Raw genomic sequence first — 288,358 nt, 5'->3', positions numbered from 1 at the left:
TTTCTCTTCAGCATATAGTTTCTTGTGCAATTATAACTCTAACTTGCATCACAATTGAGTCAGTGCTCAAGCAAAAATGGAAGATATCGCTGTTTTTTTCCTGGAAAAAAATCTGTTCATTTGTTAAAGAGTTGACACTTAAAAGTACATATGAATGTATTTTAAAAATGTAATTCAACATTAAATTATAAGTACTCCCAGGCTTCTCTCTTTGTTATTCTGTTGAGATATTTCAAGGTGAACTTGTTTGTTCCAGGAAGTGTATGTTAATTAAATTAAAAAAATGGAATTATTTGAGTTCAGTCCGTAGACTAAAAATAATTAAAAACCCCACCAACTTCCACAACAGTGTGATTTTACATTGTGGCTTTCCAACACAACTTTTGAAATGCACATAATTTTCAATGAAACATTCAGTAAATTGAATCAGAAAATACTAAGCATGATTTGAATTTTGCTGCCATTAATGTCAAGAAATATTGATTTTTTTTTTCCATTTTGTGAATGGTTTTTGAAAATATATGTCCAGTTAATATTCTATAAATTGGGTGAGACTGATTGATAGTGAGCAGTGTTCATCTATGTGAACACAGTAACAGTCATTGTTAAGAATTAGGGAAATGTTAAATATTAATTTTCTGTCCTTTTAAAATGTATCTTTAAATTAATTTGGGGTTTGTCTTTTTGTGTATCTGCACATGCTTCATCTCTTGCATTCAGTTGTTTTCCTACTAGCCATGTTTCTTTATATGCAGGAACACTAGGCAAAATCTCAATCAGGGAATCAACTGGAAATAGAGGTTGGAACTTTTTTAATTAGTAAGAATAAATCATTGAAAAATCCCCAGCAGAGTTGCACTACTATTGATTTTTCAGTTTAAGAGTGGAGAGCTTTTAGGTCTCCAACAGGTCCTTCTTAAATCACTAATATCATCTGCCAGAATTGCAACATCAGAACATAAGTCTCCTAGATAAGCCCTCTGCATGTCAAGAACAAGACAGAAAAAGGCCACCCAGCATATTGCAATTATGTCTTCTCAGGAAACTTTCTCCCAAAACCTAACACAGTGATCCATTGAACTCCTTGTGATGATCCAATACGCCAGACTAAAGAGGAGCTAAAAGACAGACCCAGGAACAAATGTCTCATCCTTAGAAGCTTCCTGCATTTATCATACATCCTACAGGAACAGGAATCAGTCACAGAAATCAACATTAATTTCCTCACCTCACCCTCAGCCTGTGGTATGGGTGCATCTGGGAGTGCTGAGAAAGCTTGGGTCTCACCCATAAATGACATTCATCATTAATCAGAGAAAGATAGGAGAAGCCCCAGGTAATGCAAGCTAAACATGTTTTTTTTTCTGTCTTCCTCTTTTCTATATATTTTTCCAAGGTCTCTACATTCAACAAAGTTCCTCTTAAGTTGACTAATCAAATCTTTCTCTTGGGACGTTTTTCTACCATCTTTAGAATATGTTAGTGGCTAATTCTCATTCTTATAGTATCTGTGTCTTAAGAATGATAAAAATAGTCCCAAGGGAGAGATCCTTTTACGTTTATATTCCTTTCTTAAGGATACCACTTCACTGCAAAGTATTTCATATTCATTTGATGATGAACTTTGACCAGCACTATAGTAGGGTGATGAGTACTCTCTAATGCTTTAGTGTTCTTCTGTACTTTTGATTCCTGATGACTTTGCTGGTTTGCTTTATTAGAGAAATAAAAGAAGACCAGATTCCTTCGCCCTATTGATGTTCCTTCCCTTTCTGGAAGAAGAAGCATTTTGGGAAGAGACCAATAAGCTTCTCAAGGTTACACTAGCTATTCACTGGAACTGTAAAGTTGTAAAAGTAATATAAGTTAGAAAAGTTCTAAACTGTGCTGGTACTCCATTTGTAATGGTAAACTACAAACTGAAAATGCACAATATGTCACGTTACTTTAAAGATACTGAGTTTTTAAATTTATGAGCTACCAAATATCTTGAAGTGGAAACCTTTTCTTTTGCAAAAAGCAAAACAATGTGCAGAAGAAATACAACTTGCTCAAAAACAAAATACACATACCTCTTACCTTTCATATCAGGATTCTGAGAAAGTTTTTACTTTTAGGTAAGTTGTCTGAGAAAGAAAAAGTATGTGTCCACACTTTACTGGATCGGTATATGAAAACTCATGTTTTTTTAGGCATGGGATAGATTATAAATATGATGGTTGGTTGTTTGCTTTGATTACCTTCTTGGTTGCTTCCAGTCACTAGGGAAATAAGTTAAATCCAGTCATCTTATGCTTCTGGTTTACATTTCTTCTCAAAAAACCCCAATATACTCTGTTTTCTAGGCATTTATTTTCTTTTCATACAGATTAGTTTTTATGTCACACATCTGGCTTTTGAATAATCATGTAGCTAGAGGAGCAAAGTAACAACCAGCAAGAAAACGCAACTAAAACCTCTTCATGTAAGTGGTATTCCAAAGAAGAATGGTAAGCTTGAAATCAGAAGAGCTTTCCTCCCTATATAAATTTAATTCAGAGATTGACACTTTTTCCACAAAGAATAGTATTTTGTTGTAACAAGTTGGATCTGATGGATTATCAGTACTCACACACGAAAAACTGACACAATAAAGTAGAGCAGAAGTGACATCTAGGGCATCAGCATTTCACACAGCTGAGTACTAGAAAAGCTGAACTGCAGTACCGTATTCACCATTTTACTACATGGGGAATTTAGGAAACTCAGAGATGATTCTATGTGTTTGTTTTTTCTTTTCAAAGCAGAAGTAAACAAAGATAGAAGACTGCATAGGTTAATCTGCGTCATATGATTCAATTATGTTCCATTTGGTTGTGGAATCCCTGAAAATAATTACAAGATGTTTCAGAATATGAGTTTATGATCATAAAATCTCTGACATAGTTCAGGGATTCATCAGATTTACTTAAAGAATGAGACTCTATTCCTTCAGAAAACAAGAACGTTAAGAGGTATGCCCATGACATAAGGAAAATCCTTTATTTCCTTAGGTCTGGCTAAGTAGTTTCAAATATATCTGTTTGTCTTTGAAGCTGAAGACAGATATCCTGAAATTTTTTTTCTCTGTATTGCAGGGGACAAAATATCTCCCCAAAGCTATGGATTGACTCACAGATGATTTTGAAAGTTACAGACTCCCCATTTCACGTGGTAGTCCTGATATTTTTTCAAAGAGAAGAGACATACAGCATTCTTCCTGCATTCTTATGGTTTTTTTTGCAATTAGTTCTGCACTTACAGTTCCCTCTATTCTCTGTCCTTTAGTGTATAAACTCTTCTGACACCTGTGTACTCCTAGTGTAACTGGCTTTGTTAACCTCTCTGAGCATCATTTCACTCATTCCAAGTTAACAGTCCTCTGTCCTACAGCATATCCCAGCGAAGATTCTTACTCATTTCCCAAGTCTGCATTTTATATGGTTACCTTAGCAATAAACAGTAACTTGCAATACAAAGACGAGAAAAATTCTGCTTCCTTTTTCATTTTGCAGACTAGCTGCTGTTCTCTCTCTTGTGATGGGAATTAAAATACAGGGAAGAAAGTAACTTTGGTCTAGTTGAAGTAATACACAGGGTAGTACCAAACTGCTGGATCAAGTGTTGCAAGATTCCTTACTTCCTCAGTTCAGGAAAATGAACTTACATTATTCCAGTTTTCTTAATAATTCAATTGAGTCCTCTGCTTAAGTTTACTTAAGTTTCTTGAGAGTTGATGTTCAACAGATGCAAACTGCATTTAAATTGCATTTAAGACTTTTATTATACTTATTTCTTTATGACCTGATTCTCAGGGAAATAATGCTTTTTAGTGCCTTGATTCACTAAATTGAAATAAGTATTTTTAATATGAATTTATATTTTTTTTAGCTTCCGTGACTCATTACGTTAAGAAGTTTTGCAGCAATTTCTACTTTTCATTGATTCATTATCTCTTAGACAATCTTTCTTCCCAAATTTAGTCAAAAATCTTACTATTTTTCTTTCAACATTCCTTTTACTATTTTAAGTTTTGTGTTATACAACAGGAAGGAAATTTAAGGATGTAGCGTTCCATTTCTTTTTTTCTCTTTAAGCAAAATGCATAAATCATTTATTTCAATTCCTGTTTGGATTTAAATTTTGGGTAATTTGTCTTGTATCCTTTGCTTTCAGTCCAAGATACAACTTGCAGGTGAATTGCACCTTCATCAATAATTAGTACTACATCAAGAGGACAAGAAATTAATTTTTCTAACCTGCTTCTCAAGATATAGTAAAGAAAAAAATGTCTTTGACTCAAGTACTGAAGTAGAGAAGTTACAGCATAAAATTCTTTCAAAACGACTATGATAATTTTCAGGGTCAGACAGGCTGAGTTTTTTTTTTTTATGATGTACTAGAAAATGTGCTAGAAATCAATGAAGGAGGTTTACTATTGGTCAAAAGGTAGATTAAAATCAGTCTCAACGAGAAATGGATAATTGTTATTTATTATGTGTTAGGCAAAGTACAGAAGATGACACAATTATCTCTGAGTAGAGGTTACGTGTTAAATAATAAAAATTACAGGTAATCCAGTTTTAGTCTGTCTGATATCCATTTGGGGTTTTTTGGTTTTTTTGGAGGTGGTAATCCGGACAACTTTGCCCATTCATACTGATAAGAACATCTGTTTCATTGTTGCTAATGCAGCCTTGAAGGGCATTAATAACTTTTAACTTCACCCATATTTAAACTGGTAAAACTTGCTATAATTTGAAAATTTCTTCAAGGTACGTATCTTTGGAGTTTTCTTGAATCTTTTCTGAATTTCACTGATACAGAGCACTAACACTTCTAAGTGTAATTGACAAAAATGTTACCAAAAAAAAAATATGAAAAATCCCTAATTAATAAAAACGAAAAGGTAGATGACTTTTCAGATGTTTCCAGAAGTTTTTTTTTCAGGAGCCTGCACTACCTGTGTACCTATATCTCAGGCACAATTACCCCCAATTTCCACTCCTTATCTGATTTCAGAACTATTCCAGGTCTTACTCTGTAAGAAATGTGGGACTAATGTTTCCCTATTGCATAAGTGCAACTATCTTATCTGTTCTCAATAATCAGTTCTCTTGAGGATGCTTTGCATTAGTTGTTGTAAGCCAGATTCACAGCTGAAATAGTAGACCTACCAGTATGACTACCCTTCCCCAGGAAAAGTATTTTTCAGGTCTTCAACAATCACAGTACAGTAAATAGACACAGCGTAGTAAATAGACCAATACACTATAATTTTTAAGGCGATACATCTTATTGCACATAATGTGGGTGTGCAACACATAATACATGTGAATAATGTTGTACACATACACTTTGAAAAGTCACAGCACTCACCTGATTAAAATGTACTAAAACTCCTGTGCTGTGTATGTTGATTGATTTGTTTAATACAGGGAGCTATAAGGTATGTTGCTTTACTTATTTAAGAAATTAGAAAATTGTGCAAAGCTAATATTAGATAATTAGAAATGAAATTACAGAAAATAACTATATAAAAATGGAACGGAACCTTGTACAATATAGAAATCAAATGAGATCTAAGTTTAAAGAATTTTGCATATTTTTGATACATTACACTAATTCTAACCCAAAGTAACCCAATCAACAGAATACTTCTATTAATATAAACTCAATTTTTTCATGTCAAAGCCTTTCCTACACAAACCTGGATAAAAGACAAGAGATACTTTATCAAGACAAACACTAAAATCTGGTGAAAGACTTTTGCACAGTCACATCAAAATGCTATTTAGAGCAGAGTTATTATTCATGGAGGCTGAGACAGAACAGTTTCTGAGTTCCAATGGTCACAGATGGATGTACGTGTGGCTCTCCTTTCTCTATTACCAGATCATGGAATGGGAGGGAGGCTTGGGTGGACATAAAGGAACTTCCTACATCCAGTGCTAATGAAATGGTTTGCCAGTGTCCTCAGTATCAGGCACTGATTGTGCGTAGAGTTGATTGATGACAGTGACGTCCAGCCTGTCTTTTCAATTCATAAGTATACAATTAACCATCCCATTATAGATTTGATTGAGTGAATCCTGGCCTCCACTACTCCACTGTAGTTTCCGACAATTACTGATTAAGGAAGTAGAGCACTTCTCATGCAAGGAGAAGGTGAGGGAACTGAGATGTCTAATGATAGCAAACAATTTTAACTACGTACTGTCATGATCCAATTCAGAATAAAATTAAGAAAAATTCCCAAACTTGTCAAATCTTTAAATATCAGGTTTCTCAGAAAACCTGGGGTCAAAGTTTCTAAAATCTTACCCATAAATTTATGGTTATCACATGACATGCTGACAGAATACCTTTTGTTCATCCTTATAAGACACAAGCCATTTCAATAATCTTTATTTCCCTTGGGCAATGAGTAAGTTTAACTCAAAAATTGGAATGTTTCAGTATGTTATGGGCATGAAAAAACACCATCTTATCATGAAAATGTTCTTGTAACCTTTAAAGAAGATGTGGTAGCATTTTCTTGCTAAAAAACATTGTACTAACAATATGAAGTCACAGTAGTTCAAATCAAAATATTTGGTATAAAAATGTGTCTAATTTTGGATTAAACTCATATTTTCCTTCTAGATGTATGTATACAGCATGAGAAATATAATGTATGTGCGTAACTCAAACCTCTGGCTGGTTCATTGGATGACTTTTGTGTTTAAAAAAAAGCACACTTGTGTTTGCATTTGCAGAAGCAGAATTCAACTGCAGAGATATTCCTGTAAATTTAATGTTGAATCATGTAATAACTCCATAGTCCAATTTACTTCACAAAATCACAAAATATGTCAAGTTGGAAGGTATCCACAAGGATCATCAAATCCAAACCTTTACCCTGCACAGAATCATCCCCAAGAGTCACACCGTGTGCCTGGGAGCATTGTCCAAATGCTTCTTGGTCTCTGTCAGGCTTGGTGCTGTGATCACTTCCCTGGGGAGCCTGTTCCACTACCCAACCACCCTCTGGCTTAAGAACCTTTTTCTGACATCTAACCCAAACCTTCCCTGACACAACTTCAGTCCATTCCCTCAGGTCCTGTCACTCGTCAGCACAGAGAAGAGATCAGTGGCTGGCCCTCCTCTTCCACTCACGAGGAAGTTGTAGACCGCAATGAGGACTCCCCTTAGTCTTTTCCACACTTAGTGTAAGTAATAATAGTAAAATTATGCAAAAACTACTCTCCCACACCACTCTCCCCAAAAAACCCCCACAAACAAACAAACAAAAAAAACAACCAACAGAAAAATAACCCAAGGAGAACCACCAGTCTCCGAGTAAGAATAATTTTAGATGTAGCTGTATAAGGACCACAATAACAGAAATAAATCCATAATATTTATTTTACTTTTGGGTGTTATCTATATCCAAAGTGGAAGATACAGCTAGTATCTCTGATCTCTTACAGAGGCAAAGGTTGTAAACACAACCAAATGTAGAAAGGGAACCTCTCAAGATGACTAATTTTTTATTTTTATCATATTAAGATTTTATATCAGCAAGCAGTAACTGTTCATGTGACCAATAATTAAAACAATAGCTTTAATAAAAAATACTGGGATGCTTCAGTGACATGATGGATTCAAACATCATTGTGTTATTTTTGATCATGTAAGTTTGTCAAAGACAGTTAATAAATCTGTAATCCTATGCAATATTAATATTACTATTAGGAATGTAGGTTTCAAATTCCGTACATAGAAATACATCAAAAACTTTAGACAGCTTAAATCACCCTTTCACACTAATTCTGTATTTTTGGATTGATTCTGAGTTGGCTATATCAGTACAATAAGGTATGATATTGTTCCTAAGAGGGGTTTTAACAGTGGAGAGGGACATACTATTAAGCTCACAAAAGATATCTCTTCTATAGCTAGATTTTTGACATTTATTCCAATGTATTTTATATTCTTTTTTAAGTAAGTAAAAAATGTTTTAAAAGGCTAATTTCCCATTATTTTTAATTTTTTTTCTTCATTCAAATTTATTCCTTATTTTCAAATGTCACTTTCCTATCTCATCTTCCAGAGGTCTTACTTGTATTGTCTCTATAGATATATAAATTACGTTTCTGGAAAGAAAGAAAGTAATAAAACTCCCCCACTCCAATCTCCTGAAATATAAAGAAGAGTTATGTTAAAACAAAGTATATTTTACATAATCTTATTTTGTCTGTTTCTGTTTAGGAGTCGTTTTAAGAACATTAGTTCTCAGCTGTACTTAGCCAAAGCTCTGAGTCACAGCTGCTATCTATCCATTTGTGGTTTTTTTATCCAACAGCTAATAACTGGATATGGAGGAAGGGAAAAAAAATCACCCTTTAAAACTCAATTCAAAGCATTGTATCCCTGCACTCCCGAACTCATATAGCCAATATAAAGTTACAGAACTCTGATGTGGGTCTGAGGGGAAGACAAAAAATAGGAAAACCTAGTAGCAGCAGGTTTTATACTGAGTTTCTAACAAAAGTTAAAAGAGCAACTTTCAAAGCCTTCCTTTATATTTTAGTATAAAATGTTTCTCAATATGTTAGGTGAAGTATTGCCTGGAAAAGCATTGTTCTAGTCACGTTTCTCTTGAAGATTTCTACTAGGTGTTACAAATCTCACCTTCCAGAAGTAAAGGCAGTGTTTCTTAATGTAAGATAACTCTAAAAATTTTACCATGGGTGGAAATAGTTGCATTTTTTCTACTAAAACTACAGCAGATACCTATTTTTTCCTGGAAACAGAGTGGAATGTTTGAAGCTTCATGACTGTAATGTTTATGCGTTTCTCCAAAGATCTCACACGTCTTTCAACTCAAAGCTTCTTGTAAGTTACAGTAACGGTAGGACAACTCTTCTTTACATTCAACATCCGTGAACTTTTTCTCTGCCTTCCTTTCCCCTTCCATCTTCATTTCATCTCCTAAAAGTAATTCTCAGTTGTGAAATGATATGGTAGAGAACAATAATCCGAATAGTTCACAAAAGCTATTATGATCAAATCCAACATCTTAAACACTGAAATAAGGAAAGCTAATTAATTCAATGTTGAAAAAAAAACCAACAAAAAACCCAAATCAAACCAAACAAATAAACAAAAACCAACCAAAACCAGTTTGCAGCTAAATGAGAAAGAAGTGTCTGAAATTATTCTTCAGACAGGTTTCTTGGAGGACTAGCAAAACTTTTTGAGGTTCTAGAAGGAAGGGAATTGCTGTCTTGCAAGGACATCTATACTTTAACTGTCAAATAGTTTAGAACCTCTGTTCACTTATCCAACCCAACCCTCTTGCAGGCATCTGGGTAGTGATTTTGACCAAAAATCACTTTTCCACTTCCATTGAGTTGGGTGAATCTCCACCATTCCCTCCTCTTGCCTCCTAGTCTTGATCTTAGCTACTTACACCTTTTAAGATGGATTTCTGCAGTATAGCCATGTATAGAACTGACTTCTCAAAAGAAAGCCAAGAAAATTGCCAGCATCAGAATTAAGAGTTCAATGACAGTATGTCACTCTCCTTTTTTCAAATTTCCTGCGGGCTCCACAGGTAATTGCAGAAAGCCCTTTCTGTCTGCAAAGGAAGCTTTTGTACAGACCAGTTGGTGTTAAACCCTTCAAAATCATGAGGTCATTATCTTATTACTACTGCAGAAATACAACTCATTTTAATTTGGAAATTCTGTTTACAGGAGAAAAATAACCACAGAAAGCTTACACAGTGCTGAAAAGAAGGATTACATAATAACCCTATATCATTCCCCAGGCTGAAGCAAGCTTGATGCTGAGCATTTAGATAATATATTGCAAGCTTCTATTTCATTTAAGATGATTCAGTGTTTTCAGAGAGCAATGAGCAGCTGAATGTTTCCCTAGAGAAAAGAATCAAAAAGCTTAGAAGAGAGGGCTTAGTTACTTTCCTCTGTCCCTTACCCTCTTGATCCCAAATCCTTGTGTGAATATGTGTGTGAGAACACATGCACACACACACAAACAAACATAAGGTCACGTTAGTGCATGTCCTACCACTATATGACAGTTGATATATATTAGGTGAAAGCCTCTTAAATCTCTGCTTGAGCCTGGATGTGATTAATATGATTCATTACTTTGCACATAAAAATACTTAGCAAACCAGTTATCTCTCTTTTACGGAAGTGGCAAACCGTTTACCATTCCCTTCTCCCCAGCTGCAATAGCATCTGTAAAAAGCAATGCATCTTTGAGATCATGGAATATAAATCTTTCTGTGATAAGAAACTACATCTTACAGGGCACTTAAAGTGTAATACATCTATCTATGTCCTCAAATATTTTTTTTCTTTTTAAAAAAAAAAAGGTTTTGTGCTTACAAAATTTCATAATGAGAATATCAGAAAAATCTTTATTACTATAAATTCCTTTATTTATCTGCACCACAGGTATGGTACAAGCAATGAAGTTTAAACTTCCTTAAATTACTCCATCAAGGTTTCTTGATGATCAGTGAATCAATGTCGGGAAGCTTACAATACTCACCTGAAGACATTACTTTAATAAAAGAAAAAATCACCTTGAGGTCTATTTAGCTTATTGTGGAAGTCAGGAGACAAAGGTGTCATATGTTCTACTTGGATTTATTTTGCACAAACAGTGACTACTAGAACAAACAAAAACCCAGGTGAGACTTTGTAGTGTAGCGTTTATGATACAAAAATATTTTCTGCTTTGATCTATTCACTTCCCAGTCTGTATTGATACCATGAGTTACCCTGACCCAGGTCACACACTTTTCCTCAAGAGGTATTTTTACTGATAATTTAGGGGAGAAACTAAGAGAACTTGGCAAAATTTCCAAAGGGTGTCATACAATCAAAACAAAGCTTTCCACCAAAGCTCTGACCCAGCATACAACAACCGTCACAAGTTAGCAAGATCTAATCCCACCAGCCATAAACTACCCAAAACATCAAGAAAAGAGTAAAGAAAGAGAAGAGGAGGGAGTCAAAAGAGAATGAAAAGAAGAAAGAGACAGATTATTATATAGCTACCATCAGATCCTTGTGGAAGACCAGTTCTCATATGTCCAGATGGCAGGGCTGCAACCACGTGGAGAGCACATGCCTTTGGTTTTATCTACTCTGGTCCTTATGGCCAAGCCCCCCTCCAGCCCACCAGCCACTCTGGGGGTTCAGGACAGGGTGAGGGGCAGTGTCATCACTGTCCCTGTCAATCTGAACCTGGCTTAGGGGCTCAGGGTGGTGTGCTGTGTTATAGTTTTCCCAGGATGTTTGTGACTGACAGCTTCCCCATGTGGTCTCCAGGGGCCTGCCATGAGGGATATGATGCCGTCTCATCTCTGTGAGTTTTGAATCCTGCCTTGCTCTGTCCAAATGCGCACATACACATACCATACATGCACAAGTTGGTTCAACTCAACAATACTTTTACTAATCCAGTGTCTCACCCAATGGGCCAACTTGAGTTTATCCAGATCCCTCTGGATGGCATCCCAACTTTTAGAAATGTCAACCACACCACTTACAGTGGTGTCACCTGCAAATTTACTGAGGGTGCACGCAATCCTTTTGTCTATGACATTGATGAAGACATTAAACAATACTTGCCTCAGTACTGATCTTTTAAGCTTATGGAGAAAACATTGAGTTCTTAGGAGAAAAAAAAAAATGTAAACAGAACTTGTCTCAAATAAATCATATAATGTAATAGATCTAAACTAATCTGACACCTCTTTCAACTTATTCCCAACACTCAAAGAAGGAAATCACAGCAATTCTCTGGATTGCATGGCTCATTTAGAAAAATATCTGAAGATTATGTGTCTTTTGTTTTTAAAAACAGACTATTTCATTATATGAAAGGTTAGGGGGACCATCAGTCTCCATAAAAGTCAGAGCCTGTCACTTAAATTAATCTTCTAGGTTTTGTATTTCATACTTTGAGCAAGCCTCTTTCAGAGCACTCTTAAGGAATAATCTTCAATAGTGCCATTAATTCAGACATCATCCTTCACCTTCACTCTTTACTGCTGGTATGAGGAACATTAGAGGCAGAGACTATGAAAAGGTAGGAAAAACAAATGGAAGCCTGGAAAACATGTATAGTGGATAGAATAGTTCAAGAAGTTTGAATAATGTTTTTTGGAGGCACAATACAACTGGTGTTTGAAAAAATAGACAGGGTTGTCAGTGAGAGACAATTTTAGGGAACAGGTCTCAGAAGGAGAATCTTTGAGTAATTGGTTTGAGCAGTCAAAAAAACTCAATAAGAGATGCTGTGGCATCCGAACTTGCCACAAGAGTTTTTATTAACGAAAAATAAGAGAAAATTATGTTCAATACTTTCTTATGGTGATTTCAGAACAATGCAAGGAAAGAGCAATGGAAAAGAAGTAGGAAAACATAAGAATTATTTAATTTATTTGTTTGACTTGTTTGGTTTTAATTTTAAGTATAGTTTAAAAGACTAGTGTGACTACTTAACTCTATTGTTCCTAACTGAAATTATGATCTTTATAAACTGAGATACGTGCAACGATATGAAGAAAAATTTGCTCATGTACATAAGAGAAAATTGAGTTACATAGTATGTCCCTTTCTTGAATTAGTGTTATATTTAGTATTGCTTGTTGTGAACACAGTGCATGTTTATACTTGGTTCACTTTTGTCAGTTAATGCATTGTATCCATACAAATGCCCATACTGGAACATGAAGTATATTTTATCAGGTATATAGTCAACTAAACAAGATCCAAATAGAAGAATAATGAATTGGTTTTTGGAGACAACTTGTGAAGGGAAAAGAACATATTTTCTCTGAACAAGTATGACTAAAACATCTCCTGCTTGAATTAATATTGTATTATATTAGGAAAATCACATTAAAAAAAGATTGTTATGATTTTAGAATTTTATAACTAAATATAATTGATTTACCAGATAGGTTTTATGAAGCAATAATATTAGCATCTGTATTGCCCTGCTTTCTATGAGGGTTAATATCATCTACCAACAGCGCTTGTCAGAAGTGTTACTTGAGAAATACATTATAACAGTTACTCTGGTGACAACACTTTTAGGCCCCAAAAGTGCACCATGATAGTACATGTCACGAAAAGGCACTTTGACCCCAGCTGCTCGTGTTTTTTAAGGCATTTGCTGAATTCAACATCTATTGTCACAGAGATGAATGGAAGAGTTTCTACCCCTTTTGAAATGAACCATCTCAAAATGCAAAAAGAGATTCCTCTTTGGGAAGAAATAGATAGATGCCCTCTGCTTACACAGAACATGACACCAGAAAGAGTAGAGTGTCTTAGCAACTTCAGATGGTTCCAGGTAGAGATAGCTGTGACTGTAGTGTGAAGCAGTAACTGTACTTTTCTACGGTTTGTTTGTTAAATAGAAGTCTTTCCTAGGATTATTAATGAGGGAAAGGCAGTCCCGTTAGTAAATTCACTTCTATTTGAAGTGGAGAATACTAGATTAAAGACCTCTTTTCGACCTGAAGGTGTTGCAGTGAAAGCCCAGAGGAGTTTAATTCCATTCTAATGCTGTTAGCTGTTAGCATTTCAGTTTACAACTCCCTTCTTCAACTCTGTGTTATAGATATGCTATGTGAAGAAATCATTACCGTATGATCTTTGCAATGAAGAAAAAATAAAAGTAGCATAACTGATCAAAGGCACCGTCTCTTTCTACTTTTTACCATTATGTGTTCTATTAGATTCTTTAATATGAGGCTTTATTTTAATGAATGTACATAAAGTATACCTTTCCTGAACTATGAGGAACAAGAAACCTTCTTTGCTCAAAGTTTGTTCGAGCCATCGCTTTATCTTAAAAGTTCCCAACCTTTTTCATCACGAGGTCATAATAGAGTACATGCTTGTCTGATTGATGCACAGGCTGCCATTTCCATTATGTCTGGAATGGGTCTATTCATTTTGGCATGTGCAACTGTTTTGGAGACTCAAACCCTTTGTATTGACATCTGTGTTCTAAAAAAAGCTCTACAGAATTATTACAAGGATTACACTCCGAGTCCTGTCTTCTGCAGGCCTTGGTTTCTTCCAGGGTTTTCTTCCATTTTAACTATCTGTATTTCATGAGGGAGTTTGACTCCTATTTCCAACTATCCTCTAACTCTATCCATTTCCAGCCAGTTTTCACTTCACTCTTAACTTTGCCCAGGGGTAAGAGACTCTGCACTGTAGGTCTTCCTCTAAAGAAATTGTCAGACTGTGCTGATTACAAAATAAACCTTAAAATTTCTCAGATAATCAGGAAGAAAGCTGTAAAGGAGCATAAGAATCCAGTATAGGGGTTTTGGGCTTCCCTCTGGACTGTCTTTTTATTCTTCCCAACAGTAATTAACATAGGTTGCTGTAAAATATTTGAGATCTTCTGTAGAAAGGTATCAGCAATTGCTTATGGAAAAATGTATAGGTTTGCTTAAGTCAAGCTGTAAGAATTTCCAACACCTGATGATGGGTTCCTAGATGACCCTGGAGATCTGGTATCTAATTATTTGAAGGTTTAAGAAATGCTTTTCTCAGGTATGAATAAGAATTCAAAGCAGTGACTTATTCTTTGCTATCTCCACATCATTTTTTTCAACTTTCACTAAGTCAAAGTGATTTTGAAAAGAGTATGTTAACCCATGGAAGTTCAAGTATAAGTGAAGATAAAAAAAGCTAACACATTTTTCAAAATGAATTTATAGATGTACTGTGGATAGAAAAATAACACTTAAATCCTTTTATTAATATGTGGGTATTTTTATAAAATGCATGTCTTTTTCAAGTGAGATTTTATATAAAAACACATAAAAGTTGTAACTTCACTGTATGAGATGAGACATTTTAGATGTTATTTTCTTACCTAGAAATCATCTTTTTTCTTTTGAGCTATGGCTGCACTTATTCCAAATGAATACTGTGTAAGTTTATTTCCTATCTCTCTAAGTGCTTTTTTTCTTACGTATTTTTCTATGATACATTGCAAATTGTCTTTTTTTCCTTAGTCAGGGGATAAGCCTTCCTTCCTGATAGTCAATAAAGTCCAATAATAATAACTGGCAATTTTTTTCAATTTTTTTTTCACTAATATATATTCCCAAAGTATTCCCCTTTGTTAGCAATTCATTTTCAATCCTCTCAGTCCAATCCTGACACTGTTGTTGGCATTTCCATAGTATTAATCATCCATTGATTTTTCCACTAGCATCAGCAATAATCACATGTTTCATTGCATGAATTCTGAGAGAACATAGTTATGTCAGGCTGCTGAATCATAATTGGTGATGCTGTAATATTCCACATAATTTTGTATTTCAGCTTTGAATAACATAGTGATTCTGAAATTACTCATTGAGGAATAGAAAACGAACATGATGTTTACCATTGAAGAGGCTGTCTACCTTGAATTGTCATATTCAAATTCTTCAGACAGGATTATGTGGTATAAAAAACCCCAATATTGAACTTCTCAACTTTCAAAATAAGGCGGATGATCCTCCAATTAAAAAAAATCAGTACAGTAGATATGTGTTATTCATGCTTATAATTGTTACTGAAAGCGTTTCACATTTTTTCCATAGATTGTACATTATGAAATACAGTTTTAAAAGAGATATTAAACATATTTACTTTTCTCAGCATATACATAACTGACACTCAGTGTGGTCCAGTTTGAGTCAGAGATTAATGCTTTCTTAGAACTAGTACTTTCCTAATGACCTATGTGTATTGTAAATGCACTTTCAGAAATATGCAATATTCTCAAAATTGTTGATATTATAAACCGTAACTTCAGCATAGATTGCTACTTCTTTTCTTGTGTTATCCTGTTAAATATTTTTAGGCATATCTTTATTAAATTCAAAGTTTAGTGCATGAAGTTCAGGTGCCTATTTTGGAAATGTGAGTTGTAGCACGTTTTCTTCTTCTATATGAAAGTTTTACTCTCAGCAAAGGAGTCTTCTTTTTTGTGAATCAGGTTCTCAGAACTAATTTGAGAATCCTGTACTTTACCTTGTATACACATTGTTTACAAATGTAGTCCGTTTACAGTCAGAATGCCTGCACATTCCAATGTGCAGGGTTGGCCATTAATCCCACTAAGGGAGGGGAGGGCACGTACAGCTGTGCTACAACAACTCCGCACATTGCCAAATGATGTGTGCTTACACTAAAGGATGGAAAAAGCCCACATTACTGGAGAATCCCACATCCCACAGGCAGAAAAATAAGAAGCATAATGTTGTAAGTGACAAAGTAGCATGTTTGTGCTACTTATGTTAACACTGGGAACCAGGTTTAGTAAGTGTCAGAGATATTTCAATTGCAAAGGATGCAAAGTTGTTTCTGTGGTAGGCTCCAGCTAGCTATTTTTCTCCCTATCCTTTTCCTTTAGTAGATATGAATGTTTTAGCTTAACTCAATTATGCCTTTTAGCTCTGACTTCTCCAGTAGCAGTCATAAAGGTTTCAAAATACAAAGGTGGTGCTCCTCCATCGTTCAGTGGTCACACTGAAGTACACCCATCTTAAAAAGATTTTGTATGATGCTTTCAATGATTGCTCATTTATGATCAAGAAGACATTATGTCATAGAACAGGAAGAAATCTTTCTGATTGAATGAGCCTGTGAATGTGAAAGTTAGCAGGGCCTGAACAAAAAAATTCCTTATGAAATTCTGCAGAATTATTAGTAAGGTACAAAAATTCTGGTGCCTGTAGTGTGAATTGAGTGAATTCTTATGAACTGGGTTCATGAGAACAGTTAGTGCTTTAAATAGAACTTTCTTCTTCCTAATTTTGTACAGACAGGACCCACTTGCTACATATTTCTCAGATTGAACAGAAGTGTTTTCCAGGAGATGGCTGCGTTTGCTTTCCTGTACTATGAATAACAGGTCAAACAAATGCAGACTTGCCACTTTTTCTCTAAGACCGAGGACTCAGAAAAAGGGGGAAAAAAAAAAGTACTTCATGACTAATGGATTTACATGCAGTCTTTTGATTTATATGCAAACAGGTGTTTATTATTTATGACAAACAGATCCCGTATCAAGTCCATTTCTCTTCCACTCTCTCTTTCATTTTTTAAAGCACTATCATGATAAAGTAAAACCAAAATATTTCTACAGGATAAAAAATTGGGAATTATTTTACTCACAGAAGCAAGAAATTGGTCTGATTTTTGAGTTTTTGAGACAACATTTTTGAGAAAACAAAAAGGTTTTGCTGTTTAAAGTGAGGATTTTTTCCTGAATGATGTAGTAAAGGGCATAAGAAGTTATATTACATTTCTGTGCAACGTACAATGTATGTTCATGTTATTTATGGTGCTGTAAGTGAAAATTTATAATAGGAATATTATTCAGGAGGTTTAGTTTATACAAAAGTAGTTTTGGATTGCTATTTCTGTCAATTTTCTTGGTTGTGTAAGATTAAATAAAGAAAAAGTGCACAGTAGAATCTTCGGAGAATTCATTAGGTTGTTTTAATCTCTGTATTTTCTCTTAAAACCAATATTCAGAATTGGTAATTCTAACTGCTTCTTATTGCTACTTCCTCAAACAAACAAGTTCAATGATGCACAAGAGAGTACTTTTATGAACTCTGTAGAGAATAATTGGGTAAAGATGACAGAATATTACTCAGAAGTTGTTTTTTTTTCTCCCAACTTACTCCTCTCAGAACGCTTCATGCAATTACCTCTCCCATAAGGACAGGCTGAGAGAGTTGGGCCTGTTTGGCAGTGAGAAGAAAAAGCTCCTGGGACAAATTTGAACATCTTCCAGTACCTAAAGGTGGCCTACAAAAAAAATGGAGAGGGACTTTTACAGGGGCATGTAGTGATAGGAGAAGTGAAATGGTTTTGAACTGAAAGGTGATAGGTTTGGATTATATATAAGGAAGAAATGCTTTACTGTGAGGGTTGTGAAGCATTTGAATAGGTTGCCCAAAGAAGCTGTGGATGCCCCATTCCTGGAAAACTTCACGGCCAGATTGGATGGGGTTTTCAGTCACCTGATCTAGTGGAAGGTGTCCTTGCCCATGGCAGAGCAGTGGGAACTAGATGATCTTTAAGGTCCCTTCTAACACAAGACATTCTATGATTATATGATTCTCTGAATTATTCATATCTCATACAAAAAATGGTCAAACCATGCATACTGGGGGCCAAGCAACTGGAAAGCAGAGTCATGGTGAACAAGCTGAGCATGAGTGAGCAACGTATCCTTGCCACAAAGAAACACCAATGGATTTATATACTGTACTTTGACAGAACCTGGAAGATTGTCTCTATCTAATAATCAAAAAATGACCACAAAACAATATTTCCTTGTTCCCATCTGGTCCTGACAAGAATCAGATTAAGACTATATGACAACTAAAGGTAAACATTAACTTCTTCTTCCTCCATACTTCTATCATGCCGTGTGACATGTCCCAATGAGCTTCAATTGCTTGCAATTTCATATCTGTACAACAAATTTAAAAAAAACAACCAAAACCCACAAAACCAAAAAAACCCACCACAACAACAAAAAAATCTAAACTCATTTCTTCACTTTTTTTTTAACCTATTTGCTAAATGGGGATAAAACACAACTTTATCATTTCACTTTTATAGATAAGTTGTTTGTACAGCTTTGCTATTTCTAACTACCCAACCATGGCAGTCCCCAAACATGTAATGATTGCAGCAGTTAATTATATAATCAGACTCCATTGACTTGCCAGAAGAAAAGGATGCAAAAATTCCCAGCAAATAATAATAATAATAATAATAATAATAATAATAATAATAATAATAATAAAAATCCTATCTACATTTGTTGTTAATATAACTAAAAAAATCCCTCGTGTCACTTGAGATTTCACTGAAAGTCACATACCCTGAGTCACTACAAAATAGTTCTTTAGAGGAAATGGTCAGTGCTCTCTGACCTTGTCTGTGTCAAATATTGAAACAAATGTACATTAGTAATAATAACTGTCTACTTGTTTCACCTTGCCAAACATCACTTGAATTATTACTCTGGTCCTCAAAGTAAAGAATTTTAACTTGATGTTTCCTCGGGGAAAAAATGATCTATTCTTTGTTCGGCCTCCACAAATAGAAGCACAGCATTTGTCTTTTCATTGGTAACATTAAGTCTGTCTGATCTGAGTGATAAAAAGCAGAGATTATCTATTTCTGTCTGTCATTTTTGACAAACTTGTGAACTTTTCATAAAAACAGAAAGATAAATCACAGCAGCTATTATTGTCTTTGTCTTAATCTCTCTAATGGATCAGTGTAATTTTTGGTTTGCTCTAGTAGGTCAGGGAGGTCATCACTGTAGGATAACAGCCTTGTCTACTTACTGAATGCTAAATGCTGGTCTCTCACACAAATCCAGATAAAGACTTTTCACAGAGGATTAAGCTACTGGCAAAGCAAAGGAGTCCTGTGGCTCTATTCAGCTGTTGCTAACAGACTTTTCTGACATTTAACAGTCCCTCCAAGGTAGGGGCTGGGGCCTTATAGCTTAGGGACATAATTCCTGATACTAATTCTAAAAGTGTTCAGTGTGAATTTACAAATGCTTAATTACAAAACAGACATGCAAACACAAACACAGAAACATCTCACCATCATACTACCAGTAGTTTCTGATCAAGAAAGACAAGAAAATTGCAATGCTACTTGTGGATAAAGTTAAAAATGTTGCTGCAGATGAAAATGGATATGAGAATATAGGAAATATCCATTATTTAAATATTATCTCAACGTCTGTCAGTATTTTTTTCTTGCTTTCAAATTAGGGGAGGGGAAGGAAGGAGAGGGGAAAGGAGGGAAAGGAAGAAGATTTCTCCAGGAAAAGTTAAAACCTGATGTAGATATAGCAATGAACCATTACATAAATGACAAATGCAGGGAAAAATACTGATATTTTACACTGAACAAAAGGAAAAAAAGATGTCTTTCCTGTCCTTAATAGGCAAACTGCTATTCCTATGGAGTAAACTACTAGATTAATACTTATTACTAAATCAAAATATGTTTCCAGTATTAGTGATTAGAGAAAGGTTCAAATCAAGACCCTCAAGAACTTAAATTTCCAGGAGTTTCTCATATAAGCAGGAAGAATAAGGTACATGACTTGATTCTCTTTCCTCTCGAAATGATAAAAATTTTAACCTAAAGACATAAAAAATGCAGAAATAAAACAAACACAGAAACAGAAATGGTGGAATGTTTATGAAGACAGATATAAAGAAAAAAGATTACTTTGAACAAAAAGAAATGAAAAAATGAAAAAATTAAATTCTGACATATTGCAAATAACTGGTCTGATAAGCTGTCTTTAATTGTCAGTTTTATCGCTCTTTTTTGTTTTATTCCTTTCTTCCCACTTTCTCCTCCCAGTATTTTAGCTTTTTTTCTCCCTTATATTTGCTCTACATATCTTGAAGAACATTATACTCCAAGCCCATTTCTTTACATTTCCTTGCAAGAGCAATATCTACCACCTTCTTCATTCCATATGCATGTAATTCTGTCTAAGCAAAATCTCTGTCAGATGGATTTAATCTAAGAGATTATGAACATCATATGGAGGAATAGGCAGCTATTTTAGCCTGACCTTTCAGGCCAAATTTGATCACACTGCAGCCAGATTGAATAGGTTTTAATCAGCTTCCTCAGTGTTAAAATTTAAATTCTTATGCAGTTGAATAGTATTTCAGATGATTTAACAACAAAAAAAGAATATGCTCATGTAGACAACGAATGCTCTTTTTACAATTTGTTTCAAGTCCAAAAAAATGAAAGTAAAAAACCAACATTGTAGGTTTCTACACTACTTGCAGTGTATAGTGTTTGTCTACACTAATAAATAGAAATATCACATTTAAGCAGGAAATGTTAAAATTACTTTTTGTTCACGTGAAAAGATTTATTAGATACATACACACTGTCACCTTAAGGAAAAGTTGAACAGTCAGAGTACTTAGCTCTAAATTTTCCAACATACACTTTTCCACAGTTGCCTAAATAGTGCATGTTATTTATATGATTCCTACATCTATACAAAGCATACAAACTTACAGTTTGTTTGAGCATTTTTTGATGGACCAGTCTGACAGATAAGGTGCTCATCAAAATGGATTCTAAAAATAAAAAATAATTATATACAAGCAAACAAAAAACCTAAAAGAACTATGACTAATCATCAGGAATTTTTCTTCCTGAGATCCTCATCATATTTCCAGATTACATTTTCTTCATTGTGTAACGCATGCGTATGCAAGCAGTTTAAGGCAATGACAATTTTCTTGAAGATTTCTATGATGGTAGGATTTTATGCCAAGAACAGAAAAGGTCTGAAGCCATAGAAATTATAATACTGGCAATATATTTGAGGGATAAAAGAGATTTCCATTCCCTGGGAGAGAATAATAATGAAAACCTGTTATATAATACATACACACAACATCCTTCATGTAAGTCAAATATGTTGGCTTATCGATAATTTCATATTATTGTATACACTCTGTATTTCAAGAAATTTAAAATCAGTCCATTCTGTTGATTTTTACTATAGTGACATGTCTTAGTTACTCTCATGAATTAAGTAGGTTCTTTTTCCTTTTTGAAACAATTAGCTGGGAGGCTCATAATACTGTGAAATGTGCTAGGAAAATGAACCAATTTTTTTCCTATTCTGTAGTATAATCTTCAAGACATCTTTAGCTTTATTTCTAAAAAATTACAAAAGAAACCCCAAAATAATTCCATTCCTTGATTTAGCAATTGGGTCCTTTTACTGAAGGTTTTTAATTAAAAAGACTGAAAATCAGAAACTGATTTGTCTCAGAAATTGACTACTGAGGAAAAAATATTTCAAGGTAATTGTTAAAGACCTTGGAAAAAGGATGCAGTAGTTATTTCTTTTTCTCCAAATAAACCAAGTTAATTCAGAACATTTCTGTTTCCTCCTATATTTACTAATTCCATGTAAAACCATCCATGTAATATTTTAAACTGTCTCTTAAGATATAATTGTTAAATCCTGTCTTTTGGAATACTAAATTCAACAATTAACAGTGAGGTGGGCAGTGAAAGAAAGCTTACCTTCCTCTTTGCAGTATTATTAATATTTTACCCTTCTTGTTTCTGACTGTTGTCTACTGGGCAGGAATCTGAAGGAGTTTTTGCCCACTGTGAAGAAAAAAAAAAAGGTATTTGGTGCCACTGATCAAAGCACACTAGATAGGATAAAAGACTGAAATGGACGTAACAATTACCAAGTCTCAATTCCTGCAATTGCAGGCTAGCCTCTTTGACACAGGGATTCTAAGTCAGAAACTATGCAATGCTTTCAGCTATGTACCTGCAGTAACTTTTATGTATTTCTTTGTTCTTGTGGGGGTTTATCTATAATTAACAATAATTAATGTACAAGTTTTCCAGCCCTTATACCTAGTTTTTCAGCAATACACTCAGTATATGGGGAAAAAACATGCGTTATTATACCAAATTTCAGGTATAAATTATCCTTAAAATATTAAATGAAAATATGATTTGAAATTTTGAGCAGAAAATGAAAAAGCAGTTTTTAAAATAAAAAATGAATTCACAATTTTCAGTAATACTGTTTTGTTACTGGTGGATTTGAAGAGTTCATCTGGATGCAGGACTGTGACTAAGCATGGATATGAAAACTGAAGAGCATTAGAAGGATGTCCTTGCACCTTTGCATTTAAAGTGATGAGCAAGAGCACGGAAGCCTTGCGCTTTTCAGTGCAGTGAACAGCACTTTAAAACCTAGTGACCCTAATGGGCTGACAGGCTGAGGGTTGAATAATCCACTGATGTGCCCCTTTGCACTGGTCAGCAGGGTAATGTTTCTCCTCCTTTTTTATCGACATGCGTGCTGCACCTCTTCAGCTACTTTTGCCAGTAGGTCAGAAAGCTTGCTGTAGGCCTTTGTGCTGCATTGAGGATTAATGTCCCAACTAAGAAAGTATAGTACCTACTAGAGCAAATTCTGAAGTTGATATTTTTGTTTTCTGAGCTCTGTTTTTCAGCATAGACATAGGCAGGAGGCTGGTATCATCTGTTAGATTTTCCTTTTCTGCTTTTTCAAGCAGCGGTGCATACTTGGCTACATTATGACATGTTCCCTTAGGAATATAAAATAAAGAAAAAAAAGCCATTAAAAAAAACCTTTTAAAATATTTCTGCCTAAACTGCAGTTGAAACTCTCGTGTTTGCATAGAAAGTACTGCAATAATAATAATTGAAAAATAATGGGACACCAAAATGGGCATTTATTTGCCTGATTACCCATTCAATACCTACAAATATCTGTGCTTCTGTGTAACATAAGTTACTTAGTAGTGTGTTTTAATTCTCTGCTTCCTCCAATGGATATTAGGACTGTTGTCAATTTGAGAGTTTTGCTCTTTTGCCCGAGCAGAAGAGACTTATGTTGTAGGCTAAGTAAGCAGTAACACACAAATCTGAATGTAAAGATTAGCCCAGGTTTGTCTATCTTGCAGGTGCAAATTTGAAGGTTTTGAAAATTTAAATTTATATATGAAACTATAAAGCACTACAAATCTCTCAGCCTTTGTACACATCTCAGGATCTTCTATGCTATTTTAAATATTCCCCCTTTCCTTCCCTATTTGAGCAGTGTTTCATAGTAATTTTATCTCAGGATAAGAGTTGTCATTTTCTGGGTTGGTAAAATAAAATTTTCACCTCTCCCGCCTCTGTGTTGGCTCAACAGTCTTAGAAGAAATTGTTTGTTGTTAAAATGTGTAATACCTCCCTACAGAATGTGTAGAACTGCTTTGTGTTAGAGATCTATTGTGAAGTGCTTCACTGTATTTCTTTCTTCTTCCTTTATATAGTGATTTTTGTGTTATTATGTTGCTATTAGCTATCTACTTTGATAGTTCCATAAAAATTCTCTTAAATCTTGATGGTTTAAGGATCTGACCATCTTGGCTTACAAACTTGCGATAATTGTTCTCCAGTTTTGTCATTTCAATTATAACTGGATTCTTTTCTTCAAGATGTTTTAAATCTTTTCTGTTTTCAGACCACATGTTTATTCTGAACATTAATTCCAATTTATATTTTTTCTCTCAGTAAGCTCACACATACTGATATACCTATAATAGAATTTTTAAAGTATTTTAGATTACATTTGCTTAATAGGCAAAACCTCCCAGGGCCAAGACAGTTTTGTATGAAGACAGGTTTTCCCTGAATTTTTTAGAGGGATTTCATTGTAATTCAGAAGTAAGGCTTTCTTTTGTTGAAATGAGATTTATTAAGTCTACTTCAGTATGCTGGGACTGCTTTTTTTCAAAGTCCTAATATTCCCATTGATGCTATTCTCTCATCCCTGAAGGCCAAGCAGGTTTTGAAGCAGACACTGAGAAATGTCCATTCAGGGACTTGATAAACCTACAGGTAAACCACTTACAGCTGTCATCAGCTATTTGTAGTGCCGTTTTATCCCATCCCTTCTCTGCATTCAGTGAGATATCCTTGTTTTGTGACATATTACTCAACATTGCTTGTTGTTGGATATTTGATTCTTAAGACAGAAAGGAAGAACACAAATAGAAAGTTATTTCTGTGTCATATATCAATACATTCATTTTTTGGTTGCTTCTGAATTCACATCTGTTTTTAATATTTAGCTGTGTTACCTCTATTTAATTATTTTACTTGAAAATGTCTCTTTTCAAGTGTGTGTATACACACCTGATTTAGATTCTGTTTAATGCAGAAATACCTCATTTGAGAGAACAAAAAATAAATAAATCAGGAAGAACTGTTTGGTTGTATGTACAATATATTAAAATTTTTATGGACCATTAGTTTTTGACTGCCCTATGTGGTTCATGAACCTTTGAGTTGCAGGCTGTGCAATTCACATAGGTAGATAAAACACCAAATATACAATTTCAAGCTGGCTTTTGCCCTTAAGTGTGCAAATAACTGGAACAAATTTATTTTTTTAACTCTAAAACTATTTTTACTAACCACAGAGAGTAAACTATCATAACTACTAAGTTCCTAGAAAGACTCCTAGATATCTTAGGAAGTGTTTAGCAGGTTATTTACAATCAGATCTTGAAAATTAATACGTTGCAATTCTTATAATATAGAAATTTAATTTTATTTTTCAAGGTTAGTTTTGTTTAAAAAATCATACAAAGCTCAGTAATACATAATAAACCTTAGCTTATACTTTTTTTCACTTTTACGGCATTCTCACAGAAGAAGACTCAGAAAATGTGTGACATGCCTTGAAGATGACTGCAGAGAGAACCAAGAGCAGCTGTGAAATGGGAAAAGACACACTCAGAATCATCAGTAGACTCACTTACAGTTGTCCATTGTTATGAGAAGAATAGAGGAAACAAAAAAAACATAATTTTTGTTAAAAAATCCCCAATAAACCAAGAAAATTAATATTTCATAGTATGGAGCAGTGTGCAAGAGAATAAAATCCTTTTTCTTCCAGTATGCCTGTGTTTTTTCTTCCATATTTTTTCAAATTTGCATAATATCAGATCATAGTCAGAATTTGCAAACAATGCAAGTCTTACTCCAGGATGGGAGAAATGTGATTTCTCTAGACAGCAACTCTTTGGAAATGGTTCAAATAATATAGTTTCAAATATTCTCTTTCCCTCACATTTATGAAGTATATGTCTACAAAAATAAAGCAGAGTACAGTAAGTTCTATATGGCTGCACGATTTCACTTCAGACCCAATTTTTAAACATCAATTTTGTAAAAGATACCAAACCACAACTTTTGTAGGTAAACAGGGCATTTTCACTTTATTCTTGAATGCTTTAATGGATTTGCATTAGCAGTATTATTAGACTGAGGAGAAAATGTAACTCTTCAGCTACTATGACTCTAATGCCACGTCAGCATATTCCCTGGAGGCCAATAGCCTCCTTTGAACTTCGAGTTTGTGAATAAAATAGATGATTAGTGTTTCTGACCACTGCTCTAATAAGAAATCCCTTAAATTAATTTCCAAGGCCTGCACTGTCTACATCCTTGGATTTAGTCTGCAGTAAAACTTAGCTGTGCATATATCTGAGACTTGCCTTGAGAATTAACCTCAGCTAATGTAAAAAGATAATGGCATAAAAAAATTCATTGAAATTTACTCAGGGTTACTAGAAGACACCAGGCACCTCAAGGTAGAAAACCTTGTTGCACTACCAGAAAACAAACTGAACAGTTTCATTTGCATTTCAGTGAGTTTGCAGCACTGAAGCTGCTGCTACATATTTGTCTTACTGCACTAGAAAATGGCTCTCAGCCATCTGTTTCACATAGATAGAGAGAGAACAGAGAGAGAAAATAAGTTGCAGCAATAATTTGTATTATTTCTGGAAATCTCATGTTATGATCTTTTCTCCTTACTAACTTGGCTTCCAGGACTGCATACAGACTACAGTGGCTGACTGAAGAAGATGGAGAGTGAATCAATCATTAAGTAGTCTGAAGCTGTCAGTTGAAGAAGTGATACATGAGAAGCTCTATATTTGGATTTACACTCAACAAACAATACAATTTTTGCTTTTCTCTTGAAGAAAGCTGTCGTGCTGCCAAGCACACCTGTCATTGATTTTTATTTCAGAAAGAAATATAATCTTGGCCTCCATGAATGTAAAGCCATGAAATCAAAATAAAACCATGAAGCCAGGAGGTAGAGAAGAATTTGTTATATAGAGAGAAGTCCTATTTGAACCTTAGAAAATAGTTTGTATTTTATAATACTATGCATACAGATAAATACAGTTTAAAAAAATGAGTGTGCCCCAAACATCTACAATCCTTTAAAACAGATATTCAGAGAGGAAACATTTAGCTATCTGACAGAAGTTTACACATTTGATTGTGAAACTCAGAGTACAAACACAGAGTGCAAACTCTGAATAAAGACTGATCCTAAACATGAGAAATAATATTTCTATTCTTGAGACCAGCCTAATTTTTATATCATCCAAGTGGAAGAAACTATCAGCTTCAGTAGCTTTAAATCAATTTCATGTTTTTGTTAACAAAAATGAGCGAATTTATGAAAAAATACAGGGGGAAAGTGAAGTGTACACTGTTTCAACTGTTGCAAGCCACAGGAAAGTCAACCATTTCTAAGCCCTGAGATTGGCAAGAGGTGTGAATGACTCTAGGCCCTTGATAATGATGTCACAGAGAGATGGAGCAACATTAACTATTCTTGGATCAAGTTCTGCTATAAAAGAGGGAACAGGGAGACTGTGAAGAAGATAACTACTCCAAAACGTAAAATTCTGATGAGTTGTGAAAAAAAAAGGTTTCAGAAAAATGGTTTAATTTTCCACCTTCATTAGCTGACACAAATGACAAAACCTGACCACTGGATGCAAATAAGGAACTTCAAGGGGTGCTTTCACAGCTTTTAAAACTAAAGTGTACCTTCAGATCATATAGTTAGCTTAATTGCCTATTACATGCTGCAGTACTTTATCTAGAAGTTTCTGTATGAAGTTCATAATTGTTTTAAGCTGTAGTTCATTAAACAGTCTCTAAAAAATACCTGTAGTATGTTCCATGGCAATTGTTCCAGTGGTTAATTGTCCTGTCTGCCAAAAATCTCCAATTTATGTCTATTTATATGACTCCTTATTTCCATTTCCAACTTGTCAATGTCATTGAGCCTCTCCTCTAGATAAAAAGAGTCATCACCATCAGAAATGTTTTCCCAGTATATCTCCAGGGAACATGACCAAATTAGCTCTGATAGGGATATTACTGAGTTTAGAAAAAAAAAGCAGTCAGTCCTCTTTATCTCTAATTTTCACACGCATTTCCCTGACATTGAATTATTATTGTAGTATTCAGCCTCTTGTCTTTAGAGTAGATTCTGGTAACAGTATTACAATAACATTCTTACTTATATATAAATTGCACCATTCTGCTCTGACTTAATATTCATGTGTTTATTCAGCTATCTTGGAACTATTTATTTACAACTGTTTTTCATTACATCCAAGCAGGTAACTATTGATGCCTACTAATATGTCATTGTATTTTGAGAATCACAAGTGTTAAAACTCTTTTTGATGTGAGCCTTTACAATTAAATATCTCAAACTACCTCAGAAACTGATCTCTCTCGGGTAGCATTCCACCTTTTTAGAAGCCACAGTCCCCTATTTTATTCTGGATTTCTGAGGAAGACATCAAATGCAAACAATATCTTTCCAAGTGAAATTATACTGAAATATTAAATTAGATGTGATCTGTCGCTTAAAATGGTTTGTTGCACTTCCTCCAGTAGTGGCTATACTGATAAGCCATGTAGATTACAGAGATATAAGAGCATTTCACCAGTATGATTACCTTCATCCAAATTTACCACTTAATTTCATAATATGAAATTTGTGTGATAATACTTGGATTACATAATGTCTGGTTTTGATTCTGATACCATCTTTCAAATCATTACTAATCCAAAACCATCTTAGGGATTTAGTGCACAAGTTAGGATCTAAATCTTTCATTATAAGCTGTTTGGTATAATTTCCATGCCCAGGCTAGACAGTGATGAGCCACTCAATCACTATCATATGTCTAAGTCTCGCAGGTATTTACACATTACTCATTCTTTTTATAAAACAGAGATTTGATGCCAGCAACATATGCTAAGAATGGCTACCAGGTTTGCCATTAGGAGTATTCAGTAACCACTACTCCCTTGAAAACTGAAGCAAAGGTGGAAAGAGATCCAGAGACATCATTCAAGCCTTGACTATTAATTTAACTGTGAGCAAGTGTAACTTTAAAACCATAACTAGAACATACATCTAAATTGCTAAAGTATACAAGTCTTGGACTGAATTTTTGATTCAAAGGCATTTTTCTGTAAGGAATAAACCTTTATAATTACTGTAGAAATTATTCTGAGGTCAAGTTGCTTGCCTCATCTTCACGTAAAATAATGACAGGACAAGCGGGCAGTAAGAAGAGATAAAAATTACATAAAGAGGTATCCTAATGGTTAGAATGTTCACCAAAAAAGGAGGAGACCTTTAATCCAAGCTTCTTTACAGAAGCAAATTATAACTTTGACAAAACCATCATTATATAAAACATGAACGCAGTTTAGGATATAGTCATATGTCACCACCTAACCCTTGCTCTAGTCACTTCTCCAAGATGATTTAAAAATAAAACTTTGCTTTCCAGGGTCTTGAAAAATATGTTGAAAAATATATTAAAAAATACCCTAAACTCCACACTGGCACTATTTTAGAGAAATCTAAGGTATTTTCAAATGGTGTAGGTAGAACCTTGATGTGCCAGAGGATTTAAGGCCTTGCTGAGATAAAGAGTTTCTATTACCTTATTTAAGGCAGCTAATCATTCAGACTTAAAGCTTTTCTGATTTCTATTCCACAGTGACTGACCTGTACTTCTGCTCTCAATAGAGAGCTTGGTTGCTTTATTCCAAGTTACCAGAGTCATGGTGTTACCAAGGTGCCTAAATACTAAGTGAATAGAGATCTATGTCCAATTTTCTTGATATTGCTTGGTATTGACGCTATGTACTTACTTTATTACACCTGTTTTAAAACTGACACAATAGTTTTTCCTTTTTCTGGATGTTTTTAGATACCAAAGTAGAATATTTCTGTAATCTTTCTAGAGCTTTTGCATTGTTGCTAAGTCATTTTAGCACTTTAAGTTAGTATCAGCTTTTACTATTGCAGATTTTACATTTAGTTCATTAGTTCTAAGTACATTTAAAAAAATCCTTCTTAATATTCTTAAGTCTAAAAGACATATATAGACTGTGGTGCCGGTACAATGTTCCATATGTTTTGTTCTTTTCTGACTGCTTCTTTTCACATCTCACTTTTACCAAGGTGATTATTTTACTGAAGTAGTCTTTCATGAGCATAAAATTGTGGGAGGCTTTGACATTTCATAAAGTATTCTTAAATAATTCCTAATCATATTTCATGCTTTTATGTTTTAGCATTTCCTCCCATTTGATTTCACCCATAACTGTCTTTATCTGTGTAAAATTACCCTCTTCAAAGAATCAGGTCTATGTTTTAACTGGCCAGGATATTGTTTTGCTACTATTAATTTTCAATCTGAACTCAATCTCTTGTCGCAGAATATTGCCTTTAGCAGAGATCGAAGCTGTAGACAGTGAACAAGTACTCTTTAAAATGATGTAATGTGTGATATTTCATATGCTGTGTTCATAGTGCAAGACAATTCTTAGGGGCATGTTCTTTCAGTCACCACAGAATAGTATTGCACACAATCATTGGTCAAAAAATTGTTTGGAATAAGTATATTGTCAAAAGGAATAGATTTTGAATATGCAAACATGAAATGCACTGTTTGGAAGGACTTTTATTTAAATGATGTCTAACTCATGAAATTGATCAATGGGCTTTAATTAGGAAATCCTAAACACCTTGAATTGATCCTACAAAATGTAATAGCATTTGTGGATTTTGTTTAAATCTATTGTGTCCTTAGGTTTTACACAGAGCTTAGGAAGTGGGAAATGTGTATGCATAAGGCAAAATTTTAAATAACTTATTCATTCAAATATTTAAATTTCTTTTGCCCAAGGTATTTTTAACTTCAAAAATCTCACCTTAGAGCTCTACCTATATAGACTGAATAAAAAATAATTTGAGTATCTGACCTCTTTATCTCCGTTCACCTCACGCTGTTTTGGTTCTTGAATAATGTTAATGCAAGTCTGAAATCTTCTGTTCAGACAAAAGTAAAATCGAAATCCAGCTCTAACTCAGTTCTTGAGGACACATAGTAGGAGGTCCTGCACTGTGCTGGGCCCTGCACCTCAAGATAAACTACTAGCACATAGACAATTAGCAGAAGGCTAAAAGATTTTCTGGTCTTTTTCTGGTTCTTTCAGTGAGTGGGCGACTAGCATGGTGGAGAAATGATGCTTAGAGCTGAAGGTAGTGATGCTCCTGGAGACCAGGGAAAATTATGAGATATCAGGATCTGCCTGTCTATCTTTTCACTATATGCAGACTGATTAGTTTATTGGATGTGAGGATTCAGCTAGCAGTCCAGTTTGAATCCGCAAACTTAGCAGAGAAAGCTGTTGCTAAGAGGAAACCACTATGTAAATTGGCTGTTTATTCATCCACTCTGTTTCCTTACACCTGTTTAGAAACAATTCCATATTACAAGTCCACTCTGTTTAACTAGCATCTCCATCTCTATCCACAGGTCATGACACTAATGTTAGTGCTTAACCATCCCCTCTCACCCTGCTGCAAGCAAGGCGTACCAGCAGTACAACTCTGCTGTGCTGGCTTCCAGAGCACAAGCAGGTCCCTGGGCTCCTGTTCCCACTTCCCCTGGGAACCACTGTAAGGCTCATTCTATAGGTGAGATGTGAAAGAAGCAGATTGCAGAAGAAAAGTATCAAACAGGGCCCATTAAGCAGGTGAAAGATGCAGGCTGGTTTCTGCCATGGAATTTTATCAGGTTCAACAAAGTGAAGTCCTAGGTCCTGCCCAGGGGTTGTGAGGGGGATGGCTAATGGTGACTCACAGTGCAGGAGAACATCTAGAAGCTCTCAAGGATTAAAAGACTTCCTTTCCTTTTGTTGTTGTTGTTGTTGTTGTTGTAGTTGTTTGTTTGATTTGCTTTTGTTTTGTTTTGTTGTTTTTGCATTGTTTGTTTGTTTTTGAGAGAGATTATTCTGATAGTGACAAAACCACTACTGCTGTGGTAAGAGAAAGGCAAAGAGGCATGCCAGGGTATCCATTCTTTAGGATACCCTTCCTTGAGGGCATGCTGCAGCAGATAAAGAAGGCAATGGAATACCTGACAACTCATAAACTTGCCCAGAAAAAGTGCTTAGAATTACTAGGTGTGGAAGGTAGCAATATCTACATCTGGAGCATCATGCAATATCTGAGCTGCCACAGTGACAATGGTGCTACAGGTGGCACAAAAGTGCAAGACAGTCACATTGACAGGTCCTTGGGCCTTCTCATTGCCATTACTGTGGAGGATCAAACTGTTCCACTGCCTCTGCATATGGATCATCAAGCACAATTTTGGTGTCAAAGGACCTGAAACTATTAGTTTTTTTCCCTTTTCCCCTCCATTTCAAAGACTGAATGTGTCTAGCGTTCCTTCACCAACCACCACCTGCAAACACAATACAAAACTAATCATATTGGGGAGACAAAAAAGACATTTGCTGTTAAAACCTTTTTTTCCCTTCTCAAAAGAGCTGTACAGGCACAGGTAAATGTACCTGATTAAACCTGCGCAGTGTATACACAAGATTGCTCATGCTGGCATAGATTGGTTTATAGAACAGATTTTCTTACTTCATCTAATCTCAATTTTAGAGAGGTATTTAAATTAGGCATGTGGTCTAACTATAAACCAGTCTTAAGCACTATGCGTTGTAGGCTGTAGTTTTGTCATCTTCTAATTATATTCATTCATATCTAACAAATAATATCAAATTATTCTAAGATTTGCTATCACAATTCATTTTCTTGTTGTAAAGATAATGTTAGGAATTTGACCATTTCTAATAATTCAGATTCTGACTATTACAAGATTTATCCTAATTAAATGTATGTCAATGGAAATGAACTAAATTGCAACTTAAATTTAATTATTGGATTATGAACCATATTTAAAATTAAACTTTTCAAACTGACTTATATTTGTGTCTGAAGCTGCATAAACACTTGAGAATGACAATTTCAAAGAGAAACTTTATTTTAAATGTGCACATGGAAAAGTTACACTTTATAGTTCCCAGTCTACAGAAAAAGGAAGAGGTTGGTGAATACAGTTATTTATTGATGTTGTTTGAAGAGACATCTAGATCAAGATAGGATGCTTTTTAAATCTTTACCAGTAACAGTTTTTATAGAGTTGGAAGAAATGTTTATTATTTTATATATTTTGTTATCACTGATTCTTGTATGATTACCACTAAACCTTAAAAGTGTCCTTGTGGGTTTTCACATACACAAGCACAAGAAATTTACTTTTACAAACTCCACTACTCACATATACATAAAAGACTGCTTCTGTTCTTTGTTTTCACCCTCCACAATTCTGAATGCTCTCTTTAAAAGTCATTATGGGGAAAAAAATAAGCACAGTGGTATATAGGTGCTAAATATCATGTTGCTTTCTTGTACTGTTAACCAATTATTTGTATGCTCCTTTTACTCACTTCCCTCCCTTTTACTCACTTTCCAACCCTCTCATTCCTAATTACAAGTGTGTTATCCAATTTATGTATATATAATGTAAATACATTAAGTGTTCTTTAGGAAAAAGAATGAGAAAGAGAAGAAGGAGAGGGGGAGAGAACTGGGAGATGGAAAGGGAGGCAGAGAGAAGGCGTGGGGGGGGAGAGAGAGAAAAAGGGACAGGGAGACAGCTGGCGTTATAATGCAGCTGAAAACTAGATGTTGGAGTCCATTTGACAACAAGCAGAACACCAGAAAAGTGGAAGCTTTCCAGTCGCCCAGAGGTCACAGAGCCTAATTTCTACATTCAGGCATCAACATGCTTCCTTCACTTCTATCATGGTCTGATTACCTAGTTGGAAAATGTTATAATGTTAACAACTTTTCTTCACTTGGCACACAATAAAATTTGTATATTGCATTTGTAGGGTCTGACAAGGATAACTTAATACTGTGTTACTTGACAGTCTTTGTTATTCTCATCTGTGATTGTTACTGACCTAGCAGGTAAATATCAGCACTTCTGTAGAGTAGAAATGTAATTGGTAAGGGAGAAAGCTTTCAAAATTAATGGAGTTTAAACTTTCACATGTAACCTATATGTTTGAACAGCCTGATCCTTTGGCATGTAATACAAAGTTGTGTAAACTGGCCTGTTTTTTAGGGAGTAAATTTTTTTTTGTAGTTGTTTTGTAATACACATACATATAAGTCTCAAGTAAGGCATTTCAAAACTAGGACTCAAAACAATCATTTAAAAAATGCAGTCCAGGTTGAATAAGGAACACTAATTTGAAAGGAAAATTACTTTTGTTTGTTTCTTTCATAGTTATCATAACTAAAGGACAGAAACACATTTAAAAAATTAAAAAAAAAATGGAATGTAGAAAATAAGACTATGTATCAAGAACTTTCTGAAGCTAACCAGAAAATCCAAGAATCCAATGAATATTTCTGGAGATGATTTAGTTTGTGGAATTTGCTATGCAGAATGAAAACATCTGCAGAAGGGAAATACTTTTAAGATTCAAAAAAGATAAATAACTGCTATGCTTTAACTATTCATTTTGATCAAACATGCTACAAGCTCAAAAAATTGTCTGAGAAAGTAGGATATCTCCCCAGATCTCTACAGACTATATTCACTCAGGCAACCTCCACTGTAGTTCTATTCTCTCCTTTACCTTGAGAGAATAAAATAATCTGAACACATAAAATGGTATTTGGGAAAATGTTATTTTGCATCATATATAAGAAACATGTCAATTCTAAGCCAGTGGGGAATGAAAAAAATTATGAGTGTATATATATATATATATATTTTAGCATTTCTGAGGGGAAATGGAACCTTCTCCCTTCAAAGACATCATTATCACATTTGAGCAAAATTGAATTTTGAATAAGACCTTTATTTACAACCTAGAGAAACTTTTTAGTCATTTACAACCTCCAAGCAGTACATAGGGATGAATGGTTTGATGCGAATTCTTTATATATAGGTAATTAATTCAACAATTAATTTTCTGCATTCCACAGTTCATGCTCAGGAACAGATATCTTTCTCTATTCTTAATGCTAATCTGTCAACTAACAACATTAATGGCATTTCATGCCATTCTTTTATTTCTCTTATGAAGCTTTTTGATAATAGAAGGGCAAGAGAAGATTTATTCTCTCAGTCTGCTCCTAAAATACATTTAAAACAACAATTTAGATTCTCTGAAGACGCAAACCATTAACGAATACAATCTATTTCGTGGTGGGAAACTATAAAGGTCAATTTAAAATATGTAATGAATTTCTTCAGGTAAATGAGAGAAGTCAAACTCAAGTTTCCAGGCAATTACAGATAATCAAATATTCACACTCTAGGTTCCAGAAGAGCAATGAAGATAAAGTGTTCTGTAAAATGTGCCATCAGAACTGTCGTGATAGAAGGACAATCATAAGGTTCATCTTTTAACCTCAGAAATCAGTTAGATAAATGCAATGGAAAATTTTGCCCCATGTTTCTGAATGATACGTTGCTCTTACTACACACAAGTTCTCTGACCTGCTGTCAGAGACCATGGGGCTACAAATACATATAATAATGACCCCTATCCTGTGCAACTTCTGGTGCATTTTGAGAATAATAATAATCTGCAAACCTTGTATCTGAACCCTAAAAAAGTCACAGTTTGAGGCAATGAATTTACATTCTAGAGTCCAAAATAGAGAGAAAAAAATAAGTAAGTTCTTCACTATTAAGTTTCTTTTCATGAGGTACAGCTCCCACCCCAAACATCTTGGAGGAATTATTTACTTGGAGGGTTTATGTATTGAAATAACCGCAAGCTTTTTTTGGACAGGATTTTTACTTATATTCTAGAAAATTAATTAGTTTCCCTGGTCATGCTATTTCTTCCTTCCTATTCTGGATGGTCATTATCCAATAAAGCCATCACAGGGGAAATTCATTTCACCTGTTAGAAGCTCCCCTGGTATCTCTCCCTCCTGGCAATAGCTTGTAAAAACGTTTTGGAACCAATCCTGTGACACCGTGTTTTCCAGGAGTACTTGCAAAGAAGTGTTGAACGTGCTGCTTGCCCCCCCCGTTTTCTCCCATTCAGCAGCCTTGGTCCATCTGGGAGGACAATAGCAAACTTCTGGACAGCTGTGGGACCTTCAACTGATGGCACAATTCTGCTTTCCTTAGACCTCCTACAGAAGTTGCACCAAGCGGCACACAATATACTGGGTTGCCCTGGCCCCCAAGACTCTCACCTGTTTCCTCTGCTTCTCAAGGGGTATTTCTTCATTTTGTCATTAAGATCACAGTTCCTAGAACCTTAATAGTATTCTTCTTTCCTATACCTCTTTGCCCCTTTCAGGGAATAAAGACTCATCTGGTTTTTTGATACTTTGCTTAGATATCTTAAAAATTTCAGGTAAAAAAAAAGAGTGTAGCCTCATAACTCACTTTGATGTTATCTACTTTACTTCCTACCTCCTCACCTTGAATATTGTTTGCAGTTTTGGGCACCACAATATAAGAAAGATATTAAGACATTAAGCATCAAAAGGAGGGCAAAAAGATGGTGAAAGGCCTTGCAGGGAAGTTGTATGAGGAGCAGCTGAGGGCACTTGGTCTGTTCAAGAAGAGGAGTCTGAGGGTAGACCTCATCGCAGTCCACAACCTCCCCGGGAGGGGAAGAGAAGGCGTTGACTCTAATCTCTTCTCTTTGGTGATCAGTGACAGAACCCAAGGGAATGGCCTGAAGTTGTGTCAGGGGAGGTTTAGTTTGGATATTAGAAAAAGGTTCTTCACCCAGAGGATTGGACACTAGAACAGGCTCCCCAGAGTAGTGGTCACAGTATGTGACAGAGTTTAAGAAGCGTTTGGGTGATACTCTCAGGTACATGATGTGACTCTTGGGGATGTGCAGGGCCAGGCATTGGACTTGATCCTTGTGGGTCCTTTCCAACTTGGTATATTCTGTGATTCTGTGAAGCCAAAGGAGAAGGGTACTGCTGGTGGGAACTGTAACTGGTGACATCTGACATGCCTTCTTCTGATCTTTTCCCTTAACTAGAGATGACAACCTATTAACCTCTGGTCACAGTGTTTAAGCACATAATTTGGCCATCCTTCTGTTGAGTAAGTTCTTTAAATGTGTTAGAGATCATTTTAACATACTGAAATTGTACAACGACATTGTCTTTAAGTGATACTGACTAGACAGTTCTCTTGACATAGAAATCTTGTTGGAAAAAGCAGTTATATTCCCTATGTCAAAAATGCATTGAAAATATGGATGTAATTTATCATGTTTTATGGTTATTATTTATCTGGAAATATTAAAAATAAGGGGAAAAATCAATTAAGAGGAAGAAGACAAAAAAACCCTCAACCTTACAAAGCAACAGGCTTTAAAGCTGCCATGTTCACTGAAAATCTTGTTGTCTTACTGCTTTGTCAATAAAGATAATTGGCTAGAAAATTTGCACTCCCAGACATCTTCCCACCTTTCTCTTCAAAATGTTATTGATGAAACTCTTAGAGAATGGGAATTGTTAGTTCTCTCACTTTCCAAAACTTTGTGACAAATGCGAAGCCTTTCTTGAGATCAACATCTCATTTTTCAATTTGTATGAAAAGGTTGAGAGAAAAGATTTACTGACAATCAGCCAACTTCAAATTGTAACTGGATTCAGGCATTTGGAATAAAACTCTGATGGTAAATGACTTTAGGAATCATATTGGATCAAGATTTAATAAAATGATTACAAAAGAGCTTTTAATTTTGATAGAAGAAGCTTACTTCATGTAACATTTATCTAAAAAAAAGGTACAATTGAAATCATCCCCAGGAACAGCTAATAAAGAGATGTTTTGTTTTAATTTGCATAATATCTCCATTCTTCCTGTGCTATGACTCTTAATTGAGAAAATGGATAGTGCAGTATAATCTACGAGAAAGGGGAAATCATGATAGAATTGTCCCCTGGAATTTCTGTAGCAATGATTGTGTTCTGTCATAGAGTGTTTTTAAGTTGTCAAGACTTTTTTTTGTCTATAAACTCAAGGGGTTTTGTCTAATTTGGAACATATTTCATAAGACAAACTTTGTTACATTACTTTATAACAAAATTTTAAGCTAGTTCATAATTATTTATAAAGGATCAGAACTTTAAAAGAAATGGAGACTTGAACGAAAGGCTGGGGATGCGGAATCCCCAGAATAATTCATTAAAAGAACTAAGAAACACTAGCTAGTGCCTGTTTCAGAACCATCATTTCAGACCAACAGGAGTAATATTCCAAGTGTAAATACAGCCAATTAGACCAAAATATGTTCATTTATTAAAAGAAATATTTATCCAATGAAACGCTGTTTAATATTTAAATAAGTTTCCATGATTCTGCTTGCCACATCTACAAGTGGGAAATGTCTTAACATTTGTTCTTGACTTTCATATCTGTATTGGAATTAAGAATTATTTTTTTTAAATTAAATTTCTAAATACCATTAACTGGGAATTAGTAACAAAAACGCATGACTTTTATAACTGTTCAACTTGATTTTCCTCTGTCCCCTTATTTTAAGATATTTATGGTTTAATTATCTTCAAAATCCGAAAGACATCCATTTAAAAGAACAAATGAACTACCGCATATGAGACCTAAAACTGTCAGATAAAAGCAAACAGTTTTATTTTTCATATGGTATTCATGAGAACTTTTGGCACAAAGGTACTCATTTTTGATTTAGAAGTAATATTTTGTCATGGGGGCGCTTATATTAAAGATAGAAAGCAATATGGCAATCCTTCCTGTGTTTCTAGACTTTTCCATGTTTTCTCCTTGGTCATGTAGAGTCAAATTGCATCAGCCTTTCCATAAATCTCATTGTTTACCTTCTCATAACTAAGTAGCATTTTTCTGCATCTGGTAATGCTACCCACAGCTTTGTCTTGCCCCATAAATATTGACTGTGAAGGTGCTCCCTCACAGTCACTTATGCAGATGTCATTTCCCTGATTCTGCAAGAATTTGTAAGCAAAAGGAGGTCCAGCCTACAGAGAGTACATCACAGGCAGAGAGCCTTTCTCTATGCATCCTCTGGGTGCATTCAGAACCTTACAAAACATTTGCTTTAGGTTTCTATTTACTTATATCAAGGGCCGAAATTTTCCATCAGGGATGTAAGAAACATTCAAGACAACTCTTTGATAACGGTGCAAGGGAAAAGGTAGATAAAACAGAAGCTTTCATACGGATTTCTTCATACCAGCTGTCAACTATGATATATGTTAGTGGAAGAACTTTAATTTGGTTATGCCATCATTTCATAGGGACCATTAAGTGAAATTTTAGCCTTATTTAAGTTTTGTTTTAAATTTCAGTGACTACTGAAGACAAAGAATTTGACCTGTTACATTGCGACTTTAAGATGCAATGTGATGAGTAGAGAAATACAGATCAGAAGAGAAATAACACAATGTGGAGTTTGGTAATAATTTTCACACAGACCTATTCAGATCCCTTTACAGAAACAGAGTCCTGAAATAAAATGAAAATATATTTTGATTAATAAAAAGCATCAAATACAGGCTGTCCTTTTGACAATTTAAGTTCAGGTTGTATGACCTAGTATGACTTGAGCATAAATATATTTTTTGCAATTTACTATAGATATGCTCTTGTATCTTACATAATATTTATGTGCGTACTAAAAAAAGGAAAGATAAAGCAATATTAAATTCAATTGTTATGTAATGCTTCAACAGCAATAAAAGAAATTTGCCTTTTTTTTAACTTGCCCACAGTCATTTTAAACTTGCTGTAGGCAAAGTATACATTTGTATTATTTTACATTCCTATACTTACTGAAAACAGACTCAGCTAATTTTTCCAATTCAGTAACTAATAATTTTAAATATTATTTATGAATAGTACGACTTGATATTTTTGAGAAGTGAGTCTAAATCCATTAAGTTGGTTATTTCAGACGAAACATTTACTGAGTTATGGTATAGATCTTTCAACTTGGCATGACACTAAAAGATGCTCTTAAAAATATCTTTAAAATATAACCACTATTTTTCTGTCCAAGATTATGAACAAAGCTGAGTATATTTAAGCCTGAGAAATTAATGGAAGAGTATGGAGTGTCAAGTATTTAGAGATAAAAAGCTCTGGAGCTGTCTTGGTAGTTAGCAATGAGTTGACCTATGCAGAATAACATGCGTGCAGCTGTTGCGCCATCTTCTTTATTGAATCTTAGCAGATCTGCATTCCTTAGTAATGTAACAAGAATTGTTAGATATCAGCAGCAAAGAGAAATAAGAGCAACCTTCCAGAAAAGAGCACCACATGGATGCCATTACAGGACTTGAAAAAATATGGCCAGTTTATGAGGCAATATTTAGCCTCATAAATATTAGCAAGGTTTATCTGAGGTCAAAGGAGAGATAGCCACATATGCTAAAGGAAGAAGAGACATTACAGATAATGAGAAATGCCATCACTACTGTGCCTCTGGGAATAGGCAATGAGCAATATTGTAAGATTTTAAATTCAGGAATTGTTCCTTTTTCTTATTGCACAATAATATCACATTTCTGGCAAGTAGTGAAATATGGATAAGAAAAAACTCCTGCCTATGTTAAGAAACTGAATTCATATTGAAAAAAGCAATTGCTTCCCCAGGTCAGATAAGACAGCAGATCATGCAATTCAATAGATGGTATACTAAAGAAAAAATTCATACCAAAGAATCTTGGCTTATTTTAAATAAAACACTCAGACGTATATAATCCTAGTTTTAGAGAAAATATTGCAAATATGAGTCAATTTACACTAAAGATTGAAAAGCAAGAAGGCAAATATAACCAAGCTGTTAAAAAAAAAAATTACTCTCATTTTGCTGACTCACTCTGGCTCACAAATGCTGAATACTTGGGGCTGATTATGTTGTATGTCAACCAAAGTTTTCATATAGGTATTGAAAATTATCTTTTTTTGCCTATGAAATAAATTCAATCATTTCTACACCAAGACAAGATTAGTTCTCTCAGGAGTAAAAACCACAAGTTCCCTCTTCTAAAATAGACTGGAACGGTATTAAAAATAACAATAAGAAGAGAAAAGTGAGTTGAATCAGTAGCCCCTACTTATCCCTACTTAAATCTCAGGTTTTGGTGCAGATCCTGTAACACATTAGGATGTTATAATTATTAATCAGTGTCTATATGTTGTATAACCAGCACAAAGAAGCCTGTGTCAGGGAATGATCTGCTTAATTTTTTCTGCATACTCACCTGAACATCCTTTTACTCTGCCAAAATTGGGCCTTTGTCATTCAGCATTCTGGCCTTACCACGTTCTGAAGATCTATGAGCTGTGGTGATGGCTGCCTTCTTTTATTTGCTAGAAGCCTTGGATGTCCCTTGCAGAATGGCTGCAGAAGGGCTTCCTGCTGCTGTGGCAACTTGGGACCATTGGGACACACAAGACTCCACTGTCATCTCTGGCTAGAGATGACATGCTCCTCTGTCACATCATTTCTGGCTATGGGTTGATGAACTTCCCTCTCCAAAGAGGCAGGCAGTGTTTCATCTGGCTTCCTTCCTTCCAGGCCTGGCTGCTGATGTTCCCAGCTGAAAGTCTTATCCAGGGGTCTTCAAGTGACCGCTTGCTCTTCACATGGGAAGCAATCTACAAGCACCAGTGTAAAAAAAAAGAAAAAGCTATTGACTTCTAGGTCAATTCTCCTTATTTACATTAGAACACAATGTGACAGGTTTTTGAGTATTTTTATGGAGAAGAGAGAAACAAGAAAGATAAATCAAACGCAAACAGCCTCTGTAAATTTTCAAGAACAAACTCATGTTTTGTCCATGAGGCTGCAAAGGAAGCTATAAACACACAGTTACCTAAAACATACTGAAAGAATTGTCAGGGCTCTGAGGTCACTGCAGGCCCTACTGTTCCTGCCCTCCTCCCCTAGGTCTTCCTCATCCTGCCCTGTGCCAAGGACCCCATGTCATCCCCGTGGGGCCATCACTCCCTGCCCCAGCGATACAACAGCAGAGACAGTCTCCAGCTCCCCATGGCCCTGCACTGCCCAGCCATGGGCCAAACCCAGCCAGGACCACCCACAGTTCAATGTCCAACAAGAAATGGTGCAGGTGGCCTGTTCAAGCTCTTATGGTTAATTTTGGATTTAGCTTAGAGCAAGCATCAGAAAATGACAACTGAAGATTTCAGGGTTATAGTCTTATTATTGCCATAATTTATTCCTGAAAGGAGCTATTTTTTGGCCTTTTTTACTCTGACCATCTAGATTGAGGAAGATACTTTAAATCATTGAACCAGATTATATATTTCCTTATATTTTAATGAGAAATATGAAGTGACAGGGAGGAAGAGAGAGAAAGCAACAAAGGGGAAGGGAGAAAGGAAGATAAAAATGTTCTTATTTCACCAAAAGTTAAATAACAGGAAAATAGGTAGTCAAACATAATGAGATACGCTCACTTTTTTTGACGCATGATGTTCAGGTTACTTGAAAATTGTTATGTCTTTATTCCTCCATTGTTGAGACTGAGAGCAGGAACGGTTGTTTTTATTTGTGGAGTGCTAAGTGCAATTCAACCTGATTTCCAGGTGTTTGGGAAAATAAACCAGTAATAAAAAAGGATGGCTGAGGTACAAAGGTGAACTTTGTAAAATTCATATTAAGTTTACTGTAATATAGGCTATGTATAAAGTGTCATTAATGAATCTAACAAGAGGGAGAGAAAAGACAATTAGAAATTATAAACCTTCATTTTATTGGTGCTCTTGACTCATGTCAATAAAAAGTTAAAAGGCAGAGTATGAGATCAAAATTACCACAATGTAATTGTAGAATGAAGTGGTATTTTTTAAAAGAAACTGTTACTTTAAGAATAGAAAAAGGAAAAAAAAGACATTTCTCACAAACAGTAGTAATCAGGGTGAAATATAGTGATCTGAACATGGCTAATATCCATGCAGTGTACCTCCTACAATGCCCATTGAATATAAAAACTCTATGACAGGTACATCCTGTAGGAATTCCAATAGGTGATTAAAACAGAATATGTTATGTATGGTTTTTTGCAAATCAGAGCCAAGGTAATATTTTTAAAAATAAAGAAAATCTTTGACAATGGTTTATCTTTCAAAACAAGTTATTAATACATATAATTGTTTTACTTGAAGAAGTGTAACAGATCAATTTTTATCACGTTAAAAAAAAATAATACTGAGTTGCTATGAGTAAACACAGAATCTCATACAATTACAGAATTTTAAAACCATACCTGATTCTAGTGTGTTGGATATAAAAGTACTTATTGAACAAAAATTTGTCATCTTTCACATCCTAGAATAGTGCTCATACTGCACAAGGCTATTTCAAGCCTTTTAAGGAAAAATCTAATAGATATCCCAGTGGGTTCAATGCTTCTACTAAAATTACTAATCAGACATGCATGAATGTGTTTTCCCTATGTTACAGACTCTTTTCTCTGCTTTCTAGACTCCTACTGAGACTTCTGGATGACTTTCAACATTTCAAAACAGTCTGATCACTCTTTCCCACTTAGCCAAGGCTTTTAGCAATTAGCAGGATGAAGTAGGTTAAGAATACTCTGGTGAATGGTAAGGAATCTAATCTGAGTTATAAGAAGAGATAAAAGACACAACAAGTAACTGCCCAGATGTGGTAAATGCTGTCAGTTCCTCATCAAGTTAATAATGACTTGTGAATAGTAGGTAAATATTTCCCTAGCAATTTTTCCTGCTTCTGGTATCTGAAGAGCTAAGGTAGACATGTGTACAAAATTCATCAGCTACAAACCTGCAGCCAAAAGACCTGCACCTGTACCAAAGGTTTTCAAGCTTCAGAGGCACTACCCTGAGGTTCTTTTTGGCTTGTGCAGTATATTTCTGACACCTGATGTCCTAATAAGAGCAAAACTCTACTCTTGCCATTTCTGGGGTCTGTGGCATGCTCTGACTGGATTAAGACATCATCCTTTCAGCATGAAGCACACATATCAACCTTGTCAATGACTGCAGTACATCAGTGTTTGCCATATTCTTACTAATGTTATCAAAGCAGGAAAAGGAAAAAAAGAAAGGAAAATGTGATTATTTCCATACTATCCTAACAAGCCTTGCAACCACAGCTTTTTTACAGTCCCACTGATGTGTCTGATAGGACTTAGTCTGGAAAAAACTTCCTTGTCAATGTCAGCATCCGGAGACAAAATTTACCTACCTATTTCTGTATGAGTATCTATTTTTGTTTGAGGAATTATTTTTCTTCTATTATAATCAATGACTTAAATATCAAGTCCTGTCACTAGCCCCATACATGTCTAGTCCTTTACTCAGCAGTCAATCAACATTGAGACCTCTACCTTCCTCTTCTGCCAACAGGACTTGAGCCTTCTAGCTGTGGGTACAAATGATGCCCCAAGTTGCTCCAGCTCTGCAGTTCCCACTCTACCAGAAAACACTAAGTCACAGAGGTAAGTTTTCTGCAGCAGTATATTATTTCCCATTTTAACATTGGTCTACTCTGCTGTAAAAGCAACTGAGCAGCCTTTAGGTCTGGGTCTTATTGAAGGAAGACCCTTAAAACTTGAATCCCAATACATTAAAAGTCATAGAGTCAGCAGGCTAAACAGCAATCTGTTGCTGTATTTTGTGAGCCATGCTCCTGGACCATAGATCTGAGACATTGATAAAGCTGAATAAAACAACTATTTTGTAAAACACAACTGTCAGACCATTTGTAATTTACTTGAGCTTCCTTTGGACAGGACGGGTGGATAAGCATCCTAAATCCCCTATGCTCTTTTTAAAGCCATAGATCCAACTAGGAGACTCACAGTCTCTTAGCTGGTAAGATGCTGAGTGGACTATGTAGCCACGTTGCTCATTATTCTTTGACGTACTGTTTTCTCCAGACTTGATATTGATTTTTGTTCTGCACAGCAAACCAGGGGGAGTTTGCAGTCCTGAGAGATATGAGTCAGGTGAAGAGTAAAGTCAGGCCCCTGAACTGTAGAAAAGCAAGTTTCCAGCTATTCAAGCAGTTAGTCAATAAGATCACATGGAAAACTGATCTCAGGGACAAGTGAGGAAAACAGTGCTGGTAGATCCTTAAGGAAATCTTCCATATAGTGCAAGAGATACCCAGGCACAAGAAATCTGAAAGGAAGACAAGAGACTGGCATGGCTCCTTTGGGACCTACTGGTCAAACTAAAGGGTAAGAAGCAAATGCATAGGCCATGGAAGCAGGGACAGATATCCTGGGAAGAGAATAGGGACACTGACTGTGTAGGGATGGGGTGAGGTAGGCAAAGTTGGATTTGAATTTGGTAAGGGCTTATACATGTCTGCCAGTCCGAAAAGGAAGGAAAAGATAAGCAAGACTGGTAAACTGGTAACGACAGATGAGGAGAAGGAGGGGTACCCAACAATTTTTTGTTTTAGTCTTTAGTGACATGTGTCACTGGATTTTAGCCCTTTCAGTCACTGGAGATTGCAGATACAATAAACTAGCTTGAAAATAAATCATTATCTATTTAGAGGAAAACTTTATGTATTTTACATATATCTGTGTTATAATTCTTGGTATTATATCTACAAGGAGAAAGAAGAAAGTCTTGTACAGGTGCCTGAATTCTACTCACTGTATGTTCCTAAATGTTTACAATTTATGCTTTTTTATTGATATCTGTAGCTCAAAATAACTCCAGGCATCATACAATATTATATATATCAAACCACATTGCCAAATTCAGTGAAACATTGCTAGCAGTCAGATAATTACCTATTCTTTTGTTTTTCGGTACAAATAAATAAAAATTCAGTACATCAAATTCCAGTGGAAGAGGTACTGGGTAAAAATATCACCTGCTGCAATTTCCCAGTTCTGTGCTTTTAGGAATTCATCACGCCTCAATACCTAGAGTTTAGTTAAAACATATGAACTTAAGGGGTACCAAATTTTTGCAAAGATTGAGAGCAGTAGCTGTTGTTACCTGATTAAATTACAGGCACTGTTGTAAATTCTGCAAAACAACAATGCTATAAAGAAAACAAGTTTGATTTCCCCTTTTTGTGCCAGTAGCGTTACATAATGAGATAAACATTGGTAATTGTGTTTAGTTCAATAACACTTTTAATTATAGTTGAGATCTCCTTTAAAGTGTATGGATTTTACTGACGCAAAGTAAATAGCTGAAAGCTAAATGAAGGCTGTCTCATAGATTTCTACTGTCTAATTAAAGTACAGAAACATTTCTTAACCAATTCAGGCACTTAGAGGGAAAAGAAAATAAAATGACCCTGTTTGCACATTTGATACATAGTTTAATTATTGCAAGATCTCAGGTAATAAAGTCGCATTACATCAAAACAAAATGTCTCTAGTCTGGGAATTTAACCTCTTTCTTGTTAAACAGGTCAATAAATCACTCATAGTCTACTGTATTTGTATACATAAAGACAGATAACCTAGGAAGTCCCATCACATCCCCTGAGACCTTGGTTCAGAAATATACTAATGCCCATTCCTAAACTTTAATCATGTCATCAGTCCTACGAAACTGTAAAAAATCTACGCAAACACATATTTTTTGTTGAATTAAGGTTTAATTTCTGACAATGAAACTGCTGAAGGGAAGCAGATTTCTCATCTTCTTATTTTGGGTGTGAAATTTCATAGTGTTCTTTGCTGCGGGGAAGAGATTCTTCAGAATTCTGCATGCAGAATTATCATGTCTGGCACCATACACAAGTTATGTACGAAATAGTCCTTAAAAATTATAAATTGCTTACAAAAACATTATTAGCCTTTTACAAAAAAGCCATACCCAAGGTATTCATTAGATCATGAACATTTACAAAAAGCATTTTAAATTCAAACCAAAAAGTAGCTCTTGTTTTTGTCAGGCGAGAAGACATTTAATCCATGATACCAATGGATTTGTCTCACCGGTTACCACTATGTGTCAGTAACAAAGAATATCAAGTATTCATAGAAAATTAAAAACTATTAACTTCTTTTGGCTCTTCCTAAACTAGCAAATTAAACAGTGTCCAGTTCTTGGCTATAAGAAAGATGATTACCTTTAAATGGTTAGAACAACCTGTATCCCTAGTTTGATGCATCAGAATGCTCCAAAACAATTCCCAGCAAATACCAGAGAACATTTCCATTAGCCATTTAGCTACTACTGTGCATATTTTCATCCCTGCTCTGGCCCAATTCCCCAAAACTAAGCTAGCAGTCTCATGCCCATATTATCCCTTCATCCCTTTTCAGTCTATGACATGCATTACCGAATGTCATGGTAAGGAAAAGAACATTACTGGGAGCTGCAGAAGCCTCTAGATTTGACAGTAGGGTAAATTATAGTACATTTGCAGCAAGAAACAGTCAAGTGCTCCTCATAACCTAAAAGAGACTTGGATTTGGGGGATCATAAATTCAGCCTAACTAAAAAGACAGCACACGTAGAGCTTATTAAATGGGAAAATTTATAAAACAGAAAAGCCTGACAAAAAGACTTCCAATCTGAAGTTGATGTTGTTCTAACAGCCACACAAGTCAGTTTTTACCATTTCCCAATCTTCAAGGCTGTAGCTGAACCATTACCTTTGAGGGTTTTGGTCAGTGTCTGCTCCCTAAGCCTTTTATATTCTCAGCATGAGAATATAAAGGCAGTTGCTTTCAGCTACAAGTCTTTTTGGAAGGGTTAATTGCAGTGAATTGTTCTATCACGTCTTTGTCCTTTCCATGCTGCCTTCGATGGCTGTAGCCTGAATCTGTCTGCTTGAATCAATATTTGTCCTAACTCTGCCTAAATTTCATTCACTGTATTCTTTTCATTCAGGCTTTAGAGTGGTTCAATGGAAATCCTTGCTATTGGTAATGATGGGCATGTAGCTGCTGGCACTAAAATGTAATCTTTTTTCTTATTATTTCTTCGCACATAATTGGACATAGACTGCTGTTCTGTTTCAAATATATGGTGAGGGATGGGGCAGGAATGATCACAGGTTCAAACTGCATTACGGCTTCTGTTGCATCATAAAAGTGGGGGCTACAGAAAAATTAATTCCATGTGTTCATTATTGCTGGTTATAATGTCAAATACAGAGAGTAATTTTAAAGAATAATCTTAGAATTGTTTGAAGGGGGAGTTATGAACTAGGGAGTTATTCACAGGGGAGCTCCTAGTCAGCAGTGCCACACCAAGAAATGAAAAAGTACTTGGGGGATAGAAAATGAATAAGTAGTGAGAAAGGAATAAACCTCAGGGAAACTGAAGTTGTGTTAGTAGAAACTGAGATTCCCAGTGAAATAGGATATTTATGATTTATTGAGCAAATTATTGAGGGGTTAATCCAAACACAGGACTGGTTTTGGAAGTATTCAGAGTACCTCTATGAACAGAAAAAGTTCTTTATCTCAACGAAGAGAAGTAGCTGATAGATAAACTACAGTGACCAGATGCCTCTTATCATTCAGGCACCCCAAAGTAACCAGGGACTTAAGATCTAGCTCAATTTTGGTGTCATTAACTATGGAAATAATCCCATGACCAGCTTCACAAGTTGCTGTTATACTTTTCTGGGTACCTCCAACCAGTCTGTTGTCAGAAGAAAGTTTCTTAGATTTAAGAAAGAAGAAAGTTTGTTAGATTTAAGGGTGAAACCAATATTCATCAATAAAGCATTTAAGCATTTTTTAAATTGTAATTCTGAAGGCACCATCAAAATAAATAATCAATGATTAGCTGTGATCAGTGATTACTAATCCTGATGTGATTGATAATCCTACATGGGATTATTCTACTCAGTAAAACCAGATTTCAGAACAAAACATAGGCCAAATACCTTAAGATGAGGAACTTTAATTCTGCATATTTTCATGAGGAAAAATCTGGCAGGGTCTTTAAATGTTTTTGGTGATTTTTTGGGGGTTTTGGTGTTTTGTTTTTTTTGGATATTTTTTCTTTTTATTGAAGAGTTTGCTTTGGCATTGTATTTCATATTAGAAAAAATAGTAAAAACATTGTGAAAACTGTTATAATTCAAAAATAAATAAATATTTCAAGAACTCCAGGTTTACTTTAGTTATTTTCAGAAAATGTAAGTAGTTAGAATCAACCAATCTGACATGTGGAAGGCTGACAGTCACGAAGTTCTCCTTATGATTGTACATTTTCATTTTCAAGAGAGGCAAATTTGATAACTGGACTCTCACTTTATCTCACGGTAAGTGAAAAAAACAAAACTAAGCCCAGCAGGGTTTCTTAAAACAAACAAAAAATATTGTAATAATCTACCATTCTTAAAAGGTGAAATGAGGCATTTTCATTACTCCTGTAATCCAAAATGGTGTATTCCATTACTTTCTCTTCAAGGACAACATTTTTCTTTGGCAGTTTCTTGTGCTATGTTCAAAAAATTGCAGTGAAAGCTTTAGAAAAGAGCTTTGTAATGCCAAAATAATAGTGTGAATGTTTAAGGTAGAAACTGCAAGAATGAATTACCACGCATGCCAATGTGAAGGAAAAGAAAACCTAGAAAAGCTGCTTCCCATGTTTGCTAAATATTTTTGGTGTGTGATTCCAGTGGTGATATAAAAAAGATGTTCAGACCTTCAAGCTTAAATCTGAGGACTACTAAGAAAGTAGTGAAATATCCTGGAAGGAAAATCCCTCTGTTTTTGAAAGGAGGCAAAAAAACAGTATGACTATTTCAGAAAAACCTCTGATATCCATTCCAGATCTCAGTGGCAGAACAATTAGAAGAATTATGGAACACATATAGTGAACCTCTTAGGGATCTTTTGTGTTCAGCCTGTATTTTAGGTTTTTATCCTCCTCTTTGACAGAAGGAAAAAAATATAATTTTAAATTCTAGTAATAAACAGGAAACCTTGAAATACTGTAAAAGCCATTCAGCTGCAGGAGGGAGAATCCTAGAATAATCCTGCTGTGTTGAGATAATTAGGACATTAATCAACTCCCTGGATAGAGTGAAGCTAACATTCATAAATGGCTAATGCTAGTTTTCACTTCTTTTTGCTTTTAACACTAATGAAGCTGTGTCATGGTCATGCTTGCACCTCCTCCCCCCACTTGGCTGTCACCTACAGCACCAGTATACCCACAGTACAAAGACTGATGGGCATCAAAGGTTAAGCAATTGCAAGCTGTTGGAAAGACACGCTGAAGTTTGGCGCCTGAAAGATGGCTGAGGGCACACCTCAGCTTGGGCTGACTACACAAGCGTTCGTGATTTATTGTTGTTTGCTGCTCTGTTACTGCTCCATGTCTAACCTCACAGCTTCATCTGGAACTAGTTTGATTCAAATCCCTCTGCTGTCCCCAGCTGCCCCATACTGTTTCAGATCTCAGTCTTGGCAGAGGAGAAACGATCTCGTTCCAGAGAGCAATGAAGCAGGTGTCCTGCTCCCGCAGTGCTCACTCTGTAATGGGGACTTACTGTGCTTAATCCACAGGTGGCTCCTTTCAGGAAAAGTAATTAAGGACCATCTCTCTCCACCTTTTCCTATTAACCACAACAGATTATTTATCTTACAGACCATACTGCCTCCCAGACATTTATTCTTTGTGCAGGAAGTGCTGGTTTCACCTTGTATCTTGAGCGTTGCAAGCTGCAGTCCTAAAATTCAAGTAGTTTTGTGTTATGAACATATCCTCATTCACAACTGGATGGCTAAAGACATATCTGTTTCTTAGTGTCTTAGAGTGTAGACTAATATGTCAGATGAGTGCAGTTAAGGGAAAGGAAGAAAGGGAAATCTGAACTGAGGAATTTATCACTAGACAGAAGAAAGCACAGCCAGTCACCTCAGCCTGGAAATTTCCTGGGAAAGAGGTGTAGTGCACTTCTTTTCTCACCAAAGATGTCAATGCACTTAGTGACTAAAGAATCATGTGTTACTGAGCTCACTGCCAAGTGTGAAAAAAGAAAAAAAGATCCTGACAGTTACACAGTCCTGTAGAGCAGTGCCCTGTAAGTCATGGAGGGTCGTCTATTTGCAACATACTGAAAAAAGACACTTCTGCAGGGAAGGTGTGCCTTGAAAACTGGGAAGAAGAAAGTGAAACAGAAGAGGAAAGTCAGTGTCTGTATATTCATATAGAAATGTCATCTGATGTAACCTGAGACATCTAAGTGACAAAAGTAGTAGGGAGAAAGGTAGACAAACGAAGGCGAAGTTGTACTGTCTCCAAGAGAAATCTAAAGGCCAGATTGATTCCCAGACCTTTTGGCACTGCAATCCACACTCAATACAATATGTCAAGCGTTTATAGTTTACTCAACTATCGCAATATAATCACCCAAGTTCATAACAGATCGGTTCTTCTACGGTAAGAGATTGAAAACCCACTCAGGTACCGTCTACCCAGATGGAAATTAGACACTAACAGCAGCTAAAGGTAGCTAGCAGTTTCCTGGATAGAAAAAATATGTGCAGTCAGTATTTAATACTTTTCTCATTCACTACTGGCAAAAAAAGATCTATTGCAGATTTAGGGAACTGAACTGCTGCTGAGTGCTGCTGTCTAACAGTTGGCAATCCCCTTTGAGTTCTTTTACAGTCCACAATTTGAGAAACATTGATCTATAGGACCCAACTAGAGGCTGCCATAGAGCAGTTAATGACAGGGGAAGAGGGAACATTTAAGTGTACTTCATTTAACTCAGCTAAAGGCTCAACTGCAATGAATAATACCTAGACTGAATAGCAGCACCTATTGCAAACTAGTCAAAATAAGATTTCCAAAGACTTTGTTTCTAATGATGGATGAAAGTTTTGAATAATACAGAGAGACATGGTCACTATTAAACAGTCTTGAAATTTTCATTTTTCATGCATAAGACACAGAAACTAAATTGATATTTTCTCAGCTCTTATTTCAGTGACTAATGCTCTACAGTTTCCCACCTGTCAGATCACAGTCAAAAGGAATGCAAACAATGAAATAAAACCAAAAATAATTCTACATATCTTTCCCTCTCCAGAACACTGAAAACCTAATTACCATCACAGTGATCAGAAGTGACTATCCAAATAAGAGATTGTGATTCCTTCCATATTTATGATTGAGATCTGCTTCCCCAAAACTGCCAGGAAATTTCTCATTGTTAATAGGTCTTTCAATTTTCAAAGCTCTGTCAACCTTGAAATATCTAGTTTATGTTATTTCCATAACTACATCCCTTTTCTTGAGAAAATGGGCTTAGTGATATAATCTCTATCAGTCACTAAAGTACAATATGCAGTAAGAGTACATGATGAGAATATGTAAAACTTAACCACAGTCATTCTCTAAGGCATTAATGAACCAAAATAGGCTTGCCAAGGAGTTGTCTGGTAAAGCTCATTGGTTTAATATGTACTTTTATTTGCATGAGGGACACCTCAGATTGGGTGTGTCTTATAACTCTGTGTCTAACTGTCTAATTACAAACATTCTAGCTAATTTTAGGATTCATTTACTTTAAACAGGTCACTGCTTTGTAAGTTTTAAGATAAGCACTGCTTTGAGTTGGTAAATTCCAAGACCAAGCTCCAGTTGAATGCTAATATTACTTTTTTTTTTACCCTGTTGTTAATTAGAACTTTGGTCTGAAACCCACTGATTTTGCAGATTTAGAACACTTTTTTAATTACAGAAATAAAGTTAGTCATGAGTAATTTACACCTACATTTGCTAGTAGGCGAAACACTTTATCCATCTATTCATACTCCAGACCAAAGAAATTCCTTTGACGTTTTCTTAATTGTGGTTACACAAGATAAGCTCTATTAATTTCTCATCAGAAATTAGAAGCTGAACTTCTCCACTCATTCAAGCTTTCCTTGAGTAGATCTGTTTCAGTTCGATCTACTCATTCTTGAAGATGGTATGAACATCAGTACAACACCATCAATGTTTCCTACAAGTGCATATAAGTAATTTTTTTTTCTGGAAACTCTGCATTTCCTTTTTTTCACATGTCTAAGACATCTCATAAATATCCCTTAAACAGATAACATGCATATTTTATTTCAAGTTTTTCCAAAATGCAATTTTTTTAGTTTACAGCCCCTCCTTGTGCTTTTTCCTGTTTCCTCAGACAGAAGTGAAAAACGTGGAAATATGACTGAAAGTTGCAACCGTATATATCACTGCACATCCAGATCATCTCTTTATTTATTACTTCTTAAAACTTTGTATTGCTATCTATTGAAGTATTTACTGGTTTTCCAAAGGCTTTTAGCAATAACAGTTAGGGAGGTAGACACAGAGAAACAAATTAGAATCTTGTAGGAACATGTTCATGGCGGTTGTTTGTTTTTTTTTAATAGCAAACATGAGTATAACAGAAAAAGCATTTAACAGGTTGCCTTAAACATGACATGTTTACATTAACAGTCATGTACACATGACTGTTTACATTAACAAGGTAACAAAAGCCTTTTTAAACTTTTTAAAAATTAATTTGTTAGTATTTTCAGCACAACAACAGCAGTGATATCACACCATGCCAACATGGAACATTTAAACAGATATGCAAATATAAGCTCTCCGATGATACCCTGATGCTCCATTAACCCCAAAATGATACATGTGCAGTATTAGCCAGGGCATTAAAGTGTCTCCATTACACATTATAGGGAAAGTGAGTATCACATATTCAAGTTACTTTGGAGATAAAAAGGCTTTGCCTTTACATATATCCAGCTCTGAATGGAACACTTCCTCATGCGAAGGGCATCCACAGAGTGGAGTGTGACTTTCTGGAATCAGGAGACAGACTTCTGAGGACACGGATGCAACGAAACTCCACTATTCATGTTGCACCTTGCGTAGCAAGCTGAGGAAAGACAGCTCTGGAAATGACAGCCCAAAAAACTTGTCCAGCATCTGGGGGAAGAAATCTTTTTGTAGTAATGAAAAGGTTGAAGAGGAAAGGATTTCTTAGGACAAGAGATATAACATTGCAAGAGGAAGCGGGGAAAACCTTCCCCAGTAATCAATCTGTTCTGCTTAAAAATTATCCACATCCTTTTGATCTGGCATAACTAAGCTGGGGAGTAAGGGCAGAAGGTGTTGTAAGTAATCCCTAATTGCAGACATAGGTATGGTCACAGCAAACTCGGCAGCTGGAGGAGTATCATCAACTGCCTCTGTTGGTCCATCCACTTTACGAGTATAGTACGCAGTGCCTGCAATTTTTTATATTCCTATTGTTAAATGCTGTGACTGCTGTCACATTTCCAGTGACTGTTAATGGACTCTATCCCTTACAGATTTTAGCAAAAATTTCAAAGGCTTTTTGTGTTGGAACAAACTTATGTTTATTTTCCAGTTTTAGTGATAGCAAAGTTATTTAATAACGCTTAGTATTTTCATATTTCTGAAATATTACTGTGTTGGGTTTAGAAGCTGAATAACTATAGAATCGTAGAATCATTAAGGCTGGAAAAGACCTCCAGGATCCTTGAGTCCAACCATAATCAAGTAATAAAATTGGTTTCTACTAGACTATACTGTAACGATTTTTGGAAGTGAGATAAGGAAGGGATGGGAAAAAGCTTGTTTGGATGAGATGTGTCTGCTATTTGTCTTAACTTACACCTTTGATAGCTTAGTTAAGCCTTGAGAAGCTGATAAGAAAGTTCAGTTAATCCTTCATGATGTTCCCAACAGAATGCACAAACACCATCAGCAGTTCCTTGAATTTTTCAGGCTCTGCTGAAGGAAGTAAGCATCCAGGGAGTTTTCCTCAGCCTATAGTCACTGGTAGGCTGCTTGCATATATTTTATTAAAGATTTATAAGTCCAGCCAGCAATGTGTATTTATTATTTGAGGTAAATATGTGCTCTCTGCAGAAATAGTAGGAAGGCATCTAGTAGAGATAGTTTCAGTTGCCTTTTTTTTTTTTTTCAGCTATGAACTATAAACAAAACTGCATTTTTTTCATGATTTAACATTACAGTAAGGAAACCTTCCTGAAGTTATGAAAATTTTGTCTTTCTATTGTTTACTGCTTGATTCCAGATCTACCTGCCTGACATTTCAGTCCCTCTCTCTGACTGTCTGATATACTCCCTCCTTGACCTGTTTTATATTATAGGCCCTCCCTGTGACAACAAAAGTGATAACCTTCTTAAAGTGTTGATGAAAACATCATCAGAAAAGGAAGTAACAAAGAAAAATAGTTCTATGAGTGATTCCAGGATATCATCCCTTCCCCCATGACATTTCTTAAGGCATGGTACTAAGAGGAGAAACAACCCACCTTTACTTCTTCCTTAGTCTTCAGTTTTCAATGGCTAGAGAGAAGGGACTAGGACTAGAGACCATATAAAGAAAAATATCTTTGCCTTCCAGGTCAGCTCGCTTGCAGACTTTATATGCCTCTGCTAATGCTTGGAATTTTTGGCATCTATCAAAATGCATATTACATTTTTAACCGTCTGCTGCATAGGTATTGAAAAGTCACATTCTCCCCGATCACACTGCTTGTCCTGGCATTAGTAGTTTTGATACTCACTCAGGGTATGCCTCCATCAATACATAAATGTAACTGCACATGATGTGATATGCAGTGTAAGAAGTCAGTGCTTTCTCTTTTGGAATTTTCTCAGAATGGTTCTTTGTAGAGGTCCTTTTACTCTGCATAAATATTGTTTGGTTACCTTGAAGTCTTTCTGCTACCCATATAAACACACTAGGTTTGACTCTCAGTGGTTTGATATACCTTCATTAACCTAGTGGATAGCTGAGCAGGCTTCTCTGCTGAAAATAACATAATAACACCCACGCAACTATCATCTCGAATTAAGTGCATGCTAGTCAGCAACTCCCAAATGGCCTATAAAGGCTAACTACATGTATCCTTCTTTGATGCCCAATGAGGAGCACAGCAGGATGGGTGGAACTTGCATATGTGAAGACTGGGTAATGTGAGGTACCCTTGCTGTGAGCCTGGGCATAGTGCAGCTCATCCCATAGTTCAGCAAGCCCACTGACAGAGACCCATAGCAGCACAGCTCACTCTAAAGGGTTCTGTTGTCGGTATTTTACAGCATCATTGCAAAAACAGGTGTTGTTTTTGGTGATCAAGATGACAGTGAAAGACAGACAAGGGCAGTAGAAACTGTTGTTAATGATCACATATTATATACATGTATACAAAAAGATAACAATATGTGAGTGTTTTAGTACTTTACATTGGTGAGAAATATGTCTGCTTACTGATTTGCACAAAAAAATTTCCATTGAACCCTGGGTATATACTCTTATTTTTTGTCAGGGAGTACAGAGCATGTCAGACATTTCTTCTGTCTTTCTGCTCTGGAGGAGTCTATTGTCTTTTATAGTGTTGATGCTATGCTATTGACCTGGTAATTCATTTTAGCTTTACATTACATACAAATGGCTAACACATGACAAGCCTTATCAAGAGTAGTACATTTGGCAACACAATGAAACCATTTTAGTTTCAAGTCACTTTCCTAGATTCGTATCAAAATTTCATAGCAAAAAAAATTTCATTTCAACAAGCTAATAAGCTACATAGAAATCCTATAAATCAGCAGAAGATAGTTTACATCCACGAAGATGAAAATTTAAGAGTTTATGTTGCAAATGAACAAAGGTGTATGTATTAGCCTATGTGGGCATTTGAACTCACTTTAGGTTTGTATATAATTTTGGCAATGTTACATCTATTTAGTGAACTTAGCGAGGAAATCATTATAGATATGTTACACAGATTGTGTGCAGAAGCAGCAAGAGTTCCCTTCTGCATTGCTCTCTTTGCAGAATACAAAGGATTGTTGTTATTTGTGACACCAACCTACAGGGTTGACACTTATTTTTGTATCATATAAGTTTTATGGAACCTCTGTACTCTCCAAGAAAGGAGAAATGTTTGATTACTGCTTAAGTGGTATATTAGTGTATTATTCTTCTCCATAACAGCAGTCAGGACCCTGAGAAGGATCCACGCTAGACCAAGACAGTACCTTTTGTTCCCCTTTACAAATGTAAGGGGTAAAGGTAACCAGCATGACACAGTATAAATAGTACAGATTACAGGTGTCCCAGATGCTGAAACAATTTCATCTTGCAGATACTCTCCTTTTATAATTTTAAAAGGCAGCTATCCTCCTAGGTTGTAGTTGCAGCTGACATCTGTGTCTTTCTTCTTCATTTAGGAAGCTAGCAGACAAGGGAAAAGTGTTAAGCCATGGCAACAAGTGAGAAGACAATGCATGGAAGAAAGGAATCTGTCCTTGTCAGCCTGGCATCATCTTGGGTCAGACTGTTATCTTGTGTCTCTGTACCTCTACTGGAAGAATGCCTATAGCACAGCAGATTGAATCTGAGTTTGGATGGGCATGTAGGCATAATCCCATATCAACAAGTTCTTCTGGTTTCTGATTGTCAAAGAGAAGATTTCAAAGCATCCTAGAAATGATAAAGTGATCCTAAACCCAAGCAAGTTCTCAGTTGTGAATGAGGAGCTCAACACTACATAGCAGTCATACCAAAGAAGCAGAATGCTGCTTCATTTTTTGAGGCTTCTGTCTCTATACATGGAGAGGCCAGAAGACACAGAAGGTTATCAGCCTAGCTTTAAGCAGTGATGGGCAAAAACACACAAGAAAAGTTAATCACTACCCTGGTGCTGCTATGTCATGGTGGTGAGGGTCTATGTAGCACATGCTCATTTCAAACAGTTGGCTTGAATGGGAACACCAAGTTATAAAAGAACGTGGAAATTGTGTGGCAATAGGTCAGCAAAAAAGGCCAAGTGCTCTTTTAGGTGTATGGAGAAAAAATGCAAAGTGCTTGCTAATATCATATGTAGCTGCAGCCTTAGCTGTACTGAAAGAAAGGATCATAGGAGTATTGTTAAACCACTATAAGGGACATATTTGAAAAATGGCTAACTTTTCTAGTACAACCTACATTCCTCTAAGATGGAAATGCATCAGGAGCTTATGACATTCTGGGTACTGTGGCTGTTAGCAGAAGATAATGGAAGGAGGACAAATTGCAGCTTAAGTACTTGTTCTTAACGAGCACAGTCTGGGTAGGAAGTTCACTTCCTCAGAGAGTGAAAAGGCAGAATGAAATTGCATTGATATCATTGGATTTGATAGCACATAATGTCATGCACAGTCCCTGACTCTGCAGTGAGATGACCAAATGCACATTTCCCCTCCATCCATCCTTAAGAAGATAATACTTGGCTGAACAACCCATGTGACCTGAGCTGTCCAGGGCTTATTCCTCCAGCATCGGGTAGACATAATTTCTCAGGTCTCATATAGGGAGATGGGAGGTATCAGACCTGTTAAGAGATCTGATTCTTATAGGAGGATGAGGTTGCTAACATCCCTCATATTGTCAGGTTTCCAGAAAACATGGATGTCATGAGATCAGACAATAAAGCTAGAAATGGGGTCACTAAATCTCCCTCAATGATCTCTGAGCCTTGTGTGACAAGAGAGCAGGAGTGCTTTTAGCAAATACAGTGAAAACTCAGAGAACGGGAATATAAAACCTGCACATGGCTCCTGACGACTGGAGGGAGGATGGAGGTTTGTGTGACTCAATGCTCCCCAGGGATACTGTTTGGAATAGGGAGAACTGCCTGGCAGTCTCAGAGACCTCCATTACTGTCTTGCCAGCAGTAGGTTGCTGTACCCCAAAATGATTAATGACCATCAGAAGTCAGCATAGCTGCAAAAAGAAAGGCTTCAGAACATTATCATGGTCCTCATGACAGGCTCAGGTGTCTGGAACACGATGAACTAATGACACTGGGAAAGCATCAGCTCTTGCCAGAGAGCTCTGGACGTCAGTGCTCCACTTCAGAAAAAATTGTGCTCACACACAGTTGTGTATAGCTGGACCATACAACAGCCTGGTCCTACAGGACTGTGCTCTCCCTGCAGTCCAGAACGGTACATTTGACTGCCATTTTACATAACCTTAGCATAACTGGAGAGGGTGAAACCTTCCACAGGTTGAAGTATTGATGAGCACAAGTCTATGTGAATACTTCAATATTGCTTTAACTTGCAAGCTGTGAATAGTGAATGTGTGCTCTCTTGCCAAATAGTATTTAACACTGAATTATCAAACTGCGTTCAGTAAAGGAATTCAGAGACAAGGAGCTTGTTCAACTGGAATAAAATAAATATTCACAATGAAGATACTAATCTCTCTTTCTAGAAATATTTTTTAAATTAATTATCTAGCTCAATTAAAAAATATTAGTTTGGGGGGGCATGGGAGGGTTGCTTATTTACACTGTTGATAACTTTTTTATTAAACTAGTATTTAATAGTTTTACAATCGCACTTCTCAGAATTGCAACCCACATAGCCACAAAATCACACTCATCAGTTCCTCATACTACCTAATGAATAAAACATGCTTACAGAGAGAATTCTTAACAAGACTCAAGGGTTGTGAGTACACCAGGACCCTACAGGCCAAATCTCTAGTCTGAATGTGGTGTGAACACACATGTTTTTTGCAGAAAGGGAAGTATTACGAGCTCACAACACCCATTCTGCCAAGCAAACAAAGTTTTGTTTGTAAGTCAAGTGACTAGTGTGGTTCTGTTCAAGTGGCCACCCAACATCCTCATGTCAAGACTATCAAACTGTCAATTGTGGTAATGGTAGAATTGTAATGTTAGATTTTTAGAAGCATGGTTTCTACCACCCTCATAAAATGAAGTGTATTTAATTTCTTAGATAACTTACTTGAAATGTTGTTTTTCATCTTTATACAAGTCCTGTTCATGAAAGAAGTGCATTTACTGAGATAATCTCACACTGAAGATGCAGCTGGGTGTACAGCTACTGTGTGTCATTTTGCCCTCAGGAGTATAAATATCTTCCTGACAAATTTACACAGGAAAAAAAAGCTGATTACTGAGACCTGTACACAGACGCTAAGATGCACAGTTTAACTAGTCTTACTATTTTCAAAAGACAATATAAATAGTGATTTATGGTCTTGAAACAGGAGGCAAGTAATGTGTTTTCTGCAAGGCAGTTACACCTTACTTTTCATGTAGGACTTGCAGCACAGAGGATTGCAGAACTTAGATCATTTAGTCCTTAATGAGACAATTCAAAGTGTTTTGAAGTCCTTTGTTCCTTACAAAAAATAAAGCCTACAGATGGAACAAAAGGTATTTACTGATTTTGCACAAACATAGTTGGCCAGATAGACACATACTGCTGCTGTCTTGTGTCTGGCCAATTCTCAAACACAGATCTTTAAAGCTGTAGCTAAAAGACTCGCTCTGTCACGGGATACTAACTTCTTATTAGAGTGGAGCTAGATAATTCTAAAGCTCAGACAAACCACGAGAAGGATTATTTTTTTGCACAATTTACTTCTTATTAGCTCTTGAGTAACACTGGTATTATGTCAAAGATGAGAGTAAAAATCCTTGGTAGGAGTTGTCCAGAACCCTAAATGAGCCAGTTCAGATGAGGACACTTTGCCTTCTGTTGTTCTGTTCTGAATATCAGGGTTGATTCCCATGTGAAGATTTTCTAAAAGATATCTGAAGATCTCTCTGGAAGAGTGGTGTATATCTATTGTCCCTGAATACAACTACAACTCATTGCCTTGCCATTTAGGTAAAACAAATTGTACTTTAAAAACCATATGTCCTGCATGAAGCAGTTTGCATTTCCTGCCTAATCTCAACCAATGAAGCAGAGCACAAGAAATTAAATGATATGCAAAGAACAAAAGAGTAGGAAAAACTCATTTATGGATGAAACAAAGTACCACATTGTTGGAGTGCAAAAATGAGGATTGAAAAGAAAGCATCGAATTCAACATTCCTCCTGAAGAAGAAAATACCTTATAAGCAGACATGGATTTTTATGGACTCTTTAACTGTTTCCAGTTTTTTTATGTTTCATTTTTTGTTGTATAATTCCCCATATACTGTATCCCAAGTGCCAACCTTTTTTCTCCTGCAATGAGCTGCACCACATAGAAGAGGAATAAATCTCACCTGAGCCAAGTCCTTAGGAAGACCTCACTCAAACAATTACTTGTGGAGTGTCAGGATGCATGCTCAGACTCTGCATGACCAAAGAGCTCAGCATGAATGACAGATAACATAGACGGGAATATCAGATAAGCATGTCAACTTCTCATTTCCTAAATGAAGGGTACTCCTCTTACACAAGAGTATCTTTTCTTTGAAAAGGTCCCAAAAGCAAAAAAAAAAAAAAGAAAGAGAAAAAGAAAATGGTGGTCAGTAAGAATTGAAATTACCCCAATACTAGGAAATGAAGAAGTTGAACATATTTTGGCATGACAGAACCTTCTGGAAAAGGGAATTGCTACCTGTTTCTCCTGAAATGACGGTGGCCATTGTTTAGCTGAAGGTCCCCATGGATAAAATCTCTGGTTCACCAACCGTTAACAGGGAATTCAGCTGGTTACAGGAGGCACCATGATTATAGCATATTTTAAAGTTTGCTATCACATAAAATTTTCAGACTTTAGGCACAACACTGGCAACACAACATGTTAAGAGGAGGACTTAGAGACCTTGAGGGAATTTGGGCGGGCAATGATCAAAGCAGTGTTAAAGTAAGATAAAAAAACCCCGATGAGAATATAGACAGTGCAGTTGTATTTTAAAAATCTTATTTAGATATTCTGCCTTGACAGAGATGTGTTAATGCCAATAAAAAGCCATCCAGGAAGCAGTGAAATTATATCTGCATTGGAAAAAGATTCTTCTTTTTCCTAAATAAAATATATTTCACTTGTGTCACAGATAAACTGTATTTCTCTTGTATCAAGATAACTGCAAATAATTGTTCTTGCAATTTGTCTTAGTAAGAGAAAAGCAACAAAGTCAGTGAAAATGTGGAAAATAACCAGATTGTCTATATCAGCAAGTAAATCAAGAATCTTGCTTCTAAGAAATTTCCATTTTATAATGGTTCTCAGAAACCACTTTGTGATTACTCTGCAACATATTAAGTTGACTTCCCCTGCTGTAGAAATGCCACTATAAGGTAGCACTATGCAGCACTATAAATAAGCTTAAGAGATAGATATAAATATTATCGTAACCTAACTCCTTTTCAGACAACTTTTACATAAAATAATTTTGAAGTTAGGTCTGTCACATTAGTTTTCTAGCTTGAACAATACTTTTTTCAAATTCATACCATCAGATGCAACAAAAAAGGTGGTTACCCATTCAAAATTTCTTCAGTCAGAATAATGTAAAGAGAGCCTTTTAAATTACAGTTTATATTTTTTACCTTTAATGTGGAACAAGTGCAACTTGTTTTATTCAACAATCATTTTGCAAAATCTGTTCAATGAGTCTTTCCTTAAATTTCAATAACTCTTATTTGTCTGTGCTTCACATACTTTATGTGTACTTTGTTGTACCACATATATTTTGAATACTTTGATATGGAAATGCTGCACTTCTAGCATTACTAAGAACCTCTGAGAATTGAAGTTTTTCATTCATTTTACAACATTTCTCTTTTTGGTCTCTTCTTTTTCTTATTCTGCAAGAGGTCACTGTGGGATTCTAAAATAATCAATTTAACCCAAAATAGGCAAAAATCTAAAACTGATTATGCATGTTTGGTAATAGAAAATATATTTGTTTCATAGTGCCACACACACTACAGCAGAAACTGTGTATTTGATAATCTTCAATTCCAGCATATATTACAGATTACACTGACAATTTTGATCATCATGAAGCCTTGTTGCAAGGAACTCCCACTGAAATTAATAAGAGTTGTAGATATTTGTCAAGTAGGGCTCTAACAGCACCATGTAAAAAGACAGAGATTAAAGGGGGAAACTGATGCAAACTGAATGAAAAATAAAGAGAAATCAACAGTTTAAAAATGATGTTGTGAGCAACTGAAATAGACTGTCCAAAGCAGGTTTTTTAAACTTTAGTCTTTAAGTTCCTTTATAGAATGCTAGTGATCCTGGTTATAAGATTGAAGTAAATGTGTTCTCCCCTTTAATGGGAAATAAGCACATTTCCCATCCTCATAAATTAAAAAAAGGATAAAAGTAACTTTACTTGTTCTTTTTCAAGAAACATTCAGTAAAATGAAGTAGCAATATTTATCACTTGAATTAACCACTAACCATCAAGTTGACCCAACAACAGATAAGAATCATAGGTCTAATTGCTGTTCCATGTATAAATACTCTAAAGTGTGGGATTCACTTTTAACATGGCCTATATGTTCAGGCTGAATTTAATCTGTGAGGAACAGTAGTACCAAGAAAATTAATTTCTGTAGAATGCTGGAAATGGCTACCATAAACCTCCAAACATCTCTTTTTCAGCATTGTATTAGCAGATGCAGAGTACTTGAGGGAATTTTCCCAGCTTACCTAAAAGCAGCTTTGGATTTTATTTTCAGCTTGAATAAAAGCAAGTAATTCCTCTGGAATAGTAAATTCTGTATTCTTCTTGCCATACCAATTTTGTAATGGACAAAACATACTATAAAACTACAAAGTCACAGTGCATGTAGAACACAGAATGTTACCATCTATTCTACTAAATCAAATGTGGAAATAACCTTGCAGCCACTTTGAAAGTAAATATAGCCGTAAGGCAAACTCAGAATAAGGGCACAGACATCTTTGTGTAAGGGAATAGTAGCTGTAATTAGGATGGTATCCTTGTTTATTTTGCGAAAAAACCTCCCACCTCTTACAATTCTCAAATTCCTTGGTCTTAATTACTTCTCCTCTGGAAAACATCGATCTTCTCAGCTATCTCTAGAGGTCACATAAGGTAACATACAATTGTTTAGGATTCCAGTTTCACTTCATGTACCATGAATGTTTTAAGCAAACATGTAACTAAGCAGAAGTGATGGTGTAGTGTCTAATTTCAGTACAGGAAAGTTCTATGAAGCTCAAAATTTAAATACACCCACTCACACTACCAATAGCATCCTTACTCAATGTCATTTGAGTCTTTATTAATCAGGACTATGACAGGAACCAGGAAGCTTATGGTCCTGTTGACTGACTCAGAAGCGCACAGATGTTTTCAGAGCGGAAAGCTAAAATTAGGACCATTTACTTCATTAGGCAGTATCATCATATAATGAGTAAAGGATCTCTTTATTCTTGAAAAAGGCAAGGGATCCCACTGCCCAGCTACCTTGCTTTACCCTAAACCTCTTTAGGCAGCTCAGAATAGACTGAAGTAAGTGTTTTAACATCTAATTTAAAGAAAAAAAAATAGAATCAATGGATGCTTTTGACCACATAACAGATTTAATACAATACACACCAAAAAATTTGTTGATACTGATGTCTATTCCTAATTCCTCTGTTTGTCTGAGAAAGGCAACTGATGCTCACACCATTTTGATATGAAGGGTACTGTTAGGAAGTCCAATCTTTCCTGTTTGGACATTCTTTCATCAACATCAGAAGAAACATGTTGCTCTCCTTTGACAATAAAAGGCATACACAGGTAGCCTGAGAAATAATTTTTTTTCTTGTTGTCTTCATCAGGTTCAAGGATGCTCAAAAGATATCCCCAAACAACTCCAATCATATGTAACTTTATATTCTTCCAAATTAACATTCCACAGCTGTTTAATCTTTCTACATTGTCCCCAGCTTTGTTATTTATTTGATATTTATGGTATGGTTGCCTCATTATTTTCTGCATTGATCAGCAATTTCATTGAGTTTTTATCTTTTATTATTTGTAATACTTCTATTTTCTCACATAGTTATCAGCCTAATAGATCCTTTTACTCTGCATGAGTGATTTGCATTGAAACTGAAAAGTACATGTCCCATGCTGCTTCCATTCTTGAAGTGGGGCTTCCCTTTACTTAGGGGAAAATTAAACTTATAGAAGCAATTTTGGTGAGACCTAAGCGAACTTTCTCTCAGAAATCTCTGTCTTAAAAAACAGAAGTTGAATTCCTTTCAGAAGAGAGTGATGGGGAAACCCTAGTTCAAAGGTCTTTCAAGTCCAGGAGCAGTTCCACACATCTGTGGATGGGTCACATCATCAGAAGCCATGCAGTGATGTCAGTGCTTTGCAATGAACATGAAGAAGAGGGTCAGTGATCGGGAGAGGAGAGCAGTACTAGCTAGAAGATAGCTATCTGTTACTGGCTACCAATCATCACATCTCAGTCTTCAGGGAGCTTATCCTGGTAAAAAAGACTGCAATCCCTGATACCTCTAACTTTAACTAGACACTGATATGCAAGAAAATCCATGAGACACGAGGTGGAGGCTTGCGTGCCGTCTCCTAGGTTCTCTGCCCATGACTGGTCAGTCTTATCCATATCAAAGTACAGAACAAAATCAGAAGGAGCCATTGAAACTCAGTGTAATGTAGTAATACTTGTAGAGTTACAACAAATAGAAAGCTGTTTGCTTATCATTCAACAGGATTAGCTTTTTCACCTAACCTCTCCACTGTGTGGTCAAACTGTGCGTCTTTATCCCTTCCATGGGCCGAAATCTGCTACCAAAGGTAAAAAAAAAACCAGGATGGAGCTCATGTAGTCAGAGCCCTGGATACTTCATCTGGTGACCTCCTTTACTCACTGTGGACTGAGTCTACAAACCTGAATGATTAAAAAAAAAAAAGGTGAAAAGGTGGCTTTGCCATCTCCTCGTAAAAAATACTTATGTAGCGTGGTGCCTGTGTCTAGTGAGGCCTTGTGTGTGGCATGACAGACACAAAGGTTGAAGGCTGCCCAGAGTAGGTTCAAAATGCCATAGTATTACCTATATTAGTAAACAGAAATATCCCTGAAATATGAACCTGAGGATTTTAGGGGGAAAGTATTAGCTGTATTGGAACAATACAGTTTTACCGAGAAAGAGTTTGCTAGAATATATTCTATTGTTAAGAAATGTTTCTGGTCATGCTTAATTTACTAGAATGGTAAGTTACCCCAAGGTGTGCTTTAGTAATTAAGTTTGTTTTCCTCTATCTTTCCTTACAGTATTTTCCCTTCCATGATTTCCTGTTAGTACAATCCAGATTAGGACAGTAGAATGACAATGGAAAGCATGATCTCAGTAAAGTAAAAACAAAGGGAAAGAAGAGCTTTCGTAGTAGAACTGGTAAATGGCATACTCCTTTGGTTATGAGGGGTCAGGAAAACAAGAATGTGGTCATCACTTGTGTGAGTATAGAACTGTGGAGTACTCATCTCAAGTATTGCATGCTGTTTTGGATGCTATATAAGAAAGATACTAAGCTATTAGAGAGCATCCAAAGGAGAGCCAGTAAGATGGTGAAGGGTTTAGAGGGGAAATCATATGAAGAGTGGCTGAAACCACTTGGCTTGTTCAGCCTGGAGGAGAGGTCAGCCTATGAAGGGAGACCTCATTGCAGTCTACAACTTCCTCATAAGGGGAAGTGAAGGGGCAGACATCAATCTCTTCTCTCTGGTGACCAGTGACAGGACCTAAGGGAATGGCATGAAGCTGTGTCAGGAGAGATTTAGCTTAGATAACAGGAAAAGGTTCTTCACCTGAAGGTTGGTCAGGCACTGGAACAGTCTCCCCAGGGAAGCAGTCACAGCATCAAGCTTGCCAGAGTTCAAAAAGCATTTGGACAACATTCTCAGGCACATTTTATGGGTGGTCCTATGCAGGGCCAGGAGTTGGATGTGATGATCCTCGTGGGTCTCTTCCAGCTCAAGATGCTCTATGATTCTATGATCAAGCTATTAGCAGTGTGTTACATAGAAAAAACATGATCAGGCAATTTTCAAAGCCAAAAAAAGTTGCTGTATCAACCCTAACAGAGGCACAAAAAGTTCACCAGAAATTGTTCTTAGATTATGGTTTGCTTCAATTACTGTTATCTCCTACAAGTTATCTTCTGATGTAGTGTGTTATCTCTTGAGTTTTCAAATAATAAAGCGTGGATTGACCACGTGTAGTAAATAAACCTTGAGAAATCAGTGACTTTAATTATGCTGAACAAAGAGCTGAAGCAACATCAACAAAACGTTCAGGGGAATGAATAGAGGAAACAATACATTTTCCTAAACTGTCTACTGTGAAATAAAAAAAAAGAATAATTCTGTTGTAGCAGCCACAATTTGTAGAAGTGATATTTTACTCCCAGCTGAAAGACAACACTCTCCTCTTGCATACCCCTGTATTTCTAGGAAAATAAAATCACTTTTCAGTAAGGACAATTACTGAGACTGAAGTATTTTTTTCTATTTTCCTTGTAAAAAACAATTTTCCATTTGCAAGTATTGATCACTTTACAAAGCTGTGATCTTTGACTGTAACACTGCCAATAATTCTGCATCTGGACAAAATAGTTTGTCAATCACACTAGTAGAGCTGTGGCCCATTTCAAGAAGCCCCTGTTTTTTCTTATCAGTGATGGAAGCAACGAACCAGGTGAGGAAAAGGAAGTTATTGTAACAGCTAGAGACTGACAGAAATATTATAATTCTAGTAACTATGCTTTCACACTTCTGAACAGGTCAAAACAAGTGAAGGGGGCAGAGCTACAGTCTACTTTATTATATTCAGTGCTGGTTAATAAAGGAAAAAAAAAATCTGTGTTCTCTAAGGTAAATCAAATAAAGTCATGCAGCTAACCTTGGTTGTGATCGTCACTTAGGAGACTGAAGTTTCTAGCAGTCAGTCAGTTGCACTGAATAAAGTATTCATGAGTGGTAATTATGACCTTATTGGAAAGGAAATAAAAAGTTCAAAAAGAATGACTCTAAGGTGATGATATTTTTCATTTTTAAAGTCTCTGCCTCTCAAGCAAGCTTCAACAAGCTTGTTGTGCAAGGTGTTGTGCAAACAAAGTGTGAAATCTTCCCACAAGATGCCAAGTATTTTCCTGAGTCAATTTGCAAATTCCATGATGTATAGCATTTATAAAAAGTTTCTGCTTCATAGGCATAAATTTTACACTAAAAAATGTTGCCTGAGAAATGGAAATTAGAAGTTTCAATCAAGTTTAGAACTAATTCAAATTTACAAGCATTTTTATGTGTATATCATCAAATGAGACTACTTCAGACTCTTGTTTAGATGAAAGTACACTTAAATGCTTACCCAGCTGCAAAACCAGTCTCAGCACAAGTCATGTGCAGAATACGGTAAATATATTTCACCTGGATTCTGATATTTGCATGAATATTGTTTGATCTTGATTGATGCAGGGAAATGACTGATTTTTTTTTCCAAGAGGACAAAAATGGCTTTAATTTTAAACCATATTTTGCAGTTTAAGCTTTAAGGCAAGGATGGTTGTTTGTTTGGGTTTTTTGTCAAAAAGTAGTGATTCTGATTTTCTCATTACCCTGACAAGTTACTCACTTGAAAAGATATTTCAGGTAGTAACAATTCCATATACTGAACACTAATCAGAGCTGAGAAATAGTATTTTAGCTGAACTGTCATACACACTTGAGATTTTTGTTTGCCTCACCATCAGATCTTCAAACTGAAGAGAATTCCTGAATCACAGAATCAGAAATATGTGCTCAGTTGACAAGTAACGTTCACAGTTTTTCCATAATACTGTTAAATGTTGTGCTCAGTTAACACAATTGCAAACACAGTTGGGCATTTTCTTTTTAAGTCTTCAAGTAAAATTCTTAATGCAAGAAGTTTGTGATAATCAAAACACACTAGTCTTGATATGTGCTCAATTCCTCTACTGCCAAGTCTCCCAATTTATTCTTGACAAAAGGTATAATATTTTTTGCAAGGGATATTAAATCAGACAGTACACGTACTGTAACCACATTTCCAGAATTTGTTTTTTAATCAGTGACTCTCCAGCACCTGGCAGAACTACAGCAGTATCCTCTGCAATTAATACACTCTGTGCTTCCTTCCCAGGAGAATCAGAATCTGTATCAGCAGTCTGACTCCTTTGGTATGAATCCAAATCATCTCCAGTTATCTCACACTGCTTCAGGTCTCAGCCATTTTACTTCACGCAGTTGAGTTCCTTCACAGGAAACCAAATCTGAAATAACAATGTGAACACATTTCCACTAAGGCAAAACTGTATGTGGGGTTGCAGTATCAGAAATCCTTCATTAGGCACATAGCATCACGAACCATTTGACAGTTATGGCACCCACAGGGGCTACTAGTGCAAACCTTTCAGCTGATCTGTGTGCTGTATAGGGCAACAAGTGCTGTGAGCAGCTTTCCCTTGGCCCTCCAGTGCCAAATATCTACAAATTTGGAAAGTCTTCCACTTGCTTGTACCTCTTTGGATATTTTCCATTTTTAAATCATATTCCTGTTTTTCTTTGCCTTCTCCGAACTATATTCTCATGTCTTCTTTTTATTTTCCGTATATATTATATTTCTTTGTATTTAACCTTTCTTTTTTTTATTATTAACCCAAGAAGTGAGTCCTGGCCACTAGACTAGTACTTACTAGCTTCTAGCAGGACCCTAGGGAGATGAAACTTTGTCATTCACAGAAATTTGAGAGAGTGTAATTTTTTACTCAGAGAGTAGTTTGGTAGACTTTCCTTGTGAAACAAGTAGTCTCCTCCTTGCTGTTGGACACTGAAGAACCAGCTGAAAAATTGGAATTCAAGTAAATTATAAACTTGGGTTGAATATTCAAGATAATCCCCAGGCAGGCACAATGTAACTGTTCTGTAATTTGCTGGCCCAGGAGCTAACACAATACAAACACATGTATCACAATGCAGATTAGAAATCAAACTCTTGAGGTAATAATCCTTTCCTACACAGAGAGTACTTGTATTCCCAGGGGATGTGGAGTACCTCTCTGTTGGGGAAAAAACCCAAAGGTGTCAGGGAATCAGCCAGTGATAATAACCAAGACTCTTCAGCAGTCAACATACGGAACCTGACAAAGGCAGAAAAGCTGTTCCCAAGAGGCCATGGAGAACAAGGAGCCTGTTGCTGCCCTTCATTTGCCCATCCCGTTAGGGACTGAACAGTAGAGCAAAGATCTGCCAGATGTTATCACCCTTACTTGTGCACGCTAGGCAAAAAAAAGGAGGATGTGGAGATTTGTTTCAAGACTAGGACATAACTTTGTCTGCAGAGAACTTCGAATATCAAAATAAAATAAAGTCATTTCATCTTGATGCAAAATAACAAAAAGCAGGTTTTTTTATGTGTTAGGTTGGTTGGCCTCAAGAACTAGTTAAAATTTTTATGACCAGTTTGGGTAGCATGATAATAACTTCACTAATATTTTAACTTAGGATTTTAAAATTATTCATGCCCAGTCTCTCCTAAGTTTCTTTATTCTTGCATTTGACTTTGAAAAATAGTCTTTTCACAAGCTTTTGTAAAAAGTTCACTTTCCTGTTATCTAAAAACAATTAATTTGCCTGTTTTTAAGTAAGCAATAGCTAAATATGTAGCCAGCAGGCTTTTTCATTATTTTATCTGTAAACATTGCACTGTAGGTTTTCCAGCTCTCTCATTTAAAAAATTTCTTTTCTTATAACTAGAAAGAGATTACAAAAATTATTTCCATTCCATCTGAATTGTTTTCTTCCTAGCAAGTCTTTTCAGTATCTTTTCAAAGTATTTCAACCACTTTGAGACCAGAGAATAATTTCTCATATAAATGTACAGACAAACTTTATTAACAAAATATATTTGAAAGAATTAAAAAATAAAGAAGTTTTTATATTTACCTTACCTTAACTGAAATAAAAATAAATTCTAAGCCTTTTCAAGTTCACAAAGTTTTCCATTTTTAATTCCTGATTCTTCCAAGGATTTTAATGTCCAATGTACATCAGTGATGTCAGAAGAACATAAATATTACCAAATGTACATTTAATGCTCTTCAAGTTTAGATACATAATAATTTTAAAATCCAAAGAATTTGAAGTTTTTATAGAATAGCTTTGTAAAGAAGTAGTAATAAATAATCAGTGTATTCAGAAAGGTTGGTGTACAGAAATACCAGTGATCAAATCATGCTGTTAAACTCTCATTCATCAACTATGACATTTCCTGCAATTTTGAGTAAAAACAAACTCCAGATTCAGATATACAATCCAGCAAAGCGCCATTCTGAAATCTTCTATCTACTCAGCTGCCACAGTCTTGAAGCAGCCTAGAATCTAACGTTATTTTCAATATATTTGAATGCCGTAAGATTGTTCATGTTTGTCAAGACTAATGTATTGTAATAGGTTCTGAGATGCTCAGCCTGTATTTTAGACCAGATTCACCAGTGCTGCACAAAGGGCTTGATCTGATTGTTGTTTCCCAAAACTTGTTCCAAGAAAGGCAACCTGACAGAACAATCTGTCTATATCCTTCTGCAGGAACTGATATGGACTCAGGGGTGATTTATTCTAGTGAATAATACAAACTCTATTCTTTCTCTCTTCTTAATGTATTCTTTCTATTCTTACATGACTAAAAGTGGAAAGAGAATGGTGTGCATACTTTCTTTCTTTCAATTTAGTTTTGTCTGCACAATAATGTTTTCCATTAGTTGTTTTTAAGAAAAAATGTTTTTAACCATCTCTTTACTCACACAAACCTTCCAGTCCTCCTGTTCATTTTTTATTCCAAATTTGGCGATTTTTTTTTTTATTAGAATAACACTTTCTGAAATGAAAGAAACCAGGAATTTTGGTTAGAGGTACTTATCAGTCATTGCTTTATCAGTTCAGATACCTGTGCATACCCAAGTTTTTCCCATTGTAGTTTGCAAACAGTTCTAAAATAAGTCAGAAACTAAAATACACTTACATAGTTTCCAATTCCTCGTAACTGCAAAAACTGCTGGTTTTTTATACGCTGGTGCTGCCAATTCACACATCTAGAAGAGATCAATTTGTAGTCTCTAATAAGGTTCGCTTCTCTTTTTGTAAAAGTTCTTTTACCTTCTAGGAGGAAAAAAAGTCTCATTTGTAGTTTGAAAATATTTATTCACAGTTAATAATAATCATAGCATTATAAAACAAAATTGTAATCTAAATCAATGTTATATACACTGGGAAGATAGGGAGGTGTTTATGTGTCTTTGCAATTGAAGCAATGGAAAACTGATCAACTGACTAAACTGTTTATCAAAGAAAAAAGTAAATGCAAAAAAACCATTTCATGTTATAGATTAACAATGTGAAAAGGAGGGAAAATACATCCCTAACTAATCAAGATAGCAGGTGATGCACAAACGTGTGCAAATATGGATAAGCTAACTAGTGAACTGAGATAAACTATACAGATTATAGATGGTAGTCAAGAAAAAAATAATACAGTATTTAAAAAAAAAGTGTTTACCTATATAACATAATAGAGAAAATAAAGGTGACTTAAATTCAAGCACAGTTAAAACTTAACACATCCTTTTTTTTGTCTTAAGCATTCATTGATAAAACAGTATGCTTACTTATATAAAAGTAAAATCTGTTCAAACTTAGTTTTCTGTTGTATTTATTAATCTAGAAAACAAAATAAAGAGTTAAGTTAAACAAAGATGACCAAAACTATCATTTTGAGTTGTCCAGCTGTCCAGTCCCTAATTTTCCTGGCAGTTATCACTGAAGTTACCAGATTCTCCAAGATGGTCTAATCAGCATAACAAGCAGAAAAAGAGTGAACTTCATTTGGTGTACATGTGAGAAAGTATACTGATATTTATAAATTTGACAAAAAGAAAACCTAGAACAAATAAGTCCTTTGTATTCTATATAATGCTAGGTGAAGAAATTATTTTTAAATGTATAACTTTGTTTTACTTAAAAAGGAGAGCCTTAAAATTCATCTTTACAGCCTGAAAGTTAGCAGTTTTGCCAAATGATCTCAAATTCTATTCATACTTACAAACCAAAGTGGAATTTTTTCCTATTGATCATCTCCCTTTTCTTAGATCCCAAGTGCTGCTTAGACCACAGAGCAAATTATTATGCAAGCAAGACCTGTCACCATGGATTTAGCATTTTAGCTGTACTCTAATGAGACAATATTTCCTGGTTTTATTTTTTTTTCCCATTATGTTTTGCTATCATGAAGGAAGAGAAGAGACTCTGTCTCCAAGTCATGTCTGGTGAAGAAAGAGCAACCTCTGCCCAAGATTGAACATCTATGCACGGGAGGCAGCCAGGTCTCTCAGCAAATGCAACAACAGCAGCCATGGGATTTCTGTAGTCTGAAGGAAGTTCCAACAATGAACCTTTTTTCTTGTGAGCCACATCTGTCATTCAGATGATTCTTGATGCTTATTGTTTAGTTCCACTTAATTGTGTAGTTTTCTGTAAGTTTTATGTAATTGAACTGAAAACAGTTGAAATAAGTTAAATTTCACAGAATCACAGAATATTCTGAGTTGAAAGAGTTCCACAAGGATCATCAAGTTCAACTCTGAAGCGAATGGCCTTCACAGGAATCACACCTGTGACCTTGACATTACTACCATCTTGCTCTAATCAACTGAATTAATCTCAGGGTCTAAGGAATACATACTGGAAAATCATGCACAATGGGAAAAAAAAGTGTTTGGAAAAATGTCTAGGTCTTGTTAACCATATTCACAAGATGATAGGAATAATCAGAAGGTATTTACATTAAGTCCTGTTAACTACCTCCTTCTTGCCATTTGGAAGGCTGGAGTGCCATTTACTTTCTTCTAGTCCTCAGAAAAACTAGAAATCAATACTCAGGTCAGCAGGACCAGATATATGAAGGAAAATGGAAAAGCTTATGAGGCAGCATGGCAGTGTTTTGGGGAACGATACTCATATTTTTCATAAATTTAGTCTGCTATATACTGCGGGGTTTATGTCAGTCGATGCTTGCAGTTCTCAAACCAAAGCACTGAGTAAAAGAAGTGTGAAAATTCATGCTGCATCTACTGTCACCTGAAAGTAGGAAGAGTTTTTGAAGAGAATGTGGGATATATCTCACTGAGACTGAAGAGTAAATCATATAAAACCAATGTATTTCCTCTTTAGGTCAATAAAGCACAGGGAAATCAACAATAATAAAAGAATCAAGAGTAATTGCAACTTAATTAACCTAAATATTCTAAGGAGTTTGGAAATAAAGTCATCTTTGTGATAAAAGTCTTTCAAAACTTAAATTCTGATTCATACCATAGTTTTTATTATTACACAGTGATTTAGGCTTTCTATCTGTAAATAGAACTTAGGGCAGAATTTAAGTTTGGAAGAAAATCAAAGGTAACAGTCTTGTTTTATACTATATCTATCTGCTTTCTAAATTTAGGTTGATCTTTCTGAACTGAAAACATACTGGACTCATTTTAGGATATCAGCAGTATAGGACTCTGTCTCTCATAACCAATGTAGTAAAAGGGAGTAACAACAAGAAAAACACAGAATAGCCTCTGATTAATTTTACACTGGGTGTATGTGTTTTTCTGCTAGAAGTAAGAAGTATCTAAGGTATTTAAAATTACGCAATAATATAAATTGTTGACTTAGGTCCTGAAACTATTTTGAGTTGACCATTTCAAAATCTCATCTGAAAGCTTTCAATTTACTTTGATTCTAGCCCTCTCACTGGAAATTGTTCACACCAGGTACAAATTCATAGTGCATTTTAGGTGCTGATGTGAATAGGATTTGGAAAGTCTCATCAGTGTTTTCCATATGGGGACATCTGTAACAACCCAACCATAGGAACCTTTGCTGTAACTTAAATAGTATACAGGATTTGAAGGGAAATTATACTCCCAAAAGTGGAATTTCAGCATTTCTTCTAAAGAAAACTAACTATCACATGGGTTTCAATTTGTATAAAATGATTAATTCAGAAGCTTCAAAGAGAATATTGAGTAATTCCAGGTTAAATATTATCACAAGTATCATTAGATACTAAAATTCAATGGCACCACTTCAATATTTCAGAAAATGTTGTATTTTAAATGAACAATATAAAATTATTTAATCCTGATAAAGAATAAAAAAGTTAAATAAACACTAAAGTCCATGTAATTAAGGAAAGGAAGGTTTCAGAATTTTATTAACTCTGTAGCATTTAGAGCATATTTTTCATTCTTTCTCCACTTGTGAAAGCATATCTAGCTTCTGAACATCTTTCTGATAAATGGGGCTTGTATAAAAATTTTATATGTATCATTATAAATTTAAACTAAAATATGATAACAGACTATTCAGATGTATTGATTCCTGTATCATGACTGAAGTGACATTGCCAAATTTATGCTGTTCTCCTTTTTTTTTAGTTGTTCCTGCAGACATAATTTGGACTTCCTTTTTGTTGTTTTATATGCAGTATTATATATTGTATCCAGAAAATTTTTTCCTACGTTTGCTTGACACTTATCTGCAGACGGGGAGCTGATTTTGTAAAACTGGCTTTTAAAATAGGTTATCGTCACTAAGAAAACTCTTCCACTTGAAGGATGTTTAGGCTTGTCATAACAGGATTTCAGCAACTAGTTCTTACATTTTTCAGCATGATACCGATTGACAGTGTTTGTTAGCTGTGTCCTTGCCTTTCAGCCTTGATAAAATCACATTGTGCTAGTGGAATATTCTTCCTTTTTTTTTCTTTGTAAAAACAAAAATTCTCTGAAATGTAAACTTCGCTTATTTCTATATCTCATTGTTACAGCTTATGATACATATTTTGCTCTTTTTTCACCGCATATGTTAACATTTTTGAGGACAAAATTTTTTTAATTCAACCAATTAGGAGACCATTAAGACATCTATCTGTTTCTGCTACTTCATTACTATGTTTTTATCGGTATGTGAAAAATTATAGAAATATCACCACAAATATAACATTGTATAAGGCTATAATCTTAATTGTGCACTTTGAAGAAGATGGTGCCAGATATTAAACCGCAAACTACCATCACTTACCTCCATGTAGCAAACCTTTTTTTTTTTTTGCACACTTCAATTCTGAATTCTCTTCCTGAAGATCTACATTTATGTTCACAGGTATGACAGATAGAAAGGATATTAACTTGTATTTTTAAAAAGTAACTTGCTCTTTTCCTTCCACCTTCATTCCTAACATCATTTCCAGCACTGATTATTGAAATAATGCATTTGTATACAGATAGTCAAGCATAAGATTGATATATTCTCAGCTTGTGTACTTCTTTGTGCATACATAAATTCAAATTCTTAGTGAGGTAGAGGCTATCTTTGAAAAGATTTGAAATACCAAATAATTACCTTTTTAACTTTTTGCCAAAGATTAAAAGGGTGTTTATTTGTTTGGTTTTCTTAAATAATTTTTATCATTTCATACCAACTAGATGTCAGGGTCCTCAGGGTACTTAATTGCCCTCATAAGCCTCATCCAAGACATTTACCCATTCCCTCTGCCTATCATGCTTGTGGTCCATTTAAGTTCAGACCTGCCCTTAGTTCCACTGTATGTAGAGGTAGATAGAGTTATTACCTGCTGGTCTTGATCTTTAGGTAGATTTGAGTAAGTTCTTTGCCTGTTGGACACTACAAAAAACACTGAAAGTACTTTATTTTTTATATTTTTTTGGGGGGTGGGAGGAAGGTATTTTTTTAGGATGTGAAAGTAAGAGTTTATATAAAAGGTTATTGGAGTAAAGAAACGAGTTTATTGTTTTGATTAATCCTTCAGCTTGGTAGTTTGAAACTTTTTTCTTCTGCTCTGATTCTATTGCGTTGTCTTTATATTTGAAGTTGTTTAGATGGAAGCACCTTTCTCTGGAGATTGTCTCTGAGAACCTTCGTAACTTAGAACAAACAAAAGATCACAGCAACCTTGCTTTTCTCATCTTCTATAATACCATTACACTTAGTTAACAATATAATAATTACTACCTAATCTCACATCTAAAGTCCGATGGGAGTTTATAACCGGATTCATCAGTTGTAACCAAGTGGTGGAGATGGAAGAAAGAAACCTTGTATACCTCCATATTAAGTTACATGGCTTTTAAAGAGTACGGTTCTTGGAAGGAAAAGGTAGTGAATCCTGAATAGATGGTGAGTCCTGAATATGACTAAAATTATCTTAACTGTAAAAGGTTCACTTGAAAAATATTAAGTAAACTGCAATCCTTAGTGGGACATATGGACGAGGCAGGGTGTGGGCAGTGACAGAAATCAGGTTTTCTGTTGGAATACCACCAACAAGTTATTCTGATCAGTGTGACACAAGGGAAAAGAAACAACCATCCTCTTACCTGTGCTCTGCCTTCCTCTGTCTTCAAAGCTTCTTTCTAAGGACTCCCATGGGCTCAGCAGGGAGTGTATTTCCCTGTCCAATTACTTAGCCTGCTGGCTAATGGATCTTGATGTTGTGGCTTACATGGGCCCACTCAGTCCTCCTACCCTTCTGTAAACTGTATTTAAATACTGATACTTAATGGTATGCTTTAAACTAAAGTATAATGTTGGTGATGTATAATATTACACACATTGTATTCCAAGTAATAGTTCATGTTGTTTCTTTTCTTAAATGTCCACACATTGTGCCTATATTGTATGAGTTTGTATGTCATATATTCTGTAAGCAGTTTTCACCCACAGATAGTTACTGGGCATAAGATTGTCTAATTGCTAATAATAAATCACACACTTATTCCAGTCAGATGTTTGCATCAGGCAACTCTCACAGCATATTTGTTTCAGTTTTAAGGGTGTTCGATGCATAAGTACAGGTAAGTGGAAAAGGGAATGGAAGAACTGAGGTAAGGAGGGACATCACTGACTGTTTCATTAGTCTGACATATGCAATAGAGTCTCTGTGGCCAGCCCCGGTTCTTCATCAACAGGATGGTCTTTTCCTGTTGTGTGCTCAAGGCAATTGCAGATGATTGCACCATCCTTACTACAATTAATGACAGGTGCTCTGTGGCACTGCAAGGAGCCCATGTGTTTTGTAATTCCCAGTCTGGCTGGGACCAGCATGAATCCGCTTTACATTTGGTGTAGAGCCTAATAAGATAAGCCACCTCTTTCCCTGATGATCCTACTCACTACTGCCAAGATGCCTCATTAAGCTATTCATTGGCAACTTATCCTTTATCCCAGCAATCTCTCTTATCTATCTGAGCTGCTATGCCACAATTGAATGTGTACCTCAAAGGACTGTGGCGAGCCATCCTATTACACACAGTTCTAAGCTTGGTTTACTGAGGAAGATTCAGATTGCTTATTGCAACCTGTACTGCAGCTGCTAGAGTAAAGGAAAGACGGCACGATGGGGCTGTTGGAAGCAGTATCGCACAATTGTATGGCTCAGTGCTTTCTCTTGACAGGTCTAAATTGTGTATTGTTAACCCTCATGGGTAGTACCACTAAAAGCTTGATGGGGACTAGCCTACTTCTCAGTTTTGAAGACTAATAAAAAAATTCTGGTCTCTTACTGGACTAGCCAGAGGTGCAGAATAACATAAGATTCAAGTCATCTGCATTTGAACTGTGAAATTATTGTTGTGAACATGTCCACACTTTAATGCATATACTGCAGAGTAATAACTTTTGTAGATTTGTATGTTGAAAATAGGTTTGTATTGTTGTCTGGTGCTGATGATACGTGGTATTTGCAGTTGCTGATTTCACTTGGTGTGGAAATTTTGGTATAGTACAGATATGTTCATATGCCAGTCCTATAGAATGAAGTCTATTGGTGAAATACACCCTGTTTGCCTCTTTTCCAAATATACCAATAGTATGCTTGATTTAAAGAAAATACGTCAAATATCCTCTTTCTAATGTACTCAGGCATATGACACCATCTTGGGATAGGAAGTGAAATATTTTTATAATATGTTAATATAGCTGTGTAAAAGGCAAAATACCATTATTACATCATTAGTGGATCCCTTAATGATGTTCTATTTCCATTTTTCATTGTACCCATTGAAGATGACAATTGGTATGATTCTTTTCTGTGTAAGATTTCATGTATCTCCGTGTTAGTGTTTCTTTTGAATCTTTGAGACACTGAGGTACTTATGACACTTTCTTAACAGTTTGAAGCCACAACTTTTATGTTTTGAATCCTGTGTGATTCTGCTTTACTTCTCACTTCTTCAATTCTCTTTACCAATCTGAGCTAAGGTCACACAACTAGGCTATGTTGCTTATAGGTTTTGGATCTCTAAGGGAATGAATGATATCAAGGAAAAGAAGTAAGGTGGAAACTAGAGTCTGTGATAATTGGGGTTTACTATTTATATTGGGCCATGCTCCCTGCTGCATGACCACAGTCACTCACTTGCATCAACAGCATTTGCAATTATAAGACAGTAAGGTAGAGCAAGTGTGGTAGTTGGTTGTGTGCTAACAAAAGCAAGCATGGGAGCTATTAGGTTTAAAAAGACATTTTGGGCAAAGTATGTATGCCCCTTGCCAAGCCTGAGAATGGACACAGCTAAAAACGTGAGTTCTTCTGTGTTTTCTTCTTTTATAGTGTTGGCCTATCTTTTGCTTTCTTATCAGGTGTTTTGCACTGTTACAACCAGATTCCTCACGTGGTATGCTGCATCACTACACCCCAAAAATGTGTTTTTGTATTACCTCTTCAGAAGGAACTATTTATGCTTACAGAAATGAAAGTTAACAAAAAAAAAAAAAAGGCAAAACCAAGCAAACAAAACAAATGAACAAAGGTGCAAAGAAAAAGAATAAAAACATAAAGGGATTTGTACATTGTGGTCCTCAGACTGCATTGTAAAATGGCTTTTTCAAGGCCCATGTTACTGCAACACGTTTGATGGTCTTGGCCTTTGATTGTTGTTTCTTCTCTTTTGTAAATTCGAGTCACTTTCTTGGTGGGAAAGCTAATTTGCCTTTAGAGATGTCTACTCCTTCCCTGGCTAAAGCTCTTCTGCAGGGAGATATTATGTTTTATAAAAGATATAAGACTCTAGGTTTTTCCTTGTTTCTGCTAAGTTTTAGCTAATGCTGTCTCCCAGATCTGAATAGGAGTGAGCCTACAATTCTGACAATGTTACTGTTCTACTAAAGTCCAATTTCCAGGCTTTTGGCTCAACTGGCCTGACTTCTCACAATCTCTGAGGAACAAAACCTCTTGAGATGTTGTAGGAGGAACTTGGATACTCTCAGTGTTGAAAATGTCACTACATGCCCTGAGGTTCTTAATCATGAAGAAAATGTAAGTTTTCTTCAGTAGCAATTTTGACAAGGTGCCACCTTTTGTAACTCTAGCTAACTGAACAGTTGTAGTTGTCAAAGGGTAGTGATTGTGAACATAGATTCAAGGAACTCATAGTGAAAAATCTAATGATATTATCCTTGTAGCCAAGATGAGGTTTGTTTAGCACAAACGGCTGATTGCATTGTGTCAGTACATCTTGAGGGGGGGAGGAATGGCCAACAATATTCTCTATTCTCCCTTACTAAAGTGTGCACTTATGCCTTATGTGAAATAAAAGTTTCTATTACGTTGAGCAATTTGAACCTCACTATATTTCTTTCCATGTAGAGCACGTAACAAAGGACTGGTATCTTGCATAAGAGCACATAACAAAATGGCACAGTAAATTTTGTTGTGACCCAAAGTATTAATGTTTTATTTAACACTCTATGTAGAAATTACGTAAAATATTGAACAGTGACATTTTGTCACCTTGAAGTAATCTTGAATCTTTCTAGTTCAGACGGATAGAAAACATCTTCATGCAGGAACCTTGATGTTTTACTGGAAGCAGAAAGTATTTGGAAATAAGGCAGTAAGTCAGAGGCTGGTAACTCAACAATGAATGTATCTTACCATTGAAGTTCTATCCCAGACACAGCTGTGCTTGACTTTCATGAAGCTATTTTGTTTGTGTGACAGAGAGAAACCTGCATATCACATAGCATCGCAATAAAGACTACATGCAGCAATCCTGAACAATCAAATAGAATTTACCTGCTTGTGTAAGAACTCTTCAAACAGTTTTGTTAAAAGGAAGAAAACTGAGGTAGTGGTGGGGAAGTACACAAAGACCAGATTTGTTTTTAATCTTTAATTTAATTTAATTTTTATTTAATCTTTTTGCTTAAATAAAGTAGGGTGAAAAAACCTCAGTGACTGACTTATTATACAATAGAATGGTATGAATGTCTGACTGCAACTACTATGCCCTACACCTGCCGTGTTTGGACTGGGTTTTATGACTTGGCATGCAATGACAGTGATGCACCACTGGCATATGCTAACATGAACCTGGATAGTACCATAGCTTGCCTATTATGTGAAAGTAATTTCCATCTGGTTTATGGTTCAAAATACTATTTAAAGATACCGCAGCTTCCTGTTTTTATTCAATACACAACATTTCCTAATCTCTGCTTAGGGAAAAAAATAGGAGCATTTATACTGATGGAGCCTTTCTTAGAGACATGAGATTCTCATTAACATCTAGAGGAGTGGACTTGAATCCAGGAAAGAGTTTTACTTGATCGTCATTCCTAAAATCCCTAAAAAGAAGAAGGGAATGGTATGCTGTATTTTTCATAGCATAATTGTCTGGAATAAAACAGGTTTTTCTTGTTGAAAAACACCAATGAATTTTGGACTTGCACTAAATCTGTTTCACTTAGAAAATCGCTTTCAGGTACACAGCGAACAATCCTGTGGAGCTGGGAAAAAAACCCAGTGTTTTTCCCTTATCAACAGAGTTGAAACACTTTCTATATAACCTCGCCAATAGTGAGTCCTCTGGAAAGTGTAGTCATAATTTTAATTAATTTAAAACTGGGTTACTTGATCTTTAAGATAAATTTTACTGATTCTCTAACACTTTGAAAAGTCAGTCATTTATCAAGAATTGGGTGAAGTTGAATGATATCCATCATTAATTAAATAAGCTTCACCATCTTTTTAGTTCGGAGTCTAAATTCTCTGATTTATTCTTTTTTAATAACTTTATAGCCAACCAAACATAACATGCTTTTGATTGTGAACAGTTTCTAATTGGGAGAATTATTATCACAGTTCATATTCAGAAGACTCAATACTCTATGCTTTTGTTCCCTGCTGTTTTCAATTTTCTTTATATTCCATTCTCAGCTGGCTAGTTCACTACCTAATATTATTATTCCAGATATGTTCTCTGCCTTCCTGAAATTATTTCAAAACTTTAAAACCCATATTGAAATTTGGTTTAGTTTAACAAGTTAGCCTGAAAACTGACTGTTCATGAGCAGATCTGACCCTCTTGCCTTGGGGATGGTGGCAGCTGTCAGAGGCACAGAGGAAAGCCACAGGCTTATTATTGCTTCATCTATCTGTTTTTAGTTTAACAAAAGTCTGCTAGAGAAGGAATTTAAATCATTGTTGCAATATGGCACCTGCCCAAAAAGAAGGTTTCTGTAATTTGTGTGGCCCGGTAATCCCGTGAGAACGTGAATTGCTGGCAGAATATTTTGCAAGCAATAAGCTTGCTTCTGTACGCATCTGAAGAAGGTCAGTGGACGGTAGGATCTGGTTATTCCTCCTTACATTGTGTTTAGTCTAGAAAAGTCTCTTCAAGCACTAGAGAGCCAGAACTGGGAAAATAAAAGTATTGCATTTAGTTTTCTACTGCACTTGCAGTGTTTATTCTACTTTGGGGTAGGTAGGCTTCCTCATTAGACACTTTGCCTTGTGTCTGAGTGTACCTCTTCGACAAAAAAAATTAGTGTTCTTCTTATTTTGAAAATTACATCCACTTCCATTGGTGTCTTTTGCTGTACCTGTAGGAACATAAGGGCTAAGCAGTCAGACTCAATGCTGGTCTCCCTAGTTCTAAACAGGGAGGTGCTTAGCTAAGAGAACTTAAACAGCAGTTTTACCAAATTATGAAACAAAACTGCGACTCTGACATTGCAACTGTTGTGCAATCATATTTTGGAGAATTTTGGAATACTTTTGCATGTTCTTGGCTTATCTGCTAAGAAAATGTATTAAAATTAGCTGTATTCATTCCCTGATACAATGTACCATAAGGCATGAGCTTTAGAATAGTACTGCTTGGGTACCAAGAGATGTCTGGTTGGACCAGCATGGAAATTTGTGTGTTGATTTACTCTTCCCTTTGGCCAGTGTTTTCTAATGAAAATCTTATTAATAATGTCGAACAAGCATTTAATTTCTCTTAGGGAGAAATCACTCTGAGTAGAGCAGCATTTGTGCAATATTGCAGTGGAAAGCATTTGTCTTATCAAAAAAATCCAAATGAACACACACACATTTATCAACTGAGATATGTGAAACACAGTCTGGCAATGCATCAGAATGCAAGCATTAGTGGAAAATTATTAGTTTTTTTTTTCACAATAGGATTAACTATACAAACGAAGGCTGTATTGTTTGGAGCTTCTGTTTTTTAATGAGGATTATTGATGAAGAACCCTGTAGGTGAAGGAATCTTAAAGAACAGAAGAATCTATTAATCCTCAGAGATAATTTTTCAGTTTCATTTGGGTCTTCTGGAATATACAAAAAATGGTAAAGATGGACTAAATTTTTCTCCGGACACAGAAATCTAACTGTAGAATCAAAACATCATAATGAATACCTATACACTCCTATAAATGGTGCAAAACTTCTGGAAATTATGTGAGGTAAGCTTAGTTACTTGGAAACTAATAAACAGTTAACATGAAACAACAGTATGAATTGTTTAGTGGCCTCTGTTTGATACAACTTAGGCTCACTGTTTGTTTTCTTTTTTTTCTCCTAGGTATAATTAGATTTAACTTAATTCTAAGGCTTTTAATGCAGAATTTGTGTCTGCTTTACTTGGGGTACATTGCTGAAAAAATAAGTAAGGTTTATATCATTTTGATTAAAAGTGTCGGTAAATAGTTACTATGTGATGAGTTTTCCAGTGAAAATCCTTCATTTATGAGTGTTTTTCTTCTGATGTGTTTTTTTAATATTCAGTCATTCTTATTATTTGTTTCCACAGAAGTTGCCTCTTCGGGGAAAATTTTCCCTTGCAAAGACTTGGCAAACTTCTCTTAAAATCTATTGCCTTTAAAAGAGTGTTTGAAAATATGCTATTAAGAAGTTGAAGTTAAAGGAACATATGGAAAACTTTCTGGTTTTGCTGATGACTCTTCTTTAAGTATTTCTTTCAATGGGAATTTTCAACATGTGAGTCTGTATAGTAGAAATTAGGGACAACATAAAAGATGTATATTTCTTGCCCTTTCTTAGTACAGCTGTAATGGTATTTTGCTTTTGTTTTATACCAGAAGCTGAACGCAGGGAGAAAAATGTTACCTGATTCTAAATTTTGTTTAAATTGTTTCTCTTCATTTGGGGAAACAAAAGCATTAAAATCTGAGAGTTTTCACAATATGCTACTTAAATGCTGCTGCAAAAAACCTGGAGCCTTTTTTCTTTTTCTTTTTTTTTTTTAATCTTTAATTGTTACCTATTTCTCATGTTAAAAACCAGGAAAGAATGATACTACTAGGGAAGTTTTTGCAAGGTAAAAATTTTGTGAAACGTTACATTGGTAAGAGGAAAAAAATTCTCTTTATTAATCTTGATGTCAGAGTCCTGTTGTTATATTCTGACCATGGGAGAGAATGTCAGCACCTGCTCTGCCAAGTAGGTTAGAGAAGAAACATTTTTGAGAGAATGAACCAACTGGCTGTTATTTTCACATCTTAATTGACTCAGGTAGGTGGGAAGACATGTATAATCTGTGTAATTCTTTGGCAATAGGCGATTCCAGCTAATTGCAGGTTAATTCTTAAATTGTTATCTTTCCTTGTTCACGCAGTTGTCTAGAGGCTCATCTAATGAATCTGCAATGAGACCCCGATTTTTGGTTATCATAAATCCCAGACACTCTTTTTTTTAATTTTTTTTTTTTTTTTATTTTTTATTTTTTGGTAAGTACATTTCTATAAAGAGCACTGAATGCCATTTCGACAGGTCACTACACTTCCGAATCTGTATTTTCTTCAGTACTTCCATTTATTTTCCTGCATTTGAACAGTTATTCCTCTTGGGGAAAATATGGCTTTGGAGCGGTGTTAAACTGAAAGATGATATGTGAAGGCAGCTTATGGCCACCTGCTGTCAGGCAGCATTACACTAACTACAGCTTCTCATTTCCTGTCATGATCACTTGCATCTGTTTTCTTCCCAATTTGGAAACTGAGACTGCTCCACATGATGAAATACATAATAATCTGGTCAGCTCTGCCCCACATGGTCCTGTTTGTTACATCCAGCTGACAACAAAACAAGGAAATGTAAAAGCTTATTTCTGGATTTCTTACATATATAGGCTTTCCTTTCACGCTTTTCCACCTCACCTTCAGTCTCACTTCACAATGTGGAGGAGTATTTAATTCATTTTCACAATATTTGCCACATACCACTCTTTGACTAAGCAGGCAGATGGGGAATATATTCTAACTTGATAAACACTTGGTGCTGCTCTCAATGCCCATGAGTAAACATGTTTGTGTCTATGCCATAAATATTCTTCCATGAATTGGAGCAGAACACTGACTTACAGGAGCTATTGCCAAGCTTCCTCCTCCTATGCCAAAGGTGGGGAAGTTATCTTGCAAACTCAGTGTAGATCTGGTCTTGAATAATAGTCTTTACTATGACAAATAAAATAAAGGAAGTTTTTCAACTAAGCTGCATTTCCAGAAGTTACTGGAAGTTGCCTTTGTAGAAGGCTCTTGCTCTCCTTTTATCTGTCTTCTAGAAATGACATGAACACACTGATCCCTATGGGAGAACCTATATTAAAGTGTTTGCAAAGCTCTTCTGTTGTTTGCAGCAATGCTGAAAAATTGCACCTTCAATTCAGGACACTGCCTCTAATACCCTCCAAGCTTGGAATATCTGCATGTGTAAGTACAACTCTTCTCAGAAGAATGTGCTCCTTTTTAGGAGTCTGGTTTAACCAATATCAGGAGAAGGGATAAAAAAGATAAGACAGTCTTGTTGTAGCAGTTCAACTACTAGTACTAACAGAAGAAGAAAAAAGGTACAAACAATTAAATTACATTTTGGCCACTGTTGTCAAGAGTATTTACAATACTCTGCAGGTTAGCAACTGTTAACTTGAGGAAACTTACTAAACATCAAGTAAATGTCTTACATTTTAGATTGTGATGCAAAAAAAGGGTCCCTGAAACTTTGATCTGTTACGTTATTGGCACAGATGGTTTGAAGACAGATTTACCCTGAAGATTAGATTTTATTCAATTTCATTTAAATATTAACATCTTTATCCTTACTACTCACTGTAGTTTTTCTATGGTATTTGTTTTATTGTAGTAGCAGGTAAGATTTTGTTCTCCCTAAAGGGGTAAAAAACAATTCTACTGCATCTTTATGGGGCTAGACCATCTACTGGTAGACAGTGGTAATATGACTAGTAGTTGTTAGAGCATTAACTAGAATGCTAGTCTACCGGTCAAATGCTCTGCTTATTTGTCTTTTCTTAATTGTATTACTTCCATTCTTGTAGTATCTAGAAGTTCTAGTCATGGATCTAAGCCCCATTACAGTGGCAGCAGCTGTAAAGGCATCAGGATAAAAAAGTATTTCTGTTTTGTACAGTTTCTAGCTAAAAATCATCATAGTCTGAATGTGAAAACATGCACTCTATTGCCATATATGACATAATGAATGCTAACATAATTTATTAGCACAATAAGCCCTGATTTCATCAGAAGGTTGACTGAGATGAACTTCAATGGTTAATCCTAAACTAAATTATTCCATGATTTAGAAAAGACTATGTTCCCTTGTGGCTCCAATAACAGCTTATTCTTAATAAAGATAGATATTAATGGTTCCATTCTGTTGCCTAAGCATTGTCATATCTACATTGCAAACAATGCTCAAAGGCAGAGTGCCAGATCAAATACAAACAGTAAATGTGTTTTCCCTTTAATATTAAAAATCATCTGTCACATGTAGCATCAGTGTTGTAGGATGCCAGAATGAACAAATCTAGACTTGTATGTTGGAATTAACGTGACAGGATAACTATATTGTTTTCTCAGTGTGTATGAACTTGCATAAACAGTTAGAAAACAGCATTGCCATTGCTATCAGTTATCTAATCTTCATAGGTTTGGATTTTTCAGTTCTGTAGATGATATTATTAGGTAACCTCTGAATATTCCCAGAAAATGCTAAAATAGAAGATTCCTCTCTTTTCTTATCTTTTGGTATACATTATTTGGTTACATTTCAACTGATTATTCCTGTCTTTCTCAACACTCCTCAGAATATGCCTTTCTAATAGCATAACTAGTAGCTTCACTAGCACAACTGTGTCAGAAATAAATCCTTGTTACGCCCTAAAACTGATTTCTTTGCAAGTTGCCCTCCAGACTCGTTAATCAAAGTGGACGTATACTTTAAACATTTATATATACAAAGGACATAGACTATGCCAAAATCAAGTTTATTATCTGGTCTTGTGTAAGAGGCTTTCAGTACTGTAGGCTTAACAAATATTCAGTGTGTGTCCAGTCTTCTGTGCATTTTTCATCTCCTTATGGACACAGATGCTTTCATGCAAACCAGCTCCTTCTTTTTCAGACCAGGACAGCTCAAGTCTTATTTCATACAGACACAAGTATTTCCCTTCAAATATAGATGTATCTTCTTGATGAAGTGTTGGGTATCTGTTTCAATGATAAAGTAGTAGGAGACACAGAACCAGACTGATATGGATGAACTAGACTTCCATGTCATGGCCAGGCAGGCAGGGTTTGGTCCTACAGCATAAAGCTGGTAGCGGAGTGCTGATCCCACAGTTCTGGTTATGGGGTTTCTTTGTTACAGGTAAACACATCCATTTGCCCTGTCAGCATAGTGAAGCATCCTTGTTTCACTGACCAGTGGGAATGATACCTTCTCCTATGTTTATGCCTTCCCTCCAGTAACTGTTCTACGTCCATGGATATGACCTGCACATGCTTTTGTGACATATTGTTCCAACTTTGACTGACACTGAAACACTTAAAATTGTCTCATGCTCTGACTCTGAATACCCTGACTTTCAGAAGGATTTGTCAGCTACTAGATTTAAATAGATTTAATATTATAACATATTTAACCTGCCAATATCTCTTTAAGATATTGAGATCCTAATTCCAGTTTTTAGTACATATCTGTTTCTAGTATTAAGTCAACCATTCTATTCCTCGTATATTCAGTTTCTGCCTTAATTTCACAGATCTCAAGAAGGTTTACATTCACTAGTCATCTGGCTAGACAGAGTACCTTTATTAAGGTATCTCTTTTTTTCATATTATCCTTTTTAACCACAGAGTTTACCTGGCCCAGGAGGTTAATTTTTAGGCAACTGAGATGAATCTACTTGCCCAGGCTTCTCATAACCAAATAAGATTAATGACAATCATTTGGATTATTTTTATTGTTACTTCTCAAATAAATACTTATCAGGCAAATACTCCAGGAAATTATGCTGAGTCTAGGATAGGCAATACAGATTATGCCAATGATCTTGAAGAGCTAATGCCTAGAATTTCTATTTTAATCTTAACAAGGTGCTCTTTCTTATCCCTTTCTGATCCTCTGACCCTCCCCCTGTTCTGCCCCCTACACCTCTCAGGAAGCAATCTTGGAGCAGTGCCTTCCTGTTGAAAGAGGTTGCTTAGTCTAATTTGTCAAAAGGCGTATTTATTACAATGTCATGAAAGGAGAGGAGGGTAAACTGTGATAACAAAAGTGGAACTGTACTAGCAAATGTCTGAAACAGTAGCTCTCAGTATTTGTGGGAGTTATTTACAGTATTAATAGCTATTCACCCTCTTTCATAGGTAGTGACAGCTTCAAATCTCTGATGTTACAGAAGTGAATTTTTTAACTCCAATTATTTTGACTATTTCAACAATTTTTTTCCGACTCAGAGTCCTGCCCTTCCAAAGGGAGGGAAATTTCACCTTTGATATATTAGTAAGACATTCTTTTACCCAGATATTCTTATAATGGATACCTTATTTCTGGAAGTCAGATACATTGTCTTCTCTGTGAGACTCTCAGATGAATTCATCAAGTTTAAGGAAGAACTGTGGATCTTGTCTTCATCCCCAAGAATTTGATACGTTCAAATTGAAAATTATGTCCTGCCATCCTTGTATCTGTTCATTAGTAGTGCAGGACCTTCTCCTCTACATAGAAAGCCAAACATTTCCATAAAGAAAAGCACCACATGGCTTTTGTTAAGCCCTGAACACGAGTCACAAAATCAAAAAAACCAACTAAGCACAAGGTTCTGCATTTTTAGGTGTGAAAGAGTTCTTTGAGAAACTCTTACAAAGACTGATGAGTCAAATTAATTGATTCCAAGTTATCAGATAATCTACTTCAAGATAGCCTAATCTGCTTCAAAATTGACAAATTACTGTTGAGTATGGTCATTTTTTAAGAACGAAAATATCTTTATGGCTAAAAATAATTATTAAAGCTTATAAAACAAGAAGCTTTTTTTTATCCATATGGTTTAAAATTCAACCTTTTTATTCTCTTAAAATTACCGAAATGAAAGCCATACAGCTCTGCTTTCTGGCACTTCTGATAGGGAAATTCCTTCAAGAATTCATCAGTTTACTCTTTAATATCAGAGTACTGGTATTGAGATATTGGAATAAAACATTCAGTGAGTGTAGTTTTTCAGAGGTATCTAGCTATGGCAGAATAGCTTTGTGATGGAATTCATTAGTGATTCCATTGACATATTGTACCTTGTTGATGTTCCTCTCCTTTCTGCTGGAGAAAATCTGCTGGTTCATCACTGTGAGTAATTACTTTAGTGAGCAGAAACTTCTTTGATATTACAGGCTTCATGGTCTTTTGTCTGACAACTTCTATTTATAGAACACTCTGGGTGCTCTTCATTTTCAGTCATCAAGATGTACTCTGTGTCGTTCTCTTGATACTTCCTTCTGGCCTAATGGTGTACAACAGCCTTAACTTTACTGCTTGCTTACCTACTACTATTACTTTATTGGATCAGTTAAACTAGTTTCTCACTTCTGTTGCTTTATTTTAGTATAAAAGATTTTGCTTTTTGTAAGAAGACCTCGCTCAAAACTGTGAATTATATGTATGAAAAAATGTGCATGCTGTAGATTAGCAAAGAGGTGACAACTGGTTTTATACTGAAGTAAGTAAACTTAAAAGACAATCTGTCAAATTCACCATGATGGTATGTCTGGTCCAAAATTTGAGATCATGATCTGAGGCTGACATCTCAGAAGCTGTTTTCTGTCTTGCCACATCTCATTTTGAACATGACACAATGAAGGATACTATGACATTTTCTCCTCTGAAGCCTGAGGAATCTGAGACTGTGAATGATCACAGGAGGTAATCTATTCACAAGATGAGATTACTGAAAAGAATTTTCATCTACAGATGATAGAAACTGATTAATAAGCCAGTACACTGGCTTTAGTCAGTGGCCTTACATTAGCAAAGTTTAGTTTCCTTATTTAGAAGATACATCAAAGGACCTTCTGCAAAAATTATCCCTGAACATCTGAAAACATTATGTGAGGTTATATGGGGTGCTCTTCCAGATGTTATCTGACTGTATCACGATGTATACGGTCCTAGCCACGTAAATTATCATGACACTGCTCGGATGTATTAAAAGTAAATGCTTACCTTTGAGTTGCATCACTTGTAGATAGGATGACTTGAAGTGTCTTGCTGCTTTTACCCATCTCTTTCCCTGAATTGCTTCACTGCATGAAGCTACTGCCTAACTATTTGTCCCTAAGCTGAATCACTGTCCGTGTGTTTTAAGGAAAAGAATCATCTAAAACCTGTCAATGAGCAAATGGGTGAAGTTGCTTTGGATCTCAGTTGCTCATAAACACAGAGATCTTCTTAGAAAATGAATATATACTGATTCTAGATAATTATACTTAGCCAATGGAATCAGCCATTGAATATCCTTAAAGTCTTGCTTCAAAGTTTGCTGTTTTGTAGTTAGATAGCATTTTTGTCATGCCTTCTTTCCTTGACTGTTGCTTGGAACAGTTATTGTGTGAACCAACTTAGGAGAAAATCTTTAAGAATTTATTTGAAATTATTTTTGTTTTCTGTATATTTTAAGTGTGTTAGATTTTTCAATAATGGTAGAATGAGACATTTAGAAGCACTTGAAATAAACTGCTTTTAGAAATTAAATTCAGGGAAAGTGTATACACTTAAACAAGTGTCTATAATGATCTAAAGAAAGTAAAATAGTGTGCAGTTCTCAATAATGTCACATTTGGTTCTTGTTGAAAAGACTTTTTGGTAGTTCTGTTAATATCATTCTATGTTATAGTTTCCACCATTTATCTTCTTCCTGTTATTAAACTGGTTAAAAATAAATATCTCTAACACAGGGATAATAAAAAAGAAGACAGGTTGATTTCTTTTCCCATCATTCTTTGGTGGCAAAGGCACATCACATTCATTACAGAGAGGAGAATGGGGAACACCGAAGCATGATTAAAATGTTAACTTTTGTAGATGTCATGAATGTATAGTATTAGAGAAAATATACCTGGAATTTTTTTAAATCGCACTTAAAAGCAGAAGAATCTTTCTGTTCAAGAATGCACTATGTGGGGCACCAAGTGCCACACAGGGACTATGAATAGCTTTACCAAGCACTCTTTTCTGACCACTGTTAAAAATAAGACACTTTCCTCTGAAAGTCGATAAATATATGCAATATGTGGAATATAGTGATTTTCAGGTCATCTTTCATTGAATTAGGATGTGACTGCAACAATTAAGCTCAGGAAACATCTGCATATCTTTTCCCTTTATCAAGAAAAAAACAAAGATTTTGGAGGCCGTGGAAGTTCGGGTGTTGCTTTTTAACTCTGCATGGAGACAGAGCGTTGCCAATCGCCATCCTGTGATGTCCTTTAGACCATCTGTAGCTACACTTTCAGAGTAACAGGAAGACTCTTGTCAGAGGAAAAAAATCCCAGCCTTCTGCACCATCCAGCACTCTGCACTTCTCCCTCATAATCCCTCATGCTCCTCTCACATCTTTTTACCATGTTTCTCCTTCCCCGAAAAGGGACAGGGAACCCCATAACCCCTCAGCCCTGATGTGCACTTGTGGTATAACACACTTGCAGAGACATCTGTGCTACCCAAGTTTTACAGCAAGGTAAAGAGACACTAGGGATATCCTATGTATAAACAAACTGTTCTCCTGATACTTGGACCTTCAGTGCATCAGGAAGACGCTGGCACATGCTTTCTTTTTTAAAACTGCTGTCACAGCAGCTGATCCCAGAGAGGAGTATATTGGATATCCCACATCTTAAGGAGCAGATGTCTGGGAGGGAAGAGACTTCCTTGAGATGCACATTCCTTGCTCACAGTTTCTGTTGCTCAGCAAAGAGCTTGTCTGCGTCAAAATGCATTGCTCACTTTTTGCAAAAGCCTGCTGCTATTTTTCTCTGCAGACTACAACCCTTCCCAGACCTCCACAGAATAATATGAACTTCCTCTTCCAGTGTCAACCAGGGATGGCTGAATGCCACAAGTCAAGCATGTCCATGCCCTGGATTGTCTCCCCTCCTAGTTGCCAAAACTCAGCAAAGGACTGTTCTTTGTTACTTCTGCAGTGCAGGAAAGTAAGTGACCTTGTTCAAAGTGGTCTCTCTCAAACTGTTTGCCTGTTTTAGTAGACTCTCTTGTAAGGATATTTTAAATCTGAGATGATCACAGACTAACAAAATCTTGATTCTCTACTCTTGATGAGAAAGTACAGTTAGCAAATCGAAAAGAAACTAATGTCTGAATTGCAACTGACTTATTGAGTATTTTTATATATGCACTGTTCAATGGAACAAGACCTTGTGGGTACCACTTAAAATGACCTGCTGCAAACCCAAATCTGAATAGGTCACAGACCCTGACCTCCATGTTGAGCTTTAAGCACCTTTTTTTGTTGTTGCATTCAATTTGGAGAGGCTAGTTAATGATGCTCTCATTTCTTCACTCTGCAGGATAAGTTTGAGATCGCTTTAAGATTAGAAGTGATATTTTTTATCTCATACACTAGTCAGGAATTGCTCTATTTTTCCACTATTCAAGTAACTTATTATTCATATTTTATAAGTCTTTGGTTTTTTTTTTCTCCACACATTCTAAATTCTTTTTGAGCTTTGTTTTTCTGAAAGTGAATCAAAAGATAATGGGAAGATAATTGCCTTGAAATCTAGGTCTGTCGTCTGCTAAATTCCACTTGCAACATTCAAAAACAGCAACTCTGTGCATTTTGCAGCATGTTTATTTTTCTTGTTTCTTTAATATCAAATCTCCAATTTCATTCTTTGTCTTTTTGCAATTAACATTCTAACAAAATTAATATTTCTACATTTCAGTGTCAAGTATATGAATCCTTTTTCCCAATGTCATTCTACAATACACATTTTCCATTATTCATTAGTAGCCCAATCCTAATTAAAAAAAAAAAAAGAATATGCTTAAATATTTAAGACTATTAACTGAAATACAGGCAACAAATTTAACATAATAGCGTTGGTTTTCACATTAATACAGAGTTGCTTACACATTAAAATAAATAATTTCATGTCTATGTATCAACTCTTTTAAATTAACATTTGATTATGAATTTCTGAAGCCAACTTATGAAAATAACCAGAATGGTTAGGGCAGTCATTATAGTAGAAAATTGCTTACTAAAAATTTGTAACTCATAAGTCCATACTCTGAAATGGGCGTGTTGTTAATTCAACTAGAGTACACTGTTCTCCAACACAGACTCCCTGACAGACTGATGCCAGCCTTCTTCACTCATCGTGTGTCTCTGACCTCCACCCTATCCTACAAGGGTCTATAAGTGCATAAGGGATATATCTGGTACCCTGTGGCTGCCATCTTACAGTATTTACAGGCAAGTGTCCTTTAGGGCTCTCTTCCCTCAAAGAGTTTTTCAGAAGTCTGTGCATGTCCATGGGCCTTTCTTCTGTCATTTGATTCCTAATGAATATTCTCTAAACTTTTTATGTGGGATAACTTTAGTTTCTAAGATGACGCCTCATCTTTGACTTAAAATACAGACTTATTTCCTCAAATATATTGTGTTCTGAAATATTTTATTGATAATTGGGGAAAATTCTTTCTTAATTTCACCTAGTTTTTTCCCCACACTTTTTGGTACCGTATTGAGTAAAATCTCCTTGATCTTGCTGTTTAGGAGCATTAAATATTTGTGGATTAATGCCATGACCCGCGGGGAAGGGAAAGGGATCGGGCACTGCAGAAAGGGTTCAGGACACAGTAGAAGTCTCGTGGAGCAATGCCAAACTTTATTGGGGAAACAGTAACTTATAAAGGGTAGGTTTAGGGGTGGAGCTTGGGCTAGGGAGGAGCATAGGACTGGCAACTCAGGGATAAATGTGATTGGGTAACTGAGTAAGGAGGGAAGTAGTTTGGGTGTAACCGGGGAAATGGACCAATGGTAGTTGCCTCTGCACTGCACCAAACATTAACCAATGGCAGGCAGAGGAGTGGGAAAACAGGGTTGAGGCGGGAAAACTGTGAGGGGAAGAGGGAGACAATATGGAGGGTAAAATTTTAAAAACAACAACTGGGGGTACACACAACCATATAACAGTATAACAGTAACTGGGGAAAACTGGGGATAACAAGAAAACTGTCCAGTCCGGTATAATGTCACATCCAGTAAATAAAAGTCCATTTCGGTGATGTAGTGTCTTATTCAGGGCTGTAGATCTTGCGCCAAGCTTGAAATTCTTCCCATTCGGCCCTGTGTTCCCCAACAGATTAAGATCAATGAACATCTTCCTTTCGTCCTTTATATTAATAAGAATTTTGTGTTTCTGTGAGTTCCCTTCTCTACATTTATTTCCTTCTTGTAACAAAACCTTTAGAACAGAAAAGTATGTTCCCTTTTTTCACTAACTTGGAGTCAGAGAGGAGGTTGTCACTTTTGCAGTGTAGAGTGATGATGTTTATTTTTGCACACCAAAGTTGTAATTGCTTTTGGTTGTGCCATCAGATGTCCTAGGATGGTAAGTTGCATATATGTTAAAACCATGGTCTTATGTCTCTCAGCACTTATCATAATTAATGATAATACTTACAATTCCTGTTGTAAGTATTGTACTTAGTAATATTTTTGCTACAGAGTCAGTAGTATTTTAGTAGCAAGGATTTGAATAAGGCATAGAGCATTGTAACAGCTTCTCTTAAGCAGTTTCTTCCCTCCTTCCATCCCTGGAAAACACAAAGTCTGATTCCTCATCAGCAGTACCTAAATATTTTTTAGATATCTCTGTATCATCAAAATTTCATAAACTAGTAAATGTTTTAAGGCATTAACTGATAGTAAATAACAAAATTAGCATCTATCCCCTGCTAGCTCATTCTGTCAAACTCTTTCAGAAACATCAAATAAAAAAAATGTTTCACACATTGAGAACTCACCCTTTTACTGCATGTTTTGAATCACTGAAGACAACGCTAACCAAATCTCTCTTCTTGTCAGAAATTGTGAAGATAGATACCCACACATATTTAGTTTCCCAGGGTAATTCCAGTAATATTTTTGGAAGAATGTTCAAGTTGATTTTGTTACCTATACAGGCTAAATTTGTCCTTACAAATAGACAGTTGGTTTTCACAGATGGGATTTTGATAATGAACCTTGTCTTCATTGTGTAGTGATTAAATGCAAAAATATGTCAGAAGGCTTTACCATGTTGGAAAGAAGGTCTTGAGGTAACTGGGAATTCAGTTTATTTTTCAGTAGAAAATGTGGTTTAAGGGTGCAGTCTAATTTCTTAAAGGGGGTCCAATCAAGATCATTGCTTACAGTGGTGTGGCTGTATTTATTTCAAATGTAGTGTTGTACACAGATCAAAATAAGAGTATTTTGTTTGATCTACCTAATCACCAGTCCAGGCTGAGAGCATTTGTCTAATGAACTAACTTGACTGCTGGTCATGATGAAACCTTCGTAGCAGATCTGGGACCTGGGAGAACCCATATTCATGGGCTAGGATCAGCTGGTGCCAAGTACCTTGGAAGAACTGTTGTGGGTGCCAATACAGCAAACATCCCCAGTATACCAGCCATAGCCAGGCTTCACCAAGCTGGCATGGGGTGATTGCAGCTTTGGGGAGGTGGCAGCATGTAGTTTGCTTACAACTGAAGGTCTCTCTGAAGGCTGGGTGAAGGTCAATGAGCAAGATACAGAACCTGATCCCTCTGGGACAGCATGAGAGTTAGGGCATAGGGTGTGTGAGACAGGTAGGATTTATGATATCTGCTGCACAAGATATGAAGGTTATACCTTGTCTCATGTGATGAGTAGAGAGAAGCAGACTTCCTGAGGAGACTTAAGGTGTGTCAGCCGCCACACAGTGCCATTTGTCAGTAGGCAGAAATCCAAATAACAGCATCACTGACTTGTACCACTACATAGCTATGAAAATCTGCGGTGGTTGCTTTTCTCATGGTACCCAACTACTGTGCTGCCTAAGGCACCCTGTACTGTGCAAGCAGCCAGTAAACCAAGAGCTTGACCAAGAGGAAGCGATGAGGCAAAGATAAAGGTTGGGTGGCTATTTCTTCTCCCTGTACCCTGCTCAAGTAGAGGCAAAGGCCTAGTGGTTCATGGATAACAATAAGCTTCATAGAACACTCTTAAAAGATTACATATAGATTATCATAATAGGGCCACATATGACATATCCTGGTCCTTCGTGACACCTGAATCCTGGTAGGTTACCTTCCTTTTGTTGATGGTCATACAACAGGATAGACAAAGTTCTTGCTTCCCATCCTCTCATCCCATCCACCCTGGGTGAAATAGAGGCAAGGTTATGGAGCAGGTCATCCTAAGTGCAATCACACGATACCTACAGGATGAACAAGGGATCAGACCCAGTCAGCACGGATTTAGGTCTATCTGGATGTCAGCAAAGACTTTGACACCGTCTCCCACAGCATACTCCTGGAAAAGCTGGCAGCCCACGGCTTGGACGGAGGAACTCTCTGGATTAAGAAGTAGCTGGATGGCTGGAGAGTGAACGGTGCTGCATCCAGTTGGTAGCTGGTCACTAGTGATGTCTCCCAGGGATCAGTGTTGGGCCCAGTTCTATTTAATACCTTTACTGATGATCTGAATGAGGGGATTGAGTGTACCATTAGCAAATTTGCAGGTGACACCAAGCTGGGGAGGAGTGTTGATTTTCTGGAAAACAGGAGGGCTCTTCAAAGGGATCTAGACAAGCTGGAGAGTTGGGCTGATTCCAGTGGGATGAGGTTCAACAAGACCAAGTGCTGGGTCCTCCATTTTGACCACAACAACCCCATGCAGCGCTACAGGCTGGGGACAGAGTGGCTGGAGAGCAGCCAGGCAGAAAGGAACCTGGAAGTTTGGATTGGCAGGAAGCTGAACATGAGCCAGCAGTGTGCCCAGGTGGCCAAGAAGGCCAGTGGCATCCTGACCTCTATCAGGAACAGTGTAACCAGGAGGTCCAGGGAAGTGATTCTTCCCCTGTACTCAGCACTGGTGAGGCCACACCTGGAGTACTGTGTCCAGTTCTGGGCCCCTCCGTTCAGGAAGGATATTGAGGTGCCGGAGCAGGTCCAGAGAAGAGCAACAAGGCTGGTGAAGGGACTGGAGAATAAGTCCTGTGAGGAGAGGCTGAGGGAGCTGGGGTTGTTTAGCCTGGAGGAGAAGAGGTCAGGGGAGACCTCATCACTCTCTACAACTACCTGAAAGGAGGTTGTAGCCAAGTAGAGGTTGGTCTCTTTTCCCAGGCAACTAACAGTAAGACAAGAGGGCATGGTCTTAAGCTCTGCCAGGGAAAGTTTAAGTTGGATATTATGAAGAAATTTTTTACGGAGAGAGTAATCCGGCATTGGAATGGGCTGCCCAGGAAGGTGGTGGATTCATGGTCCTTGGAGGTTTTTAAGATGAGACTGGATGTGGCACTTAGTGCCATGGTTTAGTAACCACGGCAGTGTTGGATCAAGGGTTGGACTTGATGATCTTGGAGATCTTTTCCAACCCAGTTGATTTGGTGATTCTATGAACTACTCCTAGCCTTATGCTCTTCCCTCTATTTCTAAAATTTTTGGGAAGGGACTGGAGAATCTGTCTGTCCCTTGCCCAGAGACCATCTGAAATAACAAGAAGAGCTCTCTGTAGCTGCTGAGATGGGTCCTTCTTACCTAGTCATATGCATTTGACAACTGCAAATTCCCTAAGCTGTCATTCTCTTGAACTGCTCCAAAGTTCCATTTCAGAGAAAGGTAATTGGACTGTTCTGAGATCAATGTGGGACTTGACCTCACATATACAGACTGTGAGTATCAAGAGGATATGCTCACAGAGCCAAATCTTGGTGTTATTTTATTTGGCAATGTTTGCAGCCATAAATAATAATCTTTACTTAGAGTAGATAATTCATTTTATCTGTCTTCTTTTAATAAGATCTTAAATAGCTTGCTGTGTCTTTCATATCAGATTCATTTTGGATTATGATTATTGCACAAGAGTATCTGAGAATGTCTTATACCAGAACTCAAAATGTTAGCTTGGCATATTGGCATTTCTAATGTCACATTCAACTCTTATGAAAACAACAGTTTTAAAAATGTAAATTACATGCAAAATTAAGTATACTTATTGCTGAAAAGGACTGCATGTCAGTACCAGAGTTGTGAATTTCTTGTTTTGAAGCAGAGATTTGGTTTTATTCTGCTAGAAATGGTCCACAGAGGTGTATAATTAATTTAGTTTCTTGTCATCATAAATTGATTTTAGAATCATGTTTTGAGGAATGCCAAAAACATTCTAGAATTTGTTGTTCCTGTACTATGTGCAATATCTCACCAAGAGAGTTTCCTTAGTATAGAGGAGGATATTGTTCTTTACAATCAGTTGGCAGTCTGAGACCACCGTGTTTACTTTTGGAATGAAGGATTTTGTTGTGTATATTTACAGGTATAAATAACAGATTCTAATCTTTTTTGAAGAAATTTTTACAGGTATTTTTAAGTTGTTTCTCCGGACAAGAATTATTTCTATTTTATACACCTGTATTCTCAATAGTGATTTCAAAGGAACTTTTCATAACCTTTAAGCATACTTTAAGCATACTGCAAAACCTTTCCATGTCCCAGTTTGTGAACTCATTCCAGCAATCTTTCCTGATTCAAAATCAGAATTTTCTATTTTTAATGTGCAGCAAATAGTGTTTATATTTTTATGGTTATATATTGAGTTTGTCTGTCAATGACTTGATAGTGGGGGAGCTACAGAGGTGGCTTCTGTGAGAAGCTGCCAGGAGCTTCCCCCATGCCTGTCAGAGCCCATGACAAGTCGTTCCAAGATAGACCCACTGCTGACCAAGGCTAAGCTCATCAGTAATGGTGGTAACACCTTTGGGATAATATGTTTAAGAAGGGGAAGAAAAAACTATGCAACTGCAGCCAGAGAGAAGAGAAGGACTATGCAAGAGAAACAGCCCTGCAAACAGCAGGGTGTGTGAAGAATGAGGGGGAGGATGTGCTCCAGGTGCCAGAGCAGAGATTCCCCTGCAGCCCATGCAGAAGACCATGATGAGGGAGCTGTGTCTCTGCAGACCACGGGGGTTCATGGAGCCATGAATCAGAGATACACCTGCAGCCCATGGAAGACACCACACTGGAGCAGGTGAATGCCCAAAGGAGGTTTGACCCAGTAGGAAGCCCATGCCGGAGCAGACTTATGTGGACTTTTGGATCTGTGGACTTGTGCGTAGAGAGAGGAGTCCATGCTGAAGCAGGTTTGCTGTCAGGACTTGTGACCCCACAGGGGGAACCCCCACTGGAGCAACCTGTTCCTGAAGGACTGAGCCCCAGTGAAGGAATCCCATGCTGAGAAGTTCATGAAGAACTGCAGTCTGAGAGAAAGACTCAAATTGGAGAAGTTTGTGGGGAACTGTCTCCTGTGGGAGGGACCCTATATAGGAATAGGGGAAGAATGTGAGGAGACCTCCCCCTGAAGAGGGAGTAGTGGCAGAGAAAACATATGGTGAACTGACCACAGACTCCATTTCCCATCTCCCTGCAATGCTGTGGGGAAGGATGGAAAGAAAATGAGTGAAATTGAGCCAGGTAAGAAGGGAGGAGTGGGGGGAAGATGTTTTTAAGGTTTAGATTTTATGTCTCATGAACCTACTTGATTTGACTGACAATAAGTTAAACTGATTTCCCCAGGTCAAGTCTGTTTTACCCATGATGGTACTTGATGAGTGATCTCTCCCTACCCTTAGGATGACCCATGAGCCTTTTATTATACTTTCTCTCCCCTGCACAGCTGAAGAGGGGAAAGACAGAGTGGCTTTGGTGATCAACAGGCACCCTGCCACGGACAACACACCATATCTTAGTAGGGGTCTTCAATATAAACTTAATTATGGATTGGTATTAAGAGTCCAGAGATGCTGAGAATCACTCGTTGAATTCCACTATACTTGCTTATGCCTTACCAAGAACCTGTAGTCCAGACCATATTGTCAGTAAATATAACTGTTGAGAGTTATCCAAATGGACTGCAGAAAAAAATACAGGTCAGGTTGCAGGACTGTAAATAGTGGATCTATAGCTAGAATAAATAAGGAATTAATGGAAGAATAATCTGATTTCTATTCATCTGTATGAATGATGTTCTAAGTATTTCTGGTGGTGTCACACACTTGTAGCTCCTCATCCTCCTGGAGAATGTGGTAAGCAAACTGGACATGAAATTCTTGTGATTGGGACTATGGTTCTAGGAAGAAAAATGATTATTTGAAGAGTTAGGCAGCTAGTACAACACTGTAGCTGTCACTTAATAAACCCCAACACATCACACTGAGGTGTCTGGTGTTACAACATCTTCACCAGTGCAATGCATCTCCTGCAAGTTCACAGTTCATCTCTGCTTTAGAAGGAGGTTACTGTCAACCCAGACTGGTGATGGAACTGAGTTGCATGTTAAGAGAGACTGCAGCATACATGAGTCTGGTCTGGAGGAGCCTGATGTCACCATTCATCTACATTGAGGCAGTCCCTTGTGATATGGACTCACTGGATAATCCCAGGAAAATTGTTTTCAAATTTACAAGGCAGGAATAAACCAGGCAGCAAGAATAAGAGCAAGAGCTTGCAAGCTCCCCTCCAGTCTTTACTTGCTTTTCCATCTGTGATACCACCCTGTATTCTGAACCAGCTGTCTCTTTGACTAAGCAACTGTGTGTGCCCTGTTGATGTACCTCTGCTTACACTACACTAGTGATATGGCTAATTTCTAGTGCCCTATGATCCCTCTACAGCTAATAGTATAAGATAATCATGAAATAATCCAATCTTCTCAAATACATTGTTCTTTTTCTATTCATTGTTTGAACTAAATCCAAAATAAGGCTGAGCATGTCTGTGGTTGATGTTTTTACATCAATGGGTAAGCACCATTTTCACCTGGGAGACTCCATTCCACCTGCACCTTTCCAGTGGCATCATTCAATACAGCTAAATGGGCACAGGCTTGGTATCGCTCACACAGTGCTGAGGCTCCACATACTGTGTCAGCATGTGATTTATTAGAAGAGAAAGGTAGATGCTGTTGAAACTGTAGCTAGAGCATAAAAGCTTAAAATCTGGTACTGAATCACTTTTTGCAACACTGGGATTCTACAGCAGCAACAGTCCACGATATTGGGCACAGAATTACCCTGTCTGCCACTTTTTGCTCTACTTGTGGTTTCAGTTTGAGTTGAAGTATACTCTTTCTGATATAACTTAGTAACCTATTAGCATCTTCATGTTCTCTAAAAGTATGAGACCAGGTTGGAAATAATATATGGCTCTAAAACCTGCTTCTGGACCATACCATATTTTCATCATGTTTTTCTCCTTTTGCGTTAAAAGAGTTTCTAAAAACGTGCCATTCTTAGCAGGTCTTTTTAATATCATTACCTGCAATGACATTCCATGTTGTCCTTCAAAACATTGCATATTCCTTCTCCAGAGGAAGCTGGCTGTACATAAATCCTGTTTCAGCAAGGAAACAAAATTACTTTTATCTTTTCTTTTATACAGCTGATGACACTTCGTATGTGTCTCTGTGGACTTAATTGCTCCTTCCATTTGGCCCTAAAAAAAAGTAGCTCGCTCATGCATTGGATTTAATGATGTCTGTGATTGCTTGTGAATAAAGACTCTCTTGGTGGTAGTAATCAGCACTATCAGTGTGACAAGCTGTCATCCCCCATGTAGGTGTCAGTGTGTCTAAGTAATCCAGAATGGCTGCATTCTAAACCCATTACACTGTCTTGCTCAGTGAGACCAGATTTCACAGCAAGTGCCTTGAAATTATCTAGCGACCTTAATTTATTCAAATTCTCATCTTTGTTTCCATCTACTCTTTAAATTTTAATTCTTAGCTGGATATACTAGCGGTAAGTAAATATTAGCTAATTTTATTTTTAGCTGAGATGTTCTGATAGGATACTGGATTTCTTTGCTGTGCTCAGTGGAGTCAAAAACATGGGCTGCAAAACTTGTAATGATACCTACAAACCAGCTTAGAATTTGATTTGTAATGGCACTACATAAAAGGAAAGAGCTCGTAACTCATTAGGTTTTAGCTTTCACTTCATGAGGTCTAAGTCACTGTGCTGTTTTCCACACAGACAGAAGTCAAGTCCAGTTCCCTTTAGATCTTGGCTACAAGTTGGTCACTGGCTCTGACTTTGCCTCTGCATTCTGGCTGTGTGAAATTGTGAAAGGAACAGACACCCTTCTCTACTTTACCACTTAGGGGAAAAGCTGCAGATGGTAAGGGACTGTCCCAGCAGAGCTAATGATAAAGCACAAGTTAGCTTCCTGGTTACAGAGAAATGAAAGTGTACAGAGAAACAAAATGAAAGAAATTAGATTAAAAGAAACTCTACCTTAGAACTCACATGGGTTTTTTTAGCTATCAGTTTTTTTACTGATATCTAGTAAATAACATGGGAGATGTTTAAATTTTCTATAAGATCAGGGAAGACACCTACTATTCACTTGGATCATGTGTTTTATTATATGCTTAAGCACTAACGTTGCCTGTTGTCACAAGCTTATTTCCTGAAATTTTTGTATTCTAAACATTACTTTAAACAGAATTCTCTGGTAATTTAGAAATATATTTTATTTGAACTATCTTTACTTTTGTTTCTTTTGCATGACTTTTGTACTTGCTGGTGTTACTATAGTCTAGAGAAAACCTGAACTTTTTCCTTCTGACTGCTTGAAGTTCTGAAAATGGGCCTAATCCTACTTGGAATCTAATTGCTATCACAGTCCTTGCTTACAGAGGAAATTTGGCTTTTGGCTACTCAATATCCTTGCTCTTTTGTAGTTTCTAAATGACTATGTCTTTTGTGTTGTGTTAGATGTGTGTGGTTCTGGTTGGGTGGTATATTTATCAGTAATAGCACTTTCATTGTTCCATGAAGCATTTACAATTGTACTTCTTTCAAAAGAAACATTCCTTTTATTTTTCTGAAATCCTTATATTGTCTGGCAATTTCCCTGCAGTTGATTCTGAATGGCAGGAACAATAGCAAAGCATACTTCATACTTTTTAGCTGAAACAAAATCATCATGGCTGAGAAAAGTAATGAAATTCACTCCTTTCATGGTCATCTGTTAATACTCTCGATTTCCCTGTGAGGACATAATGCTTCCTTTGAATATTAATACCCGTCTCATTCTGTCATGCAGTTTTGGATTCAGACCCCTGAAGTAACTCGTTAAACCAGAAAACCCTATAAGGGAGATAGTACAAGAAGTAAACCTGAGGTAGCAGAAATGTTTTCCTACCTGATTTTTTTCCTGCATTGCTCAAATGTTGGGAGAAAATAATTGATTCTTACTCTTGGGTATCAGAAACCTTGTCAGTCCCTAACCTTCATGCATCTCTCTCTCTTCTCACAGGTGCAGCATGAATGCTTGTCACAGGATTCTTTGAAGGAAACAGTGCTGTGTCAGTGAATTAATGTTAACTCTTTACAAACTCTGTAACCATTCTGCAAGTTAAACTTAACGAAGATTTAGCAAATACTACAGCGATCACTTGATAGATTATTGTGTTAAGTGGTAAACAGCTTTTGACACACTTTCAGGAAAAAAAAAGTAGACCTTTTTCTTTCCCCATTACAGCTGCAAATTTGCTGTGGCAATCCTAATCATCTCCACAGATAATTTCTTTACCAGAGATGTCCCCAGAGTACATGTACTATCCAGGTAAATTGTCTGCCAGGTCAGATATCCAGTCTTTTTAGTTTCTCTTGCTGCTATTATCAACATAGATATGCTGAAATGTTACCATGCTTACAGCATTAAGAAGACGATACTGTCAGTCTTTTCACAGTTTTGTTTTTGTGTCTGATTTTTGTTTTGTTTTGTGGGTTTTTTTTTTTTGTTTTGGTTTTTGTTTTATTTTATTTATTTATTTATTTATTTATTTATTTATTTCTAGAGCCTTGGTCCTTTGAGGTTTTAACACCCACTGTACTACCCACTGCTACCACCCACTGTACAGTGAGTAGTGTATGGGAATAGCTGCCGACATGATGCAGTTTTTTTTCACTGTGGCAGCACCTCCAAGGCTGGGCTTACATATATTTTTCCTGATGATTTTTCAAAACGAGTTCATTCTCATAGAGAGAAATTGTTAAGACAATGAAATTCTTTCTCACTGGGAATTTTGAAAAAAAAAAGAACGGAAGAGAATCTGACTCCATGTGAAGATACTGGAAAACACTGATAATTGCAAAATCGTCATGCTTTTATATCCAATGTTTTAGAATAGTGCTTTAAAATACAAAAGCTTTTTTACACATGACTACATTTTTTCTCTTTCTCTGTGTGTCTTGAAGTACTTCAATCAATATTTTGCAGTGTAAAGGTAATTTTGTTTGTTTGTTCATTTTATTTTGTTTGGATTCACAGAGACCTTCTTGAAAGTCAGTTTTTTGAACAACTAAGAATTCAAACTGAAAATTCTGGCCATCATATTAAGAAGAGATTCCTTCACGTCTTATCTAATGTGCTTTGACTTTCACATGACGCCTTTTGCCAATAAACTGTAAGAAATCTTTCTCCTCTACAAACAACAAAATAAAAACCAACTACAAAATCTACATAGAGGGTTAGTTATGCATGTGTACATAAAAGCAACAGTCTTATTTCACCAAATCAGGAACTTTTATTTTCTCTGGATATAATCTTTAAAAGACAAGTACATAATCCAATTTATTTTACCTGCATCTTTTGCAGAATATCCAACAGTTTTGATCGAATTAGTTTCAAAGAAAATAATATAAAATGCTACAGTTTGATGACCCACAGAATATAGGGGTTAGATCATAAAGCATACTAAGTGTGACAGAATAATATTTTGAGACTGGAGCTTATTAGAGCTTTTATTGATCTCTTTTTGGGTTTGTAACACTGCAAAGATGTTATATATCAATATTGATGCACTTGCTTTTGTGGATCTTATCTGGCACAAAAATGATAGTGATATAATTCTAGTATAGTTAGTTCTGAGTCTCAAGACTGTGAAATCAGAATAAGGCTCACTTTTTGATCTCAGGCAATCTTAAGCATCTATCACAAAACCACTTTTTTTAGTGTGTGGTATTTCCACCTTTTCCCTGGCACGAGCTAATGTGTATATTACATGGTTGTCTATTCTCAAATATTATTAATAGATGTTTGTCAACAGCTAAAAGCTGCATGCTGAGCCATAAATGAAAACCATGCACATTATTATTGCTATAAAGAAATAAGCAGCTGGAAGTCATAAACTAAATGCTTTTGGAGAAAAATAACTACTTACTGGTTTACTATACATTGCTACAAGAAACTCTGCATAGCTTTATTCATTTGAAGATAAATGGTCCATTCTGAGAAGCTCTAAGATCCTGTAGATACAAATGATGTCTCTAACTGGAAAGCTGCTACTTCGTATTATTTTCTAGTAAATGGTTTTGTGGCAGCTAGGACTGTTTTGTCTTTGGACGCTCAGAGATTTCAGGGTAAAATCTCTCCTTCCTACTTTGTTAAGCAGAAAGATGGCTGACACTTCATAGAAGTGTGATTATTTCCTGAGACCAAAAGAGTGGAATAACACAAGAGATGGAAAAGGGCTAAGGCTTCTCTGCTATCTCCCTTTCTGGCAAACAAAAGTAACACTCTGGGCAGGTGCAAGGTGAGAAAGAAAGCCTCAGCTGTGTACCACCCAGAACTGTGAAATAATCTATTTCCTTTTTTCCAGGCAAATAGAAGAAAGATGTACCCTTCTTGGCAACACCAGACTCTTTGTAGGTATTTTATTTTTCTACTTGGACGGCCTAATAGAAAAGTCTAACCTACAGTTAACTTGGTATTTATTTCTCAAGTAGATTTTTATTCTGGTTTTGCAATTGATTTACTAGTTTTATAATAAGAATGCATGACAAGGAGGCTTTCTTTCATTTATTTTCTGTGGCAGCTGCTCAAGACTGTGATGTTCAACAAATTCGATGTGCAGCATGAGAAATGCCCCTCAGAGAAGGTGTGTCTACAAACCTGAGAAACTATGCAGAAGTTGCCCTTACTTCCATGTATGCTTTCAGAGATTAAATTTACACTCTCTTTCTCCTAGGAGCTCAACTTCATTGCTAGTGGCATTTCCACTACCTGAGTTATTCAACATTTGCTCATTGAAGTACTAATCATAGAATCATAGAATTGTTTAAAGTGCCATGGGCAGGGGCATCTTCCACTAGACCACATTCCTCAAGGCCCCATTCAACGTGGTCTTGAGTACTTCCAGAGATGGGCTGTCCACAGCTTCTCTGGGCAATGAAAGGCCCACTGTCCTCTGTTTAGGGTGGTTTGTGGCCTGATCTCAGTGGACCACTTTGATCTGAAAAAAACAGCAGTGATCTCGAGATGTAGGGTGATGTTTTGACTCCAGCAAACATTACCTTTCAAGGTTACTTCACATTTGCTAAGACTCTTAGAAGAATTGTCTGCTTAAGTGAAATTTCAGGAAGTTAAAATAAACCAACATATATATTGAAGTTTCACTGTTGAGTGTGTAAGTGAACTCAGAAAAACTTTTTAATAAAGGGTTTGTGTGATGTATTTTCTTAAGTTTCTAAGAAGCCTTTAGCTCAAGTTCAGATCAGATGTTACACCATAAAGCTGATTGCAAAGATATCTCTATTCACCTTCATTTGAATTTTAAATGATTGCTTCTTAAACAAACTTATTCTGTGTTCCTGACTCTCTCAAAAGATGATATTCTTTCACTCCCATCTTGTATAACATGCACCAATGATCAACTGCACCTCTAACAGGCCTTTCTATGAGCCATGGCCAGCACCTCACATTAGTGCTGTTTGACACATTCAGCACCAGTCTGCCTTATTCTCACATTTTGCCTGTAATCTGGCATGCCCAGTACCAGTAACAAGACGTGAGATTCATAATGAGTTCACACAGCCTTGGATCTGAAGGTCTCCAGTTCTGCTCCATCTGAGCCTTCCTCTGAACTACCTTAAGCTTTGGTTTACTTGTTGCAGCTGCAATAGCAATTTTCTAATTGACCAAGTGCCTATGGCTAATTTCTTTCACTGTTTCTTGTTGTCATATGGTGCTGCCATGGTTTTGTTACTCTGATGCAATACTGAGAGATACAGATGTGGTGTAATGGAAAAGCCTAAAAAGTGGGGACAGAGGATGCTGCATAGGAAGCATACACATGGGATGATTGGGTGGCACTGGGGACCACACAGGTGTAAAAACTGACAAATGGTCTGCTTAAATAATATGTAAACCTGGACAACACTGGTTTGAGGGTAGTAAAGAGAACCAAGTAATAGCATTGGAAGCTGATATATGTAAGAGGCACTAGATATGCTAAAGTTAGATATAATAAGGAGCTGCAGGTAAACAAGGAGAGAGCAAGGTGTGAAAGCATAAAGCGTCATAGCAAAGGCATAGAAAGGAATACAAGAAGATCCTGGAGTGGGGACAAAATCGTCATCATGAATATGACATTTCCTCCAGTGTAAGACTGTAGGCACTGTCAACTCACCATAACACCACTGTCTAGGCCAGAAATAAGCCAACAACTGTCACGATCCATCGATAGGGTGTTGTAAATTCTCATCAGGCTGAACAAAGCCACTAGAAAAGTGTCAGGGAACTCTCATGTTTTATTGTACAGTGGCCTTATCTCCAGTAACCAGCCCATTGTTTAAACTCAAAAGGTGTCGGCTAACAAGCCCTTAAATTCTTACAAGACACTTTCACAAGACTGGTGTCTACAAGCCATTGATTTTGTACAGTACACTTAAATAAGTTCTCAGCTCCTACAACAAACACCACACTCACAGGCTATAACACACTTCCATAATCTCCCCATTCCCACAATAAACTTCAGTATGGACTACAAAGTAGAATGATAGCTGTGCTTTGCCCAGGCAAAGAAAGGGAGGAGAGAAATAAAGACAGAAAAGGAAGAGAGAGAACAAAGAATATCACAAGTCCTTAGATACCGCGTTGGTCCTGCTGCATGGATGATCCAGAGCTGGGGTTCCTAGACGAAATCAAATGAAAAGAGAGGTAAAAGAGAGGAGAGCAAGATGGCCCTGTCCACTTCCTTTTGTATTTAACCTGGTGCATGCCTCTTATGCAAAGTAGATTTTTTTTGCATATGTTGTTCACTCATACACAGACAGCCCTTTGCAGCCTCCCCCAGGAAGCGAGTTGAGGGGGCAGGGACTGAGCAGGCATCTCAAGGCAGAACAGGAATTTGGCTCAGAACAGCTTTATCCCACTTCCACAGGATCTGCTTTTCCAGTCTCGTTTTTTCCAAATTAATAGAATGTTTGAAACAAAACACACACCTGGTCTTCCACACACCAACCTTCATACACTGAAGGGTAGGAGCTAAGTATGTGTATTGCAGTTTTAACTGTATTATTATGTTGCATCATGTAATGTCATGTCAAATCATGTCATAATATTATGATTATTCTTATAGTTATTATTATTGATGTTTTTATTTTATTCTTATTACTATTATTACCTAAAATTAACTTTTTTTTCTCTGCATGGACATTGTCTTTCTCCTTCTTTAGCAATTAGACTGGATTGGACAATTAAGGTTTTGTTACAACCCGGTTTAGAAGCTTCAAGCTCTAACTGGGTGCACACTTTAATTTTGGACTTCAAGAGATTTTGCCCACATGAACCCTTGCAAAGTGTTTGATTCTTTGATGCCTTGAGTTCACGTCAGGAGAAAAACTACACATTTTTCTCTAAGAGATTTCTTTTAATTTGGTGAGAAAATAGGAGTTTGGGCATAAAGGGTTTAACAGAAACAACATACAACTTTACAGAAGCATTACAACAGGTTACTGAAACTAGCAAGCATTGCTATAGTAAGGGAACCTTTGTTACACCCAGCTTAAGTGAATACCCACAACTTAAGTGAAACATAGACAAGTTGCCCACAGGAGTAAAGGAAGAGAGATTAAGAGAAGAAAGAATAAAGAGAGAAAGAGAGGAGAGAGACATTTACTACTCTGGTCACATGTTGAGAGGTCAAGAGGGCAGAGGTCAAGGGGAGATGGAGACACTGTGCATGTCTATTTATAAACTTTGGCTACTGTGTCTTTCCCTGTCGTGTGCTCTCCATGAGCGCAGCCATGTGGGCTACAGGCTTAGTCCTAGCCCTTCCCCCTCCCCCCAGTCAACATGGTTTATTCGACCATCAGTCAAACAATTTGGTGAGATATGAATCCAGTCTCTGACAGATTTCTGCCACTGAGGCAGGTCTCTAACCTGGTTTACTATGCAGCACACGGTTGATGGCTGGGCAGATGAATGGCACAAGAGAGAGCATGGAAATTGTTGGTCAGGTATCCATTTCTTAACGTCATCTAGCTTGGTGAGATATGGCAGACCTTCTATTGCTAAAGAATTAATCCAGAGTCTTGCAATGAAGCATCAGATTTATGCCACGTATTTAAGGCAGTACAAAAAAGCAATTAAACATACTGTGTTGAGCTTAGGTCAGTTTGAGGCACTTATGTCCAGTTGGATCCCACCCAAATTCATACGAGGTCAAAACTAAGCTGATAATCCATTATCAAACACTTTCCTTCTGCTATTTATCTTTGATAATGATTGCCACCCTACTTGTATTATTTTCCTCTCCAGTACAGAAAATAATTTTTGTTTCTATATTATTTATCAGCAGATAATTTTTTAAAAGGTTTAAAAAAAATCTGTTTTTCAGTTGTAAAATCAATCTACACTACTATGACAACCTCTGAACTCCAATCTCTGTTTTAGCACTGTTAGTGGTGCCTAGAATAGACCAGAACATTACTGCTAAGCAAAAAATTTGTCTTGTTTTTTCTTTTACCATCCTAATAAAGCTGATGTGACTGTGATTGAAAAAATGGTAAGGAAATTACAGTTTTTTTCAAAAGCAAAAGACAGTGTGATCTTAATTTATTGTTGAGAAAAAAACACCTAAAGAAAAATAAAGATGCAGTAATGGATTAATTCTTACTAAATGCAAAAAATAAATTAAAAGTGAAGAAAAGGATAAGGATGGTATAATTAAGACAAAAGGGAATGAAAAATTTCGCTCTATGCTCCTTCCAACCCACGTAGCTTCCCTGAATGCCTACAGAATCTGTTGACTTTGAGATTCCCTCTTGGGTTTAAAGTCAAGACAGTTGTAAAATAATAAAAGTCAGATTAGACACAGTCTTGCTTAGGGAAATCAGAGCTGGTTTTTAATTGTGAGACTATAGATTTTAATTATAGCAATGGTCAGTAACCCTAATAAAAATGCTTCCCATAATTAATAAGTACATTTGGGACATACTCTGTTAACCCTTATTATGTTTTGTTTTTTTTTTTTTTTCTAAGGAGAGTAAGTACAGATGGTATAAAACACCTAATACAGTAAAAGGGCATGCAGTTTATCAGTCTCTCTTTGTCTCTGGAACAGACATGCCATCATGTTTTATTTTAATGTTAAAAAACATTCTGATATTATCTCTAGATTTTATCTTGCTCCCTGCTGAAATGAATAAATTCACTACTGACTCAGCCATACCTACTGATACTGAAGAACAGTTCATAAGGAAACGAAATCATAAATGAAAGAATTTGTAATATAGAAAGAATGTCAATCTTGATAATACCAGTGATCTAACGTTTCTCTAAAATGAAGCAAATATCAGGTTAGAAGATCCATGTCACATCTGACCCTGTTAACAAAAAAATGTTCTTCAAATTAAAAGAAAAAAATAGTAAATTCATATTTCAATAGTTAAGTACCTAAGGGATTACTTGCCATAACCATAAACTCAGGTAAATGTTTTCACAGTGTTCACTACTTACTATTTCTAATTGCACAACCTATTACCCTTATGAAAATCTAACAAAACCTATTGCAGTTACACAAATTGTCAACAACAAAATAGGGGATAAAATTTTTGTTGCTAATAACATAAGCAAATGCAAAAAGGGGTGAGGGTTGAGCAGGTTAATACTGCAGTTCCAATTTTTGTTATTAATGTTGTTAGTGGTACACTAATTGCTTCCAAAAAGCATCAAACGTTGTGCAGTATAAAAGACTTGCTGCTTGTACTGTTACCCAAAACTATCACTCATACTGACACCTAGCAAGGAAAAAAAACCCAAAAGCCACAAAACACAGCAAAACAAAGCAAAGCAACAACAAAACCCCAAAACAAACAAACAGACAAACAAACTACCCCAGATTTGTGATCTTCTATTTTAGTGAAATGGTCCTATTGGATAAAAATGAATCCTTTTTACTCTTACTAATAATTTAAATGGAGCAATTAGTACGTAATAGTGTAATATTTAAAGTATGGCAGAGTGCTGGCAGAGAATACTGGCTCTGGAAGATTACTTAGCACTAAGAAACGGATAGCCAGAAATTGCTGGGAATCAACTGGAGTGAAATGTATTTTTTTGACAAGCCAAGACAAAAGTCTCTCTCCCCAAAGAAAGGTAACACAAGAATTTCCAAAATGCAACATAATATATAATAAGGGGTTAAAGAATTTAAAATTAAAAACTATTCATGCTTGTAAACACAAGAAATCTTCCAGACCAAAAAATGGTAAGATGAAAATTATCAAGGGAAAGAAACTGCTGAATAATCAGTAGAATTTTTAACAAGGTTCAGACATTTCTGCAGGTATCATGAACATTGTCCTTCACATTCAGTAAGTTAATAGAAAATTTCCATATTCCGTCAAGTTGCTGGGGATAAGCTTCTTGATCTGGTGTCTTTAGTGAGATAAGTGCTTGTATTGAAGTCCTTCAGCATGTATTGTGTACACTACTTCTTAGCCTGCTAGAGCTTCTTAAAAATTGTTTTTCTTGGTTTTCTTCCTAACATCCGTATTCATTGCACTTGTGACATAGTCACGAGCATCTCACAAGCACCCTCTCATATAGTTTAATGAGAAGCAATTTCAAATGTCAGTTTGCTAACTGGAAACAATCTGAAAACAATGCATCTCATTGAGAGAACTGCTCTGATGCTTCATTTCTCTTTGCACATTTTTTTCCATTCCTCTCAGTCCACTGAAGTTCTGTCTGACAAACTTCAGAGTGCAAGAGTCAAATAAGCTTCAACCATACTTTTTGAGAGAGTCTGCCTTACACATTTCTTTAGGTAGCATATTCACTAACCATATTACTATGACTCCTCTGGGCCATTTTGTTCAGGCATCTAGAACTGTACATGAAGAGTCTCTGTTAAAAATATAGAACAGTTATTTCTGGCTTGTAAACACACAAGATACCTAGGTTTTACTGATTACTAAGAAAGTAATTCAGATTCTCAACCTCTTGTTAAGGCCTTTCGATCTCTTATCAGGACACCAATAGCGTCTTTGCTGGCCAGGCAGCTATGAGCCAGGAGAAGGGTTAGTCTCCCTTGCCCCCAGAGGCAGATCTGTAGTATTTGTAAATTGAAAGCATCCATGAAATCCAACGATATCCGCACACTCACATATTTTATTTTATTTTTTTCCCATTTCATATTTTACATTTTTCCACATTGATGTTTTTCAGTCTTCATTCTTTGAGTTACTCATGCTCTTCATCTTTATGGTTCCACCTCTGTCTGTAACTCTATAGTCATAACTTACAACACTCTTCTCAGTAGGCTTTCTCACAGATGTTTCCCACAATCTCTGAGTGTCTGTGGCAGCCTGAGCCAAAGGCACATAATCATACCACATCAGTGCTGTGCTGTTGATCTTTGGAGCACGAACAGCTGAGCTCTGGGGGGAAGGTGAGAGAGAAAGAGTGTTATGGTCATAGAGGGTGAGATGAGTTCTACTTAAATATCAAAAAAAATCAGACATCGAAGTCTGAACTAACTGTCCTAGGCTGCCTTTATAGTCAGTGGACTTAAATACCTGTGGTAAGAAGGTGAGTCATCCACAAAAATAGCATCTAAAAGAAATCAAATGACTCAGCTCTGTATGTACCCACTTCTCTCAGCTGACTGACAGGAAGTGCTGAGTGACTAACTTAAATTTAGGTATCTCCCTTTTAAATAACTGAACTAAAGTGTTGTCTTTATGGAAATGGGCTAAAGAGATACACCACAACTATATGCAGATTGCTGTTCCACTTGCATAACCCAATGCCTCTTTCACAGTGCCTCAATTTAGCAATAGTCATTACTAGCTATTTTTAGTTTATGTTATGGTTCAAAGATAAAGATAACATTTTGTTTCAAGTTCATTTAGATATTAAAATAGTAACAGAAAGCATAGGAAAATTGTATAGTATGTATCAGAAGCTGCTTTACCTGTCTTCGTTTTTATAATCACATCTATGGTATATTTCCATGGTGTGAAAACCTAGGTATGAAAGCATCTGAGAATAAGAAATAATGATGACTTGACTCTGAGATTCCAGGTTAGATTCCTGCTATTGTAATTAGAAAATAAAAAGAAATGTATGAATTCAAGCATATCAGAAAAAGTGTATATTTTCTCATCATATACAACCATTACTGAATGAGCAGATATTAGTGTTTAGTGACTATGCAAAAGGAATAATGAAAAATATTTATCTATTTATTTCATATCTTAGCAGAACCGTTTGACATTCTTAGTATAAGAGTTAACAACAACAAGTATTCAAAAGAAATAATGCAAAAAGTACTTTTAATCCATTAGTCTTGTTCTATTGTGCCCTGGATACTAGTTTTGTGCCAGAGTCTTGGAAATCCTTTCTCATTTTCTCTTAGTTCCAGTGTCACATGGAAACATACAAGCCAGGCTAGCTTTACTTTCCTCTTCACTTAAAGACTCAAAATATTTTATCTATTTCAGGTTTGTTTGTGGAATATGAGAAGCATTATCTTTCAGCATACTGACTCATCTTTACATCAAATTTCCATGTGTTAATGTTTCCTTATGAAACCATTGACAGAATTACTATGAAAGTACTTCTGCACATGAACATTTTGGAATGTAAATCTAATGTGGCAGGATTTGTGAAACTGGCAAAAAATAATTATCTAGGTTTGCATTTACAAAATATAGCGATTCTGTTATACTGTAAAGGGTGATCCTTTGCAGATTTCCTCTGCTGTGAAGTGTAGATAAGAACTCCATAGCCACTGCTGTAATTGCCCCATAACAAATACCTATGCAGCAATTTGCTAATATAGGTCCTGTGTTTCCGCATGACATTTGTTCTTCAACATGTGATATGATTAACTTAAACCTTTCCTAGGACATGTAAACAGAGCTTGTTACAGGTAGTGATTTTTCTTTCTATTGCTTTTTCTGTCTTTGATTTAATACTACGTACTAGTGTTTACTTCTGTTAGAAGTGCCTATGATGGAGAAGAGAAGGTCAGATTATGGAAACAGAAGATGCAGGACACCTTAGCAGGGAGCTATGAAGAAGAAAGTGTGGTGTGATTGGACTTGATACACATCTACAGGGACAGAGACTGTTGTTGAAGAGTTTTTAATTCACTGTTAATGCACGCTCAATTATATTGTATCCCCACATTTTTATTCAATTTTACAGTTTTCTCTCCTTCATGTTTTATCCCTGTCATCCCACTGGCTGGATTCTGCCGCAGTGCAGAATCCCCATATTTGGTTGTAACTTTCCCCTATTTCCCTTGTTTGGATAAGACTCCTCCCATGCTCTTCCTTATAAGTCCAGTATCCTCCTTCCCTTTCCTTATTTGTCATGTATCCACCCACAGTTCCAGAACCTTCCTTCTCCTCCTTAGAAATAGGAGGAGCCATCTTAAATAGAGTCAGACCTGCTTTCCTCTCAAACCCAGTGGGTTGTTGCATCTTTTCTAATAACTGTGACATACTTCTGCAGCTTGATTATCTGTTTTATACATATAAATAAAACAATTTTCTTATCCTGAATTCACAGAAATGAAACAAGCATAATGTACCAATAATAATGTAATAAATTTCCTTACCATATTTATACCACAGTTGTGTTGTGTCATTTACGCATGATACAAAGATAAAGAAGGAAGGAATAGTGTAAGTCACTGTGGTGAGATTTGTTTAGTTTTGCATTTGTATATTTCAGTATAGTTTTCTTATTGTAATTTTGTAAGCTACTTGTGTGAAATATTTCAATATTTACATATACCCCCTTGAGGATGAAATCTCAGGTCTTTTTCTTTTCTTTCTCCTTGAGGAAGGCTAATCTAGTTAGATGTGCAAGCACATTTATTATGTTTAAATTTATTTTCAAAAGTTTTTGAAAAGATTTTCCTGGTGTGTTATGGTGATCCTTCAGTTACAATTGGATTTTAAAGTGTTTGAGTTCTCTCTATGTGCATTTAGATTGTCAGTGTTTATTCAAATACTTTGCTTCCAAATTTCTATTCAGTAATGGTTAGATGTCTCGTCATAAGCTTATATACCTATGTGCTTTTATTTCTTTTGTATACTTTTCATACCATAGCATAATGTAATTTCTTTAATTCCATGTGGCACAAAGAGCTCTCAAATTACAAAGGAAAACCAGAAAGGCATGTGCATACAGAACAGAGGGCCTAAGAAGCCCTTAGGTGAACCTGAGGTTTTGTGCTGCTGCCAGTTGCTGTGCATTTGCCATCGTAAAGCTTACTGAAGAGCTTCATTGTGGATACCTGGAATAGTGGATGTACAACAGAAGTTTATTCTAGTCTTAAAGATATTACCAGTGGAATCGGAGTAATCATTTTAAACATGTGAATTCTGTTGAAATCCAGGTATTTAAAAACAGACTGGTGTTGTAAAGTACCTATCTATTGTACTTTAAAAAAACATGACTATTGATTTATAAATCAGAATGAATTTGCTCAGACAGTGGTGGAGAGAGGGGGAAGCACTGATGCAAAACAATAAACCTGTGGAGCTGGAAAGTAAAATATTCAAAAAGCTTGTGAGATTGGGATGGTGGAATAAGTTACTGCAATTCTCACTAAAGTAGTTGTCTCCAATACTACTATAACTATCTATAGAGAAACCTTTACCCTTATATAATAGGAACTAGAGTACCTCTGCAAAAATGAAAGAGATGAAGAAAAAAATCGCCATGATATCTGGCAAGTTGTTCTTTTCTTTTCTTTCCTAGTAGAGAGAAATACTTTCCTCTCCAATACTACCATGGATGAACACAGAGGCCGAGTACTTGCAGAACACAAAAAAAGGTCAATATGCCACTGAGTTAATTACATCGGAACTCAGGTGTTTTGTTAAAATGTTCCGCATTTGTAATAAAAGTTATCTAAGAGAAGTTCTTCCCAGTGTTGAATGCAGGAAGTTCTGGAAAATGATAATAAATTTAGATATAGAATTTTTGCTTTGAAAGTAAATGGGAATAGCATTAAGCATAAGGTGACAAGAAGTACAAACACAGTGCTGACATCTACCTAATAATCTTCTCCACTCTAGTAGAAATCCAGAGAAGGATTCCTAATTAAATTAACTCCCGTTTTTTTAAGGAAGGATCTTACTTATAATTTCATTACTGTACTTGATGCTGTTACACTTGTTTATCTAAAAATGTATATACTTATATTTATGCAAGAATATATCACGCTTGCACGTAGTGTTCTCCAAGGTCCACTTTGATACATATATATATTAGAACTGACTCAAATCAGTTACAGAGAAACTTATTTTAGGTTTAAAGATTATTTTCTTTGTGTGGCATGAGTTCCATGTCCTGGGGAGGATATCTTTTTATTAGTATTTTAATATCCATAATAAAATATTTACTGCACATTTTAATTATATTAATCTCAGAGCAATTAAGCTCACTGGAAAGAAAGGAGTGTAGGTGCACCAAGACAATGATTATTCTTTCTGTACAGTGATAAGTGTTAGGAGTGCAATGAGTTCACTCTGTAATGAGCCTGGTTCAATTAATATTGCCACCTCCATTAAAATAAGAGGCAGGAGTTATGAGTGCACTAAATATAAGAAATCTGATTCAGGGGTTCTGGATCCTCCTTGCAATTGCATGGAATCAACTCATAAGATTCTGTCCAAAACTAATCGGGTGGCTGTTGTTGCATCTTAAATTTAAAACCTTCAAACACTTTTATGAATATGAGGCCTTTCAGAATGGGACAAGAGAGAGATTTAAAGCAAACTCTATATCAGAGAGATTATATAGTTGAAACAGATCCAAACAATTTATTTTAAGTGCTTTCTATAAATCAGCATGTATTCCACTGGGAGGAAATATTATGTAAATGGAATGGTGACTCCTGACTCCTGATCTCCAAGGACATTAACCAAGATTCGCTTTTCATTCCATGTCTTCTTATCGTCTCAGACCTCACAAAACTAAAGTTTTGTGGGATTTCTTCTGAATTTGTTGAGGATTTTAACACCATTTCACTCCCTAGCAGGGTATTGTGGTCTTAATATGTTGGAGCTGGTCAATATTGTCATTGTTAAGAGAAACAAAAGTATCAACAAATGAGTTAAGGCTATTTTCTCAGGTAACAGAACTTCCTATCACTCTGCCAGTAGAGGGTAAAGAAACTTAATGAGGATGCTGTTGTAAAGTAGATTACTATGATAACAGAGCCCAAAATAACTCCTAAAAAGGTCTTAATATGTAACCCAAAATGTGAAACACCTGCAGTTTTTTTCTGCATATAATTAACATTTTATTATGTCTTTTTAAAAAAGGCAGATGTAGCAATATCTCTCAGTATGTAAATTTTACTGAATAAGGTTAAAATAATCTGACTTCATCATGCTTCATCACAAGATTTTCCTGAATATTTTACTTTATTAAGTCTTTATTCCTTTGCATATTATTATAGAATGATAACAAAGAAAAAAAGTGTTCCCTGAGCTAATCAGTCAACAAAAGGTATTTAATATGTACTTTTTTATTTACAACAAAACAGTTTAGCAGTTGGAGTTTTCTACTTAATTCTGAATATTCAAAGAAGAAAAATTTTAAACATTGTGTTAGAGGTGAGATACTCAAGCATTAAATCCAGTACTTGTTCACTCCAAGTGATAGCAAAGATTTACTAGAATTGCATGAGTCCTGTTTGAACTTTTACCTGAATGATTTTTGCTGCCATTAACTTAATATTTGCAGCTTCTCCAACTAAAATGTAATATCTCTCAACATTACTTCATTTATACACAAAAATATTGATTGCAAACACTAGACATCAGCTTACGACTTTAGTCTCATCTTCTTTTACTGCATCCTTGTGTTTCTGGATTATCTTTGTGTTTGATTTTCATGTCCTTCTTGAATTAAATTTACTCAAAAATTGCCTTCAAAGTACACCATACATTTTTCCCATATTTGTGGTGGTTTGGTACTATGTGTACTTTTAATTGCACACCCTCTAGTGTAAATATTTATCTAAATGATATCTCTACTCATAGATTTTTAAAGAATGGTAAAACATGAAATAGTTATATATGCTATCATAAGTGGTTATGTATTTCTTAAAGGCTCAGATCATAAAGTTGGTTATCATCATAGCTAGATTATATGTTATTGTATATGTTTTAGATATGGTAGAATAGTCTACCTTTTTATTGAGAAAGTAAAATATGCAAGATCAGTTCACATAAAAAGCAGGGAGCGAATAAAAACTGTGGGAAATAGAGTGGGAAAAGTTATTTTCCCTAGCTATATTATTTTTTAACCTAATTATAGGGCTTTTAATCCTCCATGCAAGTTTATAAGTGCATCCATTTTCATACACAGTTAGTAAAAATTTGGAAAAATAAATGCACTGAACATCACTGTTTGTCCAATGCTTTCCAGTAAAAGAATATGTTGATTAAAATTTTCAAGCTGTGTTTTCCTGAGCATAGATCTTTCTGGAACATTTCCAAAAAATATTTCAGCCTTCTCAAAGACTAAAATTCAGTGAATATTTTTTTTCTTTACTTATTGAAATAAACTACATGAGTAGTAGCTTCCCATTTGGAACAGGGACTTGAGAATAGAAAGAGATCTGACATTTATGTCAGGACTTGAGCCATTAAAGCTTCTCACAAAAATCCACATACAATTCAGCATGAAATAATGAATAAATATATATTTTAAAAACTTACAAAAACTATATACAGTGAATTTAACCAGTGCATTAAAGAAAATGGTAATATACTCATGACGAAGAAAAGAGATGCTAAATTCAGTAAGTTATTCACTGTAAAATATTGTGACTTTTCTCTTAAAAAAAAGAATATTATTCTTTTTTAAAGATATTAAAGTATGTCCTTCATTAAAGTTCTTGACTAACTTTGGAAAGATGTTGAAAATTTTGACAGTGGAAAATCAACCATACTAACTAAAGTGATAGTATTGTATAAATTTGTATTCAGTCTTAAATACTCATTTAGTAAGCTTTGAAACTGCTAGATATACTTTGGTCTTGGAAATGTGGATTTCCTCTAAATATTAAACTAATTGTCATATAGTGGATGTTTACTAATGAGTAAGAAAAGTTTTTCTTCCGGGGGGTTATTGCATAGAATTATGGGAGTCACATGTTCAATCTTACAGTTAGTTAGTCATTGTCCTATCTATGAATCAGAAAACATGTGCAACAGTCCATCAATCCATTTTTGTACACTTATGTCTCTATTCTGAAGAGAGAAGATGGTCAATTTGACTTTGAAATGCAGGCTAACACAACCTTCAGTTTCATGTACAATTAATTATTTACAGTTCAGCTTCAAATAGCAGAAAATCGGTCAATTTAGCATTTGAATTAGGCCTTATGCATTTTTTCTACACTTAAACTAATGTTATGTTCCTAATTCTTATGTTGTAATAGAGTATCAAATATTTATGCAGAAGCATTCAAGAGTGCATCACAAGCCATGAAATTAGTTTAAGTGGTGATTTTAAAGCCTTGCTTGTTCATCATACTACATCTATGTGAATTTTTATTACAACAGGAGTGAAAAGTGAGAAAAAGGAAAAGGTCAAGTCACAGTAAACACTGGATGCTCAGAAGCTCAGTAAGTCTTTCAAAAAGCCCTGTAGAAGAGGCAGCTGACAGTTCACAAACCTGCACTGTCTAAATGCAGATATGAAGCTGCTGTGTAGCCATATAGTTTGAACCCAGAGCTCTACTTTCTGTTTATTTCCAACTGGCATGATTTCAAAGGCTCATAGAATCACGGACTCACAGAATGGTTTGGGTTGGAAGGGACCATAAAGATTATCTAGTTCCAATGCTCCTGCCATGGGCAGGAACACTTTCCACTAGATATGTTGCTCAGAGCCCGATCTAAACTGGTTTTAAACACTTCCAGGAACGGGACCTCCAAAGCTTCTCTGCACAATCTGTTCCAGTGCATCACAACCCTCACATTTCTTCCTAACATCTAATCTAAATCTCTCCTCTTTTACTTTAAAGCCGTTCCCCCTTGTCCTGATGCTATCTGACTGAGTAAATACATTTTATACAATCATAGAATACGCTGAGTTGGAAGGGACCCACCAGGATCATTGAGTCCAACTCCTGGCACTGCACAGGACACCCTAAGAATCCCACCATGTGCTTCAGAGTGTTGTCCAAATGCTTCTTCTACTCAGACAGCCTTGGTGCTGTGATGACCACCCTGGGGAGCCTGTTCCAGTGTTCAACCACCCTCTGGGTGAAAAATCTTTTCCTGATATTTAACCTAAACCTCCTCAACTTCAAGCTGTTTCCTCATATTTTGTCAGTGGTCATGAGAGTGAAGAGATCAGTAACTGTTCCTCTACTTCCTCTCATGAGAAGATTATAGACTGCGATGAGGTCTCCCCTCAGTCTCCTCTTTTCCAGGCTGAACAAACCAAGTGCCCTCAGCTGCTCTTCATAAGGCTTCCCCTCCAGACCCTTCATGATCCTTTGGACACGCTCTAGTGGCTTAATGTCTTTCTTATACTGTGGTGCCCAAAACTACACAGTAAATTAAAGGTGAGACCACACCAGTGCATAGCAGAGCAGGATAATCCACTCCCTCGACTGGCTAGCAATGCTTTGCCTGATGCCCCCTAGGACACAGTTGGCACTCCTGGCTGCCAGGGCAATGCTGACTCATATTTAACCTGCTGTCGACCACAACCCCCAGGTCCCTTTCCACAGCGCTGCTCTCCAACCTCTCATTCCCTAGTCTATACAAACAACCAGGGTGGCCCCACCCCGGGTACATAATTCAGCACTTGCCATTGTTAAACTTCATATGGTTGGTAATTGCCCATCTCTCTAATTTGTCAAAGTTGCTCTACAGGGCCTCTCTGCCCTCGAGAGAATCTATGACTCTTTCAAATTTAGTGTCTTCGGCAATACTGATTTTAGAAATCCATGAGCTAAGACTAATCCAGTCCAGTCAACCAGTTAAATTACATGAAAGTTAAGAAAGAGGAAGCTGAGATATTTCTCTTGTGCCATTGTCGAATATTTTAAATCTAACTGAAGTGAAGAGCATCATAAAATCACTAATGATTTTAAGCAATTAGTGATCAATTAAATGTTAACAATAACCTTATAACATTAAACTGCTGAGAAAACTCAATGCCAGCAGTTGTAACTAATTTTCACTGTTCCTCAGCATTTAGAGATGAAGCACACAGTTTAGATTAGCACATTTATAGATGAAATGCTATTTGGAAAACAGAAACTGGAGGATTTGGGGTACATTCCTTCACAGAGCAGTTTGGACTTTAGAGTTTTTCCTATGGAAATTATTTTGGCAAATACTGGCAAATGTTGTATAACTAGTCAGTTAATCTAATGACCTAAAAACCTGTACTTACTGAAATTTGGGATGAAGTCTCGCCTATAACTTGAAATAAAATGCTGAATTTATAACAGCAAAGACCCTATTTAAGTTCTCAAGAAAAGGCAATAAAAATTTTACGCAGAAGCTATATTATGGTATAATGGATCAATTCCCAAATGTTAGTAATAAAAATGTAAATAAACAGATGCTATGTCCTCAAAATACATCTGAATGTTTAGACACACTAGTGTATTTAAATTTATTTTCTTAAATGCCGTTACTAGACTCAAAAGAAGAAAATATCAAATGAGATATGAACATAAAGAAATTTTTACAAGGGAAATTATGGAGCTACGGGAGGGTGCCTATGACATGAATAGTTCTGTCTGTTTGTTTAAGAGAGAAGACATAGTCAGTAGGAATTATCTGCAATCAGAGCACCTGCAGGAGATTATTTTTTGAAAAAATCAAAAGATGAGTCTCCAGTTAGAGAGTGAAAATAGTAAAAGGAATGTATTGTACTATTGCCTTTGTTCCTGCAGATAATTTTTGAGCTATTAAAGAGGAATTTTGACTATTGAACCAGCAAGATGCTCAGTCATCTGTAGAATAGTAGAAACAGTAAGCCATCTATGACAGGTACGACAACTATTTCAGTATAATTCTCTGCTCTTTTGAGAGTTTGCATTCAATATATCTGCCAAACTATTGAACAACTAGACATTGGCTCAAGTTTCAAGAATAATTTTAGAAAGTGAATTCTAAAAAGGGCATTTACAGATAAGTGAACATATATATATATAAACGCACACATAAAAATGTTCACTGTATTAAAAATTGATATAGACATGACATTTGAGCAGAAAAGGCTCTCAAAATTTTAATAAAGTTATCATTGTTATCATATACATTTTTTATGCTCCTGCCCTACATAAGCATAACTATTTGCTGGTTTACACATATATACATGCACACAAATACACATACATATGCATACATACATGACTGCTTGTGTGTATAGATTTTCTATAAAGGACGTGTGTATATATCTGTACATATGTATTTCTATGTATATGTATATATCAATATATATTAATAAAATTATGTAATTATTTTAAGAAGGTATTTTAAACAAATGTCATTATTTCAGGTGTTAGAGCACCTATAATTGCTCCAAAATCTATATACGTAACTAAGGGTATAAGTTTATTGCTGTATAGCTATTTTGTCTGTACTATGCAAAATCTTCCATCATCCCCATATCACCATTGGTGAATCAGAGCTCAAATCAGTCCAGCAGTTTAATTACCTCGGTAGCATCATCTTTTTGGATGGTAAGATTGAGAGAGAGATAGACAACAGGTTAGCAAAGGCATATAGAGCTTTTGGAAGACTCCATAAAAGAGTCTGGCGAAATAAACACCTGAAGAAAAGTACAAAGATCAGTGTTTACAGAGCCATTGTGCTGCCTATTCTCTTATATGGTTCCAAACCATGGGTCATTTACCGCCACCACCTGCGTCTCCTAGAACACTTCCATCAATGCTGTCTCTGTACAACCTAAACATATACTGGTCAGATCATGTAACTAACACATCTGTTCTAGAACAGGCAGCAGTTATGAGTATTGAGGCCATGTTGCTGAGAACTCAGTTGCGTTGGGCAGGGCACGTATCCAGGATGGAGGACTACCACCTCCCCAAGATTGTACTCTATGGTGAACTTACCACTGGCTGCCACAAGAGAGGAGCCCCAAAGAGGAGATACAAGGACTCCCTGAAACAGCATCTCTGCCTTGGCTACACTGATCTTCATCACTGGTCTACTCTGGTCTCCAATCAGGAGGTCTGGAGACACACAATCCATAACGCTGCTGCTTCCTTTGAGAACGCACGCAGGATCACCATCAAAGAGAAAAGACAACGCAGAAAGAATCGTATCCTGCCGATACATCCAAGGAGTCTTTCTGCTGTGCCTTTTGCAACTGATCTTGTCTATCTCGCATTGGCCTCTTTAGCCACCAGTGCGCCTGTAGGAAATGTGGGTAGAGCCCTTCCCAAATCTTCGTTCACAAAGCCTAGCCATGAATGCAAAATATACCCATATCTTTATAAAAGGTAGGAAGACCAAGAGTGTCTCAGAATTAGTATTTTGCATTTATTAAAGCCTGGAAAATTTCTATTACAACTAAAAATTATTATGTGGTAAAAATTATATGCTTTTAGAAAGACCTGTTGAAACACTGTATTGCTATTGTTAATCCTCACAAGGTTTCATTTGGTAAATATTAAGATTTTGTCCTGGATAAGTGATACTGATGAATTCCTATTCAACATATTAGCCAAAGTATTGAGAAATTAACTTTGGCTCAACTTTCAAGAACATTTACAAAAATCTAAAAATAAAAGAAATTTCATAGGTCACCTAGTGATGATTTGGCAAGTCACTAGATGATTTGTAGCTAAAAATATTTAGAGGTTAATAAGTTTACAAAGCACATTAGGATACAGGGGTTACAAGGTGACTTTGTCTTCAGACTTGGCACAGATTTGATTCAGAGCAAGTCAGACATGAATGTGATATTCCTCTTGTCTTATTGTGATAACTCGAAAAGAAGCAATGGTAACAATCCTTAAGGTCTGGTCTCCCAGACCTAATCTGCTGATCTCCACTCATTTCACTTTTATTTGGGCTTGGATTTCTCCTGCAACTCATTGCCTCAGCACTTTCATTGCTGCTCTGCAACTTAAATGGAGTATGCACACACCTTAGGTAGTTGGATGCCTATAACATCATTGCTTTGTCTGCGAAATGCGCATTTCTAGACAGAAAAAAGGAAAAACAGTAGTGATACAAAAAACATCTTTACAACCATTTGCTGGAATAATCCAGCCAAAATATTACAAATTAGTATCTGAAGTATTCCATAAAACTGTAGTCAGTAATTTTCCTTGTATTTTAAATATAAATTTAATTCTAGAGTTTTATTAACCATTGAAGTGAATGAGTGTAAATCATCCAGGATGGATTAAATGTAGTATAAATTCAAGATTTTAAAAAATTAAATGGAGGATTTCTGTCTGCAATAATCAAAGTAGTTGAAGACTGCTGTGGTTATAATGCATTTAGCATAGATTTTTTTAAAAAAACCTAGATTTACTATAACTGTCTTTAAAATGGACTCTGAAGAGTAAACCAGGAGCAACTTGAATATAAAGTAAAATATAAAGAAACAATTCTATTAGAATTCCATAGAATAATCAAGGCAGAAGGAAGGACTGCAAAATACCATGATATTTCTTGACTTGTGACTCTTGCTTTTTTTTCTAACAATAACACCCTTTGAGAAGTTTATTGTCTCTGGATAAACAGTTTCTCTCAGGTGGGCATCATGAATACTGTCCTTTCATTGAAATTGGGCTATACTTTCATCTGTTTATTAGAAGATCAACAAGGCACTTGCTGGCCTAATTAAGCTTTGTGTACATAAAGTTGTTGAGTCTTCTTGTGTTATCTAAGCAGGTATATGCAGGAGACATTCCCAAGCTTCTCAGATTTTATTTTTCTACATTTTGATAATTTTTTTTCTTATATTTACTTACACTGTAGATAGAAATTCTGCAGCAAGGATGTTGTAATTCATTATATTCCACTTTTCTCTAATGGAAGATGAACATTTTTTTATAAAGTTTCTCCATTTTTTTTCTTGTGTAATCTTGTTGAATATAGGTTCAGCTGGGTATTGAGCTCCATTTGTGCGTAGATTTGTATTAGCCACCTGGTATGGATTTTATTTTATTATTTTTTCTTTTTATGGGTATCTGAAACTAAAATCCTTAAATAGATTATGGAAAACATGACAAATGCACCTGAATGGTTCACCAGACCTAGGAAGCATTGCTTGTTCTTTCTGCGTCATTTTCTAAGTTCAGCAGAAGACAACTTCAAATAGACAAGCTCATCGCAAAACATTTCTTTATCCAGAGTACTCAAGCAGAGGAGTTTGAATGGGAGGGGACCTCAAAATAATATTGCACTTGGGACACAGAGAAACACTTGTCTGATTGTTTACCTTCATCTTTCTGTTTCTCTAGCACTAAAAATCATTTCCTACAGATTAATGTTTGCTATATATCTCAGGCAGTGAAGGAACGCTTAAAGGTGTTTGGTTTCTTATATTGCCTGGTGGAGGAAGAAAAATAAGCTAGCTTGCTAGTGGGAATGGAGACCAAGTGTGGGATAGTGTGCTGCCTCCACAGGATCCAAACTAACTTTAGACTAGGACATTTATCCAGGAGGAGACTGGGCAATAACCAGGTAGTCTCTCAAACCATTTTCTGCCTTTAGGATGTTTCTGCAGGTAGCACAAAATTATGTTCTAGTCCTCAGTCTATCATTCATTTTAGTTTTTGCAATGATTTTCCTCCATATGGTATCTTTCTAAGCACTAGGGGAAAAAAATCCTCTTGAATACTCCACAAGGTTCATTAGCTGGATACCATAAAGTTAGGTTTCTTACTAAACCTATTGCAATTGCTACTAATATTTTTTAGTGTTCCATAACTGTTTCTTACCAGAGATAGAATTGTCTTCACATATGTTTTCATCCAGGAGGAGACCTAAATTTCCAACTATTCACTGATTAAGGAAAATTCTTTCAAAATAAGGCAGCTGCAGGACCCAGTCTTTCAGAAATATCTCTGTGAAAATATCTGTGTCAAAATACAATGTATACACATCCTTAAAGAAACATAACTGTTTTCTGGATTTACTGTTTATAATAACAAGAAATGCAGAGGTTTCTTGAATTGCTGGTTCCATTTTTAATTTTGTAATTTCAAAATTTAGAGATCAGCTGAAAGTCAAAAACTCTGTTCAGCAAAATAAAAAGACAATTCTTCAGACTATTTTATGTGTTAAAACATTAAGGAGTGTCATAGTTTAACTCCATCTGGCAACTAAACCCCACACAGCTGCTCGCTCTATCCTCACCCCGAGTGGGATGGGGGAAGAACTGGAAAAGTAAGAGAGAAAACTTGTGTTTAATGGGTTTAATAGGCAATAGTTTAATAGGGAAAGCAGAACCAATGCACACAAGCAAAGCAAAACACAGAATCCATTCACTGCTTCCCAGAGGCAGGCAAGTGAAACTCAAGAAAGCAGGGCTCCATCACAGATAACAGTGATTTCAAAAGAAAAACACCATCACTCCGAACATTCCCTCTTCCTTCTTCTCCCAGCACTGCACTGTATGCTGAGCATGATGCTGAACTGTATGGGATATCCTCTGGGTCAGCTGGTACAGATGTCCTGATTGTGTCCCACCCCAACTTCTTGTGCATTCCCAATCTCCTCACTGGTGGGGTGAGGTGAGGAGCAGAAAATTCCTTGACTCTGTGCTAGTGCTGCTCATCAGTGGCTAAAATATCTCTATTATCCACGCTGTTTCCAACAAAAATCCAAAACACAGCTGCATACCAGGTGCTGTGAAGAAAATTAACTGCACCCCAACCAAAAACAGCACAAAGCATTACTATGATTTTGAAGCTTAACTCACCTTTCTTTGATCCCATCCATCTTTTTGGTACTTTATGCATCCCTTTAAAGCCATCACATTACTAATTGAAAAACTGAAAACAGTCTTCTGCAATAAAAGACAACTAGAGTTGGCCAGAAACAAAGGTATATGTGTAGAATATCAAACTGCATGGTCTAAAAAACCCTCCATTCTGAAAGAAACAGAAAGTTAAACACAGAATAAGTAGATTATTATAGTCACTATTTAGGAGAAACATTTTAATTATAAATGCTGTTTCTATAGTTCATTCATAGTAGTGCAGAGACAAGAGCTGACTCATTTATTTTCAATGCAAACTCTTACTAATTTGGGTGCACCACTAAAATTGTTTCAAAATTTTGTATGCTATGTAGCTATGGATTAACATTAACACCTAATGAAGATATAATACTGTAGAGTCATTTACTCAAATGAATAGATGTAATATTTGTAGAAGTACTAATTATGCAGTTTGGAAGTTCTATCTGAAAACTGAAGGTGGAAACATACTTCAGTTTAGTGGAAGATTTCTTGCCTGGCAGTTAAGCCATTGACAGCTGTTTGGGCCATCTCTCAGCTTTAAACTAGACTGGATCAATATGAAATACAAAACTCAGCTCTAACAAAGGCCTACCTGACATGCATTTGTATTAAAGTAACTGATTCCTTTAAAACTGCAAATTGAAAAGCCAATGTGAAAAATAAATCTTTAGGACAACTTTTTCAAAGAGGTGTAATATCCCAAGGCCTGATTATCGGTTGGATGGGCAGTTTCAGAGGAACAGGTCTGTGTATGATACAGTTCTCCTCACTTTGTTGCAGAATTGTACCAAGGTGCATACATATGCTTTCATATGCTTTCATTAAATTTTCTCTCTTACTGATTATTAAAATTTAGTTGTTAGTGTTTCCAAGAGTTCATTTGAAAAATCATAGATTTTATGGTCAAGAAAATATTGACATCTTCTTGGGAAAATGAAAAAAAAAAGTCTTTGAATTGGCTTGCAAGGTAGAAATTTTACCACTTCTTCAATTTTTGAGAGAAATGGCTTAGGACTTTAAACTGTTTGTGCTTTTCCAGAGAAATTAGGTTAGCATCCAAATTATTACATGAGCATCATACTATCACTGTAATGTGAAATAGTCTTCTGGGTTGCACCAGCTCTAAACCTTGGCTATGATTATCACCAGGGCAAAGTGGTTTTGAAATAAACTGACAGTCTTTCATGATTAAGTGACTTTTTAAAATGTCTGAATTTTAATTAGAATGATTTGACTGAACTAACATTAGCAGCCCTAAGATTCCACTGGCAGAACAACTTGATTGGTGATAAATTTGGATCTTTATTTAAGAATCCCTAGTTTCATGTTGATTAGCAAAGTGCACCTATCCAAACTGGCATGGAAAAAATTTTGTCTTTGTAACAAGAATGAGATAAAATGGAATCTAATAAATTGGTTTGTTATCTCTGGAAAATTATGTCATTTTATGTTGTGCTCATGTTAGTTTACAATCAAAACTCTCTCAGTTAATCATAGTCTTTGCTCTCTCTATCCTTTTGAAACTTTTCTTCTGTTATTTCTGTCGTCTTTTTATTTTTTTAATCTCAAATATTTCTTATAAGTGTACAAACTATTCTTTAACCTTTAAGCAACTCTAATCTAAAGAACAAGAAACTGATAGAAGGGAATGGTTGTGGCAATGGATTTGCCATATGCAGGGTGGAAAAAGTCCTGTCAGAGGTGGGCTGGTGAGAAAAACAGTTCTAATGTTATAGAAACAGAAGTTTTTACTGTGGTTTCAGCATGTTTCAAAATGTTTTTTTGTATTTTCTGCAGTGTTTCAAAATGGCTTTTTGTATTTTCTGCAGTGTCACTGTCTCCCTCTTCCCGACACCCCCTGTTAAGCTATTGTCTCACACAAGGTGTCCTGGGAAGGTGTCCTGAGGTGTTTCTCATTGGTCCTTTGTTAACCCCTTCCTATTGGCTGTTGACCCTTTACCTGATGGTTTTTTCTGTGTGACCCTGAACTTGTGATTGGCCCCCTTTGACCCTCCTGAAAGCCTTAAAAACCCCAACCCCACAATAAACTTCCCTTTCGTCCGTCCCTCCCAGGTGGTCTGTGTGTGCTCCTTGCGGGGTCACCGGGCCACGTGCAGGGATGGGGGGAAGGGCTTTCACCTCTCAGGTAATGGGGCTGGCATCCTAAGGCCTGGAGGTCTCCCCAGATCCCACTAATCCGCCATAATTGGTAAACAATGTTATTTAATTATTGTGTCATATATAGTTCTTCTGATCTTCTTTTTTCGTCTTGATCTATGGAAGACCATTTTAAATCAACCAGATAGAGACATTAAGAAAAGCATACACATTTGTCATTAATAAAGATACAATGCTTTTTTCTTTGTATGGACCTGCTTTCATATAGCATAACAGATGACCTTCCTGTGCATATGTTGGATAGAAACACTTAGAAATAAGAAGTCAATAACTCAGACATGGTAAGGATGTCATATTTTTAGAGAATTTCTAGTCTGCAGAGGAAAAATGAGGACAACTGAACACTGGATGAAGAAAAAGTATTTCCAGATATTTTATGAAGTCACGTATGTCTTTCTTCTAAGATGGATGTAAAAATTAAGTGGAACATGTTGAGTTTTTTTCAATAAATTAGTTAGATTATTGCTAGCTGAATCATATGTAATGAGATTCTGATAATTTAAGCAGAAAATTTTACAACCCAGAGGGATATATGTCTTATGGTAGATATGAGGATATCTGAAAATGGACTTAATTTTTACATTTTATATACCTGTGTTTTAATAATTTATTTTCTGTGTGACAGTCATGTTTGAGGATTTACATTTATATGCCCATGCAGCTTCCACCTGAGTCCCGAGTCCTCAACTTATGTTTAACAGGACATTGGAGACTTTTTAGGCTGTTAAAACACTCTTGTTCACTTTCTGTTATGTTGGATTGGATTAACTGTCTAGGGCTTAAGGAAAATGAGAATTGACACAAAGTTTTACCTGTCTACAAGGAAAAATAATTTTAAATGAATATGGAGGTCAGTGGAAAATTATTAATTTTATGCTTCAGTTACTTTTATTATTCAAATATAGCACCCATGCCACTATGGCTATATAAGAAGTGAAATAAATGAAAACCCATTTTTCTTCCATAGCTCTTTGACTTTTTTTTTATAACCTCAATCTTTGTTTTACATATAAATTAAAATTCAGTTCTCTTGTTATCCATAGTTTAGATTCTTTCTCTCATGCAATACTATGCATGGCACTTTTCACTGCAAGGCTTAGACAGGCACTTCAGAGACTTACATTTATTGTCACTCATTGTTCATATCACATTGCATGATTAAGCATGAAAGGTTTGGAATAAAGAGCCTAAAATAATACTAGATACCCAAAAGGAAGAGAAAACCACTCCCTTCATAGCAAAGATGGGGGTGGCAGGTCTGGGGAGGGATAATCTGTGAGTATCCAGTTAGCACTGACTTTGTGCAACATACACCCCTTCATGGGACACTGCTAAGAGGGTTTCCCCTGGTGCCATGACTGCAGTGGAGAGTGGCCAGGAAAAGGGAGAACCTGCTTGGGAAAAGGCAACACTGGAGGAGGAGATCTGCACTCAAGTATTGACTCCCATGCAAAGAAGTAGAGCTGAATCTAGCCTGGAGACTGAAAGAGGCAATCACTAGGCCAAGAAAGAAACACAGGAGAGGCTTGTTCTACCATAATCAAAAGAGACCAATTGTTCAGTATGAATATAGATTCCTCAGTATTCATTACTATTCTATGGTCATTCAGGCTCCAGACAGGTTTTGATTCATTACCAGAAGGAGGCAAAAGCCTAGCTATAGACAACCCTACTAAACTCATAAGTGAACAAAAATGTACCACCGGGTAATATATATCCTACCTACATAACTCTTTATCTTTGAGAAGCCTGCTTTTGTGGACTGAGAGGGCAAATACTCTGCAAACTAAATATATTTCAGGAAATGTTTCCACTGTAAATACCTCACAACACAAGAGAAAACTATGATAGGTTCTTAGTTAATCTGCTTCTCCTTTGTCATAAAATGGTTGCAGTTATCAAAAGCAGTAAATGTTCAAAACAATTCAGTTTTAGGACACAATAATGTTACATGATGTGCCGGTAAACCGGTGGGGGAAATGAACCCAACTCAAAAGAGATTATAAATCGAAATAACAATTTAATAAAAATAATACAACAAATACAATTACACAGAGAAACAATTGGTTTTAACCCACAAAACCCAGATGTATAACCCAACACCCTGGGGCATGAACAGAGTGGTGTTCTTTGGGACCCCCTCCCCATGCTGAGCCCCACGTGGTCTCCCTGAGTCCAAAAGTAAAAGGAGAGGGAAAACTTGTTGGTGAGAGTGCTGTTTGCAGTCTGGTCGAGGGTGATGATTGCAGTCCGGTTGGGAGTGCTGTTGCAGTCTGGTCAAGAGTGGTGATTGCAGTCTGATTGAGAGTGGTGGTCGCAGTTGGGTCGAGACTGGTGGTCTCAGTCTGGTTGAGAGTGGTGGTCGCAGTCCAGTCCAAGTTGAGGTCCTTCTCTGGATCTCACGAGAGGTAGCAGAAGTCCCAAGACCCCAAGATTATATATCCTCAGGTTCAGGCAGGAGTGCCCAGTATCTCCCTCAGGGTGGGGAGTTTGACAGTGGGTGTGAGGACAGGAGGATCCTCCTATCTCACAGGCCTGTTAACACCCAGCTTATAGCCTGAGGGGTCAGGCGTGCTCTGGGCAGTTGCTGTAAATAGTTTATTGTTAACAGTTTCTGGGAAATGGCATGGAAGGCTATAGAATATACAGTTTTGGGTTACACCCACACAGTGATGAGCTGGTCCCAGCTGTTCTAACTAGGACACATGATAATCTTCAAAGAAATATCTTCAAAGATAATCTTCAATGCCAGAATGCAGAAGGTTGAAGTCACTAGATATAGTCTGTACGCTTCATTACTATGACAGATTTAGTGAATAAAAGAAAACTATTTAATGAACCCTTCTGCTAATCATAGTTTCTGGTAAACAAGGTGTGAAGTTGACCTGTAAAAATATGCACTGATTACTGGGTTTGTCAATTTATTTTGGTGATGCGCAGAAGACACTTCTTGCCTTCTTCTACCAAGACTCCATCCTCTTCTTTTTGTTCCAGAACTTTCTCTCCATGCTGATTTCCTTTTTCTAGGAAAGAGCAAATGACTTAAAAAACATATTCGCATGCATGTCATTTCAGCAATGCTCTAGTTATATGTGCTAAATATTAAGCTCACAGTTAAAGTATGTTGGAGTTTTAAGAACATCTTTAAAAGACAGGATCTTAGCTTGTGCTTTAAAAATTACCTGGGTACTTTACTGTATAAGAAAACTTCTCTATATTGGGGTTGTAGGAATCAATCTGCAGTTAAATCTTCCCTCTGGCAAATAAAGGCGTTGTGAAAAAAAATTCCAATATTTCTTGACCACCTTCATGCACCTGCCAGTTGACCCAAATTCATAACACTCCAACTGAGACAGCCATTATATTAGAACCTGCTTTCAGAGAAGCGGAAAATGGCACTTTTCTTGTGTTTCTCTGGCCTTCAATTTGGAAATATTTACTTGAAGTGACTGTATTTATTTCTTCTTCCAGTATGAAAGGATAAGGAGGATTTGGCCTTTAATTTGTAACAAAAGTACGTCTACAGGATAAAATTCTTTGCAAGATTACAAAGGTTTTAACCAGTGACCATGCATAATAATATTACTCTTTGCCTTCTTGATCATTTACTTTAGTGACAGCCAGAACATCCGTTGCTGTCACAGCCTGCCTCTGATTTTAAAAAATATAGCAACACAACGCAGTGTGTTTAATAACTATCTTAAACAGGCACCTGTAGCTACAAATCAGCTGAAAAAATCAACTACACAAAAACATCTTCAAACACTCACCAAACTTCAGCTATCTCAAATGGACAAGAGGAGTAACTTCCAAATGCTGAAAGAGCCCATGCTATCTATGAGTCATGGAAAATTTGATCCAAATGGAAAAAAGGCAAGACTTTAGCTATTTTTACTGCAGTGAGCGACTATAGGGCCTGAGCAATCCTTCAGCTAACGAGATGTACTAATAAAATATTAGTACATCTCAATGTGCATTTCAATGTTTTATAAGTTGGTACTCAAAAATTGGACACCAAATATGGAGCAAGAAATATCAAAGTGAATATCAAAAATATCCCTCGTTGCCCGACAGTATTCTGTAACGACTAAAAAGTTTTCTCGTTTGTTCTGTATCTATTGTGGCTTGGTTTTGCCTTTAACTGCTTCTGATAGAGTCATATTTGTGAAGGACATACATTTACTTGTTCTTTGTTTTTGCTATGGCCAATGTGTTGCTTTTCTACTTTAAGTTATTGTGTATGCTGGATTTCGTATTCTCTGTCAGCGAACAGAGCCATATTATGCTAGCTAATGCAGAAAAAATACAAGGAGAAATTTGCAAGTTAAGGCTTTGATTTTACTATTTCTCTTACAAATAAAACTCTTTCATAACAGAGAACAAATTATAAAATGTGAAGATGTCTGGTGGAATATGATACATAAATAAAAAGAGCAAATAAGAGAATGAGATGAACAAAATTAAGAAAATTATAGTTGTGGATTGACCGTGGCTGGATGCCAGTTGCCCACCAAAGCCACTCCAACACTTCCATCCTTGGCAGTGCAGGGGAGAGAAAATATATGCAGGGAGAGATCGCTCACCAGTTACCATCATGGGCAAAACAGACTCAGCTGGTGGAAATTAGTTAAGCTTATTGCCAATCAAACTACAGTAGAGTAACAAGAAATGAAACCTAAATCTTAGAACACCTTCCCTGTACCCCTGCCTTCTTCCTCAACTTCACTCCCCATTTTCTCTCCCTCCTCTTCCCCACAGTAGGGCAGGGGTACAGGGAATGGGGGTTGTGGTCAGCTCATCACACATGTCTACTGCTCCTTTCTTCTCCTCCCTTGCTCCAGTGTGAGGTCCCTCCCACAGGAGACAGTCCTCCATGAAGTTCTCCAATGTGAGTTCTTCCTACAGGCTGCAGTTCTTCCTGAACTGATCCAGCATGGGTCACTTCCATGGGGCACAGTCCTTTAGGAACAGGCTGCTCCAGTGCGGGTGCACCACAGGATCAAAAGTCCTGCCAGCAAACCTGCTCCAGCATGAGCTCCTCTCTTCATGGGGCCACAGGTCCTGCCAGGAGCTCACTCCAGTACAGGTTTTCCACTGGGTCACAGCCTCCTTCAGGCATCCACCTGCACCAGCGTGGGGTCCTCCACTGTTTCCAGGATCTCTGTTCCACTGTGGACCTCCATGGTCTGCAGGGGACCAGCCTGCCTCACTGTGGTTTTCACAGTCTGCAGGGGAATCACTGCTCCATTGCCTGGATCATGTCTGTCCCCTCCTCTCCTTCTTCACTAACCTTGGCATCTTCAAGCCTGTTCCCCACACATTCGCTCTCTGACTGCTTTTCTTTCTCTGTCTCGGATACATTACTCCGGAGGTGCTACCCCCATCCCTGGCGGGCACGCCCTTGGCCAACAGCAAGTCCCTCTTAGTGCCGTCTGTCATTGACGTTGTCAGACGTGGGGGAAGCTTCTGGTAACTTCTCACAGAAGACAACCCTGTAGCCCCCTCCTAAACCTTCCTGTGCAAACCCAATACAATGATACTACCAGAAAGCAGAGAGTTTAATAGAAAAGCAGAGTTCCCCACTTGCCCAATTAATTCCATATTTAATTTTCCAGTGCTGTGTCTCTATTTTATTTTTTGCAAAGAATAAAAAAAATATTGTTATATGCTCAAGAAATCTCCTCTTCAAAATGAACAATCAAACTGTATTTAGAACTTTACCTTCTTTTTTTTTTATGTTTAGAAGATCATGCTGTGAAATTGTTTTGTTAGAATAAAAAATGGATTTCACTCTGTAACCTGTACAAAGTTGAATCACAACCTTGGATATCTGCCAAACTATGTGAAAATAATTTGAACAACCAGTGATCCATATTGTGTGATCTTTACCTCCTCACTCTCTGTCTGCTTTTTTTCATAGTTTGCATTTTTTCTTTGATTGGATGGTTACTGCTTGAATAAGGAAGGATGACTAATTGTTTAAAAATATTTTGAACATCTTTTGAAGCACTCCATTATGACAAGTTGCGTCAATGCTGCAATGCTTCACTTTGTCTACTCTCCTATTATGTTAATGACAGGTAAACTAAATGGGCTGCAGTGTTCAATGCAATGTGAAGGGTACTTGATGCACAGCTCCTGCTAATTATATAAAAAAATATGTGTGGCTCATTTTTTGTACTATGACAATATTAATATTTTCAGTCTTTCTTACTTCTCTGTAAACATTAGCTATTAATCCACAGAAAAATCTTGGGAGGTAGTTTTACCTTTCTATACTACTGAAAACCTGCAAGTCCAGAGTTTGGTCTCTAATAAATCTGGCCTGAATTTGAAAGGCCTTCACCACAAAGGAGCGTCTGTCAGCAGAAGTGAATTGTTATCCATGAACTCAGATTATTTTATTGGAATCACCAAATATGAATTTAGAAGCATAAGTATGTGCACTCTGGAGAGGAGGAGGAAAAAAAGAATCACAAATATCTGAGTATAAATATTTGAATTCTCTCTATCTCTGGACTCTTCTTAGCCCTCTGAGCTCCATATATTTCCAGCTTAATGCTTATAAAATCAATCCTTCACCATGAGGGAAAACTGAGGGAGAAAGAAATAGTTACACTCCTTTTTTTTCTTGGTGTTAATATCCTTGTAGTGTGGGTGAGTACTCAAAACAAAAAAAAAATGCATTTGTCCATTTTTCAGAAATGGCTAGAGATTGTCATTGTACTGAGAGATAATTGTTTTGATCTTAATGGAGGGAACAAAGAAGAAAAAATTGAAAAAAATTCTTCATAAAGAGTAAAATGATTGTCTGTGAAACCCAGCAGATCACTACAGCTTCTAACCATGTACCACTTGTAGAAGCCCAGAAAATAAGGAGCTAATGTGTATGTCTCAAACACTGAAGCCAACCGAAAACTCTTGTGTAAGAGTATGCTGTGCAAACAGGCAGGAAAAAACAGGATGTGGCTGGAGATGGGGGCTATGCAGAGGTAGCGTAGCACTTTTCTGTGACAAATGTCTTTGTTCTGGCTCCTGGAGATAAGTGCAACACAGTACTGTTTAAGTACAGGAATGAGGTCAAGTAGTGGGCAAGACCAGTAGAGGGAGAATGAGACCATCAACGATGCCTGAAGACGTCCAACCCAATTCCTGAAAGGTCTAGAAGAATGGACTGCACATGCTAACTTGTTTGCATGGAAAGCAAAAAACTTTACCCCAGGGCAAGGAAAACTTACCTATAAAAAGCTACAGCCACAAAGCGTAGGTGGTGCCCCCCAGGACCCTGGACACCCTGTTGACCGGATCAGTGCTGGACCCAGGACCGGTGATCTCCTTTCCTATCAAACCTATTTCTCTCTTCTCTCTTTTCTTTGATTATTTTATTTCTTCTACTACTAGAAGGTAAGAGACTGACTTATACCAATTTCCATGCTGTGTGCATAATATGCTAATAAAACAGGTTTCGGACCCTTCTGACTTTTGTCGTTCCTTTTGTGATCATAGGCATCTATGAATGTTAGATGCTCCCTTTCACTCAGGAGAGGGACATGACACTACCCACCACCATATTGTCAACAATTCAACACTTTTTCCATATAAGTCATTGTACCAATGTTCTTAAAGGAAATTAAACTGCAGTTAGTAGCTATTCTCAGAAGCAAGTACTGATGTTTGAACAAAATGAGACATTACAGAAAGTTGCATTAAACAGGTGAGTATCTATTCCCTGCTAACCTTGTATTCAGTTGGATATCAAAAAGGAAAACATACAGCTCAAGAGAATTTAAGAACTATGTGGAATCATGTCAAAGATCTAGAATTATTAGTTCTTGAAAATCTTAACCTAATTGGTATTTTAGTAGAATTCATAGTAATATATATAAAATATATGAGTTTTTTTCTACCACTGAATAATGTTAAAAAATGCATATGAAACAATCAGGTTCAGACTGCCTTATCATTTTTGGATTGGACTGTACAGGTGTTTTCTATAGTCACATTTTCAGGTCCTTATTAACTGAAATGGTAAAGAATGAACATAGTTAAGAAATTGCAGATTGCTCAGTTGAATAATTCTTCAAAACATCTCCCAGCTGAGATAATGGTTCTGTGCCAGTTCAGTTAAAAAAAATGAATTGTTTTAAACATTCTTTACTTTAGTTCTCCACTGTGTTTCTGAAAACCACCAGTCTCCCAGCAGAAGAGCATGGGTGACAATGTTCTAAGTGGCACAGCAGACTCTCACAACTTGTCCAAATCCATACTGTCAATGCTGTGAGAGATACCCAGGTTGATACCAATTTTAGCAGAAGTATGTGGGTGTCAAAAAAATTGAGAGTGGAAACTTCTAGTATGAGCAAGGTGGGGCTGACTGTCAATGTCAGATGATGGGACAATCATGATTGGTAAGAGAGGGAATAGTAATCAGACAACTGATTACGGAGACAAATAATTAGAAAAAGAACTGATTAAGAGAGAGGAAGTCAGCATTCATCAAGGGTAGCATGAGAGACAAGATACTACAAGATGCCTGAACTGCCGAAAGAAATGTGGGTGTAATTGTCTCCTCCAGCTTCAAGAAATGTTGTTTTGGCAAAGTGCAGCACAGAGTGGCTGTTTGAGAAAACTGAAAATTGAGCAAGAGAAAAAGCAAAGGGGCAAATTATGGCAGAGATCTTTCTGAGGCAGAGCAGTAACTGAGAAACATGCAGTAGGTAAGGCTGGATGTAGAGTCAAACAGCAACACACTGGTAAAACAGAGCAAAGTGGAGGATGAAGGAAACATCCCATCCTGTCCCAGAAGAATTGAGAAAGTCCAACTGAAAGAGCTGGAAGTTCTTTTTGAAGGATTAAGGGTTCAGAGAAAGGAAGGTGTTTGGCTCAGGCAATGTTGTGCTGTTAAAGTGTGGTTGCTAACTGCAAAGATCTGTAGAGGATCCTTATTGCCTGTTTAGTTTGTCCAAGTGAAAAGGTGATCTGACAGAAATTAATATGTACAGAATGCGAGGAGAAATGAAAATTATAAATCTGTAATTTCTTCCTTTTAGCTTCAACTTTATTCCCTAGATAAATGCCCAGCACTTAGGTGGAATGCTGTCACACAGTAGCTCAGACCAAGAAAGGTGTTTACTTTTCTAATGATATATTTTTAGAGTTGACACCACACTGCTACCCCATATTTTGCCTTCTTTTTTTTCCTCTTCTGCATAGAATGTATCTAAGTAATACTATTCCTCTTTTAGACCTCCTTATGTAGTATCAATCAAATCATGAAGATCAGAGTATATTTGTCCTCCTTGTCCACCAAACTGTTAGGGACAGCTATCGTGCTTGCAGAGACTTACAGCACAATTGCAGTAAATACCAATGGGGTTTCATATTCTGTTGTCTTAAAGACCAAATATGTTTATTATGATCAACATATTAGTATGTGAAACTAAAGGAATTGATAATAATTTATCATTTGTTACAACATTTTGTCAAATTTTATACTGTGCTTTCTTTTTCATTGTTTTGTTGTGGTTATGTTGGTTTTAATATGCTTGGATAGTTATAATATTGGTTGTTTAAAGTAATATACTATTATAACAATCTCAATTTATTTTGATGGGCAATATTTTGGGGAATATTAACCAAACTAATAATGATGGAAATCTTCAAAATGAAGAATACAGAAACCAAGAAAGTATGCAGGAGCATTACATTTGATACTGTAATTCAAAGACCATATTCATCCCTCCCTTCATCCGATTTAAGTCAGGAATGGCTAGTTTATAGTGCATATATATTTATTTTTTCCATGTACATATATTCAAAATGATAATTTATTATAACACACATGCAGGTCTTACCTTTATTCTCCATTAATTTGTACTATATAGTGATGTGCTATTATTTTGCTAAGATCTACTGTAATTATAATGTCTTACAGTGAAAAATACTGCACAAAATTTGGAAACACCTCAAATTTAGTTAAATGAATTTTTGTTTTGACTTTTGTGAATTCAGGAAAACACAACCTTTTTTTTCTCTCCCATTTTTGTATTATATACTATGCGAGACAACTACACCAAACTCCTGTTTGGAGGAGGAAAATAAAGATCTGTTGTTAGAGTATACAACCACAAAAGAAGCTTTCTTCCTCTTCTGCCCAAGTCTAAGCTATTCCATTTGCTTCCATTCTTTCTGCTAAACCTCTTCACTCTATGGAATGTAGTTTCATGTTCTAGTGTTTTGCACTGAACTGAATAATAAGGCTCTTTTGGTTTTTTGCATCTTCAAGTCCTATTGTAATACACACAATGATACTAAAGGAAATGGAGGTTGATGTTTCCATCAGATTTGAAAATTAGTTTCAATAGCAAAGTTTTAAGAGTGTCTGAGCACAATTTTGTAAATAATTAGTCCCTTGGCAGCTACCAGTATTGCCCAAGTCACAGAATCACAGAATATGCTGAGTTGGAAGAGTCTTGCAAGAAACACCAAGTCCAACTCCTGGCCCTGCACAGGACCATCCCCAAGATGCCTAAGAGTATCATCCAAATGCCTCTTGAACTCTGTCAGTCTTGGAGCTGTGACCACTCCCCTGGGGAGCCTGTTCCAGTGCCCAACTCCGCCTCTGGGTAAAGAGCCTTTGCCTAATATCCAACCTAAACCTTCCCTGGCACAACTTCAGGCCACATTCCCTAGGGTTCTGTCACTGGTCACCACAGAGAAGAGATTAGTGCCTGCCCCTCCTCTTCCCCTCACGAGGAAGTTGTAGACTGTGATGAGTGCTTTGCTAGCCTTGGGACTCAGTCCAGGGCAGAACTGAGTCCTTAATTACCATTTACGTGAAATAATCAACATGCATAGGTATATAAGTAATATAAATTTGAATAAGTCATATATTACGCTGTCTGTGTATTTTGGGGTCACAAAGTTATCTAGTCTCCTGATCTGCTGTTGTGAAAGTATAATCCACTATGTTCACAGCCAGTGGATTGGAGAGTGGCAAGATGAACATGACATATAAGTTTCTTGTATTGAATAAAACACAATATGTTTGCATGGAAAGGATAAAAGAGAAAATGACAGAAGTAAATAATGAAAATAATTAAGGAAATTAAGAGTTGGAGACTGCTAGACAGAGACATTTTTAATTTTTTAAAACATGCTACAGAGCCATTTGAGGATGGAATAATTAAACAGTGCATTCATGAAGAAAAAACCATAATAGGAAAAGGTGAAGAGCAAAGAAGATGAAAAAGAAATTATATTTAGGGATTTGTGCATACAGGTACAGCAACAAAGACTATCATAGAAGTGCTGATGAAGTGAGCAACAAAATGAAAAACTTTTTGCAATGTGTGGGCAGATTTTCCAAAGTATTTTACATCCTTGAGATCTGTTTTCTTTAAGGAGTTAAAACTTCCTTTTACTTTCCTCATTGTATGCAAAACAAGTTCTTGGAGGTTCAACTTTTTGGCTTACACACCACTTTAAGCACAGCAGATAATTCCTCTTCAACTTCTCCCTTTGCCTTTGATCTTCTACAGCTACACCTACGCAGTCAGACTGGATCCCTAAAAAGCATTCAGTAGATACCACTAGAAAGGCTGGACCTCATTGCTTCTAATTATATATGTTTAAAGTAGAAACTATTTGATATGGAGCTCTTTTGGAAATCTGCTGTGTTGTTTTTACTATCCTAAGGCGCTTAATATGGAGAACATATATCTGAGATCTGTATCTGTTGGTGATATCACATAAAAGCATGGTTTATGAGGGACAAAAGCATGGTTTATGATCAATGTGGTACAACTTGAAAGTGAGAAACAACCTGTGTAAAAACATAGGCCAAAAATATGAATATACAAGTCTTATAATACCACCAAAAATATTCAGATCACTTGAAGAGTTTTGGCTGTCTTTCTGGAATTAAAGAATAGACTAATTGTGTATCTATGCAAAAGATTGCCCTGTACCAGATAAATGGAAAACATTGCTAATTTTATGAGTAAATTGATATAGCAGTTGAACATGCTGTATATTAATGTATTCTTTGCCTTGAAAATTCTTCCATGACAGAAACATACCAAGACAGAATAATTTGCAGTTTAAACAAAAATATGTGTGTCGCATAGACAGCTACTTTTTCTATTCTATCAAAACAAAAAGTTATGTAAACTTTGACACATCTACTGTTGGGTTTTTTTCTTTAAGCTATTTTCACTTCATTATAAAAATGGCAGAATATTTATATTTCATGAAATAAAAGTATATAAAATTTACTTAGAATTTCTTCATTATCATTGCATACAGAAGGTAAGTCTGGTTAAACAGCATATTTTTTATATAACTTCTGGCCAATGCCAAGTGAAATCCCCCAACACATGTATTTGATTTCCCTGTTGAATAGAAGCAAATATGCTTATTAATCATAATAACTCTGTGATTCTTTAAGGTTGTCATGTCGGTCTGGTTGTACAGTTAAACAAAGACAGCACAATTTTGACTCAGCATGTCACTTCTTACCTTGCCAAGCATGAGAAATGAGAATAACAATATTTGCAAAATGAAATATTGCCTGACAGTAACCTGCCTTCCACACTGAAGAATCCTGCTATAAAGCCACCTTAACAAAAAGTGTATCACTCTTAGGACCCTTCAAATTAGTGGAGTGATGCAGCTTTATTATCAGACATTGTTCACTTCATCATAAACGTCTCACTACCACTGCACCTTATGTGGGAAAGGGGCTATATAAAAGCATACTATATTCCAATCTAATTCACATAATGGCTTTCTTGGTAATTAAGATCCAGGTACTGTTAAATTTCTAGGGATTTTCTATTATGACTATGAATTAAATGATTTAAAATGGCTAGATTAAAACAGTTGGTGTCACTGCTTAAGAAGAGGAGTGGAAAGGGATCTTTGAAAAGGAAGTAATAATATTTATTTAGAGATTCAATTTATTGCCTAGTGACTACCCCAAATTGATCTGAAAAAATGGACAGAAAGAAGATCTTTGTAACTTTTCAGCTGATGGCAATATGTCTTTTAAATCCAACATTAAAAACCTGTTCAGTGGTAATAAATATAAGCCAGGAGAATACAGTTTGCAATAAAATACTTGGTGTTGTTGCACAGAGACTGGAATTTGACAATGACAATTGTTTTAGTGATGCTTTAGATTTTTTGAGGGAAATTTTTCACTCTGTCCCTTATTGCATATTCTGTACCCAAGAATATTCATGGATGTTTCCATACGGGAAAATATTCATAACAGTAACTTGAAGGCCAAAATCCACCCCCCTCCCTACCAGCCATACTACCTAGCTTCATAAACCCCTCACAGAAACCCAGAAAACTCTTGGCTTTGCATACTGGAAGAAGGAAGGAGACTTAGCTCCTACTTAAGGTCTTTATGACAGGGGGATATGCAATGTAAATGACTAACATGCAGCAAAGTTCTCATTTGAGAAGTCTAAAGTCTGTAATATTCTTCAGAAATAAATGCATGAGTCAGCATATTCAACCCAAAACCAGTCCCCAGGCTAGTTAGCACTTCTTGAAAAACTACAAGAGAATCAACCATACAGTTTTGTCATTCCCTGTCTCTGTCCTCCATACACCCTTTCTTCAGATATTTATATAAATTGATAAAATCCCTCCAAGCCTTACCTTCTCCAGGCTGAGCAGTCCCATGTCTCTCAGCATTTCCTCATAAGAGAGATGCTCCAATTCCTTAAAAATCTAAGTGGCCTTTTGCTGGACTCTCCTGTGTGTCCATCTGTTGTACTGAGAAGCCCAGAACTAGTTTCAGTACTCTAGGGCGGGGTGTCACCAGTGCTGAATAGAGGTGAAGGATCACCATGATCAACCTGCCAGCAGCACTCTTCTTAATGTAGCCCAGGATACTATTGCTCTTTCTGGCTGAAAGGACATACTGCTGGCTTATTTTCAACTTGTGAGCCCCCCAGGACAATGGATCTTTTTCTGTATAATGTTTGCGTACCTTCAAGTAGATGATGCAGTTGCAGTTGAGACTGGGTTCCTTAAGTATCTCTTCTTCATTCAAATTGCTGTTATTGTTGCAGTTGCTTATTACACTTGCATTATCTTTGCAGAATTATCAGACTCTGATAAATGAATCCTCTAAGAATCTGACAATATGGAACTTTTAGTTTTAGGTCCAGTGATCGTGTTATTTTACAGTTGGAAAACTATGTGGAATATTTTTAATTTTTATTTTAATTTTGTTTTTTAAGCTCAAGGAGTATATATCCACTCCCTGAAATTCAGAGAGCTCTCAGCCTTCTTATTACCATCTCATTCTTCTAAGTCACTTGTTAAGTCTGATGCACTTTCATACAAAGGAAATAGTCCCCTGGGCTCATGTGGAGTCTGCTGTATTTCTGTGCCTCTTAACAACCATTCCTATGATGCTTCTAACTGTGAAAGGTAAACCGAGTGTAATCCTGTATTAATTGTGTGCTACTTTAACCCTTACTAATGTTGGTGTATTTGTACCCATTGCAGTCCCTATCCTGCGAGCTTCTGTAATGTTTGGTAAGAACTTGGCTTTTTGTAGCCACTACAGTAACACATAAATGAATTGCTGAAGTGAGTCACAGGTCTTTCCTGTATGCTCTCCTGAGCCATTACACCTCCAGTCTCCAAGTAACTCATAAAGTTCTTATTTCTGCATATTTTAGGGACATTTCTTCGAAGACTCAATAATTTATGTTGACTCACACTAGATACAGGGACAAAAGGCTGTTCATCCTCTCTCATGAGGAACCTCTTCTCCACAAAAGAGGTGAGGACAAAATTATGCTTTCAGGTGTAGTCATCACACTGCCTCTCTCTGCCTTTCCACAGGAAGAACATGCTGTAGTGCAGATTCACACAACCTGGTATGGTTTCCAGCCTCTCTTTTTCTTAAAAGCAGCTTATTTTTATTTGGAAATACATTGAAAGAGAGTTAGGGTCTGGGGTACCGACAGACCAAATAATCCTGACCAAACCTATGCCGAAGCTTCTGTTACACCCTCTGTAGCCACTCCTCACCTCCTGTCACAGTCAACAAAGAACAGTTTGCAGAAGAAAAGCTGACTGACCCCTCAGGCCTTTCAATGTTAAGTGGGATTCTGTATAGTAAAAGTACTAACATAATAGCAAAAAATAACTGGCCAGCCTTTGCCCTAAGCCAGCTAAGGCCCTAACAGACCTTCTCTCCTGTCAATGCTGCTGTTGCCACTGTCTTCAGCAAAGGAGAGAGCTGAAATGGTGAACCCCTCACTAGTTCTTGTCTGTCCTAATCTTTGGTTAGTTTAAATAGCTAGTGGCAGGATTATTGTATCCCTGCCTCACCTGCCTAAAGTCCAAGATCCTAACTCAACTAAGAATCCATGACCTTTTTCTTCGCTCTTGTATATTCTCATCCTAACCTAAATCTAACTAACCTAAAATCCCTCTAACTAATGGATGTCACAAAAGGAGGAATTTACTGAGGTACCATTTGAAAGGTATTCACACCTTGTATTTAGATAGGATGAATAATAGATAATGAGGCAACACAGTCACCACTAGAGAGAGCTCTGATACTAGAATTATGATCAGGCTCTATTTTATTTAAGTTCTATTACAGAGTTCAGGGGTAGTTGTTTGAATGGATGGAGTGCCAAAAAGGGAAAAGCAATACAAAAGAGAAGAAACTGCAATGTGTTAGGGAATATTTTAGACTCAATATTATTGGACTGTGATTGGTCTACAGAAAGGGAAGAGAGTGTTTTTCTAGTTTGGACTCTTTCCACTTTAATTCAGCAGTTTTTTGACACTCCACTTGCAATACTTATTACTGCTCAGCTTCTCTGCTTCATGGTTTATGACTTGATATTGCTTTCAGGAGAATATAGGATGAAAATAGAATACTGGGATTTGAGGGGGAAAAGTGATTTATGAATCATTCCATTTATTGGCTGTTTATACTTCAGTAAAGTTCATGCAATTTTCAGAGCTTGGTACATCCATGTATTTTGACTGTATAACTGGGAAGTATCTTTGAGCAGGGAAGGTACCTGTATTCTTCTTTCATTAACACCAGAAAATAAATATACCTGGGATATTTATTGTGCGATAATCTTTGTGTCTTCATTATCACAGTCCAATACATCTTTACTGAATGGGTGACTTGAATACTATAAAGACAGGGACTGACAATACTTGAATCAGTAAGGTCAGGTAGGCAAAATACAAACAGTCTGCCCATCATGTCATCACTTCTTTCATCAACCCTGGTCTTGAAGACTTCCAGGGTTGGTGCATCCGGAACTTCTCTGGGCAACCTGTTCCAGTGGCTCATCACCCTCACAGTGAAGAATTTCTTCCTAATATCGAATTTAACCTCACCCTCTTTCAGTTAAAAGTTAGTTAAAAGTGTCTGTAATAATTTTTCAGAACTCTGTAGAAACCAAGAAGTAAGCAGCTAATGTGTATATTTGAAACACCAATAGCTGGATGGCTGTGGAGCCAACCAAGAATTGTTGATAATAACACTCTGTGGCAAAGAACAGGATGTGGCTGGAGATGGCAGCCATGCAGAGGTAGGGCGGCACTTGTCTGGGACAAACATCCTTCTTCTAGATCCTGGAGATAAGCACAAGGCAGTACAAAATGGGCATGGGCTGTAGGGTGATAGCAATATCCCCCATGACCCCCAAAGCCCTCCGACCCATTTCCAGAAAAGGAAGGGAAGGGGAGAGGAGAGGAAGGGAAGGGAGGGGAGGGGAGGAGTTTTTCTGTTTAAACCTAGCAGTTTCTTTTCTCATATCTAAACTTTGGAATCCAACAGTTCAATATTGACTATAATATAACCTTTGATATTTAAGACATTCTCAACTCATACGACTTGGAGGAAGGTGTGACAGATGAGAACACTATGAGGTAGGTGTGTAAATGGGTAGTAGAATAATGCCCAGCTTTGCAAACCACTCAGAAAGCTCATTGTGAAGAAAAGGGGGAAACAGTAGGAAAGGTTTCAGTGGTATATTTGAATTAAACTTTCAGCCTCAAACACAGTCTCATTTTATCCATAGATATATTGGAAGTCTGAAACTATTTTATTCACTACATAAAGAAGGTGGCAGAACGTGTGTGTGTGTAGGGAAGGAGGAGAGAGATGACAAATGACAGCTCTCCAGTTGATCAAAGGCCCACAAAGTGGGCAGAGGCCTCACCAGCCCATAGGCAGGCAGTGGGCAGCAGGGACTATTGCTTTCCTTCCCAAGGTGCTTGAACTCTGCTTGCAGCTTATTTGAGTGCAATGGCAGTCACTGTTTCATCTGTAGTCTCCTACCAAATATTTCTGTGAAGCAGGCCCTTAGAAGTAAGGGTAATGCACAGAAGGAGAAAAATGTGTAGTGCCTTGGAAATTACAAATGAAATGAGCAGGTTTTAAAAATTAAGGTTTATCTATCTAAAAAGCACCAGTTTTACATCTGTAACCATTACCTCTTTATAGCATCTTTTATAAACAGGTTCTTAAAATACTCATGGGTTTCTCTTTGGTAAAAAATGCAAAACAAACCTGAGATTTGAATGAACTCACTTGAGTCAATAATATTATACTGATTTAACCCAGTTGAACATCTGTACCAGGATTGTATATACAGGACTATAAGAATATTCAGTAAAATCAAACACATAATACAGCTTAGCTACTCTAAGCAGGAAATTCATGTCTCTAAAGAGGTTTTAGTATTGTCTAGAGAACTGTAGTAGTTTAAATTTAGCTATTGTCATGCATTTTACCTGCTACACAATCCTCATTTGTGTAGACTGACTTTCATATGAAAAATCCCCAGAACTGATACTTGGAAATAAAGACTTAAGCACTCATTTTTCGTATTGCTGCTGTTTTCAACAGATCAATGACATTGTCTTCATTTAGACCAGGAGAGAATAGGGATTAAAAAATATGCTTTATTATAATTACATGAATTAGAATTAAAGAAAGAAGATAGAAGTAAGGAGTAAAATATGTTATCAAAAATTTATTTTCAAGGAGTATTCAGAAAGAGACTGAAAGTGAGACAAAGGAGTACCAGAAGGAGTCTCTGTGTTGTAGAACCTGAAGTCTGCCATATCATCAGCCAAATTATTTTTGAATACAGTAAGGCTTTATCTTCATACATTAAAAAAGCAACATTCAGTGTCCTGAAGGGATTGACTGTACAGTTTGAAAGCACTTCCAATACACATGAAGAAACTCGGATGAGACTTATGAAAGAGGGAGGAAAATGTAGGTGCTGAATCCTGCAAGTAACAAGGAAACCAGAGCCATTTTTGTCTCTGAAAGAGGGTCACACTCTTAGACTAGGTTAGAATAGAACAGACTATTTCATTTGAAAGGGACCTACAATGACAATCTAATTCAACTGCCTGACTAATTAAGGGATGACCAAGGTAAAGAATATTATTAAGGGCATTGTCCAAATGCCTCTTAAACACTGTCAGGTTTGGGGCATCAAACAGCTCTTCAGGAAATCTGTTTTCTTGATTTGGGTTCCTGTTAGAGGCTTGTAGATTTCCTTGTCAGCCAAACTCTGAAAAGGGGGAAATTCATACACACCCCAGTGGAAGGTGCACATGCAATTTAAAGCTGGTAACTCAGGGCTGTTTCTGTCACACAAGTGGGATACAAACATTTACTAAAAAATAAATGGAGTCAGGGAGGTTGAGATAGGAATAGAGACACTAAAGAAACAGTTTCACAGCTTTAATCATTACCTTTTCACTACATCTTTCATAAACAGATCTTAAAATACTCGTTAGGTTTCACTTTGGTAAAAAATGCAAAACTAAACTGAAATTTGAATAAGTTCACTTGACATAGCAGAAGAAGAGCAACAGCAATATGCAGACCTTTAGGAGTAAGGCCTTTCTGCTTAAAAAACGACTCTCGGAGGGCATTAATGGCCAAGTTCTGACAATATTCTAGGGTCAAACACAAGGATTAGATGCTTTTTAAATTAGGTGGATGAGGAAGAAAGAAACTTTTAATGATTTGAACATTTGAAAGAAAGATTGTAAAGATAGAAGAGTTAATTGCATGTGAATTTCCTAACCTAGATACAAAATTGTAATCGTATAAACATTTATTTAAAGTTAGAATTTGGTGTATGTTTTACCAAATCTTATAGGCAGTCCTAGTCTTTACTTTCAGTTTTAAACAAATTTCTATCCTTTGCAGCATAAGAACAAATGAAGAGCTTCATTTGTGCAACTGCATGTGTACTCAGCTGTCATTTGTCCACACAAAATAAAAATTAATTTTGTAGCGGGCATTATTTTCTTGATATTGGTTGTCCTGTACAGATATATTTAACAACATGTAATGTCAGCTTTTCAAGCTTGAGTAGCAATCTCTTCTAACTAAAACTATACTCTTTCAAAAGAATCTTTAAAAACCCAGAACCAGATGGCAAAGGAGAAGAGAGAATGCATTGCACTTAGTGGCCGTGATTTTTAACCCAACCTCAAGACATAAGAAGGCATAGATTTTTAATATTTGAGTCTAGTAGGTTTACCAAGTCCTAAATATTTAGGATGGGCCTGTAGCAAAACTACATGTGAAAAAGTAGACTCTGAAAACAGAAGGATGTGAAGTACCATAAATTAGTTGATTTGGAAATGAGAAGAAAGCATGAAATAGGAGGTAAGAGATACAAAAATAACACCAACTAGTAGGAAAGTGGTTCTGACAATAATGTACCAGACAATATCTGGCTATTTCTGAGGTAGATGACTGTATTGTAAAACCCCATCTATCATGAAAACAAGGAATGCAAACAGACATTTATTAAACATGGTGTATTTGTAAGACAACATAACTTTTGGTGTTACAAGATGTTGAAACCTTGGAGATCTTAGCAATCAGAAAATGTACCAGCTGTTGAACAGGTGAAAACTGGACAAGTTTGGGAGAAACCTCAAATATAAGCCAGCTTTGGAAATTCTCCAACAATTCAAAAGGTGCAAGAAATCTTCACAACAACTTCACTATTGCAGTCAATCTTTGTTCTATTGCACATATTTAAAGAAAAAGTCAGAAAATATAATATTTTATTTTCATATGATTTATATAGAACTTAAAATTCACCTCTTTGCTGAAGTTCTGTCCCTTCCAGTCCTTCTGAATGTTTGGGTTTTTTCAAGAACAACAGTTCAAAATCTGAAACAAAGTACTTACTGTAGTGACATTTTACTTTCCCAAACCATTTCAAGGTAGAAGTTTCTGGTTTCTTACAAACTCAAGGTGGTTTTGCCAGCACTCACTGTAGTTCATCTATTTGAAAAATATTTTATTGACAGTTTTTACTTAAACTTAGGCAGGAGGAATGTTAAAGTACCTTGTATAGACTGAGGCACAACTATTTTAAAGTCTTATTTATGTTCAATCTGCTTTTTTGATCCCTATTACTGTACACCCTGATTTTTTTCAGTGTATTTGTCCTCTGAACAGAATGGAAGAGCAATTATTACACTGAATTCATAGAGCATACTGAACCTTGCTAATGCTCCAAGCACCAGACTAACCTATCTATTTCAGTCACTTCTTTCTCTTTTGTCTCCATCTAGAAGAGTGGTTTTCTGTGTCACACAGTTATGAGGAAAAAACAGGGGAAAAAAGAACAGATTTATTGTGTCTCTTCAAGTTCACAATTGTCTCTCCTTCAGCAACAATGCCAGGAAATTGTAAACACATATAAAACCTTTTAGTATAAGTACAGTCTCTTAATTAAAACTATTCTCTCCCTTAAATGTAGCTCTCTCAATTTTAATCTAGTAACATTTTGCCCTGGTGGCAGATGTCCAGATCCATTGTTACAGTGCGAGATGATTCAGTGGCTTTCTAGCCCCACAAGACTCTACTTTATCAAAAGTATGGCAGAGGAGAAGACGGGAAGTAAAATGATGAGGGAATAATTGAAACACAGGAGTTAAACATACCAAAAACAAGAAAGCTGACTTGGTCAGTAAGTCAGAACTGCTGACTGAAGCAAAGTTCAATACCAAATAGCTTGGTATTTCCTAAGGGAGTTGCGCAAAAATGGCTGATTGGCAAGGAGGCAGAAAAAAGAAAAATTGATTCTATCTTCAGGAAAGGCTATGAAAGACACGAAGTTTCCCTAAAGACTGTATTGAGTATGGCTTCTTCTAGTCTTAGCAGGCACTGTTATTTTTCTTGTTTACTTAAGACTTTTTATTCTTAGTCATTAAACTAAATGAACTAAACACAAAAGTAGTAACTGGATAATATTTTACCAAAATGAATGCTAACACAGAGCCCTTTTTCCCTTAGTTCTGATTTTGATTAATTTTTTTATAGAAATATTATGAAAATAAGATTGACAGTCCCACTGTTACTTGACAATATGTTTTTTTTTCTTCTTAATTGCACATTATATCCAGCATTTTGACCAGATCAGTAGGATCTGAAAGTCAGTCAGACCTTCAAAGTGCCAAATTACTGGACTGAGTTCTGTCCTTGATAAGGGATAACAGTACACCACTCGTATAACTGACATGCTGTTTGGTCTCAAACTGAGGGAATGAGCTTTGGGAACCCTACAGAAGTTCCTAACTAGTCTCTCCCATCTGGAATGATCTCTGAAGGTTATGCAAAAAAACGCATAAAGACACTTCCGTGATTACTACACATGCCAAGTCTGCTTCAAGGATATGCAGAAGAACTCTGATTCTCAGATTACCAACCCTATTACTATTTCTCCTGAAAGATAAACTCTTTTTTATTAAAATACATTTCTAATAGATACAAGTTGCTAATAATTTAAACTAATATAAAGCCCAGAGAAAATAGTCCAGTGTACTTTTTTTTCTGAGGGAAGGTAATATGAATAAATTATCCCTCAGTATATGTAAAACTTAAGGAGAAATTTTGGAAACACAGGGGAATAGAGCATTAAAAGTTTTAGGCACTAGGATATGAGAGAATATTATCAATACCCACAATTTTATAAATCACCAAGTTATTAACATTCTTTTTAGGGATTTGGTACTGATATTTTCAGGCTGAAGAAGAGATGAAGGATAAGATAGGTTTTATACCAAACTGTTGTTGGATGCAAATTTGCCAAGGAATTAAGCAACAACAATCATAGAAAAAGAACCACATAAACAAAGTGATAAAACACAACAGGAAAAAATCCAGACATGCTGGACAGTTTGGCTTTATTCTAAGCTGAATTCAGAAACAATAAGTCTCCCATCTCTAAATTACAACCTTTGATCATATTTTAAAAGCATGCTTCTACCACCTGTTCTTACACTGATGAGCACCTGCACGATTTCCATTTTACCAAGGGAACTATCAGTATTGCAAAGCAAATCGCAGTGTGAGCAGTGGTGGCATTAATGAATATCAATAGTGGGTGGACTGATGATCCAGCACTAGCATGCCTGCCGCTTTCGGTAATCACGATTCAATTCCTTGCTCTGCCATCAACTTCTACAGCAATAGAAAAGTCACACAAGTTAAATATGTTTGGAAGATGCAGATAGATGTGAGTTCAGTCTCAAAAAGTTTTAAATGAGCACTCTGGAAGCTCTTAAGAAACAGTAGTTAAGTGCTGCTAAACTAATACCCATTGCCTTTCAGGAATCGCATACCCTGCCACGTTAGAGCAGCCATTTGGCTTCTCTTCCAGAACTGGCTCATATTCTACCATATGATGGCACAGTGAGTTCATGTCATAGACTCTCAGTAATCTCATCCTATTCCAATTTTGGAGTTAGCATATTTGGAGAAGTGATTTCTCTTTATTTGAGACATGGTAAGTCACCATAACTCATCATCTACATGCTTCTATTCTTTGGCAAAATCAAACAATAAGAACAGTGTAATTTCCCTTAAGCCATGCTGTTTTATTTATCACTGTGATAGCTAATAAACCACTCTGGATGGCTACATTACACAAGCAGTTTCTGTGAGTCACCTGAAAACCTCCATTGCCCTTTAGAAACACCAAAGCCAATGTCAATTTGGCTGGTCAAGCTGATAACAATGGGAATTCTTCTCTAAGTCAGATGTGAAGTTAGGTGGTAAGAGGGGACAAAAGTTCAGTTTCACTTCACAACCTTGTCCAATCCATGCCCCCTTTTTCCTATGAGGAAGCTACAGATATGTGACTGTAGCCCTCTCCCTTTCATTCAGACTGAGGTTATACCACCTGTCCTAAGCCTTGTAATGATTGAACTTTAAAAGCATAGGATTTCCTAACATTACAAGAGCAGGTTTTTTTAAACAGATGTAAGGTATAACAAATATATGGGCAGCAGTTTATAATTGTCTTTTTTTTTTTTTAGATAATGATTATAGGAAAATGCAAAGTATTTTCTTTCTGATATTTTCCTTCTGATATTTTCCTTGAAGTAAAAGAAAGTAACAGAAACTAGATAGTTGTACTTTTATGAGGAATAACATTATATCCAGTTTCAACTGGTTAAAATTGTATATTTATCCTAATTCTCTATAATAACCAACTGGACCTAAACAATATGAATTTTCAAGCCAAGTGGGGAACATGTCTTCCAAGCTCTGTCATATAATAAAAATAATTTTCTCTCAGACTTTTTTGATTTGTCTGTTTTCTCACAGTAGCAGCTATTAATTTTATGATGTATTTTGTGAATTTTTGGGGTTTATGTAATCTTTCTTTAATAAAGGAACTTTGGGATTTTTTTTAATATTATTTTCTCTCTCTGTCTCTCTGTCTCTGTGATACTTCTCTTTTATATGGTAAACTAAAGATTAAATACAGCAAAAATATTTTCTAATATGTACAGCTGAACATCCCTTGTCATCTACATATTTGTCAGAAATTGATATATTAGGGAAATACCTAAATCCTGTTATATGTCAGGCTGTTCCTTTTTGAACCTATTTTTTTATTTTCACAAAGAAAGTAATAGGAACAGTATGATATACTCTGACAGAGATTACCAGATATGCTACCATGGAGTCAAGCATGCATTAAGATTAGAATTGTATGAAATATTTATGGAAATAATCACCATTCTGAATTAAATTCTGTCTTTATATATTTCCTGGTTATCATGATCATTCACGTATCAGTGTGAAGATTTTGAAGCATCTGAACTGCTTGTGAATTTTGAAGGTTGATCATATATTACATATGATATGGTACAGTTTGTCTAAGTCAGATGGTACTCTTCTCCTCCCCTCCTCTCCCCCCCTCTCCCCTCCCTTCCTCTCCTCTTCCCTTCTCTCCCTTCCCTTCCCTTTTGGTCTTGATCTTGCAGTAGGTGGTTTTACTAGGAATGTCACTGTATAATATCAGGTTTTCCATTGTAGTGGGAAATAATAGATTAAGAAAATGTAGCATACAGATATGCAGTTGTATGACAGAGAAGTACATAAAAATGAGATAGTTACTAAAAATAAAGAAAAACAAAAATCTGAAAGGATAAATCCAAAAAGGAAGAAAACTCGAGGTAAAAATACTGCATTAGAAGATTAGGTAAAACTAGAAAAAAAAATACAAGAAAGAAAAACTGTCCAGCTAAAACCCCTTCATTGCTCAATAAAAAAAAATTAAAGAGGCTATCATACAGAAGATACTGACATTTAAAAATTGGAAAGCTTTTTCAGCCGAGGAGAAAAAAAAAATCCATAATACATAACAGGTCAAATAGAAGCAGGAAATTAAAAGAGCTAAAAAAGAACTTGAGCATCTTGCAAAGGATGCTCAAACTGATAATGAAAAGTTATTAAAATACATCAAAATCAACCATCTAGGGAATTGGTGGGACTGTTTGATGACAAGAGGTTCAAAAGAGGAACTCGTGAATGATAAAACCATAGTGGAGAAGTTGAATGAAATACTGCTTTCATTTTTACTGCGTGTACAAGATGCTGCGGAATTTTCCACACCTTGTAAATTCTTTGTAGCAGATAGATTAGAGGAAGAATGCAGGAAAGCCAAAGAATCCTGAAAGTAAAGACTTCATGGTGGGCCAGTTCCCTGCTCCCTGGCTCTGCACAGACTGGAAGCACCCAGTACTGTCTGTGGCTCTGTTCTGCACTGCAGTGCTTGGACTTGATGTGTTTGGAAACTAAATGATTAACACTTGACTGAAAATGGATCTGTTTCATGTGATATATGGGCTGTCCTTCCTCCAGTAACCACCTAAGTTAACCTTAGCTCCTTGACTTTTCCTCAAAATCTTCATATTTCTCTTGGAACAGGTGTTTCAACTAGGACTGAAGAAGTGCTCCTTTGGCCTCTTCCTGTCAAGGGTAGCTTTAATTTCAACATCACATTGCAACTACAGTTTGAGAAGTAATTAATTCTCCATGTAGGTGGCAGTCTATATGCCTAAATAATAGGTTTTTTACTTCTGATTTCTCTGCTATTTGCAGTACCTGGTAAAGCATTAGCTGTACAGAATAGTAGTACAGAATATATAAACAGGACAAATGAAGTCCTTTAGTGCAATATCTCTACTTATATGTCAAACGTGAAGTCTCTCAGCTCCAGAATTTCATGATCCAGTTGGTGCCTACATATCCGCTGCAGCTATAGAGCTTAACAGAAAACCTCCATAATGAGCAGGGAAAATAATAATAATTAAAAAATTAATTAAAAAGCCAAACAAATAAACAAACAAAAAAACAATAAAATAGAACGCCAACCAAACAAAAAAGCCCAAACCCCAGTGAGTAGATGTTTGTAAAGAGAGTTGATTCAAGGCCACAGGATGCCACCTTTGTTCGTCTCTGTCTTTCCCCCTAAGTTGGCATAGGATCAGGAGCACAAGCTTCTTACCTACAAATGATTTCTGAATGTGCAGCCCAGCCTTGGCTTCTATATTAACTAAAATCATAGCTGATATTGTTAATTTGTCCAAACAGCTGGACAAAATACAGTTAGATTTTTTCCATGTTTCAAAAATCACTAGGGGAGCTTATTATAAGAACTACGGTAGCCGAAAGAAAACTCAAGTTATAAATAAGGTAGCTATTATGAGAGAGGAATCTATAGATCAATATGTCTTGTGCAGAGCCTGAGACAGTGATCTGTAGTGCTTCTTTCACATACACATTTTAGAGAGATCTTATTAACTTACAGATTTTAAAGATATTGTATTATGATTTTATTTCTTTAGGAGTAATGAACTAAGAAGTCACCAGGCACCAACTAACCAACTCACATTTTTGGGGAATACTGCCCTATCCTTTCTAAAGGGCAGGATAATGATGATAGAAACACTTTTTTTTCCTTGAATTACATGCAATCAACAAAATATAGTCTTGTGACTGAAGTACTGGATAAGAATCTTGATGATCTACATTCAGTTCCCAGGTTTGCCACAATATTTGTAGACCATTGTGGACAAGTACTTTGTGTGAGATTCAGTTCACTTCCTTTTTCCCAGCTGTAACGTAGGCATCAAGGCTCTATCTATTATCATTGGAAATAAAAGTACTTTCAGAAGGCAGCTCCTTCTTTCCTAGCAAGCCTAGCTTCCGGATGGCTAAAATTAAAGAGATAGTCTTCAGATCTCTATTCCTAAGAGGAAGAGGAAAGCTGAAGAATATTAAAACCTGGGCAGTTTGTAATATTTTACACAGAGATGAATGCTCAGTACTTGCCACTATCCTGGCTAAACAGACTCTTTGCAGGTTGGCTCTGAGACTGCAACATGGAAAACTGGCTTAGTTAAAAGATACTTTCACACATGTATGTCACTTGCAATGCAAATTCTCCAATGGTCTCCTGTGGGAATGGAGCATAAACATTCTCTCTGAGCTTGGCAATATCCCCATCAGAGGGCAAGCATCTGTGGCTTCTTTCATATTATACCAGTTGGACACTGAGATGGACTCCTCTCACTTTCTCATAGACAGCTTTTCTGAGAGAAATCTCCAATAAAAACTAAACCCTTATTGATAAAACTCAATTCAGACAGGAAGCAAGAGACCCCAAGAGCATCTTTTTCATTCTGCCACACCCTGAACTTTTCCCAGAATTATATGCCTGAGATCACAAGAAGGTGACTCCACAAATAAAAGAGAAATGTAGCTCAGCTTAAAGCTATTCTCTGCTGTGGGTTCTTTTGGAGCTCATTTAAGTTGCAAGACTCTTCTCTGATGCTTTATGCTAGCTAGGATGGTAATGATTTTCTTTCAAACTACTAACTTTCTTCCAAAATCAAAACACAGTCACGTTTAGCTTTCCATTTTCCTGGCTAGGCTTATCCTGCTCAACTAGATGGAGTTTCCTGCTTTTATTCAGATAAGGCATGTAATTACTTGGTAAAATTTAAATGTGATTTCTTTAATTTAATTTATGATTATAGGCTTTTCATAACTACAGAAATTTAATGTCTCACAAGTGATAAAGACTGTATCCTCACAATGCTCTTATGGAATACCCTGTATTATTGGCACAGAATGGAGGTATGAAGGATTTGTCTAGAGATGATATTCTAAGAGGCGTAAGCTAGATTTTCTCAAATGGAAAAATGACAAAACCCAAGGTTATAGCACTGGTGTGGCAGAAAGTCCAACTTCATAAACCTTTTTGAGAGAAAGGGTGTGTTACATTAGGCTCAACACTGCACTAATGCAATCATAAGGCTTTCAGTCAGCTCAAAATGCTCAGACATAAAATTACACCCCTGCTTTGGGTAGAAACATAAGATTAGAGCATATTTAGGTTCAAAGGAAGTTTGGGAGGTCTTTAGTCCAATTACCTGCTGAAAGCAGTGGAGTAAAATATGACATCAGAGTAGGTTTTTCATGGCTTTATCCTGATTGGTCTGGAAAACATCAAAGGCTGGACAATGACAGCTTCTCTGGGTAATGTCCCAGTGCCTGACAGTACTAATAGTGAACAATTTTTTTTTCATATCAAGTCAAAATCTGTCTTTTCTTAGTTTGTGTCTGTTGTCTCTTGTCCTTCTGCCATTCACTATTCTGAAGAGCCTGGTTTGGACTTACATTTCAACTTAATATTCAGTTTTAAAATTAGTAATGCATATTGCAAATTATTTGAAAGGGCTGGTACTAACTGAAATATAACTGATGCACTTGTACAATTCTTGTGGTCAAAACATGCATTGAATAACTGAAGAATAGGAATGGAGACAGTATGTCTTGATTCCCAGTTGTGTGCCTTACCTATTAATCAATCTGACTACATTGTCAAGAGCTTGTATTGCAGTGTCACATATAGTTCACTGTTGCTTTTCATAGACTATCCCAAGATGGAACCTCAGTTAGGAGAGAGTTACTTTTCCATTTTGTACACCTTCTTTCTCTCTCCATTTACTCTTTTGTTGTTGTTATTATTTTGTGGTTTTATTCTATTTTGAAAGCCCCCCATATAAGCCTCCTTCTTAAAGAGTTTTTCAATTAATATCAATCTATTTCTTTTCATATTATTTGGTTTCTCTGCTCTCTGCCTTATGATGCCATTTTGAAATTTAACCCAGGCTTCCTCTTACTTTATTCTGACCACTTTTTTTTTTTTTTAATGTTGCCTTGATCTGTGTCTTAATATGCACATCTTTTCTCCTCTTCTCTCAGTATTTTAGTAACTGGTTATAAACATGAATCTCAATTTTTATTTTTTTTTTTGTTTGTTTGTTTTCCACCTGAAGGCAAAAGACATGGTTTTGGTTTATTACCTTTAGAAAATAAATTCTTCTCAGTGGTAACATTTTAACCAAAACCTGAACAGACAGTACTAAGAAGACAGAACCAGGTTCTTTTCAACAGTGCCCAGTGACAGGACCAGACACAACTGTCACAAACTGAAACACAGGATGTTTCTTTTGGACATCAGAAAACACTTCATCATCATGAGGGTGAAAGAGCATGGGCACAGGCTGCTCAGGGAGGTTGTAGAGTCTCCAGTCTTGGAGAGAAGGAATGGAGTTATTCAAAAGCCATCTGGACATGTTTCTGGGAAACCTGATCTAGGTGGCCCTGTTTGAGCAAAGGGGTTGGACTGAGTGACCTCCAGAGGTCCCTTCCAACCTCAACCATTTCAGAGTGGCAGAGGGGTGACTATTTAATGATAAGTGTCTAAAGATATCAATCAGATAGTAAAGGTTATGTGTCAGACTTTCTTTCCTTCTTTATATGTATTTTCTCAAATTTCAGACAGTGTCTTTTCTTGGTATTTCTGTAAAAAAAAATGATGATAACTCTAGCGAATAAAAATGCCAATAAAATTAGGTTATGTTTTACTTGTGATTTGCTGGAATTTCTTAACAGTGAAATTACTTCACTTACTATTCTCCTGTGGGATTGCTGAACATCATGTGTGTAGTCCTTAAATTACTGGTATAGAAGACTCAAAATTTGCAGTAATTGGAGTTACAGCTATGTGTGGATAATGCACATAAAAATAAAAGGCTATGAAAAATTATTCTACTTTGGCACAGATTTTAAACATGAGTCCTTCTCCTTTTTGTTCATTAGAATACATATTTTCTAAGACTGATATTTTTGAGGAGGTATGAATGGGGCTTGTCTGAGTCTAGGAGATATACATGGAGAATTTTTACCAGTCATTGATTCCAACACTTTGCTAACCTGCTTTAATACCTATGAGTTTATTAAGATGGTATATAACTTGGATCATCTATGTCTGTACAAGGAACTCTGAGGGATGTGGGATTTTCTGTATACAGTGTGCAAATAGAGGTGTACAACATGCTGTTGTGTTAAATCAAATTTAGTACATCTTTCACAGCTATTACTATATCCCTTTCCAATCCCTAGATGAAAGATATGTATCTGTGTAGTTGGTCATCCATAATCCTTCAGATTAGGAGTTCTGGAAAGATATTTTTGTAATCTACGTAAAATTTTGAATTTTATATTTAATATATTTTTAATGTAATACTGTAATAAAAATACTGTAATAAAATAATCTATAAATAAAATTTATTTAAAATGCTTTTCTTGTGAAAAAATATACTTATTTTTAAATTTATAAGATCCTGTTTTATTCCCTAAGCCCCTGTCTTGATTTCCTCGATAACCACAGTTAATCAAGAGTATCATATTGAAAGAAAATAATAAAGGACAATAATTTCAGTTATGAATCTTACTCATCATATGGTCATAAAAGTTATAATCTCAAACGAAACACTTCTAATTAATTGTTCCTAAAATGATTGAAAATATGGTATTCTCAAACAACTTTCAAACTCCTACACAAACACACTTCTGAAGATATTTTCTTGTATATTAAACACTGGTGATTTTATAGCTGTTATTTAATTTTCTTTGGGAAGATATCAATGAAAAAGATCAGTGCTTCAGAATTTTACCTGCAGTTTCTTATGTAAGTATCATCACTATCATATGCAAGCACTAAAGTTTGTGATGGTTTTCATCATCATGATATTCCTTCCAAGGAAAAGAAGATTATCTTCTTGCTACTGAGAAGATAATCTAAGAAACTGAGACCTGTGCTGTGAGTGTGCTTCAATATCCTAACAATGACAGTGGTATTAAAAGTGTCCCAGGGTGTCTGGCACATTTTCCTAGGGTTGGAAGGTGAGATGCACAAGCTACAGGAGACAAGCAAAGTATCAGCCAGATCCCAGGTGGGATACTGCAGGTCATCACAATATACCTATATCTGGGTAAACAAACTGAATCCTAAATATGGCTCAGTGCTGTAGAAGCAATTAAATTAAAAAATATCTCAATCCTGACTCTAGTAAATAGGTTATCCCTTTCTGAAACTTATATTTTTAGAGATAGTTCTGCCATTTTAAGTAGTCTTGCAGAAGTCACTGCTTTTAGGATTATTAATACGATGTACTAAACTAAGGAGGAATGTATGGTGCAACAGTTTCTTTACATTTTTTGCAGAATTTGGAGGCATAGGGCTTAAATCTATTGTTATGTGAAAACAGCTTTCGAGATCCTCATGCAAATACTTTTCTCATAAATACATATTTGCAAAAGAGTTTGGAACACTATCTCTTTCATCAAACATTATTCTCCTAAATATTCATGGAAAGCAAACAAAAGGGGTTGCAAATACTTGCCAGAACAGATTTACTACATGTAGCTGAACAAGTATTAGTGAATATGAGATTTTTATCTTGAAGATATTGAGCTTTTTCAGTGTAACTATAAAACTCCAACACATCTACGTCCCTACTTCGTTCAAGTTGTCTTTCAAAGGTAAACAGTATATGTACAGAGTAATAATAGAAGACTTTTTGCTGCTCATGAGGAATGTGATCAGGATACACATCTCTAGAGCTGGATATATGTTTCAAGGTTTGGCCACCTGGTCTAATATATGAACCTCACAAATTAGAAAAAGCAGTGAAACTCAGACACTTGATTTCTCAATAAATCTAAACACTATGGACAGCTTGCTCCTAAGAGATCTTCCACAGATGCCCTTAGATTTCATGTTTGCAGTTTGCATCTCTTGTCAGGTAGCGATCCTGTAAGACCAGCCCTAACTCTGGTCTGCAGAGCACATACTTGTTATGTAGACTCGCTATTTCTCCTTACATTTTATTCAAAAGGACTGGAAATATTAAAAAAAAATATTAAAACACTGCTGCCTAAAAGACCAAGGAGAAAGAAAGACTCCAGGTCAAATTAGGTAGGAGATAAGATAAGGGAGCAGAAGCTTTAATGAGCCTCCAGGCGCCGGGAACACAAATCACCTTGTGTGCCTTCGGACACAGTTTTTATAAAATTTACAATTATAAAATTTACAATTTTATAATGATGCCCATCCAATCCCCACTCATCCACCCTCTGGTTCATCCCTCAGCACAGCCCTTTGGGAACTGAGTCTGGGGGAGTTTGGGGCCCCTCCTTCATCATCTTCATCCTCCTCTCCTCACATTGAGTCCTTGAGGCCCTCCAAAGTTCTGGGTTTGAAGGTCGTTGTGCCTATGTTTACATCTCCTGGGTGCAGGCCTTAAGGCATTTCCTGCAATTCCACGTTGAAAAGGAGACTAAACAGCTAACAGAATATTGAGGGATTGATATGGGACGGGGTTTGGTACATGCAACCGTTAAGCTACTGCTGTTAATTTTACTGGAAAATACTGGTAAAAGATATAATACTGTGAGAAATATAATACAGTTGTATTTAAAATCTACATTCACTACATTACTTCTAAAGTCTATAAAAATTAAAAAATCAAAAACTCTAAGGCATCAACACTTATCAATGCTTGTTTGTTTCACAGGGTTTTTTTCTGTATTTTGGTGGGGTTTGTCTTTTTTTGCCCCCCCTCCCCCTCCCCCCGTGTTCTGTCTTCAGCAGAAAAACCATGATTTCCTTAAGCTTCAGTTTGAAATTATGCCACTTCTAGTGTATATATATTTCTAAAATATCAGATTTCCCTCTGGGGTAAACATGAACTGTTCATGGACATCTCAAAAATAAATCCTTAGCAAGCAAGGGGAAACCTGTAACCTTTCTAAGATATGCACTTCAGGAGATGTGCAAAAATTCTCTTACAGAAATGTACTTCACCTGTAGGCCATTGGATAATACTCTCTGGTTTGTATTGTATCAGTTTGGGTGCGATTACATCGACTCAGAATCTAAAACTGTTTGTTCTCTAATCTTTCCAGAGAAGTCCAGGAAAACATTAAATACTAAATGTCATTAAAGTGTTTCCTGGAGCAATGTTATGTCCATACTATGATACTAAAGTCCCTTGGCAATGATATTTAAGATGTCCGGACTAAGGATTCCCAAATACCTTTCAGGATTGCATAAACAATCACAAGCCTTTAAAGATATTTTCATTTGACTTCTGGTCTATATTTAGTAGGTTTAAAAATAGTGCTAATAGCTATGACAGTGAGCTTTCTCTAATTATGCTTTCAGAACAATCCAGCATATTCCAGTGTCAATCAGTTGCTCATTTAAACCTGGTGGTAAATCCGTTCCTAATATTGCCTATAATAATTACTGTACTTCCATGGAGAGACATTTTTACTGTTTTTAGCAGAGCTTTGCAATATATACTTATAAAAATCTAGGAAAACATTGCAGACATTTGATTGGTGTTTTGCAATCTAAAGTAAAAGATGCTTAGTGCAGATATTTGACAAAGGACCCATTAAACAAATCAATCATATCTGTGTCGGAACTGCTGAATGTTCTAAGTGAATATATGTATTCATATATATATTCCTGCTTAGATGTTTTAGAAGGATTTGTTACACCATGATTTAACTATTCACCTCTAAATGTACGCATGATATTGCCACTCAGGTCAGAAACTTAACTTTGGAGGACTGCCTGGTTAAGCCAGCCATCTTTGGGGTTAATGTCTGATAATTAGGACTGTAGCAGGCCAGTCTACTTCAATAAATATCATCCAAATTAGAGACAAGCCAGCCCTGTTTCACAGAGGGGAACATAACAAGCATTCTCCAGGCCCAGTCTGGCACTGTGAATTGTTGAATTTGATGCCTGAGTCAGAAGAAGTAAATAAGCAAATAGGAAGCAGCATGAAAGAAGATTTTAAGGGGCAGGGTGCTTCAACAGTTAGGGCGATTTGATAGCTTATTCCACCAGGATAGGAGACACTTTCTTTGTCTTTAATTTCTCTTGAGAGAAGAGAGAAGAGAGAATTATGAGGACTGAGGACTGACCTGTTGGACTGCGATAATTTTACAGGCTATCAAGGAAGCTAAAAGGAATAGTGTGATGGAGAGCAAGAAATCTAAAAGAAGTGAGATTTCATGGGAAGCAAAGAGGGCCCAAGGAACATATTGACAAAAAGTAGATATGTAATTGGAAGGTATTACATAAATAAAGTACTTTAGGAACAAGGGAGTGTTTGAACACTACAAGGAAAGGACACGGACAGAGCAGCTAAGTGACTGAAGACGAAAGGGGCATACTGATGTGGGAGGAAAATGCAAGAATCTGAGGAATTGCTTGTGTTCCTCTTGAGAAAACAAAATTTTTTTGTGTTGTGGGTTAATTTTGGCTTTTAGGGTTTTTAAATTATTAATTGTTCACAAAGACAACTGCAAAATGTTTCTTTTAGAAGCTTTGTTCGGTGTTAACTGGGTTCTCAAAGCAGATCCTGTAAAGGTCCTAAAAAGGCAGCTAATGCAATGCCAAAAAGATGGGGATGTGGCAGGATAATATTAACATTGCTCTTATGCGGTAATTAGTTTTGAATCTTTTGCTTTTTTCCTCATTGCATATCGGAAAGGTGCACTATAATCACTAATGTTCTTTTAGCTTGTTTTTTAATGAAAAAGTTCTTAAACAATCAAGTGATTGTGAGTCACCACAGATGGGTTTCTGTTAATTTCATGACAATGCTGTAGAGTGTGGTCCAAAAACCGTTTAAGTTTTGGACTTAAAGTCCAAAGTCTGCTTTGGAAACATGCCAGCCAAGCCTAGTGTTTCGAGTATTATTTTAAAACAATCATGAATGTAGTTTTAAGAATTAAAGAAATAAATAGGTCAGGGGAACTCAAAATAAGTCTATATGAACATATTCCTCATCCAAGTAGTCATACATGCCTGTTTTTTTGTAATCACCATAATACATTCACACACATTTTTCTTATTTGTACTTTTTATTTTCCTTTTGATATTGTGGGATTTGGTATTTAACATATCTATCTCATTAAGTTTTTCGTGGACCTACTTCTCAAGTATGTCTAGGTCCCTCTGGATGGCACCCAGTTGTGTTGTGCTAACCGCATCACCCATCTTTGTGTCATCTGCAGACCTGAGGGTGCACTTGATCTCACTGTCTATATCATTGATAGAGATATTGAAGAGCACCGGCCCCAAGTCAGAGCTCTGAGGGACAACACTCATCACCGATCTCCACCTGGACATACAACCATTGACCACAACTCTCTGGATATGTCCATCTGACTCATTCCTTATCTATCAAATAGTCCACCCTTCAAATCTGTGACTCTCTTTTGGACATAAGGCTGTCACGGGGTACCATGTTGAAGGCCTTACAGAACTCTAGGTAGATGACATCAGTCAGTCTTCCCTCGTCAACTGTTGTTGTCACTTAATCCTAAAAGGCCACCAGATTGGTCAGGCATGATTTACCCTTGCTAAAGTCATGCTAGTTGTCTCAGATCACCTCCTTGTTTTACATGGGCCTGAACATTGCCTCCATGAGGATCTGATCCATGATCCTCCCAAGTACAAAGGTGAGGCCCTACTGGTCTGTAGTTTCCTGGGTCTTCCTTGCTACCCTTTCTAGAAATAGGAGCAATGTTTCCCTTTTTCCAGTTACACAGGGTTTCACCTGACTAGAATCGCTTTTCAAATATGATGGAGAGGAGCTTGATAACAACATCAGCCGGTTTTCTCAGGCCCCTGGGATGCATCTTGTCAGGCCCCTAGACTTGTGGCTATTCAGTTTCATCAGGTGGTCTCAAACTTGCTCCTCACTTAGAGTGGGAGGGACTTCACTGCTCCAACTCCCACCTAAAGGGTCAGGAATTTGAGAGATCTGGAAGGTCTGGCTGCTAGTGAAGACTGAGGTGATGAACTCATTGATTACCTCAGCCTTCTCCATATCCATTATCACCAGTTCTTTCTTCTCATTTATTGGAGGGATATACTCTTTTCTGACCTATACACTTTTAGAATCCCTTCTTGTTATTCTTCACATTCCTTGCCTAGTTCAGATCCATCAGTACCTGGCTTTCCTGACCCCATACCTACACACCCAAACTCTATACCCGTACTCTCAGCAGGTCACCTCCCTGCTTCCACTGACTGCACATTTCCTTCTTATTCCTCAGTTTAAGGAGCAGATCCTTGCTCAGTCATGTCAGTTTCTAGCCTGCCTTGACTGAGAGAGTTGCCAGCTCTGTTCACCTATGCTGCCCCTAAGGACAGTTTTCCAAGTATTTCATCCACTAATTCTTTAAAAAGATGATGATCTTTCTCTTCCAAAATTCAGGGTTCTGACTTTGCTCCTCAACAGGCCCATGCTCTTTGGGACAGGATTTCGTGGGGGAAGAAAGAGATTGCCTACAACTTCAGACTCTCACTTTTTAGCACGCATGTTGGCAAATGCAATGAGTCTGTTTGTATCAGCATCTGAAATTGAATGCGCACTTGCAAACATGAGCAGACACGTGCTAAAGGGAGGCATACGAAATGTATGCAGACTTTTATCCTCAGTCTGAGACAAAATAAACTGCACAGAAGCAGCAAAACTGACAATGACTATCAGGTTCATTCCTGTGTTTAATTTATTTTTGTTTTAAACCTTCTTCCAAGGAAAAGTATTTTCTTCAATTGTTTGAAAATATAGTTTGGCTTAGTTTCATTTTTATACCAAAGTGGTAAGTAGCCATTTAAAAATTTTGAGTACATAATATTTTGCCTACTTAAAGGTGCTTAAGAATTATGAAATCACCCACAATTATGAAAATACACTGATTTTTAAAAGATACATGAAAGCATCCTTTTCTTTTTGTTAAATATACATTATAGGAGTGCAGACTTTCAAAAGGCACATTTAAGAGTTATAAGTAATATTGTCCTTTAATATCTAGTTTTTATCTTCTGTAAATAGGTGATTTAAGAGTTGTATTGAACCACAAAGGTTGTGTTTGAGCCATTTATAAGTACTAATCTACAAATAGTAGCATGCCGGTAATTTTAACTTTCTCTGAGTATCATGTGCCTAGACTCTCAGATTTTAAGTATAAATTCTGTACTGCAAATGTATCTGTAAAAGCCACTTGCTGAATAAAACCCCATTCTTAACTCTGTTTTGGAGAGGCTGTAATAAACAAAGAGACAAAGATTAGTAACTGCTATTTGACTGCTCTAGACTAAACCAAAATGATAATTCAATGAGAAAATTGATTAAAAAGAACAGGAATTAACAACTCCTAGTTCCTGTACTTCATTCCAATTCTGATATTGCTGAGTTTATTAGGTCACGCAATCAAGGCTCTTAGTGAGCATGCAAATTAAATATTTGTTCTTGGAGAAGGGCTGACTGTTGTAAAAAGCCTCGGTAGCTGTAGAAATAGTCTGCAGGACAAATTGCTCTGGAAACTCCAATATGAAAACGTAAGCTCTTTAACAATGTTTTAGGTAAGCTTACAAGAAATCAGCAAAATTAAATTTCCAATTCTTGTCTGTTCACAGATCTGAAAATTTACATGGATTTCCTCAAATTAGCACTTTATAACAAAAATGAATAATTTTTTTTTATAATCCTCAGCTAGTTGTAATTAAGCCAGACTTCATGTCTGCTGTTTCTCCAGTCTCAGACAGGTTAGTGCATGGTGTCCAAGTTTGTTCAAAAAATTTTATCCTGCAGCCACACAATTAAAAGAGTGAAAAAAAAAAAAGACGTTTTGCAGTTAAAATGATTTCTTTATGTTTTTTGTTAATAGATCACATATTGTCTCCATTTCTCTGGTTAGGTTCACACAAAAGAAAAAACCATGGTGAAAGGAGTCTGTAAGAACAGAAAAATATTTAATTTATTCTAAAAGCAAATCACTCTTTTGTCTTTCATCAGAAGCCATCCCATTGACACTCACATATTATTACAAATATGTCCCTAAGACTTATGGATTCTTATTTTAAATAGCACTAATTATCAATGGAGGATAATGGCAAATAGTTAGTCAACAGCTCAGCTCAACAAGTGAGGTTCATGCTGCACTGAATGATCAAAGGTGGCAAAATCAAGACCAGGTAAACCACAAGACCAGAGGGTAAAATACATTTCTGAATTTTCTTGATCTATGGGTGGTTTAAATCAGACATTGAAATGACTTTTTTTTTTTTTTTAAACATGTTATTAGGAATGACTGTAGAGTTCTCTTGCACATTATTAATTTTTTTTTTCCCTGAAGCACAGATGAGAACTATCGCTTAATAAAACCAGAAGCATTTTTTGCAATATATTGAAACCACAGTGATTACAGAATTTCTGAAAATATAAGTTTTGTACTGTTAACCAGCTTTGTGAACCAGGCTTTTCACCATGGAAACCCACAAATTTCTTTGCTTAGGTCCTGTGTTAAATTAACCAGACTGACTTCTATTACTTACTGTATGGTTTAATCTCAGACAGCACCTAAGACCCACACAGTCCTCACAGTGGGATGAGGGAGAGAATCAGAAGAGTTAAAGTGAGAAAATTTGTGGTTTGAGGTAAAGTTTAATAGGTAAAGCAAAAGCTGTACACAATGGCAAAGCAGAACAAGAAATTAATTCACAACTTCCCATGGTCAGGTTGGTGTTCTCCAGGAAAGCAGGGCTCCATCATGTGTAATGGTGACTGGGGCAGACAAACACAAGCACTCCAAATACCCCTCTGCCCCCTTCCCCACTTTTCTCCTTTTTTCCCCTGCTTTGTACACTCATGCCATACTGTATGGAAGATCCCTTGGGTCAGTTGGGTTCACCTGTCTCAGCTGTGTCCCCTCCCAACTTTTTGTGCATCCTCAGTCTTCTCAATGATAGGGTGGGGAGGGGTGGGGTGGGGTGGGGTGAAGAGCAGAAACGGTCTTGACGCTTTGTAAGCACTGTTCAGCAGTGACAAACACATCCCTATGTTATCAACACTGTTTTCAGCACAAACTCAAGATGTGGTCCCATACCAGCTACTGGGAAGAAAGTTAATTCTACCCCAGTTGAAACAAACAAAATTATTTAGTTAAAAAATTAAGCTAAAACAGTGTCTACTTTAGATTTGCAATGCATATAATGCTTCAGATGATAATATTTCAAATAGAGAAGATTTTATACACTCAGTTACCAGATGAGGAGGAAAACGATCCACAGTAACTGAATTTGCTAAGCTAGGCAATCTATTTTGAATACTTTGAAAGTAGATTGTAAATCTTTGGTGGGAGTTAATAAGATCATGACAATAAATAATTCTGAAGCCCCTAAATTCTGTGATATCTATTCTGAGATATTTCACAAGTTATCAACTTTTAAACAGAATCTGATAAGCATTTTCTGAAATCAGACCATTTAATGTGCTTTGAGGAGGGAACTGTAGAACGTAGCCCCTCATAAAAATCTTGGCCAGAGGATTTTGCACATCAAAGTGACGAGAGATTATGTGACACTCACCTCTGAGATTATGTATGGGCTTTGCATGGCAAGGTCCTACTAGTGTGAGGGCTACAGGGGTGGCTTCTCTGAGAAGCTTCCAGAAACTTTCCCCATGTCCAACAGAGCCAAAGCCAGCCCGCTCCAAGAGGGACCCACCAATGGCCAAGGCTGACCTGATCGGCAATGGCAGTAATGCCTCCGTGATAACATATTTAAGAAAGGAAAAAGGTTATCAGACAAGGGCAATTGTGGCTAGAGAAGAGAGGAGTGAGAATATGTGAGAAAAACAGCCCTGCAGACACCAAGGTCAGTGAGGAAGGAGGAGGAGGAGGCGCTCTAGGTGTCAGAGCAGAGTTTCCCCTGCAGCCCATGGAGGTCCATGGTGGAGCAGAGATCCACCTGCAGCTTGAGGAGGAGCCCATGCCAGAAGGGATGGATGCTGAAGGAGTCTGTGACCCAGTGGGAAGCCTGCACTGGGACAGGTTGTGGCAGGACCTCTCTACCTGTGCAGAGATGAGCCCATGATAGAGCAGGTTTACTTAGAATTTCTAATCTCTGGGGTATCCACTTGAGAAGCCTATTTTTGAAGGACTGCAGCCCATGGAAAGGGACCCACGCTGAAGTATTTTGTGAAGAATTGTAGCCTATGGAAAGGACTCAGGTTGGAGAATTTCATGTAGGACTTTTCCCACTGGAGGGACCCCAGGCTGGAGCAGTGGAAGGACTCCGGTCCCTGAAGAGGAAGTAGCAGCAGAAACAACATGTGATGATTGTGACCCCCATTCCTCATCTCCCTTAACCTGAGGACCTCGCTGCCACCGTCCAAGCTCGCTCAGCCCGGGTAGATGAACCTTAGGATTAAAGGGTGGGCTCAGTTCAGCGCACACTGTGTCTCACCTAAAAAATCCATTGCACAGGCTCAAAGGGTAAAGACCTTTCCCAAATCTTCGTTCGCAAAGACTGGCCATACATAACCACTGCAGGGGAGGAGAAAGAGAATCAGGAATAAAATTAAACCCAGTATGGAGGGAGGGGTGAGCGGAAGATGATTTTATAATTTGTTTTACTTCCCATTACTCTTCTCTGATTTTGACCAATAACAGGCTCAATTAATTTCCCCCAAGTCAAGTTTATTTTGCCTGTGATGGTAACTGGTGAGTGATCTCTCTTTACCCTTACATTGACCCACAAGACTTTTGTTATATTTTCTCTCCCGTATCTGTTTGAGGAGGGGAGTTGTAGAGCAGTTTTGGTGGGCATGTGGAATTGAGCCCAGGCCAAACCACCACAGGTGGATAATCTTATGCATTTTTAGAAAAAATCATGGTACAAAATTAATCAAATACTGGTTTTTTTTCCTTTGGAAAAGTAAGTAAATAAAGTAGAGATGGGGATAATATTCACAGCCTATTGTAGCTCTTATTTTTATTCTAGAGACCAGTACAACGACCTAGGTGATGAATTAGGAGGATATGATTTCAGGGGAAGGTAGATTAACTAGGCAAGTGTACAGACTATTCTCTTCAGAGAACAAATTGGAGAGATTCATCACATGTCTTCCCAAGAGAGCAACTAGTGAGAGCTCTTCTACAGTAAGAGGCATACTGTGATATCCTACTTAGCTGTTTTTTTCCCCCACCAGTAATAGATTTTACTTTGCTCATTCATCAACATCTTAACTTTAAACTAATATGATAGCATAGGATTATCTGAAATACTTCTTTCTTCAGTATCCCTAGGCAGTTTGGTGTCAAAGGTCTCACATTTTATTATAATGACCAGTGTAATTATAGGAATAGAATTGCATGGAAAATAGGAAGCTCATAAAACACTGTGTAATTTTATTTGTTCCTATTTTTGTTAGTGTCAGTTAATAAAATTGAGCATAAACTAAGTCAAGCCCCATGAATATATTTAGGTCTTGTGCAACAGATAATTTTGTGAGTTTTTTTTTCTTCCCTATATTTATGCCTGAAAACCATGGATCTATATCCAAATATGGATTTTAAAGTCCATGGGCCAAGACTAATATTTAGCCAGCCTTTTCATATATGTTCCAAGAGAAGACATTACCTCTTATTCCTTTAATGCTTAGCTTTCTGTGGTGATACTTAGAAACTAATTATATGTGTGCCAGAAAGCACCTTTTAAGTTTGGTAGTTTGCAATGTGGTTGTACATGGATAGAAGGTTAGCCTGTTATGGCAGGTGAGAAGAAAGCAATTAACTTTTGGGAGTTATGAAGGGCTTAATTCTTTAATTAAGCAACATTTTGTAGATGTAGTAAATTGACTGCTTGTTACTGTATTGCATATTGCATACAGCTTTAGATTCACTGCATTTCATTTATACAGTTATACATTATATGGACATCTTACTCCACAGACTCTCTCACGTTTTCCCTTTCAAACATGAAGAACATCTGTTGTCAGAACAGTCAATGCACATTGCCTTTTGAAGGACTAACACCACGGTATTCTTTTCAAAGTAAACTTAGATTTGGTGGTTAAAGATCTGACAGCAGGTATTTAAAATGTGAGTGATATATGATCCCCTAGTTTTTGACAGGGTGCATGTGATCATGAGGAAGACACAGCTATTGAAATCTCTTTACTAAGTCAAACAACATCTGGTACATCTGCTCGAAAAAGGACACTTAGGATGAATGCAGTGCTCACAAGTCATTATACTTGTTTTTTTTCAAGGATTATACTTGAACAACTGCGTGGTGCTGGGACATAGAAAAGTAGCAGCATGATTTTCAATCAGTAGTCTGAAACTCCCTGAATGACAATTCTAAATGATTGAAGAAAGGCAGTCATAGAAAAGCAAATTCATAGATGTTACACGGCAATGTGTGTGTAAAAAGTTTCCAAAGGGAGTGGGGAAAAGTGTGGAGTCTGGGATGGAGATTTTTTTATTTGGCTGCCTTTTATTTTTTTTTTAAATCCCCAAATTAAAAGATTCAAAATACCACTGGGCTAAGAGAGATAAAAGCTTGTAACACAAGCAGCTCATTGAATAGGGGAGGTTTAATAATAACTTGTGAAACTACAGGAAATAATTGTGTGATAGTTAGTATGCTTCTTAGCATGGCAAATTGGAAGTTACTTGCTCTCAGTTTAGACCAGGGCAATCAGTTAAAAATAAACTCTCAGGAAACAACTCATACCACTAGCTGAATAAAGGGGACATGGTGTCATTCCCAGAAGGTATTATTGTCTATTAGATGTCACTTTATTCATAATACCCTATATAGGGGTTGCTCTTGATGTAAGAGCAGAGAATGTGTCTTTGTCTGAACTGTAGGGATACATCTCAATGCCAGGAATAACATGAGAGAAACTTTCAAGAAACTGGATTTTCAGTGTATCTTAAATCAGTGCAGTTCACGAAACCAGAAGAGCTACACTGACTTATACCACCAAAGTAACCTGTTCCTCACTTAGAAACAACTTATAGTATTGTCATATATTTCACTATCCTTGTGGGCTGTGTGTGCATATGCATGTGTGTTTTTTTACTGTTACTTCTGTCTGTTTATAAAATGGGTCTTTGTCTGTATGACAGATACTTTTGTTTTTTTCATTGCTGTCTTCAAAAAATAAAGTTGTTCTCAATTAATAGATTTATTATTATATCAAATCCGCAATTTCTTATTTCAGCAAGTAATTTCACAGCCATATTGTACTTTATAATGCCTGACATCTTTATGGAAAAATCAAGACATTTTTTAGTTGTATGGAAGCTTTTCACAGATTACTTACTTGTTTGTGAAAGACTGAATGATGACTAAACAGATTGCAAACTTCTTTGAGTCAGCTGTGAAAAAATGCCCCTGAAGGGTGCTAAGAGGCACCATACGGTGGGAAGTGTTTGTCTTTCACAATTCAAACCAAGATTCAGCTGCACTTGGATTAAGGTGTGTTGTACAATAGCTATTTCCCATCATTGTCCTGTCATCGTCCTGGTTCTGTATTAGCCAGCCTATAATATGGGGCTACACATTTCTTAGTAACTATCCTCCCCCATGTGTTCACAACATAAATTCCATCCCTGAGTCACAATTTCATCAGCTCTTGAAAATACCAGTACAACCATCATGAGGGTCAGAGCTACTAATCCTGATTTACTAAAAAATTCCATCTGGGATAATCAAGAATTTCATTGTAGTTTCAGCTGGATGAGACTTATTTTTATATCTAAAAACATGATCACAGGTGCTGCTAAGCAGATGGGAGGGGGCTTCTCTAAGGCATAGGTAGATCTCAGGGTAGAATTTCATGAACCATTCGTTCAATAATGGCGTCAATTTAAGAATTCTTTACCTTTGCTCCTTCCCACTTATTCCTATCATCATCATACTACCTACTCAGTTGTGCTTGTAGATGTCGTGGAATGGGAATCACATCCGATTTACAAGTAAGACAGTGTTTTTCTATTAAGGTTATTTTTCACCTCTGTTATTTACTAACTCAGGTTCACTATGTGATTCATGAATATTTAAAGCTCTGCACATGAAGGGATAATGTGGCAATAGGGCACAGATGTGAATTCCAAAGATGTTTAAACAAATAGTGCTCAAAAGAAAAAAAAAAAGATTTCATGATACTACATGGACTGGAGATGCAGAGATGTTGAATTATAATTTTTTAATTAAGGCTCAGTATGGTTAAAGGAGTAATGTTATTGCAGATGTAATGCAGCTGTGATACATGATCTTCTTCTGAGACTAGAAAGAGGCCTTAAATAATCAAAGAGAAGGTTAGAATTTTCTAGCAACTTCAAGTGATTTAATAAAAGATATTCTTCTGTGACCTCGTCTCAAATAATGCCAAACATTGATAGTGTCACAGATTTCAATAGGAATGCTAATAGTAGTAAAGATCTGCAACCATGTTCACATTACAGAATTGGTACTGTTGTTTACAAAATATTTTTTTCTGAAAATATAAATATAAGAAATTTTAGATGTCTGTCTTGTTATTTAGAACTGGCACAGACAAATTTCTGTTACACAAAGATCATTTCCTTGTAAATATCTCCGGTAATGAGGAAAACTTTAAGGAGAAAGTAAGAAAACAAACTAACCTGTATTAACATTTTGCTTTTCTTCTTTTTTTTCCAGAGGACAATGGCTTTTTAATGTTTCTCATATAGTCAAGTTATTTTCGTTACTTGCAGTCTATGACCTCCTGTTATAAAGTATTTTATTTGCAGACCACCCTAGTTCCTTTCCCAGTCCAATATGGTCATAAACAAATATTTTCATAATAAATTTACATGTGTATGCAGCAGCAGAAAACCTCCACCTACATTTTATTTCATGCAAGCCTTAGCCTGTATTCTTAAAGTCCATGTTTAAAATAAGTTCTTTAAGTTAAAATGAAGGCTAAAATTTTCTCACTTGGCCTTTGATAATTATGTTGTCAATGACAAATAAAGAATGACATTGTCCACCACCTGCTGCTAATCATGCTTTACAATATAACTAAGGAGAAATTTTATTTCTACCCTTTTTATTACCTAGCCTTGTCATACATGATGTTGTAACTCCTTTGGGTTACAAAAAGTAATAAGACTGAAACTCAGTAATTGTAGACTTAAAATTGTAGAAGCTCTACAAGGTGTATTTCTTGTCTTCTCTCAGTCAACAAAAGCAAAGATGTGGCAAATGACACAGCTTCTTTTAATCACTAACTGAACGTGGCTTCCTTACACGTATTGTAAAATTAACATTTCTCCAAGTGATACCTTTTTCTTGGCAGAGTTGCAGAATATGGAACTAGAACTTCCCAAATCCTTCATTGCATTGTGGTCTTGTTCCCAGAAGAACTGTCTCCAGGATACTGTACAAAGGCAAAGCAAATCCATCATCAGGGATATAATACAACTTATTGAATTGTGGCTTGTTGAATGAATCTGCTGTGGGTACCATTTTCTTTACTGAGTCCTTGTTCCTCTTTTTTAAAGCTGTGTATTGACACTACAAACATTTGCAAAATATGTAATTTTAGAAGGATCGAGATCTGCTTTCTGTGGGGCCTGGCCTGTTTTCCTGTTCCCACTTCATTAGGGCTGCCCGCATGGTTAAATTTTCAATTCTAGCCACAGTAAATAGGTCACCATTGCCTACAGAAAAATTCTAAGTCCTGATTCTGTGACTTTCATCTGGTCAGCCTGGCTCTGCAGCTGGTGATCTGTCAGAAAGCTATTTCATATATTGCCTTAAGCAAGAAAGTGTGGCGTAGTTTGCTGACCCTGCTATATGTTTCTTCTCAAGTACCAAGTGCTGCAAAAGGACATAGGTTTTGAAGTTCTTCTCTTAGGAAGTCACAATGAACAATTAACATTTACCACACTCTATAAAGCAAGACATAAAATTTTTATTCAGCTGTCACAATGGTGAACGTGGCAGCTCTTACCCAGATGAGACAACTCAAAGTTAGATTATACTGAACAGTTATTTTACTTTAATCTACAAGGTCCTATCTGTAGACTTCAAGTCCTGTCCTATAAAAAATGAAAAGCTTCTCCCTTTCCCTTTCCCTTTCCCTTTCCCTTTCCCTTTCCCTTTCCTTTTCCTTTTTCTTCTCTTTTTTTCTTTTCTTTTTCTCAATGGAATCAACTCTGATTATTTTACTTTGTGTGATGTGAACAGTTATTTTTGGAAAAAGATAACTTGTTTGGGAAAATAATCCTGCTGATGTGACATTATTTGGCAGATAAGAAGCCTCCCCTCTTCCCTGGTTACAGACCAAGCACCAGAAAAATACACACATCACACATGAATTTTTTTCCCATGGTACTTGGTAGGATACAATGCTTTTGAACAAATCTTATTTGGACAGTGATTCTTAAAGTAGGCTAAAACCTCACACACAGCAGCAGTAACAGTAGTGACCAGTGCATGCTATCATCACTTATATATTGTGTAGAAATTATAATGTCTCAACTTGTGATAAGAGCAAATCCATGTGCTGACAGTTCTGAATGATGTCAGTGTTTCAAATGACACACAGTAGACCAAGGTCATGAGACAAGCCACCTCTAACAAAGAAATAATAGCTATCACTTAATACATCTTTGGCCTCAGGTTTTATGCCTCCTGGACTTTGATACAGTTTTACTAACTCATGATGAAGTGGTAAAAATGGACTTTTCAGTAACTCAGCTGTTTTATATAGGACCCTTACATAGAGCATCCATATTCATCATACTTTGTTTCCTAGATCACCACTTTGGAAGATAAATCCTGCTGGCAAAGGTGAACAGAAATGGAGCTATTACAGTGGCATCTCTTAGACTATCAAGAGTCATGAGGTCAGTACTCACCTTCTACTTGCAGGGAAAACCTAATATCTGGTGTTTTGATTTTTGCCTCATCTATACAAAGTTATCTTGGAATAATTCAGGCTCTTGGTATATTCAGTAACTGACAAAGGTGGAACTGCATTTGAAGAATTTAAAATTCTTAATTTTCACAAGATGGGTGCAGTAAGTACTTACTGTCCTATGTTATTTTCAGTATTTCTGGGAAGGCCAAGGTGTAACTCAAACTTTTTTGGTTAGAGTTTTTGAATCAATAATGTAATTGAATAAATTTCCTTTTTTTTTCTTTATAAACCTCTCTCATTTTGCTTTATTTCCAGTCTTCTTAACTCATTGATACATCCCAAAATTTGAATTTCTTTTGTACATCTGCAGGCCTAGGTTTCTCTTCTGTGCTTTTCTTTTTGAATCACTGTTGCTATCACAATACTATCAAGTTCTACATTAGTCATACTTTATCATCTACATCATACAAATACACACGTTCTGAGTGAAAAATTGTCAAACAAATTGAAGTGCACAGGAGTCAGGCCTTTGTCTTAATGACTTACAGTTGTATCCCTAGCAGCATACCCTTAACAAAGTTTTGTAATTAAATCATGCAAGCCAGGTTCCTCATTAAAGATCACAAGCTTGATTACAATAATAAGTTCCATTAACATCTTGGTAATGCCTGATTTTTGGTGCTGGCATTTTATCATGTCATAGAGCTAGCTCACTGTAATGACCACAACTTTCTGTACTATTGCCATATAATTTTTTAACCTAAAAGAAGAGCTTTCACTTGAATAAATCATCTCAGTCCTTATGGAATTTATTTTTAGATAGCTATATTCATTAATTACTATATTAAAAAGTGAATAACTATGTTAATGTAGGTTAAAATGAGGGGTAGCATGACCTTTATTCATTAATGAGGAGAAGATTTGCTGATGAAAACTTACAAAATCTTAATGGTGCCTACTCAAAGAAGCCTAGTTTTAAGAAGGTAAGGACAGAGAAGGTAGGTCTCCTAAGAAAGTCACAGTAGGAGCTGATAACCAGGAGAGTTCTTCTATGCAATGCTTAGTTTACTTTTATAAAGACCTACCTCTGTATTTTCACTCCTTATGAGAGATTGTGGAACACACCTTGGCAGAATGAAATAAGTAGGTTATTTCTGATGGAACTAGCATGGAAAGGGTTCAAGGTTCAAAGCTCAGCTCCTTAATTCGTAGAAGCATATATGTGCAACATTTGGCATATCACTTTTTCCATGACTCCTAGTGCACTCATGGGCTTCAAGCTGGTTGTCTCCTTTTATTCAAGGATCCAGGCACAGCATATGATTTCTGTGCTAGGGAGAGATTACAGCTATGGCATTGGTCAGCAGTCACACTCCTGTTTTGCATTTGTATTAGCTTCACAATGTATTGACAGAGACCCAGAGACTGGTGAGTAACTAAAAGCTGGAGACAGCCCAGGATTTTCAGATCACACTGTTTTTCTTTTAGTTTTAATTAAACTATGCCATGTGTATTTAACAAGAATAAGAGGCTCTGAGATCCAATACATTGATTTTCTATCCAAGTACGCAGAATGATCAAAGTTTCTCTTTTTCTATGTACAACACATTAACTGAATTATCCATATTTGTATCATTTAATGAAAATTAATGACTATTAAGAAAGCTATGAAAGACAATAAATACATAAGAGTTTAACAAAATACTGCTTCTCATCTTCCCTCTTTTCTTTCATTTGTTGTTTTTAATTCATGCACTTCATGGTTACTGAGGAACTATGATCGATATCACCTGGATAGTAGTAGGGAAAGAAAATGAAACCAACCCAACCTTCAGAATGACATGCCTTGATTTTGCCCTCAAATAGTACTTATTATTCACCACATCATGAGTGCATGGACTAGGTTTTGAAGAATCACAGCAAACTGTTATGAAAAAAATAAAAGTAGAGAGGGAGTTTTAAGCACTTTCTTTGCTTTCTATTTAGCCTCGTAAGCTAGAGTGATGTGAGGAAGCCAGCAGAATTGCCTATCTACATAAGGATAATAAACAGCTAAAAATCTATTTAAAATTTGCCCCCCAAACACTGATCCTTTCTCATTTCAGGACCCCACCATGCCAGTGTGGGTGAAAAAATAGACAAACAAACCAAGATTATTGTCTTAATTCTCACTCCATGGGAAGCCCCAGTATGAACATCTGAAGAAATACCCTGCATTTTCCAGCTTTTTTTAATGCAATGTATTAAATTCTTCCTCAATAAACTCCTTGAACTAAAGCAATAATTTGCTTTTTTTCTTCATAAACGAATATACTTAAATGTCTGGGAGTTCTTCATTTCTTGGATCTTTTTTCAGGACACTTTAAAAGATTGCGTGGGCTTTCTCCAGGCAGCCTGTCCTGAAGATGTGCAAGCACAGTATTGTCATGTTGCTACTTTTCATAGCATTATTGTGAGTCCCAAAACATATGGTGTTTTTCTTAAAGCTTCAACTACCAGTGTAATGACTATTTACTGTTTACTTAGGTTATCGGCCATGGAGATTTTAATATTGAGGCATTTCACAGGTCTTACTTGTGTGAGGCAGAAACCCATCAAATCCTAATTTTGCAAAAGAAGAACCAAAGCCCTGGAAAGATTACGAAGTGTAAAGTCACCGAGAAAATCTGATGCATGTACCCAGGTTTTTCCAAGCCCTTTAGGCTACTATCCAAATCCCTGATTCATATTTTATTCAGCTTTCTTATAAGATTTTCAAGCAAACAGAAGACTAGAATATTTTGATCATGTAAAAGGTACCCAAAAGGTTACATCTAAAATCTTAAGATTCTGAAGAGAAATAAGAAAAAAGATTATTTCTGCTTTATAACATTTAAAGAAATCTCATTCCACTGAAGTCTTGAAGTTAGGAATTCTGTTTTATCCTCCAGGATGATAAAAAGAGGAGTTTTTGAAAAAAAAAGCACTTTTCACAGTATTCCTTCTGTCATCCCCTTATGATAGAAGATTTCTTGAACTTCATGACCAGATTATAATGATGCAACCAACCATGGCTATATGTCTTATTAAAAGTATAATAACCAGCCTGTAGCATGTTTGTTGCTCAGAAGGCCAGTAGAAAGAACTGAGAGGTTTTAAAGTGACTGACAAGGACATGAAAAGACCATTTCTGTCCTCATTCAGGAGAAGCTGACCTTTCAAAAGAATTCCTGGATGAGGTCACTGACCTACCAATACAGTCAGGGCCCCTTATATGTAAAAATGCTCAGTCTCAGCAAAGAAGAGAACCACATGAGGACAGAAAGGAATATTCCCTTTAAGAAAAGGGATAAAGTAGTTAATTTAAGCAACAACCTTTTGACTCTTCTTCAGAAGAAGAAAGGTGTCATACCCAGACTAGATCTACAGTCCAGTAGATCCAACATAAAATATGTAAGTATGAGGAATCCCCCCTTGCCATTTTTTCCTACTTTAAGATATACAGGGGGAGGAAAGCTGCTCAAAAGCTTGCACAGATTTTGGGGCAGAACTGAAAGAGTGATACAAAATTGAATGATCCAAAATGCAATAAACTTAATGCAGGCTCTCCCTTTGCTTCCTTTTTCCCTCTCCTTTGCAGACCCAGTACAAAGCCAGCAGAATTACTATTTTTACCCTTCCAAACCAAAATCAAACAAGGTATGGAAGCATACTAATTCTAGACTGAATAAATGAGACCATTTGGAAACCTAGCTGTTTGCTGATACAGAGATCCATGTTCCTTCCTTAAGATATACAACAGTTTATTATTCATTCTTTTCTGCTCTTTTACTGAAGCACGTTATCTTTGGCAACCTTGGCCCTAACTCATTTGACTACTCAATGAGAAAGCACATTTCTTAAAGCAAATAAAAAAATATTTTAGCTATTCTTTTTTTCTTCCTTATTTTCAGAGCTACACTATGCTGCTGTCCATCCAGAGCTTAATAGTTAAAAGAAATGTATTCTAAAGAAATGTATTCTACCTCTTCATTCTCAATCCAAGAGTCCCTTGACAAGCTATTTTAGCTGTCCTGGTCGGAAAGCTTACATAAGGTCATTTTTAGGCCTCTTCCATTCAAACAATTCTAACAAACAGCAGCTGCTGAGTAATTTAGATCTCCTAGAGCATACTCTAAGGTTTCTTTTTGAGGGATATGAAATGATAGCATTTTATATCTTTGTTTCTCACTCTTTTCTTTTCTCCCTGTATTCAAAGAAAAGAACCTGGCTACCTACAACTAGTAGCCAAAATACTAAAGAACTCATGACGCTAATTACAGTGGCAATGGAAAAAAAATGGAAAAAAAAAATCCCAGAAATCTAGTATTAGAAGCTTTTGAGGTGGGACAGACCTTACCTGCTGCTGAAACATAGATAAATATCAAACTGTGAATTTAATTTCCAATTCTACTCAAAATGAGTTAGTAAAAGGGAAGGGAAGGGCAATATGATTTGCATTGGGGAAAAACAAAACACTGTGGAAACCTACAAGCTTCTAGAGATAAAAACTAACTCTGATGCTCCTGACAAGATAATTTCCTTCTTGATTATGCTTGAGAGATGACAAATGTTGGAGGAAAACTCTAGACATGCTGAATTGAAGAAGTACATTTGCTAACTACTCTGACAGTCTGCTCTCTGATCCTAGAAAATGTAAGCACACTGAGTATGGCAGTGTCGTGATCTGTGTCTTGAGTGCTTTGTATTACTTGGGAAAATATGCTTATGCAAAATAAATTTATACATAGTAACTGTGGAATAGAAATCAGAGTCTGCAAGGCATAGATTTTAAAATGGTGTTTAATTTTGACTGAAAGTGAATTACTCGTAAAATGAAACTAAATGGAAGATCACAGTCAATTATGTGAGTCCTTCTAAAGCCTTTTATGCTAGGGGAGTAAAAATACTGAGAAAATCTCTAGCACTGGTGGCAAAAACTCCTAACATAACAGCAGTCTCACCTACTCTGACATCAGAGGAAGCAAAATGCTGTGGCTCTCCCATGTCAAATGATGAAACTTCTGAACATAGTGAGAACAAGCTTCTCATGAATGTTAATGTTACCGTGCATTCACAGTGGATTCAAGTGTCACAGAGGTACTGTGTTTCTTGAAAACGTATAGTGTAATTACCTTTGATAGGCATAAGGTGTAATCATAGGAGGGGATTACCTATTTTTACACATATAAGTAAACAAGTACAAAGGTTTATATAAACTAGACATTAAAAAGTATTTCTCATACAACAAGCTTGTATGTAAGTACCTGTATTGATCACAAAATCCAAAACCGTATCAATGCTTTGACTTTTAAAGTTCATTTGTAGTTCTGTCTCTGCAATTTATATTTCTTCATTCTTCCTATGTAAAGAAATTAACGTTAATCATAGATCAAGGCCTGGACTGTTTTCCTGTGATGGGGTTAAAGGTTCACACATATTTCAGTTTCACACCCTGTCACGGTTTAACCCCAGCCAGCAACCAAGCACCACGCAGTCACTCAGTCGCTCCCCCACTGGCAGGATCATCGAGAGAATTGGAAGGATAAAAGCTAGAAAACTCATGGGTTGAGATAAAGACAGTTTAATAGGGAAAGCAAGAGCCGTGCACACAAGCAAAGTAAAACAAAGAATTAGTTCACTGTTTCCCATGGGCAGGCAGGTGTTCAGCCATCTCCCCGAGAGCAGGGCTGCATCATGCATAATCACTCCATCACTCCAAATATCCTCCTCTTTCCTCCTTCTTTTCTCCAGGTTTATATACTGAGCATGACATCATATAGTATGGGTCACCTATCCTGACTGTGTCTCCTCCCATCCTCCCATGATCCCTAAGCTTCCTTGCCAGCGTGGCATTACAAAAAGTAGAAAAGGCCTTGGCTCTGAATGTGCACTGTTCAGCAATAACAAAAACATCCCTATATTATCAACCCTGTGCTCAGCACAAATCTAAACACACCAGCATACTAGCCAGTATGAAGAAAATTAACTCTCCACCAGCCAAAACCAGCACACCCTACTACAAGCTAGGGAGCAATTAGAGGCTGACCAGGTTCTGAAGTCTGGAGGTACTCCTAAGCATAATGGAATAGTACATCCAAGAGCAGAAGTCTTGCATCATGTATGCATAATTAATTCTTATTTCATACAAAATGTTTTTACCAGACTCTTTTCATCCTTTCCAAAATGTTAATCCTCACTGTGGTTTTTGCACAACTCATTTCAGCTGTAAATAACCTGTTTCACCTGGAGAAAAATCATCTTTTTGAATGCAAATGTATATAACTCCTGTTAGCAGCAGTTTTCTGTGATAAAACTAGTAAGGTTTTATCACAGAAAGTTCCCAGGGTATCTAATATGTCCCTTTTCACTGTCAGAACAGCCATTCTTAAGAACAAGGTTGTTTACTGTTAAGATTGATTCCCCCCCCCATTCTTTGACTTAATATAAATTTGCATAATGCCATTTGTTATCTTTTCCATTTTGACTTTCTAACCTATATGGCCAGCTGTTACATCACTATGAGAGTAAATCAATCATTTAAGCCAATTTTGCCTGTCATACTAATTGTTGACAAAGATTTATTACTTAGAAATAATATTGGCAAGCTCTGCCAGTAGTCAAATCTCTCCTATCCTTCCCAAACCCATCTTCAGTACAGCTTATGATCTGAGGTAATTAATTCTGTGTGCATTTTTACCCTAAAAACTTAAAACTGGAGAAACATTTTTCGTATGCTTATTGCATAGGAAACCAACTGCAATCCACTGCAATATGTCAAAACGCTACAGCCAAGATGTTCTTCTCTCTCCTGTTAAAACCTGTGGAACAATCACAGAATATATTATGGCTTAGAAAAAAAAATACTGTAATGTGCAATTACATCCCAGGAGGAATGAGTTTTTTATTCCTTCTGTTGGTGCATTGGGAAAGCCCTGATTAAAACAGCCTCATGTGTACATAACCTCTATTTCTAAATTCTTTTATGACAAAAAAAAGAGTTCTCATAAATAATTCTGTGTGGACTTACTGGGTAGCAAAACATTTATTTCTAAGCAGCTAAATTTTTGCTAAAACTTCATATGTATTCCCTGTTTCTGTGGTGGCTTCTCTGTAGATACACTGAGAAAGTCTAGGACCAAGTGCCTGTAAAGAATATCAATCATAAGTTACAACATTAGAGAGAAATCCTCACTGGTAAGAACCAACTTATCCAAATTTTTAATCATCCAAATCCTCAAGGTGGATTATTTAGTGAAACTTTCAGACAGAAATGGGAAGAACTTCCCTGGGACTGTCTACATTTTTGAAAGGTCCAACTTGATGATGTAACCTCACTGGTCTGTGCCATAAATAGCTTGGTAGGTGGAAGAAATATTATGGCACAGAGAAAGTTATCCAAGGAAGATTGCTATTGCTTGAAAGTTGGTGATGGTCTTCAGTAGACTAAGAGAGAGAAGACTCAGTTGAAGATCTTGAACTCTGCAGAGCTTTCAAAATTTTTAGAGTTCCAATCTAGAGAATTCCTCTGATGTCTTCAGCGAAGTTCCCAGAACACTTCAAGCTGATCCTAATTCCCTGTAAGCATGACTCACAGCTCACACAGCTTAAGTCTAGTTGAATCACCTGTAGATGAAAGGATGAAAGTCACTTGAAACCGTCCTTTCTCCGAGAAATCTCTACTTTGCGTTCAGAATTAGAACATTTTTTTCTTTCCTTTTTTTTTTTTTTGTTCCTTGGGTGATTGAAAAGAAATTCTGCCTTTTGAACAACTTCTGAACAGCTTCTTTGAAGAAAATTTATGGTTTTGTTTTACTAAAGACATAAAAAGGAACTACAAAACAACAGCAGATTTAAAAAATGTAATGCTACAGAGAAGTTCGGAGCCAGACTACGAGAAAGCAGCAAGTCCTTTAAAACAGTGGATGATATTCAAAGTCTTTGAATCTGCTGGAAACCATTGGAATAGTGTGTTTATTAATTGGATGCTGAGATAGATATTATAACAAAGTAGGGGAGTTTAACTCGCAGAGAATTCCTTTTATCCCTTGCTTCCAACTCAGGTAGTTTTTTCAGTGTATTTAGAGGATTCACAATCTATCGAGCCTGATGGATGTCTCCTTGTCTTCAGAAGAGAAACAGGTGGTATTTTTTCAAAAGGTGGCGTAGTTCCAAAATATACCTATTGCAAGAGCTGCTGAACTCTGGCAGGAGGGAGTGTGAAACTTAATTAGCTATGAATGCCTCTTCCCAATATTTATTCCTACAATTGAGTTCTGTGATGAGTTTGGTATTATTCCTAAAGCTCAGTGAAGGTGGGAACTCTTCCATATGGGTATCGCAAAAGGTGATAGATTGAAACATTTTTCAATTTTTTTCATAAAGAAAGAGATAATAAGAATTTTCAGAAAGAGGTGCCAGAATTTTACGCTGCAAATTTACTCTTACAGATATCATACATTGTAGCAGACAAAAATACAGAGAAGTAAATCTAATTTAAATATAAAAAATACATTCCCCTAAAATAATTCCAATTACATTGATAAAATCCCATTATACATATTGTTTCAGCCATATCTGTTGAGAAATTTTGACTGCATTTAAGCATTTGTGAAAAATCAGACTGTGATGTCACACTCAGTAAATAACTCCAGTGTTAAGGGCTGCAATCTTGACCAACACCACTGTATAAATACAGGATGGAACATTCGTATGGCAGTATACTATATACATCTTGTTTCAGATACTTTTTCTCTAATTTTAATAGAATTTGTAATAATCTTCTAAAGAGGATACAGTGATTACTTTAAAGTACTGAGAAATCAATGCCATAATTCAGCGAAAAGAATGTCGCATATTCTTAACCTATAGGTTTTTACTGAAGGACTTATTTCTTTTTCTCTTCAGATCATTAAGGACGGTGAGGAAACATGACAAACACTGTACATGGTGTATTTCACTATACTTTACATTAACATTTGCTTTAACAGTTTTTAAATTATCAGATTTTTTTTAACTTTGATTTTTTTTTTCTGTAAACAATAAGAGAAGTTCTACTGGAACTTCTTGCCTTCAGTTACTGTTGAGATATTCACATAGGGTTTTTTCTTTTCTGGAGTTCTTGAATAAGATATGTTTTTTTCCTTTCTCCTATATAGCTTTTCATAGTAACTCACTGAGAATAAATTAGGCTTAAATAAAGTAAAATCAAAAATGACATCCTACTTTGTTAACAAATAGACCATTTAATTTCATAATAGTCATTGCATATAAAAACAGTAATTTCTGAACCAAAAAAGGAATGAGAATGGTTTAAGTAGAATAAAAACAATTCTATATGTATCATGGAATCTAGATTTTCACTCTTAGAGTTATGTATGTCTTCATGACTTTTTCCTGAATTTATCAATTTAAAAACATAGGGATTGTAAGGCAATCATAAGGGCAGAGATGATAAAGATGTGTTGAAATATAATGTATGTGGAATTGTTTTTTAATCCTCTGCTTAGCGATTAACTGAAAGCAAAGTCCATATATTTTTGAAGACAACTTTTGCAAAAGTAAATTACTTTTAATTGATATTTATTTTGACTTGGAAAGAAGTTAAAAAAAAAAGCTTCAGATAGATAAGAAGAAAATAAGCTTCAGGTATTCTCACCAGCTCATAAATTGTTCATGAACCACAGTCTTTGCAGTTCCTATTGCACAGATATTTACAGCACAGAAGCTGAGCCTTTCCAAAACCGCGAATTTCTAAAAGTGGTTAATTTAAAAGAGAGTATAAAAGCCTAGAAGAGCACCTTGGTGATACAAATTACTTTTCACTTCCACAAATCTCCTTAACAAATGTAGTAAAAAATGGCTTGAACAGAGAGATATATAAACAAATTGTTTCCTGTGCTTCACAGAAATTTTCTCATATATTATTAATTATAATGTTTTCTAGTTCTATATTCCTTTCCATCTGAGAGCTTGAAAGCCCTTTTGCAATTAAGAATCAATTACTGAATGTAAGAAAATAATGTTCTCTAGAAATGCCAGATAAGTAACATTATACCAGAATATTTTCTAGAAGTGTTTTCTGAAGGCAGCAGTAGGCCAAGAACCACAAGCAAATAGTGAATTAAGCATTGGATAGCTTTTGTTGGTTTTTATTTTAATCTTCCAAGTTAACCTTAACTGTGACCTTCTGTTTCAAAGAATGATATAAAAATTTTCCTTTCAGACTGTGGGTGAGGGAAACTATGGGTGTTAGAAAAACAGTTTGTGACAGTAGACTTTGAAAAAAACAGCTTGTGCAAGTGAAAATGTGATTGCATAACTGACTGCAACAGGCCATGGGAAAAAAAACCCAGAGAGCAAAAAACATTAAATAATTTTTCTGACTCCTGAGTCAATCCAGCTTAGTTACCAGACACTAAAATGCTTTCAGCTCCCCCTCAGTAGAGAATGTAACAAAAGGGTTAGTCTTATGAAGGCAACTGGAAACAGCAGTCACTCAGTAGTAAAATGTAGAAGTCGTCCTTACGAGCTTTGCTGTTAGTGGTGACTAAAGACTAGAGGGAAAACCACTGGATCTTAGTGTCTGAAGTTCCCACTAGAGGAAGGCATATAAGGACAATGTGCATATGCACATATACTTGTATACATGGTTACATTTGCAGCACAGAGACACACACACATATATAGAGAGAGAATTCAAATAAAGAAGTCAAATAGCAGATGCAGGAATATTTCACCAGTTCCGGTGCTGCACTGCCAAGTGCACACTATTCAGTAGCAAGCCCTTCTTTTAATCAGTTGGTACCTTACACTACTAACATAAAATCTAGGTTTCTGTATATGACTTCTGATAATAATTTGTTGTGTAATTGTACTTTAATCAGTCTTTTGGAATTTACAGGAAATCACATTTTTTTTTTTTTTTTTACTCCAATATAAAATTCTGTGTTATGTGAACTCCTATTTCCGTTCTCAACTTCTGTGTTGGTTTTGGGGTTTTGTCATTGTTGTTGTTTTGTTTTTGTTTGGTTTCTTTTCTTAATTTCTACCACAAGTACATATTTCATTAAAAAAACTGTGTAGTAGTGTTGCAAAAATAATTATTCACTTAGGCTTAGGGAGTATCATATTTTTCTTCCATGTATGTTTGTGTGCATGTATGTGTGTGTAAATGCATGTATGAACATTCCAAGATTGTGTAACTGCAAATCACAATTTAGATATTTTATGGCTTATTTAGTGACTCTAAATATATTTTCTACTTAGCCTAATTATTATCAAGTGATCCGGTAGTGGCTTTCTGATAATTTTGGCCTGGTATGTTTCATTATAAATTGTTTTGAGGTATCTTTTGAGAAGTTCTGACATCTTTAATGTTACCATTGGTATCTGAAATTGGATGTGAAAAAATCCCAGGGGTTTGAAAAGTGGCTTTTCCTCTGCCATTTTGCTCAGGTGCGGTTGTGAAATAATCAGTGGATTGCCAAGATTTCTTTTTTTAGTTTGTTTCCTCAGGAAAGATGTAGCAAACTGACCAAGATGCTAAATTGAACATGAACATCCTAATCTATGGGCTGGGCTGATGCCAATGCCTTGGCAACAGCAGCAATGGAAAATTATGAACTAGAAATAAATCGGTGACTGAGGAAGAGATGTAAGAAGAGAGAAGGCTGAGAGACTCTGATCAGCCTTTCAGTTCTAATTCCCAACCTTAAACATGGCATGGAGGGAAGTACTGGGACCAAATATAAGGAGAGAAATAATGCAATCTATTCCTAATTTAAACCCTAAGTCCAGTAGCACATTTTTTCCTTCTACCTAGCACACCACCAAAAACAAAGTAAAGATTATGATTGACAAAGTAATTTCTGTAAAATAAGAGGTAAAATGATGATCTTCACTTCTTTGACATTATTCAGGAAGGATTTATTGTCACAGAACACAACAAAATCAAGGCTGGAAGGGACCTCTGAAGGTCTTTTAGTCCAATCCTCTGCTCAGGGCAGAACTAACTTCAAAGTTAAATCTCTTTGTTCACAACCTCATCCAAGTCAAAGTCTAAAAGTCTTCAAAGATGAAGACACAATTTATGCATACTTATTTTTAACCCTTCTCCTTAATGAAGGACCCTTTTTGAACTCATTGAAAACTCTCTAATAAACGGCTAAATTAGAAAAGATTAGATTAAGTCAAGCACACCAAAACAAGAAGCTGTTGTATTTAGATTTTTATGCAAAACCATAATTCTGTCACTCTGGGAATCAGGAAACCTGATTCATTGTTACAGCTCTCGATTTCACTCTGCATCCTAAGCTCACTCAATGTATAAGATGGGTATGCAGAGGGAAAAACAGTTTTACATAAGTACATTATATCTGATATTTTCACTATTAAGGGAAATGTACTTAATAAGCAATAATCAAATATGAAGGCATTCATTCATTGCTCATTGTACAAAAAAATATGTGAGGCTTTTTTAATGAATTCAAAATGTACTTGTTTTTTTCCTCTTTATTTATACCACTCATATTCCAGATACAGCTTTATATACACATATATATTGTGTGTGTATGTAATAAAGACTACAAACATAAAAAATATCTTATAAAAATACAGGAAAATACTCAGTAAAAATATATATTAATATATTAGCAGAAGAAAACATCAGGTGAACCACTGAACACATATTCAATTACTCAAATGTTAAGAACACTTCTCTACTTATACCATGCAGAAAAAGTCTACTTTTCTTTGAAGGAACACCAATCAATTAGTCAAAGTTCAGAAGATCCTCAATACAACTAGAAGCAGTTGTTTTCTTCTGTTTGCCCCTCCATTTTGACTCAGATACATATTGGAGTTATTTTAAGCCAGAGCATTCATTTCAAGAATAATAACCCTAGTTTTCCCATCAATAATGCATTTTTAGAGACTTTTTTTCTGTTAACCTCTTGTCATTGATGACCAATAAGTTTCCTGTACATTTACTTTCCCTAGGACATGGTCCTCTTTAGAGTTTGTTCTTTACTCTTGACTGTATTTATTTTACAGCTGCCTCATCAGTGAGTCTCTATATTAATTTTCTTCAGTGCTAAGGACTGCCTTTATTATTACTGGCTATATGAACCTTTATCAAAGTGACAGCAACTGAAAATAATTATTTCTTCTTTCTTGAAAATAACAAATTAATTTCAAGGTACCTCCTACCCAGCTGGCAATTACAGTAACAACAGCCTCTAGCTGTCTTTACATTCTGTAATCAGTGATATGTTTAAAGGTTACAGAATAAAAACAAACAAACAAACCCTAGTAACCAGGTGTTCAGAAAATAATTCTGGTTTTGAGAATGCGAGCAATGTAAATAGGTGATAGATCCATTAGGGTGTCAAACATGTCCATTACATGCATTAACAGATGCAAAAACAACTGTCAAAATGTAATTGAAGGATTGTCATCCTTGCAAGTATCACAAAGATACATAGCATACAGCTTGTACTAGTATTAATTAATCTATGTTGTGGTCCAAAGTGTTATCTTCACAATACTTTGAATTATTAGAAAGTCTCCTAAATTATGAGCAAATAACTGAAATTAAATCAGCTAACCTAGTTCCCTTTCTATTCACAAATTATACATAATGGGGCAGCTTGCCTTTTTTTATTTCTTCCTACTGACCACTTGCCATTGTTACCCATTAGATTTTGCATACATTTTTCCTTCCCAGTGATGCCCTTTATTTCTCTGCAACAGGACAACATGAATTATTTGTGACTCACTCTGTGGAATGTGCACGTTGATGTTAATAGTCTCCAAGGGAAGACGTGTCCATTTTTGCAGAGGAGAAAGGTCTGGAGGAACTGCCAGGGCTTGTCTCACTGGCAGCCTGATCAGGAAAGCTGCAAATGGAGTGGGGTCTTAGTTTACAAAATGGGTTAGCTCTAAGGAATATCATTCACTTTATGTATCACACACTATGAAATATATGCATCATGTGTGTGTTCATTCTGATATGTTCATATCCCACAGATATGACCCATCTGTGTTGCATTATCTTTGCCACTCACCAAAGTCATTAGTTGAATGTGATCCTGGAGTGCTGTTTATGCAAAAGAAAGTCACCTGTTCTGGTTTTGGTACCTAGGTGATAATCTGTAGGTAACAGGTACATAAGTGGTATGTAGTCTAACATGCAGCTGTGTTGCCACATTGGGAGTCTTCTTCTTTCATGGGTTGAGCAATTAAGTAATTCAGATTTGTTAATAAAATATTGACGCCAAAATCACATACTCCTACTCAACAGATATGTCAGATGCTTCAGTTCTTGCTATTTCCATCAGCATTTCTGCTCACCTCCCTTCCCACAAGTTGCAATTGCTGATGACACAGTCAGCTTTATGCATAAAGATACGTTGAATAATATATCATAACCCCCTGAATGTTTGCTGTCTCAAAGAACAGACTTGCTTTAAGAAAATCTTTTAAGTGCTTAACATCTCAAATCTTCTCTGAGATCTATACTTTTGAATATTGCATGTTTTGCTGCACGATTTTACATTTCAAAAACAAACCAATTTTCTGTTATCTAAACATGGTGATGGTAAATGTAGAATACATCAAAATTTTTGATGCTACCCATATATATTATTATCAAAACTATTTACCTTTCTTAATCATGGAATGCTTATATTTAACAAGCAGTCGCTAGTTAGAGGCTCACAAATGCAAGCGCTAAAGACCATTTAAAACAACTGGTAATGATTTCATCATAACTATCTAAATATAAAAATTCTTCAAGTATCAGGACTATAGTTGCTCGTATTTGTTTACAGCTGAATTTCATCTCTTGTTAAACACTGATGAAGCTGAAAGCAGAATAGACTTATTTTACAGATATTCAGTGAAATTTCTAGCATGAGAAAATGAAACAAATATAGTCGGAGATACTGTGTCACAGGTATTGATTAACCTTGACATCAGCAAGCTAGGGATTTTACTTACAAAATTATTGAGCCAATGAAAGAATGCCAACAATTTAATTTCAAGTGTAACCAAGCATGGAAGAGGTATATTTTCACCTAAAAAATGCAGAAAAAGGTGCTGGTGAGTGAGAGTCTGAGCTGGCAATGTGCACCCACAGCCCAGAAAGCCAGTCACATCCTGGGCTGCATCAAAAGCAGTGTGGCCAGAAGGTCAAGGGAGAGGATTCTACCCCTCTGCTCCTCTCTGGTGAGACCTCACCTGAAATGCTGCATCCTGCTCTCTGGGGCCCCACCATAAAAAGGACATGGACCTGTTGGAGTGAGTCCAGAGGAGGGCCGCTATGATGATTTGAGGGATTGAGCATCTCTCCTATGAGGAAAGGCTAAGAGAGTTGGAATTGTTCAGCATGGAGAAGGGAAAGCTTTGGTGTGACCTAATTTTGGCCTTCCAATACCTGAAGGGAGCCTACAAGATGAAGAGAAACAAGGGCATGCAGTGACAGGACAAGGGGCAATCACTTCAAACTGAAAGAGGGTGGGGTTAGATTAGGTATTCAAGAAGAAATTATTTACTGTGAGGATGTTGAAGCATTGGAACAGGTTACCCAGAAAAGTTGTGCCCATCTCTGGGAGTGTTAAGGCCAGGTTGGATGAAGCTCTGAGCAACCTGCTTTAGTGGTAGGTGTCCCTGCCCACAGGAAGAGGGTTGGAACTAGGTGATCTTTAAGGTCTTTTTCAACTCAAAACATTCTATGATTCTATGAAGTCAGGAGACACTTCCATTTTGGAAAAAAAATATGATTTGATTTTCAGCAGTATACTTCTGATAATATGGATTAAAGCTTTGTTAAAGCTCTGTATTACTCATATATATAACTTGTTTTATTTTTAGTAGGTTTTGAGTGTTTTAAGTATCATAGTTAAGGATATGAATAGGTTGAAGAGCATAAGAGGAAAAATATTCATATGGATAAGTATTTACGGGTAAATAAAAGACAAGAAACTGAGTAGAGGAGTAAATTGACAACTTTTTCTGCGGAAAGAAATCACAAAGTTCTTAACAAACCTGGATGAGAACTCATTTTGTTCAACAAATTTATAAATAAACTGGAAAGGGCACAAAGTGTAATGACAAAGGCTGCAGCCTGATTGTAAGGAATTGCAGAAGGACCTCATGAGACTGGAACAAAATAGGTGGTAAAATTCAATGCAAATAAATGTGAAATTGCACACACAGAAAAAAATAATTCTAACTTCACATATAAAATTATGATTTCTTGCATTTGCCATCACCCTTCAGGAGTGGTTACCTCTCATAACCCTGTTAACAGCATGGATTATGACTGATTGGATAACAAGTGTCATGAAGACACCGGTTCAGTGCTTGGTAGTTGTCAGAAAAGTGAAGGAAATGCCAGAAAAAAATAATAGAGAGCAAACGAGAAAGCATTAACATGCCACTGGTATAAATTCATTGTTAGTTTGCACCTTGAAATGTTGCCTTGCATACCTGTGCTATTTCAAAAAGGATATAGAGAACTGTAAAGGTTCACAAGGGTGCAGCTAGGATGATCAAAGATATGCTGGGGCTTCTGTGTGAAGAATGAGTATGTGGGGACACTGCAGGTTGGACCTGTCACTGCAGGGAGCACCTAAGAGTTACGACAATGATAGTAGGACTGTGTGTGACCTGATGAGACTGGAGAGAGATCAATGGTTCAGAACCTTGAGAGCACCACATGAAGGTAGGAGAAACCATATTCAAAACAAACACTGTTATGTTTTTCATGCAAAGTCTAGCTGAGTTGTAAAGTTGCCGACTGAAGTATGTTATAGATGTTTAAGTTTTGTATAGATTAGAAGTAAACAGGCAGAAAAACCCCTATTTCTGCTTACAAAGTTCCTGAGAAGAAAAGAGCTGAAAGTAGGGAGGTTGTTTGTTTCCATTTCTTATACTGGCATCCAATTTTACCCTTGTTTGAAATAAGATACCTAGTTAGATGGCCTTAAGTCTGACCTGATACAGAACACTGTATTAAGGCTGGGGAAAACTGGGTGACTCATTTCTCTGAATTAGCTCTAAGTGACTCAGACTAGCATCTGAATTACTATTTCCTTTTCCTCTCCGAATAATGAAGCCCAAGCTAGTAATTTTTAAGATAAATTTGTTTAGTGTCGGCAGCAGAAAATATTCCTTTTATTTTACAAAACCACTATCTTATGGTAACAGCTTGGGTTTTGCCTAGGCCTTTTGGATGTCTCTGAGCAATCTATTTATTATCTATTATCTATTATTATTATTTTTCAATTCATTATTTAATCGATTATTATTATTATATTATTGTTTCTTCAGAAAGGTGTTAGTTTCTGTGTGCTATAAAGAATTGTTTTGTCAGATTTAGCACCTGTTGTCCTGACCTTTCTCAGCATGACAAGAGACATCCTCCAGCTCCCCAAGTTCCCTAAATACATACTTATTGAGCTGTTTCTGTTTTGTTTGGCTTTGATTCTTCCAAGGGAAGCACACTTACTCTTTTAAACTACACCTGTTTTGTTCCTAGTGCTTTACTTTCAATACAAAAAGAGGAATGAGAAATGTGGCTAGACTTATAACTTGTTATTTGAGGCACTGTCCAGAGACAAGCTTATAACGTCTTACTGCTTAGCACCTCGCACCTGCGATCCCAATAAGAGATGCCAATTAAGGATGTAGTGTTCACAAGAACCCTCTTATGTGCAGGATTCCGTTCAGTGCTGGATGCTGTTGATGGCTCTCTTTCCACAGGTTAATTTTTCTTGGAGTTAGATTTTGGGGTTAAAATTGCAAAAGTTTCTGATCCCTGTTCTGCCAGGGAAGTGAACTACAGATATGGTGTTGGGAATTACCCCTGAGGCTTGGCCAGCTTGTGCAGGATGGAATTTGCTGCCAAACTCTTCCCTGTCAAAGAACTGCTGAGGCACTTGGGTTTTAGATATACATTGCTTACATATACACCCTCTTCAGCTCAATCCTGATGTGTTGCTAACTCTGTATAGATATCACATAGTAATGATAGATTGTAGTTGTTATTATTGATGCTGAGTTTGAACAATCTGGACACATTTATGGAAAGAAACATAACCCAAAACCATAATTAGAAGGTAGTGTAAGAATATATCATGCAAAGCCAGTGAATCCTTTATAACACAAAACCCCGAGGGGGTCTCCTGCCCTGAGGACCGACTGCAAGCTGCACAATTCTCTAAGTATCTGCTCCCTTTTGTCTCTGTCTCAGCCTAAAGGACATCACATCTGACACATCCTCAGCTCTCAGAGACAGAGCGAATTTCTCTTTCAAGAGGTTTTGAATGTGAAACAGAAAAGAGCCCCATACAGGCAACCTTCCTTTCTGCTGCTCTGTCACAGCCTTTATAAAAAATAAACAGTGTGTTTATGATGAAACAGAACTATTGAGACAGATTTAGTATCTGTCACACTCAAAATGGGCCATAAATCAGAAAAGTCAGGAAGAAAAATTTTATATAGATTTTGGAACTGATTAGGAGGACATGTTATTTTCAAGGGTTGACAAAGACCTTACACTATTTTAATAGGAGCTGTTGACATTTTATTCTGTGTTTTTATGTACATGGTCAAAAAGTGTATATGGGTAAAAGGAGAGGAACTAAAGCAACTACATGTATGTTTAGAAAACATTAAGAAAATAGAGATGAAAGAAGATGACTGTACCACCAACAGACAAAATGAACAATTCTGTGTAGCTTCCTGCCCTAGTGAGAAGCTTTATACTTCAACAACATTTCTATATGAATTTTACCCACTTAGTGTTGAGCTCATTGGCACAGTATTATAAAGGCTTTTCAAGGTTATTAATCTGTGTCACAGATACTATTAGCAAGCCTTTCAAAAGTGGAAAAAGAACAATTATATATGCTGATTTTTGTCAGAAAAAAATCTTAAGGCTTTATTAGAGCTATTATAACCTATGGACTTACAACTTAGTAGGGTTTTCTTTAGCAAATCTTAGCCACTCATTGCTTGCATTATTGACAGACTAGGGAAACATTTACAAACAGTCATAGATGTGTTGGAACTTTACCTGTGGATGTTTCTTTATTGTGAATCTTATATAAGTTATTTTTTTTTACCTACTTAGATAGGCAGAATAATACAGAAGTCATCACATCTTATATACTAGAAGCTTACAGGGTATTCCTTCATAGGGGCATTATAGGCTCTTTTATTTAATATCCATATGGTCCATCGCATTAAGCTCTACTTCTTTCTATCTACTTCTTCATTGAGTCCGATTTTTATCTCAGTTACACAGGTAAACCCAAGGAGTAATCCCACTAAATAGGTTGGAATTGCTAAGCATTTATGTCAATGGAAGGAAAAAGAATTTTGTTCCTGCTTTTCAGGTCGTTGGCACTAAGAAACATAATGATTTCTGTGGTGCCACAATATTCTGTCATGTCAATGAAATTAGTATTTATTGTACATTAAGAATAGTTTCCTTATAGAATAAGGAGAGGATAAAGGTAGTGGGCATACACAGTGATCTACTTTTCTTGACAAAATAACTTAGCTATTTTTCTTCATAAGACATCAAAAAAACCTCAGCAGCATTGTACATTTTAGTACACCAAAGTACTAATATTTCCCATCTCTATCACACTACAAAAAGAAGCTCTTTCAACATAGATTTTTATTTTATAATTCTGAGGTGTAATTAATTACCTGAAGAGTTTAATAGAAACTAATAATTTTTATGTCTTGTTCTTGAGCTGCAAAAACAGCTTAACTATAACACCCCTATAAGCCTGCAACACTGACCAGTAATCACTACTATTTCACTGTTCTTATAATTTCCTTTAACATTTTAGTCTGAATCATAGAAGGGTCTGTTTTCCAGGACCTATTTCAGGTCTTCCTTCCAGACTGAAAATATCCCATAATGTTCAACAAGGCTCTCAGAATCTCTGAAAACCATTTCTTAAAGGTCAGAAATTTAGATTTTGTAAATAGTAAATGTTTTATTCAGAAAAGTCTTCATTTCCCATGCTAAATGACATTCTTCCTGAATAGTAGTAGAGACGGGGAATTCTACTAAATATAGTTACCCACTTTTTATCACCTCGATTTAATATAAGGAAAATTGTAACCACTTCATTCTTTTACTTGAGATTATGCTAAAGAAAAAATGCAACATCTACCATCATAGTCCAACTGTACAGCCTTGTTAGGGCAGTTAGTGGGAGCATGACACCAAACCTATAATGAAATTAACTACTCAGGTGGTGTAAATCGTCTCAAATTCTGTTGTTCAAGTGAAGATAGAAAAATTTACATTAACTGAGAGTCTGGCCTATACCTTTTTGTGTCCTTTTGATTTCTTTTTCTCCCACTGTTATTGTCTGTGTTCCCAAATGTGCACTTTTTACCTTTATGACCACAGTATGAACTGAATTGTGATGAACAATGCACAGTTCCTATCTAAATAGTCTTTACTTCTGATTTGTGATCACATTTTCTTCTGAACATTCATCCAAGATTTTTGACAATAAGATCAGGTCAAAAGTTGAGGAATGAGTGTTTTGACTTATATAGCATAATGAATTGAGGTTAATTTTCTATTTGAAATAACCTGTAGAATAATAATTTTCTCTTTCAAGATTAGGTTTTCTACTTTCTTTCACAAAAGCACCTAACTACTCTGTTTTAATCAATATTTTATGCTTTTTCTGGTTGATAAATGAGCTCAATAATGTTGTAATTCTTTCAACATTGAACTAATGGGCAACTCCTCCATTATGTTGGTCATACAGAGAACACATTAAATGTATTAGTAATCATAGTCAGGAAAAAGAAATCTCATATCAGTTTTTGGGCTACATGATCTAGTTGACAAAGAAAAAATTATTGTTATATATTGGTTTTGACTGATACATCGTATGGTATCTCTTCTGTAGAAGACCTGTGTAAATCAGTTCAGAACACACATTTTAGATTCAGGATTTATAAAGGAAAGAAAAGTTAATAATGACTGGCAAATAGTTGATTGCAACTGTTGTGATGTGTCCTACTGATCTGATGAATAAAGATTCATCTTCGGTAGCTTTTTTGTTTAGAAATGAACTTATTCTCAAAAAATTAACCAAAGTTGGGTAACCAAAACTCATAAACAGTACTGTTTTATAAAACAAAAATGTTTTATTTATATATTTAGATACAAGGAAGGAGATTTTTTACACTGAGTGGGGCAAAAAAATGAAACCTCAGATTGCCCAGAGAGATGGTAGGTGTCCCATCCTTCAAAATATTTAAGGTCAGATTGGATGGGGCTCTGAGCAACCTGGTCTAACTGAAGATGTCCCTGCTCATTGCTGGGGGTTGGATTAGATGATCTTTAAAGGTCTATTGCAAACTAATGCAAACTATTCTATTAGTCTATGATTAGAGTATGTAACACTTGTTCACCAAGTGAACAATTTCTGCTTTATGAGAGTATTGAACAAGATGGGACATTTCTTCCTGACAGGAAAAAAATATCCTTTCTGAGCAGAAGGAAGAGGAATGAAAAAGCTTGATTTCATGAGAGCAGGAAAAATGTTGTCAATATAGGGAAAAACAGAAGACCTCTGTTCTGAGAATGGAAAAAAAATCTCCTTTGTTAACTTCCCCCAGTATTAGCCTGTAACTTATTGCACTGCTCCAACATAACTGATGATGAAACAGTCTTGCAAAAATGTAGTGGTCCAATTTTTATAAAAATTAAAAGCTACAGAAGTCACAGGTGTACTTTGCTATGTATATGGCTTTCCTCTGGCACTTATTACCCCATGCATTGTCAAGGTGGTATTGCTATAAGCTGTTAACTATGCAAGACAGTCCTTAACTGTGGTCTCCACAGCATGGAAATAACAGCTTTAAATGGAAGACAAGACATGAGTATTTGCTGATAATGTCTCATTGGTTGTTTCCCTGTAATATTTCATTGGCTATAGTTATATTTTTTCCAGTGAAGATCTTGTATGACAAGTCAGGAAAGAAAACATTTTCAATCTGATTTCTTTCATCATAGAAATGTGAAGAGCTGCCCAACAGCAGCTCTGGAGTATTAAGACCACCTTCCACAGAGCATCTGGAAGGTGTCTATTTGAAATTTAACTCATAGCAGATTCAAACATGCTCACCACCTAAATTCTTCAATTAAGCTAGAACAATTGAAGAAAAGAAAACTGTCTCTGTACATTTCTTACCCACTTCTGTTTTTAGGAGAACTTTCAGACAAATTCTCAGAGAAATTTGTTATCGATTCACATTTCCGTATCCACTAATGACATCTGTTGTCATTAGTGTTGCCATCATTGTAGCAATTGTCAACCTTATAAATCAGAGACAAACAAAAAGAAATTCACTAGGATGGATAGATTTGTAGGATGGGAAAATGGAACATACTGTATAAGACTGAATCTCAAAATGCCCCTTGGAAATATAATTGCATTGGAGAGCATTTCTGTTCATCCAGAACATACATATAGTTGAATGTGAGGATCAAATACGAAATCTTTTGAGTTAATTTGAATCTTCAGACTGAGTTGGTCACTTTAATGCTGGATAATATAAGGGAAATAAAGGATAGAATAAGATGTGAAAACAAAAGATTAGGTGCAAGGGGTGAAATTCTGTTCTTAACTACAGTCAGTGGGTATTCTACTGTGTCCTTCAATGCAGTGTGAAATAAGTAGCTAGCAGTTAGCCAAGTCTACCAAAAATTATCAAGATTTTTAGTAAAAAATTGAAAAATATGTGGAATAGAGTTACATGAATGCTGATCTGATGAATATTTTACTTTTTTAACATAAAGTCCACTGTCTCACTTCAAGTGGAAATGATCTGAGTGGTTTTATGATTTGCATACAAATATTACTTTAATGAATTAATAGAACATAAATATATAGCCTGATTATGATTGGCCTGAAACTGAACTGAATTTTGAATTAAAAAGAAACCCTAAAAATCAGACTTTTGCTTCAGTCTCAGTTTCACCAACAGAAGTATGTTAAGCTCTTTAATGAACAGGGATTTCAGGAGCAAACGAGGATGAATTCTATGGTCTTTCATAAGACCAAGTGAGAGGGATTCTTAAAAATACATCAGTTTCTACAGAAATTAGTCTATTGAAAAGAAGGGTGTCCCACATAAATGCAGAATGCCAAGGAATGAGCTCGAGTCCAACATACAAACCATACTCTTGCCTTGGCACTGAACTGAGAGAGCATTGTTCTGATTGCAGTGTTCATATCAAATTTCACTTAAAGAATAAAAGAGGACAGAAGACTTGGCTCAGAATATTGTGGAAGGGATACACTTGCTAAAAAAAGTTAGGGTTCCTACAGTAATAAACAGGCAAAGCAAATTAAGATAATCCTTGTTTAGAGCCTAGACACACATCTGTTAAAAAATATATCAGCATAATGGGGAATACAATTATCATGTTAGTTTGGAGATCTGTTTTATCTGTAACTCCTAGAAATTACTTCTACGTAAAGGTCTCCTTCCCTGACTCCTTCCTCACAACCCAAATGACTACCTTTGAGTCACTTGCCTCTGACAAAAAGATGTGAAACATCAGTCTGCAACCTTGAGTAGTAATGGCTACTGAAGCAAATCAGTGCCAACATGTACCACTTTTATGTACAAATATTAAAAAGTTGCTCTCCTCCCTCCTATTTACCCCTCTATGACCCAAGGTGTAGGTATATTATGACACAGTTCCTGAAGAGTTTTCTTTGATACACTATCTTACTTTGCAGTAATTTACAACTCTTCCTTACCAAATAAATTACTCTGTTCTGAGATGCCACAGCTTGAGAATCAAAGCTGAAAAAAAATCTGTTAATAAATAGATATGAAAGTATTTGGGTTTGTTAAGAAGGAGGTAATCTGCATAAACCTGCACATCTGTGTTGGTAAATGCCTAATTTATTTACATATCTGTTTCAAAAAATGCTAATAGAACTTCGACTATCAAGGGCAAGCATCTGAAAATGGATTTTTCTTCCTAGATGTACAAAGATAATCTCTGCATTTGGCAATTAATTTGGGCTCTGTATCAGACCTTTCACAGATTAGAAAGGAAGACTCAGGAAAACAAACCAACCAAACAAAAAAAAAATCTAACAAAGTTTAAGCCTAAGGCTTCTTCATAAAGATTTCAAATGAACTTTAATCAAAGTATGAAAAGCAAAAAGAAAAGTAAGAGACGAAGCCTCAATCTACTCAACCAGACAACAAATAGTATCCCTGTGGTAGGGTGGTTTTTCTCCTCTCCATGGAAGAAAAATAACTTTCTTTATTCTTAATTGGGAATAGGGATAGACAGCACACAGTCCACATCACATATTATCATTAAAGCCATGCGAACTATGAAATGAGTTGAGTTTGCATGAAAGTCAGGAAAGGAAGTTCTATGCTAACACCTGCCTTGGTGGTTCTGTACTCTTTGGACAGTGCTAACAGACAGAGAATTTAGCCATAAGTCACTGTTTTCTTCAATTATATCAAGAGAAAATTGCAAAAATTATGCGACCTGTACTTCTTACAGGAATATAAAAAATTCTTTACAGAAAAACAACTCTTTCTAGAGGTTTCCAAGTAAAGGCGCAGGCAAGAATACACTATATCTCTCAGTATGACTTCTGGTTGTTTTGAGTGAATGTCACTGGGGTAGGTGACTAGAGAACAAAGAGGACAAAGTCACTTTTCTTGATAAATTACCCTAGAGTTTAGACTTGCCTTTAATAGTAACAGTTTGAAGTAACTTGTCTAATAATTCAAATTTCTTTCTAGCTCACACCCTCCTTAAGTCTAGCTGACATAATCTCTTATTTCTCCTACCTCATAGCAGTAAAGACAGTAAAGCAATAAAGCAGTAAAAGCAGTAAAAGCAGTAAAGTGACACCATGTGTTTTCTGTACCTCATATCAATTGTTCTAAAGTGTAATTTGAATTTCTACTGCAAACCTCTCATGTTCTGAATGGACCTTTTATGTGAAATGGGAATATTTAAGGCTCTTTCATTTTATGTAGTCTGTTCTGGTATTCATGTCGTCTTCAATGACTGCAACATTCAATTAATGTGTAGATTAGCTGATCATTTCTCAAGACAGAATACCTGTCACTTCTGACTATATAAATTAAGTGACTGTGCTATATGTATCATTTCACAGCCCTTGTTATGGTTGGAGATGTATGAATATAGGGGAGAGCCTTGTCTTTTACAGAGAAAATAAAAACAAGTTAGGCAGTTAATTCTCTGCAGATTTACGTGTTTTGTTGTTTTTTCTCAGCAGTCAAGTGTTTCTCCCAAGGAACTTGGAAAAAAGCCCAGCTAAAGTTTTCTGAAAGCACACGAATCACAACAACTTGCAAAAAGCTAATGGCATGATGCAGTGTGGCCACCTCTTATCTCCCACATCTGCTTTCCTTCCAAAGAGGCACTGCAGCCAGACACTCTCAATACACCTGGGATGGGATGGGACAATGTTCTCAGTAGCAGCTTAGTTGGCACTTACAAACAAAGTGAAGATGAATATCGTCACGAAATTAAGAGAAACTCATAAGCTCACTGACTGGGTAGAAGAACAAACAGTGGGTTAGTTTGCTACAGTGCCAGTCCTCTGTGCAAGAAACAGGAATATAAAAAAAGCAGGATTGCATCATCTCATTCTTCACACGGCAAACAAAAGAGCACTTAATACTAAATCTGGGCTTCCTTCCCAGGTCTCCAGTTCAAACACACCTGAAAATGGGATTTTCTTTCCCTTGAACTACTTCAAATACTTTAGGCCAGGGTACTGCTTAGCCCTGAATACAAATCAAGTCTCAATATGATGCAAAATGGAAGTTTATAACTACAAAACCAGTTTGCTCTCAAGGCAAATAATAAAAACTAAAAAGAGGTACAAGTTACACAACTGTAAAATATAACACTCCAAGAGACAACTAGACGAATATTATGGGGTCAGATGCCCTTGGTGTAGAGAAATATAATGCATCTGAATGGCTGTTAAATATTAGTAGAGAGTTAAAAAAGGGTAAAGATACAAAGTCGGCTACAAAACCATAGCTCAACAGGATTTCGTTGTTTTTGTTTTTGTTTTTTTTGTTGTTGTTGTTGTTTTTTTTAAATTAAGTGACAATGGATGGAGGAAGGTTTTTTTAAGCTTTGGTTTAAATATTATTTAATTTCATTTTATCTAAAGGAATTTTTGTCATTTCTGAGTAGGAAGAAAAATGGTAATTCTTTGTCTGGAAATTCTCTTAAAATAAAAACCTTAAGAAAGAAAAGCTAGTGCTTTTTGTTTCAATAAACTATCTCATTGTCATCAAACTGAAAAAAAAGAAAACCGCATTAGAGAACTCACAGATTTGCTATAACAAAATGTGCTTTACTTCAGCAACCAAAACATGCTATTACGTAAAGTCATTTCAAAAGGAAACCTAAAAATTATTTTTTATCTAAAAATGCACAAATTAGACAGTTTCAATATTACTAAAGCACTTTGTGACATACCTCTGTCACATTCAAACTTCAGCTTCAGGAGACAGTATTAATGTTACAAAGGATCCTATACTTTGCTAAACTCATGGAATGATGCATATTATGAACAATGATCTGGTGCCAAGACCGTGATCCAAGAGAATCAGTCTCTATGGTTTTTTGGTTATTGATATCATTATAGTTGGCAGTCAACAATAGATGAACTCAAACTGTGGGGCTAGCACTACCTTTGACACCAGCAGAAATGTGGACTAGAACTATAATAAACAAGTATTTGACTGATAAGTTGTGTCACAGTGTCTCAATATGGAACCTCTGCACAACATAAGGTTTGGAAGGTGCTTATCATGTTCTTCCACTTCTATGAAATGCTAACAAGTACTAATATTTTCAATCTTAACCTTATATTATTTCTACATGAATATCTGAAAAAAGAAAACATTCAAATCATGTTTCTCCTAATAAGGTATGTGTTATATAAGTTTTCCTCCATTAAGGTATATAATGAATTATGTTCAGGATGTAATAACAAGACAAGAACTTGTTCAGTTTGTTTAGGCACAACCTGCATGTAATCTTCTTATTTCAAGATTACATTTACCTGATAAGAAGAATATTATATTGAGCTTCTTAACTGTTAGAGGCAAATGTTTCTAAAGTAATAGCTTAGTTGAGGAAATAAAATAGCCTTCAGAGTCCATAAAAGAAAACTCTACATCTAACAGGTAGTTTTCTAGAAACTCAAATTTAATTTACATCATACAAAAATGGATTGACAGTAATTATATGAATTGTTAGATCCATCTTCACTGCTTATAAACTGCATTACAGCTGGCGATAAACTGCTGATGATAGAACTCAAGATTTTCAGAACTACCTTTTAGTTTTTATCAAAGTTTGTACTTTATCACATACACATAGGAGAATATTTTTGTCAGGTCTAGATGCATTAAAATACACAACCTTTCAAGTGTGTCTCTAAGCTAAACTCAGCTCTCATACAATATATTACAATAAACCTTATGTGACTGTTATTTTATGGCTTCCCGTGGGAGTGTGATTTGCTTTTTGAAATAACTTGAGTCTTTCATTTGAAGTTCCTTAGGGAAAGTGATGCAGTAGTCAAAGTGTGGTAACAGTGACTTTCCTCTCAGGGTTTGGTAAAGAAAGTAAAGTAAGATTTTGTAGTAGATCAGTAGAGTGTTGGTTTTAGATACTGGAAGAATAATAATGGTCTAGCATGTGTCAGGTGAGAAGCAGACTGAGTAACAGATGTAATAACACAGAAAAGTATCCTTCAGGTTGCACTTGTAATGATAACAGATTCGATTGAAACCTGATGTACATGGAAGGCTTCTGTAAAAGTCAGATAACTTAAGAACAAGTTAGCCTATACTTGCAGAAAAGAATACTTCTGAGTGAGATCAGTGAGTAATGCACATAACAGAGTTTTTTATATTGGACTCTGTTGTCTTATACTTCTCTTTTCCTCTGTCTGCAGCCTTTTTCAAGCCATAGAGCTTTCTGTACCTTTGAAGGAAAATCAACTGGACTGCGCTGGCAAGAAGCCCAGAGGGGCAGAGTGTAATTGCCATAATTATAAGTGGAAAACCAGATGGGGTCATTTAAAACTTGAGGTCAGTCAGAGTTGATAGATAAAAATGTGGGTCTCTTCTCATGGGAGAATAAATTGGGTGGAGGTAGGAGATTTTTGATATTAAAATGTTTTGAAGTGCCTGGAGATTGATGAGGTTGTAGGAAACTACTTTTCAAGTGTTGTTTCTAATTACTTGGAATTTGGTTTTGATTACTTTTACCATAACCCTAGTGGGACTTTGATGGTTGTTTCAGTATTTTGAGTACACTTTTTAAGAAAACACTCTTTTGAAGTTTTTGCTCTACATTATATACTAAATGTCTTGATGATGCCTGATCTCATGCTTTCTGCTCTGGGGTTATGACTCTGCAAATCCAGAAGCTCTGGAAATGTCCTTGTAACTCTGGTATATTGGTCAAAATAGAAAGCATTTCTTTTCAGAGAGCTTGGACATATAATGCTTTTTGGACATCAAAACTGCCCAGGTTTCACTAACACACTTCACTTTGTCACTAAATTGAAGTGAGAATATATTTTTCAATATGGGCCCAAATCAAGTAATTTTAATATCTGAATTGCACTGGAGTATAAATACAGATTAGAATATAGAATCATCAAGGTTGAAAGATGCCTTCTAAGATCACCAAGTCCAACTGTAAACCCAGCACTGCCACTATGACCCTTAAACCACCAAACAAGATCACCCAGCGCCAGATCCAGACACCCCTTAAACAAGTCCCAGGTATGATGACTTCACCACCTCCCTGGGCAACCTACTCCAGTGCCTGACCACCTTACCAGTGAAAGTTTTTTTTCTAATATGTAATCTGAATCTCCCTTGTTTCAGCTTAAGGCCATAAATACTGAATTTGTTCACGCTGCATCAGAGGATCAGTCATAATTCCCTTTTTTCTCTGTTATAGTTTAAAAACAAAAAAAAAGTCAGTGAAATTGTCTGATTTTGGGAAAAACAGCTGAGAAGACAGGAAAGATGAGGTAGTAGGATAGGCAGAAAAGCAGAAGACTTGCAGAACAAATCTGGGAAACTGCATTTTGAACAGACTGTTGAAAGAAACAGTAAACAGAGCCAAGCCTCAGAGGAGATAGAAGATCTGGGTTTATGTAGAATTTACTGGAAACCAGAAAGTCCTTGAGCTGAATGAAAATAAGTTTGAACATAAAAATTTGTTTAGCAGGGGCACAATAGGAGACAGTCATAGCAACACATACTTTAAGTCCTTCTTCATCTGTTATCTTTTATAGTTATTTTGACTATGTCTGTTTAGAAATAGTATAAATAGTTTAGATTCAAAATGTGTGGATTTCAGAGTGGACTTGGCTATATTTTCATGATAGTGACTTTACTCAAGGGTTTTTCTTGCATGGCTTTTTCAATATCTCTGCTGTTTAACCTGAAACTTCATTCAGCAGTCTAAACCAGGACTTCTACTCTTTAAAAACAAGGCTACTACTTCAATTTTTTTTTATACTCAGTGCTTCCCTTGAATTCAGATTTAAAGACACATGCCCAAGACTTTATGATGACCTCGGTGAAGGCATCTATCCTCTAGAAAACCCTTCTTACTCTCGTTTTGCTCCTCAGGATACCATCAGGATTAAGGGTGTGACTGTGTTCAAATGTCCAGAGAGCAGCCTAAATTACCCAAATCAGCAGATTATGAAGGGTACCTTTGAATCAACAACTGCCACCCTTGCAGCTCCCCAAAATTTATAACATAACAACAAATGTTTTGCCACTGATATGAATTAATTGCCTATGCACTTCTAACCTACCTGTCACTTCAAAGCAGTAGATATGTAAGGTAGGAGACCTCATGAACCCTGCATCTTCATAATCTACAGGCATTTGCTCTCATAGGTTGGATTTTTTTCTTTTAGCAAGGAAAAGATATTTTTGTTGTCTCCAAGGACAGTAATTTTACCTTGCTATGAATAGTTGACAGGGGAGGAGGCAAACAACCCATGACTACTTTCAATGCAGCTTGAGAGGTCAGAATGTAAGCTTGATGTTTCTTTATTTTTGACTCCTGATGTGTACAGATTTATGTTACAGTATCAGACCTAATTTACTATTTGCTTTTGCTCCGGTGGCATTCTACGATTCAAGAAGCAGCAACACTGATGTATGGTGGTCTTGAAGCACTCCTTGTGTAGTTGGAAGTTGACCTGATCATTCCAGAACTGCCCTAAGCACCAGACAGGATGCTTTGGATTCACTGTAATAAGAAAATACCTTATTGTGACTCAACTGGAACAAATAAAGTTTGTCCATCTCTGCATTAAATTCTTAGGAAGCAATTGTTAATGAAAAGTGCTTGTCCCCTGAGTTGGGTATGCTGTCTGTAATTCTGGAGCTTAGTGGTTCTATGCACTGGACTTGGCAAAGCATACACTGAACAAAGGCTGTTAGCTAAAATGTGCTTCAGTAAGCAGTATTCTTTATTCTTTTTTTAAATGTAAGTTGTGATTTGTGTATGATCTACTTTTTCCCTGACCTTCAAGTATTGCTCGTCTTTTTTAAGACATAAGCTGTTTTAGCCAGGTTCTATACATTTCTCTATGCATGACCAGTAATGAATGCATTATAGATGCAAGGTCTCTAAAAATGCCAGGTGATATCTTTAGCTTTCATTTCTGCTAATACTTTTTTTCTTGCTGATCATAGCAATGTCAAAACTCTAATGCAACTTGGAGAAAGGAAGGATTCTTTTCCCCCCGCTTTCCTTCATTTCTTTTTTTTTTTTTTTTTGATTGGTTGGTTTGTGTTTGGAGATGGGGTTTTTTGATGGGGTTTTGTGAGGTTTTTTGAGTTTTTGTGGTTTTGGTTTTTTTTGCTGTTGATGGAAAAATTGAGCAAAATCATGTCTTTTGGCAAGGTGGTATATCAGTAGTTCAGTATGTGTGCATGCACAGGTCTGGGATGGCTTCACAGTATTATAAAAATCCTTGTAACAAAAATTGAAAATTTCACTGATGTCTACAGAAGATTACTTTTTCCTCTCATAACAGGCAATTCCAAAACAGTATTTTCAGAAGTAGAGTTGATACTTTTGCAGAATTTTACTGAAAGCCCATCAAAAAGCTTCAGAAAGGGTTTTGAGTTTGGTTGCTGACAGACCAGATACTCGATGTTTCTTTTTTAGCTAATCTGTTATCCATCTTTCCAATGTTGTGTCAAAAGCATCCTTTAAAAACAATGCTTCTGTCACTTCCTGTTGTTCACTTCAGCATTCAAAAGTCTGGATAAATGTTACAGAGTATAATGGACATGTGATTTTTTTAGCAATTAGTGTGAAAGAATTGTGTATCCTATACTGTTTATAGTCAAATGCTTTAGAAGAAAAGTAAAGTATTACCAAAGAAAAAGACCTAGTTTGTAACAAATTCATAACCCCATAACATCAGATACATTTCTGCAAAAATGATACCTTGTGTCACTTACAGAATTGGATTTGTCAGGTGCTGGACTAAGTCAGGTATATCATCCACAACATCACATACATCATTCTTAGTAGCAAATAAATCTCCTACTGAATTGAGTATAACTGTAGTTTAAGAAGACCCACAATAAACTGTGTTTCCGTTCACATGTTTGGCTGGATATAGATTTGGCTGTGTTAAAGATGTTCATACACTTCTGATGTAACTTTTCCTGAAATATCCATGCTAAGAACAGGACTGATTATATGAACAGCTGAATTGCATGCATCAACTTACTACAGCATTCAGATACAGTTTTTAGGTGACGCCAATCATGTGAATAGGGTGAAATCACTGGCAGAAAAAGTTTAGGTCAGCAACAGCTCTACAGCCAGAACTATTAGTCATAGCTGACAATGTGGCTTCAGACATACAACAATTTGGCAGGGGGTTTAGGTGTGCACACAAGAAGATTCATCTCCATGAGAAAAAAAGGCAATGTAGGAGACATATTTTTCATGTGTGAAGATCTTACTTGCTTTTGTCTGGATCTTGAGACAGTTCTGTTGAGCCTGTCTCTATCTTAAATTTTGCTGCTTTCTTTATGATTGTGTCTCTTTGCATTAGTTTATGTAATGCTCAAGGTATGGGAATAGATATAAATACAACATCCAAACTCTGCTTATGAGCTGGGCCAGGGAATGTTTCCAATTGGTACTTTGGTTGGCCATCTGAATTTTAAGTAGTCTGGAAAACTGGTATGCATTGGAAATGATGGTGTTTTATTTAAAAGAAAGTTTGCAGTACAGGAGGGGAAAAAAAATCCCTGCTATCAGAAAAAATTGCTTCCCTAGGTAAAATAACTAATAAAAAAGAAATAATTATCTCCTTCTCTCTGGGGTTGGAATGGCATTTCCTCTGCTGCAGAACTGCAGGTGAGCTCTGTCCAGAGTAGAAATATTGTTGAAAAACAGATTCAGATGGAGACATACAGACAGGGAGGAATAGTAGACCTCCAGATGAATGCAATTAGTATGCCAGGAGGCTTATGAATACAAACTGTGGTAAGTAAAGAAAGAAAGCTAAGGTGACGGTTCGTGTGGAGTGATATGCATGTGGTAGCCTTTACGAGAAATAAATGTCATCTTGCATTTCCAGGATACCTAAAAAATGTTTAAAAAGCAATAATAATAATTATCCCCCACTATCACCCCGTAGCACAGGACATAGAGCACTAGTTGCATGAGATATTGATATCAAATAAAGATATTCTTAGTTCCTACCCTGGACATACAACACTTCAACTATTACTGAAAATCTTGAATATTGTTGTTCTCTTTTATCCATCTCTAAGAATGGCAGGCTGGAAGACCAATAACTCACATGAGTTAAACTAAATCAACTTATCTGTCCCTATTTTCCTCCTTTTCTGTTTAGGATTTGGAAGCAAAAATTTGTGAGTGTTGACCTGTATTTCATGGAGGTACTTCAATATATTGATAGTTTACTTAATTTTGGAATGGTTGACACAAGTCAAGATGTTACTGATATGTTTTTCACAAGAATCATAGGCCTTCAATTTCTCATTTGTTTAATTTTACTTATTTTTTACTGTATAAAAGATAAAGAAAAAAACATAGGGTGTATGGTCTATGATGTCTTCTTCATTCACATTGAAGTCTCACTATTTATAATCTATACTCTTCTTTTATCTGCAGACCTTCAGTCATATTTCATTCCATATTCCAATGTAACTGAATGCAGAAAATTATTAGAGACTTCTTGATGACATATCAAAGTTCTAAAAATAAAAGGATTTTTTTAATGCATTGCAAAATTATCCATATGGGAAATAAATTAATATTTTTCTAGAAGGCATTCAATATAAATTTTGTTTCATAATCCTTGTAAAAACCACAAAGACATTGCTATTTCATTGTTATTTTTCTCAATTGAGAAGCTATTTATAGGAGGGTAGGAAGAATCCTGAAACTTCAGCACAGATATTTGAAGATTATCCTAACATTTTCCACAATTTTCCATAATTCCACAGCTAGAAATTGAACTCCATATCTCAAAAGGAAATTAAGAGTCTTCTTATTCTAGTTCATGACATTCGTCTGTATTTCAAGGTGGTTCTTTTAAGGAATAGTTGTTTTTTTCCTTAAATCACGTTGTGCTGAAATCATTAGTGCTTTAAAATGGTGCAAATGGAATTTTTTTATTTAACAGAGACCCTTCAAACTGTAACTGCTGTCCCAGGTTCAGCAGATATTTTCTTCCATTCTTGCAAAATCTCATCTAATATAGAGTGGCATACTCAAATTCTGCTGAGTTTGTAAATAGCTAGTCACCAATGGGGACTACATACACACAAGCAGCTGCAATTTAGCTGTCTGCAGTGTTTGCGATGCATGTGGCAGGCTACAAGCTCCTGCTATCCTTATTCTGCATTTTTTGACATTAGCACAAATTAAAATAAGTGAGGCTTTTATTGTTATGAGGTATTGCCAGCTCCAGCTCTAGAGCTGACATTGCACCTTCTGGGTTAGTGGATAAGAATGTCTCCTATAGACTTTCATTCAGGTCCAAAAACCATTTCTAACTTCAAGGACAAAAGACTTCACTTGATAGTATATCTGATCCAACACCAGATGATGCTTTGCATTGTACCACCAGAAGTATGATACCATGCACAGCAGTAATTAGTTCCCATTTCAAATTAAACTCTTCTCTCACTGCCCCCGTATCTGCACGTTTTTCATGAGATACAGTTTTCCTCACAGTATCACTCTCCTACACAAGTTACCTCTTCAATTAGAATAAGATGTTCTACACTAACCCAAATTTTTCCTCAAATCCTACAAATTGAAATCTGACTAAGCATCACACAGAGGTGGGAGAAATTTCAAAGTCAGTATTTACATTATACCTGCACCTTCTATGACTGTCATATATATGCCAGTCACTTTACATATATCCACAGAGATTTGTCTATGTAGATAAACTTTCATATATTTGCACAGTCTTAGGTATTTAGGCTTATAAAATAGATACATACAGAGCCTTTGGTGTTTGACCTACTACATATGCTTTTTAAAATCAACATAAATGCTATGAGTACGAAATATCAAAAAGAACCCTTTTCCCTTAATTTTTGCCTAAATATGCAAACTTGTCAGCAAAATAATATCTTTAGAAGAATATTTGTAAGCTATTTAGATTCTTGATTAATTCTCTATTATAAATTTTAATATTTGGTGGATTTAGTCTTTCAAATTAATTATTTTATATTAATTAATTATCCAACATGTGATTCAGGTAACCATCCACAGGAAGAAGTATTAGTAAGACATTTTCTTTACAGACCTGTGTTGGGCTGCTGGTAGTGATGGCACATCAAATTAAAAACAAGTGAAGGACTTTTTGACCTACATTCTCTAGGAAAGGGAATGTAAACTAAAAAATCAATATTTCTCTAAAGGAAAAAGGAAAAATAATAGCTAAAAAAAGCTACAGACCTGGCCATACTCTCAGCTGTGCTCAATAACTAAATAATTTCCAATTTAAAAGCTATTGGGGGGGTACTTTTAGAGGTGAATAAAAGTTCAAGGAAAGGTTTCTTTCTTTCTTTCTTTCTTCTCATTTGGTCCAAAGTTGGCATATTTGCTCTAGCTTTAGGTTGACGTTATAGAAATTCTACAAGTAAATATAGAGTTCCTGTAGAAATAGTTGTTCTCCTGAGGAAATTCCTATGACGTATCTCCCTTTTTTAACATACCTTTGGGGTTGCTGCCAATCCTAGAACCAAATTCTGTATTTAATTACTGAACATTTGTCAAATCAAAATGAAGAATGTAAATGTCTGTTACAGAAAGCTCAGAATTTGAAGATGTCCCCTCAGTTCCTTGTATACCAAATGGAGACAAGAAAGCTCTGGCCAGTTTCAGATGATGATCACTGATGTGAAATGATAATATTTTATGACTGTATATCCATTTAATAATATTAATTACTTTGTCTGCAATGTATAAATACCAAAATTATTATGACATCAATAATTAGAGGGTAAAGGGATGGTGCAGAATGTGCCTGATCTTACAGTTAGTGCATTTCTGCTGCTAATGGTCCCAAAATGCAAAATGATAGTACTTGCTCACAGTTATCCAAATGAAGCTCTATAGGCCACCTTTACCTTAAGTTCTGTTACTGAAGCATTTCTGCCCTCTGTGGAGTGTGTAGTAGATCTGCATCAGACTAGGTTTGTGCTGAGATGAATATGTAGGAAAAAACAACATGATCATCACATGAAATAACGTACATCAAATTTCACAACACAACCTAAGCAGCTCAACAGTAATGGGGAAATGAGTTTTCAGTGTCTCAGGTTGTTAAGCAAGCAGATGTAGAAATTATATTGGTTTTAACTGAACCAGATATGTGTCTTTGGACCAAAAACTCTATTTGAATTTTACACCTAAAGCACAAATTGGGAGCTGAACTCCCTCCGATATTCTCATTACAGTTGAGAAGATAGCTTGCAATGTGTGTGCCTGACAAATTTTACTTTTAACTGTTTAAAGTATATACACACAGGTGGATATTCTCTTGAATATACTGGTTATTCACAATTATATCCTCTCTGTTCAGACATTTTTTATTTAAACTCCAAACACTGAATGCTGATGGGCAAATTTTTATTTGTGCTTTTTCTCTTATCCTCCTTCCCTTATTTTTCAAGCAATATTTATATCATTTCAGCTATATTTCAGCCTCCACAAAAGAAAATACCACTTTGATAGGGAAAATGAAGAATTGTTTCCTGACTAGATATCACTAGGGAGTGCACAAGGATTGTTTCAGTGTCCTCTCAGCTTTCTGCAGTATCTCATGTTGCACAGGCAGCCTAGCTATATATTATAAATATTTTTGGATGACTGCAAGAATGATTCTGAATTTTGCTAGGGCAGTCCCAGACTGACGTAAATAATCAGGAATAACTTCATAGAATTTTCAAAGGAATATGAATTCAGTCCAAAGAAACTTAACATTTGTTTTTGAATGGAATTAGGCTTAATCAAATCAAGCAATACATAAAATTTAATTTATCAGATTACAGGTTTTCTTAGTGTGGATTGGATGCATGTTTTACTTTACCTCATTGTCAGTGAGGCAAAAAAATTGATTAGCTGATTAGTTGTGCTATTGTCCTCCTTTACACGAATAAGATTTGCCCACTTCCTTTGATCAATGCCTTCCACAAGAAGAAGAATACAGGTGTAAGATCCAGCTAGGTTTCTTAAGTCTTCCAACAAAAGCTCAGAAGTTGATCTCCAAAACTTAAATAACAAACATGAATATACAGAAAACTACTTGTTTTGAGTGACAAGGAACTGAAATTTTTGTTCTTCACAATACCCAAAGTAGCTTTTTTCTTAAGTATTTACATATAATACCTTCGTCATATTAAAAAATATAGACTTTGTAATGCTGTTGAAATAGCAGTCACCTAGGTATTAACTCATAAATCCAAAGTATGGTTTTCATACTAAACCTCTTAAAAAAATAAAGAGAGAGAGAAGAGAAATTGGAAGGAATGGAAATTAACACAGCAAGATGGACAAAAAAATCTCAGGACACGATGAATAATAATAAATTAGGAGCTTGAAGGGTAGATTTAAAAGTGTGAGACCTCAGTTGAAAGAGAGTAAGAAAGAGAAGTGCTATTACACTGATATCTGGATAATTAATTCATGATATAGATGCTTAGCCTCCAAATGCAGGAAGCCACTGTTCTGAAAATCATGATGAATGAATTCGGATAACGTAAAACATTGTTTTTAACTGATGAAATCTGTACTAATTAAAAAAAAAAAGCAAGAAATAAGGAAAACTACAGAACAATATGACATGCTAAACACAAACATAAGTGGTGCCAAGAAAATTAATCACAGATTCATTTTCTACTACAGTGGGATAAGGGAACTCAGTGAAATTATCCAGTGTCCCATTTAAAACAATGGAGAAACCCAGCATTTTTAGGGTGCTGCATGTTTAACTTCTAAAATGTCTTATTTTTGGAGATTTATAGCTAAAAACATAAATAATTTGAAAGATACGTTATACAACCCACAAGACAGGCACAGACTGACTTACTACACATGAGAGTTCAAGTATAATCTCTAAATTAGAACTCTCCAAAATACCTGTAGTATGGAAAAGAATAACATTCAGTTGCTCTATGGTACCATTACCGTAGTGCATCTCTTAGTAACCCTTAGAAAGAGAATATTGGGTTAGATGGCACTTTACTGGGATTCAGATGATTTGAACAAGAGTAATAAAGAGTATTCTAATTAATTTTTCCTTGATATAATTTTTAATTGCATAACATTTTCATGCAGAAGTTCATATCTTGTAGCACAGTGATATCCATGCATCATTTATCATAAAAGTTATCTTTGCTTTTTTTTAGCTTCCATCTTCTATTAATGAAGAAGGCAAAGAAAAAATGTTAACAATTTTACATAAATTCTTGTATGCACAAACAGCAGTGTGAAGAAAGCTGTACTGTACGCTTATTTGAAATGACAGCTGATTTTGGTCCAGTTTCAAAAAATTAATTGTATTATAGGAAAGCCAAGGAGAAGAAAACTTATAGGAAAAATAATTGCCTGCAGCAATCAAAATTACTAGAAATGTATAAATGAGACTTATTATAAGAATAATTTTAATATAAACTTAAACCTATTTACCAAAGCACTAAAAAATGTTGGCCACCTCAACATGCTGTAAAAACAAGGAGAAATAACTCCATAAGCTCAGATCTACTACATTAATATAGATGACAACAAAAATAAATAGTACATTCCTCTCCCTAAATTGTTATAAATGCAATAAGAAAGGTGGGAAAAAGTTATAAACATAAGAGAATTTCTTTTATGAGTGCACACATGTTAGTATAAGCAGTCCATAAACTTAAAATTTTTCCACAAATGTTTGTGAGCCTGTAGTAACAAATGCAGCTGAATGGAGATAAATTACATTGCATGTATTTTCTTATTCAGGTTTATGAAGCACTAAAAGAGACAAAACACTTTCTCTAATCAAACATCCAAATAGCTGCTATAAGTTGCACTACTTCTGAAAAGTGCAAAGAAAAATCCGTGTTCAGTAATACAGTGAATTGTGGTAACTCCTATGACATGGTGGAATGCCATTTAATTTAAAAAAGTGTATTGGGCAGAATTCTTCACTTAGATGTAATTACTTACACCAGGCAAAGTGCAATTAAATACACGTGTATTTTATACCTCTTTTGAGTTGGTATAAAATAATACTCCCTGCTACAAAAAAACACAAGCACGTTCATCTCTTCAATGCAGTTCAGCAGGAATTTTGTCACTGGCTTTAACAAACATGCAGGTTTAGATCCAATACTCTCTGTATTTATCAAATGCGGATATCTTCTGGGTAGCCAGTGACTTGTGCCATGTTCTAGACAGAATCCAAAAGAAAAGATGATAGGTAGCTAATCTCATACTAAGTCCCCATGTCTGCACAGATGTTGACTCATCCTCTGTCTCTTCTGGACAGATGTTGGACCGTTTTAGTAAAAAAATTTTCAAAAATAATGCTGATTGGGAAGGCTGTAGGCCACCTTGTGCCACAGGTGCAACTACATTTCTTTACCCCAAGGGTAAGGACCAACCTTCAGTGCCATGGAAACAAACTATTGGGACTAGTAATACTGCCCATCTTTGTGTAGGCTGGCCATTCCCCACTTGCAATTAGTCCTGTCTGGCTGCCCTGAAACCTGCAAGCTCCCATACCTGCTTAGCATCTTCCTGATGCTGATATTGTCCCTTCTTGGCTGTCTAGGTGCATGCTTATCCTTGAGTTATTTGGGGAGGCAAAGGTGAATTGTCTCCATCTGTATCTCATTAGAACTGATGCTTTCAAGAATTACTTTTTTTCCATATACTGCAGCTTAAAAATAATTTACCAAGAAGGTTTATGATGAGGGAGCAAAGAATCTTTAGGACTCATACATTATTTCCAAGCATCTAACACTTACAGTAGTAATAATGTTTTCTTAAAAAAAAATCAAACAACAAAAAACCACACACACCCAAAGAAAAAAAACAAAACAAACAAACAAAAAACCCCCAAACAAACAAACAAAACAAAACAAAACCCAAAAACCAACAAAACCCCAAACATATCCTACTGGCTTTAAAAATGTAGTCTTGTTTCTTGGTAATGCTATGAATTCACTAAAGAAAGTCTTCCAGAATTTGATAGATCACCCTGTGGCAAATTATAATTAGCACTGCATATTTACAACATGTGATTAGATACTCAGAGATTTTTCAAAAGTAGCATAAAAAGTTACAATGAAGGTGATAATGATTCTTTTGGAGAGATATTCCTTTGTTCATTTTAGCATCCTCATAAATGTTTAAAGAATATAAATTAGGTTTCCAAGCCAATTAATTTGTCTGTTTCTCATCTCCAGTGATGTATTTTAATTATACTTTCATGCCTCTAAGCTTCAGAAGGGAAGACAGCATGCACTGATCATGAAAAACAAAACCTGTGAAAGTCCAAAAGGATAATGGAACAAATTCCACAATTTTGTGCCTCAGTTTCATCCCATTTTCTTCTGTAAATATGGAGAAAGTGGTTTAAATCTTAAACAGTTACAATTTGGGAAGGCATGCAAAACTCATAATTTGGGTGAAAGATAAATTTTGGTTCATCTTACATGTTACACACTAAATTTACTCCATGAATCAAAACAAATATATGATCATTTTTCATTACAATGCACAGGCTTAATTCATTTTTGGTCTAGATGTGCTGAATAATAAAAATTAATTTCTGATTTTCAATTGTGTTTACTCCTCACTGTTTAATCCGCTGTCTAGTTTTGATTTTAAAATACACCTAATATTTAAGGCATACAACTACAGAATATTTTTGAATGACTGAACCTTGAAATGGAGCTTGGGTGTACGAAAAAGTTGATTACTTATTACAAGGAAACTCCCAAGCTAACCATTATTAAGACTTTTTCTGATAATGTAAAATTGGCAGGCAGTAGTAATAGCTCTTTCTAACAGTATTAGGCTAAGATATTACTTGTTATCTGGTCTCTCTCAAAGGAATTTTTTAAGGGACAGCATGTTGCTTTGACCTATATTTAGTTATAGTTTAAAAAAAGAAAAAAAGGGAAGAAAGAAAGAAAGGAAAGAAAAAAATGAACTTGTTATTCTCCTTCCCATCATGAGACCATCCCTACAACACCTGCTTTAGTGGGTCAATTCCGAGGCAAATTCATCTATTTAAGCATTGAATTGATGGTAGTACAGGTAAGTAATTATAAAAACATCTATTAAGGAGCAGTATTCTAGATCCATCCTGTATATTTCTACCTAAGACTCAAATATTTTCCTTCTCATCTATCTGCTTCATCTCTTTCCTGACCATGATGTATTTCCATTTAATGTTCTGTGAACAATTTCCTTCTGCAGCAGAAATTGCACACGCAATTACACATTTTAGAATCTGAAGAATATTAGGTCAGATTGTAGCAAACACCTGTAAAAAGAACAGGGAAATACTTCATTAGCTTTAGATCTTTTATATTTGAGAGAAATCTTTTCTTATTTTCTCCTCTGCCAAGTTTTGTTTAGGGGAGTTTTGAAAGTGAAATATTTAGCAAAATTCCAACCTTTTCTAATATTTCTCCAAGATGTTAGAGATGTTACAAATAGGGTACTCAGTAGATTTGTTCTCTTTTCCCCCTCAGAACTTACATGGGAGAAAAATAAGACAAGTATCACAGAGCATTTAGGCTCCTTCAACTAAATATGAAAATAGGTGGATATAGGAAAGAATGAAAGTATGGTGTAGTCATGGACAATGCCATGGTAAAATGATGGGTTATTTTGCTAATCCATCAGTCTTCCTCAGCACAGAAACCACATTAAGTCATAAATTGAGTAAAAAATGCAACATTTCTATTAAGTTTTTGCTTTTCAGAACTTTGAGTTCATAAAAGTCCCTTTAAAAAGTATATATGTAATCATTCTCCTCCCTACTTTGCAGCCTTTTAACATCAGGGTAGGAAATAGGTGTCAGTATAACTAAACGTGAACTGACCTGTGTAGTCCTATTGGGTTTTCACATGGCTATTGATTGACTTGTTGCCCTTGCTGATCAATCCTGTTGGTGTAATTTCTTTGCTGTGCATATTTGCCCTTCTTATATTTTAATTCAAGGGACCCCATGTCAGTACATATTTGCTGCCAATTAATCAACATGCTTATCAGTTTATGAACAACTTGCTCATAAATAAACAGGGGAAATCCCTAAATTCCATGATCAGTGAGGGGTGAAACCTAAATCGAATGCTAGATACACATTTTGCCTGCTGGAGCTTGTTGCTGGTTCTCTGCAAAACCAGTATTTCTATTGAAAGACCCTGCAGAAAATTAGATGCTCTGGATGTCCTAATTGCTGTGTCTGTTGCTGGAGCACAGCTATTCCCACTATAAGAAACAGCTATCGTGTAGCTCAGTATCACGAATCTAAGCTTTTTAAACCCTCTTGTCTCTCCTCACTGCCAAGTTGATACTCATGTTTCTTCCCCTCTGTATCCTGGAAGGCTGAGGAAGGGGGTGGAGAGAAGTAGGTCTGGTTCTGTGCAATTTCCGATGCTGGAGTTGGTGAAAAGTTGTCTTATTTACATATTTACTAACTCATAGCTTCCTGCTTGCATCTTTCAGTGATTCACTGCTTTGAATATTTGCCAAGACAACAAACTCCATTCTTTTGTTTTGGTCTAAGGACCATCAAGCTGTGTTGCAGGAAGTTCATGGGACTGTGAGTCCTGTTCAGGAGTGGGATTCACTGGGATTAAATTTGCAGGGCAAGGACACAATTAAATAACAGAAAAACACATAGAAAAAAATAAACAAACATATGAAAAAAAAAAAAAGCCACAAAACCAACAGACTTGCATTCATAGATTTCATGTGGAAAAAACTACTTAATTAACAGATGTTGTAAGGCGCTCTATAGATGCAATTACTCATTCTATAAATAAGATAGGGATGTAGGAAAGGTCATGGTTAAGAAGTGGTGCAATAGGTAGGCCTTTTCTTTTGGATCCTGATGGAAAAATGAAACTTTAGTCATTGTGGAGAGTAGAAAATTTGTTAAATAAAATTAGACACCATAATCTATATTTATGTTCCAAATAACATGGCTTTTTTTTCCCCTGTCTTAAAATCCCAGCATTAGTGCAGCTCTACCTGGACACTGACATGATTTGAGTACCAGTAAATAAACAGACTGAGACCTCAAGGCTATTTTTATGAGTTTTCACATAACCTTTTTTTTTTGTTTTAATTTTTCAACAAGGACTTGAGATTGACACTAAATCTGATTCATTAAAAAAAATATGCATCCTGTGTAAAAGCTACTAGATTCTTAAAATTGTTATTTATTTTAATCAAGTTCAGGACACCTTTGGGATTTCTACAGTGACTTTTTTTGATGAAGAATAAAAGAATGATAATTGTCTAATCCTCACCAACATTTCCCCTCCAAGTTAAACTACACTAAATATTTTACTCCACGTCTACTTTATGCTTTGAAAAATTCTGTTATCTATAAATCAGAAGTAAACATGTTCTTCCAAGCAGAGCAGATAATTAGTCATGTGTGGGCTCAAAATTCAGATGTGTCATTAGCTTCTGGTTGATTTTTGACTAAGCACAAGTCCTATAGTCTCATCTAGCTATTAAATGATGGCTAAAGAAGATCCTTCATGCAAACATTGTGTTTATATTTTTTTTAAATAATAATTACAGTATTATTATGATCTGCTTTAATAAATGTTTCATGTATAGACTTGTTTCTTAGATTGCTTTTATTTATTCTTGGAAATTTATATGCATTAGGTATTCAGCTTGGAGCACATAGTTAACACTTAATGAAGTTAATAGGATTATCTATATATTTAAAATTAAGTACTTTAAGTGCTTTGCTTACTCTGAGGTTTAAAGGGATAGTAAAAACCAGTCACAATTCATAGGTGGCGCTTCTAAGTTTAGGACATTTAAAAAGTTCATTATTTTTGTCTTGTCTAATTACAGTTTAAACAACAGCACGAGACTATTCTTTAAATGAAGTCAAAGCCTTGAATTGGCAACAAGAAATGACAAAAAAGTTATTTGTCTGTGAGTTTTTCAGCAAAGCTTGAATACTATCTCCACCAGAATTTGATAACCTTGTTCCTGTTGGTGTGGATTTGTCAGTGTTACTTTGACAAATGCAACATTTTCTGTAGAACTACTAATAACATTGAATATTTTGTCATGTCTCATAGAAGATATTGACTTTGTATTTATTGTTAATGGAGGGATATTGTATACAAAGTAGACTTCATATTTTAAATCAGATGGTTTTGTATGAGTATATTTATTTGTTGTGACAAGTGTAGAATAATACAAAAGTTTAGAAACTACATCAAATTTGTTCATGATTTAGAAGAAGCTTAGAGAACATAATTTAGACGTTTTCCAGGTGCATGGAATGCCTTCAAAAGTAAAATTACAAAAAACCCCAGGCATTATTTTACTTTCTAGTTTGCTAAAATTTCAGATATTTTCCTAAGTGGCAATTAAAAAGTATTCAGAACAAAATCACTTCTGGTTTGTAATATAATAAAGATATTGCCACTGAAATTTCAATGCCCATACAGATCCCCACCTAAGCTGTATTCTTTGGATTTATCAGTTTATAGAGTATTATTAGCAGACTGCATTTTAAAGCAGTAGAGGTCATACCACAATTATATCCAAATTTAAGGACGCTTACATGTGATACTTAGGTCTATTTTTATGTCATATGCAAAAAACTACAACTAATTTTAACTCAGGTGATGCATGTAAATGTACAGTGTTAGGGTTTTATTCCCCTACTGCTGAAAGTAATTTAGATTGATGAGCAGTATCAGCAATAACCAGAAATCTAAAAGGGAACTGGTGAATAACTGGCATCTTTTGGTGATAGGCAGAGGTGTTCTCTATGATGAAATGAAACAGGGACTATCAGAAAGGAGTCCATGTGGTTGGTTTATGTTTGCTACTTGAATTTGATTTTTATGCCTGACTGTTTCTTAAAGTTTTCTGGCAAGCAAAATTTTTGTCAACTTTCTCTATGTAAGTTACCAAAGAAGGCAGAAAGAATTACTATCAAGCCAAGAATGTGTGCCATCAAGATATGTGTGATTGTAGCTTCAACTGCTCTTTTCTGTCCCTCTGCAGAGAGAAGTTTTTCATTCCCTTTGTTTAAGCACCTTTCAGGATACTTAAACCTCATTTTATGAAATCACTTATTTTTTACGAAGCCTTTAATAATTTTCGTTTGTTTTAATTTAAACTAGTTGATTTTACTGCACTTTACAGCACATCTATGTGCTGTTGAACTGGCTGAAGGAACACTGTCATGAGGAGAGTGGGAGAAGACTGAAAGAGCTGGAATGAATGAAGAGCACACGTGCATATAGAACTAGGAGTCCATAACCCAAGGAAGAGTTAGAAATGGAGTTTAATGATCTGACGTGACAGGGTGCACTGATCTTGTGCACTGCACGGGTGGGCAAGCCTGGGAGGAGCCAGAGCAACATGTCATTTGGTCTCTTTCTCCTGCCATTTTCTCTCTGTGCTCTACTGTGGGTGTGTACAAGAGCTTTTATGACATGGCCCAACAGAAACAATACAGTTTAGGGTTTGGCTTCTCCTTCCCACCAGTTTCTATCCAATGTAGTGGCTCAGGCAGTGCTTCAGGAGTTGATCCTGTATTTGAGCAAGACCAAAGGGCTCAATCATTTTTCTTTAAACAGCACTACCATGGAAATAGCTGGTGTGGGCTTACAGAGGTGTATATCTTTTTTATCATGGCTTAATAATACCTTTATTTAATTTCCTTTTCATTTAGGCTCCTCTCAGATGTTTTGATTTGTGATTAATATTTGCTTTGAAAACGTGATGAAAGTAGTTTCCTTTAGAACCTAGGAAAATGGAATAGGCCTGAAATTTACTTATTTTTTTCTATTTAATCTAAAATTTTATGTTTTAGTATTTTATTAGTTAATCTGTTAGGAGGCTTGTTTGTTATTCATACATATATACTGAGAAAACACTAAGAATGGCAGAAATGGAGAAACTTGTTGGGGTATTTACAGGAGAGTTTCCATTGACATCCATGGACTATAAATCAGGTTTTTTCTTAGCTGAAAAGTAAAAAGGAAAAAAAAAAAGATTAAGGGATCCAGCATTTACAGACTGGAGAGAGAAAAAGAAAAAAAGCACAAAACCTATTAGCATTAAGAAAAATTATCAAATGGGGCAAATATATTTTCTGTTCCTGGAAATGCTTGTTGAGACTGGATGACTTTCTAAAGCTATGCCCCAGGTTGATCACTAGCAGTTGATTGTATGCCTGCATCAAGAGTCAGAAGTGCTATGGCTTACATTTTGCAGAAAGTCAGTATAATGATATGCTATAAAAAGGGCTATTCCATTTAGCAGAAATTATTATATGATCTGTAGTGCAATATTCATAATGGCTTTTTATTGTTTTAATAAATATAAAAATGAAATCAGTGTTAAATATGATAAGCCTGCTTTTATCAGTTGTATGCAGTAGCTCACCTTTTATAGTCTATGCAAGACTGATCATTATAGATGCATTCAATATCTCTTTCTTCCTAAGCATGTCTGTATAGGTCATGCATATATCAGCTTCAGGAAAAAAAAAATATAATTTCAGTTGCTTCTTGGTTTGGCTGCATGTCAATTTGTGTGATTTCCCTTTAGTTCACCTTTTTTACTTTTTTTTTCCCTTCAAAGATGTGAAAGCCATAGAATAATAATGTTTGAATGGGCACTGTGGAAGAACAAGAAGAGCAAGGGCATTTGTACAGGCTCAAGGCAGTAGGCCATCGGAGTTGGATATCTTGTGTTCCTCCTGTCAAGACTGAGAGGCGAAGGGTGAGACTCACACTGCTGCTCAGGGACAAGGCACAGCAGCTTGAAAATGAAGCTGACAGTGAAACCATGGCTTCTATACTTCACTGAGGATTGTTTATTTGTATTCAGTGACTGACTTGACATCAAAAATTCACTGAACCATGTATGCATTTTGGCCCTGATAGGAAACAGGATTCCATCTGTGGTGTTGTAGCCAGCACTTACAAATAGCAAGCTCTGAGCAATTCATTTGTTTTCTATGTTATCCTCTTGAAATGTAGGGAGCCTTGCAGCTTTACTGGAGTTTGGATTGGACTGTGCCTCCCTGGTAACTGCAAGTTTGTCAGAGACTGATCTGAGAGTCCTAAATTACGTGGTTGCCTCTTTTCAGAGCAAAAACAAAAATAAACTAAACAATTAACCAGCCAAACAAACAAATAAAATCTGTATTGTCATTATCTTGGACCCTGTAGCATATTACTTTTGATCTTCTTTATTGATAAGCAGGATTAGTGTGGGTATCAGGCTCCATATGGAAACAGTGCTGATTGTAATATTGTAACATTAATTCTTGCAGTGCACTTACAGGAAGTTAAATCCCATCTTCCTTGAAATGAATTAGTAGGGACATCATTTTTGTCATGCTTTGTCATGCGTGTGTTCATTTGCTGTAGGATCTGTTGGGTTACATACTGAAAATGCCAAGGTCTCTTGCAACATAAAATAATTAGGTGCTGAAGGAACATTAACAATTATTGACACTGAGATATCAAAGGATTTATCTCACAAACCATATTTGATGAGACTGATGCAGCTGAATTTTGGTAGCAAAAATGGTGTTTGGAAGCCAATGTCCAGATTTAGGCTGAGATTCTGACACCTCTGCAGTTTGTCTTCATTTATATGTATAAGGTGTACTGCTTCTTTGGAGAAAATTTAGGGAAAAAATTAGCAAAAAGCCCTGTAATGAAAAGGTATTTTTCCTTGTAATATAACTGTGGGACACTCTTTCTTTTTACTCTATTTCCAGTATTAGTCTCTTGCACCTATTTGCTCTGGTCCTAGAGAGCAAGGAAGAAAGAGGACATTACAGCACAACAACACTAGTCCTTTGTCTGCTCGGCCTCCCTATTTTGTTCTGTGCTCCTGCACACTGGTGAGAGAAACCCAAATACAAACATACATCCTCTGTGATACTTCGTTAACCAGAAACAGAATGCAAATAACAGCCGGGTGGGTGCAGTATCAAATGCACCCATATCCTACCTAACATAGTGCATTTTACACTGCAAAACTTCCTTGAATCTCATTAACTTTTAACCTTGCTCATTGGATTCTCTTTCTTTTGCTATTCAGGTATGCCAGTTTCTCTGTCACCTTGAATAGGAACACCAGGAAGTTCAAAATAACTAAGTTAAATCCTCAGATTATCCTTTTCCTCCCACTTTGTCACCACCCAGGAACAATGTCAATTTGAGTGCAAAACAATCAGGAAGATGGCGTAAGTTCATTGTTTGCCTTTTCTCTATAGCCTTGTTTATAAGTGTGTTTGACGATTTTCTCTGCTTGACCCAAACAAATGAGCTTTTGGAATGATGACTGCTGACTTTGTCTGCAACTTAAAGACATTAAGCAGTAAACTCTTCATGGTTTCTTCACATTATGAAACAGAGAACAGGCGGTAGCTTTTCTTCTCAGTAGTGTTGTTCCCTCTTTGGGGTCTGCTGCTGAAACTCCCACATGGTATATTTGCTACTGTGATTGTTATAAAATAATATTTCTAGTAGTGTGTTTACCCAAATGTTCCTTGAAGCTCTACAAACTTGGAATAAACTTAATTATTGTGTAGAAGAGCGATTAATTGCTGCAGTATGTTTAAAAATTTATTTAATTTACTTGCTATAGAAATGCCTTACCAAAGATTTCATAATACCTTTACTGAGGTAATTCGCAGAATTCACCTGGAGGTTTACCACTAATTTCTGTGCCTGAGGTAATATATAAATACAATTTTATGCCTAATTTGGTGAAATCTGTCATCTTTTGAAGATAAAAGTGTTCCAAATTGTAGTCATTGTATTTATAGCTACATATACAAGTAAGTAAATAACTATAAGATAAATAGTCTATTAGTCTGCATCTGTTCGGATGTTGCCATTGGATGTATTTTCATAGTTTTAGAGCTTTTTTACTAAACATATATTTTATTAGGGTAATCAAAGTTATGGAAGTCAGCTGGAAGCTTGACTGTATTGCATAGTATATATGAAGTTCTGCTATCTGGAGAAACCCTGTAAGGATAACACTACTGGTCTGATTAGTCTCACAGTCTCATACAATAGGACTCTGATGTAGCATGTATATGATTTTATGCTCCTTGTTTTATAAAGATGCTTGTTGTCAAAATTCTCACAGGATCTTATTTACATTTGCATATAGGCTTATTTGTTATTTTGATGAAATTTGACAGCATTTAATATCTCTTTTTGTTCAAGAAGCATAAAGTGTACATGAATTTGTACATGTGTACATAAATCATATTGATAATTAAATGCAATAATAAAGTAATCAGGAAGGTAAAACTTGCAATGTTCAGCTAAAGATTAGAAAATTCATATTTTATGTGAATCATGTTATGTATCTAGGATAAATTATACTCAGCAGAGCAGATAAGTCCATTGATGAGGCAATAAAGTTCAATCTGAACATGCTGTTTGTCTTACTGTTAGCAGTATGTTAAGTGATAAATATTGAAATTGGAAAATTAACATTTTAAATGGTGTCATTTCTTTCAAGCTGGTTGTGGTCTTTATTTTAAGCTCTTAAAGAGATATTGTTCTTTTACTATTTCACTAGTATTTATTTAAATACTCCAGCTGCAGGTTGGAATAACTAAGCTTGGTTGTACAGACACAAAATTAGGTATTTCTTCCTCAAGCAACATACACTTGAAAAGCTTACTCAAATGACACTGCAAATGCTGAGACACTAAACTGTAAGGGCAAAGCTCCATTTTTGTTGAAGTTGTATGGCAACACTTCTATGCCTTTAGACACAGAAATCTTCTTAGTCAAGTTAGAATTCCTCTCTAAATATCTTGGAATTAAAAAGTCTATGAAGTCAAAAGAATAAAGTAGGATAAAGGCAAGCAGGCTAAGTGAGAAAAGAAAGATGTTATAAAGTTGGCCTTGAAAAACTATTGAATGGAAAATGGGCATATTTGGATCTGGAAATGATGAAAGTATTTCAGTAATATATAATATTATTATTTAATTTTATTTTAACTAGATATTATTAAGTGGTTTTATTGTAATTATATATCATTATTTATTATATGAAAGTATTTTTCTGGAAGCTGTGCTATTATGAAATAAGCCCATCTCTCCGTCTACTTCTGAGCCTCTGACAAAATAAAAGAACAGAAAACACAAAAGCATCGAGGCTGAGGAACTTCAGGAGCTTTTTATTTGAAACCAGAACATTACTAGGACAGAGTAACTGCCACCATAAGTAAAAAAAAAACTTTAACTAACTGAACAAATACCATTAGTAAAGGGGATGAAAGTAGAAATCAAAATTCACAAATCACTGATTGTGACCGGTACCATGGGCAAATAGCTCATGGTCCTTTGAGACATAATTTTTTTCCAAAGTAACAGATGGAGCAAAAATCTCATGCACTCATTTCTTGGTGTTTCTTGATGAGTCTCAGTGGCTTTTTTTAACAAAAAAAGGGATTGCAACCGTGCTTTCTGCATATGAGACAGTAGGCATAGCCTAAGGTAGGGATTTCTCCTTTTTTCATGATATTTTTATTTAAATGCAGCTTTAGAATGGACCAGCTATCCTCTGTAAAAGCCCTGTTTTGCTTTTGCTTCTTTCCCCACTCTAGGGCCCAATCATCCTAAGAGATTAATGTGTGTGCATGCCAGGTAGATTGGGATAATGTGAATCTGCTCCATTTATATGATAAGGCCCTCACAGTCACCAGCAGTGAGAAAAGCCTGCATGCATGGAAAAAAGTCAAAACTCTAAGTCTGGAAATTATTACTATTTTTTTCCTTTTTTATTATCAACATATTAGTTGCTAAACTTCACTTTGAGTGAAGTTGCTAAACTTCACTTTGACTAAGTCTTGTCTCTATTAGTCTCAGGAACTGCTCTGAACCATTGTAAATGAAACACTGATCTGGGATCTGCTTTAACACCAGTTTTGGTGACAGTTCACTTGATTAAAGAAAACATTTACCCACAAAATCTAAAACTACTGCCAATGTATCAAGAAATCTTTGTGTGGGTGTGTGTGAGAGTGTGTGTGTTCTCTGTCAGACTTTCAGCTTTTCCTGAAGCTGGGTCAAAGTTTGCATCTGAACATATATTCTGATAACCCTATGAGTTAAACAGGAGTAGAGATCCTGCCGGATCTCTTTAATTGTAAGTCTTGTCTATTTTACAGTTCTGTTCATCTCCTTTGTTACTGTCTTCTTATATAGACTCACTATTAGTTTCTAAAGATGCTACATGACATTTAGCAGAGAGGCTCTTCTGTAAATGATCAAGCTTGTCTGCTGCAGCATTCAGCACCACCATATTTTAAAGTGTAAAGTGTTATGTAAATTCATTGCATGAACGTCTAACAGAGAAGTGTTATTTTCAAAGGCATAAGAGAATAGATTCTCTTTGTTGTAAGAATGTATCTGTAAGACATGTATCACTAGTCACATTAAATACTAACGGTATCTTCAAACCTATAATGTAGGAATATCCTTGGGCCATATGTCATTATTCTACAAAAATGTATATGTAAAAAGTGGAACTTAAGTGCAAGATAATGTTTGTCCTCCACTTGGCTGCTTGATTGCCCAGACTACCTAGAATTAAGTCACAGACAAGTGTCACAGTGTGAGGATTCAGTAAGGGCTCTTTGCTTCAAACACAGTCAGCACAGTTCATTCTAATATGTGTCAGATGGATGTATGTGTTATATGGGTAAATGACGAGGTCACTGAAGATCACAGAGCTATGACACTCAGTCAAATAGACACATTTGCATTCTGGACACTATCTTCAAACTACATTTAAAACAACAACCAGGTAGTATATTTTTTGCAGTGAAATTTGTTGACTACCAGATGTGTCAAGGTCTATGGAGGTTTGATCCGTCATTTTTACTGCCTTGCCTGCTAGATGCTTGTGCCAGAGAGGCCATCAAGATGTACTGGCTGTAGTACTGCACCATCTTCTCATTGCTGTAGTACTCTGAATCATTGTGACCCTGGATTTTCCTTCTACTCTGACACAGGTCACAGCTGTGAAAACACAGCTTGAGTTTCTAACAGATTTTATGTTAGGCATCCTGTGAGAAATGAGAGAAATACCTCAAAACAGCAATGTTCAGGGTATACATTGATGATTCTGATGCACTGGTAATCCTCATGCCATTCTTTCCACACCAACTCTATTTATCACCTATTAGTTGAACATAATATTGAAGTTCTCCAGTAATCACCTAAGAAACTGTATTCTCTCCACTACAGCTGTTGTCTTCAATGAGGCAACCAAAAAAAAAAGAAATGGTAGAACAAAAATTTACTTATTGGAATCCCACTGAATAGATTTTGAAAACCAAGTCATGAATGTCAATTGCTACTTCTTTAGCCGTGACTGTTCTGGAAGCAAAGAGGTAATAAAAATTATGTTAAAGATTCACAATAAAACAATTGGTTACTGTTCTTGGTGTTTTTAATAGGGTTAGTCACTGCTGTCTACTGATGAGGATGACTGAAATAGTTTGAATTTTTAAAAAATAGGTTATTCTAATTCATAGAACATCTTCTGCTCCTCCTAAATGTGTTCTGTCTTTCTTTCCTTTAATCTATGACAGTGTTACTGTTAAACTCAATCTAAACTAATTTCACCAAAGAAATGCTCTACAAGCAGCTTTCTTCTCCAAAACTTCCCATGGGCATGTTAAGGTTGTAGTCATCTGTAGCAGATGACAGCTTCTGTGTTATGTTCTTTTCTCTTTGATTGAAAACTAGTACAGCCTGTGGATTGCAAAGGACTTGGTAAGTGGAATCCTGTCAGAAGGAATGTTCTGACTGGCAGCAGATATTTGAAGTAAGTCCAGTGTGAGCTGAGAGAGTTCAATTTTGTGGTATTGAGCACAACACCAGAAAATTAAATTCTTTTTTCTCCTCTGCAACTCATAAGTCTTGCATACCATTCTGACTTATAAAGGAATATACTTGTATAAAGTAATTTGATGTTCTTACTGCTCTGGAGCTGTTTATGTGGAACTTGGTTTCTAAAGAATTCTTTCCACTTTAACAATGCTTACATAGCACTCCTTTAAAGAAACCAGTAAAAGAGTGTGTCTCAGTCACAAGAATTCAATGTTTCTCTATTCTGTTCAGCGTATTCTCTACAGTTTTTGTTTTACCTATTTTCTTAATCTCTGACTGAAAAAAAGTGCTATATATTTAATGATAGGAGAATATATACCTTGTCTCCAACTTTGCTACTGCAGAATTGGACCACAAAAGTGAGTAGTAAATACAGTCATATAAAGTTGTTTCACAGAACAAAAAGGAAGTAGAACATGAATGTTAAACCCCTTCTTCCCCACCCCTCATATTATGGAGTTGTTATTTCTTGATGAGTGGTAAAGTTTAGATGCTGTAAGGAGAAAATAAGCAATACATTTCATTTAGAATGATTCACAAAAGCCATCAATTTCAGATGTAAAATTTGCATCAGATTTCTAACTACAAACCTCTGAGCCTGGCTGTAATCCTCAAATAAGACACTCTTTTTTCGTCCCAGGCTTCTATGTGCTTGCAGAAATTGTGGGTGCAAGACTCGCTTTTGAGCAATCCAGCAGCTAAATGAGCAAAACATGACATTAGTCAGCTACGCATTCATTTGTCTCTGCAAACTGCACATGACTACTATTTATCACTATTTCATGCACCGATAGCAATTCTAACTCATAGTTCACCGTGTGCTTTTAAATAGAAAAGTGCCTGTTTTCCTTCTCTTGGCAGTGTTTTAAATTGAGGTCACGTCTGCTGAAAAGATGTTGTCTAAGATTCAGATATGATGGGTATTAAAGCTGTAAAGACATGGTGGTTCCTAAGTATAGACATGTATTTTTGCAGGGAACTCATTAATTAGGAATAATTATTTGTATCCTGGATGTACGACTCTCTCCAGCCGTTTCCATTGATGTGAGATGTTCAAGTTATGTCTTCACATTACTCTGCAACAGTTTTCATGAGATCCTTTTCTTGTTTAGTCTGCCAGCCTGAAAGCTCACTCTGGGCTTTAACAATTAAGCAGAGTTTTCACCTGACCCTTTAGCAGCACTACCAAAGGCTTTCTAGGTACTTTATGCCCTGACCTACCATTGCACAATTTCACTTCTAAGGATGCATACCTGAGACCTTGATCTGAAGATGATGAAGTTTCATAGGTTTAGATGAAGACTAGATTCTTCCTCCAGACTTATTCTTTTTGATGATGATGGTATGGGAAACATTAAAAAAAAGTAGTTAGTTTGCCCAGGGTCATGACATTTTTCTGATGGGCTTTCAGGAAGCCATTTGAGGCAGAATGACTACAAAAAAGATTCCAGTGCCATCATAAAAAAAGCATTTTTATTTTTTCAGTGAAGTGGCTTGCTTTAAAAACTCTGCCTGCAAGTCTGGTGGGTGATCCCTGCTTTATGAACAAACCATTGCTGTGCTCTCACCTTGTGCTTCCCATCTCTATGGTAACAGACAGGGGAAAAAAAATTAGGCATCTAGATAATAGCTAACCAGCTGAAACTGGGTGGAATAATGATCACTTCTTTTCAGGCAGGGAAAAGTCTCTAATAAGTAGACATCAAAGATAATGCTGACCAAGATGGCAGTCTAGGAGAGATGCCACTGAATCTGCGGCTATAGCCTTTGGCTCACCTATATAAATTTTGACTCTGAAGCTTTCCCAATTAAGTTCCTGATAAAATTGAGTATATCCCTTGAGTTCCTCATATACATTCCTTGAAAAATTAAAGTCAACCCTAGCAGGCAGTTAAGGCAACATCTGAGGGATGTTCTCCAAAAATCTGCCTCCAATAACAAGCCCCCATGACTTTAGGGCTTTCTCACAAATCCAAGGATTTCTGCAGTGGTCTTGGTATTCATCTGCTGATACTTTGCTTCCTGAACTCTGACTGCTCCTCATTGCACTTCCAGGGTACACAATGGCACTGAGATTGCCATGGGGGGGAGACACAAGTACATGGAAGGAGGATATTAGTAGAACGGGTAGGCTACTTGAATTTTCTGAGCAGTAAATTTGTCAAAAGCACAATTGCAAAAAAGTATCACTTTAAAAATTGGATTAAAAAATGGTGGATTTTGAAATTAACCATTCCTTTTGGGAAATACTAAGTTAATTAAAAAAAAAATAACTTTTTTTAGATAAAGAAAAAAGCTCTTAAAAATATGGTAAGCCCTTTTTTTTTAAATAGGTTTTAATTTTATATGGAACCATATATCTCAGTAGTGTATGGTGATGACTTTTAATGCTGAGTAAAACTATCAATTTTAATATTTTTGCACATCTTCTTTAGGGTTAAGGAAATAGAATCCATTGTAGATGGTCCAGTAAAGAAGGAAGTGATGTGATGATGATGTAAAGAAATGCAAGCACAAAGAAAGGAGAAGCAAAGACTGTCTGAATAAGAGTGATGTGACCAGTGCCCTAAATGTGGTCAGTGTTGGATGCCATTCATGTTCACGACTGACACCCAAGGTTACCTCAGCAGCTATTAGGACCTTCTGGTGAATACAGATGACACTGAAGTAATGTTTACTGAGAGTCTGACAGGTTTCAAGGATAAAGTACAAAGTACCACTGATGAAGTCAAGTGCCAGGGACACCACAATTTCCTTGTCTTTAATTTTTTTCTAGTGTGTCATGATCTGCAAAGTAATATTGATGCTACAGCAGTTCCTAAAATAGATGCCATTATGTTCATTAGATGTTTCACATCAGGATATCACAACCAGTAACTGTTGTAAGTAGCTTGGGTGGGGGGGGGAGGTGGAAGTAATTTTAATCTTTTCTGGGTTTTCTTGATTAGATATCTCAGACTTCATAAGCATTTATTTAATTCATATTAGCATTTAACAGTCAAATGCCCTCAATGGTGAAAAATTACCTAGAGGCAGCATAGAAATTAATGGTTATTCTGTGATAGATCTTCTCTCTGACAAGGACTTAAATATTGAAATTCTAATTTATTAATATGCAGGAAGATGACATTTTATCCCTCCAACCATTTGACAGGGAGACACTATAATTATGCCTTTCCCTGGATTCCCATATTCCCTCCTATACCTTTGCAAGAGATTATAAGAGTTCAGGCTCCCATTCCCAAACAGGTTTGCCCTTACGGCAGCACATTTGCAGTAATCAATGCAAATACAGTGACTGGTTCTTTCTAGATCATTTCTTCAAGCTGAAATTTCTTTGCCTTCAGAGGCTGTTACGGGGATGACAGATGGCAATGTGTTTATTAGGAAAAGTGGAGGTGACTTTAATGCACTCTCTGTACATCTCTATGCTTGCTCTGTTATTACGTTCTGATTTGTTCTGAGAGAGAGCACAAAAGGCAGCCACTGTATCAGAACACTATCCTGCAAAATAGGAGTTGTGGAAATATTGCATGTAGCTGTGGTTTGTTTGAGCAATTTTCCCTAGGAAGACTATTATTATATATTGCAGACAGAAACTGAGGACAAGGAAACACAACGAGAACAAATTTGTGGCAGTTACACTGTGTATGTAGATATTCATTTATGCTGTAACATGTAATTTCATGTGATTTTGAGTTTCTGTGAGTGGGTATCTAGGATGTTTAAGGATAAATAATTTAATATTTCATAATTGGGAAGATATATCAATATGTAAATATTTCAGTAATATTTTCATAAACATCTTCTTGATTTAAGAGCCCAGAAACTTCTCTAAATATAGCTTAAAATTCCCCCCCGAATACCATTAGTTGCAATTGAGAGCCAAAGTGTATAATTTAAAATAGTACTAAGTATGAAATAAAAAATCAGAAATTTTCCTCTGGACTAAAATTATATTAATTTTCTTAAATTTTGATATATACTAAGTCTCACAAAAGACACAAATAGAGAGAAATACTATTTCTATATTTGCAGTCTAATAAACTAACTGTAAAAGAACATATCACTGCAGGAGAACCCTGGTGGCAAAGAGCTTGGAAACCACTGTCAAATAGTCATACTTTTAACTTTGTCATTTGATTGCAATTGTCTCCAACTTAGTTACCCATGCATAGCTAAGAAAGTTGACAATGAATAACAGATCAAAGTTTAAAATAACTGATTAAGTTAAAATAGCCCAAATATCTATCTGTGTTCAATCAGGAATTAAATTGCTCTTCAACTAATAAAACAAACTAATAATATTTTCTCATGATTATGGCAAAATTTCATGAGATTTTCCAGGAAAATTGTTTTCCAGGTGTGTTCTTTTCCACTGTTCAGCTTCTGTACAGATTTTTTTTTTGAATGTGGAACCCTGGCAATAATGTGTAGTAAAAAGTTATTTGTATTTTGTTTTATTTGCATGCCACAAAAACAAAGCCATGTATGCTGCCAATCTGTGTGTGTGTGCGTGTACATACATGTATGTGACTGTTGCTGTGTGTGCAGTCTACAATACCCCCATTTTGTGTGTTTCTCTCAGAAGCAGACTTCTTCTGCAAGACTTCTGCCATGCTTGAAAGCTCGTCATGCTATAGGTCAGTCAAATTAAGAATGAACGATGCCTTAAACATACTTCTAGGAGAGAGGGAGGAAAAATTTTCTTGTTGGTCAAGTCAGCACAGAATTTTTACTGCAGTACAGAAATGTGTATTCCCCAGGCTTCAGCTAATTGCCCCCTGTGATTCTACCTTTTTCAAAACACAGTTGCATTCAGGATGTGTCTATTAGTAGCATGAAGACCCTGAAAACAACACCTTCACTTCCCTAGTTATAAAGTGAATTTTTTTTTTTTAAGAAGCAAGGTCTGTGGTAGGAGTTTTACTTATTTTTGCATGTGTTATCTCATGTAAATTCATTAGCACATACTGTTATCCAGTTGTTGACAAATGAATTCTGTAACACAGAAGATGCTATATAGTGATTGATGAATAAAGAGAGTTAAATACTAAGTTTCTGTGTTGGGGCCATGCCTAACTCTTCCATATAAAAATGATGGGTCCCTGATACTCACATCTTGTATTGGATATCATTTTAGGAAAATCTGTAGGCAGTGTGCTATCTGGGTCAGAAAACATGATTTTGTCTGTCGAGCAGTGTGACTCAAATTCATTTCTGACTCTAAGCACCTGGAAAAGTAATTTGTTTTCCTGAGTACCTTTTCCCTCTGGTGTAAGGATATTGCTCTTATCTGAGACACCTCTGTTTAATTTGCCCAAAGTTAGAGAAATTTATCTGTTTTCATGTCTTTTTAAAAATACAAATAATCTCATTCTTTTATTAGAATTAATTAGCTCTTCTTTTTGTATTATGCAAATGCAGATTTTCTTGGCCTACCATTTTCAACTGGGTCATTTCATTGCTCAGATATGCCTTGAATATTTGACACTCAGATGACTGTAATTTCTTCTGCAGTCCCTTTCTGATTCCCTTTAACCCAGTACTATTTTTCACTGGTAAAATTATCAGAATGCCTTTACCCACTGCATAAGTCTTGTATTTATAGTCACTTATACTTTTTAGTTCACAAAGAAAATATAACCCCCTTTGCAGTGCAATTTTAAGTTTGCTGAGCAGCCAAGAACAAGAAATACAGATAACACATTTGAGCAGAAAGCGTAATGAAAGCATGCACGTACAAAAAATGTTGAACTAATCTCATTTTTATATTTTTATTTTTTATTATTTGGTAGTGTGAAGAGATCTATCGGGTTTGTGTGGCAAGGATTTGGTAGTGCAGGGGATACAGGGGTCACCTCTGCGAGAAGCTGTCAGAAGCTTCCCCCATGTCCAGTAGAGCCAATGCCAGCTGGCTCTAAGACAGACCTGCCTTTAGGAAATAAGAAGTAGGTGATTGAAACCTTGTAAAAATAGTGGAAAAAAAGCAGAATGTTCTTTAACTAAAGTAGACAAAAGGTGTAGAAAGAGAAAACTAATATTTTTTGAAGTTGCCACTAATTTTGAAATTATTGCTCATGCTTGGGGTTCGCATGGCAAGTTTTTTTATTTTCTTGGTTTCTTGTTTTCATTGTAATTTTCAATAGTAAGGTTCTCTGATTCAATCTTTTTCTCATGTAAAAATAGAAGAATTGCTTTTACTTAAGCAGTGTTTACCCTTTATAAAAATAGCCAATTGAAAAGCCCTGTCTGCTTTCATGAATGTTGTGATACTGTCAGAGGAACACCAGCATAAAATTTCAGAAAAGATGAGGAAGATGGATTACATGGAAACTTTCTCTTCTTTGTGTTTTGAATTTTTATAAAATTATATTCTAACATTCATTTAATAACACGATGCTTCTGGAATTAGATGGAAACACAAGAGAATCCAGCTGTGGTAGGTCTTTTTTTTTTTTTTTAATCTAGAAATAAGAGAACTGAATCACTGACAGGAAAGAGATACATAGACACATACGGAATTGATTCCATCCCCCGTTTCCCTCTCCTTTCTCCTTTCCAGCTGAGATAACTCAGCCAGAACCCCAGCGTTTGTCCCTTTACTTCTTGCTTTCCTGTTGTAAAAAGATAATGGGAGAAAGTGCACATGTAGCTTTGATTATTCATCCAGCGGTGGAGAACTGACATGAAGAGGACATTCCACTAACATTTGGACCACTTGCCGAGACAATCATGCTGCAGCATGACTTAATTGCTAGAAAAGAAAGAAAAACTATTACCAATAAACTGTACCAATAAAGTCAGGGACAGGAGTTCTTACTGGTTTTCATGAGATACATTTTCATTCTGAATATAGTACAGGTTTCATGTTATAATTGAAACAGAAATTAAAACCTCTAATTAAAAAATACTTAATTTCCAAAAGCCATTCCCTCCATTTCAGTTCACCATTGGAAGGAAGTGTCATTTTGCTGTCATTGTCTTTTGCTCAAAACTTCTTTTAAATTAAATATTTTTATAATAAATGTTTATGTTGTAACAGGAATTTTTCAAGCTACTAACACATTTCAAAAAAACCTGAATGATAATGACTACAAAATACCATAAGCAAATATATATTGAGTGGGTTTTTTTCTTCACAGTTTTTTATTCTTTTTCTCAGAAATACCAGATGGCAGCTTTGTATTTGTAGCCCACAATTAAACTTGAATGTTTGAGAATGAAAGTTTCTATCTGCATATATGAGCTTCTGCCTGAGCTTCTCATTGTTTCTGGACACTGATGTTAAGATGGTGGACTCCAGTATCCAGAACACAAGACTGTATTCAATGAGATTGGAATTTACTACTTCTTTTGCAATATACTTGCTCTTTGAACTTAGATGGGTCATCTAATCATAATGTGTCTGCAAAACGTAAAAAAATAAAAGAATAGCCAGTGATCAGTAGTTAATTTTTTTGAACCCTCAGGGGAAAATTAGTAAGATATTAATCTTCTTTGATGAGATCTTTTTTTGGCATGAAGATACACATGAAGGACAGGTTACTTAGCTTAGGGTTGAGCCATGCTTCCTCATGTTGAAACCTTCGATATAAACCTCTGTATATATAACAAAAATACCAAACAAACAAACAATAAAATCAATGTACATATAAAAGACCATACATAACCTTATTTTTAAGGCTCAAAAGGCAATTAGGACTCCCTCTTCCACTATGCTGAGTTCTTAAAGTATTTCTTCCTATATTTTCAACAAAAGAGTGTTCTGTGGAGGCAGAAGAAGGATTTAGAACAAGAATGTTGTCACAATAAATGTAGTATGTGCATGATGAAGCAGAACTTAAAAATTAGGAGGAGACCATCTAGAAAGATCTGGAGCAGCTGTCAGCAGAATCTCTTAGGGTGGTTTAGAGGATCTGTTATTGATCTTCAGGCATGATCTGCTTAATTCTATTAGATTAAAGGAAATGAGGAAGAGTGGCTTTAGGGTGATCTTAATATTTCAATTAAAACTGAAGGATAATACTGTTATTCTTAACCATGATCTGTTATTCCTGAATGTGATAGGAGATAGATGTCTGATTAAATAATCACTAAAAAAGCAAGAGGTACAGTCTTTGGGTTAAATATAAAACAGTAAATGTTCAGTACTAGAAAAGAATAGAAAGTTTGTGTTGAATAGCTAAGTCAATACAGTTTATTCTTCCCATTATCCTAAAGAAAGTTTGATACAATGAGTTCTTGATTACAGTGGGAATATAGACTGAGTAAAAGAGAATATCTAGTGAAAGAAACTGATGTTCAGTGGGTCTTTCATGTGGAAATTGCTTGGCAATTCAAATTAGAGGTATGCAAGGCTTTGGGGTAAGTGTATCCTTCTGTCTAAACCCACTAATCATCTAACTCACCATTATAAATTTCTCTAGACCTTGAAGGCTAATCATCTAGGTACTCTTTTTTGTCAAGAGGGTAGAAAAGAAGTTTCAAAGGGCAGCTGATCCCGTTCTCTACTATGAGTCTCAGGGAGCAGATTGGACTTTCAAGTGAACTGATAATTTCCAGTTACTTCTGCAGTGGTCATGGGCAGTCAGGGTGCGTGACTGTTCTCTAGCTGCTTCTTCACTTGCTAGAGAAAATGTGTTCTGTATTACACATATATAAGCTATGTGTATTTGAATAGCATATCTTTGAGATTTGTATAGTCTGCAATTAAAATCTACTTCAAACTCATTGTACACGCCCCAATTTCAGAACCACCTTGTGACAGTATTTTACCAAAGGACTATTTTTATTTCCTTCCTATTTCTGCTTCTAACAAAAACAACAGCAACAAAAACCCCAAACACAAAAAACCAAAACAAGTAAACAAACAAAAATGGTGTCCAAAAATTGGACTTTTTAAATTGCCTTAAAACATTGATACTACAGCGACCTGTGCAAAGAAGCCAGGAGAGTGAAGATAAAGGCTGAGGGGAGGAGGCAATAGTCCACAAACTGTTAACTTTGTGGAGGCCTGGGGGGTGACTCTTTAGATATGTGATGCTTCTCTGGGTCTGTGATGCCTATTGAAAGGAGACCAGTGGTACTCTCTGTGAGTGATATTTGTCTCCCATGGGCCAGGCTATGTCGAAGGAGGCCCCCATGTGCACACACCAGCCACTAACCCAGAAAAGGCCTCACTCTCAACAGGAGTGCCCCTGAAGCACCCCCCCCCCTCCTCCCAAGCCTAAAATGACTTTGCAAAATCCAGCACCTACAGATCCCTGCAAAACCAGAGTAACTGTGCAAAACAACCCCCTCACACACACACAGGGGAGGCACCGGGAGGGTTTCTGAGGGTATATAAACCCATGGGACTTTATGTTTCAAGAGCTACTTTCCCACACCACTCCCCAACAGATCAAGACACCAGAGACAACAGTGACAACAACCAAGTTCATCAAAGACCTCTGAGTGGTGACTATAAATTCTTTCTTTTTTCTCTCTCTTCCCTTCTCTCTTTTCCCTTTAACTCTTCTTCTTCTCTCTCTATCTCTCTCTTATACATTTTCTTGGACAATGTTTTCATGTTTTTATATTACCATACTGCTATGGATAATCACAATCAAAATGGCTACATACCTGTTTTCCTTTGCAACCAAATTATTCTAAATAAATTCTGTATATATATATCTGTAAATGCTGATCATCTAGTATTGATTTAATTAAATCCACCCCAAGGAATTTATCAGCAAAAAACAAAAGTTACTTCTGCCTTCTAGGGCAGGTCATAGCAAATGAAAAAAAATGAAGAAAACCCCAGTACAGCTGTATGCTTTAAGTTCTGTAGCATTTCATTGACATTACGTATTGATTTGGTTCTTTTCTTGTACCTAATTTATTAATGTTTAATAGCAGTGTTTGCTAAATATTCTGATATCCATGGTGTCAATTTTCAGCTCTTTTTTTTCTTGTTTTAGATTAAAACTATTATGAAACTTTCAGAAAAATTGAACAAATGTTTTCCCGTTAACTGTACCATTGGCCACAAATCATGTATCATGGAGACAGAAGAGTAAGAAGCAAGATTTTCACACTTTTCCCTTCTAAAAGTATTCCCATTGTTTAGACATTAATCCCTTTCTCAGGGAGATATTGAAAGCAGCAAAATCTGCTACCTGCCTTCAATATTCTAAATCAAATTGATGCTTTTAGCAAGATTAACTCTGAATATGGGGCTTTGCTGATTCAGTTAAAGCTCTGAAAGAAAGGATTGTCACTAATTTTCTTGATTTTTAGACTCACACACACAAAAAAAGAAGGTATACTATAAGCATGCTCAGACTATATCATTAATGGAGAACATACCCCCTTATCTAACTACAGATATATAACCCGTGACACGTCCAGAATCTATCACTCTTCAGCAGAGGGATAATTTTAGCAAAAAAAAAGAAGTATTGTTCAGTACAGAAGCTGAGCTGTCTTCAAGTAACACTAAAGAAGGGAAGTAGACAGCTATTCAAAAATATATAAGAACACAGGAGCTCCTCCACTCCCAAACATGGCACATCAGTTTTAGCACTGCCTTGCAACAACACACCTTTCCAAGAGAAAAGTCCCTATTGCTTCTAGCCAGAAACCAAGCTTTTAAGAACTCTAACTCTAGCTCAAATATGTATGCAGAACACACATCTGTTTCCAGGTGGAGGAAGACTGGTGGAAGCAGAAGTCCTAAGCAGCAGAAGGTTGAGTCACTTTTATGTGTAGCCCAAGGAGGACCAAATGATTTTAAATTAAAAAGATCAATTACTACTATAAACACTACTATAATTAGGTAGGTATTAATAACAAGGAGATAGAGAAGAATTCTATAAATGGATAAATGTGTATATATGTGCATGTGTGTGTGTATTTTGTTACTATTTTACAAGCCTTGACAAAGGTTGAAATTATGAAAGCGGTTGCCCATTTTAAGGTTAACTACAGATTTAATCTTGAAATGATAAGGAAATCAGAGTCATGACTGACTCTCATGTGCTTGTGGGCATGGAAAGAATTGTCACAAAGCTAGTTGCAGCAGTCCTTCAAAATCTTTCAGCACAACCTCTTCCCATGAGGTCAGGTTGGTCTGTAACTGCAGATAGGGGAGGAAGTCTCTAACTGAATGGACCATCCCTGTCTAATAAAAATCATTAAAATTTTTATAAAATCATCCCAAATTCTCTCTTCTTGAAGAAACAAAATTAACTAATTGGCTTCAGTCTGAGCTTTGAAACACATTGATACTGGGAAGAAGAAGAGGAAACACAGAACCACTGAACCCTTCACACTTTCCAGATCTGACTTATAGCTAAAATAAATCAGAGCTGTCCTGTTGTCAGAACTGTCAGTTTACCTGGCCTCACGGTATTTTCACTTTGTTCTTTTCCTTTTATATCTATTTTTATCAGCTGGGTTTGCTTTCCTATGGTTGTGAGCATCTCTGGTGCCATATCGTGTATTCTTACCCCAGTGACTCACACCCCCCGCGAGTGACACATGGTACAGAAGAGCTTTTCGCATCTCTGTCTTGCTTTTTCTCTCAACATTGACTCGGTTACACTTTGGAGGCTCCTTGGGCTCCCTCTGGTGGCCACCTCGCCCTAACCATCCCAGAGCTGCTTTTCCAGGGAACCAGGCACAGGGAATGAAGACATAACTTTGATAGCGAAAGATAGGGATACTGCAATTAAAAGTGGTCTGCGGTTGTTTTGATCATAAGAAACAACAAGGGAAAAAATGAACACAAAAATCAGTCTAGGTATTCCCTGAAGCTTGGAGGCAGGGAGATTTTATTCCTTTGTAGTTAGATTTTGCATAATCTCTGTTAATGTGGGAAAAACTTTGTTGAAAAGCTGGAAGCATAAATTACCAAGGAAAAAACTCTGGATGAAGAACTCCAGATGTTTATTCAGACTTGGTTATCTAGCAGGGCCCTCTAAAAAAAAACTCAGTTGAAATAGCATGTTGTATTGAAGTTGAGCACACAAAAATATCTCACGGAGATTAGCGCTGTGGAATTTATTCCCAAACCTATCCAGATGCTCCCCTTTAGCCTTCCAATTGCTGAAGAAAGATAAAATGGACAAGAGGAAAACACAAATGGTATGAGATTAGGTGAGATGAGATGAGATGACCAACAGCATAAAGGTATCAGTGCTTTGCATCTGGCTACAGCAACTAATCATATTTCTTCATCCCAGTCCTTGCAACTAATGTGGAATTAGAGCACCAAGACACTAACTTAATCATCACTTGGTTTACAGTGCTGGTAATTGGAAGCCCTTCTTGGTGGGATGGGAATCCTCTCGTGGTCCCACATTATATCATATAATAAAAAGAAACCATTTAAAAAGTGAAACATGATGCTGAAGTCATGTTTGTCTCTTCTCCTTTCCCTGTAAGTCAAACTCTCTGATTTAGCTTAGAACAGGCTATAAGGAAACATCTCAATAACCATCAAATTTCTCAGGATTTACCTTGATGTGACCAGAAGAAGAATTCATCCCTAGAGAGAGAAAGAGAGATTAAATATGTGTAGACATTGGCATACAGTCACAACCACATAATCATGTTCTTCTCATTTCTTAACTATTTGATTATGAAACTGTGTAAATATCTTCTATAAACTGAAATACAAGACACAGAAATATAAGGATTACCTTGTGGTAACAAATTAACTACTGTCTTTTCACAAAGATAAAATAAGTACAGAGAAAGCATAGTGACATCAGATCCAACACAACCATTGACAGGACTAATACTTTTCTAGCTTCCCACTAATTTACTTATTTTTTCACAGACACCAGAGTTTTTACCTAGCTGACTTTTTCTTTCTCTGACTTAGCAGGTTTTGCTCAACCCTAGGACTTAACACTCTATTTTTAGAATGGCTATTTTCTTATAGAAGAAGTAGGCACTTGAAAGGCCTGCTGCTACATTTCAACACAAAACGTTGGTGGCAGTGTCTGCAGGTAAGATGATGTCTAGGACCTTCAAAACTGACCTGTAACACAAGGTACACTGTGGAAATGCAAGAGGTCAGAGTTCATAATTGAAAATCAGAGGTAGTGTAGACAGGGAGCTGGTGATTTTATCATGCTGAGCTTAGATCCTGATGACAGGTAGGATTACAGAAGCTTAAGTACTGAACTGACTCGAGTCAGACGATAATGGTTTTCAGGGATTCTTGATGGTTGAAGATTAATAAATGCTAGAGCAGTGGCCACCCTGTATTTGTTACTGCTGTCTGCGTTGGAATATGAAGTCATGTGAGTGAGGGCTTGGTGCCTTCTCGACACTCACTGAAAGCTTCTTTGTGCTTGGATTTCACAAGGCCCGATGTTGTACTCCCTTCCTTTGTACTGCCTGTTCCTAAAACACGTAAGAGCTGCCATTCCCTTGGTTTGTTCAAAGTCTCTGTCTACTACCTGCAGGTACAGTGCTGTGTATGGTTGACTGTCTCTGGTGTGCTCTCCTAGCTTCCAGTTGGTCAGGAATTTCTGACCTGGATTGCACCTGGGCAGCCACTAATGACCTAGTCTTCATTAATTTAGTTTTTGTTTTTAAACTCCTGATCTGGTCAAGCTTTACATATTGAATTGCAAAGAGTTCCACAGCTTAGTTGTCCTTTTTACAGGATTTTTTTCTTTGTTTCATTTGAAAATTGAATAATACAAAAAAAGGAAACCAGTTCTGGTATTTGTCTACAGAGTCAAAAGTATTTTCCTCTATATAAACCGCCACATAAATCTTAGATTCCACTCTTTCGGGAAAATGATGCATAATATTAAATGTTGATGAGTTCGTAACAGGTGAACAGATAACATTCTAGTGCCAGGTTGCAATTTTTAAACGAAGAAATCCAGGTGCTTTCATTCTCTGAAATAGTTCCATTGAAAACAATGCTATAAATTACCGTGTTAGTAAAAAAATAGAGCTCATGCTTATCTTCTGTATTTTGTACTGCGCTGTGACTCCAGCACAGTATTTATATAAAGGCAGCAATAGCTTTTACTGCACCTTAAAAAATTTAGATCTCCACATCTGTAAATCTTTTTTCTTCTGTAAGTCTCAAATTTTCAGATTATTTTGTTAAATACTTAATATTTTTCTGCATTTATGGACAGACTTGAATTTAGTGGGAGAATAAAGAGGGCAGCGAAGCAAACAGAGCTTTATTTTGACACCCAAATCCATTAAGGAACTTTTCTATTTTTCTGTTGCAGTACCAAGAACTACTGAATCTGCATTGTCGTGCTAGTTTAACTACAGCTTTAGAAATGTACGTTGAAAGCCAGAGAAAAGATAGCATCTGGGATCATGAAGTTTTCTCCTGTTTTGCTTTTCACCATGAGCCTCTTCACTTGTTAAATCATGATGGAGGGAGGAAGGGAGAAAGAGAAGGACAGATCCTTACTCCCTACATATGCTTGCATTGGAATTACACCCATGCCAGACTGCGAAAAGAAAAAGTTAAGGGCTTTGTGTGTCTATTTTTTTCCCCAAAGCCTAAAGGTCACATACTGTGGCAGCCCTGGGAGTTGTGTCTGAGTCTTCCAACCACATATCTTCTGCTTTAATTAGAAGAATTTCTTTTATGTCCTCTGGGCTCTCTGTTTCCTAGGTCTAAATAATAAATGAAAATTCATATGAAATCTCAGTGGAATTAATCTTCTAGTACTACAAAAATTGAGCCTACTTTCCTTATGTCTCTCTCACAGATATTTTGAAGTCTACTCTGTCACTGTACATGCTTTAATTGCAAGTAGAAATCATGTACTGTTACATACCAAGCAAGATGCTCACTCCTTTTGTTTCTATTCAGATATTTAAGCTCCAAGACACCTAAACATGTCAAGTTAAAGACAAGCCAGTGTTTAAGTGCTCTGCTGAGTCAGACCTTGGTGACATTCAAGGATTACCCAAAGTGTTTCCAAATCATCATGCCTGACAGTTTATGACTCAACTAGGCACAGCAATGGGAACCCCATGTCCCACTTCTGATCACTCAGGGACCAGACTCCTGTTTGATTACAAAATCATTATCCTTCAACTCTTCTCTTTCTCCTTGGACAGACACATGATCAGAAATTTTCTGGTAGGAAGATAACATTCCTCTTAAGCTTATTCTAACTAACAATTTTATTTATAAATTCTGTTCCTGGCAAGTCATAACTGAAGTTGTTCAGTTGAAATATGATGCAATGGAAAGTAGTTTGGACTGATGAGGTAGCTTTAAAAGCAAAAGTACTTCAGAAGGACAAAGTATATTTAAAATCCCACTTAAGTACAAGTCAGGAACATCTGTAAGCGCTGAGAGAGAAGAAAAGGAGTAGCTTGGAAGCACTGAGAACTGAGCCTAATGACTGGCCAATTTTACATCAGAAATAGTAAGACATGAAGCCAGTTATGTGGCAAGGTTCTGGGACCTACACACACAGAGAAAATGTTCCGATATGCAATTTGCTGTTTTGCTAATAGTGCTAAAATTATTTAAAAAACACTGGGAAAAAAATCCAAAACCAAAACCAAACCAAACTAAAGCAAACAAAAAAACCCCAACAACAAGAACAACAACCCCCCCCCAAAACAACAAAAAACCAAACAAACAAACAAGGCAAAAAAAAATTCCCTGAACCTGGAAAGGTTCACAGTTTCTGTTTTATTTCCCACTGAATTGAATGTAACAGACATTTTACCTTTTAGGGTATTGACCTGAACATATGTTTACTGGATCATTATTCAGGTTGTGATAATTGTTCTCTGTGAAATTTGTGGTTATGCAAATGTAGTTATTGGCTATGCATGAAGCACTGTCTGCCAATGTTAACTTCAAATCAGGGACAATTTGGTAGTTTGTACACACAAACATGCATATGAATACCACAGGATTCAAGCTGTTGGTATAGAACTACCTGTACTAGTGCTTGTCAGTGTGGATTTTTTAAAGCAAACATGATAAAATGAATGTAAATGTCAAAGTACATACTAAGAGAGATTAGGACAGTTTAAACTAAAAACATATTTCAAAAAGTATCACAATGTTTTTTATCAATTCATGTGTCTTTCACAAAATAAACTAATGAAATACAGGTGTGGTAAAGAATCTGAAATTATTTGCTTTACTTTAAACTCGTTTCTTTTTTTTTTTTTGAGCCACACAATCTGATAGGAAAATAATTACCAATGTCGACCAAACAATCAGTTGAATTCATGTTTATCCACTTTTAAGAAGTCTAAATCAACATATGCAGGGTATTCAGGGTTTAAAGGCAGTTCATGCTCTGTCTTGCTACATAAATACATGAAATTCAAGATTTCCCCATATCCCCTTCGACTTTGCCATGAACTAATTGGTCCCATTACAAACCTTTTAACAGCACTTGAGAGGAGATTTTGATATGTCACATTTCAAAAGTAGACCTTTTCCTTCAGTGCTTTCTCATTCAAGGCTTCTGTGGATGTCACGTCTGTTCAAAGAGGGAGCCTTAACTTATGCAAAATCTGTGTCTATCTGAGGCAAGACATTTGACTTTTATGTTCAAATTCAATACAAAATGGTACAAAGCTGCCTGAGTGTGGCATTAAGATGTCTTACTAGAAATGACAATTGGTAGGCAAGTTATTGGGAAGGCTGGCTTATGTTCTGCTACCTCGCACTCAGCAGAACTTGAGGAAAGAGTACCTTTTGAGATAAGTGGTATCAAATAAGCCCATATTTGACAGAAAACTTGATGTGAAAGACTGGTCAAAATTATCTCTGATTTAATTTTTATTTTAACCTTTTAAATGACAATACCTTCTCTGCAATTTGATAACTACATGAATCAACAGTCGAGCCTGTGAACTCCCTTTTGAAGGGAGGATTCTTACAGTACTCAGAGATCATTAGGCTGAGTATGGACAAAGAGATCCAAATATCTTTCGTATCTCATTGTTGGAACCTTCTACCCATTATCATGTACATTACCCTCTTATCTGCTTTCTCACAGTTGCGAGTATATGGAACTATATTTTGAATACTTTACTGACTTTTTTCAAAAGGAGGTCAGATTTCATATTCACATATGCATGTTACTTAGCCTAAAATTTGTAGAGGTTTTTTTAGGTTCATAATTTTCATATTTTTCATTATACACTTCCTAAATTGTCTGTTTTCCACTTTGATTTTCCTTTCCAGGAAGAAAATCATGGTAGTTAAAATGAAATATATGTTTTAACATAATCAGTAGAACAATAGGCGGATTCTTGTGAATGCTAGCAGAGACTAAGTGGTCAAATTCTTCCTTTCATGCATTTATAAGGTGAGCTGCATTGCTACCTAACTTCATACAGTGGCCAACTGTTCTGATTGCTCAGCCTTAAAACTGACTCTTGATTTAAAACACTTTCATTTTCACTTGGTTTCAGGAAGGAGCATGCTCAAAAACTGTGTCTGTTTTAAACAGTATAGAAAAATGGATAATACAGTTTATTGGCTGAGGATTTGTTTGACAGTGCCTGACACATGACACTTCTGAAATCATTTGAGCAAGTTGTTGCAAGAAAGAATGCTGATCTGGAAAGTCTTTTTCTTTTAAGCTGCAAATTGTCTAGATTGATAACAATGGATACATAGTTTACAAAGTAAAACCATGCTATTTCAGAAGAAGAAATGATCCTGAGAAGATCACAGCATTGCTTGAAACAATATCTTGTGTTTCAACGGATAGACAAAATCAGACAGGTCAGCCTTGATCAGTGATGGTGTGAAACAAGTGCATAAAAGATTACGGAAACCTTTTCTCCTTGGTCTCTTTTGGAGGTGAACACTGATGAGATGTGATCTAGCCATGCTCAATTTTATGATGTAAGTCCCAGCTGTTGATATTTTTGCTTGCGTCTTCACACGGAAAAGGGTGCTAAGTGAGTGTCACTAGATATTAACAATGAAGGGGAAGAGAACCATTTTTTGCCTTCTTGATTATAAGATTCGACCTTGAAAAAGTCTTAGAAAAAACCAAACAAATTTGAAAGCCAGAACTCTAGGGAGACCATCAGGCCCCAATGGCACACTGACATTTTCAGGAAGAGAGAAGAAAGTACTACTCGAGGAAACTTATTTAGCATAATTTGGAAGATCACTGATCAAGAAGAGAACAGGATGTTTATCTATTCCTTGACCATCTATTTACTGATTATTAAAATTGGGATGTAATAGCCTTTAATTCTCTGCATGTTACGCACTCACACACTGATAAATGATGTGACATTTTGAGCTGGTACTGAGTCCTTCATAATATAACAGACCTTTGAGTTCTCGGGGCAGTGTTCTTCCAGGTGTCTCTTTGATTATCTTTCTATCACTGTCTAAGTTGACAGAGTTGCAAATGTTATTGCTAGTCATAAAATTATCCAACCACAATGCCTGTCTACATGACCTACGGTGGTTGTGAATACCACAAATTGATTATGTACTGCATAAAGAAGACTTATCCTTTCATTTCTTCTAACTTTATTGCCCTTAATTTAATTAACTGTTGCTACATGCTACAGGTTAAAAAGAAAGGCTAATATATTCCTATTGTATAGGTTCAAATTTAGAGCATCTCTGACAAGTCTTCTTTTGCTCCTTACCTTTTCAGACAAAAAAAGAGTGCTGGCTAATAAGTCTCTTTCTCTATGTACTCAATCTTTTTCTTATTTCTACCTCAATCTTTCTTCCATCTCCTTCTCCTCCCTTCTTATTCTTCCCATTTTCTGGCTATGTTATTCTTCTATCTGTAGACAGTTTTCTGTCTGATATGTAAGCATATTGGTTATTTCCAATAAAAATTAGAGATCTATGTTCAAGTGCATCCTTAATGATAGAGACACTTCCTGGTGATTTAATAGTGTTTTTCAGAATTATTTCCACATGAGGCTAAGTAATAATCCTTGAAATGTTCTTGTTCATAATAACAGCACCTATGCCATTTAAGCACAAGAGACAGTAAGATCTCCTGCATATCTTATGACAAAACTGAGGAACAATGCCAGTATGGGAGTTACTACTACATTTCATCTATAGAAGGAGAAGAACAGTTAAATTCCATTATCATACTAATTGGTTGATCTGGATCTATTCAACCAGATTACTGAGTATGGCTATATCTATACTTGTGCTTGATAAAATGAATAGGCGGCAAAATCTTAAAGGTCAGTACATGAGGTGCCCTGTGGCAATGAACTTTGTATCACCTTGTGAATGGAAGATGTCACAAAGGGCAGGACTGGAGATCCCTGCTTAACAGTGCAGATGTAGGAAACCAGCCCTAAGATCCTTCTCTGCCTAAGCATACCTCTCCCCTTCTACAGCCACTGTCCCAGCCTATGACAGTCTATGATCTAACTCCTGAAAATGCGTACCCTTGAGGGATACTTTCTCTGGGAGGTTCTCTATAAAAGATAAAATAGAAAAATAGAGATTTTCTGTAAAGAGATATTATTACCTCAGTATCTACAGTACTCCCACAGTGCTTTCTATTCTCAGGACCAGTGTGGAGGTAATGTTACCCATTCATCACAGACACTCAAAGTCTTGAAGGGATCTGCTCTACCTCGGTATTTCTTAGCATCAGAACATCACAGCTGCCTACTTACTGGCACTGCATTATTTTCCTTTTCTGTATAAGGTGTGTTTTAGTCGTGAACAGAGTGCATTAAAATATACTTTGCTGCATTTTCTGTGATTGTAGAGAAGCTAAGATTTTATTACTGCATATTTTTTATCAACAAGTTTTTCCTCTCCCGTTAAGAACAAGTCATTCCTGATTCATGGGAAATAGCGCCACCTACCGTATCTCCAAACCGGTTTCTCCAGCACGTAGTGGGGCTTAAAGGGTTCACAGAACTGACCTAGTCCAAAACTGAATTAACCTCTGAAGAATACAAAAACTGAGCATAGTGGGATATAGGCCTAGGCAGTTTAGCAGCTAAAAGCGGGTAAAATGTTCAGCTCAGTGCAGCGGGATAAATGGGTGGTCTTACAGAAATTTCTCACCAAGAAAACACAACTGAAAGATCCTTATCATTTCTGTCAGGGATAACAGAGTACTCATAATATATCACCAGGCAATCACCAGGTAATTGGAAATGTTTTTTCATCCCAGTTTTATAAGTATGTTTCCATTAAAACAGTTTACAAGACTAGACATACATATATATGGCCAGCTAATGATGTCTTCATGGGTGGATTATAGGTGCAGCCAGTGATCACAGAATCAAAGAATCACAGAAATATTTAGGTTGGAAAGGACCTCTGAGATCATCAAGTCCAGCCTTTGACTGATCATGACTTTGTCAAGTAGACCATGGCACTGTCATGTGCAGTTTTTTCTTGAACGCCTCCAGGGACGGTGAATCCACCACGTCTCTGGGCAGTCCATATCAATGTTTAACTACCATTTCCATGAAGAAATTCCTCCTGATGTCCAGCCTAAACCTTCCCTGGCACAGCTTGAGGTCATTTCCTCTCATCCAGTTCCTAGTTACCTGGGAGAAGAGGATGACCCCCACTTTGCTACAACCTCCTTTCAGGTAGTTGTAGAGACTGACAAAGTCACCCCGAACTTCCTTTTGTCCAGGCTAAATGACCCCAGCTCCCTCAGGCACTCATCATAAGACTCACTCTCTAGACCCTTCACAAGCTTTGTTGCCCTCTTCTGCAACCTTGATGTTTTTCTTGTCGTGAGGGAAGCAGAGCTGGACACAGTACTTGAGGTGCAGCTTCACCAGTGCTGAGTACGGGGAGACAATCACTTCCCTGGTCCTGCTGGCCACAGTATTTCTAGTACAAGCCAGGAGGCCACTGGCATTCTTGGCCACTTGGGTACACTTCCAGCTCATGTTCAGCCGCTGTCAAACAACACTCTCAGGTCCTTTTCAGCTGGGCAGGTCCTTTAAGCCACTCTTCCCCCAGCCTATAGTGACACATGGAGTTGTTGTGACCCAGGTGCAGGCCCCAGGATTTGACCTTGTTGAACCTCACACTGTTGGTCTCAGCCCATCGATCCAGCCTGAGGATGTTAAATCAGTAAAAAATTATTGAAATAATGGAGTACAAGGTAATGTGAAACTCACTTCTCAACTGTCATGAACAGATGCATATGGGGTCATATTAAGATGTGTTGGCATAGCTGAACTGTGCTAATTCCTTTGGGTTCACTGTCAGTGGCAGATTCCTTACACAGAGCCATCTGTAATTAGACTCCAGTATAATGGAGCTGCATTAATTGCCTGTTTCTTATGAAGATGCAAATTCAGATATGAACCCTGAACATGAATTAGTTGTCCTCTAGGAAAACCCCCTCAAAAGTTTTCAGATGAGGAGCCTCTAAGATCCTTGCTGAATCCAGCCGTTCTGAGAATAACCAGAAGAAAGAACAATACATCTTCATACTTCAATTCCCTCTCTTTTCCATTTGGATGCTAGGTATACAAAAATGCCTTCAAGGTAAGGATTGCAATTACAGAGTAAGTAAGCTCCAGTGTACAGCCTATTCAGGAAATGCTGCAAAATTTTAAGTAATAGAAGTTCAAAATCAAAGTTATTATTCCGTCATTATCCACACTATAATGTTCCCTTGCCAACAATAACACAAGATATTTTAAAAGACTATGTCTAGAGTAATATAAACAGGACACTTTTTTATGCATATATAAAAGTGAAATCTACAGAAAGGAATTAAATAGCAACAGTAATATACACTTGAATCACACTCTGTCTTTCATAATAATTTAAGAAGTTTATTTCAAAGGTGGCTTGTGGAACTGAGAAGTAACAATGAGACTGTTCAGTGAAAATTAGGCTGAAAGTATTGTATTTTTCACGTAAACTTTTAGAAGTTCAAATCACAGAAGAACCTTCCTAGTTATATACAAAACACGCCAGTTAAGTATTAGATGCTTGTCTGGTTGTTTTGGTTGAGAATTTTACCTTTTTCCTCTTTTAACAGATTGGCATGACCCACTAGCCTGCCCCCACTTTTCAGAGGTAATTGTGTTGCTGGAGAAATATTTATGGATATATATGGTGTAACATATGTGAAGTAGTTATGCAAGGGATTTCTGGACATATACGGATATTCACTATTTTTTTAAAAAAGTATTTAGTTTGGTGATGACAGATTTTGACAGTTACTAAGGTGGGGGCAGTTCAGTTTGGCATGAGGAACTCTCATTAGGATGATGGGCAATAGAAGACAAGGGATGGCTTAATTTTCAGGGAACTATTTAAATGAACATTTTGGCCCTCCAGTCTGACAGATGCATGCTTAAGAGAGGAAGAAATGAATTATTTATAATAATCTCAATCATGCTAAGAGAAATAGCAAAAGAAACAGGATCTAAAAAGTGCTGCACAGTGAAAAAGAAAGCCAAAAGGAGGAATGCAGTCTGTGTCTTGATGCAGGCAATTACATCCCAAAGATGTTTGGGAGGTAGCAGCATGACAAATTGTATTCATCATGTGTTATTGATTGCTTCTCCTGTCCTCAGTTCACTAATTCATCTCAGCCATGACCACTTTCAACATTTCAAAACCTTTCCAGGGCCATGCAGAGAGGCAATATTAGCAGTAAAATCAAAACCAACACCCAAAATCTCAATTTAATTTCAGTTAAGATGTCAAGAATTGTGGGTCCAGCACTATTTTGAGCTCTCAGGAAAGTGGGTAGCGGGAAACAGAAAGTTAGATACATCAATAAGAGAAGTAAAGTGAAAGTATTTCCCTGAATTTGAGAGGGAAGAAAGTAAGGCAATTTAGCCATAGTTTAGTGAAATACAAGTTGTTTGGGCAGTTCTTCAGACAAGGGCTGAGTTGGACAAGAAACTCCTTTCTGCGATTCTATAGCTTTTTACCACTTTTGGTCTCAAAGTTTTATGGTTTAGCTGTAGGAGTCCATAACTGCTGTCTTCATTCAACAAACTTGCATTGCAAAAGCCAAACTACAACTCTCCTTACTCATTGTGGATTCAGGAAATCAGATTCCAAGCTACATTTCATAGAGCTCACTTCTCAGTGGCTGGGCTTACCAGCCATATGCACTGTACCATATGCAGTTTGTCATACTGGAACCAACAGTAAGTGTTTTGTGCTTGAACTTCTAAATTATTTTGTTGGAATCACTGAAACACTGTTGACAGTGGTACTTTTGTGGAGTCTTTAATCTTCTTCATAGGTAGGGTCAGAATCTTCCTTCTTGTATAGATCTATGCCTTGGCTACTCCCAAGCCTGTTCTGAGCACAGGTTCTCAGGCCAGAGGAGTCTGAAATGTAGACAAGTTTTTTGTGGAAAAGATGTTTGCACCTCTCCACTACCCATGAGCAAGGGCCAGAAAAATGCCTTAGTCAGATTGCAGCAAGGATTATGGATGAAGCTCGCACAACTCAGCACTTCAGCTTGCTATTTGGATTAAAAATTTTGAATTAAGCCAGTTTTTGGGATCTAGCTTCATGTATCAACACTCATCTTCAAAACACATATGTGCTTCCCGTTAAAGCTGGCTTACTTTCAAATGGGATGCAACTGAATCGGTACAATGAACCGATGTTCAGTGAGTCCCTGGATAAGACACCTGGCTCTAGCTAGCACGAGAGAAAAGTCTTGTGGTATACTAGCACATATGGGAAGGACCTCTCCTGCAGTGTCCATCCCTTATGGATGTGGCAGTGGCAGAAGGAATGACATCCTAGACCTGTAGAATAATTGAAGAAGGACAATAAGGTTACTTTTCAGCCTCCTTAGCAGTCCCCTATCTTAGCAGCCTGTTATCCTGGACAGTGATCTGCTTGCCTTAGTCAAGAATCAGACTTCCTTTGTAATCTGCCTGCAATCTGGACAATCTGACTTTGGCTTGGTAAAGCATTTAAAATGTGGAACCAGTACTGAATATTTGAGCAGTGTTTTCATGACTTTTGGGAACTCACCAGGTTGATAAAAGTAAGGATGTGGCTTTATCCTTTGGTGGAGCAGGGCCACAACAGTAGACTGCAAAATAATTTGAAAATAAAATTAAAAACAATTTCATCCACATAAAATGTTCCTAAATACACGCTAGCACTAGAATTGGACCCAGACCAAAATGCTTTCTCTGTATGACTTTAAGAGTTATTTGAAAAGGCAGATTCAAATTAAATAGGAAAGCACATAAGTAGTCACAAATTAAAGGAATTTTCATTTCTGTAATTTGAAGCAGAAGGTCAGATTAGCATAAATAGAATTCAGGAGATGTCTTTTCATTAAGGATTTTAAACACACAGATCAACTTCTTATCCATGTAAGCGCAACCTGTGTAGCATGTTTGCAACTTCCAATATTATTTATTACATGTTTGCAGTTCCCATTTATATCCAAGTATTTTTTTTTTATATATGAAATGGGGAGAAATATATTTACATTACAAAGAAAAACCTATTAAATCTCCTTAACACCACATATCCTTCTTTAGTAAGTAGACCCTATATTGTGATGTACCCTTTCTTCAGTAAGTACAGACCCTGTCCTGTCATGTTCCTTAGTGAAGGAGTAAATATTGTTTCAAGTAATTTTTAACTATGAAGTTCTGATATTGGTGAGCTTTGAACATTGAACAACTCCAAACTGGAAAATTTTGGAATTGCATATCATTCCCTTTGAGGCTGCCACATCTTTATCTGAGAAAAGGACTGTGTTTTTTTATTGTTGAAATTTAGCAATATTTTTATTGCAAAAATTATGTTTTTGAACTTTAATTCACAGATAGGATATGAAATGTATTGTGTGCAGCAGATCACTATGCTTCAAGAAGTTACTTGTAGCCTAAGTATCTAGCATGACTTGATTTGATTCCAAAACAAAAAGGAAAAATCATTGCAATCCTGCCCTCTCTTCTTGCTGTCCCACTCAAATAACAATTTACAGTCAAATCTTTATTATTCCAGTCACTTAATTCCCCATAGGAATTAAAGAATACAATAGAAAAAGGAAGTTTAGAAGCAAAGTTATTTGTTTGAATTAGACACATATCTAGATCACTTAGGTTGGATTTCCTGAATCTTATGCCAACTGCCATTAGGAAACAAATACAAAGAATAGGCCAAGCACTCAGCATAACTTAAAAAGCCAAATAAAATTGTAAGTGAAAAGGAAATAGAACTGCTATAAAACACATGTTAAGGAAATGTACTCTGGCAGCCCCAAGGGCCAAATTTCCCCCAACAAACACACTCCCAGAAACCAAAAACAGAAACCACGAGCAAACAAAACAAAGCAAAACCCAAGCCCACAACTTCCCACAGATGGCAAGCTAGCCGTTATGTCAAAATATGCTGTTTCTACAAACTGCAGGCACCACATAATAAGAAGCCCATAAAATCACTGAAGCATAACATTTATGCAGTTCTACAATTATAAATAACCTTAGCAAGATTGTTTGTTTCATTCAGTGTCGTAGCAGCATAATCAGTCAATAGGAGAAAACTTACACAGATTTATTCAGACTAAGGAGAGAGAGGACAATCCAGCACTGAATGTCTAATTAAGATTTTTCAGAAAAATATGATGAGACTTCAAATGTATTTTTATGCTACCTTATATAACACAATCATTATTCAGGAAAAACTAAGAGAAGTACAAAAGGATGTTTTCTGATACAGAAAGTATATTTTAAAAATGAATAAACTCTGAAAGATTAAGCAAAAGCAGGGCACATTTATTAAGGTAGTTAAATATTCATTTGTGCTAAGTGTATTATAGGCATGCACAAATGCTGAAGAGATGAACAAAAGACCTTGAAAAAACCTCACTTTCTTGAAATCTCAGCACAAGAGTAGAAAATCTTCCATGGTATTCCATCTACTTTTGAGTTTTTTCATCTAAGGTAAGAGATTTAGTTACATTTGTACATTGTATTGAAGATGGCTTATCAAGAAATGACACCAGAATGACCCTGTACTACCATGTTCTGTCCTTGACGTTTTTGAGTCAAGACCATTATCCTTGACTTTCCCTAATCTAAAGAAAGTTAAGTAGCAATATATTTCTACTTAGTATATGTTTATCACATCCCATATAGGAATTTTATGTTTTCCCTAAATAGCCCTATTTGTAACCCAGTCTGGAGTGGATTTTTTTTCCCTCAAAATGAAGACAGCTTGGTAGAGTGAGGAGTTGGCATGACAGAAACTGAATGTTAGCACCAATAATTATAATTGAAAGGTGTTACTTTGATGACAGTTATCTACTTTCAAGGAGGACAAATCAATTCTGTGACCAGCTATTTCATTCTGAAACATGGTCCTGCTATTTTTAGTTACATTTGGATGCTGGAGCATGTAAACTGTAAGCAAGTCTCAGTTCTACCAAAGGAGACAGAGATAGTTTTAAAAAGTCTTTTAGCAATGAGGAATACAGATGAGGATTTTCAACAGTAGGACAGTGCCTCTAGGGAACACCTCTCTACATTGTTACTTTTAACATTATTCAAATGAAAACTCTTTCTGGATGTTTCATTTTAGTTCAGGGTAAATTTCTTGCATAATTCGGACCAGTGTCCACAACTTCCATTCTCCGTTCTGTTTGCAAGAGTGCAATGAAAACACTGATATTTTCACTAGAGTGCAGAATTAGCCCATGTAACCTTTGCCTATTTTCATAGCTTGCTTTTTAAAGGGAAGTAGTACATAGGCAAAAAAAATATGCTTTCATTCCTTCCATGGGGTTTATAACACTCATAATTGCAAGTTACATAATTATATGTGAACACACATTTCAAGAAGTTCTAAGAGTGCCTTTGAAAAAACGTGTGCACCTTGAATCTTCATTTAATATATTAACACTACAGTTCTCAGAAAGAAATGTATGTTCAGTTTTTATGTATTCCCAGTTGGGAGAAGAATATGCATAACTCATGCAAATAAACAGAAGAGGGCAAATTACATGTATATATGCATTCTTTTAATAGTGTATTTTTATTAGGAATATATAACTTTTTATTTGTTTGTCTAAACACATAGATTAATAATAAGAAATTTGAATAAATCTCAAAAGCATAGAAAGGGATTTTCATAATAACTTTCCACAGGAGTTGTGCTCCAAAGTATTTAAAAAGGTAAACTGGCACTGAATTAAATTCCTTCGATTTTCACTGAAGCTTGATGTTTTAGATACTTTTGAAAACACCCAGAAACATCACCTCTATCTACACTATTCCCTTGAATTAATATATAATATGCTTAACATCATATTCTTAGCCCGCTTTGAAGCTGCCCCTATTTGTAATGCCATGCACAAAAAAGTTTTTATCCATTGTGTCTTTTATATATGCTCTTAAAGACGTAGATTTTGTATGGATGACCAAAACTTTCAGATGCTTTAATGAAAAAAAGGATTATGTTGGTTAGTAAATGTTCTGTGCCTATTCATAGTCATTTTTGACAGGTTGAAGTATTCTCAGAGATTCTCAGAGGTCTGCTTTAATACTACTCAGGTTTCAATTACTTCGTTTGGCTGGGAGGCCTTTATGAAACCCGAAAATGTTGAGTACTCACAATTTTTCAATGGATTTACTGTTAAGATCTGACTACCCAAGTTAAGGTGCAAATGAGACCATATGCTGAAGTCAATAGTACGGATTTTATTTAACAATAAATTGTGAGATTGAGAGATAAAAAGAAATAGAAAAGAGAGGAGAGATTAAGCAGAAGATAGTCACCACCGGTGGATTCAGCAGCATCCCATTGGTACTTCACCCTGAGCTTCTCTTTGGTGGGGGTTCCTCAGGTTGTTCAGAACTATAAATACTGTTTATACATTTTTACAAACAAAGAAATTGGTGCTCATTGGCTACACAGTTGTCTTATTCTGTTAGTTAAATAATTCCCTCAATTCTAATGCTAATTAGTCCACATACTCAGTCCTTCTTGTCTTTTGAGTCAGTGGGTTTCTTGAGTTGGTGGGTTGTGGTTGGGGGTCTCCATCTTCCCCCTGCCAGAACTACCTTTTACCCAGTCCAAGCTGATTTCAGCACTGTTACCAAGTTGGCTTTCCTTGTGGCCCATTATCCATTATGCATTCTTCTCCCCCAGCTTTGTTAACATCCCCCTGATAACACTCAGACAATAGTACTACCTTTACCTTATCTCAAGTTCCCATTGCAGTGGCTTAACTTACAGTCCAAGTTCCAGGTATCCACAGAGGCATAGTCAGGGGAGGGGCTTTGCTGGTGAGAGATGCCACCTGTCCCATAACTTGGGGTGATATTTGTTTGACCAGTCATATGCATACAGTTACTTCTTTACACAGTTTACCACAGTGGGAATTTTTATCTGGATGCATCACTCAATATGTGCTGGCCAGATCTTGCCTCTGCCAGTCCTGGAATTAGCGGCATCCTGCCGCTCCATTCTGTGCTTATCTCACGGCAAAGTCCTTCTGTGGTCTTAACCATTGAGACAGGCAACTGCGCTCTTTAAGTCCTTACAGTTGACAAATCTGGTGTTCCAGGAACATGGAAAGCCAGTGAAGAGGAGTGGGAAAGAGAAAAATGAAATTTGATATACCCATGTTTTTCTATACATTATAACTATTAATTCTAACTGAATAATTCAAACCAAATCTGTAGATTTCTAAAGCAGAAAGTTACTTGAAGTGAGTGTATAATTTCTTTAAATTACTTGGAGTAGTCCACCTTAATTTTTTCTTCTCCATTCAAAATTGCTACATAAAATAAAAATTCAAGATCACCAAGTTCAGTAGTTTTTTTCCATTTATAAAAAACCTTTCATGTCATGTCATTTGAATATTAACTTTATTAGTGCATTTCTGCTATTTTCTGTTTCTTCTTACTAATGGATGCAGACCTTATTTGTGTGAAAAAAAGATAAATGGTTCAGGCCAAGGGCATTGGACTCTGTTCCTTAGTGGATTTTGGTCTGTTGCCCAGGACTGGAAATGGATTACCTGAGCAGTGTGGAAAACATTCCCAATTAGTGCAGCGCATAAAGTTTCACTGCAGCAATAAGATCCACTGCAAATTCACTAATCTACTTTAGAAACATCTTATTATTTCAAGGGAAGTACTTACCTATGTCATTATTTTCTTTTAACATACATGGGTTTTTTTCTATAAAAAATATTAACTTACAATTTCATGAAAAATGTCAGTTATGAAGGATAAGTATATATTCATTTCCCTGACATGGCAGCAGTTTCATCCCTCCAGGGGAAAAAAAAATAAACAAAAACACGTGCCAGAAAGACCTTATAATTTAATTCATCTCTTAAGAAATGTGAATTGCTCTGGGAAATCTGGACAAATAATTAAAATTTTAAAAAAAGAAACCTGCAAGCCAGTATTTTGTTTAATAGCTTCATGTGGCTCAGAAAACTGAAACTCTGTTTAGACAGCATTGCATTTCAGGAGGTACTTTTTCCAAAATCTGTGTCTGTGATCAGACTGTGGTATCATCTTGATACCAAGGATTGCTGTTCACATTGCATAGCACTGTCATCTCCAGGATGCCTTATCTGCTGAAAAACCTTGTTGATTCCAGTGGGAATGCAGGAAGGATGGCCTACTAGCCAAAAATATGATCTCTGCCTCACCATTTAGTTATTTATGTTATGTGGGAGCTAGACATATACAGATTCTTTTCAGCTCAGTTTGGTGTTTTCTTTTGCATCTCCGTTTCTTAATTATATGACTATTTTGGTAAAGACTAGCTCTGCTCCGTTAATATGAACACAAAAAGTTATCATACTTGAGATATTCTAGAAATACCAAATACATAAACATTAGGATTGAAAGATTAGAAGTTTAGTTACTGCATTAGCTATATGCAGTTACTATTTGTTTGGTTTTCTTCCTCCTTTTTAACTTTTAATAAGAAGAATATTTAAAAAAACTAGACCATTCTACTCTGTGGGTAAACTCAAATAATTACTAACAGTATTTTAGTTGTGTATTCCATTGAAAGAAAGACCTTCTAAAACAATTACCACATGCTCTAAAGTCTTTATCACCATATCTATTTCATGGCACTTTTACACTGAAAACCAAAATTAATTCTGGATTTCTTCCAGTCTAATTTTCCAGTAAGTGGTAAACAGTATGTGTCTTTGAGCTTCAGTGAAAAGTGTCTGAATAGGAAGCAATGCAAGTCATCACTAAGACAAACATTGCCAATGCTCTTCATATGTTCCGAGAGATAAGATATCACTGTTCTGCTTTTTGTTTTAGGGACTCATGTTAGATTATGAATAAAAAAATTATGCATTTTTAGTAATTTCTTCTTCATCATCATCTTCTTCTTCTTCTGAAAAACTTAGGGAAAACTAAATTCTCAGCATATTCCTCTATTTATAGGTTTCAACTCCATTGAACAGCCCAAATAAATTCCTGTATATCTGATTTCTATCAGTCTTAATGCTTAATAGTGCAGTAGCTATCCCATTACTCTCCCTCCGTTGTATTTCTTTGTTTATTTCTAAAAAATCACATAGAAATGTGGGACAAAAAGCTTTACAACCAAAGAAATTTTTAAAAAATACTCAATTCCTAAAATGCATGAACTAGTCAAGACCAAAACATTGAGGGGAGGAGGGCATGGAGAGTTGATTTTCTAATGCTAAACCTATTTAAACAATAATGTTGCTCATACTTATGTCAAAAGATAGCGGATCACTCTGTTAGGAAGATTACATTCAATGCTAACTGTATTTGTATTTGACAAATATTTACGACCGTTGTTGGTTCTCTGTGGAGAATATATTCCTACCCAAACAAGAAGGAACAAACACAGTAGACTATAATAACCATCTTACAATGTGACACAGTATTTTACAGTTAAACAACTTCATAATGTGCGTAAGGTTTTTACTGATTTGGGCATCTAATTTCCATTAAAATAAAATGTGGAGTTAAACAACTGTAGTCTGGATAATCATAGCAATGTTGTACACTTCTTTGTACACTACAGAAATGTTTAGTTTCTTAAATTTCAAAATAATTTCCCCTCTGCTAAATTTAGACACATACAGAAATCCTAGTGTGTTTGAGCCTCAAATAAGTTGTCTGTTTTTCAAATGCTTTGAGGACTCTTTGTGTTAGTTTAAGGAAGATGTATGTATAACACTTTGAAAAATACCAATGCTTCATCATTATGGTATGTATCTCATTACTGTTTCAAACAGATTGAATTATCATATAAACTATGACTATTAAAAACAAATTTTTGTTTTAAATAAAATCAGATTACAGGAGAGTTCATCAACAGTGAAAGTGGAATGGTAAAATTTGCAAAGATGGATGCTTCCAAAGTTCACATACAATTGGATATATTTTAGCAGGAATGTGACTGTGATTTGCAAGTAAATGAGGTTTGTAGTGAGGTGATAGCCATTGTTTTTGATTTAATGGGCAAAATGTGCTGGATTTGTCTGAGGTAGTGTCAAATTTCTTTACAGTGTCTAGTATGGGGATATGTTTTGGATGTGTGCTGAACACAGGGTTGATAATAGAGAGATGCTTTTGTTACAGCTGAACAGTGCTTACACGGAGCCAAGGCTTTTCTGCTTTTTGTACTGCCACACTAGTGGGGAAATTGAGAGTGGTTGGGAGGAGACACAGCCATGACAGATGACACAAAACCAAAGGCATATTCCATACCATACAACATCATGCTCAATATACAAAGTGGGAGGAAGAAGAAGGAAGGAAAAGATGTTTGGAGTGATGATGTTTGTCTTCCCAAGTAACTGTTACATACAATGACGTCCTGCTCTCCTGGGCATGGCTCAACACCTGACTGCCCATGGGAAGCAATGAATTAATTTCTTGCTTTGTGTTGCTTGTGTGAGTGGGTTTTGTGTTCCCTCTTAAGCTGTCTTTATCTCCAACTCTTGTTCTACCACTAGTTGCCTGGTAGAAGAGGTTGACCCCTACCTTACTACAACCTTCTTTCAGGTAGTTGTAGAGAGCTATAAGGTCACATCTGAGCCTTCTTTTCTCTGGACTAAACAACCCCAGCTCCCTCAGACTTTCTTCACAGGACTTGTGCTCCAGATAATTTATCAGCTCCATTGTCCTTCTCTGAACTCGCTCCAGTACCTCAATGTTTTCCTTGAGGTGTCCTGGACATAAGACTCAAGGTGTGGCCTCGCCAATGCGAAGTACAGAGGGACAATCACTTCCCCTGATGGACACATTATTTTTAGTACAAACCAGGATGCCACTGCCTTTTTGGCCACCTTGGCACACTTCTAGCTCATGTTCAGCAGCTGTTGATTGACCAGCACCCACAGGTCCTTTTCCACTAGGCTGCTTTCCAGCCACTCTGCCCCCAGCTTGTAGCAATGCATGGAGTTGCTGTGACCAAAGTTCAGGACCCAGCACCTGGCCTTGTTGAACCTCATACCACTGGTCTAGGCCCATTTATCCAACCTGTCCAGACCCTTCTACAGAGCCTTTCCACCCTCCAGCAGATCAACACTCTCACTCTACTTGGCGTTGTGCGTGCATTTGCTAAGGGTATACTCAATCCCTTCATACAGATAACCAATAAAGATATTAAACAGGACTGGGCCCAACACTGATCCCTGGGGAACACTTCCAGTCACCAGATGCCAACTGAATGCAGCACCATTCACCACCACTGGCCCAGCCATCGAGCCATTTTGTAACCCAGCAAAGAGTGCACCTGACCAAGTTGTGCACCTGTAGGCTGCCAGCTTTTCCAGGACTGTGTCATGGGAGACAATATCAAAGGCTTTGGTGAACTCCAAGTAGACAACATCCACAGCCTTTCCCTCATCCATTAATCAGGTCACCTGGTCATAAAAAGAGATCAGATTGGTCAGGCACGACCTGCCCTTCCTAAACCCATGCTGGCTGGGCCTGATCTCTTGGTTACCCTGGATGTGCCACGTGATTGCACTCAACTCCATAACCTTGCTGGGTACCAAAGTCAGGCTGACAAGCCTGTAGTTCCTCAGATCCTCCTTCTGGCCCTTCTTGTGGATGGGTGTCGAAACAACCAACCTCCAGTCATCTGGGACCTCCCTGGTTATTCAGAACTGATGATAAGTGATGAGGAGCAGCTTTGTGAAGTCTTCCACCATGTCCCTCAGTACCCTTGAATGAATACCATCTGGTCCCATAAACTTGTAAGTGACACAGCAGGTCACTAACTACTTCCTTCTGGATTGCAAGGGATCTATTCTGCTCCCTGTCCCCATCTACAAGCTGAGAGGGCTAGTTGCCCTGAGAATTACTGGTCTTACTGTTAAAGACTGTGTCCTTCTGATGCATCACATCCTTCTGATGTGCTACATCCTGTTTGTTCACCCTTTGTCACTGTGCTCTCTGGAGCCTTGGAACCATATGGTTGCCTGGTGCTCCTGGCAACGTCCCCTCCTCATCTGACTGGCTCACAAGAGCTTCTGGGTTCTGAAGGGGCTCTGGGCTGCTGCTCAGGTGCTGTATGGTTCAATCTAAAGCTCACCTCTGGACTTACCTCAGTCTCCTGTGCTGCCACTGCTGCTGCTGTCTTGCCTCAATCTGTTCTGAGTGGGATTGTGAATAGTTATAAGAAAATAATTTCTTTAATTAGTAACTGACATGTAGGTAAGTTTGAAAATTTGCTATATAAAAATCATGTCGAAATATGAGATACCCCTGAAACCCTAATCTCATTCAGGAATATGCAGAAAAAGTATTTTATCATTTTGCAATGTTTTGAAACAAACGCATCTCAGCTACTGTAGAAGGTGCTCTGAGGAAGCCTGTTTGACTTTGTTTTGTGGTAGAGTCAGACTGTACATGCACAAAAGTCTACCACCCTCTAGTTCATCCTGCACTGTCACTGCCACATCCTCTTGAAGTTTGTTGTTTAATGGGTTTTGCTGAATGAGGTGCTTCTGTGATCACTTTCTAATCTATTTCAAACAAAAAGTGCCAGGTTAGCAAAGATCACCCTTGAGACTGTTTAAATTATTCTGACTTCTTTTGTCCCAAATGGAGTAATCACTTGAAAATACTCAGAAGGATAGAAATTTTTGAGAAGAAAGCAGTTATAAATAACTGAGAAATGGATGGCAATGCTAACCATTTCTCTGTCCATTTCAACTGGAAGTTGATGTGTCTCCAGCTTCAGGCTATAAAGAATACGTAAGTTGGTCTGTTACTAAGATTCTTGATTTCTCTGTCATTGAGAGTTTTAGAATCTAATAGATGCAGTTAACAAAGACAGATGTTCTGAGTAGACTCTGAAATGTTCTTACTTCAAAGATGTGAAAGGTATCTGGGCCTACTATCCCAAACAGAAACAGAAGAAAACTTGTGGGAAACACCTCCAGTCAGGACTGGAGGAATAATGATTTCACAGAGGGTATTAGGAGGAAACAAAGCATTCATATGGAATTTAATAGAGAATTTGCCATCAAAAAAGCTCTTTCTTAGAACACAGAATCTTTACGGATAAGGTGAGAATTGGCAAAAGTCAAGTTCAGATCAATATTCTTACCTAAAGATAACAACTAAAGGCACAGTAAAAAGGAGCAAAGAGTAGCAATCTAAATAGGACTCAAAACTTAACAAGTTGTCCTTAGGCTTCAGTACAAGTGATGATGCTGAACACAGGGGCAAATGTGCAGTGACAGATGGAAAGGATGAAACTGCAATGTGGAAAAACTGTAGAAGCAGAACTCAGATAATTAACATTGTGAAATCATGGTAAATTTAATAATCTTGACCTACAATATTGTAAGAACTCTGGTACATGAAATCTAATTTACAAGCATTTTAGACCAGTCATACACATAGAAAATGGGGCATGTTGTATTTCTATTAAAGACTTGTGATTTATAAATGAAGAAAAAAAGCAGGATAAGAAGTGTCAAAGGAAAACAGCTGATATATTTCCATAACTTTCCCAAGGCTAAAAAGCACAGGCACCCCCTATATATCAGGAAATTCCTTACTCAAGAATCTTGTAGGTTAGAGTAACAACCGACAGAAGTATCACTGTTTCCAGGTCCTAATTTTATGCTCTTTCCTAAACATCTGCTTTTGATGTCTGTCAGTTAGGAGGTCTCAAGCTAGACAGACTTTTGGTCAGACTCTCTTTTGTTCTATTGGAAAATAAGGAAAAGTCTTTATAAAAGATACATTGGAACATACTAATCACCAATTTTCCCCTGTTGAGATAGCAGATTTCCTAGTTACAAGAACTAATTCACTTAGCTCTTTTAATATTGTAAAATAAATGGGAATGTTAAAGAAAAAGGGAAGGGGAAAGAGCCATGGATAAGATTCAGATCATCTCGTGCAGTAGCATCTCATGCAAGGATAGAAGAATTCACCAAGGACAGGTGTGGAAAGTAACTTTATTTAATATGTCCACTGACAAGCTTGGCACATATATTGCAGTAGGCCAGTGAAATTTGATGACAGCAAGGTAGGAGGCTTTATTGCTACAAAGGAAGATTGGAATATTCTGCAAGAAGGCTGACCCTGAGAACTGGAGTCACAGCTCTGGGATGAAATGTAATAATGCAGAAAGCAAGGCTGCTCACTTGAGAACTGAGAATTTATGTTCTGAATTGGGATTTCATCAGTTGAAAATGACAGAGGATAAAGATTTGGGTGCATCCATCAATCACTAGCAGCTGTAGAATGCAACTGTGGTTTTTGGAGGCCCTCAATCAGAGAAAATAATTCCACTAGAAATAGGGAAATATTAGCATCATCACACCAGGTTTTAGTAAGCCATTACCTGGAAACACAGTGCTCAGTTCTCATCACCCATACTCAAGAGAGATGAGCATAAAATGAAGGAGACATGAAAAAGATGTCCTGAAATATTCAGAGGAATGAAGAAACTATTTCATAAGAGGAAAAAAAGAGGAATTTTTGTTTATTGTCACATTGAAGGTGAATTAGAGAGGATATGATCATCCTCTCTGTATAAATATTGCATTGAAAAAAATGTGAAGAAAGACTTCAATTAACTCAAGAGAAATGTAAACCAGAAATGAATTCTTTAAAAAGGAATTAATCCCTTACTATCAATGATGCTAAATTCTAGATCTACTTTCTAACAAAAAAACCCTACAAAATTCTGGGTAGTGAAAGGTAGAACTCAACCTGAGATTAAGAAAATTTTAGGACTTAGTTACCTGTGATGTCAAGAGCCTTTAGTCAGTTACTTAAGAAGGCTGATCCACAGTTGTATTTCTATGTCAGCAGATATGTTGGGGCTAGAGTAGACAAGCATTTGAAGTAAGATTAGAATGGGACAATATTAGTGCTCTGAAAATGTCAAATACCTTAATAGAACCTGACTAAGACTTTCATGCTAATAACTGCCATTTCTTGGCTTAAATGACTTAAATTGAACTGTTCCTTTCAAATTTCTTGAAAATATAGATAGTCTCTTGCTGAGTCTTGGTAAGAAAATGGATAGGAAAATAGTCACTGGCCCTTCTCTGCTGATTTGCAGTGAGAGAAGGCTACAGAGCAAGAAGTTGCACCAGCAATGTATTTTTTTTCACACTTCAATAATACAGTAAGGTTCAAGTCCAGCTCTGACAAGAGCTGTGAAATGACACAGACATGGTCCCAAGAGCCCATCAGATATTTTCACAGGATGAGTAAATTCATAAAAAAACTGTGGATAAATCAGGAGCAAGAAAAATGTACATAAACTTGTTGTATGAATTATTTCCAAGAAATAGGTCCTACTGATATAAGCACAGTGCAATAAAGTATCATTTAACTGATGTATAAGTGCTGTATACTACCAGTCATTGCAATATTAAATTTTCTCTTTATCTCAAACTCCCAAGGTTGTGCAATTAAAAAGGAGCTGAAATGCAACATTAATACTTAAAGCATTTTAATAGACTGTAAAATCTCTTTCCTTGTATGAATAAGACCTTTAAGCAAGGACTCTTAATTGTTGTTTATTCCAAGGAAATGAGGAGAATGACAGAATTTCTACCTATTGATGAGGTTTTAACAGAATAATTCATTAGTGAATAGATTTACATTTGGAAATATTTTGTGTTGCCTCATTTGTTATTAAGGTTAGCAGTAGATGTGAGTCAAAAAGCAAGTTTTTGACTCAAGAAAGATAACATAACTAGCACCACAGCTTTACAGTAGTTGACTGACTCATACTCACTGAATATCTGAAGATTTTTTTTTTGTCCAAAGTACAGGTGCAAATTTCTTCATCCCGGTCACAAGGACTGCATATTTATACAAGTGTATGTTCTCTCCAACAGAACTGCCTTGAAGCTTTCTTATACCATTTCATAGAGGCTCCAGCATTTTAAAGCATTACACTAGCTAAGTCTTGCAAGGACGTTTTAGGTATACTAAAACATTGGATGAATACCTACTGTATTTTCCACAATTGTCAAGATTTCTAATTTTCTGTTGAAAATCAGAGGAAAAGAAGACCAATATATGACTGGATTCCTTTGAGTCCATGTAACTCAAGAACTCATATTTCAATTTTTAAAGCAACTTAGATTTCTAAGTTCATTTTACAATTATAGACAAATGACCTGTTCATAGCCTAGGAAGGCTGAAAGGAGGCATTGTTTTGTTGTTTTTTTTTTTAATTCCAAATAAGCGAAAGTGTTTCTATCAGTAAAGGGTTCCATGTTTTTTTCCCAGTCCTGCTCTTAGTAGGGTTTCTGGGTTTTCATTACTGAAGCATTAAAGCATAAAACTTTCAAAAACTGGGGACAAGATCTGTCTCTGTTTTACCTAAACCACTCAGACACAAACCTATAGACCTCCAGCCCTATTTTCTTTTGGGATCTTTTTATCTGGGCCTTTAAAGGTTACAGCTGAAATCAACTGCAGATAGAAATTTCAGTATATTAAGTGGTGTATCTGTACAAGAAGCCTCTGCTCCTTACTTGGAAACCTGGAGAAAGTAAAATGTCTTTGGTCACTATTATGACCTGCCCCAGCAAGGGAGGGTAACTCATGTTCTTGTTAATAAATCCCTTGGGATGTATTAGAGTGAAACAACACTGAATAATTAGTGTTTGTAAATATATATGTGTGGGGTTTATTTTAGAACAATTTTGTTTCAAAGGAAAACAGGTATATTGCCATTTTTTTATTACTATCTATAATAATACAGCAATATTAAAGCGAAGTGATGGTCTTGGTCCATTGGGTGTGGGGGAAGCCACCCCCAAACTCAGGGTTTTCATGAGTTATATATGCTTAGGCTCAGGTGGGAACACCTAGTACCTCCTCTGAGGCAGGGCGTTTTAGTGTCTTCCATGCTCCCTGGAGGTGTCTTCACAGTAGAGTCATCATGTAAGGGAGGACATTGGCATGATAAGAAGCATTATCCCACCTCAAATGATTTGCCTATTATCAGCCTCTTCCCTCATCTGGAAATCCAGTTTGTAGCTTCAGGTATGCACACCCTTCTGCACCTGGGATAGTTGGACAGTAGCACCCCCTTATATTATCTGAAGGTCCCTTTGCAGTAAGCATATTCAGGGAGGTGTCAGCTTTGGTGGATGAGCAGCTGTTTCTCTGCAGTTTGACAAAAGTCTTTTGATGATCTTAGCAATGTTTAAGTCATTAACCATTTCAGTCTCTGGTAGTCACTTACATACATTTAAAAATCTGACATATAGAACACTGTCATGCAGAGGGTGGCCAGGCACCAGAACAGGCTCCCCAGGGAAGTGGTCACAGCCCCAAGCCTGACAGAGTTCAAGAAGCATTTGAACAACACTCTCAGGCGCATGGTGTGATTCTTGGAGATGGTCCTGTGCAGGGCTGAGGGGCGGACTTGATGATCCTTGTGAGTCCCTTCCAACTCAGCATATTCTCTGATTCTGTGATTCTATGACTGAGTTACTTGAAGGGCACCAGAGATGACATTCCAAAGACACTTTAGCATATTTAAGAATGTTAACACCTAATCATAAAATGTCAGTAACTTTTGAGCCTCTAAGGATCTCAGCTTTGCTGCTGTTGGTAATTTGAATGAAAGTTAGCAATACAAATAGTGAAGACTCCAGATATAGGAAGGTAGATCAGACCCTCTTACACTGACAAAAGACCTTATTCTTTTTCTATTGAAATCAATGAATTCTTTTTTTTTGGCATTGATTGCAGTAGGAACATGATTGAGCCCAAAGGTGCTAATTAGTGCTTATTGGGATAATGATTTTGATGTGGACACAAAAGCAGCCCTTCTGTGCTTTGCAATGTTAATGAATCTGAAAAGCGAGAAGAGATCAATAGGGATAAACCTCAAATAATGTCACTCAGAATGAGATTGTCTGTTGTGAATGCATCCTTTTCATTTTCTTTTTTTTCTGATTTGTGACAATTGTATTCTGAATTTATTTAGCTGTGCTAGGAAAGGGCCACAGTATGCTCACCCGTCTATAGACAGCTTCAATATCTTCTCTCCTGTGAAATGATGACAAAGAGCATTATGCCCTATGAATTTGAGAGTTAATCAAGATAATTCACTTGAGTTTCCTTAAGTACAGCAGAAAACCCTTACACCTGTAATATCAAGTCCCAGCTATCAAGTGAAACTCCACTTTTAACACCAGGCTATAGGAAATGTGGCAATACAGAAAAAATTTCAATTTTAATTTTAGTGCCAGTGTCTTTCAGTTCCTGGCCAGAACTGTGTGTTTTGCTCAACTCCAAATCTCACTTCAGCTACTCCATGAGAATCTATTCTTCTTCTTAATGTCCTCTAGCCCTTTTTTTTGGTCAGGATCACACTGGTACTAAATAAATAAAACAGGAAGGGAGAAGAAAACTGAAGCTTATGTTCTCATATATTTTCTCCTAGTGATTAATACTGCTGTGACACAGGATAGTATATAGGTATCTGAAAAAACACAGGGACCCAAATGGGTTCTTTGATAGTCCTGTTTAAGACAGAAAGCATCATGAAGCAGCATGAAGTCCATATTTCACATAGTAGCAGGCTAACAGCACACCAGGTGAGTTTTCTCATCAAAATCCCATTACGGATAAAGTATGAAGAAGGCAAATGCAGACTAATGGAGAAACAGAAAGTCATCAATAGTTATGTGCTAAGAATTTTTACCTGAGGAGTACTAAAAATACCCATAGGAAACTTCTGAGATGAGGTGAGACAGTCTGTATCAATTTCTATCAGCATCCAGGGACGCGGTCAGGTGTGGAGCACGTGAGGCAGCCCCACTGAGCCAGTAGTTTTCTATATGTCTGCAGGGAGCTGAAGTTTGTGTGTATGTTCTAGCCATTGGTAATATGAGAAAACCTGGGTATTTTTTATTTAGTGTTAACTTTCACGGTTGTATTTTTAACAGTGAGATCTCACGTTCTTGAAATTATATGTAGGACTGCATTCAAACCTCAGCTATGCCTTTGTAACCCTGCTGAATTCAACTAGTATTGCAGGAGTCTAGACAAACATGCCTCTATCAAACACAATCTCGCCAAGAGCTCTATTTCTAATGGATTTTTAAGTTAATAAAGTGAAATAAATGTCCAGTAAATTTCTCAGAACGCTATTCCCTTTGAAGAGTAAAATAAATATTCATAACAGATTAAACAATCAGCACTAGCAAGAAAAACAGCAGGTACACTCAGAGACATGCCAAAAAAGACAAAACCCTCCATTTGGTGTTATTATTTTTAAAACAGTCTATGTCAGTCAAAGTATCTTAATGTGCTCTTGTGTTACCTCAAAAACTTGGTACTGTATCTCTGCTACTAGTACTACTTTGTCCTCAGCCATTTACTTATACAAAATATAACTGAACTGAATATAAGGAAGTTGAATTTCCACCCATTTTAGAAATATTGGAAGCTGTGACATTAGCCGGGCTCAAAGTTTTTTTTAATTTTGCAGCACAGCGACAAGAGTTCTTCCTGGAAACCTTAGCTGACATAACGTTGATAGTATATGCTTTTTGATGTCTACATTAGGAATGGCATTATTTTTAGTTATTTGTATTATTTAAATATATTATCTCATGCTTAAGAACAGGCCATGATTTAATTCCTACTACTTACTCCTTTTATTATTTCAGTGATGAGTATTAAAATCCATGATGGAGCAGGTTCTAGACAAGCAAATGTTATCAGGAAGACTGTCCTGTGCTGTTTGAATTTTTGTTTAGAATCACCCAGCTTCCTCGAATGCTGCGTAGTGACTTTTGCTCTCTTAGTGTTTTGTCTTCTCACTGAAGACCAAAGGATTAAGAAATGTACCTTCTATATAGTACTACTGGAACTTCTATGTTTAAATTTTCCTGGAAATCAATACAAGAAAAAAACTAATTAAAGATAATCTGTGTTGCTAGAATACCAGCACTCCAAATATTAATTAAATTCTGAGGCTCGATTACAATGTACAACTTATCAAGTAAAAAATTCAGTTTAAGACTGAAGGAGACTAAGTTTCAGAGTTCATATTGATGTCAGTGGAATGCAGGGTCCAGTCTTGTGGAAAATGTTTAAAACCTTTCTGTAGAAATCCCTAAATCAGGGGATTAAGCCCTCTGATAAGGAAAGTATAAAGGCTGCATTTGTTTGGTAAGAGCTAGATCCAGACTATTCTCCAAAATTTGGATATTTTATAAATGCAGCGTACAAGTAATACCAGGAATAAATCTGAGTACTTTCCTGATGTGAAAAGAAGACATTTTAAACAGCAGATTAAGGTTAAAACCAGTTAAGGATTGGTAAATAATATTACAAACACCACAACAATAGGAAGTCCTGAAAAGCAAAACAGTCTGGTTCAGCAGCAAATTCTAAGGGTATTGTTGTAACAGGCTACTTACAAACTGGAGACTCTCAGCCAGTACACAGTGACTACAAGGTGCTGTGATTCAAAAAGCTTTCTTATTTTCTTATGTTAGTCATCAACATGTGAAAGCCATGTGAAATTAACCCAAATCATTCAAGCTGGCTATACTGCTTGCAGAATTTTGCAAGAATGATGTACCTCCTCCTTCTCCTGAGACACAGTGTCTGCTGCAGAGGGACGAGCAGAGCATGAATACTCTTCAGGTAACAAAAATCTACCTCAGATCAGAATATTTGTCTCTTACAACTATTATTCACATGAAGAATCCCAATTAATTCAACTGAGCTAACTGAGCTAATGTGAATAACTGTTCACAAGTTGTCAGTGAAGGCCAAACAACTTAAGACTTTAATTCACCACATGTCTGATCAATAGCCATTAGCATACCTGGATCATTGGGCTAATTAAGCAAGTAACTTTTGCTAGTATAAACAGGCTGTCTGGAAAAAAAATGCAATGTGCTAGAGCTGGAACATTTAGTCAGGAATTTTGGTTTTCTTTCACTCTTTTAATAATATTTTCTCTGGGAGTCCTATCTAGTCTTCTGTCTTTCTTTTTTTGTTTTCCTTCCTTCCTTCCTTCCTTTTCTCCTTCTTTCCTTCCTTCCTTCCTTCCCTCCTTATGTCTTTCTGTCTCTTTCCTTTCTTCCGTTAGAATTCACAGCTACTTGTTGTAGAAACTGTTTACAAAGAACTATTAGGATTGATGCCTTAAGGTCCATCTAGTTTTTTCATTTTCTAATTTTTATAAGCTTTATAAGTAGTTATATAGCAGAAGTAGATTTAGAAGCAGCAGCCCTTATTCCCTTACCCTTAGCACAGAAGCAACATAGATTTTCAAACCTATTACCTCATTCCATGCTCCCCATATCAATTATCCCCTGAATTCCAGTAGAAATGTTTAGTCTCTCTTTAAGATAGGCCTGTTCTATTCGAAGAATGATTGTATCTTGGCCTAAACCACAAAAGTACAGTCAAGAACTGGGTGAATATATGCCCCCTCTACCCTGAAGAAGATGAAGATTGATGAACAGGTGGTCTTAGAGACCCTATCCCCAGTTCCCAAGGGGCAGACTGAGGGTGGATCAGGGCAAAAGCCACAGGGTGGAGACATCTGGGATTGGACAGACAATATTATAAATTGTCACATCTGTAACAGAGGGGCACGTGCATGTCTAGTAATCTTATGTCTAGGCACAAATTAAAACACTTTCCTTATCTCACCTTCAAAACTAAATTGCCTTGGAGTTTTTTTTCTCCCTGAATTTTCTTTTAGGCATCAGGATGATTTCTTATTTTATGTGTTAAATTGTGTTTTCACTAAATACTGAGCTCATTTAAATTAAGGTAAATGGATCTTTTGCATTTTAAAGTCATGTTTTATCAATGTATTAAACACTGGCTATACATATGGTGCTGTTAATTGGATTCAGTCAGTGAAGCAAGGAGAAAAATCATGTACTGAAACTACTTCATCACCAGTTCACAAGTTCATAATCTGACATGACCATTCAGTGAAGTGCTCTACCCATCTATAAATTAATGTAATCTTAACCTGATCTAACAGATGTACCAACATACCTGGGAGTAGCAGAACCATTTCACGCCCTTCTGTACTTTTAATTTTTCTCATTTGCCTTTATTTTGAAGAAAATTATTTCACCAATCTCAAATCAGCATGAGAATACATGGTTTCTTCCTTACTAATAAAGTAACAATAAAGTTTTTTTAAATCATGTTTTTCATTGTCATAATGGCAAATCTGGGGTTTATGATTAGTTTTATTGTGTATTAATCTACATTTAATAAAGGACACTTTGACCTATTTTTTTATAAAGCTTGTGTGAGATGAATAAAAGTTACCTTAAATGATATATTTGCCTATAAAGTGAAAAAGATAGCTTCCAAATAAAACTGCGACAATAACAAGCTGGTGCCTCAAAAAGGTGATTCAAACTGGAATTTCTGCTAAGATAGGCTTTTAAGATATATCCAATTATATAAGCAAAATTTAAGGTATATCTACTTTCTAACATTACCTTTTTCTCTCTCTTGGTTAAAAAGGGAGAGTTCAAGCTACCTGAAACAGGTTCAAGAACATAAATTTAAGACTTCTAAGTTGAGCTAGATGAAACCTACTTACATGTTTGATATATTTCTTTACAAGATGGTATAGTTAAAATCCTTCTGTGTCTTTGTCTTGTCTTATGTAACAAAACTTTTAAATTCCAAGTCTCTCTTAGGGACTGAGTTTCTTTCCATTCACTTTCCTATGTAAAAATGCCAGTTGTTTGAGCTAGATTTACTCTGTGGAGTATAGATGGAAAGGAAACATTTGGTTCCTCAGTTCCACCTGCTGCTACTGCTGGCAGCCTGGGCATATAATCCATTTCCCAAAATGATCAAGTCTAAAACTAGTTCATTGCTTTCCCCATACTATTGCTATTGGAAATCTGCTCTAACATATTGTTTTTCTGAGGGCTGAAATGTCCTAATTTTCACCATAAATACTTTCATGTCCTGTTTATTACCATTGGTCATTTTGCCAACATTATCTTTTCTACAAATAACTGGTTTGTGTTAACACAGTTCATCCCCTTGTTTTACTCCATAGCTTAAAATTTTGCATCTTGTCTTCTTGAAATCCAACCTGTTTTTCTAATGACTTTATTTTTCATAATCCTTTTCTTCATCTATGCTATTCCAGTCTCTTTTATCCAGCTCTTCAATATATTTGACTCTCCTTTTCACGGGTCATTAAACAGCAGCTAAAGAAATACAGAAATGTGTTCACTTTGTTACACTTTCTTTACTATCAGAAATATCCTAACTAATGCATCTTCAGGAAGAGCAGTAGAGTAGATGACCACCTGGAGTCTTTGCTGGACATATAGAAAATTCTTCAGTGGAGGTGTTTCACCAGTTTTCTGTTCCAAAAAAAAAAAAAAAAGATTATAAATATTTCTTCTTCCTCAAAACTCAGTTCTTTTAAAATTATTCATTTGATGAATGGTAGCTTATCCCAGCTGGGGATCACTTGCGGTAAATGGGAGAAATCTAGCTGGTATGGTCAGATTCAGAGGAGTTTTGCTGAGGATTGTCAGGAAAGGAACAAAGTTTTTAAAGATTTGGCTAAATCATCCATCTTCACACACCAAAGCGACCGCACAGTTCCCACATATATGGTTAGTGTGATCATGAGTATTTTCTTTATCAAGATACTGGAGAAATATTTTGTCTTTGGTTGTCCCCTTCACACCCTCAAAACCATTACAGGATTTAAGGCAGGGTCTACACACAGTGTACATTGGATTAATGCTTTCTTTTAATACTATATATCAAGAAAGACTGACCCTTGATTCCCATGCTGTTGCATACTCTTGTGATGTATTGAAGGAGTCAGTCTTACACAGGTGATTTGCTAAACTGAACACAACCTTGGATGAAACTTGAATAAGTAGTCAGAAGTGTGAGTTGCCATTTGCTTTGGAAAAGGGGTGAGGCAAAACATGCTGTTCAGGCTTCTTATAAGACCATCAGGAAGAAAGTGAAAGAAAAAGTTGGGAGCACATGACAGCTGTATGATTTATGGATGTTTTGCATTTTTATGCAGAGCTCATAAAGAAGAAATGACAAAAAATATTGAGCCTGCTAGTTTGGTCTGTGTTCTTGGTAATAAGATAAAGACAATTAATTTGACTACAATATTTTATATCATACGGTCAGCTTAGATTTCTGCAAACAGCCATTCTGTTTGCAGAATGCTACTATTTTCTGCCAAATTGGCACTAAATTTTATGGGCTATGAAAAATGCTGTAATTTCACCTTTTCCAAATGTTTTGAAGAAATTTAAGATTGATTTATCTTGTGATTTGGGGGATTTCTTGTTTGTTTGTTTCTGAGGGGACCTTTTTTACTTCAGCCTCAGTATTTGACTCACATGGTCAGAAACTGAAATCAGGATGGTAACATTGATTCCATTGAGAAAATGGCAAATGCTTTAACTGCCTCTATTGATTAGGATTCTGAAAGGTTGATTAGGAAAACTGTGTATGTGTTAAAAAGACTGTTAGCTACAGGGGATTTTTTGAGACAAAGACTTCTGCTGACATAAAAGTTGATGATGGAAGCAAAAGATAGAGTTGTCATGCTGGATGTGAACAGTATGGGTACCATGTCTCACATTAATATTTCAGTTCTAATTTTTTTTTAAAGTTTGATAAATCAGAAACTTAAAGGATTTCTAAACAGTCATTTTATGGCAGACAAACAGATGACAATTTTTGCATCATATTGGCAAAGCCTCATCAGATCTTTTATCTTCTTTAAAAACATTTAGGTTCTACCAGATGATAATCCACAGAAACTAATTTCTGTTCATACCTACGTTGAAACTGATGATGTGCTGATAAATTACTTTTATTAGTTTGCTTTTGTGTCTATAACATTGGAAGAACACCTTGTTGTAGTTTAGAATTTGTGAATAATGTGAAAAGTACTAGAAATTTTCATCTAACAAATGCCTTTTTCCCCCAGTTAAATATTCCTCTGTTCCAAGTCAGGACAATAAAATGTACGGAGCCAAGATTGTTTGAAAAGATGCAAAAGAGACAATCTCAGGTAAATACTTGGTAATAGAATAACTGATATTTCAGAACAGATGATAGGGATTTCACCCTTACTCCTCTCCTTTTAATTTTATCCCACAGATGGCAAAATTGCCCAAGAAATATTACTGAACAAAGCAAAGAGAAAAGGCCAAAACTGTGAGTAATTTTTTAAAAGTATTGCTCAGTATTTGGCAAGAAGAGCATAAGTTAGGGTGAATGGTTCAAATCATCTGTGACTAAAGATCAGCCATACAACTGGAATAAGAGAAAAGAAGAAGACAAGAAAAAAGGAAATATGTTTTTAACTGATCCCAATGTAGTCTGGAATTACAAAGCCATTGAATCAAATTCAGAGACTGAGACTGACTAGAATTTTGGAAATTGAGACAGAATGAAAGGATTGAAGTGAAAAATAAGTGGTGTAATTCTTGCTTAGCCTTTCTGTATAAAGGAAGAACACCTCTGTGTTCAAAATGGCCAAGCTCATAAAACTGAGAGCACAAAGCAGTCACAGGAATAAAAAATGAGTAACCATACAGCTCAGAGCAGTAAACAACTGAATTGAGAAAGCTTTGTTAGCTGCTGTGGTAGTTTAGTCTAGGCCTTCCTTGGTGACCAGTTTGTAACCAAGGAAGTGCCCAGATTTACCCTGTATTCCCTACGATTTTTACATAAGCCAGGGTATAAGAAGAAAGGAGGAGAGGTCTTTACCCCCTCTTTCCTTCCAGCGGCTTTGGAGGTGCGGGTTTCCTACTGTTGAATCTGTCGGGTTGGAGAGTGAGGCCTCGTAAGTTCTTGCCGACCTTGGGAGACGGAGGTTGCCGGCGATCGTTCCAGCGCGACTTTCTGTCCCAAGGAGAGTAACAAGATATTCTTTTGCTAATCCTTTTAGTTGCTAGATCTTGGGCTACTGATCAGGATATATATATATTTTATTTTGGTTTTGTTCCTTTTTTTCCCTTCCCTTTCCCTTTTCCTTGTGAAAATTGTATATATATTTCAATTGTATATAACTGTAATATAAGTGTAAATATATTTATATATATTGCTTTAACTGTCTCTCTCTTGTTTCAGTTCTCTTGGTTTTTTCCCTTCTCCCTTGGTTTGGGGGGGACACACTTCTTGTGGTGAGGTTTGGAGACTTGGCAGGGAGCCAGTTTCAAACCATATCAGCTGCTGTATGGGATTAGAAAATTTTAATTACATCTATATTGGGTAATGCTCTTGAGACTAACCATTATTCAACAGTGTCGGCAAAGTCCAATCAGATTTGGGAAGTGTAAAGCTTTCAACATGAAAATTCCTGCCTGTATGTTAAATTTGGAGGCCAGTGATGCGAAGAATGAGGATGCCAAATAAGGATTGACAGAAACGCATCAACATCAGGAAATGTATGGTGTTGAAAGAGACAGTGGTACATGGAACAAAGAAATTTTTAATTTTTTTTTCTTAGGGAATGCCATTCTCACTGTCCTGTGACAATTCTGTGTATAATATTTTGTCGTTTTTTCAAAGAAGGCATATGATGTAAAGTTATTTGTACTTGAAGGCGTAAATTTGTCTTTCATTTTGGTCACCAGAACAGTGGACTATATTCATGTACCATGTGAAGGAGTTTAAAAAGTATAATCTGTGTTGTTAAACCAAGTCACTATTTGGGAAACCATAGCAGGTATCTGGTAAATGCAGCGAATAATAGCTAAATACCTCAAAGAAAAAGGCATATTGCATATTATTGCTGGTCATTTGCTTAAAAAAAAAAAAAAGAGAGAAAAGAAAAAAGGTAAAAACTAAGGTGAGAAAACCTGCATGAATGTCAAAGAGATGAAAGATTTCATTTCAACCACTTGGTCTGCATCAAATGGGCATACTGAGCTCATTACAAGATAAAGAATGAGCTCCTTTTATCACATACTGAAATTTTGACCTTAAAGTAAGTTTTGAAAGCCACATTCTCCTTTGCCCACAGGGAAAAAACATTGGAAGGATATTCTATGCTTAGTATGACCAGACATCTCTACCACTACATGGTAATTTTTTAAGATCTCTCAGAGAGTCACATTTTTGTCAATTTTAATTTATATTGTTTGATGTAAAAGCACATCAGTGCTTGATAATGTAAATGTTTCAGACTTTGTAAAAGAGTTATTCTTTTCAAGGGTCTGAAAGCCATCTACAGTTGAAATGATAAGGAAAAATCTGGGGAAGACTAAGCCATAAAACCTAGAGACTCTACAGAGGATTAGTCATTAACATGCCTTATAAAGGTATTTTCATTGACATGCCAAAATAGAGCCATGGTTTGAATACAGGAGGTCAGTTAATTGTTTTCTCTATTTGTTTTACTGTAGATTTTGCCTTTGTTTTCATAGAGACTCTGTTCTTCTTGCCCAGTACACAGGATCTTTGAAGTGATGTATTTTTCAGGTTTTTTTACTCAGAACATTCTCTTTTTTACAAATTGGAACCACAGCTGCTACATTGCAACTGTTAGTAATATTCAGTTTACTCAGACAAGATTTCTTTCACTATGAATCTGTTTGCTGCTGAATACCTATTCCACCACTAAATATCATCATAGAGATAAGTGATTTTAATATGTGTGGAACTGTCAAAATAGAGATATTAGGTTAACCTTTACAAGTGATTTCTACTTCTTTAAGTGGTGGCAGATTACCATTTTACTAATTACTGACCATTCTGTAATGGGAATTTACGAATTATGCAATGCCCTCATTCCTCTGCCTGTCATAATTCTGATCTTATCATCATAATGGACATTTTATCTTTTTAAATATGAAATAACATTATCCAGAAATAGCCTGGACTACCCACTATATAACAATCCCCATCTGATGTTGTATTAGAATCATGTCCCTAAGATTACACACTTGCCTAAATTCACTTTTTACGAAAGTGTTTGTTTTTGTGGATATCTAAAGCAGGAAAATTTCTGATAGCAAAATTAGCCATCTGTTAACGAATTCATATCATAAGAAACCCTGTACACGAGGATATTTCTGTGTAGGGGACATGTGTTAGGGATGCCGGAAGGAGCATCCTGGGAAATGAAGTCCCAAATGTACTCCTGTACATGGGCACTGGGGTACCCCATGGTAATTGGTTAAGAGAATCATGTGTTGTTTTAAAGTACATATAAAAGATGCTGTTTGCTTCCAATAAACAGATTTGGTTGTTTGGACCCCCAGCCAACCGGGTCGTGTGAGTTTATTGCATTAATGAACTCCACATTTCTGCAATAAAAAGAGTTGTGCTGTTCCTAAAACCGTGTTGAATACAGGTAAACAATTTGAATGGTCACTGATAAGTAACATAGGTTTTGATCCATCTTCCCTAACTGTTGAGAGCCATTTGAATGGCTAAAAGACCTTAGTGCAGTATGGTGGTTTGACTCTTGCTGGCTTCCAGTTACCCACCAAAGCTTTTTCACTCCCCTCCTCAGACAACCAGGGGAGGGAAAATATGATGAAAGGTTCAAGAGTCAAGATAAGGGCAGGGAGAGATCACTCACTGATTACTGTCACAGGCAAAAGAGACTCAATTTGGGAAAAATAGTTTAATTTGTCACCAGCCAAGTCAGAGTAGGGTAATGGGAAATGAAGCAAAATCTAAAAAACACTATCCCCCACCCCGTCTTGGTCTCCACTTCTTATTTTCTTCTCCTGCTCCCTACCCATGGCTTAGGGTGATGGGGAATGAGGACTGTGGTCAGTTCATCACAATTTGCCTGTGCCACTCCTTTCTCATCAGAAGGACTCCTAACACTCTTCCCCTCTTCCTGCATGGGGTCACTCCTGCGGGAGACAAACCTCCAAGAACTTCTGCAGTGTGGGTCCTTCCTGTGGTTTGCAGCTCTTCATGAATTGCTCCAGCATGAGTCCCTTCCATGGGCTGCAGTCCTTCAGGAACAGACTGCTCCAGTGTGGGTCCCTCATGGGATCACAAGCCTAATCAATAAACCTGCTCCTGTGGACTGCTCTCTCCTCAGGGCCACAGGTCCAAGAGCCTGCTTCAGCACACACTTCCCATGGGGTCACAGCCTTCTTCTCCTGCGTGGGCTCCTCCAGGGACTGCAGCTTCTTGGAGAACTCACCCCTGTAGTCCTACCCTTGATACTGAAACACTGTCACACAAACCCAGTACGGTGCAGCTGTTGCAAGAGGTACTGTTGTGCATAAAACACTGATCACTTTTTCCAGTATGTCTCCTTTGCCTCATCTAAACTAAAGATGAGCATAGCACCGGACTAGGGGCAGGTTACCAAAGGGTACTCTGTCCATACAAGATATCCTATTTCAATCACAAAAGTAATGTCTGCACAGAGCACAATGCCCATACACAATGCCCATGTGTTAACTTATCCTTTCATGCTTGGCAGTTTTCTAGTGCAGATGCATAATGGTTGTGGTTTATAACATCTATTTTCTCCCATTCTTGATTTTAGTTATACATCTGAGGCAGATGGGGTATAAGGTTTTCAAAAGCTGTCATCTTCCACTATATACTTCCACTGAGTACTATAACTATGACAACCCTAAATACAAAGTTTACTATGTTTTAGTATTCTTAAATTGTTGCTTCTTTTTGACGAATAAGTTTTAAATCTGTGTGTTTCTTATAGTGATGTCCTGTGCTGCAAGCATACAAACTAAAAGTCTGACCTTTTGAGGTGCAGTTTCTTTGCAGTGTCAAACATCTCCAGCTTACATTTTCAGTAGTAATCTCTGTATCTCTCAGGTCAAAGAAATACAGTAGGTGAGATTTATTTGTTTGTGTGTGTTGTAGGGTTTTTTCCCCAAGGTGCTGAGCACATGCATCTTCCCTTTTCAGTTTCATTCAAATTCTACATTTTATTAAAATTTTTCACCTCTTAAAACATTCAAATGGATTTGAATGTCATTGGTCATCAGAATTAGCAGCACATAGAATGAGGTTAACTGCAGATCCCAGTGGCTATTCTCTTAACAGTCCCTATTCTCTTAACATGGATGATAAATGATGTGGAAACCAGAAGGAACTCCCTTACCCATAATGGACCAGCAATAACAAGAGGGACTTCAAAACATTCAAAAGATCCACTGGAACACCCTTCAACAGTGCCCTCGGAGGTCAGACAGACTTAATATTGCAAATTACTGTGTATAATAATAAACATTTATATTCCAAATTGATACATAAAAAAACTTTATTATTACAGTTACATTTTAAAGCAAAAACATGTATCCCTGTTTCTTCTTAGATAAACTCACCTTTCCAAAGTTCCTCTGGGTCCCAAGATTGAGTAGTTTATTTTGATCAGAATTTGGAGAGGTTAGGTGGGGTCTCCTTTGGGAGAGACATTAGGGTTGGGGCTTCTTTATCCTCTTTGCCAAGACTTATGTGATTCCCCCTCGACCTTGGATCTGCTTTGGTTGATTTTCATACATTCTGTTAGCTTGGTCTGTCTACATATCCTTTCTTTTCACTGGTTTTCAGTTGTTCAGTTTATTTATTGCCTTTTTTATCTCTAAAAACACGTTTTTACCTGAACAATTCCAAATCGTATTCCTGTAGTGACCTTTGACAACTGAGATTTGTGTTTCCAGTACAGAACCTTTAGTATCACTCTGAGTCTGTGCTCTTCCATACCACATTTTATTCTAAAGTCAGTCAATGTACACAGAGTAAACACTTGTTACTGCTATAAATTAAAGCTAAACTAAAATAAATTTGGACAGTAGTTATCTGATTGCCAGATAAATTGCTATTACAGCTGAACAAAAGAAGCCTAGGCAAGTCTAGAGAACTTGCACTTGTCAGACCAAAAAAAAAAAACTTGTGGTCTCTAAGAAATAGTAGCAAAATTACATTTTCCCAGGCTACAGATTTCCTGCATCAGCTGTTTCTGGACCTTGTCATATCCTCTGAGGTTTTACAGCAAAATCACAATCTTCCTTTTTGTGTTGTGAGCCAATTGTAGTGGGAGGCAGAGCGACTTCAGAGACAAATCTGGGTCATAATACATACTGTATTTTAGGACACTTGTTTATTCAGAAGGTCTGGAAATATAGGCAATCAAGCATCTGTATTAATTACATTTGAAAAAATGGGAGAATTTCATCAACACTCACCTTTTACAGCCCAAAGAATGTGCACATGTGATTTCATTGATGTGTCTAAAACTTGGTGCAGTCACGGCTGTCATGGTTAGAAGCTGTCCTGATGGCAATTACATGGCAAGGACAAACAGTGCATGTTATTCTCAGGTGTGTGTGGGGTACAATGTCTTTTTGCTCATATTGAACCATAATTGATGGGTGAAATACAAGCATCTCCTCAGCATTTTCCATTAACTTACTTGGTATCTCCCTTTTCAGCAGTAGAGCCCTAGTGATTCCTATAGTTAAACTGCATAAAGATCACCTGGCATTTTTCACAGAACACAAGTGCAGTTCCTGAGGGCATGAATCCCAGAAAGAAGCAAGGCATTGTGAAGCTGAGCCTAAGTTTCACATAGAAATGTAGCTCCATAGAAAGAGTTTTCTGGAACAGTAATTCAGATACAATGTAATAAAGATTAAACAAATCTTATTAGCATGAAAAAAATAGAAGCTAAAGGTAACTTCTCCTATTAGATCATCAAATAAAACCTGTGTCCCGGTTCTGTCCAGGACAGGGTTAATTTTTACTTAGCCAGGAGGGGGCATGGCTGGGACCAAGTGGTTATTCTATACCACCTCAAGCCATTGCCAGGCAGTGGGGAAAGGGGTCACTTCCAGGTCAGGGTACTGTGGTGGAGGGAAGTGATAGAGTGGCACATGATTTGGAGTGTTGCAGTGGGAACACCAAACTGGGGATTACCATTCCTAAACCACAACAACCTGGAAAAACATGCAAACTTTCAGAAGGTATAACCATATACTACTTATTCTAGTAATCCAGAGGAGGTCACTTAAGAGCATCCTATCTAAATAGTGTTATTGAATACCTCAGAAATTATCCATATGGAAGTTATCACTCAGAGGTGAAATCTGCAGGATTTACTCTGAACTATGACTGCATAAGCAATAATTAATAATTCTTGAACTCAGCATAACTAGCAGTATTTTAATTATTTTAATCACATTGTAAATATAATATTTTATATAATATATAATATTTTTTAAATAGAGAAAGAATTCGTGAACAGCAAAGTGCTGTATTTAGCTTCCTTTCAGACACTCTTAACATGTGGAATAAGACAATGACTTGTAAAAGTTACCAGCATTAAAATAACAAAGTGCAAATGACAATGCCATTAATAGTTTTATTAATTAATTTCTGTGTCTTTTCAAGTATTATAAACCTATTTATGCTGAAACTTAATTACACTTATAACAATGTCATCACTAAAACTGTTTTCTGTGACACTTCAACTTGTCTGAGAACAGTTTCCTTTCCTTGCCCTTTCTTGATCATAGATGTTAGGTGAGGTTAAGTTTTCAACACTGAGCTGCAGCAAGTTTAACACAACAGGCTTAAGTAGAACATCCCTCAAGCCATACCCCATGCCCTGGGGACAGCAGTGGGTCTGCAGTGCCCGTTGTATGCCTAAGTGGACTAATTAAACCCCACAGGTTTAAGAGAAAGAAGGAAAGATCACAGCTAGAAAATAAGTGGAGAACTGCAAAAAAAAAAAAAGAGGGGACTGTGTTGTGGAGAAGAGTGGGAAATCACAAAGAAGAATAAGTAGAGATTAAAAATTAACATGAAGAGGCAATTGGAGGAGCTTATGAGAGGAGTAGCATAACGCTGAGATAATAGACTAGATGTTCAGTAAATCCACTGACATTTTGAATTAAGATAAAATCAATTATTTTATATTTTTCTAAAATGTCAAGATGCACCCTAGTTGATAAAGTCAATTTGCAAAAAAAAAAAAAAAGACTCCAAGTAGTACTGTCTTTATTATGGACATATCTACTGTGCTACCCTTTTTCTAATTTCAAAGAGGAGATTGCTTAGTTCCTTACTTCAGTTTAGGGGTAAGATTTAACCTTGGGCAACAAGAAAAAAAAAGTATACATCATAGAAATCCTGCCTATGCTAAGGGACAACTCTACCCTACACTTTTTTCCTGAGACCTTTCTTTAGTTTACACCTGCTTTTTCTATTATACACATAGAATCTGAGCCTCTATTGTACCTGAATTTGGTCTTCTGCATCCTGACCTTTCAGAAAGGAGACATCTTCTGAGTCAGTGAACTGTGTAATGTCAAAGCTTATGTGTGGTCTCCATTGCCAGTCTTTCCACAGACTATGAATTCAAGGGCTGCTACCTTTTGCTATACTGCAGTTTCAAATAAGGTTTTATATTGGGAAAAAGAATAATATTAGTTACTGATTGTATCAACAGTATCACTGACAGAAAACCAAAACAAAATTCTGGGTATGGCCTTTACAAAATAGATTAACTACAGAGGACAGCATAAGACAGGCAAATAGATTGTACCACTCTCAGAATAACTACTTTCTGGTCCATTGCTCACTCAGAGTAAGACCACCTTTGCATTTGTTCCATTGGATTAAAAAGAGTAAATTGTGGAAATAAGTCCTTTGCTTCAAAACTAGAGACTTTTTATTCTTATTCTTGCTTAGAACAGGAGACTGAATTGTACATCAGAATTCCAAGGTTCTGGTTTAAGAACGTCAAGAAGTCTTGAATATTGGCTCTAGATATAGTACCAAAATATGCAGAACTAAATGGACCATGAACGGTGTTTGCAAAATAGCTTCTGTGCTTTAGAATTTTATACATATTTTTTATCCTGTGCAATACATAAACAAATATTTAGTGGCTTAAACATGTTCAGCCATGTGTATCTTTAAAATGTACTGGCATAAATCTTCTGTATCTTTGCTGAAATCCAGAGTATGTCATTTTAATTTTCATTTAAGTTGGAGACACCTCACAGCAACTACTCAAATTATGAAAAATACTTTTTAAATGTTTCTCTGAATGTTGCATGAAATCTTGGTTATTCCAACAAATGTAGCTGAGACAAGTCAGTAGATCTTGACTGTATTTGTGCTCATTGTCTATGTAGGACTGGAAACTGAGGGAATCTTCAAATTTAAAGAGACATTCTTTGCCTGAGCACACTTGAGTGATACTCAGTGTGAGACTGAGGTTGGTTGAGTTGTGTTCATCTTGATGGGACTCTAGTTCCACTAGAATAATGGTGGAAGAGGAATTTTAAATATGAAAAGGGAGAAGTTAGCATCTGAGCTATGCAAAAATAAAGACATCTCATGTTAAATAAATAAAATACATCTCATGGAACAGTTGATCATACTGGTCTAATTAAATAAACATGACACCTCATTCTGCCTTGTGAATTTCTGTTCTTCTTGTGAAAGGTCACTATCCCTCTAATGTACTGCTGAGAAATGCAAGGCAGGCATTATCAGGAGGGATCAATGAAGGAAAGAATATTCAAATAGGGAAATATCTACCTTGGATTATATCCTAATTGGATATTACATTAGTTTAAATTTATTTCACCCTCATAATAACTTATTTGAGACGTTAGAGACTAATGAAAGCTAATGTCAATTAGTTAAATTCTTGTTATGTTCAATCTAACAGTTGTCTGTGAACTGCACTGTATAATAAATAGGCGCTAACTCATTCCCTAATTAATAAAATAATACTTTGGGAGGAGGGAGGGAAGGGAGATGCCTTTTCAAATTTCCTGTAATTCTTTACAATTCAAAAAGTGTGGTTGTTTTCTTGTGAATTTGTAATTATCTTATGTGAAATTATATTCAGTATAGTGCATTCAAGATTCCCTTTTTTAAAAAAAATAGTTAAGATTTTATTAATAAAAGTAAACAGTGGCAAAGATCTATTGAAAGATATCCTCTTGTGAACTGCCAAAAGAGATTCTGTCTATCAATCACACTCAGGACAATCCCCTGCTCTTCTTGAATCTAGACATTCAGGTCCTACACTTGCCCTTCCCAGACCATTTCTAAGTTTGTCTTTATTCTAAGTTTGAACTTGACTAAACTACAGTTGACCTGCATACATGGATTTCCTGCCTGTGAAATCTAATAAGTAATAGTACCTATATCAAAAGCATGCCTCTGAAGATATGAAAGAGGTGATAAAAAATAAAACACTTTTAAAATATTTAATATTACAAAAAGCATTCTCATTCTAAGATACTCTGATGGTCAGTCAGTATGTGCTGAAAATCCAGTTCCCCTTTAATGCAAGTATTACCTCCAGACATTTCTGGCTGAACCTTCATGTCCTCTGCAGAGAGGTATGTTGTGATGAATTGGGTTTTCCACCTCCAACAACAAAAGTTCAGGCATAAGTCCAGCCCTTTACATGATGAGAGTAAAGGATTGTTCTCTATATATCCTTCTATCCTTAATGCTGGAAGTAGCTAACTGCAGATAAATTTGTTTAAATACACCTGATTAGGCCATAATTTAAATGCCTTTCAAGGATGCAACTGGAATCTGAACACGGCTCCCACTCTGAGGATGACTGCTTCGTGTCTGTGGGGCAGTAGAAAGGCAAACTGTAAACAACAAAGGAGTGTAGCAGGGTGCCTGCCTCAGCAACCTGCCAAGAAATTTTTGAAGGCATTAGGCAGCTGCTGAAATACTTTTAATGGTTGGTATTTTTAACTTTTATTGTTGAGAACTCATCTGTCCCACTGAGTTTCATTTCTTTTGTGACATTGAGACTCTTTAAAACTGTAAATGATGAAAGCACAATTTTCTTTGAGCTATGAAAGTACTCTTCTCTACAGAATATCAGATGTTCAAGAGCATAAATAATCTTTTCCATAAAATCTAGGTAGAAATATCTTTCTATTGAGTATTTTGTTTACAGTTTTGATAATGAGGAGCAAATTTTCAATGAACCGCTTGAGATTTTGCAAGATTTAACTCTGCTTAACTTTAGAAAGGATTTTATAACTTATCACTGAGTTCCATATGAAAGCTGTCTTGCATGTGACCCCAGAGTATCTACTCTTTCACAATTTTACCAAAGTATCCAGTATTTGTATCATTATTGACAATACCATAATATTTCTTTTAAAAAAGTCATCAGCAGCATTGAAGAGTACAGCTGTGGATAAGAGAGTGCATGCTTTGTTGAAAACTGCCAGAACAATGCTAAAAAATGAGCTGTGTGACACAGATATTGGCATTTCCATATGGAAAAGTATTTTTGCTCGAATTTAACAAAATGAAATATAGTCACTGTTCATCATCCTTTATTTAAAGCTCTTTATCCTCCTTGTTGTATATTGGTTCGTCAATGACCCCTTGCGTAAACTGTGCCACTGATCTCCCCATAAAGAATTTTAAGATCTGTTAGTAGGAGACTATGTATAAGAGCTAGCATCATTAATAAGATTAACAGTATGATTGCATTGAACAAGATATAAGTCAAGGCAACGTAGCATTACAGCTTGTTTGTGTCCATTCATTAACATCACTGGCAGCGCTGAGATACATCGTTACATAAAACAGAGGGCATGCTCACTCTGAGCCTTTTGAAGTCCCACCTTCTACATCTGAATTTATTCATATCAATGGCGTTACACTGATATTGAACATAAATTTATTCAATGGTGGTAACTCAAGCTTAAATTGAGAAAATTGAGAAATTTGGTTGCTGTACAGAGTATTTGCTTTCAGTTCAGTTTTTGTGAGGATGATTCTCTTTCCTCTGAAAACGAAGGTGAAACACAGAGCTTCTGGATTGAACAGCACGCTTTGCTAAGATATGGTGGGTGTCAGAGGAGGGGCTGGGAGGAATCTGGAAAATAAGTAAATGGTAATGTTTCCATATTTTGCATCCAACTGGCCTACTGGGAAATGGTTTTATATGCATAAACTAATTTCCAAAGGGCCTCCATGCTATGCTTTAGGGGATTTACAAAATAGAAAAATAGATGGAAAAATGCTCTCAAAATGAAAACTAAGGAAGAAACTTTGTATCTTTATAGATTCAACAGTGGGAAAGATTTGGCACCAAAATGATTACACAGAAAATTCCATTTTCGATATTTACATCTGCAGTTTAAAACTGCAATACTGCCAAACAAACAGAGCTCACCAGGACAGTTGAATGATCAAGTAAAGATTTCCTTTGAAAAAAGGAAAATTTCCTTTTTTCCAAAAAAAAGTTCCTTTGAAAAAAAAATGAGCCTCCTTAAATTATGCAATGTTTTCTACTATCTTGTTAGTCTGCATACGCAGGCTATAGGTCCATTTTGGGAGCCTTTGCAAGGAATAAGGAATAATCATAGAAATGGCAGCATGCTTATTTAATT

The sequence above is a fragment of the Manacus vitellinus genome, unplaced genomic scaffold, assembly GCF_001715985.3.
Source record: "Manacus vitellinus isolate BGI_N305 unplaced genomic scaffold, ASM171598v3 scaffold_17_pilon, whole genome shotgun sequence".
NCBI lineage: Eukaryota > Metazoa > Chordata > Aves > Passeriformes > Pipridae > Manacus > Manacus vitellinus.
The sequence above is the reverse complement of the archived record's forward strand: the minus strand, read 5'-3'. Positions refer to the sequence as shown.